This window comes from Balaenoptera acutorostrata, chromosome 5 (genome assembly GCF_949987535.1).
Source record: "Balaenoptera acutorostrata chromosome 5, mBalAcu1.1, whole genome shotgun sequence".
Classification (NCBI taxonomy): Eukaryota; Metazoa; Chordata; class Mammalia; order Artiodactyla; family Balaenopteridae; genus Balaenoptera; species Balaenoptera acutorostrata.
Genome location: NC_080068.1, coordinates 67,873,330 through 68,161,687, shown reverse-complemented (window position 1 = coordinate 68,161,687; position 288,358 = coordinate 67,873,330). Strand labels below are relative to the sequence as shown.

At 40.7% G+C, this 288,358-nt stretch overlaps 2 protein-coding genes and 2 pseudogenes across 9 annotated transcripts; 2 read left to right on the top strand and 2 right to left on the bottom strand.

Moving 5' to 3' along the window:
• Window positions 1-16,721: 16,721 nt before the first annotated feature.
• On the top strand, window positions 16,722-18,120 carry LOC103011876 (mitochondrial-processing peptidase subunit beta-like; annotated as a pseudogene).
• Window positions 18,121-24,344: 6,224 nt separating this feature from the next.
• LOC114236136 (U6 spliceosomal RNA) lies at window positions 24,345-24,436 on the bottom strand (annotated as a pseudogene).
• A 33,010-nt stretch (window positions 24,437-57,446) lies between these two features.
• On the bottom strand, window positions 57,447-258,200 carry KDR (kinase insert domain receptor). Of its 7 annotated transcripts, none has more exons than XM_057547060.1 (36): window positions 258,007-258,200; window positions 246,149-246,255; window positions 180,392-180,519; window positions 124,101-124,156; window positions 106,169-106,341; window positions 105,826-105,960; window positions 102,935-103,162; window positions 97,763-97,856; window positions 95,626-95,822; window positions 92,579-92,709; window positions 92,126-92,294; window positions 91,422-91,561; window positions 90,636-90,813; window positions 89,110-89,224; window positions 88,856-89,019; window positions 86,772-86,928; window positions 85,546-85,669; window positions 84,913-85,021; window positions 83,747-84,088; window positions 81,574-81,720; window positions 80,713-80,844; window positions 78,322-78,428; window positions 77,758-77,893; window positions 77,297-77,401; window positions 75,838-75,951; window positions 75,175-75,263; window positions 74,425-74,578; window positions 72,407-72,504; window positions 70,008-70,130; window positions 69,744-69,855; window positions 69,034-69,133; window positions 68,518-68,623; window positions 67,210-67,361; window positions 61,718-61,817; window positions 61,117-61,202; window positions 57,448-59,328 (listed from the first exon to the last, which is right to left on the bottom strand). In XM_057547060.1, exons 8-36 carry the CDS (start codon window positions 97,792-97,794, stop codon window positions 59,106-59,108), a joined length of 3,942 nt encoding a protein of 1,313 aa, XP_057403043.1. In that variant the 5' UTR covers window positions 97,795-97,856; window positions 102,935-103,162; window positions 105,826-105,960; window positions 106,169-106,341; window positions 124,101-124,156; window positions 180,392-180,519; window positions 246,149-246,255; window positions 258,007-258,200; the 3' UTR covers window positions 57,448-59,105. The 7 variants fall into 7 exon arrangements, with proteins under 7 accessions (XP_057403041.1, XP_057403042.1, XP_057403039.1 ...); XM_057547061.1 differs by having other exon boundaries at window positions 102,935-103,124; XM_057547062.1 differs by lacking the exon at window positions 102,935-103,162.
• Window positions 258,201-258,279: 79 nt separating this feature from the next.
• Window positions 258,280-273,830, top strand: SRD5A3 (steroid 5 alpha-reductase 3). 2 transcript variants are annotated; one of them, XM_007168466.2, is made up of 5 exons: window positions 258,280-258,609; window positions 266,151-266,293; window positions 268,080-268,277; window positions 271,673-271,807; window positions 272,675-273,830. In XM_007168466.2, the coding sequence occupies exons 1-5, from the start codon at window positions 258,389-258,391 to the stop codon at window positions 272,932-272,934; spliced, it is 957 nt and encodes a 318-aa protein (XP_007168528.2). In that variant the 5' UTR covers window positions 258,280-258,388; the 3' UTR covers window positions 272,935-273,830. The 2 variants fall into 2 exon arrangements, with proteins under 2 accessions (XP_007168528.2, XP_057402955.1); XM_057546972.1 differs by having other exon boundaries at window positions 271,673-271,812; window positions 272,675-272,897.
• Window positions 273,831-288,358: the final 14,528 nt, after the last annotated feature.

Here is a 288,358-nt window from a genome sequence, read left to right as displayed (position 1 = left end):
AGAGAGATGGAGCTAGAAGCTTGTGCATTTAAAGCCCTCCCAGTTACCCATGGTTCTCGGGAGAAAGTCAACACCCCTTAACAGCCTTCATGCCTCTATAGTCTATCTTTCCATCCTCCTCCTGGCTTACTGAACACCTGGGCACTTCACTGAGGGACCCTGCTTCCTATAGCCTCCAGGTATACCTGCTGTCCTGGGATTCTCTTCCAGCCCCCTCTTCACCTGTCTAAAGCCTACTCACCCTTCAAGTCCCAGCTAATCAGTCCTTCCCACAGGGAAAGATTTCCTAACCCCCTTACTGGGTTGCGCCACTGTCCTTCCAGAACTTAGCACGGCACTGGTCCATAGTAAGTGTTCAATAAATATTTATGCTTCATAAATTTAGTTAATGAATGAATGAGCAAATGAACAGAAAGAGAAGCTAAAATCAATGTGTATTTTTTTAAAACTGAGGACCAGGTGGACAAAAGTCCCTGTAACAAAGGAGGGAGAGGAGAATAAAAGAAAATAAATTCTTTAAGGTCTGAAGTGCTTTTGCTTAAGGCAATTTTCAGGCCAGGTCAACAAGGTCAATTGCCAGAAAAAGCAATGGGGATTCGTTCTAGGACATTCATCTTCTGGCTTAGTGTTGAAAGTAACATTGTTAGCCTTGTTCACTGAAACTGAAAATGAGCCGAATCCCCCCCAGGCAGAGGGGCAGCAGAAGGGCACAGCCAGGAAAGCTAAGCACATCCAGTCTGGAGGGGTAAAGAAACTAAATTACAAGGACATAATTTTAACTTCTTGCTCTGTCTTGATCCAGTGTGGATGACCTTGGGCAAGTCACTTAACTTTTTGAATTACACTCTCATTGTCCAAAAAAAACCCCAAAAAAACAAAATACCAAAAAACTTGGGGACTTTGGGAGAAGAAAGGATTTTAGCCAAGTTTGTGTATGACCAAAGGTCCCACACAATAGTGGTATTATTAATGATCACTGATGCTATCCCCAGCTGTTCCCCAGTATGATTTTATTAGTCCCACTGCTGTTTCCTGATTCATTTCCATTCAGGAAGCTTTAAAATAATGGTTAGCAGAGGGGCACATTGCAAAAATAAAAATTCTCCCTCTTTTAACTTCTCCATCCACTTTAATCCCACTGCCCATCCTTCCTCTCTCCCCAGCTTCAGCTGGAGACCTGCCATTCCTGTGATCAATCACGCTCTGGGGAGAATCTTACTTGGGGGGAGGGGTGAGGATGGGGGCAGGGGGGTTCTGGCCCAGCATGACTGTGGAGTGTGATGTCCTTTTGTGGTGCCCTCGAAAACAGAAGTGAGGAAACAGGCCGTCATTTATCATGTGGCTTTGTAATAGTTGCTGATAATGCAAAACAGCCGGGCCATTTTCGAGGTCTCCCCAGTGAAGTACCGAGTCAGCGGTCGGGGGAGGCCAAGTCAGAAAGGGAGGTTCCCTGTGCGGCTTGTCCTTCTGCCAGGGATCTCCCTGTAGCCACAACTTCCTGCTCGCTGGTTGAGCCTGCCAGTTGCCCCCTGGAGGGCACACAGCCTCCCGTCTATGTACACTGCCAGGCTGGGGCCTCTCGGGGAAGCTGAAAATTCCCCCATTCTAGCCACTCACATCTCAGTCCTCCCCAAGCTAGGTACCCTATTGGATGCAGGTGCTGTAGGGTGGAGCTTTTGGTGTGATGGTGGCTTCTGGCCCTTGGACCAATCACTGTGGCAGAGGAGAGCCAGCATTCTGGTTGGCTAAGCCTAGGTCACCTGCCCAGTCTTGGCTGGGGGTGAGGCAACCTCAGCTATATCCACACCACGGTGAAACATGGTTCCAGAGTGAACGAAAGGGAAGTGTGATGGGCACCAGAGCGACCACTGGAATTACACCTCCTATTTCTCTGAATTCCCTCTACCCTGCTAACCCAGCACACCAGCTAGCACCATGCCTTTGCCCAAAGGAGGCTTCCATCAATATAAGTTTTCTGGAAAAAAACAAAAAACACTTGAATCCACAAATGAACACAGGAGAAAAGCCATGCAAAGGCAGAACACCCTGGAAGCACTTTTAAAAAAGGGACCTTTTCTCCATCAGGTACCCACCTAAGAAGATGCCAAGCCAAGAGAATGACATTGCTAAAATAAAATAGGGGGGGTCCAGCCTCTCAAACCACTCAGCCGTACTCTCTGCTTTTGACCTTTGCTGCTCTTCTCAATGTCACAAAGGCTGCATGTTGTTAAGTCAGGGGCTCCTTGCTCCGGCCTCACTTGACTTGCTGGAACAGCAGCATTTGACCCAGCTGATAACATTCTTCTCCTTGAAACCCTTTCTTGCCTTGGCTTCTAGGACATCACACCCACTTTGTTTTCCTCACACCTTACCGGCCTTCCTACTTGGATTTTTGGCTGGTTCTCCCCACCCTCCCTTTCTGAATGTTCAGTGCCCAGGGATCAGTCCTTGGACCTCTTCTGTCTAAGCTGGCTATCTAGGTGATCTCAGCCAGTTTTTGGCTTTAATACCATCCATGTGCTATGATCCAACGTGTATGTGTCTAGCCTAAACCCCTTTCCTGAGCCCCAGATCTTATAACTATCTGCCCAGCTGATATTTCTTCTTGAATGTTTAATAGAGCTTGCCAACCTATCTCATCTACAACTGAGCTCCTGATGGCTCTCCTTCCACTACTACCAAAAAGAAAACCGTTCCTCCCATAATCTAGTCACTCAGGTAAATCCATCGTGCTGTTCCTGACTCCTCTCTTTCTCTTCCTCCACATTTTGTACATCAGAAAATTCTATACACTCTACCTTAAACTATATTCAAAATGGAATACCCTCTCTCTTGCTGCCACCCTATTCCTAACAGGTCTTCCTGCTTCTGCCTTTGTCTCCTATCCACGCTCATCCTCATGTCTTATTCTCAACATGCGAGCCACACTGATCCCACTAACACATCACACAGATTGTGCCAGTCCTCTGCTCCAGAACTACAGTGGCCTCAGAGTAAAAGCTAAACGCTTGTTATGACCTATGTGGGCCCACGTGATCTACCTCACACTTACCTCACTCACTTTACCTCCTGTTAATCACACCCCTACTCCCTCCACTTCCTTCCTCATATATTCCAGACATGCTTCCACCTCAGGGCCTTTGCACTTGTTCTTCCCTCTTCCTGGAAAGCTCTTCCTCCAAATATCCACACGGTTCCCTCATCAACTCCTTTGAGTATTTACTTCTTAGACAGGTTTTCCCATCCAAAATTCAATACCCTCACTGTTCTCGTCCCCCTCCCCTTCTTATTTTTCTCCTTTCATCACTATCTAACATTCGTATACATTATATATACATATATATACATATTATATATATATATTTTGTTTACTATAGTCAGTAGAATGGACTTTCTCTTGAGATCTATTGAAGGAGGATTCTTACTAAGAATTCTTACTAAGATTCTTATAAGTCTGTGTCATTGTCCAGAAACTTAGTACACAAATGTAAAGATTTATATAATTCATTCTTTTTTAAAAAATTGAGCTATAATTGGCATATAACATTAATTAGTTCCAGGTATACAGCATAATGATTTGATATTTGTATACATAGCAAAATGCTCAACACTGTAAGTCTAGTTAATATCCATCCTCTTACAGAGTTAAAAAATAATCTTTTTCTTGTGATGAGAACTTTTAAGATCTACTCTCTTAGCAACTTTCAGATATGCAATATATTCAAAATATTCATATATTCTTTTTACTTATTTTATCTTGTGCATTATATCTTCTCCCTCTAGATCGTTAGCTCCATGAGGACAGGGCTATTTTTGTTTGTTTTAATCATTAATATCCTCTTAAAACCTATAATAGTGTTGTTTTAAAATTTTTATTGGACTATAGTCGACTTACAATGTTGTGTTAGTTTCTGCTGTACAGCAAAGCGAATCAGTTATACATATACATATATCCACTCTTTTTTAGATTCTTTTCCCATATAGGTCATTATTGAGAAGAGTTCCCTGTGCTATATAGTAGGTCCTTATTAGTTATCTATTTTATATATAGTAGTGTGTATACGTCAATCCCAATCTCCCAATTTATCCCCCCCCACGCCACTTTGCCCCCCCCCCCCCCCCCCCGTAACCATAAATTCGTTTTCTACATCTGTGACTCTATTTCTGTTTTGTAAATAAGTTCATTCTACAATAGTGTTTTTACATGAAAAAGGAAAGTAAACAAAGTAGCCTAATTGTACAACTGAGATCTGAGACCCTTGAAACACATGTTCTGTATTTGCGCTTAACTTCTAACTAAATTCAGTCATTGGGCAGGATGGGTTTCCAAGTCTTGAGGTCCAGTTTTGGTCTGGAGGAAGCCAGGAAGATTTTCTACTCATGTTGTTTACTAGCCCAAAAGTTTTCAATAGCTTCCCATTGCCTTCAGGGATCAAGTTCATCCCGCCATCATCTGTACCTTTCCAAGTTATCTCCTGCCAAACTGGTCTATCCACTATTTCCCCAAATTGCCTTGAACTTATCTTCCTCCGTATTCTTTTTCATTCCCTTCTGTCATCTGAAACACCTTTCTTCATCTCCTCTACCCATCTATGCACACCTACCCCATCCTTCATGACCTCTTTCCTTCCCCATCCGCTGAAATCCAGCTCGTCCTTCAACTCACATCATGCCTCCTTTATTTTATTTATGTATTTATTTTTTGGCCACACTGCACAGCTGGTGTGATCTCAGTTACCAGGGACTGAACCTGGGCCATGGCGGTGAAAGCACCAAATCCTAACCATCAGACCACCAGGGAACTCCCACATCATGCCTCCTTTAGAAGGTCTTCCCTGAATACTACAGGTGGAATGAAATGCTCCCTATCTAGTAAGTTTATAGTATTTTTTTCCAACATTATTCCAGCTCGTTGCACAGTACCATAGGGGAGTAGTAAAGTGAGGGCCCACAGCACAGAGTTTAGAGCCTAAGTGCATTGATTCAAACCCAGCTTCTGCTACTCACTGGTTGTATGACCTTGGGCAAGTAATGTAACCTCTCTGTGTCTCAGTTTCTTTCTCTGTAAAATGAAGACCACAATAGTACGTATCTTATAGAGTTTTATGAGGATTAAGTGCATTAATACGTAAAATACTTGGAACGGTGTCTGCTCTGTGTTTGCTGTTACTGTAGTGGTGGTGGTAGTGGTTCTTAACAATCCATCTTCAGTCCATTTGATGTTGGGGGGTTGAAACATAACAGCTGGATTTCTTTCCAGGTGTTTAAAACACATACCTTAATTTTATTACATAATGAGTGTATCCTTTTTTTCTTTCTTTCTCAGTTTGAAGGTACAGGTGAGTTAAATCCATTATAGGGAATTCTTGGTACTATAAACAATTTCACTGATTTTTTTTCTGCATACCCAATGTACAACCATAATGCCAGTGTGACACTGAGTTGAATTCAACTCCTGTTTATTGAATTAATCCACTATGAGGAACAGAAGGATGAAGACAAAGTCCTTCCCCGGACCACTATCTATAGAACCACTGTCTCTTCAGGAAGATCAATGTGTACACAATTAACTTCCCAATAGCTACTCTATGCTCCATACTACATGGTGCTTTTATTTCTATCTTAAGGTTTGCGCTTTCCTCAGCCTCTCACTCACACTTTTTTAAAAATAATTTTGACGCCAGTATGCATTCGTTCATTTGAACCAGTTTCTTGTTTTAATGTGGGAACACATAAGTTGTAATCTATTAGTGTCTACTTAATGAAATTGTTTTTGAAACCCTGCCCGTTAACCTTTAACCTGGAGGCCCGTGCATAGTTTCCTTATTCATTAAATGATTAACTCACTGACCAGAGGCATTCATGAGTTCTTGGCTCAGCCTGTACCTTTCTGGCCTAGTCCAGAGACTGGGGAGGTTCCAGAATGATCTCCCCAGCCTTCTCCTGAGACACATCTCTGGCTGCCCCATTTGTCTTCCCTTTCCTAGCCGCCCTCACATGCTGCTCTCCCACCGCAATCCACTCCCTTTTCCAGGAGGCACGTCTGCATCTGGTCCGCATTGTGGTGGTTATCCGACTTTGCAGTTACTTTTATAGATGTTTAATCAGGTGTGCAGGAGAAAAGATGAAAAGTGAAGGGTAGATGTTTCTAAATATTTCTTCAGAAAACAAATTCAGCAATATTCCATCTAGTCTCTTGTCTTCCCCAGAGGCACTGGCATCAACATCCTCTTGTTCAACAGCAGCCTGAGACACTGATTCCTTGAAGATGAAGCCTGGAGCTACAGCTTAACACCCATGAAATTGTTTTTCATGCCTATTAGTGTCCTCACCCTCCACTCTGGATAAACAGGCTCAGAAGTGGTTTATATGCCAGGTTGTTTTCCTTCTGAAAGATGATCCTTAAAGTAACTTCAGAAAACAGAAGGGCAACTCTAGAGATTAAAAAAAAAAAAAAAAAAAAGGAAGCCATGAGTATGTTTTAAAGCCTCTCAGTAAGCTAAGATGCTGTTCACAGAAGTTGTAAAATAATCTTCTACCAGTTACTAACTTTAAAGTAATTCAGAACAAGAGGACTTCTAAGAAAAGATGCCTTATGAGGGTAGTATCTTGGGTCGTTTTCCTGAAGGTAGTTGAGAGGAAACAAAGTACTCCACAGCCTGATATGGGCCCTTCAGGCTATAAAACACTGAGCATTTTACTCTTGAAAGGGACAAAGAGTTAGCAAACAATGGTATGGAGGAGAAAGGTTGTGGTAATGGCTCATTTTCCTGAAAAATCAACAAGACTGGCCAAGAGACAATGGTCCTTCCATATTGCTTTGGAAATCCTCTAATACGGAAGCTTCACCTTGAAGATCTCTCTGTAATCCAAGGTCAGGGACTGTGGGCCAGCTTTCCCCAATGTACTCAGTGCCCTTGGTCCCAGGCTAACAATGACAAAGGGAAGGAGCCGCACAGAGAAGCTGGATGGAAGATTATAAGACACGCTAAAACTCATCTCAGGAAGTTTGGAAGACTACTTTTCCCATTGAGGCCATAACCAAGCTATAATCACAAGTATTTTGATGGACAGAGCCCTACCTTTTATCAGGTACAGATAACCCTGCTTTTCAAGAGTTCACTTGACTCCACCTAGCTCTTATGAAAGACTTACATTAGTACCTGTTTTATCTAACCAAAAGAAATCCGAAGAGGTTTCGCTATTACAAAAAAAGACGAAAAGTGAAAATAGAGTTCAGCGTTGGTTTTGCAGCAGCCGTTATAGAGGCGGTGTGCGCCTGAGCAGAGAGAGTGGGTACCACCCAGTTCCTTCCCCAGGAACTACACTCAGCATCTCAGCATCAAGCCCCCATAGCTTTGAACTGTGTCTGTGAGCATCTGTGCTTCATCTCCATTTATTTTGTGCATCTGTTAGCAAGACATATCCCAAGGTAACTGCTTCTTCACTTTATGCCATTTCAGCTTAGGAAAGGATTCATAGGAACCTCTACTTCCAGATAGTAGGGGGAAATTTGAAAATTCCAATAAAATGGCTATACCATTTACAAAGGATGAGAGGAATCCACATGATTCCCCAGGCCAAGGACTACCGATGGGCTATGAAGTTCAATCAATGACCACAGTGGGTAAATAAAATAGGAATTTGAGATCACAAACCTCGAGGAGATGAATGAGACAGATGAGGCCTTCATGGGCAGGCAGAGAAGCAGAAGCAGCAGCAGTCTCCATTCATGGGGCTCAGACAAACAAAACTGTGTCAGACAAGATTGAACTACAAGACGATTTGACTGCAGTTTCCAAGGGTCACAGAAAAAGAAGGTGGGAGAATGGTTTTTGTTGAAGAATGGCTTTCTGGAACTTCATCAAAGTGAAAGAGGACCCTATCTAGTTTAGTCAGAGCCTATCAGAGACACACCTTTGCAAGCTTAAAACCGACACTCAGTACAATGAGGGCCAGGTTCTTGGACCTCAATGAAAGGTACTGGTACAAAGGTGCTCTTTACTGAAAAACAAGTCTTTGGCTGAGATGCTGCCATTAAAGCATAAAAGTACTACTCATCAATTAAAATAAAGATAGGGAAAACTAGCTGCGTCAAATGTCTTTATGTTACCTTATTTAATCTCAACAATATGTGAGGTTATAAGAAAGGAAAGAGATCTCAGTGAAGCAAAACAGTTTTACCAATATTACCTAGCCAGTAAGTTTCTACCCCAAATTTAAATCTAGAATTGAAAGTTTTTAGAGTCCCTGCTGTTTCCACAACACGCTGAGGCAATGGGCTCATATGAGGCAATGGGCTCTGTGTGGATGAAAGAGGAAAAAGACCAAGATGACGCTTTTAAGAGGAAAGTCCGAGGCCTTTCTGTTACTGAATAATAAAGTAACCCCTGAAGGATGAATGGGTAAACCATTCTGCATGTCGGGGCTAATAAGATCATGTTAATATGTCAGCTTTTGCTGGCTCCAAAGTCCCCATCAGCTGAACATCGGGATCCTACTTTCTCTCCACTCAAGATTCTCTCCCCTTTAGAATCTCCTGGAATCCCCAGGGTGTCGTGGGCACAGCAGACTAAAGCTATCCTTCAGTAACACTGCTGCCCTTCCTCAGGTCTCTGCTGCCTAGTCACACCCCTCAGGGCTCTACCTGAGGTAATGACATCTCTCAGCCACCTCCCTAAAGGTGACGGTTACCTGAGCTGCTTCTCTCCTCTACTCCAGTTACCTTCTCTGAGTTCTGGGCCTATATATACAAATGCCTTTCAGACACCTGAGCAGAATGTTCCCAAGATGTCTCAAACACAACACATGCAAAAAAGAAATTACCTTCTTCTCCAAAAATCTTCTTTTACTCTTGTGGGCTGAATTTTGATGAATAAATGACACCAGCACTCACAGTGACTCAAGTCAGAAACCTGGCATCACCGCACCTCTGTCTTTTTCAACCAGACACCAAGTCCATCAGTTCTACCTTCCTAACAACAGTCCGTATTTCCTCTCTATTCCCTGAAGGGTGAGAGGGTAAACCAAATGCTCTTGGGCTACATCCTCTTTACTTCCTTCCATGTTTCCTACCAGGATCGCCTTTCCTAAATGCAGATTGTATCAAGTTACCACATTCCCTACACTGCAAAGTCCTAAGTTTGGCACTTAAGTCCCTTCATGATTTGGCCCCTACTCATTTTTCCACCAAAATTGGCTAATACACACGTCCTTAACCTATGACTCCAAAACAGCATGGAAAGACAATATATACCAGGGCTCAGGATGTAGACCACGAAGAGTCGAGTTCCGTTTTCCAAGAATAAGGAAGTTAGATTATGCATACTTGGTATGTCAAAGAAGAAACAAAGGATGGCTTGCTATTTGAAATAAGCAACACTGTGGGAGATGGAGACTACTGAACTTCAGCCACTCTCTTAATCATATCTGTTCTGCTGTGTTCCAGCCTCCAACGAATGAAAGAGTCATCAAAGAAAATGGCTTTGAAATGTAAATAACTTTATTGAGAATATATAGACGGAATATAGTCTGTGTAAGAAGCATGAATGAATGTAAGAAGCATGACTGGAGGTCCAAAACAAGACTGATGGTTTGAGAAAGAACCAATGGAGACTCAGGAAATGATGAAAATAATTAACACCGAAAGATAAAAACAGCCTACTGCAGAATCTGGGAGAAATTTCTACTCACTGTAAGGTGAATGGAAGTGTACTGAGAAAACAAAATGGTAGTCTGCTTGTGCTTTCCCTCATGAAACAGAGCGGCCCTAGCAACCTGAGAGATGGTAGCAAGATACATAGATTCCCTTCTCTTGCTCAGAGACACAGAATCTGTCTAAGCAGAACTTCATACGTGGGTGGCTGTCTTTTGAGACGGAGAGAGAACTCTTTCTTACTTCACTCCACACCCAAGTTTCTAGCCCTACTTGTAGACTATTAACTTCCTTAAGACAACATGATGTGTGTGTGTGTGTGTGTAGTAAATGCATCCATATGAGGCTGGTTCATCATAAGTAGAGTAATAAATAGAGTGATAAAGATGTAAGTGGAAACTAAAATGGTCCTTGCTAAGAATTATGGTTCTTTTAAGAAGAGGACAAAAGGGAAACATTTTTACAGCACTTAATATTCTAGGCATTAATCCAAGTGCTTTCTATGTTTTTTTTTTTTTTTTTTTTTTAAATATTGCTACTACATGAATCTTTTTTTTTTTTAAAGGATTTTCTTATTTATTTATTTATTTATTTATTTATTTTTGGCTGTGTTGGGTCTTCGGTTCGTGCGAGGGCTTTCTCCAGTTGCGGCAAGCGGGGGCCACTCTTCATCGCGGTGCGGGGACCGCTCTTCATCGCGGTGCGCGGGCCTTTCTCTATCGCGGCCCCTCCCGTCGCGGGGCACAGGCTCCAGACGCGCAGGCTCAGCAATTGTGGCTCACGGGCCCAGCTGCTCCGTGGCATGTGGGATCTTCCCAGACCAGGGCTCGAACCCGTGTCCCCTGCATTAGCAGGCAGATTCTCAACCACTGCGCCACCAGGGAAGCCCTGCTTTCTATGTTTTAATCAGTGTTTAGAACAATCCGGTATTAGTCAGCATAGTATAAACTATGCTGTGGTAAAAATGAAATAAATAACTCCAAAATCTTCGTAGTTAGCATAACACAAGTTTATTTCTTACTCCTGCAAAGTCGGATTTGAGTAGGCAGAGACTCTCCTCCACCTGGTAACTCAAGGATTCAGGCTCCCTCTGTCTTGTGATACCACCCAAGGGCACCCTGGTGGAGAAAGAGAGGATGCAAAAGGCAAACCAGCTCCTACCTGCCCCAGCCTGGCAATGACACATGACATTTCTACTTCCAGCTCATTGGCTGGAACTAGTCACATGGCCCCAATCACAGCAAAGATGCCTGGGAAATGTCAAGGAGCTCATGGATATCCTAGTGAGCACTAACTGTCTCTTTCACAACCCTTGTGAAGAAGGTAATAGCATAATCCCGATGATTTTCACAGACGCTGAGAAACTGGCACAAAGAAAAAATAATTTACCCAAATCCACATTGTTAGTAAGTGATAGACCTGAGATTTTAACCAGACTATCTGATTCCAGAATCTGTGCTTTTAAAAATTATATTATGCAGCTGATCCTTGAACAACATGGGTCTGAACTGCACGGGGCCACTTATATGCAGATTTTTTTCTGTCAATATGTGCTACAGTACTACACGATCTGTGGTTACGGAGCGCCGACTGTAAAGTTATACGTGGATTTTCAACTGCACGGGGTGGGGGGCACCCCAACCCCTGCATTGTTCAAGGGGCAACTGTATTGCCTCTCAAAAGAAGTAATAGAAATACCAATGATATTATTAATGATTTGTATCAGAGAAACAAACTGTGGATGGAGATAGAAAATCTTCTCTCGGAACCCCAGAGCCAGGTTACATGAGTACCAGCTAGATACTGAGGATTAGGAATTAGATGTGCAATCACTGTTCTGTAGACCTGAGAAGGACTCCACCAGAAGGCTAGTGACCAGCAAGGACAATTGAGGGAAATCCCTGCATCCTGCTTAGTGACCAACACCTGCTCTAGATACATCTCTCTGACTGAGGATCAGGAGCATGAAAAAACTCAACTCAAGACATACAGGAAAGTATTGAAAATCTAAGATAAAGGGAATAGGAGATTGACAATGCAGGAGTCTCTTCTCTAGAGCAGGGTGGCAAACCTTTTTGTAAAGATCCAGATGGTAAATTCTTTAGGAGTTACAGATTATACTGTTTCTGTCACAATTACCCAACTCTCCAGAAGGACACAAAAGCAGCCACAGGCAATACATAAATGAAAGGGTATGGCTGTGTCCTGATAAAATTCTATTTACCAAAACAGACGATGGACCAGATTTGGCCCATGGACTGTAGTTTGCCCACCTGACACTTGTTCTCAAAATAAGGAAATTAACAAATATAATGGATCATTACACATTTGAAAAATATTCAGTTTAGTAGGAATCCAAAAATTAAAAATCTAAACGGTGACGGATATCATCATACCCAGCATGCATGTTAAGTGAAATAAGTCAGACAGAGGAAGACAGGTATAGTTTGATATCGCTTATACGTGGAATTTAAAAAGTCAAACAGATTAGAATGGTGACTACCAGTGGTGGTGGGGGAAATGGGGAAATACTGGTCAAAGGATACAAACTTCCAGTTACAGGATGAATACATTCTGGGGATGTAATCACAGCATGACTACAGTTAACAGCACTATATGGTATACTTGAAAGTGCCTAAGAAAGTAGAGCTTAAATATTTTTACCACGAAAAAGTTAATTATGTGAGATGACAGATGTGTTAACTAATCTTATTGTGGTAATCATTTCAATCGTTTCAATATATATGTGTATCAAATCATCACATTGTACACCCTAAACTTATACAATGTTATATAACAATTACACCCCAATTAAGCTGGAAAAATATATACATGCATATATGTGAGCCAATCTTATAAATATGTATTTAAAACTGCAGAAGATAAAGACAGGGTGCAAACCATAAAATGTTAATAGTGAGTTAAGATGTAAGAATATAGGAGGATGAATCTTTGTTTTTTGTATTATTTGGGTTTTTCTACATAAACATTTCATATTCAGAAAAATATTTTATAAAATACAAAAGGAAACTCATGGGCTTTTGAGTCAGAACTGCCTTGAATTCTCTGCTACACACTAGCTGGTGATCTTGGACAAATTACTTTACACCTTTGCCTCCCAGTGTTCTCATTTGAAAAAAAATGGACATAATCACATTTCCTTCACATGATTTCTTCAAGGATTAAATTAGTGTGTGTGTGTGTGTGTGTATGTATACACACACATATAGTATACATATTAAATGAGTGTATATATATAGTATGTATATATCCCTATCTCTGACCTCCAGGAGAGTTAGCTGTGGTTTCTAGAACCCTACACTGAAACCTGCATGGCACTCACTGCTCTACAGTGGCATTGTCTGTGTGCCTGTCTGTCTCATCCACTAGACTGTAGTACACAAACTGAGGACAGAGATGGTCATGGTCATGGTTTCCTAGGCTCCCAGCAAAGCATCCGACACACTATTGTACCTGGGCTCTTCTTACAGTCACTTTGGTACGTCTCCTTCACTACCACACTGAACACAGCTCCCCTTGGTGCCTTAAGACCCAATTCTTAGCACACAGGACAAAGTGATCTCATGAATCCTGAGTGAGAAGCAACAAGGAGCTGCAGGCAGCACAGACCTGTACGTAATGGGAATGATGGACCTGAGCTGTGGCAACAGAGAGGACCAGGGATGCATAACAATTGCGTAATTTCAATCTACCTCACTTTCTGCCATTCCTCCCCTCTGTTTCACATTTCTTGCAATATTGTAAAATGTTTGCCAAAGACTGGGCAGAGACGAGTGTACAAAATCTGTCTACCAATCTCCAATTTGACTGGTCGTTCTTGCTCTTCATACAATCTTGAATGTAAATCTGTGGTCTCCCTCTTCTTGGCAGTAAGTCGGCAACCCATTCTTGGTAGAACTGTGAACACGATGCCCTTATTAGTAAGGAAATCAGAACAACAACTACTACGTATTGAGTGCTTACTCTAAGTCATGTCCTATGCTAAATGTCTTACATACATTATTTCACTTAGTCCTCACAACAAATCTTTGAGATGAACATTATTGTCCCAATTTTGCAGATGAAGAAACTAATGGAGTAACTTGCCCAAGGTCCCCCTTTTAAAAAGTGTTATAGTCAGGATTTGAAACAAGTCTTTCTGTCCTGTCCAAACTGTACTGCCAAGAATTATGGATATAGGGGACTCACTATAGATCACTCAACAAAAGCTTAGTTAGGAAAGACCCCAATAACGAATTAAATGTCCAAGTATGATGGTAAGTGACTCATCTAAAAGACCAAGGGTCAGTTTGAACTACTGATAAGTATGCAGCCTTTAGGAGACTTTGGTTATAGGGGTAGCAATCACAGACCTCAAAAGCATGTTGGAAGATGACCCCAATTAACACCACTGTGCATACTCAGTTTAGCTGTAATATCAAGTAACCACTACAACATCCTCAAAGCTCCAGGTTCAGTTTTCCAGAGTCACTGATAACAGTTTTGTTTTCAGAACAAACAGGTAGAGTGGGATAAGGATTCCCAGTGGATAGTTAGTCTCTAGCGGTGTCTATGACCCACATTTTAAGCCCTAGAAATAAACACAGAACACAGAAAGGTCTGTCCATCATGTTGGTTCAGACAAAGGTAAACCCAATTAGGTGTAACCAACAAAGTGAAGAAAGTTGCTGAGTAGAAGAAAATTCCTCACCATTAAAAAAAGGCAGCAAGACAAATCTACTTTTCCAGGGGGTAATGGGATTAACTCTGACGTCTGTGCTTAGATTCGAATCTTTGGTGGAAGAAAAGCTTATAGCTTAATTTTGCAAGACCCAGCATGGAACCTTTGTTGGCCAGTAGGGAGATGGGGTCTGAGAAAATTGGATTAGAGCTCCTGATATAAGGACCTGTGTAATCGAGAGGAAAGTGCAATTATAAGCAATTGTACCAGACAAGTCTTTCCCTGTGTGATGTTTCAATTTTAGAAAAGACCACAAGCTGGATAAGCAAGCCATCACTGATCTGTCCCAACCAGCAAGTAAGCTGATCCTGTATTGCAACAGTTTTTGCTCTTGGTAACTGGAAAGAATAAATCCTTCTTCAAGACAATCATTTTGAGTTCTAATGTCCCTCTTTTTAGAAAAAAGAACAGTCAGCTCCTGAAAGAAGAAAGACTGCTCCCTCACTTGTTATTGATGTGCCTACCTCTACTTCACTACTCATTTTAATCAGCAACCACCTTCCCTTTTTCCACCCTCAAACTATACATGAGCTGGTTTCAGGGGTGATGCCCTTCCCAGTGTTCTCATAACTCCTATCATTTAACTTACTGCACTATAATATAATTGTTTCTGTGTCTTCCCATATGAGAATGTAAGCTCTTTGTCTTATTCATTTTTGTAGGTCAGTGTCTAGCACAGTGTCATACACATGATAAGTTATCAAGAAAGGTTTCTTGAATGGATTCACAAATGGTTGGATGAGTAAGTAAATGGTTAACCCAGAGGTCCTCTGAAGGCCTGCTTTAGGAGGATGTGCTTGGGTGATCTTTCAGAACATTTTGGCTCCTTCTGTAGCCTTCAGGTGAATTACTCAACATCACTGAGGTTCAGTGTTCTTACTTATAAAATGAAAGCAACGTTACTCATTTCATTAGGTTGTTGTGAAGCTCAAAATAAGTACATCATGCTGGGTATCTATCCAGGAACCAGACACTGTCCCTTCTCACTTTATGTTCAGTTTGTCTTCTACTGGAAGAAGTTAGCCAGTGTTTCACTGGGGCAGCAGCCATGCTATAATGGGGGTAAAATGATAACTTGGCCCTAATAGCTCAAGTGTTTGAGTCTGAGGGGTTCAGAGGATTTTTATCTGGCGGTGGGTGAGGGGGAGTGATGAGGACTATATCTGTTCCTCAATTCAGCTTATCTTACAATAGAGCTTGTAAATTAGAGTATTTAAGACTAGTGCCCAAACTTCCACTTCTCACAATATTACAGAATAAATACCATGAGGAACCTCCTCGGCTTACAACACCTAAAAATGTGTAGATAAAAGATGTTAAAATGCTTACCTGAGCTGTCAGGAAAATGAAGGAAATCATCAGAGGCTAAAAATACAAGAAAGCACAAACCTTCAGAGGTAACCACCCTGAAGCAATGGGGCCCTGTGGTCATTAACTTATCACTGGTGGCCTAGAGTCTTTATTTTAATGGGTCTCAAGCAGGGTTGGGGACTTAACCAGATGAAGACATAAAAAGATCCCTAAATAGTTCAGGACACAGAAGTTGACATTTTTAATGCAAAGGTAAACCAAAAGAAGAAAATCTATCCCACAAAGGAAAATAGTAAAGAAACTTTCTTATCTCAACATTGACTCTGCGTGGAGTCTATCTTGAAAATTGCTATTTACAAGTGATCCTCATGAGGGTTTACAGCCAAAATCTAGAATTCACACTACCTAAGTGGTCCCCAAATACTCAGCTTTGGAATTTAATTTAAAGTGATTCAAGATTCATAATGACTTCCTGGATAAATATTCCTTAAATCAAGGCCTCAAATAGTTCCCTCAGGTAATTATAAACTCACTGAAATATAAAAATTATAAAACACAAGAGGAAACAAGTCGTTTGAGGGAGAATAAGTAGAAATAACAAATAGTAAGATTATAGCCACAAAAATGGATGATATTGGAATTATTAATTAAGAAATATAAAATAAGTAGGTTTGATACTCAATAAAAGAAAGAGATTATCTGAAGTATAACAAGGTACTAGATACTTTGAAATATGGTCAGGTGGATTTTAAAAAAGAACCAAATAGAACTTCCGGGTGAAAAAAAAAACCCCACATAATAAATGAAACTAGAAACTAAGTGTATAGGTACAGCATTAGATACAATGGAAGAGAATATTAATGAACTGGAAGACAGAACTGAAGCATTACTCAATATTCAGCAGAGGGAAAAAGATATTGAAAAAATAAAACAGAAGCTAAAAGACATTGAGAAGAGATGGTAGCAGTGGAGGTCCAAGCCATGCTGTTGCCCATGGTATGGCAGTGGCTCTGGGGTTTCACTGAGAGGCCCCTGATTAGAGGGGCCACTGGGTTGTCATTATAATTTGGAGACAACAGATTGAGAAATGCACAAGCCACTATACAAGTTGCTCTGAATGTTCTTGAAACATGAGTAACATGTTTGGAAAATGAACTCAGAGTGGCCTCTGTAAACTCTGGATTGTCAATATGTACAGTGAGTCTCTGGATTGATGTTGGAATTTGACATGAAAATAAGAATAATGGAACAGCTCATTCTCTGGAACATATGAACTTCAGTGTTACCAAAAAGAGATTCAAATTAGATCTGGAACTTGAAAATGAAAACATGGGTGCTCATTTCAACACCTATACCTCCAGAAAGCAGAGCATGTATTATGCCAAAGAATTCTCTAAAGATTTGCCAAGAGCTGTACGCATTCTTGCTGATACAACACAAAACAGTACATTGGGAGAAGCAGAGACTGAACACAAGTATAGAATAATCCTTAGAGAGATACACGAAATCAAAGCTAATTTACAAGAAGTTGTCTTTTTATTATCTTCATGCCATAGCTTATCAAATACTGCACTTGGATTGACAATGTGGGGACCAACTGAAAATATCAAATCTATAAGTCATAAAGACTTAGTGGACTATATAACCACACATTATAAGAGGCCAAGAATAGTCCTTGCTATGGCTGGAGGAGTCTCCTATAATGAATAGCTTAAGTTAACAAAGTTTCCTTTTGATGACTTTTTTTCCACACACAAAGGAAAAAGAACAACTCTGGCTCCCTGCAAATTCACAGAAAGTGAGATTTATTTGAGGGATGACAAGATGCCTTTGACATACCTTGCAAGAGCTGTTGCAGCTGTTGGTTGGGAACATCCTGATACAATCTCTCTCATAGTTGCAAACACACTGACTGGCAACTAGGATTGCCATTTCAGAGGAGGAATGAATTTAACTAGTAAGCCAGCCTGTCTCATCTGATGTGGCAACCTCTGCCATAGCTTCCAATCTTTCGACACTTGCTACACAGATACAGGATTGTGGGGACTCTATATGAGCTGTAAACCAGACATTGCTGCAGGCATGCTACATGTTGTCCAAAAAGAATACATGTGACTCTGTATAAGTGTCACTGAAAGTAAAGTAGCACAAAAATTCTTCTAGAAACAAAACATGTTTTTGCAACTCTGCAGTTCAACTCCATGGTGAAGATATTGGTAGGCAAATGTTATGCTACAATAGAAGAATTCCCATCCCTGACTTGGAAGCAGGAATTGATGCTCTAGATGCTGAGACAGTTCAAAAAGTGTGCACCAAATATGTTTATGATAAGGGTCTAGCTATTGCTGCTGTTGGTTCTGTTGAGCAAGATTTTAACTGGACTTGCAATAACATATGCTGGTTTTGTGATTAAAATGCTCTTAGTCAAAATATTTAGAAATACTTATTAATAAAACTAATAGTGATCTGCAAGTTTTAAGCTATGAATTCTTTTTAAGAAATGAACAAATATTTGGAATTAAATATATTTGGAAAAGAAGATATAGAGACTATAGTTAAGATATCTAACATATACCTAATCAGAGTACAAGAGATAATAGAAAAACTGTAGAATAAGGCAATATTCAAAGAGATGTTGACTAAGAATTTTCATGAATTTACAGAAACAGAAATCTTCAGATTTAGGAAACCCAATGAATCTCTAGCAGAATAAATAAAAAGAAATACAAGGCTAGATAGATATATTGTAATGATACAGCAGAATACCAAAAGAAGGAAAGGAAGAAAGAAGGGGGGAGGGAGAGAAGGAAGGAGAAAAGGAAGGAAAGAGAATAAAAGAAAAAGAAAGACAATCTTAAAGACAACCAGAGAAAAACACAGATTACTGACAAAGGAACAAATTAGGTTTACATCTGATTTCCCAGTAGGCACTATGAAAATTAGAATATAATGGATTTTTTTTTTTTTTTTACTTTTTTTAAAAAGCTTTTAATTTTATATTGGAGTATAGCCGATTAACAATGTTGTGATAGTTTCAGGTGCACAGCAAAGTGACTCAGCCATACATATACATGTATCCATTCTCCACCAGACTCCCTTCCCATCCAGGCTGCCACATAACATTGAGCAGAGTTCCCTGTACTATACAGTAGGTCCTTGTTGGTTATCCATTTTAAATATAGCAGTGTGTACATGTTGATCCCATACTCCCTAACTATCTCTTCCCCTCATCCTTCCCCCCTGCCCCCCAGTAACTATAAGTTTGTTCTCTAAGTCTGTGAGTCTGTTTCTGTTTTGTAAATAAGTTCATTTATATCATTTCTTTTTAGATTCCACATGTAAGGGATATCATGTGATATTTCTCTTTCTCTGTATGACTTACTTCACTCAGTATGACAATCTCTAGGTCCATCCATGTTGCTGCAAATGGCATATTTCATTCTTTTTAATGGCTGAGTAATATTCCATTGTATATATGTACCACATCTTCCTTATCCATTCCTCTGTCAATGGACATTTAGGTTGCTTCCATGTCTTGGCTATTGTAAACAGTGCTGCAATGAACATTGGGGTACATGTATCCTTTTGGACTATGTTTTTCTCCAGATATATGCCCAGGAGTGGGATTGCAGTGTCATGTGGTAGTTCTATTTTTAGTTTTTAAAGGAACCTCCATACTGAAAGATCAGAAAGAGAAATTCAAGAAACAATCCCATTTACCATTACATCAAAAAGAATAAAATACCTAGGAATAAACCTACCTAATGAGACAAAAGACCTATACTCCAAAAACTGTAAGACACTGATGAAAGAAATCGAATAAGCTGCAAACAGGTGGAAAGATATATCATGTTTGTGGATTGAAAAAATCAGTATTGTCAAAATGACTGTGCTACACAAGGCAATCTACAGATTCAATGCAATCCCTATTAAATTACTAATGGCATTTTCACAGAACTAGAACAAAAAATCTTAAAACTTGTATGGAGACACAAAAGACCCCAAATAGCCAAAGCAATATTGAGAAAGAAAAATGGAGCCGGAGGAATCAAGCTCCCTGACTTCAGACTATACGACAAAGCTATAGTCATGAAAAAATTATGGTACTGGCACAAAAATAGAAATATAGATCAGTGGAACAGGATAGAAAACCCAGAAATAAAGCCATGCACCTATGGTCAATTAATCTATGACAAAGGAGGCAAGACTACACAATGGTGGAAAGACAGTCTCTTCAACAAATGATGCTGGGAAAACTGGCCAGCTACATGTAAAAAAATGTAATGGAATTTTTTTTTTAAAGCAGAGAGGAAATAATCACCAACGTAGAATGATATTATCATATGACCCAGCAATTCGACTCCTGGGTATATATCTGAAAAAAACAAAAACAATAATTCAAAAAGATACATGCACCCCAATATTCATATCAGCATTATTTACACTTGCCAAGATATGGAAGCAACTTAAGTGTCCATCAACAGATGAATGGATAAAGTTCACACACACACACACACACACACACACACACACACACACACACTATGGAATACTACTCAGCTATAAAAAAAGAAAAATTTTGCCATTTGCAGCAACATAGAGGGCACACATTGTACCAATATCAGTTTCCTAGTTTTGACATTGTTCCATAGTTATGTAAGGTATAATCACTGGGGGAAACTGAATGAAGAGTATATGGGACCTCTCTACTATTTTTGAAACTTCCTGTGACCTTATAATTTTTTCAAACTAAAAAACCTATTAAGCCCTTATTTTGCCAAGTTTTTGGCAGCAAGGATGGACGAAACAGGGCTTTAGGAAATCCTGCCACCTGGATAACTTTATAATCCTTTTGGGAGAATAGGTAAGACTCAAATATATTAAAGATAGAAATAACAACCAAAAAAAGGGTTGTAGCTGTATGAGTAGTGCTACGGTTACAAAGTCCTTAACACTGCCAAGACCCGAGTACTGAGTCTTTCAAATAACAATTCAAACTGCCAACTTTTGGAAAAACAGCCATGGTTCAATGTCAAATTCATGCAGTCAAGGTAGAAAGTAGGGTATCCCCAATATTAGACCAAACGGCCTTGCCCCAGAACAGCCCTCAGTTTTCTGCAGGGAAAATCATCTAAAATAGATCTTGCCACATACAACATTCATGTGCTAAGTGGCATACCTTTTCCATAGCTGATCACCACTTGCCCACCAGGCCACTTGCCAACCTGAGTAATAGGGTGTAACCCTGGGCACCGGTCCTGGTCACTAGGCCAGCTGCCCATGTTCTGGGAGGACCTCCACAGACACACAAATTATGCAGACCCTCCCCGACAGAGAGCAATCCATCACTTCTTGAGTACCGTTCCCCTCTTATTTTGGTAAGACTGATGTTACCAAGATCTCATGTTTTCCTTGACAATGAGCCATTAGAGATTTCTGTTCTTTGTTCACCCCTTTCTTTTCTTAACAAATTAAAAGAAATTTATTATGAAATATTCTGTGCCTTCCATGGAATATGTGTAATATACGTAAAGTCACTGGCCAACAGAAGATTCCCAACATTAAAAATATGATTATAACTGGCTGTGCCTTCCTCCCCTTTTCCCACCCTCCTGCCTTCCCCTCAAACATAACCACTTTCCTGAATTTTGTGTTATCATCTTTTGCTTTCTAAAAATAGTAGACTACAATGTAGGCATCCCCAAACAATGGTGCTCAGCTGTGTTTGCATTTAGCATATGTGTTTTTGCTAATATGGATCGTGCTTCTTTCTATTAACAGTCTTATACATGCCTCCTAGAGCACATACGCAAGAGTTTCCACACTTCCACTTGAAGTGGAATTGCTGGGTCATAGAAATGTGATCTTTACTTGTTTTAGATAGTGCCAAGTTGTTTTCCAAAGAAATTGTACTATTTTACAGCCCAACAGCAGTATATAAGATTCGGCTTTTCCACATCCTCACCACACAGTATTATCAGACTTCATCATTTTTTTTTCATCTAGTAGATGTAAAATGATATCTCATTGTGATGATTTTAATTTGCATTTCCCTGATTATTAAGAGAGTTAAGAATCTTTTGGGAATTCCCTGGAAGTCCAGTGGTTAGGACTCCATGCTTTCAAAGCTGAGGCTTTAAACACTGGTCGGGGGAATTAAGATCCCACAAGCCATGCGACACGTCAAAAAAAAAGAAAAAGAATCTTTTAATGTCTTGAATAGTCATCTATATTTCTTTTTGTGAATTACCTTATCATGTTTTTTGGATATTTTTTCACTGGGCTGCAGCCATTCTTTGTATATTCTTCATCCTAGTCCTCTGTCAGATGTGGTATCAAGATTTTCTCTGAGTTTGTGGCTTATCTTTATGATATTTTCGGCAAGCAGAAGTTATTAATTTTAACGAAGTGAAATGTATTCATTTTTCCCTTTTCGGTTTGTGCTTTTGGTGTCTTTCAAGTCCATAGAGAAGGAGGAATTCATTGTGAAAGGGAAAATTTTAAATCTTTTAGAAGAAAGTACAGGAGAACATCTTTATGACCTTTGGGTAGAGAAGGATTTCTTAAGACCCCAAAAGTGCTAATCATAAACCATTGCTATGTTAACAAACATTTTTAATGATTGTGAGGATAAGACAGGAGGATAAGCTGAGCTCCAGCTACTGTTCTTTAATTATTTTCCCTGGAGAAAAACACTGCTCTGAGCTGCGCTGAAGGGGTGGTTTCAGAACAATAGGCTGTCGGGACAGCCAGGGCCACTGCCTCTGTCCAAATTCCCATCCTTCTCCCCCGGCACCGGCCACCACCTTCCCAGAAGGGAGGCACAGGGACCCACAGCAGTTTCTTCACCTTTAATTCTTCTTTGTTACTAGAGCTGATGGGGGTCTGTTTCCGCTAATCTTAACTGTGGCAAAATGCTCCAGGATGTCTATTCTTCTGGTTACATATGGAATTTCCTGGACTTCAGTTGATTGCTTGGGATGGGGGCTGATTAGATGCAGCTATTTCCAGGCATCCTTGCTTTTTCTTTCCTGAAAAACCATTGTGTTAGCAACATATTTTTAGGTGGGGCTACATTATTCACATACATTTTCTTTTCTTTTTCACCATACAATTTCAAAGCAAGTTTTCTTCCAAAAAAAAAAAAAAAAAGTAGCATCAAGGGCTACTTTCAACAGTCCTATTCTTTATAATACTATTTGGGTAGTCCTTGTAATATTGTACTTCTATAATTTTTATCATTTTAAGGCCCATTTTTTTCCCTGTGCAATCTCATGAGGCTTCCCTCCCCTCTCCTCTCCTTGCCCATACATCTATTTATGGATCATTATCCCCTTCTCCATCAACACCTTCTCAGCTTAGCTGAACGCTCCAGGGAGACTTGGTTGGTGTGAGGCCCTCTCATGATGAATGGGTTTCTTTTCACTCTTCCTAATGGGCTGGCTTCCACTAAGGGCAGCTAATTTCTTTGTAGCTACTTGGAGTAGGTAGATTAGGTTACCAGTATTGCTGCTTATCTCATTCTAAAATCAATGATCCAGTTCACATGATCACCCCCTACAAATCTGGGGAAACTGTTACACAGAAGCCCTAGTAATTGATTAGTGGGTACTTCCTGAAATGAATCATTTACAAGACAATGCTTTGGTTCCCAGAGTATTTGTGAGGCAATTAAGACCTAGTGAGTTGCTTATTTGTTGACTGTTGGATCATGGTCACTTTTTCCTGGTGTAATGTCTGAATCTTACCCCCATTTTCTCAGTATTCTGGCCACCAGCTCTTTCTCATTTCTTTGTCCTGTGCTTCTATCTGAAACCATCTCAGGTAGATGCTTGTGAAACAGCTGATCTTGAGTTTCCATCTGTCTTGGTTTGGATGGCACTGAAATGTCATGGATGTTTTGATCCCTGAAGCAAACTGTAGCCAGGATCTGCCTTCTGCCTTGCCTTCCCAGGTTCGACCAATCATGTCAGAGGAAAAGCGAAGGGGATGCATGCGTAGAGGACAGAGCGCCCTGCCTCTCCTCCTGAGACCTGGATGGCCATGGGGCATGCCGACAGAGAATGGCTGCTCTCCAGCTTGAGGGGCTGCTTGAGGCTGGAATCCTTGGTTTTCTATGCATAAGGTATTTATGACTTTGTATATGCCAGGCACTAAATTGCAGACTGTGCCTTAAAATCTGGGTGGACGGGAAGTCAGATAATAATTGCTGTTTTACACCAGGCACTTTCTGTGAATGAGGTGATTCATGCTAAGAGTTTGTATTTAATCTTAGAAACATTGTGTGTCCTAGATGTGCTCACCCACATAAGAAACCCAAGGCTAGGAGAGGTTGGGTATATTTTCTAGGTCATTCAACAAATAAGTGAAGAAATTCGATTCAAACATAGATTTATCTAACTCAATAAGGTGCTTTTAACCACTACACTGTCCTGCCTCCCTCTTAAAAGAAATAAATGATAGGCTAGAATTACATGGTACTAACTAAAAGGAGGTTACAGAAAGGTGAGTTCACGGTAGGCTGGAGTAGTCAAGGGATATAAAGCAGAAGGGAGGGGTCCACAGAGAGCATCTAATCCCATGTTTCTCAAACTCTTTTTTTAAAGTTGTGGTTAAAAAAAAAAATGTAACATTAAAAAAAATATGGAATGCTTCATGTGTTTGCACAGGCGCCATGTTAATCTTCTCTGTATCTTTCCAATTTTAGTATATGTACTGCCAGTGAGTACTCTTAAAGTTTTTAACTTACAACCTATAACATGACATTTATTTTACATTATGACCCAGTAAATGCATGTATTTATAACTGAAACAAAATTTTACTTCACAATACTTGCCCTATTCTATGCAGTGTACTCCACTTTTCTATTATGTTTTACATCATTCTTTAAAGATAATTCTGGTCATGGCCTATTAAATAGACTTTATGGCCTACAAATCCTGATCTAAAAACCTCAACCGATGGGGACGTTGAGGCCCGGAGATGCATTGAGTACCTAGCGCGATGTCTTGCAAATATTAATCCTAAGTGTCTTTGCTTTATCTCCTTATGTGACCCAGCACACGCGTGTAGCACCTCAGTGGCAGAGCTGGGATAGAATCCAGATTTCCTGATTCCCAGTCCAGGCTTTTTCAGTCAAGGAAAGTTTGTCAAAGGGGAGGGACTCTCCCATGGCAGGGTTTCTTCCCAGGCACCGGTAGAAATAGGAGGAAACAGAGCAGCTGTGGGACACGGACACAGCCTCCACAATAGGCCTAGTCGAATGGCACAGGGCGTTAGAACAAGGCCGTCTAATTCCAAAGCCCATGCTCCTTCTGTGGTTGTCTCTCTTGTTTGCTCAGTAAAATTACCTGGGAGCTCTTCAATAATACTTACGCCCAGGTGATACTTAGATCCAATAATTAAATCCAATGATTTAGGGATGAGGGTTGCCTAAAAAGCTTCCCCAGGTGATTTTACTAGAGAGCTACTGCCTCAATGCAGCGTAGACGGTATCCCTTAAAACCCTTCCTGCTTATCCTTCAAGCCTCAGCCAAAACTACCACATGTAAAATAGATAGCTAGTGGGAAGCAGCTGCATAGCACAGGGAGATCAGCTTGGTGCTCTGTGACCACCTAGAGGGGTGGGATAGGGAAGGTGGGAGGGAAGTGCAAGAGGGAGGGGATATGGGGATGTATGTATACGTATAGCTGATTCACTGTGTGATACAGCAGAGACTAACACACCATTGTAAAGCAATTATACTCCAATAAAGATGTTAAAAAAAAAAATGACCCCCTCCCAGGCCCATGGAGTCCTGACTCAAATTCACAATCAAAAAGTAACTGCCTTTTGTATGGATACCAAGGGGGAAAGGGGTGGGTTGGGAGGAATTGGGAGACTGGGATTGACACATATACATTATTGATACTATGTATAAAATAGACAACTGATGGGAACATACTGTATAGCAAAGGGAACTCTACCTAAGGCACTGTGGTAACCTAAATGGGAGGGAAGTCCAAAAGGGACGGGATATCTGTATGTGTATGGCTGATTCATTTTGTTGTGCAGTGGAAGCTAACACAACATTGTAAAGCAACTATATTCCAATAAGAATTAATTTGAAAAAAAAGTAACTGCCTTTCTTTTCTTGTATTCATCTAGCACTCACAGATCCTCTCATCCTGTGTTTGTCTCCCCTGTTACATGATGCTCGGACTGAATCCAGAGCTTATGCCTTACTTATCTTTGTATCCAACTGTGTAACAAATATTTACAGAATGCCCTTTGCTCAGATGTCTCTTCTTCCCCCAAACCACCCACACCTCTGAAATCTACTCTGATTCAGCTGTAACTCCTAATGAGGGTGATGAAAATTCTCCCCCCGCCCCGATCAGTTCTACCTAGGACAAGAAGGGCACTCACTCTAGGAGCTGCAGAATCCTGACTGTGAAAACAGTCGCTAAAGGCAGTGAGACTGCAGCATCCCTTCTCGTGTGGCTGGGCTTTCTCTCCCACGCATTCCCCTCCAGCCACCTCCTCCAGATTTTCAGATTTCTGACAAGGCAGTGTGGTCCAGTGTTCAGAACCCTGGACAGGAAGTGGGAAAGACGGACTTCCTGTCCTGGTCATGACCGTCAGTGTGTCCTGCAATAGGCCCTCACTTTTCCGTTTTGTTAGCTGGGAATGACCACGTTCCAAACTCAATTGTCACCCTCTGCCCCCTTTCCCCTTGGGGATTATATAAGAACTCTTATATATGAAAACAAGCTTTGTTCAGGTCCTTGAGCTTTTCTGAGGGCAGCTTTGTATAAATATAAGATACCTTTTGTTATTGTTTGCAGCCCAGGGGATTTGCGGAAAGAAGTTGAGAGCCAGCGATGCCCGTTTTTATAGGCAGAAAATAGCTGCTGGAAAAACAACCTGGTGTGTAGAGCATAATGTTCTTATCGAGCAGACAGAATTATCTTTCCCAGGCCGCCATGAACACAAAACACCTGGTGCACACGTTTCCTGCCCCTTCACATATTTTGAAAGAAAGAGACCTTTACCCTGACCTGTCAAGCAGTGATCTTCATGAACTTCTGTCCACAGACTGCGACAGTTATCTTGGCTTGCCGCTGTAGATTTAAATGGTAAACATAGCTGATCGTCACTCGTAGGGCATCTTCCCCACATATCACTCAGATCTTATCAGATCCACACATGCGTTTCTTCTTCCTTAAAATACAGCCCCTGGATGGGCTAAGAGTCAGGGCCTTCCTGACACATCCACCCAACACTGAATTGGGTGCTGTTGAGAAGATGGGAAACTTGAAGACTTGATCCTGACTTGGCCATTGATTAAAATCTTTGAAGGGAAAAAAAATAATAAATCCACTAAAAACATTTAGAAAACCATACAAATCTATTCGTAGTAAGATTCACTCCGTACTTTAAAGACTCAGGTGTTTAAAGAAGGTAGAAATCAGTGTGGAAAAGCTCCCTGGAGGACGAGGATGCAATATACATGGAAAGTGCTCAATAATATCAGTTAAGTGAACAAAAGAAACTGGAGATGGGTCTTGAATGACAAAAAGCATTCGAAATGGTGGAGGAAGGGGCAAATAACCATACTGGGAAAGCCAGAGTTTAAGGACTGACTCTGGAGTGAAGCTGATTGACCTGGGTATGCCACTCACAAACTGTGTGATTCTGAGCATGTCACATAAGCTCTCTAGACTTTACTTTCCTCTTCCATTATAAGTCAGTACTAACGATATCTCTATCATAGGTTTGGGGAAGAATTAAATGAGATTAATGTAGGCAAAGTTCTTAGCCCAATGCCGGGCATATGGTAACTGTTCAACGTTTATTTATTGTTATTGTTGTTATTAGTACTAGGGAAAATATAAACAAAGACAGGAATTGCTCAGTCTGAAAATCTGAAAATATTTTCGCCTTAATAAAATAATCAAAATACTTGGCATTAAGTGATATTGATGTAAATTTGAGCAGCCAGCACCTGCCTCTTGCAGTGTTGGAAAGAAAATGTATATTTATGCCTCCCTCAAGCTCTGATTTTCTGCCTCTTCCCTTTCTTTCAGCACCCTTCCCCATCCCCACTACCCCCACATCCCCATGGCCCCACAGAGAGCCCACAATCTCTCTTCTCCGCCCTCTTCTCCCCGCCAATACCCACCTTCTCCCCTAGCCTGGTGAGAGACTGGTGAGTCATAAGGATGGACATGCAACTGTAGCCTTTCAGGCAATGATGACAGGCTATGGGTTCTGGGGACAGAGATTCTCTTGAATATTTCTTGATGCTATCAAGTCAAATATAGACAGCTAACCACCTCTAACACAAGAAGTGCTCAGCAGGAGAATTTTGAGTTCCTTTACAGATCAAATTTTCAACAGAGAAAAACTTAGGAATTCTTCATTTTCTTCCTTGAAGAGACATGGATTGGACCACAGCACCATAGCTAAGCCATGATGTCACATGTCATTAGGGCTGTCGGTAGCTGCACACAAGAGCCTGATGCAGGCATCTGCTTGTCGAGCTGTGAGCTCCCACTCCTCCCCCTGCCCAGTGTTCACCATCATATTCCTACTGAAATGGTCTTGGTCTCATTCCCAGGTTCATAAGGCTCTCTTGGCTTCAAATTACGTACAGTGTAAGACCCAAACTTCTCATCCTGGCAGATAATCCATCCCCTTCACATCCATCCCTCCCTTCTTCTCTGCCTTCTCCTCATCTCCTGCCATGATAAACTTCTCCCAAGTGCACCCCCCAACACCACACGCTTTCAGGTCATTGTCCTTTGATCCGAACCTTTTCCCTAAACTTCACCTAGTCAACTCTTGCTCATTCTACCAGAACCAACTCCAATATCATTTCCAAAGTCAAAACTATCATCTCTTCACCAGCCTTTGGATTCTACAGTTCTTTGTTCTGGGTTGCTTGGACTCCAAAAGTTTAGCATATAGTAGATGCTTGAGAAATATTTCTTGAAAGAATAAATGAGTTCTGACTTCAATAACAGTGTTTATTATGACGTATGATAATTGCCCTACTTACTTGTTGGTTTCTTCATAGGCCATGAATTTCTCAAAAGAATAAGGTGAAGGGAAATTGTGTCTTTTATATCTGTATTCTAGGACCCTTGTACAGTGACTCATAAGGTAGGCTTTAAGTCGAAGTGTGACGAATTTAAAAATTTCTAATACATTTTTTGCAAAAATAATTTTTTCTCATTAGGCATTCTTTCTTTTATTATTTGGCTACCCTCCTCTCTTAATGTTGAGTTGAGGAAAGGGATAGGGAGATGTTTCCAGAATATAGCTGAGGATATGAAAAGCAGGAAAGCAGGGGAAGCCTGCATTAGGTTAGAGTCTCTGGAATCAGAGGCTGAGTCTCATGCAAGTGCTCTCAGGGACACCTTGTAAAAGAGCGAGGGAAGCAAGACAGGGCATGGGCGAAACAAAGCGAGATGTGGATTCGGCTACAGTCCAGTCTCAGCCCAATCCCGTGGGAAGTTCCGGGACAAGGGACAAGGATGGCCTCAGAGAATTACCCCACCTGGAGGCAAAGGGGCTGGGATTTTATACCCCTGAATCAGTAGTTGGCTGCAGCCACGCCAGAGGTAGGGGGACACTTCCCCGGCATTTCTGGGTGGAACAGCCCCTGTGGACCAAGAGTGAGTCTTCAGGGAAGGGTCCAGCTGCAAGCCATTGATCATCAACACTCACGGCAGCTGAGTGACAAGAGAACTAGTCTGGGAAAGGGATCTGAGCAGCACAACAAAAGCTCCTACCATACCCCGAAAAATAAAGATGATAGAAAGTGCTTACTCCTAGGAGGATTATGCAAACCTTTATTTAAAACCTATCTCCTCCTACTTCATCAACAAGTCTATCTGGACCAGTTGCTCACTCCTTAACAGATTAGAAACAGCAAGATAGAAGAGGGTGCAGAGACTGTTAAAGGTAAGTGCACCAACAGAAGCCAAAAAGAAACAGGAACTCCAAAAAGCAGAGCAGTGTGGAACCTTGTAGTGTAGTGCCCTGGAGCGTTGTAAATTAAAGTCTAAAAAACCTGAGATTGACAATGATGCCCTAAGTCAATGATGCCCTAAGTTAATGATGCCTTAAACAAGTTGTGTTTTGCATTCTATGTTTAAAAACACGGAGTGATGTGTCCCGTAATTTTAAAAGATTTCATTCGAAATGTGGAAGCTTAAGGGATGTGAATAATTACATGGACATTTTATTTTTGCAGATTATCTCCTTCCCTGCCAGCCCCTGAATAAGTGAGGTGTTACTGAACTACATCTTGGAAAACATCTGATCTCCAGGAGCCATTGAAACTCCTTGGATAGCAGCACAACTTCAGACTTGTTTAAACGTTCTGACCGTTCTGATGCCACCTGGCACATGTGATTACATAACCAGAGCTGATAGAAACCTCTGATCGCCACATATACACACAGTCTGGTACAGAGCAAGCTCTAGCCGGGCATCAGACATGTGGGGCTCAAGTTCCTCCACTGTCATTAACATCCGTACGACCCTAAACAAGTCATTTGTCTTCTCTGAATCTCAGCGTCTTTGCAAAGGAGAAATAATCATATTTATCATATTATTATTAATATTACATTTCACCAATATATGATATGTAGTATGTTATATTTATTATATTAACAATATTATTATTATTATGTCTCATCAGCCTGCTATGAGGAGCCAATGAGATAATGTTTGTGAAATTGCTTTGTAAGGGGTGAAAAATAATTAAAATGAAAATGGAGTATTTGGAAAAGTAAATACGCTTTCATTCCTTTCTCCTTTCTGTTGCACTTTTTGACAGTTTTGTAAACCCATAAAACTGGCAGAATATACACGGATGCCATCTCCCATCGATTTATTCTGTCCCAGCTCTCTACCACTTGGCCTCCTAGGCCACCCTCCCGGTGGCCAGCCTGTACTCCCATTTCTAGCTCCAGTTTCAGGATGACTGCCTTTGGAGAATGGGGTTTCTCAGGAAGAATATTGCACAATCAGAAAACACTGATCTGCCAAGGCTGTAACATTTTTTTCCTGGAGCCTTTTCAGGAATGCGTCACAGGAGGTGGGGGAGATGGGCCATGGAACAGAGAGCACTAGGCACCGGCCACCAGGTAATAAAATGTCCAAGCATTCCTTTTCCAAATCTAATGAAGACATCACTCTTCATTAAGTCAAAGGGTCTGGGGTCCACAGCGGTGAGATTCACTGAGCCGCTTCAAAAAGCAGGAGGAACAATGACCAAAATGCAGGCCATAGAGCAAGAGACAGTGAATTCTAGAACCCGATGATGTCTGTTTTCAACAAGGGTTGAATTTGCCAGTAGCTGTTATCACTAAACATGAGCCCTGAGCTCAGTGTGATGCCAGAGCCAGCTTGCACCAAATCAAGAGGGCCAGTTCTTCATGGCTCTTCCCAACCCCATGCTCAGGGATGTCAGGTTGGGAGCGTGTAATCAAACCAGGCGGCAGTATTTACACCGCGGAAACCAGCAGGTGCCACCAATAGGGTCCCCCAGTCCCCACCCAGAGAGCCAGCTTACCGGCACACCATTGCTTAAGCTTGTATCCAAATGTCAACAAAATGTGTGGAATCCTGAAATAGCTTTCAGAAGAGCAATGTTGTTCCTGAATTTCCGTGTGAACCACTGGAGGGAAAAAGTTTGTGTATATAAATATAACAAATCCTTTGCTTTCGGATTCCAAATCACCTTCCTCATATAGCCTCTCTTTTCCTTCAGGCTGAATGTGGAGAATGGCTACCACTGAACTGAGAAAAACCTGAGTCACTGTTACATCCTTGGCATTGTCTACTTGATTGTTTTTTCCATGAGTGTTTCCCAGGCTCCAACCTCCATCGGTACAGAGGACCCCTAGGGACAGCAATTATTCTGCAGGGAGTACACCCTCAGAGCTTGAGGGATCCTGTAGAAAAGCAGGGGCAAGATGCTGCTCTCTGCTTGGAGGAAGTCTGCAAAACAGACTGGATTCAACTGAAAGAGGCCAACCTCAGGAGGAGAACATAATTTTCTTCTTTCCATACCAAACCATAGGATTAATGAAGAATCAAGGGGAATAAAAATGCAAACATGCACAATATTCACTTCCACAGACTTTTCTTTCCCTAATGTCTTTGGGGCTATAGCTGGTGATTTGCACCACTCCTTCCCATAACTTACCTAGAGGCTGAAAGGAAAAGGAGTGGGGAAGAAATTAGCATTTATAGAGCACCAGCTCGCTATCAGGTCCTAGAGTGTCTTATCTAGTTAACATAGCAACCATGCAAGGAAGGTACTATTACTTCCATTTTTTCAGAGCAGGAAAGGTAAGAATTATCTAAGGTTACCCAGCTAATGGGTTTGGGAGCAGGAATTTGAATACTGGTCTCTGACTTTAGATTTTGTGCTCTTTCCACACTTTCTACTACTTTATTGAGCCATGGAAAAACAAAGCCCAACTGTGGAACCAGTTCTGGAGACACAGGTGCAGGCTGAGTCTGGTCCCTTGGGGCTGGCCTTCCACAAGGATACACATTGGATTGTCTAATGAGAGAAAGCTAACAGATATTCAGGTGCAGGACTTGTAATTTCTCAGGGGCAGTTTTGAGACAAACACCAATTCTTTGTTGTCATGCTCATTAAAGATGTAAAATAGGAGAAGAGCATGGGAATCAGAGACAAATCCTGGACAAGGTTTTTAAGAATTTTGTTTTCAAGCTCCTCTGTTCTATAGCCTAAGTAGCCAACTACTCCCAACTTAGCCTCAAATTACCACCTATGTTCTTTAAAGAAAAACAGAAAATAATGTCTTTTCCAATAACTTTACACTGGGAGAAATACATGATGGTCTTACCTATAGACTTGGCATCGGCAATTGTGCATCATTTTGTGTCATATCCCAGGCTAAGGAATGTGACACACTCCCTTTGGTTTCCTGGGATACACGCCAACAAAGGACTTTGTTTTTCCAGGTTTCAGTGATAAATATGTTACTGATACTCATACCTTAAATTCATAGAGTATACCAAATCACAATTCAGCGAGGTTAACAGTTTTCTTTTTAGATTTTGGATGAAGTGGCAAAGAGATACTCCATTGATTTCTGCACACTACACCTTTACACAATTGAAAACAATAATTTATGCTTCCTCTAAATCTTCTTTTCACCTGGGCAATGACCTCATTTAATAGGCTTTTTATATTTTTGATTATGCAAATAATAGATATTCAAAAGTTAAATAATGAAAGAATTCTAATGTAAAATGATATAAAATAGGATGTTATTTTAATTGTTAGTGCACATCCTAACAAGAAATGATACCTTAGGAATTTAATGTTACCCCAATTCTTTAAATATACTAAATTTTATATACAGTTTTGTGTAAAATATTTTAAAGTTGTTATTGTGATAACCTAAAGTCTGGCAGGAGAGAAAGAAAGAGAGGGAGAGAGAGAGAGAGAATTATGTATGTGTTAAGTTATGAATATGCTCAGTTGAAAGTGTCTTTATGACCTCCAGATAGAAAGGTATGCAGTGGATATATGGGTCTGGAACTCAGGAGGAAAGTTTGGACTATAAGTATAGTTTTGGAATTTATCAGTATACAGACGGTAACTGGAGTCATAAATGGATAGGATCATCCAGTAAAAGTACACAGAGTGAGAAGAGGATAGGGTCTAAAACTAAACCCAGAAGATCCCCTACATTTAAAATCCAGGGCTGTTCAGGTGTCTAAAACCATCCAAATACTTCCACCACCTCGGGGCCCATTCCAGTGGGATTCTGTCTTCTTCTACCTGCTGGGTAAGTTCTGATCCAGAAAAGACACTTCACTGATATTTCAGATCATGTTGGGTTTTTTTTCTACACCAATGCGAAAGCTGCATCATGGGAGAATTAACATTTTTTAAAAATGGCACGGGAGAACTCACACTTGAAGTTAGGATGTAGGAGCAGTCAAGTGATGCAAATCCAAAGATGACTCAGTTATTAGAATTACCAGACCAGGACTTTAAATAAACTATTGTGATATGTTAAAGAAGTTACTTAAAAATATGGATATAATAGGTAAAACTATGAAGTATTTCAGGAGAACAATTTAAACACTAAAAAATAGAAAATATAAAACTGAAAAATATAATATCTAAGACACTTGGGGCTTATGAGTAGCATTTAGACACTACAGAGGCGAGTGAATGGGGAGATAGAGCAATAGCAATTGCTCAAATTGAAGGAAAGAAAGAAAAAAGATAGAAAAATGAATAGATTATCCATACCATGAATAATATCAAGTTTCTAATGTACACGAATTTGAGTATGAGGGGGAGAGAGATAAGCAGGCAGAAAAACATACTTAAAGAAATAATAACTGAAACTCTCTAAATTTGATGAAAACACCAACCCATGGATCCAAGATATTCAACAATCCCCATGCAAGATAAATACAGAGAAAACCCCTTCTAAATACATGATGGCCAAATTGATGAAACATAAAGAGAAAGAGAACATCTTAAAAGCAACCAGAAAATAAGACATACATATAGGAACAATGATATGAATGATAGTTGATTTCTCATCAGAAACTATATAAGACAGAAAACATCACAGAAGACAAGACAGAAAACATCTCAGAAGACAATGCAACACCATCTTTAAAGGAAATAAACTGTCACCATAGAATTCTATATCCAACTAAAAACATTCTTCAAAAACGAAGGTAAAATAAGGATATTTTCAGATGAAAGAAGGCTGAGAGAATTTGCTGCAAGCAAATTTATACTACAATAAGTACTAAAGAAAAATTTTCAAACTAAAGAGAAACGATACCAGATAGAAACTTGGATATACAGAAAGTAAAAAATAATGAAGAAAATAGGTAATGGGCTCTCAGTTTCCAGTCCAGCATGTAAGGAGCTCTAAGAAGTCACCACTCTGTGCTAAAAACAGTAAAAAGCTGAACAAACTGGAAAATCAACAATTCTTCTTAGACCTGTCAGAGAAGTGAGGTCAAAGGTCAAACTGTTGCCCCTCAAATTGGAGAAACAAGTGAATACAGAGAGTCACAACTTATTGGAGCAGAAACTCACAAGTAGGATTTTCTGTGGGAACCACTACCTGGGCAGAAAAACCTGAACTGTAACTGACAAATTGCTGGAGGCTGAGTGTGAACAACTCTGAGAGTTCTCAATGAACAAGTACAATTTGAAACTAAAAACACATTTTCTTGCCTTGTAAAAAGGCATCTATTTGGCTTCTAGTACAAAATTACTCAGAGAAGCAGAGAAAGCCAGTTATTGAAAAAAATTCCCCAACAAATTTTAGTCACAGTCCCTGTCTTTAGCTTGGATTAGAAAACAGGAAACTACAAACCACCTAATATCTGCCCTTTTGAAGAAATCTTATTTAAAGAATAAAAAAAGAGGGAAAATAAAACAGTCCCTGAAATACGGCAGGTGGTTTTTAGAGGGCCCTGGAAGCTTGCCTTAATCATTCTGGTGAAATGGAACACATGTGGTCATTGGAATATGGCCATCTCCTTGTTTTATGCTAGTAATGATCTTCATCTGAAGGGAAGATGCTGGCCTGGGCACCATTTGATACCCCTGATGCAATCTGAGACATCAAGGTCAAGTAGCCCCAAGTCTTCCATTCCATACCTTCACTGAACCTCCCCCATATACAGTCTCTTGTCACTGGATGATGAGAGAATGATGGACTCATCAGGGTAGAAAGACACTTCATTGATGGAGCCAGCATGGCTGGGCAGCTTATACAAAATCCTCGTGCTTCTGATATCCCACACAAACACAAACCTGTTGGCTAAGCCAGCTGCTATCTTGCTTCCATCAGATGATCAAGACCATCTCAGAAGATTCTTTTGAAAGTGGTGCACATTTTTTTGAAATATCTCATTATTTACATTATCACCCTCCAAAATCAAATACTTACAGATCTAACAAAATATGTACAAGATCTATATGAGGAAAACTACAAAATTCTGATGCACAAAATCAAAGAAGAACTAAATAAATGGAGAGATATTCCATGTTCATGGATAGAAGAACACTATATTGTCAAGATGTCAGTTCTTCTCAGCTTGATCATAGATTCAATACAATCCCAATCAAAATCCCAGCAAGTTATTTAATAGATATTGACAGACAAACTGATTCTAAAGTTTACATGGAGAGGCAGAAGACCCAGAAGAGCCAACACAATATTAAAGGAGAAGAACAAAGTTGGAGGACGGATACTACCCAACTTTAAGACTTACTGTAAAAGCAACAGTAATCAAGATAGTGTGGTATTCACAAAAGAATAGAAAATGGATCAACGGAACAGAATTGAGAGCCTAGAAATAGCTTTCCAAAGATATAGTCAACTGTTCTTTGACAAAGGGAAAAAACAATCCATTGGAGCAAAGACAGTTTCTTCGAAAACTGGTCTGGGAACAACTGGACATCCACATGTGAAAAAAAAAAAAAAAAAAAAGGCTAGACACAGACCTTCACAAAAATTAACCCAAAATGATCACAGACCTAAATGTAAAATGCAAAACTATAAAACTCCTAGATGACAACATAGGAGAAAATCTAGATAACCTTGGGTATGGCAATGACTTTTTACATATAACACCAAAGGCATGATCCATGAAAGAAATTGATAAGCTGGACTTCATTAAAATTATAAACTTCTTCTCTATAAAACACAGTGTCAAAAGCATGAGAAGATAGTCCACAGACTGAGAGAAAATATTTACAAAAGATACATCTGATAAAAGACTGTTATCCAAAATATACAAAGAACTCTTAAAACTCAATGATAAGAAAAAACCCAACATGATTAAAAAATGAGTCAAAGACCTTAACAGATACCTCATTAAAGAAGATATACAAATGGCAAATAAGCATATGAAAAGATGCTCCATATTGTATGTTATCAGGGAGATGCAAATTAAAACATCAGTAAGATGTCTTCACACCTATTAGAAGGACCAAAATCTGAAACACTGACAACACCAAATACCGGCAAGGGTGTGGAGTAACTGGAATGCATACATTTCTGGTAGGAATTCAAAAACAGTACAGTCATCTTGGAAGACAGTTTGCCAGTTTCTCACAAAACTAAACATACTCTTACCACACAATCCAGCAATCATACTCCTTGGTTTTACCCAAAGGAGTTGAAAACTTACGTCCCACAAGAATCTACACACAGATGTTTATAGTAACTTTACTCATCATTGCCAAAACCTGGAAGCAACCAAAGTGTCCTTCAGTGGGTGAATGGACAGGTAAACTATGGTACATCCAGACAATGGAGTATTATTCAGTACTAAAAAGAAATGAGCTATCAAACTATGAAAAGACATGGAAGAACCTTAAGTGTATATTACTAAGTGGAAGAAGCCAATCTGAAAAGGCTACATACTGTGTGATTCCAACTATACAACATTCTGGAAATGGCAAAACTGGTGACAGATCAGTGACTGCCAGGGGGAGGGGACACAAGGGATGAATAGCAAAGCTCACAGGAGTTTTAGAGCAGTTAAAATACTCTGTATGATATTATAATGATGGGTATATGTCATTATACATTTGTTCAAGCCCATAGAATGTACAACACCAAGGATTAACCCTAAGGTAAACTCTAGACTTTGGGTGATTATGATGTGCCAATGTAGATTCATCCTTTGGTAACAGATGTAAAATTTGGTTGAGTGATGTTGGTAATGGGGAGGCTGTGCATGTATGGGGCAGAGGGTATATGGGAAACCTCTGTACCTTCCTCTCGATTATGATGTGAACCTAAAACTGCTCTAAAAAAATAAAATCTTAAAAAATCTTCAGGGAGACTCAGTCATGGGGGGGGGGGAGTCCCACACTTTTGTGAGTTTTACTTCCAAGAGTTTTACCAGGCCTTCATAGTAAACAGTGGAGAAACCTCTCCCAGTGCTTCCAGCAGGGAAGGGGAAAAGGAACCATTTTGAAATAGGCTATTCTGTTCTTCTTAACAAGGACTGTGCTCAAGAGAAACTATTTTATCAAAGCCCAACTTCCTGGGGTTCTATCAGAGCCTAACCTACCCGGGGAAAGGGAAATATCTAACTCTAACCCCTCCAGCCATTCTGTCCTACCTAAGGGATGAGTGGGGAATAAAACTGAGAAGCACTGATGAAATTCACTGTCCAGGGCACAGGCTCACCAAAAGACTGCAACCTAATCACAGGATTGTGGAACACTTTCCCTCTTCCCACACCTTACCACCACATTACTAAAGGCATATTTACTGCAGCTCCTTTACACACTACATCATGCCAACCTTTCAACAAAAAAATTATAAGGCATTCTAGAGGGCAAAAAACTACAGCTTGAAGAGATGGAACAAGCATCAGATCCACAGTCAGATATGACAGGAATGCTGGAATTATCAGACGAGGAATTTAAAAAACTATGATTAATATGCTAAGGCTTTAATGGGAAAAGTAGACAACATGCAAGAACAGATGTATGATATAAGCAGAGAGGTAAGAATTCTTAAAACTAATCAAAACAAAATTTTAAAGATCAAAAATTTTATAAAAGAAATGAAGAATGCCTTTTGATGGCATTAGTGGACTGAACATAGCTAAGGAAAGAATCTCTGAGTTTGAGGATATGACAATAGAAACTTCCAAAAGTGGAAAGCAAAGAGAAAAAAAAAAGACTTAAAAAAACAGAACAGAGTATCCAAGAACAGGCATAACTACAAAAGGTATAACATACATAATGGGAATCATGGAAGGAGAAGAGAGAAAGGAAAAGAAGAAATATTTAAAGCAATAAGGACTCAGAATGTTCCCAAGTTAGTGTTAGACATGAAACCATAGATCTAGGAATCTCAGAGAACACCAAGCAGGATAAATTAAAAATAAACACGAAAACAAAAACCACACCTGGGCATATCATATTCAAACTTCATAAACCAAACATAAGCAAAAATTCTTGAAAAAAATATTCATGTATAGAGGAGCAAAGGTTAGAATTACATCCAACTTCTCTTCAGAAACCATGTAAGCAAGAAGAAAGTAGAGTGAAATGTTTAAAATGTTAATAGAAAAAAAACTACCAACCCAGAATTCTGTACCCTGTGAAATTATCCTTCAAAAGTAAAGGATAAATAAACACTTTCTCAGAAAAACAAAAATTGAGGGAATTTGTTGCCAGTAGACTTGCCTTGCAAGAAATGTTTAGAAGTTCTTTGGAGAGAAGGAAAATGATATTGGTTAGAAACTCAGATTTACAAAAGGAAAGAGCATCGGATAATTAACAAGCGAAAGTAAAATAAAAACATTTATTTTTCTTATTATTAGTTTATCTAACAGAGAGTTTGTTCAAAATAATAATAGCGAAAATATGTTGTTACGAATGCTTATATACATAAGCATATACAAATATATAAGCATACATATATACATATGCTTATATATAAGTGAAATGAATGACACCAATGATATAAGGGACAGGAATATTCTGCTATTATACATACCTAAAAGCCAGAAGAATACTAAAAAATTAGGAATTAGGAATATTAGGAATATTAGGAATTAGGAATATTCTGTTATTAGGAATAGGGAATATTCTGTTATTATACATACCCAAAAGCCAGAAGAATACTAAAAAATACCCAATTTATCCAAAAGAAATCATGTAAGCAAGAACAAAGAAATAAACAATCAGATGCAACAATTTGAAAATAAACATAAGATGGTAAGCTTAAACCCACTTGCATTAGCGTTAAAACATGGTTGCAAATTCTTTGACATCCACGCCATTGAAAGTTGGAGTCTATCTCTCCTCCCTTGAATCTGGGTAGGCTTGTGAATGCTTTGACCAACGTAACTTTTGAGTCTAGGTCACAAAAGTTCACACAACTTTGGCCTTGTTCACTGGAACACTCGCTTTTGAAACCCTGAACCAATATGTAAAAATTTCAACTACCTTGAGGCTGACATACTAAACCTGTGACTTAGTCATAAAATGGAATGCTACTCAGTAACATAAAGGAATGAACCACTAATACACAAAACAATATGATCAAAACTTAAAAATATTATGCTGAGCGGAAAAAGCCTTACAAAAAGAGTATGTGCTATACTACTCCATTTATACAAAATTCTAGAATAGGGAAAACTAATCTATGGTAGAAAAAATCGAACTGTGGTTGACTTTGGTGGGGGTGGGAGTTGGCAGAGATTGATCGGGAAGGGCATGAAACAACTTCCTGAGCCTGATGGTACTGTCCTATATCCTGAAAGAGGTTTGGGTTATACAAGTTTATGAATTGTCAAAATCAGCGTATATCCTTAAGATAAATTAAGATTTATTTTGTTTGTATATTATATATCAAAGAAAAAACTGCAAACAAATACTGAACACTACTTAATGTTATGCAAACCGAAATGTTTATAGGGAAGCATACTGATGTCTGCAATTTACTTTGCAATGCAATAAAGAAAAGATGCATTAATGGATTGGTAGAGGGATGAATAGGTGAATAGATACAGAATAAAGCAAATATAGTTAAACGTTAGTGGTAGACTCTAGGTGGAGGGTGTACAGGTGTTCACTATGAATTCTCTCAACTATGCTGTAGCTTGACATTTTTCATATTAAAATGCTGGGCATTTTTCCAAAAAAAGGGGAGAAAAAATTTTTTTCGAAAAGGGGAAGGGGGACAGGCGGGCAGGGAATGAGTACTTAGGGAGTTGCTCCTTCTTCTTTGCTGTGATTCTTACTTTATAGACAGAAGAAATTGCTTCTATAAAAACTGATTAAACAAAGATCCCAGTAGAATGTAATTTTACAGGATATCTATATTAAGTGGTTTTCAAATCCTTCCAGAATCGGTCGGAAATGCCCAGGTTCCTGAAGTTGTAGGAGAGCTCCTTGCCTGAATTTGCCATGGCCTGTTCATGGCTGGTGGCCTGTTTGGGACTGAGCTGGGGATCCCCAAATGCAGCAAGCATTGCTTCCAAAGATGCTCAGACTGAGAGATCTGCTGAGAGGATAAGGTCTCCAAATGGACATCTCAAAGGAGCTCATTATTCTAAAACAGCCCAAAGAATGTTTCCTACATGGCGCTAAGAGGGATATAAGGGGGAAAAAATCCCCTGTACTATCAACTCCAGGAAGGCAGAGATCTATGTATCTTGCTCACCATTTTTTCCCCAGCAGTTTAGTACAACGTATAACACAAAGTAAAGCCCGGTTAAGTATTTGTTGAACAAATTAATGAACTGAATGATGTTCCCTCCTATTGGATATCTTGGAGTAAATTTCAAAATTAATGATCCGCACATTTCAACTGTCCTCTCTACTCAGCATCAGTGGAAACAACTTCCAGCAAAGTCTTGCTAAAGTATAGAATTTTATATCTTTGCCAAAACGGTTAATAGGTTTTTCCAGTAAGAGGACAACCAAAACGACAATTACTACTGCTACTATTATTTATTAAGCAAGTGCTATAAAGCTAGGAGCTATGTTAAGCACCTTACCTTGTCACCAATCCCTGCAATAATCCTGAAAGGTAAAAATGGGATGAGAAAAACAGTGCTTAGCTAAGATAAATAATTTACCAAACGATATGCTGCCTGACTCCAAAGCTTACTTAAAACACTTATCACAGTATAAGGTGCACGTGCTCTGTGCAGAATAACACATAAATAAATGTAGAAGACCATTATCTAGTTAGGTTGCTTTTCTCCATGTGCATATATGGAGAATCTACTCTTAGCAAACACCCACTGCACACCATGGTGTGTGTGTATGTGTGTGTTTGTGTGTGTGTGTGTGCACACGCGTGTGTGTGTAGTAACTGCCTAAACAATTAAAAGAAGGAAGGAAGCACATCCTCCCTGGCCTTTGGCCTCTCCCTTCCTCACCCTCTAGTAAATACAAGTCTGTCCAAACCAGAAAGCTCTTCCTACCTCTAGCAGAAATAGTTACCCCAGCATTATTATTCTCTACCCAACAGTTTTTTAAAAAATATCTGTTCTCATGAAAGGATACTCCTGGGGGTTTGTTGTTTCTCCATGCCCTCAGTGGACACTCCAGAGCCCTGTTCCTCTCTCCAATGAAGGTTCATTTGAACCCTGGACATGTACAAACGATCCTGCTTTGATCACAACCATCCCTAAATAATAGCACAAGAATAGCACCCATACAGGGACATAGGAACCATAGATCTGGGGAAGAAGCTCATCCTGCAGAGAATCAGGAAGTACCAAAGATTTGTCTTCAGTGCAATCCACCATTCCCTGTCAGGGTCCCTCTACTCCATGTTGAAAACCTTCCTACCCAGCTGGAACCTTGTCTAGAAATAAATATCTACTAATACCATGGGTCTGAGTTAGGACATGGGATTTCTAGGCCACAGTCACAATGTCACAACTAGACTCATGTTATACAGGTTCAGTATTAGAAATCAGAGTTCTATTCCTGAAAACACGTCATATCATTAGATATGAAAATTGATCAAAAATAAAAATTAAATTAATTTCCTCTTATATTTTCTTTTTAATATGAGGTATATCATAATTCAGAATAGTGCATAAGATTTATATCTACAGTTAAAATAATAATTACATCAATATCCATCTTGACACCCAAATCCCAAAAGAGATCCACTTCTGAAAACAATGACCTAATTCCAGAAACTGAATATAGCCATGATTCCAGGAGCCCCCTCAGGACACTCCCGCATCACATTCTTTATGAAAAATCTTTTTTCACCTTTATGAAAAATCTTTTTTCACATATTGGAATAGATGGACTGCAGACCTCATCTTTTTTCTGGATAAATCTCCAAATATAAAGCTTGGGTATTCTTCATTGCTGCCTGCTGCCTGGAACGTTTTTGTTGCACATGTGACTTACAGAAATGTCTTTAAAAAGAAAATGCTGGGTATGCTAACTTCATTCTCTCTTCTCTTTTTTCCTTTTTTTTTTTTCCTCCTTCATCTCCTTCTTCTTTCCTCCTTAAAGATCACCGGACACCATCTTTGAGGCTGCCTACCACAACTCATTTGACTCTTCCATGATTTGTGAGAACTATTTAGACCACAAGTCACAGATAAGGAAATGAAAGCACAGAAATGTTAATTACCTTAATGCAATACAGAGAGCTAAGAGATGAGAGATGTGAAAGAAAAATCAAGGAAATCTGGAAGATAGGACAAAAATCTCCAATCTCTAATCCATCTAATAAAAATTCTGGAGAGAATAGAGAGTAGAAGAGAGGCAATATTTAGAGAGATTATAGATGAGAATTTTCTGGAGATAAAGAAATAAATGAGACTTCAGGCTGAAGGAGCACACAGGGTCCTGAGCAATATAAATAAACATAAATCTACACCTAGGCTCGTTGTAGTAAAACTACAAACATTAAATTCAAAAAGAAAAATCTTAAAGCTGCAAAGGAGAAAAACCAATTATCTCCAAAGACATGGCAATTAGACAAACAGCAAACGTCTCATCAGCAACAATAGGTACCAGAAGATAATGAAATAATACATTCACAGTTATGAAAAAACTGTGAAGAAAGAATTGTATAACTGGCTAACCGATCATTCAAGATTGAAGGTGAGATAAAACCATCTTTAGACTAACAAAGGTCAAGGAAGTTTTTAATGCATAAATCCTCATAGAAAAGAATGTACACAAGAAGAAATTGAAAACAGAAGAAGTGAATGCATAAAGTAATGGTGAACAAAATGTTGGTAATATGTTATTAAATCTAAACAAGGATAAAAAAATTTTTAAACGAAAACTAATTTTAGAGAATTTAAATTCCAGTTCACATGAAGAAGAAGACTGGGACAGTTTAAAATGAATGCATTCTAAATTCCCATGTTATTTGAGAAGAAACTGGAAATAGTGATTAATGTTTTGCTTTGTTCAGAACAGGTGGATTTTCTTACAGAGTATTGTTTTTAAGCATACCTTTTACATAAAACAACTTTCATGTTTTCTAATTTAAAAAATAATACTATCATGTAGGCATTGCACAATGAAGCTCAGGCAGGATATATAGCTTTTCAATGCTTTAAAATCTGATGAGATTTTACATTTGTAAAATCAATATACTTTGAATACTTCATACTTGTGCAAAAAGAGTTAACTTATATTTTGAAAACTCTATTTCCCCAAAAAAGAAATTAAATGATTACGGGTTGAGTGTTCATTATGAAAAAAGTTTAACATTTTGAAAGGCGTAAGTGAAACTTTTACAAGCTATAATCTGGAACGGGAGTCTGAACACCTTAGCTTTCTGTGTGATCCTAGGGAAACCACTTTAACTCTACGGACACTAGTTTCCACATTGAAAAGTAAGACTTAGATGATCTTCAAGAACCCTTCCAGTAATGTGCTTCTAAAGCATTTAGAATGTTTCCAAAAGTTTACTGTTATAAAGGCTGCTGCCAGTAACATCTTTGTGCAGATAGCCTTCTCTTACTTTTGTTTAGTTCAGATTCATTCCTCAGTATAAATTTCCCAGGAACAGGATTAGTAGATATAAATATTTTTAAGGCTTTTGATACAATGGACCAGATACATTCTCAAAATTGCTTTCCTAAGGCATTGTACCACTCGTATCAGTTGATAAACTGGCAGTAGTTATTAAAGGCTTTAAAAATGATCTTAATCTTAAGTCTGCCACTCCACCGCTAGGAATAGATCTCTAAAAGAAAGAGAAAAGTGGCACAATTATCAAATTAATATTTTTACATTTATAAATATTACCTATAATATTTTTACATTTATAATGTAAAAAACATGAGAAAAACAATTATCAAACAACAGGGGACTGGTTATTACACATTTAATAATGGAATACTATGTGACCATCAAAAATCAAGATTTAGAAGAGTATTTACTACCATGGGGAAATGTTCACAGTATATTTTCAGTGAAAAAGCAGACTTACAAAATACCATGCATATTATTATCCCATTATATCCTTACATATCTATCTATGTATATATATGTAAAATATACACACATATATACATAAAATATGTATGTTTTTGTATTATTAATATTTGGTTTCTAATCATATATATTCTAAATATACACATATATTCTAAATATATATAACATATATATTTAAAATACGTATGTTAAAACCAAGTAATAATAATGGTATTAGGTAGAAAGTAACGTGATTTTAATTTCCTGAATTTTAAAAATTTTGTACAAAGAACATATATTAGTTTTGTGACTTGAAAAAAAAGCAGGAAAAAGAAAAATAAAACCAAACAAGTCACTCCAGTTCACCTCATCACTCACAGTGAATGGCTCCCTCATCCAGACTTATTTTTCTTCATAACAAACCCAGTTTATTCAGGCACACGGTCCTGTGCTTCATGGCAAAGCCATGGGCTTCGGCCATCCCACCCTTGGTTCTAAGGGCTTCCTGACTGATCTAAGGATAATCCCATCCTCCTTACCAGTGACTGATTCAGAAATGGCCAGCTCTGACCAATGAGCCATGAGGTGAAGTCCAGGGTGTAAGTGGGGATCATTTGCTTGTCTCTGAGAGACGGCCCCACGATGACATGGTTTCTCTTTTCTTTCTCACACTGTCACGTCTGGACCAACCACAGCCATCTTGCTTTCTGTGTGACATTGAAACTGCCACTGAAGATCAAAAACCAGAGAGATGGAAATAACCTGGGTCTCTGGTGGCATCACAGAGCTGCTAAAGCCAGCTCCACCTCCAGACTTCTCGTTATGTGAGGTAATACATTTTCTTATTGTTTAAACCAGTTTTTCTTAACTTTCACTGTGTATCAGAATCTCTAGGGAGTTTAGAAACTACTGATCCCCAGGTTATTCCAAGGTCAAGTCAAGGTCTTCAGGGGCAAACCCATCTGAGTCAGTTTTCTGTTCATTACACCTGAAAGCACTTTGACAGATAAAGACACCTTTGCAGACACCTCCATTGTTGTTTTCCTTAAACCTTCAAGGCAGGGATTTGCTTTGGGGTTTTCTCACATTGATTCCTCCTGGGCTGAGGTCTTTGCCTCTAAAGTGCACCATTACTGACGTCTGTTTCTTGGGGACCTAACAAAACCCATCCAAAGCCTGTTCCATGTGACTTTGCATATTTGTAACACGTTAACGATCAAGGATGTGGATGAATCTACTCAGTCATTCCGAAAAGTGTTTGTTTTCAATAAATATTTTGTGACAAGTTACCTTTACCAAAAGTTACACTATATTTTAGTAAATGTTGAGTTTAACTATCAAGTGAATACAATATTTGAATATCTTATGTTTTTGGTTGGTACACTGTGGAAGGTATAGGGTGCTAGAATCTTCATACATTCCATTTTTATAAATCGCCAAATAAGCTTCAAAAATATTTTTCATGCAAGTACATTCATAAAATCACTCTTAGCAAGGAAGCTGTTATAAATAGTACCTGCTTAAAAGAGTTCAACAAGCTCTGGGAAATGAAATCTTCCAGAGTATCAATTCTCAACACAGACCATCAAAAGCACCATATCTGAACAGTTGGTGGGTACAGTGGAGGGGGAAGAGAGAGGGGAACACAGGTATCTCGTGAGATACATAGTGAAAAAAAAAATCAGAGCCACAAATAAGAATGACACCTTTCAAACTGACCCACCACTCTACCTAACCAGGCCCTAGGAAAGCAAACTGGTGTGAGGAGGGACAAGCTTACACCTTTCAGGGACTAACGCTTCATAGGGATGGCTGTACAATTAACATGAGCTGTGGGCTGCCAATAAAACGTAATAAGCTGGGCCCTCACGAGGGCAGGATTCCTGCGGGAACCCAGTCAGGCCCACCACACTAATGGTGGTTTTCGTGCCATTAAACAGCAAGTATGTTAATAATTGTGGTGGTTTATCTCAACACTCCCTGGTGCTCTCAGTGCTTAACTCAAATGCGATGTTCATCAGCTTTTGCTAGTAGCAAGAGGGAGAGCTTTATCAGAAAATGTAAAGATCACTTTGTGATTATTATTTCACCTTGGGGCAAGCCTACCCTAAGCGTCCCCCGCACGGCACCTGGTGGGACATTATCTTCTGAAGGTTCTGGAAATGAGTACCACAGCATTTAGATTTTCGTCCATGCCTGCCCCACTCCACCACTGCCCCCATACTTTTAAAAAAATTTAATACTGGGCTGACTTAAGTCACACAAAATGGCAGTTGATAAGACACGGAGTAAGCTGTGTTTTCGTCTCGGCATAGCCTGGCTGACCTGGTCACTCTCTACTCCACTCCCACCTGGTTCTTGCTGGCCACAGAGCCACTTACTGTCTTGCCATCCTAAGTCTACTGCACAGACTCTGTTATCTGGTGCGCTAAATGCTCAAGGCTGTCATGCTGTCCCCCTGTGTGCACTCAGCACTTTACATACAGTACAGGGTCCGAGGACGACCATGGACTAAGAACCCCAGCAGGTTGTGGAGGTCGGTAGTGGGCTGAGACTAACTTTCAATAGCGTGCCTGGTAGGAGACCCTCTTGTCACTTAAGAGAAATCAATAAAGCTTCCACTTGGAGTGAATCAGTCTCTAGGAATCTCCCATCACAAGTCAGTGGATGGAAGATTCAGCCAGCATCTTAAAGACAGCACTGACATCACTAAGTGGTCACATTACAATCTGCCTTGGCAGGGAATGCTCATTGGATTCTCAGATCGGACATTGTCAGTGTTCAAATATTTCTGATTGGAAGTTGCATAGAGGAGACCAGAAGAGAAAGAGAATGTCACCTTGAAAAACTGTAGTCTGCCACCCACCCAGCCTTAAGCATCTTATCCTGCCCGGGCACACAAGCTCCAGAGAGCCTGACAGCTGGAGTGCTAGCTGGCCAATTCAAAGGAAAGAGACTTTCCTAGATTCTGCTTAGAAATCCAGAATCTTAACTTGATTTCCTCAGCATCCCACCCCAACTGTTGGTTATTCGCCTGAAAAACCCTGTCTCTATAAAATTTGAAGACACTCAAAGACACAATTACAGGAGTTTTCACCGATTGTTTTGTTCTTACACCATCTCAGAAAGTTCCCAAACAACTTAAAGTTAACTACGACAGAAAAGCCCCAAATGAGTTTCTGAAGGTCAGGCTGAATCAGGCTGATAAAGAGAGGGGATAGAGAAGATTATATTGTTATGGGCGCTACCAACATATTTTTCTAATACATCTTATTTTGGGTTGGTCTTGATACCAATTGGAGTCTGAGGAATGGCAGATTTCTCCACAAGCCTAGTGGAGAGATGTTTCTAACAGGTCCTACAGTATTTACTATGAGTTTCAGTGCTTGAATCAGCTTCTGGGATTAAAAGCTGGATCCACTATTTCTTACTAACTGTACAATTTTGTACAAATAGGTTAACCCGCCTAAACTTCAGTTTCCTCATCTGTAAATTGGTGATAACATTAGTACCTAGCTCAGAAGGTTGTTATGAGAACTATATTTATAACTGCTTAGTACCCTGCCTAGCACAGACTAAGTTCTTAATAATTTATCGATTATTATTGTTGCTGTTATTATTATTTCTATGAAATCAATGGAGGTAATGAGGAGATGCCATTGGTACACAAGGTAAGGGCCATTTAGTAGCTATTTGCCCAGAAATGAGACTTAGAGTCTCCTTCCTTCTGACAGATGCAGTTTTAATGGCCTTGCCAGGCATCCACCTGGCCATTCTGGAGGGGCACTCGACCTTCACCAAGCTCACCTGGCAACCTAACGCCACAGTGCCAAACCCTGAGTTAGCAGGAAACGCCGAGCCAGCTGGCTGCCACACTGAGCCTTGACAGGACTTCAAAGCCTCCCTCAGAGGTGACTCTTTAGCCCTCCCAATATTAGGGAAACAAATGGTCCTTCGTGGCTGCGGCTCCCTGGGGTCCTTCCTCCTCAGGAGGTTCATGGCTGCCGAAGCTGCAGAAAGCTCAGCCTCTTGACCCATCATCCGCCACCATTCTAACGATCTGGCAGGAAAAGATACCTGCCCTTGGTCCCCCTGGGGTGGACTCACAGTAATTTATGAGCCAGCAGAGCACCCCTTCCTCACGACTTAATACGCTTAACAGCTAATTGCATCTGTGTAGGGATTACACTTTACATTGTGCAGCTTTATGGAAACAAACCCCGGGCTTCCTCGGACTCCCTTAAACAGCTCCTTATCTCGGAGAGGGAGATCCTTATCAGGGCCATATGTTAGAGGGCCTGGACTGTTTCCAAATGACCCCAGGAGAGTCTGGGGCCTAATCAGTCTGCAGGCCCAAAGAGGGGCCTTGAACAGCGTCCCAACCTGAACCAGCTGGGAGGCCAAAGCCAAGGGAGGAGCTTCCTCCCTGCCTTCTGTCCTCCATAAACCTGTCAAAGGCCAAGCTGGGGCCCAGATGACCCACATCAGCTCCTCTGCCCCGGCGACCAGGGCTTCCTGTGCTGACCTTCATGCCACGTGGAGCTGGAGCGAGCAAAGCCCAGGGGATTACTGAGCACCTTATCCAAAGTCAAAGTGAAGCTTTTGCCCTCCCAGGGGTGCCGTAGAAGGATTCTTTTGGTAGTAACACTTGGCTTTTTAACTCACAAGCTAGCTAAGCCCCTCCAACCCCCGAGGGAACCAGTCAACGCTACCGCCTTCCTTTGGCCAGGACGGCAAGGTAGGCCCCAACCCGGAGAGACAACTTGCTTCATACACAATTGCTGCAAGGCTTGGGAGAGTCCCGGCCTTGGCAGACACAGAAAACACTCCTTCCCCTGGGTTACAACAATGCAGTTAAAGACCGAGTCTTAAGGAACTCCTGGGGGAGGCGGGGCCGCCAAGTGTAAAGAACAGGAAACGTCTCCCAGCGTGAGGAGCCCGGGAGCCAGAGGGGCCCTGCCGGAGTTTTCCAGCCTGTGACTCACGGGGCCACTTCCCTGCTGAACCTGGCCTGCACTCCGGCTCCTCGGCCACTGTGTCTCAGAGCCTCTTCCTGTCTCCATCCCACCCGGGCCCCTGAACAAAGCAGAAGTCTGGAGTCCACGGCAAAGACTAAAGTGTTGTGTATATATTTGGGTGTCATCTCTGGAAGCAGCTATTTTGAAAACAAAAAAGTAACTTCCCTGCCCTCAGAAGAACTTGGTGAGCTCTTAGAAGTGTCTACGTTAACAATTTGAGACTAAAATCTTGATTATCACCTCTTGAAAAAAGAAAGGAAGACATAGTACATTCTTTTTCATCGATTCATAATAATAGGTAAGGAACTTATTGAGCACTTGTGTGCCAGGCACTGTCCTAAGCCCTTTACATCCATTACTTTATTTAAGCCTTATGACAGCCCCTGTACGATTGTTATCTCCATTCCATGAATGAGGAAACTGAGGCTCAGAGAGGTCAGTAACTTGTACGTGATCACACAGCTAGTATATGGTAGAGCCAGGATCCAAACCCGTCTGTCTTACTCAAGCACCCAGCTTCTTGGTCTCTTAATATTCTGGGCTGAAAGAGGACTTGGAGGCCATCTGAGCCAACTGGTACTCTGATCCTCAACTCTTATAACTCCTCTCCAACAGCCTTACAGAACAATCTCTACTTACTCCAGGGAAGGGAGACTCTGAGGCACAAAGGAAAGAGCATGTGATTGGCCATCAGATGACCCAGGGTCTGCCGTTCTCATGGTTTCTATGCATTGGTCTAACTGCCCTTTGGCAACACAAAAGAAAGAGCACTTTCCATGGAAGCTTCCTCATATATTAAAAGAGAGCCCTTGCATAACCCCTTAAATCTTCTCCAGTCTAACTAGTTCCAGTTTGCCAACCATTCTGTATGTAAGACCATCCCAGTCACCCTCCTGTGGGTGTGCTACAGCTTGTCAAACTATCTCTTAAGTGTGGTTACAAGAACGGACAGTCAGAATCAAGTTGGTCTAATCAGCAAGGAGACTGGGGGACAACTCCCTCCCTTGATCTCCCCATATTTACACAACTTAAAATTTCCTTCACCTCTTTGGAAACTCCAACGTACCCTGAACATGTAGTCAACAAAAGCCCTTAAGTTTTTTTTTTTTTTGCTCTTGCTCGTACCTAGGAAAGCAAGCTAAAATGCCAAAAATCAATTTGCTGAGAGCCAATTGGCTAAAATTCTATTTACCAAATGACCGATTTTATCATTGCATTCCACAGATATTGAGTACCTACTACTGTCCAGACACTGTTCTAGACACTAGAGATAAAGTAGTGAACAAAATAGACAGAAATTCTTGTCTTGATGATGCTAGCATTCTTAGTATAATGGAATTGCTCCAGCCACTTTTGAGTTCGTATTGCTTTGAATGTCATTTCAATAATGCCTCAAATGGCATATGAGACTTCATCTTGCATTTCTAGCAGCAGTTAGTAAGAACAATTCAGCATTTCATATCATTGTGATTAGTGTGGATCCCTTGACAGAATTTATATATCAATGGCAAATATATAATACAATTTTATGCTGAAATTGATGAGTTTGAATGACTCATTGAAAATGATTAAATGTATTCATGGGAAATGTAAGCCTATGTCCATCAACTTTTTTTTTTTTTTTTTTAAAGGATTTTCTTATTTATTTATTTATTTATTTATTTTATTTTTGGCTGTGTTGGGTCTTCGGTTCGTGCGAGGGCTTTCTCCAGTTGCGGCAAGCAGGGGCCACTCTTCATCGCGGTGCGCGGGCCTTTCTCTATCGCGGCCCCTCCCGTCGCGGGGCACAGGCTCCAGACGCGCAGGCTCAGCAATTGTGGCTCACGGGCCCAGCTGCTCCGTGGCATGTGGGATCTTCCCAGACCAGGGCTCGAACCCGTGTCCCCTGCATTAGCAGGCAGATTCTCAACCACTGCGCCACCAGGGAAGCCCTGTCCATCAACTTTTGAAGAATTGAACTTTCCATAAAATTCTGTTTTGAAGACAGAGTGAAAACCAGTCCATTACAACTTCACAGAAATCTTCAATACAAATTGATGTAAACTTTATAGATAATTCTTAAAAGTCTGGGGTTTATTGACAAGTTTAATTTGATGAGTTCATCATTGGGCAAACCGGTCATCTGACAAGCTGATTTTTAGCAAATTGGTCATTGTCTAGCTGATTTTTGGCAAACTGATATTTGTTAACCAATTTAAAGTTATTGCTAAGCCATGGTGCCCCATCCCAAAATTTGTGCAGAAAAACTGAATTAAGTTATTTGAGTCACTGACCAGTGAGCTTTTACTGAGTCTTGACTCTATCACACTGCAATCTTCCCAGGCACTTGTCATCCAGCAATTTGGTCTTCATGCTGAGTCCTTATGCCAGTCTTCAAACCTAGGGAACCAGGGGCAGCAGAAAGTACCACTGGAGACCTCCAAGCAGTTTGTCAATGGTAAGTTAATTAACAATCTTTGAGAACTATCATTCAACAAGCTGTAAACCTAACTTCCCTTTCCCCAGCAGCATAAGAAAATAGCTACCTTTATTGAATACTTTCCACTTATCAGGTAGTATGGTGGGTACTTTACATACATATCTCATTTAATTCTTATTCAGCTAAGGAAAAGAAGACTCAAAGAGGTTAAGTAACTTGCGCAAGACCATACAGCTAGTAAGTAACACACTTTCTTCCCTCTGGAAATCAGATGTTTATTGTAACACTAAGCTTTTACATTTAGTCAAAGTGGATTTAGCTTGTAGATAAAGCTGCCTGAAAGATGGAAATATTTAAGCCAACATATATTAACTAAGACACTTAAAGGTACCAGGCCACCTTCATATGTACCTTTTATTTGGTTGGTTGATTTATCAGATGAGTCAGCTCACTGCCTTCCATCAGGAGAGAGGATCCCATCCTGGTTCCCATCCCAAATACGAACATGTCCCCAAGGTATAAGTAGACTGGATTCAATCCCGGCATAACCTTGCTTACCAGGGCTTCAAATTTTAACTGCCAGTCTTCACTTGTAACCTGGTGATAATAGCACCTAACAGGAGGGCCCATTACAAGGATTTAATGAGATAAAATGTGAGGAGTGCATAGCTCAATGCCTGGCATATGGCAGACGATCAACAAGCAAGGTTATCTCTCTGTCCTTCAGGCTACTCAGGTCTGAGTGACTGCAGAGCTACTTAAATGTCTATCACCATGAAACAGAGAAACATAATGAAAGTTGAATCCATGATATATATTTATCTAAAAATTCTATTACCATGATTAAACTTGTTCTAATATATATGTCATCCAAAATTAATACTTATTGGTACTTCTTTTTAAAGTGAACATTACTAAGTAATTCTGTAAGATTGGACTCAGGAATAGTTTCTGGCACGACATCCTCTTGTCTTGTTCATCAGTCAGAGAAGGAATAAGCTCTCCTGCAGTGCAAAAGACTACAAGAATGAAAGCTGGGCAGAACACTGAAATTTACTGATGAATGAGGTTGATAAAGGAAGAATAAGGATCTTTTTTTCTCTTCATGACAGGTCCTCAAGGCAATTTGCCAACCATATTAGACAGGGGCAGGGGGAAAAGGCACAGCAATATATCATGATCTATTCATGGTGATTGAACTAAAAGAAAATTCTGTTTCTATTGACTTCAAGTATATGCTGCTTAAAAGATTCTTAAGGTGGTTTATACAGGAGTACACTCTGATTTGTAAAACAGATGTATTCATGAAATGTTGCATGCTACTTGATAATATTTTGAAATACCCAAGGGGAAGTCATTATACATTTAGAACAATCCCTACTGAAGAATTCCTAGTCAAGCTAATGGCAATGATGGAATTTATTCTTTCCGTACTTTGGATTTTCATCCACTGGAAAAGTTTAAAAGGTAGAACAGTAGTATAAAGGTCAAACAGTGTTATATGACAAAACAAAAGATTCCTTCTATGTTGCCATACAATGCCTGCCAACATGGAATTCTTCTGGATGCATTAACAGAATCTCCTCTTGCTTTACAAGGGAAATGCAAATTTTTCAAGGTGAGGTGAACCAGACCAAGAAAAGCATTTCCTCAGCCTTCTGTCAGAAGGCTTCTTATCTGGTTTTTCCCATGAGCATCCTGACTCTGAAGTCAGGTTAAGCCCCCCCATGGTGGAATCTATGTATTACAATACCTAGAAGGGTTCTTGAACTCAGATCTTTATTCAAAAATGACTGAATGAAGAATGAGCCAATAATGAGAACTATGCTCAGTTTGTTAAAGGGGTACCATAAGGATCTGTAGAGAGTTCTGGAATAAGATTGGAGTTCCTCCTCTCTAGGATTCTGCTGATAACCTGTAACCCAAGCAGCTAAGAAAACAGTTTTGACCACTGTCTGCTAAGGTGCCTGGCACACAGTAAATGCCTAACAAACATTTGTAGAAACCATCAGTGAGGATCCCTTTATGTCTCCTACATAAAAGGAGGAGATTGCCACCCAATCTACACTGTGATGCCTACATCTTGCTTTAGGGTCCCTATTAATTCAATGAGTTAATATTAATAAACTCTTTTCAAAAGAGTGTCTGGCACAATGTAGCATTTTTAAAGTACAGTTAAATATAAACAAACAAATAAATATTACTTGCTTAAAGTTTAGTATTAAGGGCTGAATCTTTGGTACCTGATTTCTCTGGAGGGCCTTGCTTTTCCCCACTATGTGCTGCAGGATTCCTGTCTGCCAGTTTTCTTGTTAGCTTGGGGGATGAATGTGGAATGTTGTTGCTCACTATGTATCCAGCCTGAATTCTCTACTTTGCATCTGGGTTTTCATTTCCATTTCTGTTCTCTCTGTGGCAATGAACGGAATGTTTTCAATCCCCTTTATCAGGATAAGACATTCAGCTTAAAGAGATTCCATGCAAAGCACCAGGCTCCCATGAAACCTCTCCCCATAACAATGGTTCAGAGGGCTCTTGATGAGTCATTTCTTACCCCATATCCTGTGAAGTACACACGGGATCAGAGTCAGCCACTGAGAGTATCCTTCACACTGAAGAACTCCACTCACTTTCCTGGCCTTATTCCACACCCCCTGCCCCCCACAAACGTCACGCCCTGAAGAAGGGAGACAACAGAGAGCAAAGAATGGAATACAACTGGAGCGAAGGACAGCTTTCTTATTCCCTGCCCTTTTTCTGTGCCAGTGTATCTAAAAGTTGAGAGCTTCTAGCAATTATAGTATAGTATGGGGGTATGCTGTCACCAGTTAGTGGTAAGTACACTGATCATAGGTTCTAAAGTACTCAGAATAAACAAAAGGTGAGACTAACATAAAAAATCAAACCATATGTTTTCATTCTTTTATTTTTAAACCAAAAACTATGAGTGAAACTATTGAATGTAATGTTGTTCTACAGGTAGCAAGAAGTCACATAAAGGTCATATGCTGTGTTGTAAAGAAAATAAAATCTAAGATACAGTTTGATATCTTCTCATTAACATTCACTCGTCAAGTATCTGTCACAGTTTACTGTAATCCTTGTCTTATCAATAGTCTTCCTTAGAATACTTCTTTCCTAACTCAGAGCTCTTATCTCTGAGTCAGACCTCAGCTGAGCCTGGTATGTTCTACCACTTTAGCTCCAGAACTTCAGGCCAACTTACATTTCTCTCTGAGTTGCTCCTCCCAGATTCTTCTAATTCTCTCCATTCTGATCGAAACTAGAGCAAATGGCTTTATTTTACCTTTTTAACCTCTATTACCTAGGAGCATTCTGTAACTTTCCCCCGCCAAAATCAGACTTAATATTGGTGTCACAAAGACTGCCCAGATTTCCACTTATGTCTAAACCCTTACGTGGGAGAGACTCATGTAGAAAAAGGAATTTTATAAAAACAGATTGGAACCCCCTTTGATCCTGTGCTCACTCCTTACCTGAAAGCATGGACATGACATGCCTACTATCCCTAAGGGACAAGGGCACACAAATGTGGAAAGATTTATATCAAGAGTTACTCACTGAAAGGCTTTAGCTTTCTGGATTTGCCTACATTTTACCATGTGGGTGATGAATATCTGAGTGAGAGGCAGAAAGAAAGACATACTAGGGGAGAAAGGAAAATGGGTTAACTACAAAGTTGTGGATTTGAGATTTTTACTTTTCTTCTTTCATTGAAACAGACATTGATAGGAATAGTTAGTCCAGGGGTAATGAACTTAAACTTCCCACCACTCTCCTCTCTCCTGTGATGTAGTTGAGGAGAAAGGCTGCTGGGGGGAGGGTTCACAGGAGAGGAAGTTTAGTGGAAAGAGAGAAACAGAAGGAGAAGGGACAAAGGGGTTTGAGAAGAAGGGGAAGAACAAAGCAAGTCAAGGGAGAGAATGAGAGAGGTCAGGAGCCAAGGGGAGACAGTGTGGCCTCACCTAAAACACACCAAATACCTTCAGTGAAAGCCTTGAAAATGAGACCGTGCAGGAAGCACTTTAAAAAGCTACAACGTTCTCTTCAATACAGGGGCAAATGAGAGAAAAGGAGCTAAGAACAAGGGGCGTGGAAAACAGAAAAGAGAAGAAGGAGAGGGCCAAACCTCACCTCTTAATTATTCTGCCTGAGGTCCTGAAAGCATTTCTTTATGAAGTGTGAAGTTTCAAATGAATCCAAATTCCTGGCATTGGAAACAGTGCCAGGGGCCGCTTATGAGAAATAAAATCTCTTTTTCCTCAAATGAAGAAAATTCTGTTTGTCTATGAGGTCTTCTCCATCTTGAATAACCTAGACTCTTCTGCCATTCATTTACTGGACAACACTGTAACAATGGGAAAGACAAGACCAGGCGTGACCTACAGTTTAACATCTGTCAGAAGACCCTACTCCACTAACTCCAGCCAATGGCCCAGTCTGTAAGTGCAGTGCCCAGGAAGCACACACACCCGGAGGCACCCTCTTTTCCATCATAAAGTTGTGCAGAATGTCTCAGTGAGATGATAGAGTTTGAAAAATGGTACAATGTGTATTTCCCCAAGCACAGGGGAAAAGAGGTATATTTAATAAACAATGCTGCCATGATGGACAGCCGCTTGAAGAAAACAAAGCCAGATCCCTACCTCACTCCATATACAAAAATAAATCCCAAATGGATTTAAATGTAATAAAAGAAGGAAGGCAATTTAGAATTTTGTGTTATTTTAGAATTGGGAAGACCTTCCTCAATATGATTAAAAAACCCAGAAGACATTAAAAAAAAAATAGGCATATCTTTTGATTATATAAATGTTTCAAAATCTTATATAAAAAAATCCCATGAAGAAAGAGTAGGACCACACTTTGGTGCCAATGATCTTTGGATAATTTCACTCACTGAATTCAGGCAAAAGTAATCATTTAAAATGGCAAGGTTGGATCTGAGGTTCTGACACTGCAAGGATAGAGTAAAGCATTATTGAAAACTATAGATATGCTCCATGCTTCCCTGCGCTGCCAGGTCTGGCCACCTGTCTTGGGATCTCTCGCCCCATGATTTTCATGGTTGGCTGTTCTAACAGGCACAGGGGTTACTAGCGAGCAACAAATACTGTTGGAGTATTTATCAGGTATCTCTCAGTCCATGTTTTAAGAATCTCAGAAGTGCTTGGAATTTAACAAGAGTGCATGTGTGTGTGAATTATTTGTGTAATGAAGAAGAGGAGGGGGGGAAGCACCTAAGCCAGAAATATTTACCCTCAAAACAGCTGTGATAGTATTATACCATTGTATTTTTTTGACTAAGAATACATTTATTGGTTTAAAAAGTATATAAACATTTAATGAAAATATCCTTCATAAGAGAATAAGGGAACAAGTGAAAATAAAAAACAGCCATATGGAAATGATGTCTGATTCCCCCTCCTCCATTCTAGAAGTGAGAGAAATGATAGGTACAGTGATGCAACCTTGCAAAGGGATTACTTTACTTCAAGTTTTTCACTTTTTTTTTAATAAAATGGCATCAATTGCTAAAAGCTTTATGACCTTTGTTATGCTACATAATACTGATACAAAATGTGATAGTACAAAGTTCATTATATATAATATAAGGTTTTAATATATTACATTTGTTTCTACATAAACAGACTATAAATATATGTGCCATAGCATGTTTTATAGTCATGGTTCCCAGCATCTCACACTATGGTACCAAACGAAAAATACATTTTCTTTTTTAAAAAGGAAAGAACAAGGGCAGAAACCAGTAGAAAGAGCTTTACATGTTAAAAGTCTAAGTAATACAATAGTTGTTGTTATAACTTTGGCTACAAAGTAATTTTGAAATCTGGCTAATAATTACTCAGAGAGTGAACAAACCAAATCAGCTTTTACTAGGGTGTAGAGGCCAAATTACTAGAATACTGACTGGCCGGGAGGTCAGGAAAATACTGAAGGGAGGGGGAAGGCATGGAGAGGGGAGAAGGAACAAGAGAGTAATATTCTTCCTGAAGCTTTGACACCACAGCTTGATACTGAATCTACTGCATTCAGGCTCAGACATATCACATCAGGACAGACATGTCGGTATTCATCCAGAAGAAACCAGAAGCTGGTTTACACAGTTAGAAATCTTCGACGCGACAGACAGCCTGAGTGTCCTTTCTTTGTGGTGTCCTGAATAAAGGATCAGCCTGGGAGACAAGGAGCCAGAGCTGCATCATTTCCTTCCTGGGGCTTGGCCAGGAGACACGTAAGAGTCCGGAAGGAACTCTCATTAGGAGTCGGAAACAGCGCAAGGAACTCTCATTTAGCCCAAATGGGAAGAGCACGCAACCTTCTAAAACCAGTCACCTCGTATGAAGCCTTTACGTTTCCTAACAGACCCTATGCCCACCTCCACCGGAGCCAACGCAATGCATGTGCAGGCTCCAGTGCATCCTCAAAGCAAGCCGGCATCTTTCTTTCCATCAATCCAAACCCCACACATAAGACTTGGCTCAGGACCCATCTCCTAAACAAAGCTTCTTAGGTGGACTCAGCCCTAAAGGTCTTTCCCATCTTCAACACCTAAAGCACTTCCATTGCCTGGTTTATCTTCTAGTTTTACAGAGGTGTCAACTCCCCCGGTACTGCTACTTCTTGGAGGATGAAGCCATTTCTTGAACTTCTTTTGCTGTAACCCCTGGGGTGACCCTCATTAGGGGGCATCAGACATGCTTTTTAAATGAATTTTAAAAAGAATAAGGTCAACACCGGGAGAAGACGCAAACACATTCTTGGGTCACAAGCATCTTCTCAGGAAATGCCTAGAGGACTGCCTCCCTGCAGTCCGAGGTCCTTGTTTTTGAAATGAAAATCAAATGTGGCTACTTTCTGGTGGTGGAAAGAACAACACTTGAAAATCTGAGCAGCACCTCTCATGTGATTTTCAGGACTGGGGGACGTGGGTGCCTCCTTTTACACAGGAGGGGAGCTCAGTGTGATCCCAGTGTCAGGCTGGAGAATCTGAGCTGCACTGCCAGCTTGCGGTCCCATCTCTACCAGCTTTAAAAGTTCCGCCTCCTCGCTGGAGTACACAGTGGTGTCCGTGTCATCGGAGTGATACCCCGACTGGTAGCCGCTCGTCTGGTTTGAGCCTTCAGATGCCACAGACTCCTTGCTTTTGCTGGGCATCATTCCACTGCAGAAGAGATGGCAACCAAATGAGTCGGCAGAGAGAAGGGGGTTCTTTCGCATCTTATCCTAACCCCGTTCCCAGCCCCGTGTGGGCTGGCATCTCCCTGGAGACACCAGTCCCTCTCCCTCCCACTTGTTAATCAACATAGCAGCCTCACTCAGACAATGTCTATTTTCAGGTACTCGTGTGCATTTGGAGTTTCAGATAAGTCCTCTTATTCAGGTCCAAGTCTTTCAAGCCCGAGATGAGATAAAAGGCGGTTCTCCTGAGTTATGTGAAGGCTCCAACCAATGGAACCTTTTTATGGCCTTGCCGATTGACAAGTTTGTATACAAGGATAGGAGCCAACGGGACTCTTTCAGGATGTGGAGCGAAAGTGGGATGCTCTGAAAGTCCGCTAGTGCTTGCCCCACACTGTCAAGTAAGGGATTACAAGGCCTGTGGGTGGTGTTAATAAAGTTCTTGAGCAACTTTAAACTTTAGTAAGTCGAAGCGTGTGTGTGCAATCAAGCCAGACATGTCAAAAAGTGCTTTTTACTCATCAAACCCACATTCTTTGGAAGGACGGAGGACCTGGATCACTCAGCAGCAACTAGGGAATGTTTTCAATGGCGTGGAATCGTGACAGATGGTAATCATGTCCAAGCTTAGAAAAGAAGCTTAAAAAGGCTGTTTGTAGCTTGGTGTAGGCTATGTAGAGCTTAAGCCATTCTGAAGTGTGGGGTTTTTTGCCCCCTTAGTAGGTGTTTTACCAAGCTATTCATGTTAAAAACTGCAAAAAAGGATTTTATTAACTCCGTGTTCATATATGGTTTAAAAGTTATTTCAAATGACTAGATATACATTTTTTCTTTCAATTCAACCTCAGTAAGATGAGCTTATTAGTGTCTCAGACAATGGCATGGTACCTATTCATTGCTGAACAAATATATTGGAATCAGTGAATGAAACATATGATTGGCTCTCACAGTCTCTCATCCTGGGCCTATGGCAGGCAATGAAATTGCACAATGGCACATTTTAATGGGTTTTTTGTTTGTTTGTTTTACATGAGCATCACTCGATACCAAGGGGGGGGTCCCATTTTATCCAACAGTTCGATTATAAGTAGATCAAAGTCTTCTCTATTCTCACCTAGAGTGAACCTGCTAGCAAATAAATAACTACTCTGCATCCCAATATTCTTATAAATACAGAATCTTATTTATTTGTTAAGTTAAAAGCGGGTATATCTACTCAAAACAGCTACCAATTCCTACAGAATCACATGGAAGAAATATTCAAAACCAAATTCAGCATTTTTCCCACAATTAAGTACTTAATAATTCAGCCCCCAAAATTTAAGTATCTTAAGCAAATAGATAACGGCTTCTTTATACATTATATTTCATAAGGACCGGTGTACCCGTTTCTGTTCAAGTTTGAAAATTCTTCAGAGTAGAGTGCACAAAGATTTTAACTATCTCAATAGTTTTAAGGATCACATCCAATGACCTATTTCTTACTTAGCCAGTACCACACAAACCACTGAACACAGTAAATATGCTCAAAAATCCCCTAGTATTCATAAATTCTCATGAAAACTGACCAAATCCTCTTATTTCAGATTCTTTTTTAGACTTGCCAGGTAATTAGTTTGATTTGTTTCCATTCTTTATTAGTTAGGTTGATGCAAATTTGCCCAACCAACAAAGACACAAAAAGGGAAAACTCTGCACCTACGCTCAAAGTCCTAAGTTCCTTCCAAAAATTCCTGTTGAAATGCGTCCTTCTATTTTGGCTGAGCCTTACCTAAAAGACGGGGCTAATTTGGTTCTGTCTTCCAGGGTTTTCAGCTCTTCGGATGCAAGAACCATACCACTGTCCGTCTGGTTGTCCTTTTTAAGAGACAATGAGATGGCACAGTTGATTGTGTACACTGAACAATTACTTAATTAAACTGATTTCCTAACCCATCTATCAGACAACATTCCCACGTTCTGCAGAGGCAGGTAAAGGTATCATAGCCAGAAACCGTGCAGGCTACAAAAGGAAGTAACTGCTTCCAAGAAATAGACGCAGGCCTGGAAGAAGAGAGAAATTTAGGAAGAAGAAGCCGAGGAGACCCGTTTCTATCCCTCTTTCACAATGATGCTATCTATGTACACTTGAGTGGAATTGGGCATGAAGCTGGATTGTCTTGAACCTTAGACCAGGGGCTTTGCTTATGGAAAAACCAAGGAGGCCCAATAAGTTCCATTGCTGTAATGACCCCATCACACATACCCCCAAGGACAGCCTTATAAAGAGGCTCCAAGTCTCTAATGCTTAGGTTAATATTTATCTAGCTAATGTTTCACCTTTGGTATTATTTGGTATTATTTCTAAGACTATTTTTAAAAGATGTGCTTACATCTGGGATTACTTTTACTTCTGGTTCTTCCAACGGGATATCTTCAAATGTTTTTACACTGACAGGCCGGCTCTTTCGCTTACTGTTCTGCAGATACTGACTGCAAAAGAACAAATATTTATATTTTAGTGGTGGTATATTTGGCTGCAGATTCCACAAGTGATACCTAAGTTCATTATCTTTCAACCGCAAGTTTAATAGCGACCTTCAAAACATCCTTTGGAAAAAGAAAAACAAAACAAAAGTCTTTCTCTGCTAGCACACACTGAAGGCTTAATTTCCTGTGAAAGTCCATTTAAAAGTATAATATAACTGAGGGGCCTAGATGAGCCCCTTTTCCTTTGAATCGTACTTCTGAGGTCCAGGGCTGGACTGAAGACAACAACAGCAGACTCAGTGGTCAGCTGCCTTCTGCTTGGCTTGCTGATTGCCTGTGATTCTTCCACTGAGCTCTCAGCATATTACTGAGTGTTTCACAGCTTTCTGGCCATCTCCTAGGCAAGTTTTCTAGACAATGCCCACAGAACAACCAGTCAATGAAAGATGGGCAGAGGAAACACCTGCAGATCTCACTGAATCTCACCTGGCTCCAGTAAAGGATGCTGAACCCAGCAAGGTCTGGAGATAACCTTCCTCTACATGTAATAGAGGCGTAATGGGTACAGGAGCAGGTGGGCTGAATCTCCTATTGTTAGCCCACAGAGTTGGGGGTGTAGTTCGAGAGTCACAAGGTATTCTGTCTATTTCAAAGTCTACCACGAACTACACAGACTTGGGAAAGTCACAAATATATTTCTGTGCCCCTATTGCTCCATCTTTAAAATGTACTGGCAAGAGCTTTCCTTTCCTCACTCACAAAGATACCTGGAGGATGAATGAGGGGATCATTGGTGGTTGATAAGGGGGTCTTAGAAAGAATGATGCACCATCAACCAAAGCTTGTTTTCCTCCTTTGAATTCCAAAGGGTACACGTTTCTTTCAGGAGTCCAAAGGATTGGACTAGTCACATCAAAACAACACATCACCTGTTCCCTAAGGGTGTTCCTTCCCTACTATGTGACTTTGGGTGAGTCTGATTTTCTGTTAAAATCAGCCCAAGTGGAGAGAAGGAAAGTCCTTGTCATGGGAAGGGACAGCAAATTCACTCTTCACTCTTATCCCAGCATACTTCCCAGTTTAGACAGCCTTCTGGATATATTATATATTCCGTGTGTTTTCTGTGATCAAGTGAAGAGAGGACTCATTTGGGCAAAGAAGGATAATGGAAACTAAGTCTCCCTCCCCTGCCCCAGGAGGCTGGTTCCTCCTCTTACAGAGAAGAGAGAATGGGGTTCACCAATGACATTCTCACTCAGGAAACTCCACAGGAAAGAGGACATGATGTAAAGGAGAGAGAAAAGCCTACTTCTCCTAAGTCCAGTCCCTAAAAGTGGTGGTTACCAAAAATTATTGGTACCATAGTCATTCATTCATTCATTCACTCATTCAGGAATCCTTTATTGAGACTCTCCCACGTGCCAGGCACTGTGCTAAATGCTCCTCAACCACTGTCTCATGGCATCTCCACAAATGGTACCTCTCTAGGTGGATATCATTATCCCAACTTCAGATGAGGAACTAGGACATAGAAAGGTTAAGGAACTTGTCCAAAATCACATAACTGGAATATCTGGATTATTATCTTGAGGGCAATGAGCAGTCACTGAAGGAGTTTAAGCAGGAGATGGACAAAGTCAGATACGCCCTTTAGAAAGATGACTCTGGGCTGAGGAGGGTAAGACCAGAGGCCATGAGGCCAATAGGGAGGCTGTTCCAATTATCTAGAAGAAAGAAGAGCAGCCTGACTAAAGAAAGGTGATGCCCACAAGGTCTGGAGAAGTGGACAGATTCCAGAGGTATTTGGGCTGTAATGTAGCTGCCTTAGAAAGGCCAGCTCCTTGATTTCTGAGCCCAATAATAATAAACATTGCTCGGCCCTTCACAGTTGACAAGGCACTTTCATGGACATCATTGCAACTGCTCTTCACAAAACTACAAAATAGGTTTTCATTATTTCCTATATGGAAATGAGGAAGCTAAGGCTTAGGGAGGAAAGAGTTAGAACTGGGGCTCAAACTTAGGTTTCTAGAGCCCATGCAGGGTTGTTTTTGTTTGTTTTTACCTTATTCCACATTGACGCCCTTGGAAAAGCATTAGGAAGGAGAAGGAAGAAGAGAGCAGTGAAGTAAAGATTGCCCAAGTCTTTACTGAGCACCTAGTATGCGCACAGCCCTGCTCTCTCCCATGTGTGCACTGACCATGCGGTGGGGTGGGGTGGGGGGGAAGGGGGGATAGGGAGGGTGGGAGGGAGATGCGAGAGGGAGGGGATATGGGGATATATGTACATGTATAGCTGATTCACTTTGTTATACAGCAGAAACGAACACACCACTGTAAAGCTATTATACTCCAATAAAGATGTTAAAAAAAAAAAGATAGACAAAAGGTGCAGAAAGGACAGTTTCATTTCAAGCAGTCTAATATCAGAGCCAAATTCAGGAATATCTAGCCAGCAGGCTGTCCCAGGCATCAGTCTACAAGGAGCATTTAAATCATTGCTAGCAATTAACGAAAATGAAAAAAAAAAAAAGGTATGTGCCAGAACCTTTCTCTGGGAGAGAATTGAAAAGAAATCTTTGATAAGCTGCTTGGAGTGGGAGGTGAAATTCCCAGGGGAATTGGTGGAGCAACTGCAGATGGTCCCCAAACTGCCCTCCAAGAACGATGAGTCCAATTAAGATGTGTTTTCTTGCAGGAAGCATGCAAACTTGGGGCCAGAGCTGATCCACAGGGGAAATTAGAGACAAACCTAAGTCTAGACACTAGTGGTCCTTCCTCCTCACCCTTCCCCCACATATCTCTCAGCCTCTTCTCTAAATAAATGCTGAACAAATATTTTAAAAATAAAGGGGCAAAAAATCAGGAGGTTGGCTCCCACAGGGATGTCTCTGTCCAGCTCTATTTATAATGCAATGAAACTGAAAATTATGAGGAAGCAAGTGAGAAAGACTCCTTGGCTCTTGGAAGATAAGAGCACAAGTCCCTTGAGAGGCACCCCAGCCTCACTTCCTCTTCCCCAGGGAAGCAGAACACAAGAGAGCATCCAAGTGAAATGTACTGTGTGCAGATGCCTCGATTCTGCCTTTTCTTTAACCTGGACGATTAAAATGTGATCGTGGTGCCTTATTTTTAGTAAAGGCAAAAAGGTGGAGGGGGTCGAGTGGGGATGCAGACAAACGATTCCAATTTCCATTTTAGTTTTCAAATTACAGCTGGATAAAAGAGAAACTGGACTGGAAAGACCAATTCAAAAATCACAGACAGAAAATAGGAGCCAGGCCTGTGTTGGGAGTGTGGTGTCGCGTTTGTCCACGCCTCTGGGGATACATGTTGGCAGCCCTGTTTCAGATCCAGCATCGCATTTGGCACTTCCATTACACATACGTGACTTCATCGACTCTCGGCACCACACGCAAAGCGCCTGAGTAAGCCAACAGGCTTCCGGCTTAGGTCCTCACCCCACCTGGTCACAGAAAAACCCAAGGAACACAGCTCACGATCAAATGGCTTTCTGATAATGCAGAAGGCAACAGTGTTTCAGGAATAATTACCACACCAGAAGGCCAGCTGAACTTGAACAAGGACTTTTTAAACGTTGGGGTGGAACTATAGGTTTTCATTTCATTCCTCTTTCTCTTTGAGGCCCCCTCCTTGGTATGGGAGAAAACAGCCCTGAGTTAGACATCAGTGGAACTGGATTCATCCCAGGTATGTGATTTTAAGCAGCTCACTTAATTGCTATCAATTACTGAGTGTTCTCTAGGTGCCAGGCACTTAGAAACTCATTATACCATGTAATTCTCAAAGTCATCATTTTTGTACAACACCAGCAGTGTCCTTGCCTGGGTCACGGTGAAAATTTGCCCCAGGTCACAGCTGCGAAGAGCAGACTTGGGAATCCAACCCAGTTCCATCTGACTCTAAAATCTGGATCTTTAACCACAATATTGTATTCTCCCCAGGTAACTGCTCTGACACTCACGTTCAACATCTACATCAAAAGGTAATAGTATCTACCTTGCCTAACTTTGGCAAAATCTGGTAAGAAAAAGTTCTTTGAAAAATGCTGAAAGTTCTTTTAGAATTTATGATTCCCAGGTGCTGGTCCAGGACCACACTTTGAGAACCACTAGATTTTTTTTTTTTTTTAATTTATTTTTGGCTGTGTTGGTTCTTAGTTTCTGTGCAAGGGCTTTCTCTAGTTGCGGCAAGCGGGGGCCACTCTTCATCGCGGTGCGCGGGCCTCTCACTATCGCGGCCTCTCTTGCTGCGGGGCACAGGCTCCAGACGCGCAGGCTCAGTAGTTGTGGCTCACGGGCTTAGTTGCTCTGCGGCATGTGGGATCTTCCCAGACCAGGGCTCGAACCCGTGTCCCCTGCATTGGCAGGCAGGTTCTCAACCACTGCACCACCAGGGAAGCCCTAAAAATGCTGTAAGTTCTTGACACACACAAATGGAATGGACAGCTTACGAGTTGGCTTCTTCCCACTATGAGCTTTCTTCTCTCCCACGGCAGCGTTCCTGCTGCCCTCCCTGTGCGAGTCCACGGGGCAAACTGTCCTGCATGAGTCCCCACCTGCCCTCTGGCGACCCGGCCAAAGGCTAGCACTCCACGGCCCCCCCCTACAACCATAGCACACGCCAGGGGGCAGGCTGGGCTCATGCTGCCAGGGGTCTGGTTACAGGAGGAAAACACCCAAAACAAAGCAAAGTGAAGTAGTCCCAGGCTTAGTAAAAGGCAATTTTAATACGATATTGTAGAAACCATACCAACTCTTTCCTTATGCACAGGTGCTGGGAGAGAATAAAAAGAAAGCTGCCTTTAGGACCCCTCTACAAATCAGGAAAATACGGCAGTGCATGTGTTTTAAATAAGCCCAGAAGTCCCATTATGCAAATAAAGTGCTGAAAATCAGACCTGGGATGGGCTTCTGAAGTCGTGCTGCCCAGTCTAACGCAGGACGCATCCCCATGGCACGCTGTGTCCCAGCCAGAGAGGCAAAGGTCTGCTTTCATAAATGCATAGAACTCTTCCTTCCTGAATCTTTCCTAAGCCATTTAATTCACATTAATAAAAGAGTACATGGGGATAATTTAAATACAGATGTCTTTGTAAAATTGGTCTCTTTTTCTGGAGATTAACAAACTGTGGCATTCCAGCTATTTGCAGCTGCAGGGCTTAGAATTCTGAAAGGAAGAGCTTAGGCAGCAATGTGGACCACAGATGGAAAGAGACTCACCTACCCAGGCCCTCTTCAAGGAGGACCTCTCAGGGCGAAGGGTGAATGTGCAAGTGAAATGCAGCAACTTTACACGATGTCCTTCCTCCATCCCCTTCCCCAAGATGACCTTGAAGCTCCCTCCCCCAGGGGATGTTGACCTTAGACCGTACCTGATTCCTGCTGTGTTGTCATAATGGAATTTGGGGTCACACACTTCCTCTTCCTCCATACAGGAAACAGGTGAGGTAGGCAGAGAGAGTCCCGAATCCTCTTCCATGCTCAAAGTCTCTGATATGGGAAGAACAATGTAGTCTTTGCCATCCTGAAACAATAAACACACAGTGCTATTGTTATGGCTTCAGTCCTTCAAGAGCCTTTCCATGAAAAACAAAGGCCATTGGGGCTTCTTGTTTATGGGGAATGTGGCTTTCATATCTGAATGTAAAACTTTAAGACAACTTTAAAAATGGCTTGTCAAAAACAAAAGGGCACTCAAAAGCGATGTGTAGATGAAAGTATATTAAAGGATCTAACAAAAAACAAGATGAGTAAGGGGACCACAGAGCACTATGGCTATAATGAAGACAAAACGGGTTGTGGTTACAGATGGAACAGAACAGGCAGAGCTCCACAGAGCTGAGAAATCGTTTCTTCACATGGTCCTATCTACGCGAGCTGGGTCCTTTAAAGGGCATGTCATCCAATTTTAGCGTCTACGCTTCAAGGCAGTGGGAAAACTGATGACAGTCTAAAGAAAAGCAGTAAATGTTCAGGAAAATGGGTCTACTGAGAAAAGGTTGCAGAACTTAACATTATTTCATCAAGAGAAAGAAATAAAGGGCAATTTGATACCTCTAAATGTTTGGAAGGTTTATCGATAAAAATAGATTTGACCCATTGCCCCCCACCTGTTCAACAGAAAAGCAGGAGGAAATTGGCTTCCATTCACTGTAGTAAGAGGTGCTGAGTGGAGATTAAGTAACTTTCTAACAGTAAACACTACAAGTCTAAAATCCTCCAATGGAAGTTATGAGGGCCTGGGATTTTACAGAGGGAAAAAAAAAACATCAATTTTGCAGGGTTCAGATGTGTTTTTGCTTGAAGAATGTATTTTAAATTCCTTGAAATTCTGTCCACTGTTGATATTCACTTGATCAACTAGGTTTTGTATTTTTTGTTTTTTGGTTTTGTTTGTTGTTTGTTTGCTTTTTTACTTTATTAGAGCCTCTGAAGACACCACAATATACATCAGTAAAAATAAAAGTGATCAGCTCCCAGGTTATGAATTAGGATCTCATCTGTCAAAAAGGTAATTAGGACTTTTAGAAAAGCATTACTGCTCAGATCTGGAAGAATATGGCTCCTTGGATTCAGTGGCTGAGAGGACAGTATGGTGGCCATGAGAAGGTCTAGGCAGCAGACGAGCCCTGGACACCTATGTACTCTCTGTAGAAGCTTCTTGGATGGAGGTCACAAACCTGCTGAGCATTAGCTTGTAACAGATTTCCCAAATGTTCCACCAGCTCTGAAAACGTAGGTCTCTGATTGGGCTCCCCATGCCAGCAGTCAAGCATGGTCTGGTACCTAGAGAAGCAAAACACTGATGTCATTAACCGCCTCTTTCCTCCTGATCTGATGCTGAAAATAAGCACTTGAATGAGTAAATATTTATAAAGAGTCCACCATGAGCCAAGATGCTAAAGAGGGATACGAAACTACGTAAAACACAGAACCCTACACTTGGAGCATAAAGTGTGTATAGAAAAGGAAACATCATAAATCAACATCTAGTAAAAACTGAGTGGTTGGTATAGATAAAGTGCTGTCATTTCAAGAAGGATGACTCTGTGCTTGAGATTATCAAGGAAGACTTCAAGGGAGAAGTAAGACACAAACTGGGCCACGAAGGAGGTACATATAATGGAAAGTCTTCTAGGCAGGGAGAATTTTTGTGAGCAAAGAAGGAGGATAGAAAAATACTTGTAAAGTCTTACATTTCGGGTGTGGTATAATCAGGAGCTCTCATTCTAGTTCCTTCTTTCAATCTCCTACAAAATTCCTCATCAATCTTTACTCCAGGATATGGAGAAGCACCTAGAATAAAACAGGAATGGGGCATTATTATTTTTTTAACATCTTTATTGGAGTATAATTGCTTTACAATGGTGCGTTAGTTTCTGCTTTATAACAAAGTGAATCAGCTATACATATACATATATCCCCATATCTCCTCCCTCTTGAGTCTCCCTCCCATCCTCCCTATCCACCCCTCTAGGTGGTCACAAAGCATTGAGCTGATCTCCCTGTGCTATGCGGCTGCTTCCCACTAGCTATCTATTTTACATTTGGTAGTATATATAAGTCCATGCCACTCTCTCACTTTGTCCCAGTTTACCCTTCCCCCTCCCCGTGTCCTCAAGTCCACTCTACGTCAGCATCTTTATTCCTGTCCTGAGGAATGGTGCCTTATTGATTTGATTTTCTCTTGCAGAAAGCCCTGAGCCTGATTCTTCAACATCTTCTTCACACATATATATTTTTTGTTCCTTTCTTTCTTTCTTTTTTTAGGTTTTACAACCCAAAGCTTCCAAGTAAGTTTCATCTGATAAAGGTGGAATACAGGAGAGGGAAAGGCGTACTGGGGTCACTGAATTTTATCATTTTATTTAGAGTATGGATGGAGGGACAAAGAGAAGGAACTTACCTAAGGAAAATATTTCCCAGAGCAGGACACCAAAAGACCATACGTCACTCTGAATTGTGTACACTCGGTCAAAAATTGTTTCCGGGGCCATCCATTTTAAAGGGAGGCGAGCCTACGGGGGTAGAAGACAAGGAATGAGAACCCAACTTATCAAATATCTGAAGGAAAAGCTTCCATTGTCCCTGGACACAGGTCCTGAGGCTTGCTGAGAGGAGTTTGAATTCTGCAACTTAACAGATCACTGGGTGCATCTCTGAAACTTACATCTCCTTTTCTGACATAATCTGGGTCTTTATAAATATCCCGAGCCAAGCCAAAGTCACAGATTTTAACCACATTCTTCTCCGACAAGAGGATGTTTCTCGCTGCCAGGTCCCTGTGGATACACTGCAAAAAGAATCGTGTGCATTAGGACTCAACATAACTGATCTCTTCTACATCTGTTGTGACCTCATGGTTTAAAAAAAAGAAAAAAAAAACAAAACCCACATTAGAAAACCAACTGATTAACAAGCACTGGGTTAAACATCTTTTATCAACTCTTCCGGAAAAAAGTCTGTAAGTTTCATTGAGACACACATCTGCTTATTCCATAAACAGCCCCAGACTCTGGAATTAAATAAGTTATAGCATGCTGATGGAGTCATAAATAGACTTCTCTTGGACACAATTAAGAATGTGTTTCTGGTCACATCCACACGTCCCTTTTGCCTGGCACCATATACGGTTAAAAGGTGTTATTCTAAGGAGGCCCTAGAATGGGGTTTATTTTGAATGAATGCACGGAAATCAGAAACAAGGGGCTCTCCTCGGTTTGGTGCCCTTTGTTGGTTTCTCTATTCCATACGTAACCGAAGCTGGACAAGCTCTGAGAAACAATTCCCAGTGGGGCTCACCCTGTTTTCAAAGTGCTGGTTTATCATGGAGGTCTATGAAAGCACTCTCAGCCTCTCACTAGTCAAGGGGATTCTCTGGTACACGAAAAAGGAAAAGCGAATTCTCCTTGGCTTTCCTTCTATTCTTTTCTGTTCCTCAGTTTCTCTCTTCTCTGTATCCCCCTACCTTCATGTAACTTCCTACCCTAAGCAGCTTTATCTCCACTTGATAGATTTATAAGAGAACAAGAGTCTTGGGGAACGTTGAGAAATGAATGAAAGGCTTAGATGAGAATTCTTATGTCAGTGGAGGAGTGGTGTGTGAGCCAGGCATTACGGACCCCCTTACACCTCACATCTGTAGAGCACTTTCCTCTGAACGAGGCACAAGGATGTATTGTACGACACAGGGAATATAGCCAATATTTTGTAATAACTGCAAATGGAGTGTAACCTTTAAAAATTCTATTAAAAAAAATTTTTTTTAAAAAAAGCACATTGTCTGGCGTGATTGATCAAGACAGGAGACTCCAAAAAACACAGTCCTTCCTACTTTGCCCCGAACCGAAGAGCTTCCTTTTTTAAGCAACCAGGTGGTATTCAAGAAATTCAGCTGGTAGATGCAAGGGAAGTAAAAGGATCCCCCCCACCCCTCATTCCCTTCCCCATCAAAGGAACCCTGACTAAATGGCAGGCTCTGGCCTTTAAAAAATAATAAAATAAAATCAGAATTGTCAAGAAGGGCAAAGGGTCTTTCTCTTTGGAAAAATCCTCTAAGATCCCACTTCTCTCCCTTCCCCTTGGAAGACAGAAGACAAGAGCTCCTGGGCAGAAACCTCGGAGATCCTGAGGCTCTGAAAGCGGTGACAAGCTTTAAACTCCAGAAAAAGACATGGGTGAGGGATTTCACTCTAATTTAGGAAAAAAACACAAAGTAAAAACTTTACGTCTTTCTCCCCCAGGTAGGCTGCAGCGACTGCATTCTGTCAACTGATAATTTTTCCTGATACTTAATCTGAATTTTTCTTGTTTAACGTAAAACCATCCATTGTACCGAGGGGTGCCTCCACAGTGTTTACAACCTTCGGAATGTTTGTAACTTGTCACGTACCCACCTCAGCCTTTGTTTGGCCTACTTTTCTAATTTTAGCTCTTTCAATCGCTCTCATCTAAAGCCTGTCCTTCCTGGTTTCTAATTATGCTACTACCAAATACTTTTTGATGGATGGTGATGAATGTCAAAGAAATGAAAAACAGACTTGTGCCAAGATATCTGCAAGGCTCAGCCCCTCACCTCTTCTAGGCCATTACTCAAATGCACATTCCCCTAAAGCCTTGCGTGTCCCCTTGGTTTAAAGTCAAGGTACACAAACAGAGAGGCATATGCCCACAGGAAAATAACGCTCCTGTATACTCTATAACTCTTTCCTGCTGATTTTTCTCCACAGTACTTACTCCCATCTAGCCTACCAGGCATTTCACTTGTCTATATTGTTTGTTCCACCCACTAGAACATAATCTCCATGAAGGTGGAGAGTTTTGCCTATTTGCTCACACAGTGTCCTTAGCGTTCAGAAGACTGCCTGCACTTAGTAGGTATTTATCACATGAATTAATTTCACGAATTCCTAATACCACTTTAATGAGCAGAAATGGGCCCTCCCCAGTAGAGCTCTCTTAACAGTGCTCCAGCAGTGGTGAATGAATTACAGTCCCAAACAAACACCAATGGCTGGCACTGAACACCTCATTTGCAAATCTGTGATGTGAAGAGATACTTTGTCTCACCTTCCGTGATGCCAAAAACTCCATGCCCTTAGCCACTTGGAAGCTGTAACAGATGAGATGCTCCAAGGTCAGGAAGTTCTTGTACACATCTTCAGAAACTGTCAGAAGACGCAGGAGGACAGAGATTGGTATTTCGGCCAGAAACTGTTTGTAAGTTTGATAGAGCAATCTTCATTTTAAAAATTGGGAGTTAAATTTCAGGAAATAGAAGCAGACAGAAAGTGCTTCTATCTTCTGTAAGTATGCTGAATCCTGGTATATTATTAGCCTTCATCATACCCCTTAGCAAAAATATTGGTTTTTCCATTTTAGCCAAATTGGACGAACAAATCCAGGAGGCAAAATGGAGGAAAAACTGGCATAGATAACAGGGGGGTGTAAAAGCAGGCTTTTACAAATTTGCTGTTTTAAAGTGTTGTGTGTTTTTCATATACCCAGAGGGATAAACAATAGTTTTCATATCAAGGACTCTAAAAATAAAACAACAATATCCAGGGTCATTGAATCTTTTCTCTCCAGGCTTTGTCCTGGGACAAAGGCCAAAGGTCAAACCATAATCTACAATGGCTAACTAAAAATACCGGAAATATATTTACTTCTCTCACTTTTAAACTGAGAAAGGGCTGTAAACACATTAAATCTGGCCTGTGAGGATGCTTTTTTCCTTCAAGGATACGAATGAGAGACGGCAGGAACATCGAGAGAAAGATGAATTTACGTAAATTTGTGGTATTCACTTCCGGGCAACGAGCACAAAGAAACACTAAGACATTAATGGGCGTTTCAACATGATCTCTTAACTTTGGTCAGATAAGATAAGACATGGCTTCTTTCCTGAAGACAAATACCAGAGCAAATGAAAACTCAGTTGTAATAATAACCTTGTAAGTATTAAAAAGACTATGAAACTTTTTCTCAGCGACTTTCTATGTTCAGGGCTGGAGGGCTTAGTGAAACTCTTTCCTTTGCCAGATGAAGAAATGGAGGCAAAATTCTGGGCCAATGCCCCCTCTACTCCAACTGACTCCCTCAAGCCCTTGGGTTTCCGGCTCTCTGGCCACCATTCTGTGAGAGAGAGGACGGGGCAGAAGTGGCTCTACTCAGCGTGCACCCAGTTATGTGAGGTCCAGACAACCTCCCCACGCTTTTCTAGACCAAGTTCTAGCCTCACACCGCCTGCTTGGCTTCTATGGGAAAGAAGTCAGTTTTAAGTTCTCTCTATGGCCTCATGTCAAAGGGAACAGAAGCAGGTTTCTTCCACTATTTCATGATTGAATCCGTCTAAGCTCATGCCTCAAGAAGACCCAAATGTCAGGAAGCCCCATCTCCACCTCCACAGAGCTGTCTGCTCCTTCTGCGGGAAGCAGATATACAGCGTATCCTGAAGCTGGAAGAGGTCCTGAAAGTTAGGCTGGGAACACAGCTCCACTCATAAAGAGCACTAAAATATCATTGGAAGCATAAGTGGATAAAGAAAAGTGCATTGACCAAGACTCTTCTGACGAAATATGGAAGACTTGATAAGCCACTTGGGGTAGAAACAACAGATGCCTACACTGCCTTGGAGAAGGTTGGGTACGATGAACTGAAGGACTTCTGTTGTGCTGGTGAAGCAGACAAGCTGGGACTGAACCGCTGTGGACAATGGGGAGGCTGATCAAACACCAGAGAGCCTCCTTTGACCATCCGGAAGATGGCGCTGAGCCTCTCCTGCTGACAAATGTTGAACCAAGACTTGAAGAGCATTGGTTCGACTGGTGCCAACTGCTAAGCCCTCCTGGGGGACCGAGATTTCTCAGGCGAGCCATGCTCTGCCTCACCACGTAGCCTGCTGCTTATTTAGACCTTCCGCCCCTCACTTTTGGGGAGACTGAATGAAAGCCTCCTAGAAATTTAGGTCTCTTTCAAATATTAGGTAATACTGGACTTTTCCAGGACAAAGTTCGTTGTAACACCCTGTCACCTTGTCTGTTCCTACAAGAGCATGCATTCGGTGCAGAGGAAGCAATGGCAGGTACCTTCCTCTTCCTCCACATCACTGAGGGATTTCTCCTCCACAAATCCGGAGCTGGCTGAGCTCTGGCTACTTGTGATGCTGTCCAAGCGGCGTTTAGGATCCACGGTGATCTCCCCAACGTATTCTTTCCCTTGTCGGAACCGCGCCCCTTTAGTCTATAAGGAAACCGATGAACAAACTCCTTGAACACCAGAAAATCTCTCCAATGTAGTTAAACTATAGAAACAATTGTAACTATTCAAAGAAGATGAGAGACATCAATTTCAGGATCATGGAATCTCTGGGCTGAAATTTTGGGCAAGTGTTCTACATAATAGATTTTCTTCCATAAAGCCTATCTCTTTTCTAGCTTAGAGATAAGGGCCTTGTTACACGTTTCACTCAGACACACTTCCAACATTAGGGCGCTTTTGACACTGGGATTGACACTCCATAGGGCCAGATATGGCCAGGGCAGAGATAGAATAATCCAGAGCTGTCCTTCCACCTGTCATTCCCTACCCTTACTCACACCCACCTTTCCGTCCTTGGCATCATCTATAATGGGTCAGTAGATTAGAGTCACAAAAATAAAACATGAGAGGTATGTGTCCTCCAGAAGGTAAAAGAGGAAGTTACAACAGCCAAGAGGTAACATGAAAAGATTCCTCACAATTTCTTTGCAGAATTTTACCAAAAAACTTAACCTGTACCACTTTGAGTTTTTCTCCATTTTACAACATGACCACAGTTGAGTTAGGAAATGACGTACCTTGTAGGGGACAAATTCATTTCTCTTGCTCCTTAAGTAAGTGGACAGGTTTCCAAACTTGCAGAATTCCACAATCACCATGAGTGGCCCTGCAGACAGCACAGCATACCAAGAAGAGAAAATGTATTTGTATTTTCACTCGTTTCTCACCAAGTGTTTAATATATCAATGAGCTAGAAAATATCACAGAAGAGGCTACACCCTTTCACTGGAAACAGGATCATAGAAATCAGCTGGCTGCATTCCCTTATGTTGTAACTTTTCTTTTTCCAAAAGGCAATTCCACAGAAGACGAACCAAAATTTCAGAAGAAAATCCACCCACTTGCTTTTCAACACAATCACCTGAGATGACTCCATTTTAGGGGGGACTACTCTTAAAGTCCTTTGTTTTCAAATTTGGAGGGAAGTTTACTCTTCTCTTCTGAACACCTATTACATAAGTAGCAAACTGTATTATAATGCTGTAGTATTTTTTAATTCACATTCTAGAATAATTTACAGTGCCCATTAAACCTCCATGAAATATATTTATATATAGGAATCTGCCAAAGTTTCCTAAGTTAAGGAAACCAAGGCCATGGGAGTTGGGTGGTTTCCCTCAAATACCAGCAGAAAAGTATATGCCAAAATCCCACAGCCAGAGCCATCTATAGACACTCACCCCCTGGCTTGGTACAGGCACCAAGAAGATTGACCACATTGAGATGGTGGCCAATATGAATGAGGATCTTGAGTTCAGACATGAGGGCTCGGTGTTCGCTGTGTGTTGCTCCTTCTACAAATACAAACAAAGAGGGAAATCATACATGAGGCATTACCTTAGGAGGATTAATGCCACACTGTGTGCATCTGTGCAACTTTCCCTCCAGGGATAATACAACTGTAACCCAACTGACAGGCTAGCTGCATTAAAAGACAAACATAAGTTATACTTTATAATTCTAAATCGAATTCTTTAAGTGCACCCAGAATCTTTGATATTTGAAGGAAGCCATTGTGAGGTCTTTTGCAAAGTGGAGAATACATCTGCAAATGAACTCATGCCCAGATTTTCTCCTTTTACGAAACTGGATTTTCACATATCAGGTTTACTATGCTTCTTAGGGCCTGATTATTTCAGTGCTTCCTCGTAAGGAAGCAACACCATGTATTGCTCATGCGTTAGGGGCTATGCTGGCGTTCCCACCAATCTGTGCCGAGCAGGAAACTTAACAAGGGCCAGCTGGCAAAGCCAGTTGGCACATGAGGCCGATGAGGCTAAGACTGGGAGTTTGATCCTGTACAGACTGGTACACTTCCTTCTAATGCACAGACATGGTTCACACCTCAGGCCCTGATGAGCCACCTCAAAACTACATACTCCTCGGCCACAAGGGAGAAAAGGCAAAAGGACAGAGATGCCTTCAAAATGCACAAGACCCATTGGCGAAGGGTCAGTAGCACTGTCTCCATCAATGAAAGCACATCACAATTCTAGCAAAGAGCTTTATACGCATCACCCCCCCCAAAATTAAAATGGCAAGACCAGAATTCCATTACGATTAGGCTTAACAATTGTTTATGAAACTTTAATTTTAAAAATGTCCCCCTTAATCCTTTTTTTCCCAGCACAACCATTCTTATTTTGCATATTGTCTTTTATATGTGAAAATCTTTTACATATTCCAACTCTAGGGAACATGCTGTTTTTTGCATGCTGCTATTTTTACTTATTACATCAAATTTCTTTTTCCTTTTCTTGATGGTCTGTAATTATCTTACTAATGCACTGTAGTACACTAAGAAAACAGTTTTGATGTAACCAAGGTATTTTTTTCCTATAGCCAGGCTACTAAATATAGCTGTACAAGCTGTGATCTGTGCAAGGGCTCCCAGGCAAGGCGGGACGGTAGGGGAGCTCAGATCCATCCCAACTTTGCCTGCCAGGCTGTGGACCCTGGCATGAGTCTATAAAAGAGGAAATTTTTTATCTAGTTTGTACAAAGGCATCGTATAGTCTGGCTGCATGTTTGGCTAGTGGGCCCACCTAGCCACAGAGCCACGGATACAAGCCTTTCATCATGTTTAAAGATGGGATGAAACAGATAGAGGGATACATCACCACAGAATTTTGCTTTTACCTTTCAACATTTTGACAGCCACTGTCTTGCAGGTTGCTGTCTTGTCAATTCCAAAGGCATCTGCTTCAATCACTTGCCCAAAGGCACCACGGCCAAGAGGCTTACCTAGAGTCAACAACAAAACAGACTTGGACTATTTCACCACCGAAGCAATAGGCAAAGATTCTGACTTGATAGGGTGACCATACATCCCAGTTTATCATGGACAGTACAGTTGACCCCCTTGTCCTGGCTTAATGATTTAATACCTCCCTCTTCCCCCTCTAAATGTCCGGCTTTGGGTGATTATACAGGGACCCTACTTCTAAGTGACTAAATGGACGATTACTCAAATTCAAGAGATGGAATGCATTTTCTGAACCAGGATCCAACGTTAAATAGACTAGATTTGTCATCAGCCTAAAAGAGGAAGAGATGGCCTGGTAAACCCAATATCAAATTAATATCACTTGGAAACACACCTAGTTTCAGCCGGTCTCTGGGGAATTCCCATTTGCTGGCATCATAAGGCAGGCGCTCACAATGCTCGTCCAGGGGGAGTTCGTCTGGATCCATGACGATGGATAAGTAGCCCGTCTTCAGTTCCCCTCCACTGGCCTGGAAAGCATTGCTCCTTCAAGTCACACACACCCTGTTATCTGGCTGTTGTTCCGTGTGCTTATTATTGTTGTTTATAGAAGCCCCATTCTTGGTGTCTCATTTTCTAAACGGCTCATAGTGTGTGAGAGTAGTCCTATTATAATTCTGCTCCCAGTGTCCCCTCGACCCCCAAATGAGCTCAGAATTTAATTCTTAAATCTTAATTACACTAGACAGTCCAAGCCCATTTCTCCTCTTGTTGCTTCTATCAATTAAAGCCCAGTGGTGTAGCCAAAAGCAAGTGGGTAAGAAGGTTATTGTATAGAGATAAAATCGTGCCTGTTGAGCCAATAACAATGGGAAGAATCAACTCAAAGAACCCCAGTCAGCTTTCATTAATCATGAAAACCAACGTGCATGGGACGGAAGGGAAATTATTTTGTTACCCGCTTAACGGTCCGTAGAACGATGACAAGAAGTAGCCAGAAGAACATGGCAATCACTGCAGTGCCTACTAGAATAATGACTTCCAAGTTTGTCTTTTCCTGGGCACCTGGAAAGACACAAAGGAATGAGCACCAACAACTGGAAGCTCATACCTTTTGATACAAAATAACAAAGTTCCACACTAAAGCAAAATCCCAATCTTACCAACTCAGGAAAATCCTAGACAATAATAGTCACAAACCTCTAACTTGAATGCAGTTTATCATATTCTTAATGGATAATTTAAAGTTTGCAAAACATTGTTCATGAAAACTTCCAACAGTAAAATTCTAAAGTAATTAAGAGAGAAATATTAATGTCCTAAAAGACAAACAGAAAGCATTTGGAAGAAGAGCAGACTTTGATGGAAAAAAAAAACAGATCATGTTCTATAGAGAAGAAAGGTATTCTATTTGGGGAAAATAAATGTTTGGTTTTATGCTGTTGGTTTATATTTTGATCTGTATGGAGTTTGCGGAAGGACTGTCTAAGAAAACAAGTAGGGAAATAAATGTAGTCCTTTGGCCAGAGAGCTATTGGTGATTAGGCACCTACGAGATGCTCGTCACTTTAGATATGTCATGTCGCTCAGTCTTCTCAATAACTCTCAGTTTTCAGATGGAGAAGCAAGCTCAGAGAGGTTAAGCTACTTCATCAAAGGCACACAGCAAGTTGATGGAATGGTCAGGAGTTAAACAAGGTCTGTCCAACACTGGCTAACATTTCACTACCCCATCCTTGTGTGGCAGGAGCCTCAGTGAGGAAAGAGAAAGAGCTGAGGGGACTGCCTCAGGCATGGCCTGGCAGTATGAGTTTAAACATGCTCAGGAAAGGAAAGAGAAGAGAAAAAGCTGGAGGTCAGCAAGGAAAGCTGCAGATGTTCAGGACCCCAGAGGACAGCTCTGAGTGGGGAAAATTAAGCCCAGAGGAGGCTTTCAACCAAGAGTGATTAGCACAGTGGTGAAAAGGAAGCAATTATCACTTAGGGTCTCCCATCGGATGAGTACAGTGTGAATCAAACTGGGCCACAAGCTGTGAGAGTGGCTCAGGCAGCCTCAAGAAGACAGAAAGACAAGTAATTAATTAGTTAGCAAAATAAGAGTTATAGTTGAGAGACAAGCACCAAGTATGCTTGGAAGTAGATTTTGTTTCTCTGGTGGTCTTACTGAAGGAGTTCTCTATTTATACATAGAGATTTAAAAGTCTGCTTGTTCATAGTAAAAAGTTCAAAGATTCAACTGTCTATATATTTGGTGCATTAATATTCCCATATGAACATTTGAGAAACTAGCAGGAAGCATTAAATATTTACCTCTTCCTTTCTTAGTATTCTCTTCTGGTGAGAAGTAAATATAATCTCTGTGCCAAGGTTACCTAGTTAGGCCTCTTGGTAACCAGCTGCAGACAGCTAACAGAGCTGAGGCAAAGCATGGGAGAGAACTGGAAGTCTCCCTTAGGATTTTGCCTAAAACATGAAGCACTTTGAAAGTGACAAAACTACCATGTCACTTGAAATCTTTATTTGCAAGTGCAGTTTACAAAATGGTAATAAGCCTATAGATTTGAAAAGAAGTCAAGGTATTGAGATGTAATACTTGGCAACATAGATTTGACAGACTAAAGGGACTAAAATCTAGTCTTTGAGAGACAAATTAGGATGAGTGCATAGAAATCCATCAGTTCCTCCATCTATCACCACCCCTCTCTTTTCCCCTTGCATACCATTCCTTCATCCACATAATACAGTTTCATTGTCCCCTGATGGGTTATTTTTAAAAAGACATAGGAATACACTTTTGAAGATAAAATATTCTGTCACAAATTCACCTTTCCCATCTGAGAAAATGCCAGATTTCACATCATTCCTGCATACACATTTAGATAAGAACCCCAAATTTTCCATTTCAGAAAAGCAATGGTCTATTGTTTACAAATGAATCTTAATTATCTTTAGTCCAATAAAAACTATGAACCTTTGTGACTATCTAGATAGCACTGACTTTCATGACTATGCAGTAATTCTAGCTAATAAATATCGAGGCATAATTTTCATAACAAGTTAATTAAGCCATTCATATGAAGAAAGAATCAGGGAAAGGAGGACATTCCACCCGCCTGGCTAAGAATTTTTCCACAGTGAGAACTGCGGGGATAGAAATGTGATGAGAGCAGAATTAAAATAACATTAATTATGTTTTCTGGTTAAAATAACATACACTTAGAGTAGAAAACATACAAAGTACAAAGAATATTAAAACCACCCATAACCCTCCTGCCCAAAGTATATGAGTGTATATAAGATACAAGCTAATTTTTAAAAACCACCTGATTGTCTATGAATTCCCACTGACCTTCCACTATGAAAAACGCCTCCACTTTTGCACACCCGAGAACACTGCATGCCTGGCAGGTGTACAGGCCTTCATCCTCTTTCCTCACCCTGCGGATAGTTAGGTTCCGGTTCCCATCTTTTAGCACGATGCCTGAGAAAGGGGGAAAATGATGGTTTTGATTTATGATGTGGTCTGGTAGAGTTTTTCAGGACAAAAAAAATTTTAATGTAAATGTTTCCCTTTATCTTGGGCTATTATCTAACTCTAAAAAGAGTCATACAGGGTCAACTGCTGTCTCAGCACCCCCGGCTTCCACGAGAATTCAGCAGGTTCTGAATACTCGGGTTCCGAGTCTATGAGATGAGCCAGACCACGGACAGTAATATTGCTTTCTGTTCTACCTAAAACAAATCAAGAAACCATATGGATTTTATACTGTATGACACTTCTATGTGGAATCTAAAAAATAAAACAAACTAGTGACTATAACAAAAAAGAAACAGACTCACAGATATAGAGAACAAACTAGTGGTGACCAGTGGGGAGAGGGGACAGGGGAGAGAGAGGCAAGACAGGGGTAGGGGATTAAGGGGTACAAACTACTATGTATAAAATAAATAAGCTACAAGGATATATTGTACAGCACAGGGGATACAGTCAATATTTTATAGCTATAAATGGAGAATAATCTTTAAAAATCGAGACTCACTATGCTGTCCACCTGCAACTTAAATAATATTGTACATCGATATACCTTAATAAAAATAAATAAATAAATGAGTAAGTAAATCATTTTTTTAAGAAAGAAATAATATGGATTTTAGTTAATATCTCTAGGGAAATTTTGCAGCCAAAAAGAGACCGACATGCTCTATTCACCTGAATCTTCCACAAGCGTCTCATTATCTTTGAACCACGTAATCTGTGGAGGGGGATTCCCAGACGCTGTGCAGGAAACTTCGATGGTTTCACCAATACTTGTTGTCTGGTTCTCCAGGTTTCCTGTGATCGTAGGTGCCATGCGCTCTACGCACACGTGCAAAAAAAAAAATCATAGGACCTTTAGTTATAAGTTTTGAAGTGGTTTTCATATCAGTAAACTACTAAACCATTTAGTAAACTGTTAATTTACTAAGCCGAAAATACACAGAGGTCGATAACTGGAGCATTGTTCATGGCGTAAAGTTAAATGAAACAAGTCAGTCAGTTCAGACGGATTACCGCATCTCTTTGAACATTCATATTAGTGATTCAAGCTGGTAATCACATCACAAAATAAAAGTTGTCACCCTTGACTTCCCTCCAAATAAATAAATAAATTCTAGCCAGTGACACACAAGAATTCTGCCATGTTTCTCTTGGAAAGTACATAACTTCAGTGTAGTTCAACAAAGAATGCCTTATATTTATTTGGTACTTTTTACAAAACTCATTTGTCCTGTTTCTGTTTTTCACTATCAACCCTATATGGTGGGCAGTATGAGCCTTATTTTGCAGATGAAAGGGGTTAAACAACTTATCCCCGTCCTTATAACTAAGTAAACAGTTGAACTCAGCATTTCCACTAAAACACAGACAAAACAATGATACTCTAAGGAAAGTCAAAGATTTTTTAAAAAATGAAGCCCAAAGGTACTCGTTTAAATGTACAGGACAACTTTAGATTTAACCTTTCCTACAAATCATCAAAGTGCTGTGGAAATATCTTGTCCAAACCAACTGAACATTGAAAAGAATCCTGCTGGAAGAATCCACTTCAACATTTAGCAAAATTAGATTACCTCAATGGTGAACTACGCTGGGGCTTAAGCAAATGGACTCTCGTTTATTTCCAAGAATAATTTTTGGAAAACAACTTGGGAGCCCTTAGAGAGCAAACCAGCTCATTGTGAGCATGTATTTCCTGGGCATGGCAAAGCCAGGAACCTCCTTCACATCTCTTTCTGAATTTTTTCATTAGCTTGAAACCAGACCAGTCACCAAGATGAACAGAAAAACCATGATCATATATGGGGTGTGATTTGAAGGGCCTTGGGATGACTTCACTCGAAAACATCTCTTCTTCTGACACCAGAGTCTCAACACTAGCAAAATCTATCCTAGTGCCTGTCTGAAAATACCTCTGAAAATATGTCAAGGCCTTTGAAAATATTATTCCTCTAAAACTTCGGTATAAATTAGTTTATCTGGGCAGTTCCCCCTTCCCAACAGTTAAAAAAAAAAACAAAAACAGAACACATGCATCCTAGAAACTAGGAAGGGACACTAGGGAGAGGAGAAAATGGAAGGAGATAGCACAGAGAAACTCCCCAAATTTGACTGATTTTCCCAGAGACAGGGCCGTGTCTGCACGGATTTTGTGCAAGGCACAGGGTTAGAGGAGGTGTAGAGAGTGACTCGGTGTGGGATTTACAGAGCGTTCTGCTCACTAAAATGCTCATCTCATTGACCGTGAGCTGTACCACAGAGGTACAGGCACTGAGTGCAGCATCCCTCCCAGAGGCTCTCACAGGTCTTAAACAACCCCATCACCACACTCTTCAGGCAGCAGATGTCTTATCAAGCACGCAGTATGTGCCACTATGTTCTATGCCGGGAGCTCAGCAAAGAGTAAAACAGAAACAACCCCTGTCCTCATGGACACAGAGACCTCACTGTACTCCACAGCCCAGCAGTTGTCTGTGTTCTCACTCTGTCCGCCACTATGAACTTCCGGCACCCTCCTAGCTCACGGTAGGCATTCACAAATATGTGTCTATTTAAATAACTGAATGCCCAAGAATGAGGCAGAAACTTCCCTGGTTTAGGGGAATCCCTTGCAGATAGTAGTGAGTGACCCCACCATCAGGGTTGGAAAGAATGGGGTTATTTTCTCTTTTTAATACATCACTTCACCATGATTAGCTTCCTTCTGCCTTGAGGACTTTCTGTAAGATAAGTGCTCACCGGTCTACTTCATAAGCTGCTAGAGGACAATCTTCACACAGCCCCTGAAAGCATTACATTTACGGCATCCCAACTGCTTCTGGATGGTCCAGAGTTACCTCCCTACCTAGGACTGTGAGCTGCCTGGCCACACAATGTCTTTTCTTGGTCTTCCTGTCCTGAGCAAAGCAGATGTAGTCTCCTTGGTCCTGCAAGGATGCATTCTGCAGCTCCATGATCAAAATGTCATTTGTGCTATTAGAGATCATCGTGGCATTCATTCTCCAAAGAGCATCCAAGTTCTTGCAAACAGGTGTGGGCAGCTCTCCCACGTGGATGGGCAGAGCCTGTGGGCCAAGTTTGTACCATGTGAGGTTCTCAAACATAGTTCTGTCCGCGGAGCACCACAGAGACACGCTCTCCTGCTCGGTGGGCTGGGTGCCGGGTTGCAAAGTGATTTCAGGACCCCCTGAAATGTAAAACCCATGCTTAGAAGACAGTGATTTAACTTGGGCAGCACACTATTGCTTCCTTGTTGCCTTCAGTCTGCGATAAAGTACCAAGAGAAGTGAAGCTCTGGCATTCCCAGACGATGGAATACAAGGAGACAACCAAACTGGACGATTCCAGATTCAAAATGTATTATTCTACCAAACTACATTATTTGGAAATGTAAATGAATTCCTCAGATATATATGAAATCTCCACTTTGAGCTCTAAGCACGGTTTTTAAGATTTAACCACCCCCCCAATTCAAAGCAGATAATTATAACTTGGGATTTAAAAAATTAATTCCTCATTAATATATAACACTCACTGACAGGAAAACTATGTTTATTACAGTGAATTAGCTCAGACTGAAATATTTTATTCCATCCAGTCAGCTAAAGCTGAGCCATAAAATTAAGATAGACAAAGTCGGTAGTATTGGGAAGGCACTGCTCCAATGTCATTACAATTGCCTCCCAAAAACCCAACCTTGTCAGCTGTTCAATAGCAAGCGCATAAATGTTGACTGAACCTCTCTAAGCCAAGCACTGTGCTACACTCTGATGACAAAGACAAAAATATGATGCAGGACTTAAGCTTCAGAAGCACGTGTGAAACCATACTCCCTCTCCTGTGAAGTCAGATGTACTGACTTCACGTGAGCCCAGGAGCTACCGGAGGAACTCTCCTTTATGAACAAAGGCATCAATTAGCCATCCAACTCCCCTTCCTAAAGCCACGCCACTCGTGGGAATGGCCAGGGCAACAGAGTATCAGACAGCCCAGCCCCTGGAGAGCACTTACTGGTCACGTGGAAGGAGATAACCCTCTCTCCTCTCCCAGCTTTGTTCACCGCTTCACATTTGTACAAAGCGGATACATTGGCTGCTTGGATAACAAGGGTACTTACAGTCTGTGAAAAAAACAAATCCCAGGCCATAAACAATGGAGGCTGTGTTTACGCACGTGCATTCAGACTAAAATTCAGCATCCCCACCACTGCTGCGACCCGCCTACTCCATTCAGACTCCAGCACTGACCACGCTCAAATCTGTGCAATTATAATTATGCTGGTGCAGCTCACACATCATACAAAATGAGCTTTGGAAACCGTGGAATAAAGAATGTGTTTTAATACAACATCACATGCCTTTTCTCATTTTCATGTTTATAAAATCAGAATTACCATACATCCTATGTACAGAGTTAATGGCATATGTGTTTTATTTTTCTCTGATACAGTAACAATAAGTCAATGGTGTTTCTAAAAGTTAATGGTGTTTTCAAACTGACTTAATATGCTAGTATTTTATCATCCAATTTCTTTGACGATCAATCGCCAATATTCCTCACACATTGATATTATTTTACCCTGCTTTCACTCCATTCTTCCATAAAAGAGAGATAGATTTTCAGATTAAAGAACTACAAACTCACTTTGTTTTTTCCTTCAATTAGGGCAAACTGATTTTTGTTGACTTCGATTTTGTTTCCCCCCTGGAAGTCCTCCACGTTTCTCCATTCTTTACAGGTATGTGGGTTTGTCGTTAAGGCAGCTTGGCTATAAGAAAGAGGTAACAGATGATATCATGACTTAATTTTTCTTTAATTCATATCAATAGCAAGGAAAGGAGTCAGACTTCGGTTATTATGTTCTTAGAAATAACTTCCAACGCACCCTACCACGTTACAAGACTTGGCGCCAATTAAAAATAGGCCTCAGCAATGAAGGAAAAGGTTCTAGGTAGATTCATTCAGGATACAGGAGGGAAGCAGCTATTCTGGGAACAAACCTCCATTCATAAATTGGATCGACAAGACAATTCAAGTTAATTTAGTTCAAAGGAAGGCAAGGAAACTAAGAAGCCATTGGGCTTCTTAATCTCCCTGGGACTGTGGCCTTTGTGTAGGAAATGGTCAGCATCTGAGGAAGAAACTAAGAGAGGCCATCTCAAAAACAACAACAGGAAGTGAACTGCTTAGGGTGGTGGTGGGTGACTTGTTGTTGTTTTTTTTCCTAAGGATGTCTGGACTTGTGTTAGGACCTGATAAGCCGGGCCTGAGGCTCCGAGGTCTACCACTCCCTTGCATCCATCAGCACTTCCTCTGAGATGTACCTTCTCACAGATAAGGAGATTGTGGTATTCACCGGTTGATTGGTATAAGGAGAAAAACCAAAGACTGGCAATTAACAAAGTGAGCAAAGAAACTGCATTCAGAGAGATGGACATCAGGGCCAACCTGAAGAGAGAGCTAGCTAATCTCAAAGCGCGATATCCCAAGGAACGACATCTCCTAAAGACGTAAGCACAGAGAAAGACGGAAGGAGATTAAGAGTACCACTTGAGGGATAACCTTCTTAGAGATAGTCTTCTTGGCTTAGAATGGTGTCATATCATAGCTTGGCTATGTCCATCGACAGAGGAATAGATAAAGAAGATGTGGTACATATATACAGTGGAATACTACTCTGCCACATAAAGAATGAAATAATGCCATTTGCAGCAACATGGATGGACCTAGAGGTTATCACACTAAGTAAGCCAGACAAAAACAAATACTGTAGGATATCACTTACATGTGGAATCTAAAAATAAAACAAATGAATAAATATTTTTTTTAATGCAAAAGAGCAGGAAAAAAAAGGGTGTGGCCCTACTCACGTGGGCTGGTAGGTACACTCTGTTTCCAGCTGCCAGTACCAGTGGACGTGACTGGGGGGAGGAACGGCATAGATGGTGCACGTCAGCGTTTGGGAGGTACCATACTGGTAAGAGTCCACGGGAGAGATCAGAGATTTCTCACCAATCTGGGGTGGGACTGGAGATGGGAAAGACAGCTTTTGAATGGTCAATCAGCTTTGAGGAATGGAAAGTAGAAGTTTTCAGCAACGAAAGCCTGTGTTTTTCCAAGCATAGAATTTTTGCCCCCATTTGCTGTTTTCAAAGAACATCTAGATTTGGAAACAGGACACCTGACTTCTAGTGATACTCATGATAACAATAATAATAAACTAGTAAGTTGAGTGACTTTGTGCCAGTCTCGTCACCCTGTGCCTCACCTTTTTCTCATCTACATTACAGAGATCGTTCTCCTCATCCTCCCAATTTCACAAGAGCAGACAAGGCTCCAGGAAGAAAATAGTTGTGAATAATACAGTAGGTACATGTATTATGTACTGAGCATTGTTCTAAGTGCTTTACATCAATTAATTCATTTACATCAATTAATTCTTTTAATCCTCACAGCCACCGTTACTGTCCTCCACTTTACACGTGGGAAAAATTAAAAAGTGAAATGACTTGCCCAAGGTCACCCGCCACGCCTGCTTCTCCATCTCTCCCTCCTTCTTCCCCTTCCTTCCTTTCTCCCCTCCTCTCTCCCATCCGTTCTTGTTTTCCTCCCTTCCTCCCTCCATTCCTTCCCTGTCTTTTCCTCCTTCTCTCCCTTTTTCCTCTCTTTCTTTTTTTGGCTCCAAAGTCATTAATGCGAAACTATCTTCTCATCACTACCAACCTAAAGCCTCATTATACTTTCAAACCTTGACTTCTTTTTTTATCTTTGTTTTATAGAGCAGGGTAAATGCTAGGGTGAATCAAACGTTTAGTGACTTCCTGGATGAATGAGATAGAGTTATTCATTGTCCATTTTTATATCTTTATTTCTTGTTCCTTTCCTTCTCCCCACCCTACTTTTCAGCTTCCCAGCTTCTCTATACTCCCCAAACTCCTACACCCAAGTGGCTCCTAAGTGACATTTCTGGAACCTGTTATCTTTAAAATACTCCCCGAAGCTGATGTCCCAGCAAAGAAACGAAGCCAAGCTCAGCAGACATACAGAGCTTGGCAGGATATACAGGGAAGCACCTTAATGTCACATGAGAAGATCCTGAAGTTTTAATCTGCCATGACAGTAGAAAGCACAAAGAATTACAACAGAGAGGCATTTCCCAACCTGTGTTTGGAGCAAGATATTAATGGATGTATGGGGGAGGGTTGCTCTGGTCAAATAAGTTTGTTAAACCTTGGCTACTCTATGTCTCCCACCCACCACTGGAGAATGGCAATATACTATGTCCATCAACTTAGCATCTCCCACATTTACTTGACCATGACGCCCTTTTCCTCCCCACCCGGAGTACTTATTGTAAATAAGTATCTTTCAGTTTGGAAAAATAAAGTTCAAATCATTCTTAAATCAAAAACTTAATATCTCCCCACTTTACAGCCTCAGAGTCAGATCCCAGACTCCTGTTGAAAAAAAAAATTAAAACACTTCCAACCAGCCAACAGTGTCCACCTGCAAAAGCCTTCTGCATTGGAATCTGCCTGTGCATCACTGATACATCAACCCCCAAATCAAACTAGCAGCTTCCCACAAAATTCAAGAAGAGTCTTAAACATTTGCATGCCAGGAGCACAATTCAAAGGTACTGCAACTGGAGCCTGATGACTGTCCCTGTGGGCACTCTTATGTCACAGCATTTAGCCACTGGCTGCACCATCTACTTTAGGCTCGAGTTCGACCACCAAATGGTTCATTCGCATGGCCTCTTAAGCAAACATGTCCAGAGCATACTGCCCCACATCTCACTTCAGCCGCACTGTCCTGGATCATTTTTATACACCGGAGCTACTCATGATGTAAGTGAGGCAGAGACACCAAAGGAATGGTGGCCTGGCTCTTCAGGAGGACATAATCATACTCTTTATAATAGATAAAGAGAAGGAAAACTGAATGGACTCACCATTCACAACCAGAGATACCACGTGGCTCTGTTTCTCCTTTGAAATGGGATTGGTAAGGATGACAGTGTAATTTCCTGTATCTTTTTCACTCACTTCCATAATGGTCAGTACGTGCCCCACTTTAATTGTGTGATTGGACTCAATGGGTCTTCCATTTTTATACCTGTGGGGAAAAACAAATCCCAGAAATGAGTCCGATCTAAGGATCTGCTTTCACGTGGAACAAGGCTTTGCATTTATTTCCAGTCGTTACCATTTTATTTCTGGAGGAGGGTAACCAAGGCACTTCACAGGGACTCTGACACGGTCTCCCACGGTGGCTTCCACCAAAGATTCCATGCCACTACCGAAAGCAACAAAAGGTTTTTCTGGAAGAAAATAAAAATCATTTTTCTCATAAATGGCAACTTCTTATAAATGGCCATTTGGTTTAGTTTTTCATTTCAAGTGAAGAGTCAAAGACCTTGGGGGTCTGAGTCACTGCTGTTCAGAGAGTCCCCATCTTACCCTTCTACAGGTCCCACCCCAGGTTCTCCCTCACCTGTGGTCTCTGCGTTAGCTTTTCTCTCTCCCCCAGTCTGCTCCACAAGTCTACCGAGCACTCAGATCTCACTCAATTCAAGCATTTGCTTCTCTGTGAAGCTTTCCCTACGTCCCCCAGGGGACCTTGGGTGCTCCTTCTCCTCTGCTTCCATGACACCCTACACATACCTCCCATGTGCCCCAGGACTCAGTCCTCCGACCTCTTCTCTTTACCAACACCTTCCTCTTGTCAATTACACATTCCTCCTAAATCTATATCTCCTGCCCCTGACTTCCCTGGGTTCTAGGTTAATATATTAAAGTCTCCACTTGGATGTTTAGTGGGCATCTCCAAATGAAGCCACCCAACCCTGTGTCCCCAAATCCTACTCCTCTTCCTATCTTCCCTGTCTCGGTTAAGAAAACTACCGTTCACTCAGTTGCTCACGCTAAAAACGCAAAGGTCATCTTCCATTCTTTTTCTCGTATACCCCGCAGCCAGGGAATCGACAGGCAAACCCTATTGGCTCTATCTTCAAAAATACATCCAGAATCAGGTCACTTCTGACCACCTCCACTTCTACCACCCTTGTCTAAGCCACCCACCATCTCTCACCCGGATGACTGCAATTAGCCTTCTAACTAGTCTCTCTACTTCTGCCCTTACTTCCCTAAAGTATTTCACATTAAAATAACCCACACAGTGATCCTATAAAAAACATAAGCCAGAGCATGTCTCTCTCTACTCAAAACCCTTCTATGCATTCCCATATTATAAAATCCAACCCCTTATGAAGGCCTATAAGTTGGATACCATACAAATTATCATCTAAACTGAGACGTTTATGTGAGTGAAAGAGAATAAATGGGAAATTAAGTTATTTTCTCAAAGCCCCACAGAAAGTAACTAAATACAGGTTTCCCCAATTGCAAGGCCCATGCCTCTCAGCCTTGCAATCAAATGAAAATTTTAAAATGATCTTAGATAATAACACTCTGCTTACTATAGTGATAATAATAATAATAGCAACAACAATTAATATGTAGTGAGCCCTTACTACATCAGCTCATCTCATCTTTAAAGTTGGGATTTGAACCCAAGCTATGCTCTTGACCTTGAGGTCAAGTGGCCTTCCTACCAAGAGCTCAAACACACCTTCTGAACGAGCAAAACAGGAATCACTAGCTGACCTAAATTTATTTAAATCATCTCACTTTTCAAGGCAGAGCATAATTCCAGAGGAAATCTTAGCTTACCATGGACCCTGATGAATGTGCTGTTCCTCTTGGTCATGAGCCCACTGGAAGCGGCACAGGTGTACCATCCTTGGTCACTACGGGTTACACCATCTATAGTCAAGGTGCTCAAAAATTTCTTCATCTCACTCCCAGACTGGGTTTTTAGGTCCCGGTTTACAAGTTTCTTATGCTGATGCTGAAAAAGAGTTTAGTGAACTTCCAAAGTCCAGAATAACATTCCCTGGTAGCTTCTAGATACCCACAAAAGTCTTGGCCTTCAGTGAACACTATTTAATGCTAATAATAGATACTTCTGAACTTTTATCATCATGCTGATGACAAATACATTTGGTTTCAGGAGAAATAAATAGAATCAACCGAATCAGGCATTTTAAAACCTCACATAATGGGAATGAGATCAATATAAACTGCAGAAACACAAGGAAATATGACCACTGTTTAAGGAGAAGTCTCATGCCACCTCTTGAAAAGAAATTCCCTTAAAGGGAAAATAGATCAAGGACTTTGGAGAACAGAGAAATAATGCAACCTAGAAAGACATAATCCCCTAAAGAAAACTAATCTTCACAGCCTGGACAGAGTTCTTGGTTTTGCATCTTTTTTTTCCATGGGTGCTGTATGTCCTACAGTTTTCTTAAAATGTGTGTGTGTGTGTGTGTGTTAGTGTAAGTTAAGGCCCTTACATTTTATCTGGCCAAAGAGGTCCCTATCTCTCTCAAGCAAACTTCGTTGGAGCTTATTATCAAAGTATTTGGAGGTCTGGCTTTGAATTGTTAGTGTTACCTTCAAAGAAGGGTATTCCCAGTTGAAGTCAATCCCCACATTTAGTTCAGTTCTTGCTGTACAATTTAAGACAAGCTTCTCTCCAACAGACAGCTCAACTCCGTGAGGGGGGCTCAGAACCACATCATAAATCTTGTACCCTGGAGCAAATAAATTGGAAAAACAGAAAGTGAGAGGGAAACCAAAATCTATAACTTGGCACACATTTTTTCAGACATGATGCAACTTCAAAATGTGTCACATCATTTTTCCCTGAGGGCTTCCCCAAACCTTGGTTAACTCCCAGGAAAATGGTCTACAGAGATTCACAAAGCAGCCCTAAAGGGATCTCAAAGATGTTGTAGCCCAGTGGATAGAAAAGCAGTAAAATCTGAGAATTCAATAGTCAATGGGGTTACCAAACTTTCCATAAAATAGGTATAGTTAAAAGATTTGATGCCAAGCAATGCTCTGAACATTGAATTTTCCAAAAAACTACGCTCCCATAACAGAACTCTTATTCATCCTTGGTCTTGGTAAGGAAGGAGAAAAACCTCAGTTGCACATAGGTTTACTGGGTAGAGAAGAGCGGATGTAATGAATTGCTTAACAACAAATCTTGAAATAATATATTTCTCAATATCTCTTGTCCTCCAGAATCTTAATATAAGAAGCTAATCTTTATTGTCTGACATTAATGATACAGAAAGGAATTGTCCTCTTACCTACAACCACAACTATGTACATAATAGACTGGTAACTTTCATCATTAATTTTTGCTTCACAGAAGACCATGCCAGCATAGCTGATCATGTAGCTGGGAATAGTGAAGCCTTTCTTGCTGTCCCAGGAAATTCTGTTCCCATCAGGAACAAACCTCTTTTCTGGATACCTCTGGGTAGAAAAAGAAATATCAAATATTTAATCAAGTGCTATCCAAAAGTAAAAACCATGAACACTAAAGAATTCATCTTATTTTAAGAATACAAATTGGTTTTATTTATTGTCATTTTGACCCTTCCTAAAGTTTCCTTTAAAACTCACTGTTGACTTAATGCTATATAATGCATGTAATATATATATTTATAATATATATAATGTTATAAACAGGCTACCCATCTTAATACTAGCTTAAAATTATGAAAGGGTAAGAGATGAAGAAAGAAGATGTAACTTACTGCACAAAGTGACACATTGAGGTTTGAAATGGTCCCCAGACACGGAATCACCACAGTTTTGTTTTTGTTCTCAGTGATGTACACAACTCCATGTTGGTCGCTGACAGAAGCAATAAACGGAGATCTGTAATCTAGAAGAAAATGTAATTCCATTAGTTAATGGCATTTACTAGAAAAGTGGGTCATCTTTCAGGTTCATAAACTCTAACCAGAGAAGTAAACTATTGGGAAAGACATTTCACACTAGGCAAAGGAATCCAGAGGTAGGTCTGCTGGTAAATATCTGGCTCCAAGGTTATGTTACAGGAGGGGTGTGTGTGTGTGTGAAAAATCTGGAAGAAAACTCCCAGAATGAGACTGGCTCCTTTTGTACTGATGATCAACAAGTAGAGTGTACTTTATAGGTTCCACATTTAAGCAGATTGATCATTACAGTTTTTTCAAAGTGAGTGAAGGAACATATGTCTTCATTTTCATATGCACTATACATCTTTCACGTACATAAATTTTAAAGTAAATTTAAAGTTAAACCTGTATAGTTTACCTACTGAGTTTTATTGATGTTAAAAAATTCATGTTCTCTCTCTTAAGGCAAATAGTGTAACTGTCATGAAAATAGGTTAATGGCTCCCAAAGATTCTTTAAAGTAAAGAAATAACTAACCATTTTTAATTCAATAATTCAAGAGAAAGTTTCATGTGAGTATTTTAAGATTGTGAAGACTAGATATAAGATTCTTTATATAATAATGTTGAATAGTTAAATTGTTTATGTTTACTGTTTAATTGCATTTAGTTTAAGATTCAGCAATCATTAATATCTTCAATGACAAAAACCTGAAAAGCCACCATGGCAAAGACTGAGAAAAAAACAAAAGAGATTTTAATGCCGTTCAAACATGGTTCGTATGATGTTAACACGCTGCTGGGAAACGACTCCTTTTCCCAGAGATAGAGTTGATGGGTGTGAAGCCATGCTTGAAATCTCAGAGAGAGAATGGTTCATGCCACTCTCCCCAACACACCTGACCAAGCATTTTCAGAGCTCTTCAGGATGGTTGGTTCAAGTAAAGAAAGAGTTAATTAAACCAAAGGGGAGAAAAGCAGCTAATTCCCTGCAAGAGCAGAAGTTTGATTTCCCTCCCAGCTGGAAAGCACAGAAAGGCAGCCAATCCAGCCACCACATGCCATAGCCATTATCTTACGAGAACAAGACCCACTTCCCGGCTCCATCCATTGCTGGAGGTAATGGGGTCAGAAGACTAAGGAAGTAAGGTGGGGACCAGAGAGGATATTAAAGGACCGTCCATAGGGAATACTTCAATGTTTTCTTTTCCACTGTTAAACTTCATGACCAAAATCTTGGACAACTCACCTCCTAGAACACCAGGCTTAGACGGGAAGCAGAATTTGATGGTATACTCAAAGACAGGCAGTGTACAAATAAACAGTGCTGGGGATTGCTACTTCTTAGTATTACCTACCTTTCATCTGCATGCTATGAAATATTACATAGCTTGCTTACAGAGCAAGTCTTTGGAAGCTAAATTAACCCCTTGACGTAAGACTAAAGCTATTCAGTAAATCAATTCTATTTCAGTATCCCAAAAAGAGGAAATAAACAAAAGAAACCCAAACAACCACCCATCCTCTCAAAATAAAATATTTACTGTAACTCATGAAATGAATTTTCACATGTCTCCAGGTTTCCTGACTTGGGGAGAAGGAAATAACGAGATATTATGGGAGAGGTTCATCTTGTAGTATTTCCAGACAGCCTGAAAGCAGGAAATCCTTGCAATCTTCTGAGAAAGCCTGATCTCCCAAGACTGCCAGATCAAAAGGAGCCAGAAATTCTCGAAGATCTGAGCCTTGTCTCTTTCAACTTCTGCAGAGGGGAGGAGGAGAGCACGAAATTCTACCTTGGATCGTGCTTACCCTGGGCAAAAGTAATTCTCAAATATTGTGCAATCCAGGAGTGACATACGTTATTCTGATGTGGTCCCCATTCCTCCCTTGCACTGACCATATTGCACTACTGAAATGCAAATGGAGATATGCAAGTGTGTCTCCCAAAGCTGATGAAATTCCTGTTCTGTAAGAGATGCTTCTGGAAAAAAGTCTAAGCCATCTTCACCTGCTTCAAATTCTCTGGGATGTACAGAGGTATGTCAGTGTATAAATAAAATGTCTAAAAAGCTCATCTTTACCGAAAAGAAAAATATTTAGTATATCTAAGCAAAATACTATACTATAGACTTATACCCACCCAAGTTATATGATTCATATCTCATTAGTTAAGTCAGGTTTTCTTAAGTTAACATAAGATTTTTGAAACACGAAGGAAAGAATAATTCAGATTATAAACGCTAAATCCATGTGACATGGAGTTTACCCTACATGGATGTTAAGTTGGCCTCCACAGTGTAAATCCCAAATTGCAAACTATAGAAAGATGGAGCATGTCATCCAAGATCTCAGACCACACAAGCAAAGGAAAGACACACTGCCCTCAGAAGGTCTTTTGAGACAGTGACTTTATTTGCACAAGTGTATGGAAATTGTATTTTATATAGTTTAAGTGGGAAAAGAAAAGTTCCTATGAACAAAAATAGCTCCAGAGCCTTTGGCTGATTCCCTGTGCATTCTTGGGGAAATCTCCGAATCTGCTGTAGATAACCTATCTCTCCACAGAAACCTCTCTGTAATTCTCCCCTGAATCTTCCTTTTCGAGAATTTCAGGGGTTTTTTTTTCTCAAACATCAGAAGACTTCTTATAAATCTCCATTGCCAACTGTGAACACAGATTTCCCTTAGAAACAAAGATCAGAACCAAATCAACTGGGCAATAGTGTAGCAAGGCCCAAGCTGCAGAACAAATCACTGAGTCTTGTACTCAGAGGAGGCCTTGGGAGGGAAGAATTTTGTAGATTCCTGTTGGCAGAGAGCCTTTAGAGCGAGCCTTTGTTGTCCGGATTCTTCTTTGCACCTGTTGTGTTTTGTAACTGGTAAATTAACTTGGGAAGTGAATTCCATTTAACCACTTACCTTGAACATACACATAGATGACGGAGGCCATGTCAGTGTCCCGGTAGAAGCACTTGTAGGCTCCAGTATCATTTCCAATCACTTTTGGAATGGTGAGCATCTTACAGAAGACGCTGTCACTGCAATCCGTCACCTCCACTCTTTTCTCAGAGCCGCTCTGATTGTTGGGCCAGAGCCAGTCCAAGTCCCTCTGACCCCTGAAAAATTCATTCCAAGCAAGTATTCAAGTGAAATGCCTATGAGACTGTTTCTAAGAAAATAGAAGTTTTAGTTCTTAAACTTATACAAACTCCTCAACAGACAGATTCATAGCCTTCTACCCACAATGACAGATTATACGGACAAATGACAAAAAGCCAGAGTCTCAGCTTCAGAAATCACTTATAAGGATTCCCGAGTTTTCTATTACTTATTTCATTCATCCAACAAATATTTATTAAGCATGTGCTATGTGTCAAACGTTGTTGAAGACTGGGAATACAGTAGTGAACAAATCAGATAAAAATCAATGCCTTCACGGAACTTCAGTCTAGTTGGAGGAGACAGGCAGTAAAAAAGTAAGTAAACTTCAATAAAGCTGAAACTTTTAAAAAGTAAGTAAAATATATTGTATAAAAGGTGGTGATAAATACTATGAAGAAAGTCTAGAAGATGCAAAGAAATAAGTGAAGAGTTCTAGAGGGAGGGGGCTTGGTGAAGTGGGCCGTATAGATATCAGGAGGAACAGAGTTTCAGGCAGAGAGAACAGCCAGTGTCAAGGCCCTGGGGTGGGTGCCTATCTGGAGTATTCGGGGAATGGCAAGGAAGCCAGAGTAGCTAGAGAAGAATGGGCAGTCAGGAGAGTAAGAGGTGAGGTTAGGAAGGAAGGGGATGCAACTGTCTAAGGGCCTCGTAGGACCTTGGAAGGATGGCATTAAAGCACAGATTACTTTCATTGCAGCACTTCTCTACAAAGCCCCAAGGAAGACAGTCAACATCAGAAGAATGTAACATCACTGACCCTTCTTTAAAGAACTTGAAATTTCCACGAAGTCGCAGCTACATTAATGAAGTTACTTTTAACACACTCCATTGTTTTTCTGGGGACATAAGAGGAGTATATATAGAATCTTGGGGAATTTTAAATAACCTTTGTTGTTAAGGGTGGGTAAGAGGAAAATCTGCTGAGAAATGCATCTTGAAGTAGCAAAGCTAAGCAAACAGCACCTGTTACTATGTTTTTCCCAAGGGTTGGGTATTGGCGACCTACCCTTGATAAGGCAACTAGGGTATCCTTTACACTCGGCAAGCTAAAACAGATGTGTCACTGTGCTGAACACTTGGCATTCATCAAGCAGAAACAATGGCAACAAGCTCCACAAGGTTCTTTGTGGACCATCAGCACTCTTCTCAGGGGGCAAGGTCACCTCTACCCACCATCTCTGCCAAAACCACACTGGTCCCAAGAAGCCTCTGGGTCTGTCATGCATAATCACTACATTAAACCCTAAAGTCTTCTACTTTTCTTCCTGAGGTGGGGGCTGGAAAGCAAAATTTAAAAGCCTCCTCTTCTTGTCAAAGAGGCCTATTTCCCCAGTTAGCAAAAATCAAGAGCATGACTTCTTGCTAGCTGGTGAACGAGACATGCCAGAACCTCAAGCCAGAGCATGACATGCACTCAGCAATATTAATGACTGAATATAAAATTGCTACTACAGTCAGAATTTTACCATAAAATAAAGTTCTTGAAAAGTGCTAAACAGATGTCTAAGAGCCATTCTGAGTATAACAAATATGTCCCCAAACTTCTTTAACTCTAAAGATTTCATTTATTCATTCAATATTTATTGAATGTGTATTACATAATATATGCTAGGTGCTATACTGGTTATTAGGGTGTGTGTGTGTGTGTGTGTGTGTGTGTGTGTGTGTGTGTGTGTTGGCAGAGGGTAGTAGGAAAAAAATGCCAGCAAAATTGTACAGAATTTTCCAGAGAAGACCTTCCTCATGTTTTCATTATTGCATTAGTTCTTAGAAACCTCACTACTTATACACAATTACAACGACTCTATTATAATTCTGCTGTATGGAAATTATTCTTTCTTTAATAAACAATGATATTTGACACAGGAAATCTGAATCTAAAATGTATCCTTACCTGCAAGTAATTTGAAGCGTTGTGTTAGCCATAATTGTAAGTATGTCTTTTTTTATGCTGAGCCTGGGTGGATCAAGAGAAACACTAGACAAACCTAGAAACAAATTAAATAAATGAATATAATTGCCACTCAGACCCAATAGGAAACACCTTCCATAAACAATGCACACTCTATACTTTAAAAGGCCTCTTCAGCAATTCATTGTGTAAAACTTGTGAATTTACTTTTCACCATTCCCAGTAAAAGTTCACAAGCTGTGTCATAACAGGAAGAATGGGCAGATGGTCATAAACCAACACAACAGTTCTGCAATTCATTGAGCGAGGGTGGAGTTCCTGTTTTCCTGCATTGCCAACTTCAAGGTCTTACAAAAGGATATGGGACATTGAAACCAAATGAACCTTCATCTGATGATCTCACTCCCCTGGGAAAGGACCCACTGACATTTCTTATAAAACATAGGATGCACACATTCGACTAAATTGCTGATTAATGAATACTACTTAGAGAGATTTCTATATAGTTCATCCATGTACTTTGAGGGGGGTGGGAATGTCCATGACATTGTCTCATTTTCCTTTATCAATTTTCTAGTGCACTTCCTCTGGTAACTGAACTGCCAAGGTTGAAAGACTGTACATTAAAACTAGATGAGAGGAACTGAGGAAAGAAACATGTTCCCATGTCATATAACATGCATATACTTTTCCTCAGAGAACAGAACCTAAAAAGGGTAATGCAGGACTTCCCTGGTAGTCCATTGGTTAAGAATCTGCCTGCTAGTGCAGGGGACATGAGTTTGATCCCTGGTCTGGGAAGATCCCACATGCCGCGGAGCAACTAAGCCCGTGCACCACAACTACTTAGCCCCCGCTCTAGGGCCTGCGAGCCACCACTACTGAGCCCACATGCTTCGGCTACTGAAGCCCGTGCACCTAGAGCCCATGCTCTGCAACAAGAGAAACCATGGCATTGAGAAGCCTGTGCACCACAATGAAGAGTAGCCCCCGCTCGCCACAACTAGAGAAAGCTTGCACACAGCTACGAAGACCCAGTGCAGTCGTAAATAAATAAATAAATAATAAAATAAAAAAAAAGTAAGTTTAAAAAAAGGGTAATGCTAATGAATTACAACTGGGGAATCTCAACTTACTGATCAAAGCGCTGAGCTTGTCCTGACACCAAGCTTGGAACACAGGAAAAGTGTCCACCTAAATATACCATGGGACAGATTCCTTGCCATGGGTCACTCCACAGCAAGAAGACTGAGTTCTCTGCCAACTAAATGCAAAGAGCTACCAGGTGTTGAAAAAGCATCAGAGAAAGAAAAACTGTCCACCATGTTAGGGTCTTAACTCACATCTAGATCTTCAAAACACCACCTTAAAACGTGATTGATGCTGGGTAAGCACCCAAGCTTCATATGATCCTTTACTCACATCCACTAAGAACAAATGACTCTCTAGGCCTAAACTGGGATTGACATTGTTGGGCAAATAAAAGAGTATTAGCAAATATGAAAGAGTATGAATAAATAGAGTATGAGCAAATATCCAGTGTAAATATGCAGAGCATTGAATCTGTGGACCCCAACGTGAACAGCTGCAGGCAGGATGAACAACTGATCACTTGTGTTCTCATACACTCACTCAGATGTGCAAAGTAGGTTGCTGTAGATCTGTTAATCAATATTAAAAAAAATTTTTTTAACTGGAAATTACTTTATATCAATAAATCTCAGAAACTAATTGGCATTGGAACTGCCATGGGTTTGGGGCGGTGGTTCTTAAACTTTAGCATGTGTCAGAATATGCCTAGGCCTACAAATCTGCATTTGTAGGTGACGCGGTCATACATGGTCTATGGGCCACTGTTGGATGGCTATTGGTCTGGGTGGTCATGCTTAGTTAATCAGCAGAGCACTTTTCAATATGAAGGAAATAACTGCTCCCAAAGTAGGCAAACAATAAAGCAAAGTGTTTAAAAGCAAAAGAAAAGTCTTCCAATAATGGAGCCCCATTTTGTCTAACAGAAGGAAAATGAAAATAATTCATTTGGATGAGCACAGATATCAAACTTGACTGGGAAACACTAGGTTGAGAAACATGTCAAAAACAGTAACTTAATACAATTCCCATGATAACCCAAATGAGAAAGAACCCATTATTTGGGCACATTCATGTGAGAAAAAAATGGTAGTAAAGACTAAGCTCTAATTAAGCCAAGCTCACCCCACCACAAAAATAAGAGATTCTTGAACCTCTCTTGTAAATCACTGCCACAGATTATCTCACACTCTAGACACACTTTCCAATGTTAAAAAAAAAAAAAAAGGTTCTTCATTCATAGGGAGCCAAAACAACACCATACTATTCTAGAGACATGTCTCCAACAAAAAACTATTCAACAAGGCTATCAATAATGATAACTTCAAATTCATATATGTAGACCAACACTCAATTTCTTTTTGCTCCAATAAGCTTCATTCATTTTCACAGGCAAGTTTGAGTTCTGCTCTTCAGAAAGTTCTAAAGAAATAACTCTAAGAAGTACATACGCTGCTACTCAATAAAAAGCTCTTCTATGTTCAAATTCCATAGCCAAAATTAATTCATTTGTGCACTATTACCCTTCCAGCTCAAAGACAGGAAGGAAAAACAACAGTGCCTCTGTCTCTAGAATTTGATGGCATCAATTATAGCCCAATCCAATTAAGCAAGTCACACACTCCAAAAGGGTAACCTCATCATTATATTCAGGGCAACCCGATTACGGTTACTACTGCTGTGCTATGAAACACCCCAGGCTTAAAAGCAACTCACTTCTTTGTGGGATACAGAACAAACCACAAGTTCCAGACCTTTATTCTCTCACCATAAAGGGGAAGAGAGAGGTCTTGTCAGGGACAAATGAGTGTTCCTAGTGGAGCTGGCCTGGATGAACCAAGTCATTATTCAGAAAATTCAGTAACTATAGACAGATGATCTTGTTACTGTATATGTGTGTGGGTGTCTTAAAAAAAAAAAAAAGACATGTGGTTCTTAATTTATAAGGAATTTTCGCCTGAATCATTTTACCTTTTCTTCCTTTTCCACCCTCTCCCCTTTCTCACCCTCCGAAGAGTGGAAATCTGGAAATCAGCAAACTGGCTACAGAAAAGAGATTAGAGAGAGAAATGCGAGAGAGATGAGAAGGAGAGATAAACAGAGAAGGAAAGAGGGATGGGGGAGAGAGAGAATTTACTGCATCAAGGGCATGCGTGTTCCTAATCTTGAAGGAGAGTGAAATTTTAGATGGCAAGGAGAGTGGCGAGTGGCGCCCAATCTAGGTACCAAATCCCTCAGAGTAAGTTTTCAGAACGTGAACTTCTGACCATGTGCTTCCCCGAAAGACCAAAGCGCTTTGAAAGATGTTAAATTGTTTTACATAAGAAGGTGACTATTACTTGGAGACACTTTGGGAAGCTGTCACAGCCCCAGGTCCAAGCCCCAATTCCCCTTTCTCTCTGCGAGGAGAGCGGCGTCCTGCACCAGGAAGAAGAAAAAGTTTCCCTCTCCCTTAGACCCCACCTTATCCAGTGGGTGTGTATGTGAGTTCGAACCAAAAGGGAACAGTAGACCGGGCTCCCGGTTCGACTCCTACAGAGGCAGAGCTAAGCGCACGGTGCCGTCTGCCGAGCCGGCTCGCGGCCCCCTAAGGGCTTCCTTCCCCGCGTCCTGGCTAGGATGGTGTGCGCAGCCGGACAACGTTTCACCGCCTGTTCCCGCCTGCGGGGGCACCTCCCGCCTGCCAGCCCCAGGTGCTTTCCCACTCCCGCCTCCTAAGAGCACGGGTGTATCGGCTCTGCAGGACACGCTCCAGCCCAGGCCCTGTCGGAGGCCAGAGTCGCGGAAATGGAACTGGGCTCAGGAGACCACCAACTCGCTGCGTAATCTTGGACCAGTCACCGAGCTTCAGTTTCCTCTTTGGTAAATGAAAGAACACAGTGTGAAGTCACTTTCACCTCTCCAGCTCTATGACTCCGAGTTAGGTCCGGCCTCCAGGTCCTCTCCGCATCCCTATCTCTCCGCCCGTACCCGACCTCTCCGCTTTCCTTCTAGGGAGTGGGCTCCTTACCCACAGAGGCAGCCCGGGTCTCCACGCAGAGCCACAGAGCAAAGGCCAGCAGCGCCTTGCTCTCCATCCCGCACCTCGCGCCGGGCGCAGTGCCCAGAACTCGCCGGCCGTTCTCTCTCCCTGGTCCTGCTCCGCGAACAAGGCGCGGAGGTGGAATGCGCGCCGCCGCGCAAGGCTCCCGCGCTCGCAGGGCGTGGGTGCCCCGGCTTCGGCCGCGGCTGCAGGGGCGTCTGCGGGTGCCAGTAGGAGAGGGTATCCCGGCTGCCAGACAGCTCCGGGCTTTCTGTAGCGCGCAAGTGGTAACCCGCGCGGGCAGACGAAACGCAACCATACACCTCCGGCTCTCCCGGGGTCCCGGGATTCAGTGCTGGGTGGGAGCCAGAGCCGAAACTCTAGAGCGCGGGGGCGGGGCCATGCGGGGCGGGGCTTCCCTTCGCAGCCGGCCCCGCCCCTCAGCCGGGTTCTGTGAGTGGACCCGGTGCTTCCCACGCCCACCACATCTCCCCATCTCCCCACTTGCCCTGGACTGCGTCTGGCCCGGAGTGGCTCGAGGGTGAACGTCCCGGGCGCAAACACTCCATTTCTGAAAGAAGATGAAGCCCATAACGGGTTCTGAGCCACTCCACGTTTCAGTCGGTGGCTGCCCTCCCACCCCGAGATGTTGGGGAGCAACACGGAGTGCGGCGAGGGACACTGCGCCCTCAGGAGGAGCGCCGAAGTCTGGGGCGGCCTTGGCTCTGCGCGCCTCTGAAGTGGCTGGCGGACAGGCTGAGGATCAGCGGCAGGCTGAAGCAACGAGGCAGAAGCGGATACCGAGCAGTCGCAAACTGCGACTCCAGCCAGTATGAGTGTTTTGCTTGGCCAGCACAGCTGTAGTTTAAAAATCTGAATCTGAATGCCTGTAGTACGAATATTCACTTGCCCAGCTCTCCGAAGTTCCCACTATTTCCTCTTACACCTGACGGCTTCAATTGTTTTTAAGATACCTGCCTCGCCCCCCAATGCATTTAAATTTGAGACCCTCCCCCTCTACCTGGCTTTCTCCAAAAACCTACCTCAGGCCTCCGGGGAGCTGGAAGTACCCAGGGCTCTGGAATATCCGGGTCTCCTTGAGGAAAGGTTTTGTCCACCGGGTTACCCGACCAGGAGTCCGTCGCTTGACGCTTCCCGGGCATTTTCAGAGCAGAGCTTCCAGCCAAGCTCCCCTTAGGCCGCGGGGAAGGAGGCCCGCAGCAGCGGGCTTCCCTGGAGACGCAGTGAAGCAAAGCCCAGACCCTGTCTCACTTTGACAATGAGACAATGAGTTACTGCCCAGACCCTGGGCACCCAGAACACTCTGTACCAAACCTCCCAACTCTCTCAGCAGGTGTAGATTCCTTGTGGCTCTGTAGACTCTCTGTTTCCTTTCTAACCACATTTGTTCTTCTTTTCTCTCCATCTGTCCCCACACCTGGGAAGTGACAGATGTCCCCTAACTTCATTAAATGGCATCTTCCAGATCCCTCCGTCTCTTACTTCACAGGTGCTTTTAAATGACAACTTAAAGGACCATCCTTCAGGGAGATGAAGAGGTAGAAATATCTTATTTCTACATCTAGTCCAAACTCCTCCTCCTGAAATACACATTAATGTAAAGTGTTTCTTCTCTTCTGCTATTTTTTATATGTACTGTATTTACTCTTCTACTTTGCCGGGGTAACAGTTGAAATGCTTTAACTCTGAAATATAATGAGTGCATTATGCTTAAAAAATCTTTTTAATATGAACAGGTTTAGAATGAAAAGTCCTTCCTTCGGCAGAGGCAGGCATTTTTACCTTTCCTTTTTTCCCAAGCAAATTCTATGCACATATAGGTATAAGTATATCATGCTCCTCCTTCCACAAAGGGTACCCTTGGTATAAATACTGCTTGAGTGTTGGCTTTTTTCACTTAAAAATATAACTTGGAGGTCATTCTACATCAAGCTTTAGGGCTCCATCTTGTTCTTTTTCATAGTGGCATGGTGTTGCACTGTATAGATGCACTAATATTTAATCTAGGAGGTATTTGTCAGGGCCAGGGGTATACTTAAAAGAAACTCCTCTCTTCCTGCAAGTAAACTTAGCAAGGAAAACAGGATGGGCTCTGGCAAAGTTGGATAAGGGGGAGGGAGATGGAACCTGGTTTGGAGCAGGCAGTTTTTCTCCATCTCCATCTCCAAACAATTCTTCTCTCTCAGCTTTATTTACAATTCATGACACTTCCTCTTCCACGTCTCACTTAAGAAGATAGTGTCTCCTCTGAATGCAAACCAGAACCTGCAGGCCCATGGTAATAGCCCCCTTTAGAAGTCTTGGAGGAAATGATGCGTCTTTGATGGCCACAAGACCAGAATTTGGCAGGGTCTCAATGAAATCAGTCTACCACATTCCCTCCCACACAGCACTAAGAAGTGCCTTGTGTTCATGAAAAATGACAAAGTCTGGTGGGGTTTTTTTGTTTTTTTTGTTTTCTTTCTTTCTTTTTTTTTTTTTTTTAAGTCTGTTCCATGTGCAACACCCTCCCATTATCTGGCACTGCTGCAAAGGAGTGATTTGTGAGTTAATCAGACGGTACAGGTAAGATCACCACCTATCAAAGTAGGCAAGTGCGTACAGTGCCCCGTAAATGGTATTCAGACACCTTTGGGGGTGAAGCAGCCAAGAGTGGTGCTAAGTACACAGGGGCCACACCGGCTGGGCTTGCCTCCCAGGTCTACCGCCTTACTATCCACATGATCTTGACCAACTTACTGGTTGTGTATCTATGAAACACAAAAGATGATAATAGTACCTTCTCCCTAGGGTTTTTGCAGGAATTGAATGAGTTACTGCACATAAAGCCTGACCTAACACCTAGTAAGCACAAGTACCTAGCACATAGTAAGCACGCAATGCACACTTGGAAGCATTGTGCAAAGATTAATTATACTATCTCCTTCATGTTGCTAAGATCTGAATGGTAAATAAGGGTGATTTCTTCAACAACAGTTTCTGGTCCTACTACGTGCTAGATATTACAGGAGAGACTAGGGTTACAGTGGTGAACGTGAGCAGAAATGAGCAATCCTCACAATAGCTCCACCCAGGGCAAATTTAACTTAATCACAGAGTGCTCTGTATCTCCAGCTGTTCTATCGGGCTTTGTGCACAAAGAATATAAATTGCTCATATCATCAAAGCATACTGCATAAATTAAACTCCACAGTGCCAACTTCTGTTCCATCGCCACCAGTATTTTGGACTTCATATCTTAAAAATGTAGATACGAAGGCTAGCAAAAGGTTAATAACTGCGGAAGTTGGATGATGAGTACATAAAGGGTTCATTTTACTATTCTCTCTACAGTTACACATTTAAAATTTTCCATGATTAAAAAAACCTGTTTTAAGTAACTATAATCAAAGTGCTGGCCGGTTTTGTATAATACCATTGACTTTTCCATAGTCGGTCTTGACATTACCTCTGGGAAATGGTTGAAGCAGAGAGGCAGGTGGATGGGAACTTGCACTTTTTACTTCATGTATTTCTACAACATTTTGTCAAAATGAGAAAGTGTAACTTTTACAAATAAAATATATAAATCAAATTTCAACTCTCCCTTCTAGTGGCTGTTATAGTTTTCAAATATTGCCATTTGTTGATTACGTATTTGCATGTCACTTTCTCCTGTTTATTTCACTTAATTTGTTTCCAATATTTGTTTATGCTCTAACTTACCAGAGCCCTGACTACCTTGCCAGATGTTGGCTGGATTTCATAGCCCATTGTACTCATGACTATCATGCGCTGGGAGATCCTGAGCACCCTTTATCTCTCATTATCTACCTTCCTTACACACCTACGTGTATTTTTCTCTCTGTGTGACTTATTTTTAACTTAAACTTAAAACACATTTGTATGTTCAAGGAAAAGAAGGTTTTGTTACCACAAAGCCAGGCTTGCCTTGGATGTTTCTATCAGTGTTTGGCTTCATTCATCAAGTCTTACATTCTAATAAATATAAAACAAAGTCCCCATTCTTTTGGTGAGACAAATGAAACAGAACTTCATTACTTGCCACCTGCACAGGAAAAATCTCAGTTACTATAAATATGCATGCCTATGTGCCCTCCCCAAACTCACCCATATAGTTGCTTGCTATATCTCACAAGGATAAATATAACAATTTTAAAAAGTGGAAAGTATGCAGGGAATTTAAGTAACCAACTGAAAATCCACATAACACCAGAGAAGGATGTTAGAAAATAATAAAAGTAGCGAACACTCACTGAGCACATTCTGTGAGCAGGTACTGTTCTGAATGCTTCGCTGCATCCTTTGCTTCATCCTTGCAACAGCCCATGAAGGCAGCAAGCACTGTTAGCAATCCTCAGCGAAGAAGAAGAGTGAAGACAAGGAATTGCTTACCCTTAAGTAAATGTTCCTTTGCCTTCCTAAAAGTCTTGCAAAAAAGAAAAGAAAAAGTTGTTTTATCTCTTTGCAAACAATCAATGCATAGTTTTCTCACCATTAGTTAATGATTGGTTAAAAATCAAGACACTCTTTGCTTTTTTTTAATAATAAGAATAAGTCAATTTTTGGAGCACTTATTATATGCCAGGTATTTTCTTTCACTTAACTTATTGTAATGTTTACAATAACTCAGTGAAGATACTATAATTATTTTCATATGGGGGTGGGGGGTGAGATTTGAAGGTTTAAATAACTTTTCCAAAGTCCCACAACTATAAGTAGTGGAATCAGGACTTAAAAGCAGAGAGGTAGTAAACATCCAAGACAGATGTCTCCAAGCACATAGTTTTTTTTTTCTTTTTTTTTTTTTAAGGGAATAGTTTAATATTTTTATTTAACATACTTCCCTTCTTTTTTTTTTAACATCTTTATTGGAGTATAATTCAAGCACATAGTTTCTTTTTTTTTTTTTAATTTATTTATTTATTTTGGCTGTGTTGGGTCTTCGTTTCTGCGCGAGGGCTTTCTCTAGTTGTGGCGAGCGGGGGCCACTCTTCATCGCGGTGCGCGGGCCTCTCATTATCGCGGCCTCTCTTGTTGCGGAGCACAGGCTCCAGACGCGCAAGCTCAGTAATTGTGGCTCACGGGCCCAGTTGCTCCGTGGCATGCGGGATCTTCCCAGACCAGGGCTCGAACCCGTGTCCCCTGCACTGGCAGGCAGACTCTCAACCACTGCGCCACCAGGGAAGCCCCAAGCACATAGTTTCTTGATGAGGACTGGTCTCCTTCAAGGGGTGAGGCTGAGTCAATAGATGCCATTGGCTTCCTCAGCCTCTCCATGATGATGGCTTCCATTTTCCTAGGTGGATGGAAGGCCAAGGGTGACTTCGGAGAATCACTCTGCGACAATCAAGGCAGAATTAAAGGCAGGTAACTAGATCTCCCTCTCCCCCGCCCCAGGAACCCCAACTCAACTGGATCTTCACCTTCTTACCCCTTCAAAGAGAAGCAGTTGCTCCTATGTACATAATCACTTGGGCATTTGGGGTATTTGTTTTCTGGCATGGATTTTTTTTTTTTGTCTTTAGTGTCTTAGAAAACTTTTATTTGACCTTCAATACCCAGCTCAAATGTCCTTCCCAAGTAATGTTTTAACTTTTTATTCAATTGCCTTCTTCAATTGAGATCCTCCCAGAAAAAACAGGCAGAGGTTAAATCTTACTTGAGCAGGTGGTTGAGTTTAGAAGGATGGTTGTTAAGGTATAATAAGAATGGTGAAATGCATGATGTTGATGAATATTTAGTAAAATGTACCCTGTACATTACACACTTATCATGATATGTCTAGTTAAATAGAGCTATCATCAAAAATACTGTGGGGTTCAAATGATATGTACTAGCTATGTAAAATGTACCTTACAAATCATTCTTAAATTCACATTTAAATAATAGTCATACACTTAATAAATATATCCAGAGCTATACTGAATTTATACTTTATCCTAGACCAATTAATTTGGACTATTTTGTTGTTCACAGAGCCAGGAAATTACTTTCCTTTTCCTATATACACATAGCACTTTTATGATATGATATATGATAATATGACTATGTTTATGTGAATGTTTCTCCCTCAAAAGCAGGAGTTTAGGTCAAATCTATTTTGTATTTTCAATGCCTAGCACAGTCTCTGTGCATCCTCTCTTCTCAATACTTTGATAAAGTTCAAATAATTTTTATTATTTCCATTTCTGCTGTTCTTTGTTTCTTCTGTACTTTTTCCCCCCTCAGAATCACATGCCTCTTGGGTATCCATCACAATTATCTTTACAGGAAGCAACTTACTGGAATAAATAGAACCATACAACATCAACATAGACACAGAGTGAAAAAGTTCTTAATTTATTAATCAGTGGAGATTGGAGTTTTGTATTTTTATTTTGAGTAACGAAGAAAAAGAAAAAGAGCATTTATAAGGTTTGCATGTGCTATACAAAAAATGTGTGTCCCGAACTTTATGTCTGTGCCCTTTGCAGGTTGTAACCATTTTTCCAGTGAATTAATGTCATCTCCCCTCTTAAAAGTTTCTCAAGTTTTCAAGGAACTGAACAGTGCAAAAACAAATGCTTTTGTTTCCTAGAGAATTATTATAAGTCACTTGTCCCTCACAGAAGAATATAGCCACTTCCAGTTTAGTTGTATTAGTATGCAGTGCTTTTCACATTTCTCCAGAATAAAGATAGCATTTTCCAGTAGTGTTGCTTCACCAGCAATGACAGCTAATCAATGGAAGCAGAAAAGTTTTATGGTCTTTGTATAGAAATTTTGTTTCCAGAGTTTGCAAAACATTGGTGAGGAGTCCCTTGAGGCACAAATTAAAATTCTCTTTCCGTGTGTTTCTGAACATTCACTTCTCATACGTTACTGCTTTGGTGAACATAATAAAACCAAGCAGAACAACTCAGCAAGGAACACCTCACACAGAGAGACAGTTTTAAATAAAGTAAAAAATACAACTTCAGATCTAACTGATAATCATCCCAAAATTAGTCAGGCTGGTTATAGGCAGATGAAAGGCCGTAAGGGAGTCATTTCATGCATCTGACCACGTAATATAAATAGAAGTTCCAGATGTACAGAAAATGAGTCTTGTAACAAAGCAACACATAGAAAATATTAAACACTAAAATGGTCTTTGGATTGTATACAAAAACACTTAGATTTCCTTATCCTAAGAAATTAAGGACCTTGACCTTGCTTCTTCCTAAAGCTACTTGGTTTTTGGTTACTTTTACCATTCCTCATTGTAAAAGTTCTGGAAAGAGAGAGGTGATCCTGCATCTTCTCTTCTCAAATACAATAGCTTCTTCTCAGTTTTGACTCTGCCCAGCATCTCCAGCACATCCATCCCATTGCTCACCCCATCTTAAAGCTCTGTCTTTGCTTGATTCTCATTACACTGTACACGCCTAACTCTCCAGCCAATGCCTTTCACTGGCTTAAGCTCCTTTGCTCAACCTTAAACACAGGGAATCTCCAAATCATTCTTGGTCATCATCCCTTTTCCTCTTCCATGACTCTCTCAGGGACCTCATTCCCCCTTGTGCCTTCAACTGTCTTCTCTATGGGGATAACATGCAAAGTTGTGCTTTCCAGCTCTGGTTTCCACCCTAGCTCCAGACTCTAACCTCCAGCCCTTCCTGGATATCTCCCTGTGTACGTCCCATGAGGCTCTGAAATTCAAAGTGTACAAAACTGAACACTGTTTCTCTTACTCCTGTACTGCCTCCTACAGCACCCTCAAGTGCAGTCCTTCCAAGTGCTTATACCCCATACCTTGCAGCTGTGTTACTCCCCTGACATTTTTCTCCCACCCAAACCAATCTTGTCTACATTCTTTATATCTCTCATATCTATCCCCTATTTTCATTCACCAGACTGCCCTGATTCATGACCATTTTGCCTTTGTCCTGGAATTTTCCAATCCATCCATCACTCTGCTGCCAAAGTTATCTCCCTAAAACACAAGGTTCATCTGTCCTTTATCTTTGACAGTTGGCATTTGCACACAGCATAAAGCCCCAAACCCTGAGCCTAGTGTTCAAAGCTTCATTCCTCGCCTGCTTCCTGTTTTTCCAGCTTATCTTCTAGTATACCATAGACATACTCTATTTTCCAGCCATATAGAGTCCACTGGCCACTTCCAAAAAATGCTTTATACTCTCTCGTCTCCAGGCTTTGCCCAATATGTGTTCTCTTTGCTTAGAATGTACTTTATTCCAAGATCTGCCTATAGGAGACTGGCCTCCGTTTAAAACCAGGCCCCAAGAAGTCTCCTCAATCCCTACTGCTGCACCCCTGGCCAACTGAATTACTCGTTCCCTACCTGCAATAGTTAGGATTCCTTGGATTGTAAGCAACAGAAAAAACCAACTCAATCTGGCTTAAATATATAGGATCATGTTGCTGTAAGTTCTGGGCTGATTTCAGATAGTTTTATCTAGAATCTCAGTGTGTCATCCTGCTATTTTTCTGTATAATTTTCTCAATTCTGCCCTCAGGCTCACTGTAAAAAAAAAAAAAAAAAAAAGGCTGTATATCTTCACACCACACTGTCCACAGAAAATTCTTTGCTACTAGGGGCAGTATCTTAGTCCATTTAGGCTGCTATAACAAGACACCACAGACTGGGTGGCATACAAACAACAGAAACTTATTTCTCACAATCCTGGAGGCTGGAAGTCTGAGATCAGGGTGCCAGCACGGTTGAGTGAGGGCCCTTTTTGAAGTTGCAGACTTCTCATTGTATCCTGACATGGCAAAAAAGGCTGGGGAGCTCTGTGGGGTCTCTTTTATAAGAGCACTAATCCCATTCATGAGGGCTCCACCCTCATGACCTAATCACCTATCAAAGGCTCCATCTACTAATACCATCACCTTCCGGGTTACTATTTCAACATACGAATTTTGGGGGACACAAACATTCAGACCATAGCAGACAAGAAGGATGCCAGTAGGGTTAGGTTAATCAGAGTCCACCTCTGCAATTAGGAGTGGGGTCAATAACATCAAAACCACATCATTGGGGCTTCCCTGGTGGCGCAGTGGTTGAGAGTCTGCCTGCCAATGTGGGGGACACGGGTTCGAGCCCTGGTCTGGGAGGATCCCACATGCCGCGGAGCAACTGGGCCCGTGAGCCACAGCTACTGAGCCTGCGTGTCTGGAGCCTGTGCTCCGCAACAAGAGAGGCCGCAATAGTGAGAGGCCCGCGCACCGCGATGAAGAGTGGCCCCCGCTTGCCGCAACTAGAGAAAGCCCTCACGCAGAGACGAAGACCCAACACGGCCAAAAATAAATATAAAAATAAATTAATTAATTAAAAAGTAATAATAATAAGGGAAGGCTACTCTACAATTTCTTTTTTTTTTTAATTTTTTATTTATTTATTTTATTTATGGCTGTGTTGGGTCTTCATTTCTGTGCAAGGACTTTCTCTAGTTGTGGCAAGCGGGGGCCACTCTTCATCGCGGTGCGCGGGCCTCTCACCATCGCGGCCTCTCTTGTTGCAGAGCACAGGCTCCAGACGCGCAGGCTCAGCAATTGTGGCCCACGGGCCCAGTTGTTCCGCGGCATGTGGGATCTTCCCAGACCAGGGCTCGAACCCATGTCCCCTGCATTGGCAGGCAGACTCTCAACCACTGTGCCACCAGGGAAGCCCCTACTCTCCAATTTCTAAAAAAACAAAAAACAAAAAAACCCCACATCATTGAAATGGGGAAGGGACTGTTTCTCAAGGAAAAATCTGAAGGTTTTTGTAGAAAGTAGGGGGATATGAATGTTAAGGAGACAACCAACTAATGACTACTATATTCCCCATACTCCAAGAATACATTATTCTATACCTGTTGTAGTTATATGATATCCTGCTTTATATCAGATTTATTTGGTCTGTGTATCTGTCTTCTTCATTATATCGTGAGATTGAGGACCAGTTTAGTGTAGCTTTCATAGCTGTTTTTCTAACCTTCCAATTAATTGAAGACAAGCCTTTTCGGTCTTCTGGAAATATTCCCCTTTCTTCCAATGTTATCATCATAACATATCATAAAAATAACTATCATTTATTAAGTCAGGCCCTGCTGTAAGCACTTTACATGTGTTGACTCCCTTAATCCTCACCACTGTCTTACAGAGTAGGTACTATTATTATCTTCACTTCCTAGATGTGTAAACTAAGGCTCAGAGAGGTTAAGTAACTTGCCCACTGCCATGTAGCTTGCATGTGGTAGAGCCAGGATTTGAGCCAAAGCAGGATGAATCCAAAGCTACACTCTAAAGCAGATTTGTGCTAGTTCATCTCTCAAAAAATACACCTCTTGGTAAAACAGTCACTGAAAAGCTACTTCTTGTCTTTCATCCCTCCCATCCCAAGCATCACTCAATATTGTCAATTCTCCTTTCCTAACATATTTGTTCTTTCTAATTTATTCTTATATTAAACTGACCATCAAGTTCTGACCATCTCTTGGCTCAACTTCTAGAATAATATATTTGAAAATCAATCAATCTCATGTGTTGACCCCAAACTATCCTCCTAGTCTCTACACTCTTCTTCCTGACCTGATCTCCAATATCAAATAGTTAATGTCTTTCACCTCATAATCATGTACCATGAGGAACTGATGTTGGGTCATATTTAGAATTGCTCCTGACAATAATTCTTATGAGACTGCATGTCAACTAACTCCTTGATGCTGTCCCTCCCAGGAAACGGAACTCACAGAACTATAGGGGCCCTTAAGAGATTATTCAACTCAGTCTCCTGTCTTTAGTCAACAAGTCATTAGCCACTAAAGACAGGTCTTGATTATTTGCCTCTTGAAGAAATACTGAAAAGATTCTTCGCAACCACACTCAGCAGCACAGAATCTTTTCTAGCATGTGACTGTGACAGAGTCTTCCCAAGATGTCAACACCATGAGGTCTCACCTCACACTCTGTACCCAGAAACCTGCTATAGTACCAGAGGCCTGCTCCTTGAGTACAGATGGCAGATTTCTGAGCAATCCCTATTCATTCAGCAAATTATTAATTTACTTTTTTTTTTTTATTGCTTTATTTATTTATTTGGTTGCCCTGGGTCTTAGTTGTGGCTCACTGGCTCCTTAGTTGCAGCTCATTGGCTCCTTAGTTGCAGCAGGCGGGCTCCTTAGTTGCGGCATGCATGTGGGATCTAGTTCCCTGACCAGGGATCGAACCCAGGCCCCCTGCATTGGGAGCGCGGAGTCTTATCCACTGTGCCACCAGGGAAGTCCCTAATTTACTTTTTAATAGCAAGTGAATTATGACATATCTATGCAAACACCAGAATTTTAGACTGTCTAAAAGTAGTTGAACTAGATATACTGTTCATGTTTTTATTAGAGGCTTTATTGGACATTTATCATTTTAGTCTTATTTATAAATTTATTAAATTATTTTATCTACTTTTTTATTTATTAGAGAATTTATTTATTAACAACAAAACAGTAGTTCTCAATCCTGACTACACATTAGAATCTCCTGGGTCTGGGGAGCTTTGAAAAAATACTGGTACCTGGAACCATCCTACATCAATTAAATCAGAATCTCTGGGAGGAAAACCTGACCAACAGATTTTTTTTTTTTGCATTCGAATGTGATTCTAATGTGCAGCCAGAGCAGAGAAACATCACGTTAAACTCTTGTTCATGAGAACAGAAAAGATCCTTCCGAAACTTTGAAAACATTATAGCTCCAGGACGATTTCATGCATTGGGTACTATAGTCACAGTGAGATTTCTAAAAAGTATAAAAATATGTGAGAAATTTTAAAAGTATAACTCATAAGAACAAAATTATTCTTAGCAAACTCAACGTTATTAAAAATACTTTTATTTTTCAACCAAAAAAATATGTGAGATGGCAGTACATTTTAATGTGTTTGCCATGATTCAGGGTGAGTTTTCCAAAAGTAAGAGCACCTACAACACAAAAAGATCTTAAAGCCTCCTCAGTAGAGTATTTCAAATTTTAATTCAATATTTACAGCTTGAAATGTTCCTAGCTACTGCTGAAGTAAATGTCAAGCAAGTAAAAGAGTCTGAAGTCAACAGTCTGGTAACAACAATTCATTTTGATACAAAGAATTACAGCTTCAAAAAGAAGATAAGCTTTTTATGTTTATTGAGGCAACTCTCCCATTCTTTCTGAGTTATGCCTTTCGATAAATGCTATTCTGAAGGAAAGAACTGCCTGGGGGAGGTTGGGAAGGAGGAAGACACCCAAATTGAGTTTCAAGAAAGATGAATTATCTAAATCAGTTTCTCTGATCTAGAAACACTGCTGAATGCAATGCAGTATGTGACGTTATCTTTCACCCTTCCTTAGCTCCTAAAATCAAAAGCCAAATTCCAATGAATTGGAGTAACATGTAGCACTAGCTCTTATATTCAGTTACAAGAATTCTTCAGGGTCTAAAATGAGGACCCCAGACTACAAACATCTCTAAAATTCTTTATGAGCTCGTGTTTCAAAGAGTTGGAAAATGTCTTTATGTGTATGCTTGTGTACAGAAAACAGACTGAAGATATACACATCAGAATTTAACAGTGGTTATTTGAGAAAAATATGGAGGACTTAAATGATCTTCAAGAATCACAGAACACTTTTTACACACATATGCAGAAAAGAAAATTGTTATATATACACTACCAAATGTAAAATAGCTAGCTAGTGGGAAGCAGCTGCATAGCACAGGGAGACCAGTTCGGTGCTTTGTGACCACCTAGAGGGGTGGGATAGGGAGGGTGGGAGGGAGATGCAAGAGGGAGGGGATATGGGCATATATGTATACATATAGCTGATTCACTTTGTTGTACAGCAGAAACTAACACAACATTGTAAAGCAATTATACTCCAATAAAGATGTTAAAAAAATAAATTAATTAAATTAAATTTAAAAAAAAAGAAAAGAAAAGAAAATTGTTGAAGGGCACACATGAAACTTAAAAATAATTACTCCTGAGGACCAGGATGGAAATGGTAGATAGAAGAGGTTTCATTTATTACTCTATGCTCTTTTATATTTTTTAGTATTTTCGTTGATAATTGATCATTTAAAATCATAATTTAAATAATAATAAACATGTATATTTTGGATTTTTAGAAAGCTATTAAAGGCCACTCTCATCTTCTCTAATTTGAAGGTATCTTTATTAACATCTCATTTGCCCAGGTGGGTAAGAGAATGTGAACAGAAGTGCTTGCCCTTCTCTCTCCTGCTTAGAGGGCATGGAGTAGTTCTCCTGGAATACTCCCTGTTTCCTCATGGGTTTCATGGTGGTGCCAAAGCAGGAGCTTAACCTCAGAGAAGCCATAACTTATCAATAATAATTCATTTTAAAAGCTCAAATGAATTATATAACTGCTGTCCAAAATGTTTCCTTATACATTATCTCGTTTTCTCTTCCAAATAGTCCTATGAGACTCGGAAATTTCAAGTATCTTTGACAGCCCACACAGCGAGTAAATGGAAGTGCCAGGATTTAAATCTACATCTTTCTGGCTTCACAAACCAGTGTCCTACAATGGAAAGAAATTCAAATCGTGAAACAGTCAGGAAATTTGAACAGTAAGTGGATATCCATTTAAGTTGGTAACATTTCTGCTCATATAATCCTTCTTAAAACTCTGTAGTTCTCCTACAACTCTTCTTGAGATTCACTCTATTAGTCAAAATCCACATCTGCAAATCTCTTTGAGGCAAGTGTTTATCTACCTTGGGCTTCTGCTGAAACTGCTGGGGGACAATGGCCCCCCAGGTATCTTAGAAACTCAATTGTTTGACCAAATAATCCTAAGACAAGACCTTCAATCGTTCTGCTAAACTTTCTGCCTCCAGGATCCAATATTTTCCTTCTAGCCCTCACTGGCAGGCTTCTCAAATGCCATCATGATTTTGCTAACAACCTCAGCAATATTCTTTTTTTTACATATAATTTCTTCCACACATACATACTGTAATAGTTTAAATTTTTTGTATGGAGAAGTTTCAAGATACAGGGTTTGGTCCATATTATTTTTTTTTTAATTTTGCATTGATCGATTGCAATTTTTCATTGATGCCTGTTCAACTCTTCAGCATACGTCCTTTCTTCATAATAAGTTCCTAAATAACTATTCCCGTGACTGAAAATGGGGAAAATCCTTCAAAATATATCCCCCATAACTGTGAAGGGAGAATAATCTTCAAAATATAATAGGTGATTTTTCACATATATGTGAAATATAATAGGTGATTTTTCATATATATAAAATAATACCTTACGTGTAAAGGCTGCCATTGTTTTTTTTAATCAATTTCCTATGGAGTAACGTACTGTATTTAGTTTCACATGGCTTGTTCTAAAGATATTTTCCTCTTCCAGTTTCCCATATTTGTTTGAAGGGGAAGTACAATGATGTAGTGGAGGAGTGGGAGCTCTGGCGCCAGATGAACCGAGATTAGAATCTCAGCTCTGCTCCATGGGCAATTTTAACTGTGCTCAGGCCCAATTTTCTTTCTTAAATTTTATTCTACTTAAAAAAAAATTTACTGTGGGAAGAACACTGAACATGAGCTTTATCCTCTTCATAGATGTTTTAAGTGTAGAATATAGTATTGTTATCTACAGGCGCAATGTACAGCAGATCTCTAGAACTTATTCATCTTGCATAACTGAAACTTAATTCTACCAAACATTTAAAGAAGAATTAACACCAATCCTTCTAAGCTTTTCCAAAAAAAAAAAAAAATTGTAGAGGAGGGAACATTTCCAAACTTATTTTATGAAGTTAGCATTACTCTGATACTAAAGCCAGACAAAGACACCACAAGAAAAGAAAACTGCAGGCCAATATCCCTGATGAACATTGATGCAAAAATTCTCAACAAAATATTAGGAAACTGAATTCAACAGCACATTAAAAGGATCATACACCATAACCAAGTGGGACTGATCCCTGGGATGCGTAGATGGCTCAACATATGAAAATCAATTAATGTGATACACCACATTAACAGAATGAAGGATGAAAATCACATGATCATCTCTTCAATATCCCTTAGGTTTTCACTAACAAGCTTCTCAAAGTTCTTACAGCCTCTTCCAACTGCTGCACTTGAAAGCCACTCCCACATTTTTAAATGTTTATTGTGGCGACACCTCACTTCCAGGTACCAAAACCTGTGCTAGTTTCCTATTGCCACATAACAAATTACTCCAAAGTCTAGTGGCTTCAAACCATAGGCATTTATTATTGCAGAGTCTTTGTGGTTCAGGAGTGTGGGAGCAGTTTAGCTGGGTCTTTCTAGTCCCAGGTCTCTCACAAGGTTACAGACAAGATGTCAGCCTGGGATGCAGTCATGTGAAGGCTTGATTAGGGCTGAAAAATCCATCTCTAGTGTGACTCACTTGCATGACCATGGCAGAAGAATTCAGATCCTCATTGAACGTTGGGAGTCTCCATAGGGCCAGGGCTACTTGTGTCCTCAGACATGGAAGTTGGTTTTCCCAGAGCAAGTGATCCAAGACAGCAAGGTGGAAACCACAGCGTCTTTTATGACCTAGAACTGGAAGTCATATATGACCGTGTCCACAATATCCTATTACACAGTTCAGCCCTATTCACAGTCTGAGGACATTAATACCCAGGGTTTAAATACAGGAGACAGAGGTCATTGAGGATCATCAAGGATTTGACTGTAATTTCTCTTATTAGTGTTATATAGTTTTCAGCATTCAAATCTTCACCATATTTTGATAGATTTACCCCAAAGTATTTCGTGTTCATTGATGCCACTGTAAGTTCTAATTTCCAATTGTTTTTTTGCCACTATATAAAAATACAATTATTTTTTGTATTATCCTAGTAACCTGTGCCCTTGTTAGACTCACACTCACTAGTCTTAGTAGCTGGTAGACTCACTAGCTACTAAGTTCTAGTAGCTTTTTGGTAGATTCTTTAAGATTTTCTTTGTAGACAATCATGTTTCTGTGAATAAAGACAATTTTATTTCTTCCTTTCTAATCTGTATGCTTTTCATTTGTTGGCTTCTTTTATAGGCTAGGATCTCCAATATAATGTCAAATAGAAGTGATAAGAGTAGACATCCTTGCCTCAAATCCATGCTTGAGAAGAAAGCAGGCAGTCCCTCATCATTAAGTATGACATTATAAGTTTTGCATAGATTCCTTTTATCAGGCTGAAGAAATTCCTTTCTAGTCCTAATTTATTAGACGTTATTATGAATGTTGAATTTTGTCAAATGCTTTTTCTGAATCTGTTGAGACGATCCTATGGTTGTTCTGGCAAATTGCATTTATTGATTTTTGAATGTTGAACCAAACTTGTATCCCTGGGATAAACCCCGCTTGGACGTGATATGTTATCTTTTCTATATATAGTTAGATTTGGTTTGATAATAAAATTTTTTAAAATCCATGTTTAGGAGGGATATTGGTCTATAGTTTACTTTCCTTGTAATAACATTTTCTGTTTTTTTTTTTTAAATCATGGTAAATGATTTAGTTGGGAAGTGTTCCCTTCTCTTCTATTTTTCTGGACCATATATATTTACAGGTGAAATGATACCATCATCTTAGATTTGTTTAAAAATAATTTGGAATGAAGGGGGGGATGAATGTGAATACAGATAAAATGAGATAGGCCAGGAGTTGATAATTACTGAAGTTTAAAATCGGTATATTTTCAATATAAATTGAAATTTTTCAATAATAAAATATTTTCAATAATTTTCCATAATAAAATATTTTCTCTTAGAAATGTGTCCTTTCCACAGCTCCATCCTACTTTCCAGTGAATATGCTAGAGAAAAGGGTGCCCTAAAATTTCAGCAAAGAGTGAAGCAGAAGCCCAGATGCTGAGAGTTCCCAAATCGTTTTAAAGACTGTCCTGACCATTAGCATCCAAATGGGTACTAAGAGGAGAGTAGGATAAATCAATTATAGCTTCAGTTTAGATGTAGGATTTATGACAGTCTTAATTTCTTGGCTATTTCTCCAACTCAGCTTTGAAAAATTCTATCCTGCAATGCAATGGTTGTCAAACATTAATGTGCACGAAAATCATCTGGAGGGCTTCTTAAAACACAGATTGTTTAAGGCAGTGAAACTATTCTATGTGATGCTGTAATGGTGGATTCATGTCATATATTTGTCAAAACCCATAGAACGTACACCACTAAGAATGAACTTAATGTGAACTAGGGACTTTGGGTGATCATGATGTGTCAATGCAGTTTCATCAGCTATAACACATGTACCACTCTGGTGGGGGATGATGTTGAATATAATTAATCCCCCAACTGTAACTATCAACACCTCCCACCAGAGGCTGTATGGGTGGACAGGGGGTATGTGGGAACTCTCTGTACTTTCTGCCCAGTTTTGAGGTGAACCTAAAACTGCTCTAAGAAAATAAAGTCTAATTAAAAACCAACAACAAAGACACAGGTTGTTAGACTCCATCCTCAGAGTTTCTCATGCAGTAGATGTGGGTAGAGCCCCAAAATCTGCATGTCTAACAGGTGCCCGGGTGATAATGATGATGTTGATCCAACAACCATGAGAGAACTTCTGCTTTAATATAAAGCCTCAGATTTCAGAAATTCCAGCTTTCTCACAATTTACATCCTGGATCCAATCCAAATAGAATATTAGTTAGTTCACAAGCTACACTGACTCTCAATTCTGTTTGTTTCATTTTGGCAAACTTTGTTTGAATACCAACCATGTACCAGGTCTTCTGCTAGCCTCTGGAGATACAAGGACAAGGATACGTATTAATGCATTGTCCCTGACATTGAAGGTTTTATAGTCTGATGTCCTTATATTTAATCCTGTTTATTAATTTTATAGAATATTCTGTTTAATTTTTACCTAAGCTGTTTCATTTGAAGTAGATTATTTTTACATTTGTTTTGGTAAATTAAATTAACAGTTGAGTTCAGCTGGTAGTATAAAATATTACAGGGTTTTTTCTACATCTTGGTCTTATAGTCCAAGTGCTCCTAAGCATCTCCCAAAAGAGACCTTAGAAATCATTTCATTCATTTGCCCACCCCCATTTTACAGTTGAGGAAACAGAAGCCCAGAAAGATGTGACAACTTTCCCAGGATCACTAAGGTAGTAAGTGACAGAGCTAGAACTAAATCCAAGTCATTGGACTCTGAATATGGTAATCTTCCCATGACATCTGGCCTCATGACTTAAATTCCAACATCAAGGGAAATTATGGATTCCCATATCTAGGAAATAATTCACAAATTTCAGTGGAATTTCATGATCACATTAAATTATTGATGATCTTTGTGAACTAAAGGAGACAATGTGGAGAGAAAAAGATGAAAGACTGGAGTAGTGGTGGTCATTGTCGTGATGGCATTAGTAGTTGCAGTAAAGTGTAGCAGTAATAGATGACTTCTTATGTGCTGTGTACTGTGACTTTCTTAGAACACTCACTCTTCTCAATAAACCCACGAGATATTTACAATTATTACACCCATTTTACAGATGAGGAAACTGAAGCACAAAGAAGTATAGTAGTTTGCCCAAAGAGACATGGCATTTGCACTAAATTCTGTCTAATGGACTTGAATATATTAATCCCCCAACTGTAACTAAATTCTGCCAGGAGGAAAATTTAAGTAAGATTTAACCACTGTATAAAGATTCATAGTTCTTCAAAGCCCCCAATCCTTTTTGGATAGCTTAACAACCTTCCAAGACTGAACCAGGAAGAAACAGAAAATATAAACAGACCAATCACAAGCACTGAAACTGAGACTGTGATTAAAAGTCTTCCAACAAACAAAAGCCCAGGACCAGAGGGCTTCACAGGCGAATTCTATCAAACATTTAGAGAAGAGTTAACACCTATCCTTCTCAAATTCTTCCAAAATATAACAGAGGGAGGAACACTCTCAAACTCATTCTATGAGGCCACCATCACCCTAATACCAAAACCAGACAAAGATGTCACAAAGAAAGAAAACTACAGGCCAATATCACTGATGAACATAGATGCAAAAATCCAAAAAAATACTAGCAAACAGGATCCAACAGCACATTAAAAGGATCATACACCATGAACAAGTGCGGTTCATCCCAGGAATGCAAGGATTCTTCAATATATGCAAATAAATCAATGGATAGACCATATTAACAAATTGAAGGAGAAAAACCATATGATCATCTCAATAGATGCAGAAAAAGCTTTTGACAAAATTCAACACCCATTTTAAAAAAACCCTCCAGAAAGTAGGCATAGAGGGAACTTACCTCAACATAATAAAGGCCATATATGACAAACCCACAGCCAACATCGTTCTCAATGGTGAAAAACTGAAACCATTTTCTCTAAGATCAGGAACAAGACAAGGTTGTCCACTCTCACCACTATTATTCAACGTAGTTTTGGAAGTTTTAGACACAGCAATCAGAGAAGAAAAAGAAAGAAGAGGAATCCAAATCGGAAAAGAAGAAATAAAGCTGTCACTGTTTGCAGATGAGATGATACTATACATAGAAAATCCTAAAGATGCTACCAGAAGACTGCTAGAGCTAATCAATGAATTTAGTAAAGTAGCAGGATACAAAATTAATGCACAGAAATCTCTTGCATTCCTACACACTAATGATGAAAAATCTGAAATAGAAATTAAGGACACACTCCCATTTACCACTGCAACAAAATGAATAAAATACCTAGGAATAAACCTACCTAAGGAGACAAAAGACCTGTATGCTGAAAACTATAAGACATTGATGAAAGAAATTAAAGATGATACAAAGAGATGGAGAGATATACCATGTTCTTGGATTGGAATAATCAACATTGTGAAAATGACTATACTACCCAAAGCAATCTACAGATCCAGTGCAATCCCTATCAAACTAGCAATGGCATTTTTCACAGAACTAGAACAAAAAAATTCACAATTCGTATGGAAACACAAAAGACCCTGAATAGCCAAAGCAATCTTGAGAAAGAAAAGCAGAGCTGGAGGAATCAGGCTCCCTGACTTCAGACAAAGCTACAGTAATCAAGACAGTATGGTACTGGCACAAAAACAGAAATATAGATCAATGGAACAGGATAGGAAGCCCAGAGATAAACCCACACACATATGGTCACCTTATTTTTGATAAAGAAGGCAAGAATATACAATGGCGAAAAGACAGCCTCTTCAGTAAGTGGTGCTGGGAAAACTGGACTACATGTAAAAGAATGAAACTAGAACACTCCCTGACACCATGCACAAAATAAACTCAAAATGGATTAAAGACCTAAATGTAAGGCCAGAGACTATAAAACTCTTTAGAGGAAAACATAGGCAGAACATTCTATGACATAAATCACAGCAAGATCCTTTTTGACTCACCTCCTAGAAAAATGGAAATAAAAACAAAAATAAACAAATGGGACCTAATGAAACTTAAAAGCTTTTGCACAGCAAAGGAAACCATAAACAAGACCAAAAGACAACCCTCAGAATGGGAGAAAATATTTGCAAATGAAGCAACTGACAAAGGATTAATCTCCAAAATTTACAAGCAGCTCATGCAGCTCAATATCAAAAAAAAAAAACAAATAACCCAATCCAAAATTGGGCAGAAGACCTAAACACATTTCTCCAAAGAAGATATACAGATTGCCAACAAACACATGAAAGGATGCTCAACATCACTAATCATTAGAGAAATGCCAATCAAAACTACAATGAGGTATCACCTCACACCAGTCAGAATGGCCATCATCAAAAAATCTACAAACAATACATACTGGAGAGGGTGTGGAGAAGAGGGAACCCTCTTGCACTGTTGGTGGGAATGTAAATTGATACAGCCACTACAGAGAACAGTATGGAGGTTCCTTAAAAAACTAAAAATAGAACTACCATACGACCCAGCAATCCCACTACTAGGCATATACCCTGAGAAAACCATAATTCAAAAAGAGTCATGTACCACAATGTTCACTGCAGCTCTATTTACAATAGCCAGGACATGGAAGCAACCTAAGTGTCCAACAACAGATGAATGGATAAAGAAGATGTGGCACATATATACAATGGAATATTACTCAGCCATAAAAAGAAACAAAACTGAGTTATCTGTAGTGAGGTGGATGGACCTAGAGTCTGTCATACAGAGTGAAGTAAGTCAGAAAGAGAAAAACAAATACCGTATGCTTACACATATATATGGAATCTAAAAAAACTAAAAAATAAAAAAGGTTATGAAGAACCTAGGGGCAGGACAGGAATAAAGACGCAGACATGGAGAATGGACTTAAGGACACGGGGAGGGGGAAGGGTAAGCTGGAACTAAGTGAGAGAGAGGCATGGACATATATACACTACCAAATGTAAAACAGCTAGCTAGTGGGAAGCAGCCGCATAGCACAGGGAGATCAGCTCGGTGCTTTGTGACCACCTAGAGGGGTGGATAGGGAGGGTGGGAGGGAGATGCAAGAGGGAGGAAATATGGGGATATATGTATATGTATAGCTGATTCACTTTGTTATAAAGCAGAAACTAACACACCATTGTAAAGCAATTATACTCCAATAAAGACGTTAAAACAAATAGATGAAAACTTAGGGAAGCATTCAGTATACCCTACGCTCAATTCTTTACTATTATTTACAATACCTTTCTGCTTCCTTATTTTTCTTAAATTTTAACTAGAGGAATGCTAATAGCCAGGAATGATGCCAAGAAGATGTAGCTTTGAAAGAAATGTCTTCGGAATAAAAAGCATTGAATCCCTCCCCCCCCCCCAAAAAAAAATCTCAGTGAGATGGTTGAAAAAAAGAAAATTTAAAATTCTTTCTTCTATGCCTGTTAGATACAAATTTAACAACTCTATCCTTATGAATGGGTCAAATATTAAATAAAAATGTTCTGTCAGCAATTGGAATTCATAAATGGGTGAATAGGCTTCATTGGAGTGCCAGGTACACACACAGACATAGACACGTACACACACAACACCCTCGTTCAATTTCATGTTTAAGCAAACATTACCTTATGCCCTTGGGAATTATTTTTAGCAATCTTTAGCCAAACTGGTTTTGCTTGGCAAACTATAACCCCTACAGGTGGCACCTATTCTCTGTGAAGTGTTTCCTTTTCCCAGAACTGAGACATTGGCACCACATACCTCCTTGGCCTTTTGAACATCTGTTTCTACTTATGTGCCAGCTGAGGCCCCCTGACCTGTGAAAGGAAACAAAACAAAGGTTCATGGTCATTGTCTACCAAAATGCTGTGTTTCGGTCCACCCAGACCTTGGAAACACAGATTAGGAAATGGGATGCCAAGCATTGGGCCACCTTACTAAGGGGCTGTGGAAAAAATATTTCCCTTATTCATCAGATAAAAAAATAAGTGTTAGATAAAAAAATAAGTCAGGAGTCTAGAGCCTAGAGAAGTCAATTTACAAGTGACTAAGTATTCACTACCATTTCCAAAGTATTGCATATTGCTTCAGAGGTGCTACAAGGGATATAGAGAGGACCAAGCTTGCCTTGAAGGGGTTTATAAGATTACAAGCAAGTCAAAAAACATACCTTAGAAAATCAATCTGTAAGGCTAAATACACAGCATGTCAAATTTACAAGACAAACAATTAGTATCATAGGCATTTCTTAGAAGGAACAAAAACTGAGAGTTGGAAAGGATAGGAAAACCTCAGTGGTGGTAAGACTCGAAGAAGAAAAAAATTACTTATTTTGTGACAAATGAAATCACTTTCTTTTAAATACTTTACCAGGATAAAAATTACCAAGTCACATCTCTCTTAAGAGCTGAACTGAGTGACACCCAAGAAAATCCTTGTCCATATTTCATAAATATATTTCTTTTTGCTTCTCTTCTTTTCCTATAGTCAGCTTCCAATTATCTGTAGCATTTGAGGATAGAGACTGAAGAGGATAAATCTAGGGACATGTCATACCCTTTATTTTTGCCTTCAGGCTCTGTTTCCAGTTTTCAAAACTTTGCTTTTGAAAACTTTGGTAACAAGAACCCAAGTGTAATGATTTGAAGACATACATGCACAAGTCTGCAAAGTTGCCTATAACAAGGATATTCATTGCAATGTTAGATGATTAAAAGGTTTTGAAAACAACCTTAATATCCATCAATAAGGATATTGCAAATGGAAAAGATCAAACTGCCAAGCAGTAATGTCTCGTATGATCCCATTTAGTGAAAACAAAAAAGGACATCTGTACCTCATGAATGCCCCTCATACACCAATCAATTCCAGGAGGCAATGTGAGAAATTGATAACAATGTGATATTTGTGAGAGCAGTAACTGACTTTTATTTTTTACTTTAATATTTTCAGTGCTGGTGGAGTTTTTAAAAGTATATCACATTTATACTTTTAAAAATAGTTTAATCTACATGTACATACGTAATATTGACATTTTTGTTTTTCAAATATTCTTCTTTGTCAATGAATGACCTAGAGACATCCACTCAAAGTGAGGCAGAATGTTAACAGAAGGTTCATAAAAATGAAACATTAGGCAAGAAGAATGGTCACTACACACAGATTTTTTTAATTTCAGGATATAGGTCATTCCCTTACAGAAAATCAAATTTTCCTCAAGCAATAGATGGATGAATATTTTGACTTTTAGGCGCTAATAAATAGTTCAAAACCTCAGAAGCTTGAGTTCTGTAGCTGAAAAAAAATGTGCTCATAGAACTAATCATAAAATGTGAGAGACTAATGGTTTAAGAAGTGGGAAACATGTTGCTATGATGCTCTCTTAGCTGATGACATTCTGTGACAGCTGCCAGCCTTGAGCAAGATTGAGGAGTTCCAGACGTCCAAGTGGCCTTTCTCCTTTGCCTGCTGGAGATCCGAACAGGGCAGCTGGATGGCCATGAACTCTGTGTGTGGGATCAGGAGGTAAGTGGGAGAGGCTCAGCCCGTTCTGCTGATGCACCGGTTCAGGGAAAGTTAGATGACACAGCCCTTTGCCTTCCTCTTGGCTTGAATAAAATCAGGAAAAGTGGTTTAGACTCAGTACTTTCTCTGCTCTCCTCAGGGTCCACATGTTTCCTGACCCTTGACCTTTTTTTCTCTTCAGGGGCAGTCACCTGCACATGGGCTTAGCTGACAATGACATCCTGCCCATCTCTTATGTCCTGGACCCTTCATTGTGCTTCATCAGGCTGCCCATGTCTTCTGCGGGTGATTTGCTTCATGTCCAGCCATCATATGACCACACCATCACCTAACCATACCACCAAGCTGGGGTTTTTTTGTTTAAGAGGAACAAAACTTTTTGGAGGGTGTCTCTGTAAAACCAACTAGCTAATTAATTTACATAGTTAAACATAACACCCAGGAAATTAGTTGGACCTCCTTAATTTTTAAGAGCATATAATGGCCAAACCTTTGAAGCTGGTGATAAAACATCACTCAACACTGGCTGTTCAGTCCTTTCTTTCCTTCTAAATAATGATATACAAATTTGGGGTCTCCAAACACAGCAATGGGTCTGCACTGTGTATCCATCTGTCTGGTTACATCCTACAGGAAGTAAGATGTGTGTCATAAATCCCAAATCATAATATAGTGGAAAGAACACTGAACTCAGAGTCAGAAAACCTGATTTCAATACCAATTCTGCCACTCACACACTCTGGAAGAAATAAGGGAGATGATCTTCTTTAGCAAAATAAAGGAGAGGATCACTAACATTATGGAATGTTTGGTTCTGTAGATCAGTGGCCAGCTAGGGGGATGGATTATATACCAGGTTGCTTTTTCTACTCCATCCAGAGATCTACAATCAGGCCATCACACAATGTCCTGGAATGAGGCAATTCTCCCTCACTCTGGTAAAGAATCAGAATCAGTTACATCACCTGTCAATTATGCTATTCTCTGAAAATCTCAGTGTGTTTTCATAAATTATATTGTACCTCAATGATGTAAATAGAAAACTGGGTTAATTTTCTCTATGGTGGCTTGAGAACCTTAGTGTGACAGAACAGATAGATGGAAGATGGTAGGTAGGTAGGTAGATAGATAGATAAATAGCTGATAGATAAACAAACATAGGTGATGGGAGGGTAGGTAATGGATAGATGGGTAGACAGAATTGAGGTTCTGAGCATGGTCTCTAGAGTCAGGCTACCTTGGTTCAAATTACAGCACCACACCTTTCTGGCTGCATCACCTTAAGCAAATTACTTCACCTATTTGTGACGCAGTTAACTTAATGGTAAAATTCAGATAGTAACGATAGTACTTACCTCATCAGGTGGTTGTCAGGATTAAGATTATTCATGGAAAGTTTTTAGCATATGCTAGACATATAATGTGCTCCGTAAATGTTAACAATTGATATTGTTTAGGAAACAGTGTATATGTTACTCTTTCACCACCATTCCAACCACCGTCCCTCCAACTTCCAAAAGTGGATTGTACAAAATACATTGTTTTGAGATTTGATTTTTTTGTTGTTCAGCTATATGTCTTGTAGAGCTTTCCCCATATCAGATATAGACAATATCAATACACCAAAATATGTAAATTCATGTCCCTATGGATGGGCATTTAAGTGGTCTCAAATTTCCAGTGGATGTCCTTTAGTATATGTTTTTCTCACGTATGACTAAATCTGTAAGACAGATTACTCTCTTGCTGAGTCATAAGGTATGTGCACTGAAGTGTCTTATATACACTGCTGTTTCATTCCCTAAAAGGACATTATCAATTTATATTCCCATCAACAATTTATGAGCATGTCTGTTTTTCCACACCTTTTCCAATACTGAATATTGTTAATTTTAAAATCTGCCAAAAATAAAATAAAATCTGCCAGTCTGGACAGGAATAAAGACACAGACGTAGAGAATGGACTTGAGGACACGGGGAGGGGGAAGGGTAAGCTGGGACGAAGTGAGAGAGTGGCAAGGACATAAATACACCACCAAATGTAAAATAGATAGCTAGTGGGAAGCAGCTGCATAGCACAGGGAGATCAGCTCCGTGCTTTGTGACCATCTAGAGGGGTGGGATAGGGAGGATGGGAGGGAGACGCAAGAGGGAGGAGATATGGGGATATATGTATATGTGTAGCTGATTCACTTTGTTATAAAGCAGCAACTAACACACCATTGTAAAGCAATTATACTCCAATAAAGATGTTAAAAAAAACCCTGTCAATCTGATGGGCAAAATATGGTATTTTATTTTAATTTACAACTCCATGATTAGTTTTGAGATTAAGCAGACTTTGTTAAACCTTTACTGTGTTTTACCTTTTCTCCCAATCATTTATCTGAAAACGTTCCCAGTAAGTGTGAACAAGGCACTGTAAACATCCAGCTGGTCACGTGATCACTATCCTGGGTACCCATTTTCTCATGTTAGCACCAAGGAAGGTTAACAAAGAGGAGAGAAGTTTTCCATTAGATAATTGCATCTTTATGCTTTGCTATTTTTTGTATTTCGTTCCTTCTATCATTTGACTTCGAAATCTAAAAACTGAAATTGGTACTATTCTAATAATACTATCTTATGAATAGTTTGCTCAATTACGTGGGAAAAATCAAATAAAACCTAAATGTTCCTATCATAGCCAATTTCCTTTAAAATCTCAACGTCAACACTCATTGTTAATGGGAACATGGGGGAAAAGGGTATTCTCAAACAGCGCTGGTAGAAATCCAATGTGCTGCAGTCTTTAAAGGAAGCAGTCTGTTAAAGCATCTATTAAAATTGAAAGTATGTGTACCCTTTTGCCCCAGAATTCACTCCTTGGAATCTAACTATAGATATGATAGCACTTGACTGAAAGGTCATATGTACTAACTAGGTCAGTGCTCAGTTTTCAATGTGAATATGAATCTCCTGGGGATCTTGTTAAAATGCAAAGTCTAATTCAGTAGGGCAGGCTGGAACCTGAGTGTCTGTATGTCTATAAAGCTCCCTGGCACGCCAATGCTGCCAGTTGATGGACCACACCTGAGCAGCAAGGATGTTTATCGTAGCGCTGTTTATTCAAAAATTAAATTAAAACCAGAAACAATGAGTGAACATTCACTGATAGGCTCAATAAGTTATAAAACACACATATCACTGAGTATTCTGCAGACATTTAAAATAAAAATAAAAGTAGGCTGGTTGGGGCTTCCCTGGTGGCGCAGTGGTTGAGAATCTTCCTGCCAATGCAGGGGACACGGGTTGGAGCCCTGGTCTGGGAAGATCCCACATGCCACGGAGCGGCTAGGCCCGTAAATCACAACTGCTGAGCCTGCGCGTCTGGAGCCTGTGCTCCGCAATGGGAGAGGCCCGCGCACCGCGATGAAGAGTGGCCCCCACTCGCCGCAACTGGAGAAAGCCCTCGCACAGAAACGAAGACCCACCACAGCCTAAATAAATTAATTAATTAATTAATTAATTAAAAAAAAAAAAAGGCCTAGGTCCTTCACGAATGTTTTTTTAAAAAAAAAAAATCATATTAATGGAAACTAATGTATATGTATGAGTACATGTGTAAAGAAATTTTAAACATTTAAGATAAAAAAGTTAAAGAAATAAAAAATAATTAACAACATTAAACAAAAAAATCAAAATCTAGGTTCTTATCTCCCACTAATTAGCCTTTTGAGTTTGGTCTCCCACTTACAGTTAGAGATGACTTAAATATCTCTAGTAATTTCTATGATCCCATCTAGTTCTAAATTCTATGTTTTGGAAAACCTTCTGACAGTTCCTCAAAAGGCTAAGCCTAGAGTTACCAGCAATTCCACTTATAGTTATATATTCAGGAGAAATGAAAACGTATGTCCACCCAAAAACTTGTACAAGAATGTTAATAGCAGCATTATTAATAATAGCCAAAAAGTGGAAACATCCCAAATGCCCATGGACTGCTGAATGGATAAAGAAAAGGTGGTTTATCCATGCAATGGACTATCATTCGGCAATGAGAAGGAATGAGGTACTGATACATGCTACCACATGGATAAAACTTGAAAACATTATGCTAAATGAAAGAAGCCAGTCACAAAGGACCACGTATTATATGATTCCATTTATATGAAATGTCCAGAATAGGCAAATCTATAGAGACAGAAAGTAGATTAATGGTTGCCAGGGGCTGGGGTGGAAGGTGGGAGCAGGGATTGGGGGGCGGGAAGATTAAATTGGGGTGGGGAGGGGAGGGTGATGGCTAAAGGGTATGGATTTCCTTGGGGAGAAATAAAAATGTTCTAAAACTGATTGTGGTGATGGTTGCATATATATCTACAAAGATACTAAAACCCATTGAATTGTACGCTTTAGGTGGCTGAATTGTATGGTAAATGAATCATACCTCAATAAAGCTGTTTAAAAAATTCTATGACTAAAAATAAATTTTCTAATGTGAAAGAGCAAGTAACTCCCTCCATTTCTTGAGATTGTTCCTAATATTGGACTTTTGAATTTTTCTCCTAGAAAAGTAAAAATAACTTAACTTCTACTTTACCAAGAATTTTTATTCATTTTTAATACAGTTTCTGGTGCTCATGTCAATCTAATAAAAGGATATAATGGTTCCACTCTAAATTAATGCTCATTAACCTTAAATGGACCTTTGCATTCCTACTTTTTTCTTTCTCATTCTCCAGGAAACCTTCTCTGAGCTGTCTTTACTTCCTTCGAACCCTTTACTCCAACATTATGGGAAAAAGAAAAGCCATCAGTTGGAATGCCTCATCTCCCATTATCTATCATGTCGACCTACCTACATCTGTTCCTGTCCTATTTTTGTTTCTTCTGACCCCAAAATATCCCTTCTTCTTTGGAACCCATCCTTTGCCACTTTCTTAGGACCCCAACACACAATAACCCTTTCTTACTCCACAGAGGTTTCAGTGTCCATTCTGCTGCATTGACATTCAGCCTGGTCCCTGGAGTCACTGAAGTTTATGAGGCTTGCCTTAAATTAATCGTGTGGCATATATCTTTCATACTTTCTACACTTATAGAATATAAACTTATTTACCACACTTAAAGCTCTTAATATTGTTTTTTATAAAATAAAAGAGATCATAGAGTTAAGATGTTCTTTTTAGTAGCTATATGGTATTCCATTATATGAATGAGCTATAACTTATTCAAGTATTCCTTGATAGGCATTTGGATTGTCTAGAGCCCCCTGGTAAATAATTTTGCAATATACAACCTTGTAAGTAAATCCATATGTCTAGTGCTTTTGTTTCTTTGGGCTCAATTCATAGTCGTATACTGCTAGGTCATAGCTTATGTCAATTTAAGTTTCAATGGGTACAGACATGTTTTAACAATTCCTAGAAAGTTTCAGCAATTCATCTCCCAACAATATATAAGGGTATCCTTCCCCCTAGCTCTAGCCTATATTGAATGCTATCAATATTTTAAACTCTGACCAATCTAATGGGCAAAAAAAAAGGTCATTTCATTGTTACTTGCATTTCTTGAGTACCAGACAAGTTAAAAACATAGCCCTCTGGCAAGATAATATCTCAAAATGTTAATTTACACATTTTCCATGTTCTCTCCCTGGTACCTTTGAACTCTGATGGTTATTTTTCTATCACCCCAGCCCCAAGCCCACTCTAAGCTGCAACAGAGACTCAAAGAAGCCTCAGGCCCATGTGTAGAACAGGAAGACTTTAATGCTTTTGCTCTCTCAAAGGCTAGATAGGACTCCGGCTTGAAGATGGAAATTGGAGGCAGAAGACCCATCCTAACTAGGGGCAGAGAAAGGGATGGGAAGGATTCCAGGTCACAGAGTAGGAAGGAGAAATATCTTCTGTTCAGAGGACCAGGAAGCAGAGCAGCAGGAAATCACTGCCAGGTAGCTTCTAAGTGTTCACCTTCAACGACTCACTCCCCAGATACTGACAGCCCTCCACCCAACAGTCCTGGACTCTCTGAACATAGGATAAGGAATTTTAACATCTTGAAAGGTGATAGGGGTGGAAGGTGGGGTGGTGGAGAAAAGAAATCAGGGTGGGGGAGGAAGAACTTAAAGGAAAACCTTAGTTCCCTGACCAAAGCAAACCCAAACAGACCTGGGAGTTTCCCTAAAAGCCTATTAGCACCGTACACGTTGCCACTGTTAACTATTTATTGTCCATTTGCACTTTATCCTCTCTGAATTGCCAGTCCATATCCTTTTCAACTGGACTTTTCTAAAAATGTCATTTTATAAAAGTTCTTTGTAGAGTACAAATACAAACACTTTTTCTGTGAAATGTAGTGCAAATATATTTCCTCTTTGGTAACCACTGAACTTTTGATTTTGCTCATGGTATCCTGTCAACAGAAATTTGGGGTTTTGTTTTTAATGCTGTCAGATCAATATTTTTCTTTATTTTTTCTGGAATTTCTATCTTGCTTAAGAAAGTCTCTCCAATTTCAAGATTATATAACTGTTTTTCTGGATTACTTTTTATCGTGTATGTTATAAAGATGTTATTTTATACAGTTAGATTTTTAATCCAGCTGGAATTTCACTTTTTATACTATAGCATAACCTAGGTAATGATCTGATTTTATTGCCTGGGTTCAAATCCTGACTCCACCACTTCTTAGCTATGTGACTTTGAACCAGTTACTAAACCTCCCTATGTTTCATTTCTTTCAACTTCAAATAGGGATAAAAACAGTTTTGATGTCAAAAGGCTGTATTGAGGATTGACTTAATACATGAAAAGGTCTTAGAATAGTATCTGGCACACAGTAAATGCTCACTAAATGCTAGCTGTTAACTGACCCAGTGGAAAAATCCTGCCACCATTTTTTTTTTAAACATCTTTATTGGAGTATAATTGCTTTACAATGGTGTGTTAGTTTCTGCTTTATAACAAAGTGAATCAGCTATACATATACATATATCCCCATATTTCCTCCCTCTTGCTTCTCCCTCTCACCCTCCTTAACCCACCCCTCTAGGTGGTCACAAAGCATTGAGCTGATCTCCCTGTGCTATGTGGCTGCTTCCCACTAGCTATCTATTTTACGTTTGGTAGTGTATATATGTCCATGCCACTCTCTCACTTCGTCCCAGCTTACCCTTCCCCCTCCCCGTGTCCTCAAGTCCATTCTCTACATCTGCGTCTTTATCCCTGTCCTGCCCCTAATTCTTCAGAAACTTTTTTTTTTAGATTCCATATATATGTGTGTTAGCATACGGTATTTGTTTTTCTCTTTCTGACTTACTTCACTCTGTTTGACAGACTCTAGGTCCATCCACCTCACTACAAATAACTCAATTTCGTTTCCTTTTTTTTTTTTTTAAACATCTTTATTGGAGTATAATTGCTTTACAATGGTGTGTTAGTTTCTGCTTTATAACAAAGTGAATCAGTTATGCTTATACATATGTTCCCATATCTCTTCCCTCTTGCATCTCCCTCCCTCCCACCCTCCCTATCCCACCCCTCTAGGTGGTCACAAAGCACCGAGCTCATCTCCCTGTGCTATGCGGCTGCTTCCCACTAGCTATCTATTTTACATTTGGTAGTGTATATATGTCCATGACACTCTCTCACCCTGTCACATCTCACCCCTCCCCCTCCCCATATCCTCAAGTCCATTCTCTAGTAGGTCTGTGTCTTTATTCCCATCTTGCCACTAAGTTCTTCATGACCTTTTTTTTTTTTTCCTTAGATTCCATATATATGTGTTAGCATACTGTATTTGTTTTTCTCTTTCTGACTTACTTCACTCTGTATGACAGACTCTAACTCCATCCACCTCATTACAAATACCTCCATTTCATTTCTTTTTATGGCTGAGTAATATTCCATTGTATATATGTGCCACATCTTCTTTATCCATTCATCTGATGATGGAAACTTAGGTTGCTTCCATGTCCTGGCTATTGTAAATAAAGCTGCAATGAACATTTTGGTACATGACTCTTTTTGAATTATGGTTTTCTCAGGGTATATGCCCAGTAGTGGGATTGCTGGGTCGTATGGTAGTTCTATTTTTAGTTTTTTAAGGAACCTCCATACTGTTCTCCATAGTGGCTGTATCAATTTACATTCCCACCAACAGTTCAAGAGGGTTCCCTTTCTCCACACCCTCTCCAGCATTTATTGTTTGTAGAGTTTTTGATGATGGCCATTCTGACCGGTGTGAGGTGATACCTCATTGTAGTTTTGATTTGCATTTCTCTAATGATTAGTGATGTTGAGCATCCTTTCATGTGTTTGTTGGCAATCTGTATATCTTCTTTGGAGAAATGTCTATTTAGGTCTTCTGCCCATTTTTGGATTGGGTTGTTTGTTTTTTTGATATTGAGCTGCATGAGCTGCTTGTAAATTTTGGAGATTAATCCTTTGTCAGTTGCTTCATTTGCAACTCTTTTCTCCCATTCTGAGGGTTCTCTTTTCGTCTTGTTTATCTTTTCCTTTGCTGTGCAAAAGCTTTTAAGTTTCATTAGGTCCCATTTGTTTATTTTTGTTCTTATTTCCATTTCTCTAGGAGGTGGGTCAAAAAGGATCTTGCTGTGATTTATGTCATTGAGTGTTCTGCCTATGTTTTCCTCTAAAGAGTTTTATGGTCTCTGGCCTTACATTTAGGTCTTTAATCCATTTTGAGTTTAATTTGTGTATGGTGTTAGGGAGTGTTCTAATTTCATTCTTTTACATGTAGTCCAATTTTCCCAGCACCACTTACTGAAGAGGCTGTCTTTTCGCCATTGTATATTCTTGCCTCCTTTATCAAAAATAAGGTGACCATATGCACGTGGGTTTATCTCTGGGCTTCCTATCCTGTTCCATTGATCTATATTTCTGTTTTTGTGCCAGTACCATACTGTCTTGATTACTGTAGCTTTGTCTGAAGTCAGGGAGCCTGATTCCTCCAGCTCTGCTTTTCTTTCTCAAGATTGCTTTGGCTATTTGGGGTCTTTTGTGTTTCCGTGCAAATTGTGAAATTTTTTGTTCTAGTTCTGTGAAAAGTGCCATTAGTAGTTTGATAGGGATTGCACTGAATTTGTAGATTGCTTTGGGTAGTATAGTCATTTTCACAATGTTGATTCTTCCAATCCAAGAACATGGTATATCTTTCCATCTCTTTGTATCATCTTTAATTTCTTTCATCAATGTCTTATAGTTTTTGGCATACAGGTCTTTTGTCTCCTTAGGTAGGTTTATTCCTAGGTATTTTATCCTTTTTGTTGGAATGGTAAATGGGAGTGTGTCCTTAATTTCTATTTCAGATTTTTCATCATTAGTGTGTAGGAAAGCAAGAGATTTCTGTGCATTAATTTTGTATCCTGCTACTTTACCAAATTCATTGATTAGCTCTAGCAGTCTTCTGGTAGCATCTTTAGGATTTTCTATGTATAATATCATCTCATCTGCAAACAGTGACAGCTTTATTTCTTCTTTTCCTATTTGGATTCCTTTTCTTTCTTTTTCTTCTCTGATTGCTGTGTCTAAAACTTCCAAAACTATGTTGAATAATAGTGGTGAGAGTGGACAACCTTGTCTTGTTCCTGATCTTCGAGAAAATGGTTTCAGTTTTTCACCATTGAGAATGATGTTGGCTGTGGGTTTGTCATATATGGCCTTTATTATGTTGACGTAAGTTCCCTCTATGCCTACTTTCTGGAGGGTTTTTTTTAAATGAGTGTTGAATTTTGTTGAATCTTTTTCTGCATCTATTGAGATGATCATATGGTTTTTCTCCTTCAATTTGTTAATATGGTGTATCATATTGATTTATTTGCATATATTGAAGAATCCTTGCATTCCTGGGATACACCCCACTTGATCATGGTGTATGATCTTTTTAATGTGCTGTTGGATCCTGTTTGCTAGTATTTTGTTGAGGATTTTTGTATCTATGTTCATCACTGATATTGGCCTGTAGTTTTCTTTCTTTGTGACATCTTTTTCTGGTTTTGGTATCAGGGTGATGGTGGCCTCATAGAATGAGTTTGGGAGTGTTCCTCCCTCTGCTATATTTTGGAAGAGTTTGAGAAGGATAGGTGTTAGCTCTTCTCTAAATGTTTGATTGAATTTGCCTGTGAAGCCATCTGGTCCTTGGCTTTGTTTGCTGGAAGATTTTTAATCACAGTCTCAATTTCAGTGCTTGTGATTGGTCTGTTATATTTTCTATTTCATATTGTTTTATTATTAGCTTTACAACAAATTTTAAAATCTGGTGGGGCAAGTCCCTCTCTCTAATCTTCTTTTTCAAAACTTTCTTGGCAATTTTCCATAGTATTTATCTAAATAAACTTTAAAGTAATATTGTCCTAAAATATTCATCTATACAAACTTAAAAAATTTTTTTTAATAATTTTGGAAGGAAGAATAGAACTAAGATACCAGCTTCACCCTGTCTGGAAGGGAGCTAGTACCAAACTAGTACAGAACTACTACCAAAAGTGGAGATCAAGTATATCGTGATTTACTCGAAGGCACTCACAACTTTTGGCATAGGATGCAAATTCCAGAAGTTGCTGGGGGGCAGGGGGGTTATCCCATTCATTCATTCATTCAAACAAATTCCACTATTTCGCTATGCATTGCTCCATTATGGAAATCCAAAAGCTTACACCTGCAGGAGGACACACAGGCAAAACAAGTCACTTAGAGGCAACTGTCACACCGAATTGTCCTTAATCTGGAGAAATGCTAGCTTCTCCCAACACCCTACCCATTCGGAACAACACAAGGATTCTTATGTGTTTACTTTAAACTGTGTTGGGCATGTATGCTTTCTAGGATAAAATAGATTATCTGGATTTGCAAAATCATTTCCTGTCGTTCCAAGATCAAGCACCATCTTGACTGTAAACATGTACTCTTCTGTCCGCCCGAGCAACTTAGAGGGCACCAATTCAGGTTTCCCTTCCGATTGTGACCAGGAAGAGGCCCAATAAATATTTCAAACATAAAAGGATTGTTATAACAAAGCGGTCTTAAAATCCTCCTGGGTTATCCGAACAGCTTTCCGTTTCATTTTGTTTTCACCTCTACCCCCCGTGAAACTGGAAGAGGTTTTTTTCCTCGGGATGAAACAAAAGTTTATTCACAGAAGGGGTGAGATTAGAAAAGAAAATGAACAACAAAAGCAACAAAAAAAAAAAAGTGAGACTCTCATAAGTAAAGGTATAGATATGAAGGGGGAGAGAAAGTTATGTGAGGAAGCCGGTCTGACCACAGGCCAGCCTTGGTAATCCCTGTTCAGGATGTACCTCCTGATAGCAAGCAATTCCTGCCTCAATGACAACTCCATGTATTTGTGTTATAAACACAAACCCATCAAAGCATGTATTACACACACCTTACTGTCACATGGCAAATGGTGCCTGGCTTCCAAGATAAGCTTTATGGAGAGTGAAGAGGAAGGGACAAGAGAAATAGGTGAGAGGCCTAGGGAAAAACACTTCCCTTAATCCTTTGATGTCACCAAAGTCATCAGTGATGAAAGAAGCATCATTCTTACGCACCCCCCGCCCACCCCCCGCCCATCCCTAGACAGAAACTAGAGGCTAAATATCATACAAGATGGTTCTCCCTTTAAGGAGATGACTTTCTATGAACCTCAAACCAAAACCCAAAGCAAAGGACAGTGGATGCGTTGGCTGGTCATAGCTGCAAGACATTTCTCCATATTTCTTCAAAGTTGCTCGCAATGAGTGCCATTCTGAACTATTCTAAGAGACTTTATTCTCTTAATCTTCTGTAGATTAAAGAAGGGAAATGATAACCCCCTTGAAATTGTTACAGAAGCCTGACAGCCCAAGGTAATTTATGCGATAAGGTTTAAATTTACAAAAAGTCTAAGTCGACAGTGGAGTATTTAGCTAAATTAGGGATAACAATATCTGGCCCAATAGCAACAAATCACAGTACAACAAAAGCAACTGGACAATTAATCAAGTCAAAGATATATATTACGTAATTATTTTAGGCTTAGTTCTGCGAAAAACACTGAGTGGAGGGGCTTAGGAAAGAGCCACACAATCTCTTTGCTCTAAGGACTGTCTTTCCTGTTAGAATAATACTTAGGCAATAAATTAAAGTAACATGAGGCAATATACGATTACACTTTTAAAACTATGCAGGAACCATACATGCAAATAGACTTCCATCAGGGAGAAAATAGTTCTTTGGATTTAACTGCAGTGAAATTATAATGTAGAACTCAAGCTACAGGGTCAGTTCTTTAAATTATAAATTATTCTAGTTAAAGTATACTTCTTTACCTTAAAATACAACTTTGGGCTTTTTGCTCCTCCAAACTATTATGTAGTTGTTTGCAGAAGGATTTTTCTCTCTTTAGAGTTCTCAAGTTTATGTACATATTTAATATATTTAGCTTTATTCAACTATTTGAAAATAACCTAACCTGAAATATCATAAATAATAAAATTGTATTCTCCCCCTTGAATAAAGTCAGTCTTAGCTTGAACTGTGAAGCCCCCCATTAAACCACTGAATAGTGTTTGATTACAATTCTAAATAAGAATAAATTAGGTATAGGAAATAACTTGGAAACAAAGCCAATTATTCATCATCATAACAGGTATTTTCCATAGTAAAAAATGGAAGGTCAACAGGCAATCATGCAGAAAATGAACTGAACAGTTGAAGATGACATGTCAGTAATATATACCCAACCCTCCCAAAAGCCACTGACAAAATCCTAAAGGAGGCTCATGTGATTCAGACCAGTTGTCCACACTGATCAAATTCTACAGACAGCTTACAACAGGAGTCATTCAACAAATATTTATCAAATTGAGCTGAATATTCAACTCTCCACTTTAAGCAGTTATACCCTAAATCATGAGATGAATCAGAAAGCATGGGGAGGAATGAATTTGAAATTCATTTAATAAGAGCTAAGGTTTATACAATACTTGATCATTCTGAACTTTCACTCAGAAATTGCCTCAGTTGCCCCTAAACAGAACCCTGTGAGGTAGCTAAGAGGTTATTGTCAGCCTCACATTAACAAAGAAGAAACTAAGCCTCAGGGAAGTTACATGACTGCTCACCTGAGGTCACCCCACAAGTAAACCAGCTCGCTGACACCAACACCCAAGCTGGCTGAGCTGCAAAAGCAGCCCTGCCTGTGCGTGTGTAACTCAATTCATCAGAAGTGCATACACATGAGATGTTTTTACTTTTTCAAATAACTGCCACCAACTACTCTGTGGACAACCTCCTTTGCCCTTTTCCAGCTGGAAAGTGCCTCCCGTAATCACACCTCAGGCCGATTCCCTAACTTCCCAGCCCTTTTTGGTTAATCAACGTCTCATTTCAGTTAGCTCCCTTCCTTCCCAGGGCAGGCAGTCGACGGTGACTCTGGGCTTGGAGTTGGCGCGGAGTAGGAAGGCATTCCGTGCACGGCGAGGTGGTGGCGGTCCCCTTTCTTGGGCCAGCAGGGCTGCGGGTTCCTGGGACCTCGTGGAGGCCTCGACAGGACCTGCCGAGGAGGGTTCTGCCTGGGGGCCCCGGGCGGGTGTCCCGGAGCCTGGCCTGACCTCGGTGGAGGGTGCCACTGTGGGCCAGGAAACGCGCCTCTCCCACTTGGCTTCTGCAACGCCCAGCAAGCCGGCAGCCTGCGCTCCTCGGCCTCTAAGCTCTGGACCCCGCGGCCCTCGTCCGGGACGGAGCCTCCTCCGCACCCCTGGCCTCCCGGTCACCCCGTCCCTCCCCTTCTCCCTGGGCTCTTGCACACGCTTCCAGGCGGGGCAGAAGATGCCAGTCGCCCCTACTTTCAGACACCCACGAAATTCAGATCAAAATCTTTTGGAGACGCACTCTCCCCCTAGGCTTTGGGAAGAAGAAACAGCGAAGGAGCATGCCCAACCCCTCCACTGGTCCTCTTCCCCATTTCCCACGTGCAAGACCCCGGACGCCTCCTGGCTGAGCTCCTTATACCCGCCCTGGAAGCAACTTGTGTCTGCATTACTTCTGAACTCACTAGTACTGATCTTTATCCCCTGTACACCAGCGCTACCAGGTAACTTCTGAAGGTAGAAAAAGATCTCAGGGGCTTCCCTGGTGGCGCAGTGGTTAAGAATCTGCCTGCCAATGCAGGGGACACGGGTTCGAGCCCTGGTCTGGGAAGATCCCACATGCCGCGGAGCAACTGGGCCCGTGAGCCACAATTACTGAGCCTGCGCGTCTGGAGCCTGTGCTCCGCAACAAGAGAGCCCGCGATGGTGAGAGGCCCGCGCACCGCGATGAAGAGTGGTCCCCACTTGCCGCAACTAGAGAAAGCCCTTGCACAGAAACGAAGACTCAACACAGTCATAAATAAATAAATAAATAAATAAAAGAACGTGAATTTCTAAAAAAAAAATCTCAGGAAATGTCCCCATACCGACAATATGCTAGTGTGGGTGGACACGGATGTTGGCTTGAAGTAGAGGTGTTTACCTTTCCCCATTTATTGCTTTAGCTTTGATTCTAGGCTTCACCACGTGCATTGCACAAAACAGGCTCTCAACAAATTGTTATTTTTTTCCTAATGTACGTGACCCTCATCTAGATGAGTTTTGTAAAACCTGCTTTTAAAGAACTTGACATAATTGCATTCATTTTTTTATACTCTACATTTTTATACCTTTCACTGTGGATTTGAAGTGGCCTTTATAATAGTAAATAAACTTTTGTGACTCTTTAAGTTAAAAATAATTGCATCAGGCGTTATTAAAGTTAGTATAATGTAAACGACAAGTTCCAGGATACGTATACAGTGTTACTCAAATGACAAAGTTACAAGAGCTATTAAAACTTCACTGCAACAACAGTATTGTAAACTTTCACTCCCATAGCCCTTACTGTGTGTCAGGCGCTGTTCTAAATGTTTTAGGAATGCTAACTCAGTTATAAGTGTTAAATCATGTAATCATTTAGAATCTTTGGGGATAGACAACCTTAGATCTCCATTTTACAGATGAGAAAACTGAGGCTAAAGTCTCATGGCTAGAAAGAGAGCAAGATTTGGCTCCAGGGTTTGTACCTCTTAACCACTACACAATATTGTCTCTCTGACTTTATGCTTCTGGAGAATAAAAAAACAACTTCTTACTTGGATTTCTGTCACTTCTAGTCATAGAACTGCTAGCATTTATGAAAGCTTTACGCTTTTACAAAACCACTGCATAAGAGCTTTAAGAGGATCATGTCACTTAACCTCAAATTCTGCTACCCCCCCAAGCCCACCCACAAGCCAGATGCAACCCCATTTTACAAATGTGGAAACTGCATCTCCAAGACGTTAAATTCCTTGGCTAAGGTCATAACATTAGTAAATGTCAAAGCCAGGCCACAAACCCAGGTCGGCCTGACACCAGAGTCTGTGCTCTAAACCACGACACTTTGGGTCCTATTCAAAGTGAACTAAATTAGGTTTAGACCCAACCCAACATCCAGCCACCTGGAACAATCACCTACGTTATTATCAAGTCAGAGGTTGCAAACGGATGGCTTCTGGGTTCCAGGCCCTCTGGTGAAGCACGTAAGATCCAACAGCAGAGTGCATGCTGCACGTGCACCTGACCCTCAGACGGAGCTGAACGGTGACAGCTCCCTTGAATCATGCAAGCAAGTGCTCAGTCCCCACCCAGTCCACGTCACCCAACTCTGCCAGCTGCCTGGCACCTGCAGGCACTTGAGTTCCCAATCCCTAATCTAGACATGCTCAGGCCAGTGCTGGGTCTCCTATGACCATTGCAAAGTGGTGCAGAATATGAAATAAATTCTTACAAATTGAGCACAGTTTTCTACCATATAAAGCAGACATTTGGAGTGAGGAAGTTCCCATTTTTATGCCCCCTTGTCATTAGGCCAACTCTACTTCACAATCCCACATCAAGGGTCTAAGAGATGGCTCTTGGCAACAGATGGGTGGCACTAACTAACTCTGTTCTCTGGGGAAAATGATTCTCCTAACATAGGGCTAAAGTCAACCTCCATTTGCATGTGTGGTCTCAGCAGTCTTATTTCTCTGTCTGTAGATTGTCATCCTACAGCTACATAAGCCTTCCAAGCCTTCTCCTTTCCTCAGGACCTGCAGGGTAAGGACAGTCCGTACTGTCAGCATGATTCATGTGCTAACACGGGGAGGTGCTCATCTGAAAAGAGAAACTTGGCTTCCAGGAGCTCCAGATAAGACATAGGATGTGTTGAGCAAAGGCAAAAGAGGGAGAAGGGACACCTAGTCTCTGCAAAACAGAGATCCGCTGAACACGATAAGGCTGGACAGACAGGGGATTTCTACACAAACGCTGGCTATCTGAACACCATGTGGCTGTCAGAAACATATTTGGGAGCAAGGAAAAGAATAACATGATCCCTCCTCCTGACACATTTTGGAAACTAGCCAATAGTCTCATCACTGAGATATTTTTCTTTTTTCGACACCATGAAAATTAACAGAAGCGTCTGACATTTTATTTCTCTAGGCTATAAATTTGTATACGGATAGATTCTTCCTTCCTGGGTATAGAATACTTGGAATTCAAGTTATTACTGACTTAACAACAACAACAAAAGACTTTTTATTTGTTTAGATAACAAACATCCAAGTGGTTCTGGCTGTAAGTGCAGCTGGATCCAGATACTCATATGGTGTCATCAGGAATTAGTAGCCATCCCCGGCTCTGCTCTCCTTTATGTTGGATTTCTTCTCTGGCAGGTTCCCCTCCTGTGGTAGCAAGATGACTTCCAGAAGCTCTGGGTGTACGTACTGCCAGTTTAGCAATCCCACGGATTTGAGCAAGAGGTTCAGGCTTGTCTCTGTCTGATCTGGCATTGGTCAAGGGCCAGCCCCAGAATTAGTTACTGTGACCGGAGGGATGTGGTGTTATTGGTTGAAACTGAGTTCCCACCAGAGCCAGGAGGTAGTGCCCTCTCCATCCAAACCATAAGATCAGGGTCAGGGAGATGTGATTTTCCCGCAGAAAGAGATGTACCCTGTGGAGACGAAGGGCACTGGGCAGGCAGACCACAGATGGCCTCTATAGTATTCTTCACTCAGAGCTTGGGGAGACTTCATTAATTCATTTTTCCCCTGGTCCTTTTTTCAGTATCGCGTTCCTTAGCTTCTCAGTTGAAGCCACAAATAAACCAGAAAAGTAAAAATTATTATTTTCATTAGATCGCTCCACCAAATATAATAAAACAGGAGCCAGTATATCAACAAAGGAACTCTTTTCATGAGATTTCCTGGCTAGTCTTACAGACCCAGTAGTTATCTCCAGGTAATAATAAGCATCAAAACGTTATTCACCCGAACTCCCACATATTAATTCTGAGGCTCCACATTACTGGTATAGAGCCAACTCCTAATTATTAAATGCATGGAATATGAGAAACCATGGATAAAACCCAAAGTCTTGCTTTAGCCAACAGACTCAGCCTCTTTCCCAGATAAACCCTCCCCCCAGCTGCAGGGAGCAACTACGCTGACTAATTTGACTTTCACATCTGGTGGAACTACTCCCACACATACCTAGATAGGTTATACACTCCTCTACACACTTCACAGAGTCTGATTAATTCCTATCAACTTACCCCAAATGCAAAAGGGGAGCATTTTATCATTTTGGCAAAAAGACTCAATTAACCGAGACTCAAAAAGCCAATGGTGAAAATCAAGTCCAAACGGTGACATTTTAAACTGAATTCCTTCCTACCCTACCCCCACCTCCAAGTTGGCCAACATTCTCAACCCTCTTTCCTCCCATCCTCATAACAAAAAATCACTTCTTTCTCCTCTGTCCTTAATTATTCTCTAAGTTTCTGTAACCACCGAAGCATAAACAGATCACCGGGGAGAGGCTGTAGACAAGAAATGGCAAAGGTGGAAGATAGAACCTTGAAGGTAGGAGGATGAAGAGAAGCCAGCTGGTCAGAGATGCTGGACGGGCCATGGAGGGGGTTTTCTGAATGGAGGGCAACTTAGAAGGGGCTGCTCATGGCATCCCACTTAGTGGTCAATTTCATGAAATTCTCACCCCATTCACTCCAACTGCCAGATAACCTCATTGTAATCATCAGAAGCCTTCTTCATACTCTGTTTCAGAAATCTCTTGCATATTGAATCCAGTTTGATTGCTAACAAACTGTCCACTCCTTTTTTTTTAATTAATTAATTAATTAATTTTTGGCTGTGTTGGGTCTTCGTTGCTGCACGCAGGTTTCCTCTAGTTGCGGTGAGCGGGGGCTACTCTTCGTTGGGGTGCGCGGGCTTCTCATTGTCGTGGCTTCTCTTATTGCGGAGCACGGGCTCTAGGCGTGCAGGCTTCAGTAGCTGTGGCACGTGGGCTCAGTAGTTGTGGCTTGCAGGCTCTAGAGCTCAGGCTCAGTAGTTGTGGCTCATGGGCTTAGTTGCTCCGTGGCATGTGGGATCTTCCCGGGCCAGGGCTCAAACCCATGCCCCTGCCTTGGCAGGCGGACTCTTAACCACTGAGCCACCAGGGAAGCCCCCAAACTGTCCACTCTTGATGTTGATTTGTGCTGCTGCCTCAGCTCCCTGCTAAGGAGGCTCAGGCCTCCTGTGTGCGAGGCACAATGTCAAATGCTGGGCATGAATTATTTGATTCAGTCCTCACAATACTTCCACAGAATGGGATACTCTTGTTATCCCCATTTTCCAGATGAGGAAATTTGGCTTAACTTGCCCAAGGTTAACTTATTAATAAGTGGTAGAGCAGTGACATGACACGAAAATGGAGAGAAGAAAGAAGGGACCTAGAAAATCCACATATTGCCTAATCTGTTGTTCCACGATCAGACTATGTTTATATTTTTAAGTAAAGCTATGATCCTCTTTTTAGAACGCCCACTAAGCAAACACTTGATATAAAAATTTTATAGACTGTATTCTTTGATGTAAGGCATGTTAAAACGTGAGGAATAATTAAAACTATAGGGCGGATTGGATGAAGGTGGTCAAAAGGTACAAACTTCCAGGGCTTCCCTGGTGGCGCAGTGGTTGAGAATCTGCCTGCTAATGCAGGGGACACGGGTTCGAGCCCTGGTCTGGGAAGATCCCACATGCCACGGAGCAGCTGGGCCCGTGAGCCACAATTGCTGAGCCTGCGCGTCTGGAGCCTGTGCCCCGCAACGGGAGGGGCCGCGATGGAGAAAGGCCCGCGCACCGCGATGAAGAGCGGTCCCCGCACCGCGATGAAGAGTGGCCCCCGCTTGCCGCAACTGGAGAAAGCCCTCGCACGAACCGAAGACCCAATACAGACAAAAATAAATAAATAAATAAATTAAAAAGAAAATCCTTAAAAAAAAAAAAAAAAGTACAAACTTCCAGTTATAAGTAAATACTAGGGATGTACAATGTGGTTAATATAATATATATATATATTATAATGTACAACATGGTTAATATAATTAACACTGCTATATATTATATACTGCTCTTAGCAGAAAATCCTAAGAGTTCTCATCATGAGGAAAAAATTGTTTTTTTTATTCTTTTATTTTGTATCTATATGAGATAATGGATATTCACTAAACTTTTGGCAATTATTTCATGATGTATGTAAGTCAAATCATTATGCTGTACATCTTAAACTTATACAGTGCTGTATGTCAATTATATCTCAATAAAACTGGAAGAAAAAATAACTTTAATTCAAATTTTATATACATCTATTCTTTGACCCAGCAATCCCACTTGTAGGAGATAACACTTCAGACAGAAAAGCAAAAGGACATAAAGATGTATGTACAGAGGTATTTATTAAGCACTGAAATAACAAAGAAGAAAAAAATTGGAAAGGCTGACTAAGCCATGGTCCATCCATGGCACAGTGGCTGCAAATGTGAGCGGCAGAGTGAGCTGTGTGGGTGATAGAGCCGAACTGCTTGAGCTGGGGTCCTGGCTGCACTAATGTTTATGATCCTGGGCAAATCACGCAGCCTCTCAAGGCCTCAGGTTCCTCCCTTTGTTAAATGGGAATGAGAAAAGTGGTTACCTCAGAGGTTGTTGTGAGCATTAAAGTTAGTTAATACTTGGAAATGCTTAGAAGAATAAATAGCACGTAATAAACTTTGTTATGCGTCAACTATTTTGTAACCATTTTTTAAAAAGAAAAATTCTAAGTACTAATGTAGAGAATCAAGTAAAAAACAGCAAACTGCATCCCATTCTGTTTAAGAAAGCAGGGGGGTGTGTGTGTGAGAGTGTGTGTGTGTGTGTGTGCGTGTGTATAATTACACAGTTAAGAAAAGAAATGAGAGGAATATACACCTTGTTTCTTCACAATGTTACCTCAGGGACATGAAATGAGAGAGCTGAAGAAGATACTCTTCTTATATAATTTAAGTGGTAAGATTATGAATGATTTTTTTTTCCTTTATCATCTTTAAATATTTTTCAAAGAAATAAAACGTTAGTGTTACTTCAATCTGATGCTCCATTGGAAAGGGACCTTCTCCTTTCCTAGGAACCCCTACAAAACAGATGCTAAGGCTCCTGGTTCTCTAAAGGGTCTGAGGAGCTAGAAAGAAGGGCTCCAGAGGGGTTTGTCAACATGTCACAAAGCCTAGGAAAAATCATGCATTCGCTGGTAAGAAGGCAGCTTAGCATACCTTAAGCATCGTGTGTCTCTTCTCCTGCCCCAGATTACATTAATTCAGCGTGATCACACGGATTACATCAGGCTGATGAGGCATTCAGAGGGGTAGTTTTATTTTTTACAAATCATGATTAATTATAAAGAGAAAAACAACTTGGCTTAATAAATGTTGCTAGTCATACAAAGTCTTTCAAAACAGAATTCAGTGGATTAAAAGATGGAAGACCAAAAGGCAACAGACCTTCGCTGTCTGCTACCATTCTTAAGACATTTCAAAAACCTCTAGGATGTTTCCTTTACCGAAGCAAATGAAAGCAGTCTCTCTTGGCTGTTCCTGACTGATACTAAGAACTCCTTAAAGGCTTCGAGTCAGGCAGCAGTTTTTGCCAGTTAACAACGTGATGGTCTCCAGGTCCAGTGTAACCTTGCCCTAATCTCTCACTTATTTCCACCAGATAGGGAGTAGTCAGTAATACACTTCAGCTGATGTCCCTCTCTCTGAAGTTACCTCTGGCCCCTCTCTCCGCTGTGGCCATGGCCTCAGCCTCTGCCGGTTCAGCCCAGCATGTCTGAATGTTTAGTCATCACTTCAGAGCCACTCTTCCAGGAAAAGCCTATTGTTCCTGCACTTCCTGATCACTTACTTCCTGTCATTTTTTTTTTCAAAAGGGAAAGAATAAAGACCCTTCTAAAATCACAGAAGGTTCTGCTCAACTTCACAACTGCAGTTTATTGGATTATAATTATTTACTTGATTTGGAGGCATCTAAATACACCAGTACTAGCCTACCCTAATCAACAGTGCCCCTGAGCCATGGGCAACTTCCACATGAGTCCCTAGTACAAGCGTCACCTTTTCACTCACAAGTCCATGTGGCTTGCAAATTATTTTGCTCCAAGACGTCAAAGAAAGCTTCTAGGGGCTTCCCTGGTGGCGCAGTGGTTGAGAATCTGCCTGCCAATGCAGGGGACACGGGTTCGAGCCCTGGTCTGGGAAGATCCCACATGCCGCGGAGCAACTGGGCCCGTGAGCCACAACTACTGAGCCTGCGCGTCTGGAACCTGTGCTCCGCAGTAAGAGATGCCGCGACAGTGAGAGGCCCGCGCACCGCGATGAAGAGTGGCCCCCGCTCGCCGCAACTAGAGAAAGCCCTCGCGCAGAAACGAAGACCCAACACACCCAAAAATAAAAAAAAATAAAAAAACAAACTACCTGAGCTCCCAGTCACGTTCTTCTTTAAAAAAAAAAAAAAAGAAAGCTTGTAAGAGTCTCCACCTTATCAATACTGCCCCATGACCCATTCGATGAAGAAGATAATCAGGTACAGAAAGGGTCAACCTCTCCCCTGGCTGGAGAGGAGGTGGCAGGCACATGAAAACCTGGAAATGCCTCCCCTCCCCTCTGCTCCTGCCCTTCCCTCGACTCACACAAAGATAATAACTGGGTCAGAAAACTGAGTCTACTGCCTAGACAGACTGAGTCATTGGGAGGGGGAAAACAAAGAGGTGAGGGCTCAGGAAACCAAGAACCTGGGTTTGAATCCTGGCATGCACACACACACACACACACAAATGCACACATACATGTACATACACACATATACACACATACACACACTTGTTTAGGGCTTGCTGTGTGCCAGGCACTGTGCTATTTATATACACCACCTCAGTTAATTTTGACACCCCCCCATAGGGTAGGTACTTTTATTCTCCCAATTCTACATATTAATATACTTGTCCAAGTTCACACAGCTAGTAAGGTAGTTCATTCACGCTAGTCTGACAGCAAGTTGCACCATTAACCCCTCTATTTGCTGTGTGATTTCTGTGAGTCACCTAACCATGCTGAACCTCAGTGCCCTCATCTGTAAAACGGGAATCATAAAGCTTATAAAATCTGCTTCCATATTGTGTTGAGAATTAAATGAATTTATGTACATAAAGTATTCACCACATACAGAGGTTCATTTCTCCTCCTTATCTCAGCTTCAGTTTGCTTCTAGGTAAAATGCTTGTATCACCAGGTTATTGTAAGAATTGAATGAGGAAACATACGAAAATACTTTGGAAATGATAATTTGCTACGTAAAATTAGTAATTATTATTCTTAGATATATTTTAAACTAAGATACTTGACCAGGTAGTCTAAACTAACCATATCGTTTGCCAATTACCAGAATGGCAAAGATCCAAATGTTTGGTACTACACGTGTTAGGGAGGTAAGGGGCATGAGCAAACTTATGGGTGTATAAATTGTCACAACCTCTCAGGAGACAAACTGGACATTTGTCAAAATTAAAAATGTAAATAAATATTATTTGATCTAGCTTATCCAACTGCATCAGTGTGATAATATAAAAGGCTATTTATTATAGCATCATCTGTAAAAAGTGGGGAGAAGAAAACTCTAAACAATCTAAGTGTCCACCACTTTTGGGCTGAAATATAATGCAAGCTGCAAATGTGAGCCACATATGTTAATTTAAAAATTTCTAGATGTTACAAAGAAAGTAAAAAGAAACGGGTAAAATGCACTTAAGAATATCCAAAATATTATCACTTCAACATGCAATCAATACAAAAATTATTTATGAGATATTTTACATGCTCTCTTTCATATGTCTTTAAAATATGATGTGTGTTTTACACTTACAGCACATCTCAGTTTGGAGTAGCTACCTTTTGTGTGTTCAGTGCAGCTATATACACATCGGCACATAGGGCAGGGTGTCCTTACTGGACGTCGCAGGTCCTCAAAAAACTGATAACAACACAAGAAACTGATAACAACAACAGTTACCTCTAGAAAGAAAACCTCTCTGGGGATGGGGGTAAAAGGGAGAATTAATTTTCACTCTATACCTTTTCATGTTCTCTTAGTTTCATGCCTTGTGCATGTATTGCCTTTTCAGAATAAAAAGAATAAAATAATTTTTACGGCAACTCTTTACAGTAACTTCTTAATCACCTTGGCATACAAATAGAGACAGATGATTCATACAACGTGAAGACAATTATCAGCGATGAATGACTCTCCTATTCCCTTTACTCTCGTCATCGTTCAGTAATTTAAAGGATCTGTCAGAGAGGTGACGGTAGAGCCATGGCTTGCCACCAAGAGAATGGTGTCAGGCTGGGGAAACATTTCTAAAGTGTGGAAATCAGTCAAATTAGAAAGGGGGGGTGTTGTAAGTAATTTATCGCTGAGTAAGTGGGATTCACAATGATCCTACCTGGTGGGGATTCTCTCAAACATTCCCACCGTGAGCCCAGAGAAGCCTCACGGCAGGTCACAGAACAGGAAATCGCGGGGTGCACATGAAGGCAAAGACAGGAAGAGGGAACAGGAAGGACAGGTGAAGAAAGATGAGGTTTCCATAAACAGGAAACAACCGTAGGGCCTCTTTACCTCTTAAATTTTATGTGGAGACAAGCGGAGAACCCCACTCCCAACCAGGAGAGAGGACCTGCCTTCTACCATCTGGATTAATCCTGGTAAATATTCAACTAGATTCAAGTGAAGTAAATAATCTTCCTCTGATTCCTTCACAGTGGGGTAAGGTGGGGTTCCTGAGGGAGAAAAAGAGCAAGGTGGATTGGTTGGTTGAAGGGAAGGGGACAATGAATGAGCCATGGAGATTTTACGGAAGTCAGGGGGACATGGGATCCAGGAGAGCAGTAGCCAGGAAAACAGTCATGGCTGTGCACAAAGATTTAGCCACCAGGACATTTATCAAAGCATTGTTCATGATCCGGAAACACTGAAGACAGCCTCGGTGTTTTCATTTGGGGATTATTTGTGATATAAATCAGGGGAAAAGCAAATTATAAAACAATAGGACACTGTAATTCCACTCTTAAAAATAATTATACATACACACATATATACACCTACACGCACATGTGACCGGACTGGACGGGTATTTATTAAAATAAAAAGGGAAAAGGTGGGACTCTAGATATTAATTTTTCCTTTTAGCTCATCTGTATTTTCCAGATTTTTCAACAATGAACACACGTTCATTAGCAATAATATAGAGTGGAGTCAAAATTGTATCTCACAACCATTGGATATACAGAGAAGAGGTAATTTCCTTATTTGATCTGTAACTAACCCATTCTTCTTTACCATAACCACTTATTAGAGGGGAAACATTACCTTTTCATCCTTTCTACTTTAAAACATAGTTCAATTCAGCACATTAAATAGCCCCTCTAATATATTCATTATCCAGTATGGTACTCACTAGCCACTTGTGGCTATCTAATTTTAAATGTTAATTAGTTCATATTTAAAATTCAGTTCTCCACACAGCTGTATGATTTGATTTCCCTTTGAATTCTTTAAAATAATTCTCAAAAAACCAAAACAAAGTTTATTTTCACTGCCCTTTACTCAGAAATATTTTAGCTCTCTTCCTAGATATCCTGAGAGATAAAATAATTAAAAGTTGATTTTTATCTTGAATGTGTTGATTTAAAAAATGTAAAAGTACATATACAAAAGAAAAAAGACTCAAAGATTATATACAAATAACTTTATGTTAGGGTGTAAGGATTATGAGTGGTACTGTTTCCTATTTTAATAAATTCTCCTTTTATATTGTTAAATTGTTTTTTTACAATAAAAATAATGGTTAAAAATGAAAAAAAAATTCATTTCCTCAGAGTCACGAGCCACATTTTAAGTGTTTAATAGCCGCATGTGGCTCACAGCTATCATATCGGCCACTGAGAATGTCCGCATCATTGCAGAATGTTCTGTTGGACAGTGCCGCTCCAGATAATGCTCAGTCTCAGATTTCTGAGCCATTCAGCTCCTTCCTGGCTGGACGGGGTCTGGGTGAGGTCTGGAGGGGGTCTGCATGTGTGGAGAAAGGGGTGTGACTTCCCTTCCCCCAGGAGCTGGGTGGCCTGGTGCTGGTCTTCAGTGAGTTCAGGCTACGTCAACTCTGGGGTCCCTCGGCAGCCTTCGGGTTCCCATACAAACATCCCTCCCTCAAATTCCTGGCTTCGGGGCCTTACAGAGGCCAAGTCTCTATTCCTTCTACTGACATGGTCCTCCAATCCATAAGCAGGCCTGAGAGGGGTCAGGAGGAGGCCTGCCAACCTCCCACAGCCGACCACCTTCTGAGACCTACTCTGCAGCCTAGGCCCACCGGATTCTCTAGATTGCCCGCCACTCCAGCCTTAGTACCTCAAGAAACTGGGAACCTTATTCCACCAGACGCCTCCCTCAGATCTCAAGTCCAAAGGCCACCCGGTTTTTCCAGAGTCTGATGCACTGAGGGCCTCTCTCAGGAGACTACAATTGTCCCAGGCTTTGCCCACAAAGCAGGGCAGGGCCCAGCCCTCAGATTCCCTGAAACTTCTCTGGCTGCATTTAACACAAAACCTCCCTCAGAAGTTTCAACCCAGAGCAGAGCGGACAGGTTCCTGCTTCTCCCCTCTCCCCTCTCTCCCTTTTCTCTCTTGCCCACTTCCCTTCTTCCCATCGCTCCCTGGGGTAGAAAGGAGTGGGATATTCATTTACTACCCAGTGTTATATGGCAGAGTAACTAACCAGGCTTTCTCATCCCTAGTCAAAAAAGCAAGGCCTTTTCCTGTGTGTATTTTAGGGGGAAATGAAGGAATCTAGAAAAGCCCTCCTCAAAACAACAGCTCTCTGTAGGCAGAATGCAATTTTATTTGCAGTGTCAGGAGGGATTGTTACTTGCACCTTTGTCTTTGCGTTTTATACATAAGATTTCTAATCTCCACACCCTCCCCTTGTGTTTTCCCACCTCACCCACCCAGGCAGATGAATGCCCTGCCTGTCCCACCAGGGTCAAGGTCATTTCTTCAGAAAGATGAATACTAAAAAAGCACACGAAGAAGTTCCAAATCATCATACCAGCTACGATGAGGAGGAAAAATGTTAATTAAAATGTTTTATTATGATTGTTGGCTTTGACTAATCAGGAACTGTCTTTAGAGAGGAGGTAATTACCAAGGTCACATTTTTGGATGTAATATGGGAGAGGTCAAAGATGCTTAAAAAAAAAGGATATTAAAGACTTGACACCCCAAATCTTCACCACATTACTAGCTCTGTGACACTAAGTTGTTTTACCTCTCTTGGCCTCAGTTTCCTCATCCATAAAATGGAAATAATAATCATGCTATCATGCATTATTGTGAGAATTAAATGAGATTGCGTATGTAAAACACGATGTCTACAACACAGTAGCCGTTCAGGAAATACCCCATGATAATCCTACAACTAAAAAGAATAATAAAAACAACATCAGCAGAGGAAATCTTATAACAAAGAGTAATAGAAACAGCCTAATTCCTGCTTTTTGGCCCAGGATTATGGTTTAAAATGGTGATAAGTGTAACCATTAAAGTAAACCTCAGATATCTCCAGAGAAGGGGAACTCACTACTTCCAAAGGCAACTAATGTTCTTCTTTTGAGTACTGATGGTTCTAATTCTCTTCCTTACATTATGTGTTACTTTCTCTCATTACAACTTTTCCCTCATTTATTCTTAAAAAAAAAACCATGATAATTCAAATAACACAGGAGTTTGTAATATAAAGTATTATGAAAGTTTGTAAAGAAAAACATTAAAGTTCTCCCACTACACTCCACCAAATTCTACTCTCCGAAGTATCTCCTCTTAACAGTGGTTTTTCCATTCAGCATACTCAGACGTTTTCTATGTATACACAAAGTTACATATGTGTGCATTTTTATATAAATGGGATCAGAGTCTATACATACTTCTGCCACCAGCTTTTTTTTTTTTTTTTTTTTTTTTTTTTATACTTTTGGCTGCGCTGGGTCTTTGTTGCTGCGTGGGGGCTTTCTCTAGTTGCAGCGAGCAGGGACTACTCTTCATTGTGGTGCGCGGGCTTCTCATTGCGGTGGCTTCTCTTATTGCGGAGCAGGGGCCCTAGGCGTGCGGGCTTCAATAGTTGTGGCTCACAGGCTCAGTAGTTGTGGCTCACGGGCTCTACAGCACAGGCTCAGTAGTTGTGGTGCACGGGCTTAGTTGCTCCGCGGCATGTGGGATCTTCCCAGACCAGGGCTTGAACCCATGTCCCCTGCATTGGCCGGCGGATTGTTAACCACTGTGCCACCAGGGAAGTCCTAGTGACATATTTTTTAAGGAAAAAAAAAAGTATAGGGGAAATAGGACCAAAATTCTAACCAGCACCTACTATGTGCCAGTCACCATACCAGGATTTTTTTTTCCAATTTTATTGAGATATAATTGACATACAGCACTATATAAGTTTAAGGTGTGCAGCATAATGATTTAACTTACATACGTCATGAAATGATTATCACAATAAGTTAGGGAACATCCATCATCTCATGTAGATACATCATTAAAAAATAGAAAAAAAAATTTTTTTCCTTGTGATGAGAACTTAGGATTTACTTTCTTAATAACTTTCACATATAATGTACAGCAGTGTGAATTATCTTTATCATGTTGTCCATTACATCCTTAAATAAATGGGACCTAATTAAACTTAACAAGCTTTTGCGCAGCAAACGAAACCATAAAAAAGACAAAAAGACAACCCTCAGAATGGGAGAAGATATTTGCAAATGAAGCAACTGACAAAGGATTAATCTCCAAAATATACAAGCAGCTCATGTAGCTCAATATCAGAAAAACAAACAACCCAGTCAAAAAATGGGTGTAAGACCTAAACAGACATTTCTCCAAAGAAGATATACAGATGGCCAACAAACACATGAAAACATGCTCAACATCCCTAATTATTAGAGAAATGGAAATCAAAACCACAATGAGGTATCACCTCACACCAGTAAGAATGGCCATCATCAAAAAATCTACAAACAATAAATGCTGGAGAGGGTGTGGAGAAAAGGGAACCCTCTTGCACTGTTGGTGGGAATGTAAATTGATACAGCCACTTTGGAGAACAGTATGGAGGTTCCTTAAAAAACTAAAAATAGAACTACCATATGACCCAGCAATCCCACTACTGGGCGTATACCCTGAGAAAAACATAATTCAAAGAGATACATGTACCCCATGTATTTACAGTAGCTAGGACATGGAAGCAACCTAAATGTCCATTGACAGATGAATGGATAAAGAAGATGTGGTACATATATATAATGGACTATTAATTAGCCATAAAAAGGAAAGAAATTAGGTCATTTGTAGTGATGTGGATGAACCTAGAGTCTGTTATAGCAAGTGAAGCAAGTCAGAAAGAGAAAAACAAATATCGTATATTAACGCATATATATGGAATCTAGAAAAATGGTACTGATGAACCTATTTGTGGGGCAGGAAAAGAGATGCAGATGTAGAGAATGGATTTGTGGACACAGGAGGGGAAGGGGAGGGTGGGAATTGAGAGAGTAGCACTGACATATATACACTACCATGTGTAAAATAGATAGCTAGTAGAGAGCTGCTGTATAGCACAGGGAGCTCAGCTTGGTGCTCTGTGATGACCTAGAGGGGTGGGATGGGGGGGGTGGGAGGGAGACTCAAGAGTTAGGGGATATATGTATACATATAGCTGTTTCACTTCACTGTACAGCAGAGACTAACACAACATTGTAAAGCAATTATACTCCAATAAAAAAAAAAGAAAATATTTTTTCCTTGTGATGAGAACTCTTAGGATTTACTTTCTTAATAACTTTCACCTATATTGTACAGCAGTGTTAATTATCCTTATCATGTTGTCCATTACATCCTTAGTAATTATTCATCTTATAACTGGAAGTTTGTACTTTTTGACTACCTTCATCTAATTCCCCTCCCCACACCCCTGCCTCCTCTGATCTCTTTTTCTACGAGTTTGTTTGTTTGCTTATTTTTGAAGTGTAATTGACCTACAACTCTATGTTAATTCCTGGTACACAACATAGTGATACAATATTTCTATACATTTCAAAATTATTACCATGCTATATCTCGTTGTCATTCTTCATCATACAAAGATATTACATAATCATTGACTATACTCCCCACACTGTGTATTTCATACCTGTGACTCATTTATTTTGTAATTAAAACTTTATGCCTCTTAATCTCCCTCACCTATTTCTCTCTTCCTCCCATCCTCCTCCCCTCTGGCAACCACCTGTTTGTTCTCTGTGACTCTAACTCTGTTTCTGTTTAGTTATTTTTTTAAATAAATTCATTTACTTTATTCATTTAATTTTGGCTGCGCTGGGTCTTCGTTGCTGCATGCGGGCTTTCTCTAATTGCGGCGAGCGGGGGCTACTCTTTGTTGCGGTGCGCGGGTTTCTCATTGCAGTGGTTTCTCTTGTTGCGGAGCATGGGCTCTAGGCTCATGGGCTCAGTAGTTGTGGTGCACGGGCTTAGTTGCTCCAAGGCATGTAGGATCCTCCTGGACCAGGGCTCAAACCCGCGTCCCCTGCACTAGCAGGTGGATTGTTAACCACTGCACCACCAGGGAAGCCCTGTTTAGTTATGTTTGTTCACTTGTTTTGTCTTTTTTGATTCCACATTTAAGTGAAATCATATAGTATTTATCATTCTCTGTCTGACATTTCACTTAGCGTAATATTCTCTAGGCCCACCCATGTTGTTGCAAATGGCAAGATTTAATTCCTTTTATGGCTGAGTAATATTCCATTGCATATATATATATATACCCCATCTTCATTATCAATCTATCAACTGATGGGCACTTAGGTTGCTTCCATACTTTGGTTAATGTAAATAATGCTGCCATGAACATAGGGCTACATGTATCTTTTCAAGTTAGCATTTTTGTTTTCTTCAGGTAAATACCCAGAAGTGCAATTGCTGGATTGTATGGTAGTTCTATTTTAATTTTTTTGAGGAATCCCCACACTGTATTCCATAGGGGCTGCACAAATTTACATTCCCACCAACAGTGCACAAGGGTTCCCTTTTCTCCACACACACACTATTTTTATTCAGTTAATATTAATTGAGCATTTACTATATGTCAGCCACTGTGTTATGTGCTTAGGAGACAATCTCTGTCCTCGAACAGTTCACCAATCGATTGACCAACAAATTGGTGGGCTCAATATTCTCATCCTGTTTCAGGGTCTATGGGGATACATAGGAGGAAGATACATAGGCAGAAATGGAGGCTCAGAAAAGTGTATTTTCCCAAAGTCACAAAATGAGTAAGTAGGGGAGCAGGATTCTGATTCCCTGCCTTACACCCAGGAATCACATGGCAACTGCTCTTCCCTAGCGTAGAGTTTGGCACTAGGAAGCCTTTCTCCTTACTGTTGCCTTGGAGGTGATTTAAACTACAAGGGCATGTTCCGTGCATGGATCTCAGGCTGAGTCACATCACAGCAAACTGGCCGACTGACTACTCAGGTTTCCTTTCCTTGGCGTTTTCTTATCTGTCTCCCACCAATGGCTTAGCCTCTATGGGTGAGTGGGGTCAGGAAGTGGCATACAGTCTCTGTTTTTATTCTCTGTGTGGAAATTTTCTAGTTAGAGGTCACACGGAGAGTTTCCATTCTCCCCCATGGCACCTCACTCTGTTTACGTAACTTAATAAGCTAAGACCCAGAGCTTTTTTTTAAAAAAAGACTTAAACCATGAAGCTTTTAATCAGGAATCAAACTCATTCCCTTATCTTTCTGATTAGTGAATAGCCATCGTCTGTTATCTGCTTAGTCTGTAGCTGAAATTACGATCTCTCCTCTGGTCGGGATTTTACAGGCTGATTGCGCCTTAAGCTTCCTGTGTAAGCCATCAGGGGAAGTAAGAACATTAACTACCGCCACCAGCACCGCCAAGAAATAGATTCACATACAGTCCTCTGAAACACCAGCCTTCATAGAATAAATAGATGATAGAGCACAGTACCAAGAAACGAGTTATATAGTTCAGGATGGATAGACATAGCATGGCATCTGATGCAACTGAAGGTGCCCATTTAAGAGCATAAAGGGGAGTGAGATTTCAAACAATCGTTACGCTTTGGAGAACACATGCTAAAGGCCAACACTCAAACAGCTTTATTTTAATTATGTGGCCATTTCTTCCCTAATTTAACTGCCTAAAAAGAAATTCTGAAAGTATGTCATCTCAGTCTAGGATCTACTGGAAACGTATTCAGTAATAGTAACTTTTGGGCAAAACTTGATCAGTAGCAACAAACCAGTCCCACAGAACAAAATGAAAAAGAAGATCCCACAAAAACACATTTTTAAGCCAGATTTTTTAAAGTCAAAAAACAGCGACGTAGGAAAGATTCTGCTCTCTCCCTGTCAGCAGTGTGTAAACAGAAATCTTTTTTGCAGAACCTCTCAACAATGGAAGCTGAAAAGGAAATATAAAAGAAGTGGGGTTTTGGTAGAAGACTCTGACCTTGAAGAGGAACACTAATATTAACTATTATAAAATTAACTTTTTAATTATCCTCTAGGGGCTGCAGAACACACTTAAATGAAGGGAAATGAATTTATGAAAAAGGCTGCCAAGTAGGATCAAAGAAGGTGCTTGCTTTTCAGGAAGCAAACAGCACCGAGGCAGGCATGCAGGTCCCAGAAAGACAAGAATTAACTGACCCCAGGAAAGTCACCGAGCTTGGCTGAAGCGGAAACAGTAGCAGTCTTACCACCAAAACTTTTCTTACCTTCCTCCTTGACAAGGTAAGGAGTGGATGAGGTACCATGTGGTATGTTCCTGACACAGAGCCTGGCACAAAAATCGATGTCATCACCATCATCGTTATTGCTATTATTTGGGAATTCCCAAGCAATGTTCATTTAGAAGATAATTGAAACCAGATAAGCAGACATTTTCCAGCCTTTGGTTTCTTTGCCAATTTTGTTTTAATCCACGCTCCATTTTGATAAATGGAAAAAATATTACCCAGTGTCTCAACCCGAGTTTATTTAGTATGTTCCCCTGTATGGGAATATCCCTAAGAATCCCTGAAGAGTCTATCTTCCAGGCAGGAAACTTTTGTTGAGCTTTACTTTTTTGTTGATTATATAATGAAAAGAATACACATTTTCTATTGTTCCGTATAATACAGAATATTTCATGTATAGAGTCATACATTGCTTTATATATTACTTAATATATTTTCAAACTGAACGTGTTTTTCCCAAGCATACACAGCTATTTTCTCCTCTCCTCAATGCCCCTCACCAAACCCTTCATAAAAATCACTGCTTTAGAACTTAGCCTAGGAGAATTATTCCATCTGTAATACATATTGCAGAGTGGTTTTCTGAAAGAAGCGGGACTTCAGGAGCTTGCTAAATTCCTGTGAACTGAAGGCAGAAAATAGTCAGAAACATAAGGCTAATGTGCAGAAAAGTTGGAGGAGAGGAGGAGGATGATTATATTGATTATATAGACAGGCTAAAGATAAATAGGATGCTCTTTAGCCCTTCAACAAAATGTAAGTGGTCACCTGAGCCACCAAAGCCTTAATAATGGGTGAATAATAATAATATTGAAGTGAATATTCATAATGAGTGAATCCAAGTATATTTTAATGTCATTGCCAGGTCCACCACCAGCCCACACAGTGCATTTAGGCAAATTAGGAAAGCACACCCATTCCTCAAAGCACTGCTTTCATCTTCTGAAAAATCATTGTAAGGTATTGATTTTTTTAAGAACAAGAAACTTAACTCCCATCTACTTTTAAAGTGTCATGTAAATGTGCACAACTCTACAATGTCTGTGATGTGAATGATGCCCCACGAAAGGTCCTTTGTTCAGTCTACAACTCAAGCTCAATGACACACAGCTCCCCTGGGAATCACTTGTTTAATGCCCATCACCCCAACCATGAGGCACTGTGTCTGTTTTATGTATGCTCAGTTCATCTAGCTCAGCTCCTGGTACATAGTAGGTTCTCAATATATATATCCATTGAATGATTGATTGAATGAATGAATGAAAGTTCCTCCTTTAATACAAGAATCTACTACAGAAGTGAAAACTAAGGGGAATGTACATTGGTGCAGCTGCTGTGGAAAGCAGTACGGAGGTTTCTCAAAGAACTAAAAATAGAACTACCATATGACCCAGCAATTCGATTCCTGGGTATATATCCCCCCCAAAGTGAAAACACTAATTCAAAAAGATACATGCACCCCAATGTTCATAGCAGCACTATTTACAATAGCCAGGACATGGAAGCAACCTAAGTGTCCATCAACAGATGAATGGATAAAGAAGATGTGGCACATATATGCAATGGAGTACTACTCAGTCATAAAAAAGAAGGAAAATTTTCCAATTGCAATAGCGTGGATGGATATGGAGGGTATTATGCTAAGTGAAATAAGTCAGACAGAGAAAGATAAATACTGTATGATAGCACTTAAGTGTGAAATCTAAAAAATAAAACTAGTGAATACAACAAAAAAGAAACAGACTCACAGATACAGAGAACAAACTAGTGGTGACCAGTGGGGAGAGGGAAGGGGGAGGGGCAAGATAGGGATGTGGATAAAGAAGTACAAACTATTATGTATAAAATAAATAAGGATATATTCTATAACACAGAATACAGCCAATATTTTATAACTATAAATTGAGTATAACCTTTAAAAATTATGAATCACTACATTATACACCTGTAACTTATATTGTTCATTAACTATACCTCAATTTAAAAAAATCAAAAACAGTGAAAACTAAGCATGGCTGATGTTCCCTGACCACCTTCTCTGTATCAGGCCCTATGCTACCACCTTCTCTGTATCAGGCCCTATGCTAAGCACAGACATGCATTTGCAGGAAAACCCTGTGAAGTAGGTACTATTTCTCTCCACACCCCCAAAGGCTTAAAGAGGTTAAGTAACTTACTGATGTCATTCCACTTATAAGTCACAAACCACATGACCACCATAATCACATTCCTCACCACTTCACTGGCAAGTTGGTCTGGGGTCTGCATTGCCCCAAGCAGCTGCTACACCTCTTGGAAACATAGAGTTCCCTTGTGTGGCCAGTCCAAGGAAGAGAAGGCACCAGAGAATCCAAGGTCTGACTTTCTTTTCTGTCTATAGAGACAAAACTATCCTCTATATGCAACTCAGGCCAGTAAAGAGGTCACACAATATTCCTGGTCCCGGCCTGCATGCCCAAGACTCACCTTTGAAATCAGTTAGCAGCAATTCCTTCAGCTACAGAATAACAGGTCCTTTTGTCATCTGTGGGTGCAACACCCGGGCCCATAGCACATTCTGAAACGTCCTGGCCACTAGATGGCACTGAAACTCAAATGTCACAAAACTATTTAGAATCCTTCTCCCGCCATATTTTAATTGAGATAACAACAACAACAGAGTAGCAGCATTATTAAGCACTTACCATGCCTCTACAAGCATTATCTCATCTAATTCTCAGAGCAACTCCATGGAGTCGATCCCTTACTAATTCCACATTACAAATGAAGAAACTGAGCTTTAGAGAGGCAACTATCTTGAACAAGGTCCCATGGCTAGAAAGAGGCAGAGCAGGGACTTTAATGTAAGCAACCGGACTTTCCACGGTTCTTACCACTGTTCTGCTTCCTCCCATGCTATCATTGTCCGGACACTCAGCTGCTGAGCACAGGTTCAATACGACCACAGGTTATTTTGAAACTCCTCTTGGGAAATCCTCTCTCAAGAGGGAGGAAGAAAAACCCCATTCAACCCACATAAGCACGTCAGGCACAAGCTAAGATTCAAACGGACTGGAGCTGTTTACTCAAGGGCACAACCTCAAAAGGGCATTATCCTGGTGGTGGTAAGAAAGGGATCCGGCCTGTGGTGCAATGAAGCAAAGTTGGCTGGATGCCGCTACAGGGTCTCACGTGTTAGAGGAGCCCTGGCAGATGGCCTGAAGGTAAGCCCTGGCTCTCCCTTTCCATCACGGGATCTAGAACAGGTCCTTAGCTACTCCAGCTTTCATACTAAAAGGGGTAAATAATGCATGCGCTGTCTCCTTTGCCGGGTAAAAATAAAAATGCGTAAAAGTCTTCACTCTTGATGTAGTTTAGTGGTAAGTACAGTATCATTCTAAGCCTTCTCTACTCCTTTTCAGCTAAGCAACCTCTTTTTTGACCTTCCTGAAGCCAGTCTTCTCTTTTCACAACCCAAGTCTGTTTCCAGAAAAGTATTCTTAAAGAATAGGTCTTACCAGATCTGCTCCTCGCACTCCCAGCCACTGATTCTCTCCCCAATTTCAAACACAGTGACCCAGGCCTTCCACTGCCCACTTCCAATCGGCCTCTCCTTCCTCACCTCTCCCACCTTAGGCCCCTCCTTTACTTTATGCGTCAGACAGACTAGATTCTGTGCGATGCTCAGACATGCTCCTGATTTCCCGACCTCTGTGTCTCAGCTGTTCCCTCCACCTGTCTGTGGTTGGCCTTCGATTAGAGCTCGTGATCTTCCTTTAAGGAATGACTCCCCTGGCACTGAATTGGCCAAGAAGTGGACACGTGATCCAAGTCATACCTATCAGGCCCTCTTACCTTGAAATTTGTACCTTGAGAGGAGTGACCCAACCCTATAATGTTGGAGTTGACCCATCCTACAGACCACGCTCTGAAAAAAAATCGGCCACCAGTCTCCATACATCAATCCACAATGCCTGTTCCCTTAGAGGTTCAGTTTTTATTTTAATTCAGGAGCTACTCCCACAGTCCCCAATAGATTCCCCTCTTTTCCTTCCCCCCTTCCCCTTTCAATTAGCCATAGTCCATCTCTGGTGCTTGCAGCCACCAAACAATCCTTCAAGATTCTGTTCAAATGGCAACTCCTTCATGAAGCCTCATCTCAAGCACATTATAGCAGTCACTTGTATACATTTTTATTTCCCCTCTAGATGATTTACTCAGATTCAAGAACTAGGGCTTGTTCATCTTTGTATCCCCAACAGCCCCCAAGTATAGTGCCCAGCACTTTGTCCTTTCTTGATAAACAGTATCTGTAGACTTGGCTGGCAAGCCATTTAAGGAGCAGAATTTAAAGCAACGGATAGGATTTGGTGGAATTTTAATTCTGTATTCCGTAGTGTTCAAACATGTTGTTAGGTAATTGAATTTGTTTTAATATAGGAATCATCTATCCGAATTCTACAACCGTTACCACATTTTCCAGAATGCCTAGGGGCTACAGTGAATTTGAAAGTGTTGCTCAGACCCAGAGATTTCTGACTCTTTCGTCCTGTTTCTCTCCCTGCTGAAATGTCAGGCCTCTGGCAGCTGCCACCATCAGATCCCAAACAAGCATGTGAATAACAATGGGAAGTGTGACAATTCCCTAGGTGTTTTTTTTTTTTTAAACCTTCACAGGAAGAGCTTGACTATGAAGAAATCTATGTTTAGACTGTTGTCTTTTGTATCTAGTTTAGTAAACCGCATTTCAAGGCCCCTAGGATGCAAGTTATACTCATTATATGCAAAAACAATTTCCCCTTCAACATGATTTTCACGTCAGAATGATAAAGGGAAACCAAAAAGTAAGAACCATTGTAGTACGAAATGGACCCACAGTTAATATGAGCACAATTAAACTGTTTGTTGAAGTGTGTGTGTGTGTGTGTGTGTGTGTGTGTGTGTGTATACACTATTTTTATATATAAATACTACAAAGCCAAGCATGATTTTTGCTATCACTATCATGAAATGGTGTTTCTTCTCTCTTTCCAGATTTGAGACCATTTTGAAGCAAAGGAAGAGGGAGGGAGGAAAGAAGTTGACAACAAGGTTTCTGAGCCAACTGCTCCTTCCCCTCCCCACCAAGAAGTCAGCTATGTGGGAGAAGTCCTGATGGCAGCAGCCAACTAGCAGAAGTGTAGGAAAAGTTTTAGATCTACTGTAAATATTAGACCACCCCTGCCCTAACTTATGTCTTATCTACTTTCAATAATTACACTGAACATCCATCACAACAAGAATGAAAAATCATCACAAAAAACTATTTCCTAACATACCCATATCTCAAAGGTTGTCCCATAACACAGAAAAGAATAAGGTTGAACCTGACCTAAGGTCAGTAAAATCCAAGGACATTATCCACACAAAGCAAAATGTACAGTCTGGGAAGATGGAGTAGAGATACTTTTCCCTACTCCTCCCATTAACTATATCTAAAAACCCAGACATTATATATAAAACAAATATTAAAAGACTCTGAAAGGTGAAGAGAAGAAGGCAGATTGAGAGGAAGGAAGGAAATAATAAAGATAAGAGTAGAAGTCAATGAAATTAAAAATGGAAAATACAGTAGAGAAAAACAACAAAACAGAGAGCTAATGCTTTGAAAAGATCAGTAAAATTGACAAACCTCTAGAAAACTAACAAAGAAAAAAGACAGAAGACAAAAAATGCCAATATAAGTATCAGAAATGATAAAGGGATATCACTACAAACTTTGCAGACATCGAAAGGAGAATAAGGGAAGACTACAAAAAACCCTACACACGTTTAACCACCTAGACAAAATAGACCAACTCCTTGAAAAACACAAACTACCACAATTCATACAACATGAAAGAGATAATTGGAATAGTATCCATATAACTATTAAGGAAACTGAGTTCACAATTTAAAAACTCCCAACAAAGAAATCTCCAGGCCCAGATGGTTTCACTGGTAGAGAATTCTATCAAACATTTAAAGAGTAATTAATACCAATTCTATAAAACCTCTTCCTAGGAAATAGAAAAGAAGGAAATTCCTCCCAATTCATTTTATAAAGCTAGCATTACTCTGATATCAAAATGAGAAAAAGACAGTAAAAGAAAACTACAGACCACTATCCTTCATGAATAAAAGCAAACATCATTAACAAAATATTAGCAAATAGAATTCAACAATATATACGAAGAATTATACATCATGTCCAAGTGGGGTTTATTCAAGGGATGAAAGCCAGTTCAATACTTGAAAATTCATCAATGTAATCTACCATATTAACAGGCTAAGGAAGAAAAATCACATGATCATATCAATCAATACAAAAAAGCATTTGACAAAATTCAGTACATGTTAAACACTCTCAGAAAAATAATAGAGAGGAAATTCCTCAGCTTGATAAAAAGCATCTATCAAAACTTGCAACTAACATTATACTTAATGGAAAGACAATGCTTTTCCTCTAAGATCAGAAACGAGGTAGGATGTCCCCTCTTAGCACTCTTATTCAACATAGTGTTGGAAGTTCTAGCCAGTGCAGTAAGGCATGAAAAGGAAATAAAGGACATACACACCATAAAGGAAGAAATAAAACTGTTCCTATTTTCATATGACATAATTGTCAACATAGAAAAATCCCAAGAAGTTTACAAAAAATATCCCAGACCTAATAAGTGAGTTCAGCAAGGTCACAGAATACAATATAAGCAAACTAAACTCAATCTTACTTCTATATACTAGCAATAAACACACTAAAATGTTAAAAATATCGTTCCATGTACAATCACTCAAATAAAATGAAATGCTTAGGTATAAATATAACAAAACAGGGCTTCCCTGGTGGCGCAGTGGTTGAGAATCTGCCTGCTAATGCAGGGGACACGGGTTCGAGCCCTGGCCTGGGAAGATCCCACATGCCGCAGAGTGGCTGGGCCCGTGAGCCACAACTGCTGAGCCTGCGCATCTGGAGCCTGTGCTCCGCAACGAGAGAGGCCGCGACGGTGAGAGGCCCGCGCATCGCGATGAAGAGTGGCCCCCGCTTGCCACAACTGGAGAAAGCCCTTGCACAGAAACGAAGACCCAACACAGCCAAAATCAATCAATCAATCAATCAAACATACGCATCTGATTCAAGATCCTCATTAAAAAAAAAAATATATATATATATATATATATATATAACAAAACATGTACAAAACTTCCATCATGAAAACTACACAACACTGATGAAAGAAATTAAAGATCTAAATAGACAGAAAGACATACCATGCTCATGGATTGGGAAACCACTATAGTCAAGATGTCAATTTTTTCCAAATTGATATACTGGCTTAACGAAATTCCTAGCAAAATCCCAGCAAGATTGTTTTGTAAATACAGATTATTTTAAAATCTATATGGAAAGGCAAAGGAACTAGAATAGTTAAAACAATTTTTAAAAAGAAGAATAAAGTGGGAGGTTTAGTCTACTCAATTTCAAGACATGATATAGCTATAGTAATAAAGACTGTGAGGTATTGGCACAGGGACAGACATATAGATCAATGTAACAGAACAGAGAACTCAGAAATAAATCCACACGAATACGCCCAACTGGTTTTTAACAAAGCTGCAAAAAGTTCAATGGAGGAAAGATAGCCTTTTCAAGATGCTGGATAAATTAGACATCCCAAGGGAAGGGAAGGGAAGGGAAAGAGAAAAGAAAAAAAAATCTTAACCTAAGTCTCATACCTGATATCAAAAAACAACTCAAAATGGATCATAGACTGAAATGTAAAACATAAAACTTAGGAGAAAAAGGAGCAATCTGATACACAAAATGTTGACACAGAAAATTAACTACTACCTTGGCATAATGCACCAATATAGCTGCTGAAACTCAGCCATCATGCCTCATTCTAAGAAGCAGGAAGGAGGAAATGGGCGAGGACAAAGGGAGTGTGACAGTTTCTATTTCTCTTAAGGAATTTTCCTGGCAATCCTAATCAATATCTTCTGCTTACATCTCAGGTGGAAACTGTACTATTTTAGTTGGGAGAACCAGCAGTCTGCCAAAGTAACTAGTTCTAGATAATCTAGGCCCCAGAGTGACTCTATATTTATCCTGCTTGGGATCCATAGCACTTCTGTATCAGTGGCTTGACATCTTCCATCAGTTTCAGGGAACTCTGATCATTATTTAAATACTGAGTTTGCTCTATTCTCTCTTTCCTCTCCTGACAGTCCAATCATACACGTGTTACCTCTTTACATTACGTCCCTGTCTCTCTTACATTCAATTTTGTAAGTTCTTCTCTTGATTCCTCAGTCCAAATATTTTCTTCTATCTTTTTTGGTTTTGTTTGTTTGTTTTGCTCTAATGTGCTTTTTAACTCTATCTATTGAATTCTTAATTTCAATTATTGAAATTTTCAGTTGTAAAAGTACTGTTTAGCTTTATTTCATGCTTTCCAGTTCTCTATGGAAATTTTCCACCTTGTCATCTTATCTCTTGAACATATCATTTTAAACCCTTTATCTGCTACCTCAAATATCAGGATATTTTGTTGGTCTACATTTATTGTCTGGAGTTTTTTCCTCTTGATTTTTGATCATTTTGTTTTGTTTGCTAGCATGCCTGGTAAATTGCCAGACATTGGGGATAAAAACCTATGGAGATAATTTGAGGCTCTGTGTGATATTACAGTCCTCCAGAGATGATTTACTTTTGCTTCTGGCAGGTATTCAGAGTAAGAACAGATCACCTTAATCCAACTGAGCTGGTGTGATAAAGGATTTTGTTTTTTGTGAAGGTTGTCTATTTCTACTTCATCCTTACTCCTAGGATGCAATCTTTTGGGGATTCCAAACGAAAACCTGGAATATTTTGTTTCAAGAGTCCCACCTTCTTGGTAGGCCCTAGATTCCAATATTGTTTCTCCAGCTATAACACTGGTAGAAACTCAGCCTCTTAGCCACCATTTTCTGTTCAGCTTTTTCATGTTTCATCTTCCATTCATGAATTACCCAATGCCTTAAGAGAGAAACTGGCAACAAAAGTTGGGTTCATTATTGTGTTTCTCTTCTTTCCAGCATCTTGGTCCCTCAACCTCTGTCTTGGTAACTCTCAGATGTCTTCAAATATTTATTTTTTTTAAATTTTATCCATCATTTCTAATTGTTGTCAGCTGAATAATTAATCAGTTTACCAGAAGCATCCTGATTGATGAATTTTGAATAATTTCCCTAGAATGAATCATAATCTCTCATAACCTACATTTGTCAAATTGACCCACTGATTGCCAAATCTCCACCTCACTTTGTGCTAAACAGCCTTTCCCTCATGCTGCAAGGTGTTTTAGAACACTGTGACATTTTTTGAGTTAACAGAGAACAAGAGGTATTACATATATGCTAAGTTGGTATGGTACATTAACTCATCTGAATTAATTTTCGAATAAGTCATTTTATCCTAAGTCTGAACTTTCATTGAGTCTGAGAACCCCACTTTGTTCTAGAAACAGAGATGCATATACTTTAGCAATGTGTGAAATATAAAACATTCTGTTACTTCTAAAATAGCACTCAGATTACTTCATTTATCTAGTCCTTCTCACATGCAAGGCATTGTGCTTTTTGGGTTGTGAGAAAAGATTACAGACCACAGAACTTTAGATCTGAAAGAAATTCAGAGATCGTCTAATTAGACTCATTCATTTTGCAGAAGACTTATTTGTCCCAAAACAGGATCTCTGGCTTTTTAACTCCTGTTCAATGCTCTTTTCATGATGAAGTACATTTGTTGGTTCGAAAAAAAAAGATTCCTCTCTATCTCTCTCCCCTTATCCACTATGGACTCAAACTTTTAAAAAGACTTTACTAAATAAAATATAATTCTGAAATGATGATTCATGTAATCCTAATATAAGAAAAGCATATTTTTTCTATCAGGCTTTTAAAAGTTATGAACATAGCTCAAAAAAAAAAAAGACCCATTACTGAGGAAATAAGCAGTATAAGAAATTGTCTCTTCCTCATGGATGGATCTAGAGACTGTCACACAGAGTGAAGTAAGTCAGAAAGAGAAAAACAAATATCGTATATTAATGCATACATGTGCAATCTGAAAAACTTGGTATAGACGATCTTATTTACAAAGAAGAAATAGAGACACAGATGTAGAGAACAAACATATGGATACCAAGGGGAAAAGGGGGGTGGGATGAATTGGCAGATTGGGATTGACATACATACACTATTGACACTATGTATAAAATAGATAACTAATGAGAACCTACTGTATAGCACAGGGAGCTCTACTCAACGCTCTATGGTGACTTAAATGAGAAGGAAATCCAAAAAGGAGGGGATATATATATACGTATAGCTGATTCACTTTGCTGTACAGTATAAACTAACACAATATTGTAAAGCAACTATACTCCAATAAAAAAAAAAAAGGAAATTGTCCCTTCCTGCCAGAAGTTTACAATCTCTATGTAGAAAGATATGTAAATGAAGGATCATACTCTAAGGCAGTATACATTTACTTTAGATATGTGATATGTGATACACACATAAATCACATTAGTTATGTAACACAATCGTGTATGTGATATATATGATTAAGGTGGTCATGTTATGTCTGTCTCCCCTGATAGATTAGGAGCGCCTTAAGGGTAGGAATGCTGGCCTTAACTTTTCACTGTCAGCCTCAGCTGGAGGTCTGCAACACAGCAAACTGTTAAATAAATGAGATCTTTTAAATCTATACAACTGGTCACAGGAGGATAGAAAATTCTGAACTGAAATCATTGAGTGAAAACATCATGAAGATGCAGGTTGAGGTAGACTTCTGTTAACATTTGAGCCAAAGTGGATAGAATTTAGGTAGCCTGCTATCTGGGGTAGGATGCTGTATTTATTAGTCTCTAATTGCGGCTGAAACCAAGGACCACAAACCTAGCGGATTAAAACAACACAAATTTATTACAGTTCTGAGGTCAGAAGTCTGAAATGAGCCTTCCAGGGCTAAAATCATTATTTTGGCAGAGTGCTGTTCTTTCTAGAGGCTCCAGGAAAGAATGTTTCCTTGCCTTTTCCATCTTCTAAAGTTCACCTGAGTTCCTTGGTTTGTGGTCCCTTCCTTCCTTCATCTTCAAAGTACATCCCTTGAACTTCTGCTTCTTTCATCACTTCTCCTTTTCCTGCCTTTGATCCTCTTGCTTCCCTCTTATAAGGACCATTGTGATGACACTGGGTACAGATGGATAATCCAGGATCATCTCCCTATCTTAAGATCCTTAACTTAACCACAGCTGCAATGCCCCTTTTTTCATGTAAGTTAACATATTCACAGGTTCTGGGGATTGGGATGTGGACATATTCGGAGGTCCATTATTCTACCAACCACGGATGTTTCAGCAAAGGTCTAACGCAGTGGCCTTGAATCAGCGGCATCAGCATCACCTGGTAATTTGTTAGAAATGCAAATTCTCAGCCCTCAGCCCAGACCTACTGAATCAGAAACTCTGGTGAGGCCCAGCAATCTGGCTGGAGCAAGCCCTCCAGGTGATTCTGATGCACACTAAACCACTTTGAGAGACACTGTCAGAGCGTCTGGGGAAAGGCAAAGCAGGTGCAGAGGTCTTGTGAGTAGACAGACTTCACGGGGACAGAGGATTCCTAGAGCATAAGAACATGGATGGACTCAGCATGGAGAACCTGGAATCTCAGGCAAAGGGTCACATACAGGTAAATTTCTGTCTCCAAATATGAATTTGGTGGCCCTCCTACACATTTCACAAAAAAGAAATAATGTACCTAACTGAAAACCCTCATTCATTTCATGAGGCATAAAATTAATCTGTTCCAATTCATAAATTTAACAGACTGACCTAGAAAAATAATTTTTTTTTACTTTTAAAAAGGTAAATCAAGGGACTTCCCTGGCGGTCCAGTGGTTAGGATTCCGCACTTCCACTGCAGGGGGGCGGTGCGGGTTCAATCCCTGGTCAGGGAACTAAGATCCCACATGCAGCACGGCCAAAAAAATGTGTTTTAATTAAAAATAAAATAAAATAAAATGTAAATCAAAAGTTTATTCTAAGAATTTCCAGATTAAAGACATAATTTCTTATATATCCAAAATGAATAAAATACAGAAATATTCAAAGGATTAGTTAATAATATCTTCATTCCAGAACGTCTTCCTCAAATTAGCTGTAATTCATCAGCAATTTTACCATTTTCATTTTTTCCTCTAACAGCAGAGTGAGGAATTCTTAACAACAGTGTTATCTCTAGAAGGCTGGGCCCTCCGAAGAATCCGCAGGTGACTTCCCAGGAGGGGTGATTAAGAGCAGAGGACAATCGCCTTTCCAAAGGCAGAGAACCGGGCCATTTCGAATTGTGCTCTCCCAGAGGCAAACAGGAAACAGGAAGCTCTCTGTCAGCCATTCTTACCCTGCCCCAGAGCAGGAAAAGCAGTGGCAGGATCCATATCAGTGACTTTGACCCAGCCCAGGAAACAAGATGGCTTATTCATCTGCAGACCTGGGCTGCTAGGTAGAGCGCAGACAGCACCTGCAATCCACTGCAACTCTCCCTGACAGCCAGATAACACCCACTCAGTTTTAATACTGAGGAAATGAAAAGGAAATGTATACTCAAAACACATTTATTAGGCTTTAAACAAAAGGGAAGAGAGTTTTGTCAACTGGCAGTAAACAAGCAGAAGATAAGCTATACACCTTCCATCTGCAGAAGTCTTTTGCTGGGCCCCAAACTCCTCTGGGTGAACACCACCCTAAATCAACATAGCTCTCAACTATAAGAACTCAAAATGAGCAGAAACAGTAAGATGAGTTACAATGCCTCCTAGCAAATGTAACAATAATGAGAGAAGCTATCCATGCTTCCACATATATAGTGCTGTACCTAGCCTTCTGGACTTGGTATAGTAGTGCACCCACAGCTTAAAAAAGTAGTGTTAGCATTTCTTCACAAGATTTAACAATACTCCAGAATAAACCTCAGTTTAGAAATAGAAGAGAGTTAAGTGTTGAATGTGCCAAAATATACCGATATGTAAGTATCATCATGATTAAACATTTTCAAACGAAAAGGATCTACATAAGATCTACATCACACAGGCATAGTATAAGTGATCCATGCTTTGAGATCTATTTGTAGAAGAAAAAAGGAGCAAAGTTCAAGTCATATAGCAGGTGCTGTTAATTAAGTCAAATGCTGGTTCTGACTGGGGCCAAGTCAAACCAACTGTTCATATGATTTAAGATATTTCCAAATGTGTTTTTTCTCCAACCTTCTCCATTTGCAATGGCATCAGCAACCGAGGCACCCAAAGGAGAACACATTGATCCATTCTTGTCTTTACCCTCTCCTTTACCATCTCCCCCACGCTCTTCATGCACACACGCAGTTTTAGTCACTTGAGACCCTATCTCATACTTCCTCTGAAATGTCCTCACCTCTGCCTCCCTCCATTCCCAGTGCCCTACTTTTGGCCCCAATCACCTTTTCTCTCTGGACTACGAACGCTGCCTCTTGACTCACGTCCAAATCCTTGAAACCTTGACCAGAAGGGGCAAACACCCTCAACACAACAGGCCAAATGTCCCTCACGTGTGCATCTCATTCTCCCAGGAAAAATCAATGGTTCCCTCATCAACGTTTCCATACCACTCTCTTTTGGTTTTAACATAATCATTGTATAAAATTATTTTATTGAGATTTAACTTACATACAGCAAAGGGCACAAATCTTAAGGGTACTGCTTGATTAATTTTTACATATGTGTACAACCTGTAGCCACCACCCAGATCAAGATATCAAACATTCCAGCAGCTCCTCAAAGTTCTCTTGTACCCCCTCCCAGTCAATACTTTGCCACCCAAAGGTAACCACTATTCTAATATCTGTCACACTAGATTAATCTGCCTGTCTACAAGTGGTATATAAATGGAATCACACAGTATGCACTCTTCTATGTGGTATTCTATTTTATGAACGTACCACATTTTATTTATCCATTCTGTGAATGGATATTTGGGGTGCTTCAATTTGGGGGCTGTTATAATTAAAGCTGTCATGAAAATTATTGTACATATCTTTTTTGTGGACTTATGCACTACTTCTGTTGGGTATATACTCAGAAGTAGAATTGCTAGGTCATAGCAATATATCCATATATATGTGTGTGTGTGTGTGTGTGTGTGTGTGTGTGTGTGTGTGTGTTTTACTTGAGCATGCGCTGGTAAACAGTTTTCCAAAGTGTTTGTACTTAAAACTTTCTACATCTCTGAATTATTCCAATAGTCACACTATCTTATGGTTAGTTCTTTATGTGTCTATTCTCCAGTTACCTTGGGCTCCTTGAACATAGGCTCCAACATGTTCAATATATAGCTTATAGTTATAATTAAATATTTATATTACATACAATAAAAAATTAAATGCATTCATACAGCATGGTGGGGGAGGAGGGCTTAGGAATCTTATGTTTACCACCCTTCTGGACCCAGCGCAGGAGTGACACATGCCTATCCTAGCGCTGTCAACACCTCAGTCACCCAAAGCAAGGTGGAATATTCAAATCAGTTCCCAACATCCCCCAGTCCCCACAGAGTTGCCCAAAAGCCCACTTGCATCTATCTGCCTGGTATTACTGGGTTTTAAACATGCTGATATGTATTTTGTCCATGATTAAACTGCTGGAAAATTTAATAGGCTAGAAAACCTCCAGTGTTCAACTCTCTTTTTCCCTGTAACTTTGTGCAGATTCATTCTGAAATATGCTAAGGAAACCGTACTCATTAACTATCCATCCTGCTTTTAAGGTGGAATTAATTAGTGCTGAAGTCCTCCACCTCAACCCAGAGATAGAAAAGGCCTCCCAGAGAAACACCCCCAAAAGGTGCACATCCCTTGATCTGTTTGCGCAGATGGCGGGTATTAGTTACACAAACACATGGAGAGAAGATAGGATTACGGTAGGAAGTCCTCCAGCTCTCCCTGAAAGTGAATTTCTTGTCCTTCCTGTTTTTGCTTCTGAGTCTCAAATTTTTCACTGCTCTTATATCTCTGTGAGTGTCATGGCAGGAGCCACTTTCTACTCCTTCTCACAGGGACTACTTTCTGCATTTTGATGTCACTTTTAACAAAACATTGGTTCCAGACAGTTTCAGCAACCACATCCAAAAGAAGCCCTCTGTAAACCTGAAACTGTAACCCTCCCCGAGCTAGAAGTAAAACAAAACTCCTAAAGATAAAGCTTCATAAAACTATGCAAAATGGAAGATATATGTTGCTATTATTTTCCTTCACCTCAAGAAGTAAAATTAAAATGTTCTTTTGACTTTAAATAAGGATTTTCTCTTTTTTAAGCATTATTTAAACGCTATTTATTTATTTATTTAGGCTGTGCCAGGTCTTAGTTGCAGCATGCGGGCTTCTTAGTTACGGCATGCATGCAGGATCTAGTTCTCCCACCAGGGATGGAACCCGGGCCCCCTGCATCGGGAGCGAGGAGTCTTACCCAATGGATGACCAGGGAAGTTCCAGGGTTTTTTTTTTAATTGAGAGAAACTCGGTGTGTCTGAGTTAGTCGCTTATTGCTATCCTATTCAATAGGAGAGGTTTCATGGGAAAAATTCTGATCTGGCAGCAGGCAGACATTCTGTGCAATAGAGGCACCTCATTCGTCTATCTTAAGAGATGCTTCTAAAATGAGTCCAACAAATAAGTATTTCTGAACACCCTGAGGCTTTTCACCAGGCTTCACCTCTCGCTGCCCCCTTTCAAAATCACAGTAAAATGACAGCTACTAGAATTCACTGAAACCTGGCAAACACTGTTATTTACCCTGGGCCAGGGGTCAAGTTACCATGGGCAGAGCAGGATGCACAGTGTAATAATCTGGCTACTTCTTTAGGAAAACCTCAGGCAGTTTAAATAAAGTTATTTGTCCTGTGACATTTTTGTAGGTTTTACAAATGTCCCACCCACTTCCCCTTGACAAGTCGTTATGCCACTTCCCCCTCAGGACTCCCAATAGAGATGGCATATAATCTCCAACTTCTTTTACAACGCCTTTTTATTTAAATATCAAAACATAGTGGCAAAGGAAATACAGATATTAAGGTGCTTTAATTATCATTTAAAACAAGATATGTAATTCACAGTTGTCTGAATGTTTCCTACAAATTCCAACCCAAGGAACCTTCCCCTCTTTAACCTCTTTTACCTTAGATATCACTTCCTTCACCTCTTACTTTTGCACCTACCTCTATCTTTTCCTCTCCCTCCTTCCCAACATACACACACACACACACACGCACACACACACGCGCGCACACACACACACGCTTTCCTGCTTTGGAATGCTTGTCCCCACATTGCCAGGACACCACATCTAACTGATGTTGATCTGAACAACCTCAGGATATATAACTATTCAACCCAACATGTTGGTCTCTTGTGAGTACCACCCTGTACCAAGCAAGTACCCCCTTTACATTATCCCTTCTAGGTCCAAGATACAAGGAGACAGCAGAGTTCACACTGTCATCCAATGACTCAGCCATGGAATAATTACAATTCTACCAGGCACCATATTTTTAAAAATAAATTTGACATAGAAATGTTAAAAACAATAGCAGCATTAAGTCTAGTAATGATGATTATAATAAATTACACATAATCCTACACCACTAATACAAATTTTACTTTGCATATTTAATTTTACAAAATTGAATATACTGCATGTGCACGTTAATTTTACATTCGTCTTTTTCCACTTAACATTATGCTAAACATTTTCGTATGTTTCCACAGTCTTCACATTTCATTTTTATAATGGCTGCGCAGTATTTTTACCTAAAATTCACCTAATTTTGTCACCAGTAATGTCAACCGATACCTTATCTATTCTAAGACTATACCGCTAAGTTGCTTAACTTGACATACAATAAAAATAAATATATCAAAATATTAATAAATTGTTGCTCTAGGGGATGGGACACTGGGTAATTTTTCTTCTTTCTGCTTTTGTACTTCCTAAATTTTCTATAATGAACATGTATCTTTTTATTTTAAGACTTTATTTAATAATAATAACTACCACTTACCAAGTGTTTACTATATAGCAGGCACTCTTCTAAATCCTTTATACAATATTCCACCTTCCAACATTTAATCCTTATAACTACCCTAAAAAATAAATACTATTACTATCCTCATTTTATAGATGAGGAAACTGAGGCACAGAGCAATTAAGGAAGTTACACAAAGTTACAGAGCCAATAAGTAGAGTAGCGAGGACTTTAACTCAGGCAGTGCAACTCAGGGTCTACGCTCTTGACATATACGCTATACTTAAAAAAAAAAAAAAATAGAGTGTGCTTTCTAAATATATTTAAGGTGTAACCATTTTAAAGTAGTCCACTGGCTGGCTTCATGTTGCAATGGGACTTCGTTATGCTTTTGGTATTTTGAGATTGCTACGCGCCCAGTGTAGCACCATCTGTTATCACCACCACCACCACCATCATCATCATCATCATCATCACTATCAATCGTAATACCACCATCACTTAAAACCCTTTATTGGGCTTCCCTGGTGGCGCAGTGGTTAAGAATCTGCCTGCCAATGCAGGGGACACGGATTCAAGCCCTGGTCCAGGAAGATCCCACATGCCACGGAGCAACTAAGCCCGTGCGCCACAACTACTGAGCCTGTGCTCTAGAGCCCACAAGCCACAACTACTGAACCCACGTGCCACAGCTACTGAAGCCTCTGCGCCTAGAGCCTGTGCTCCACAACAAGAGAAGCCACCGCAATGAGAAGCCTGTGCACCTCAACAAAGAGTAGCCCCTGCTCGCTGCAACTAGAGAAAGCCCGTGCACAGCAACAAAGACCCAACACAGCCAAAAATAAATAAATTAAATAAATAAATTTTTTTAAAAAACCCTTTTTAAGGTTTTAGCATGTGCAGAACACTGTACCAGGCACTTGGGGAAATACAAAGTATGTAAAATACATGTTCTTTACTCTTGAGAATACCAGAGCTAGTCTGAGAACAGCTTCAAAATGAAAAGACAATAAGTAAGTATCCATGAAATATGAACTGAAAATTTACATAAATATCTGGAAATTATAGGCAAAAAATAAAAACTTCTTCTACCTAAAATACAAAAATAATTGAAGATAATGCAAAATGAAGGGCTTTTATTTATTTAGGATAATAGCTTCAGATCTCCTTTCCATCTTACATATATAAAGTTTTACAAAGGAAAAAAAATGAAGATCAAAGTAAGCTGCCTAAAAATATACAAATCAATTTTCACTGCAAAGTAAAGGAGGTGTTACAGTGGAGGATTACTGGACTGAATGTCAATATTATGACATAGTATGAGTGTGTTTCGTGTTTGGTAATTGCAATCATTGTTGCTTTTGTTGTGGTCATCCATTTACAATGCTTGGTGTCAGTTTATTTATCTCTTGTAAAAATAAAATACAGTGTGTGTGTGTGAAAAAAAAAAAAGTAAGCTGCCTATACTGTACCATTCTTTATGATATTTTCAGCCTGGATCACAATATTCCCTAGTTCTATGTCAAAAATAACTATTTTCATATGTAATATGTAATTGTGTACAACAAGCTTAATGAAATAAGATTCTGACCCTTTATCTTCCAAAATATTCTAAATACCATTAGCAAAAGGAAGTTTCTAGTTCTAATCAGTAGGTTGCAAGTCTAAAATTAAGTAATGGCTCTGCCAGTTTATTCAAATGAATGTGCTTGGCTCATATAACCTATCTTGCATTTTTGAAACCCACCTGATTTATTTGATATAATACGCTAAAAGTATACATATATTTTGAAGAATAAAAAGCTTCTGCTTTGTACTAATTAATATTTTTAAAGATTTTATATATCTACATTTACCTTCAAAATAAATACTAAAGACAAACTAATTAAAATGAGGCTTAAGCTGCATGGCACAGGGAGATCAGCTAGGTGTTTTGCGAACACCTAGAGGGGTGGGATAAGGAGGGTGGGAGGGAGATGCAAGAGGGAGGTGATATGGGGATATATGTATACACACAGCTGATTCACTTTGTTATACAGCAGAAACTAACACAACACCGTAAAGCAATTATACTCCAATAAAGATGTTAAATAATTAATTAATTAATTAATTAATTAAAATGAGGCTTAGAAGATGGCCTTAGGAAACTATTTTAGCAGATAATAAAAATAATTTGTCTGTAGTATATAAATTGTATATAAAATGTTTTTCTGAAACACTTGAAGGTGCTTAATTATGATTTGTACTCTCAAGCACTTTAAATATCTTCATGGCATCTTGTTTAGACTATTAAATTATTTGGCAATCCTTTTTTTCATAGATACAAAAGTAAACTTCCATGAATTTGGAACCCATGGTGTCCAATTAATGAGAATGTCTTCAGATTAGAGTAAAATCCCAATCATATTAGACTTCTCCATCATTTCTCAACTCTGACTTTGTAGATATCCTTGACCCTGGTTCTAGTGAAACCTCCTTAAGTGGAGCAGATTTATTTTACTTTTATATCAGCTGAGTATTCCTTTTGATTTTTCCTGACAATTTGTTTTTTGCTGTGACTTTAATCTTCACCAATCCATACAGCCAGCTTCTCATTTATTCCATTTATAAATCCCAACAAAATAATGTCTTTCAGGTTTTATACATATTAAAATTTAGTGGTGCCCTTAATTTAACAAGTTTCCTTTCTGTGAAAAACTGGAAGTTTTTCAAGAAATAGCCAACCTCACATACTCACTTATTTTTTTAATAATTTTTAAACTTTAAAGGCTGGGGAATATGATTTCTCATATGGGAATAAAGCTAAAAAATAAAAACAAAAAAGTCCTGGGTTCACAATTACCTCTTAGATAAAGTCTTAGTATTTCACTTAGTATTCAAAGTCCATAACTTGGCCCCTGATCTGCCTTACTAGTCTTACCTTCCACTCCATCTCAAAACTATTCTCTTCGATACTTAAGTTCAAGCTATTATTCCAGGGTCCTCAACTGTAAAATGGGTTAATAATCTTTATTTCTGCTGGTTGTAGAATTTAATGTAAATTAAGCACAAACATACCTAGCATGGAGGCTAGGACATGGTAATTGTTCAAAAAATGGGAGGAGGCATGGAAGTCACAGAGAGTTGGGCCTAAATCTCAGAGAACTGCTCATGGTAACACTACTCTTTCTGAGCCTCAGTTTCCTCATCTGTAAAATATAATTATACTATTAGATAGGGTTCAACATAAAGCACTTAGCACAGAAGCTGGCACAGGCTGAACGTAGACACACATTATGAGTGAATAAATGAATGCTACTATCCTCCAAGGAAAGCAAGAGAAACAGACATAGACTTCCAGAGATTCCCTTTAAATCCCCTGAGATCAGTTCCCCTCTCCAAATCAGAGAACATGGGCCATTGGAAGGCAGAGGCAAAGCAACTTCATTGGAATTGCCTTCCAAAATTTATTCTAGAGATTGGCTTTGCTCAGAACAGCTGATCTGAAATCTGGCTGCCTGTGAGTACTGAGTTTTGGCACAGTTAAAAATGAACAGTGAGATACCTTGGTCAAAGTTGGCCTAGACAATTACATGAAACAATAATCAGACAGATTAATCCATTTATAAAGTTTACAAGGGCAATTCTTATCCCTATCAGACCTTTTACCCTTGGTCACCTCTCCATGGAGAAGGAGAAATGACAAAGCGAAATAAAGTAAAAGGTACCTCCTTGTTTTTTGAAATAAATAAGAAACATTAAATTTGCCAGTTTTTAAGTTTAGAATCAAAAGCTTAAGAGTTTATGTAATAAACACAATGTACTCTTAAAATGGAAACTTCATTTCTCTATCAGAGTCCCAAGAGACAGACATTTGGTATCAAGAAGCAGGGGAAAGGGTAAGCAGCTAGTCAACTGAGGGCGAAAAGAGAGGAAAAGACAGCATCCGAGGGGAGGAGAAAGAGGGACTGAAGGAGGAAAAAGGGAAAAAGAAATGACCATGGAAGAAATAATAAATTCATCTAACAAAGAGGTGAAGTTCCGATGGTGAGGAATCAGATCCAACAGGGAAAGGAAAGAAAATGAAGTACCCAGGGCCCAGAACTCAGTACTTTCACATTTGTAATTATGACTCATATTTCAGATGAGGAAAATAAACAGTGACTAAATCAACTTTACAGAGTGATTAGAACAAAAATTCAGCCAATTCTCTCACAACGTAAGAAAAAAGAAGGCAAGGAAAACAACCCACTACATTATGTCATTTGACCCTCACTCACGGTCTTTATCTCATCAGCAGTATGTCAATGAGAAGGTTTTGTTTGAATCAAATACAGTTGTGGGAGAACATACCTCAGCTCTCCCGTGTGTTGGCAAAGACAAGATCATTCCTTGTTCATCTTTGTCCTCTTGAACAGCGGCTTATACATAATAGCTACATCATGAAAGTTAGCTGAATTTAACTGAATAGATTATATATTACTAAAGAGTGTCCATATTCAGTTTTTTATAACAAACGAAGGCTTAAGGCTTTAGATGTGGCAAACTCTCATCTTCCAATCAAGGACCCCAGAAAATATCCGAACTCCTCTTCTGCCTCTGGCTTCCTGCCAGGAGTTGTTGATGCCATCAGAATGAATAAAGTTAACAGAATTCTTCTTATAAAAAATAGATGCAGGAAAACCATGCTCCTGGTGCATTTGATTATCTAAACCCTTAATTGCATGTAGTGTTTTATATCCTTGGTTATTTGCCTATGAGTCTATGTCTGGTTCTTCAAAATGAATTGTGGCTTTTTAAGTCTTTTTCCTCCCATGTATCCCCCAGGCAGACCGGCAAACTCTAGGGGTTCAATAAATGCTTCTGGATAGTAACAGTCTAACACAGAATTTAGAAAGGTCCTTCCTCTTTCTGTCTGCTTTTTTAAAAATTATATTATGACACTCATTCTGCAAGTGTTTCTGGTAATCAACCTTTTTTAAACTAAAGGGAAGAATTGAGTAGATTAGGTTAATAAAATAGTCTCGAGTCCCTTTTGTTGTCCTTGTTTAGGCTCTTCTTTTTTTTTTTTTTTTTTTTTTTTTTTTAGGCTCTTCTTATCTCTTGTTTGGATAAGCTCCTTACCTGGTTTCTCTGCCCTCGACTTCTTCCCTTCGACTCATCCTTTACATTGCTGCCAGGACAGTGTTTGTAAAACACAACTTAGTTCAGGTCGGTGTCCTCCTCAGAAAACTTTAACGGCTCTCTCTTACCTGCAGAATAAAAGTTCAGATGTCCTTGGTATAGTATTCAAGACCTTCCAAAGTTCAACACCAGCCTTCTTTTCCTACCTCAATACCTTAACTCTATCCATCTGCCCCATATTCCAAGCTCAACTGACCGTTAGCTGAATATGCTTCATTTTCAAGCCTCAGTATCACGTTCATTTCATTTCTTCAACCTAGACTGCCCTTCTCTATTCTTCATCTACCGAAGTCCAACTCGTCCTCTAAGACTCAAGTTAAGTTTCACCTCTCTGTAAGACCACCACAGAGATCCCCAAGTAGAATGAAGTATTCCTTTTCTGGGTTCCCACTGTATTATATGCCACTAATAAATACTTATTTTCTATGTATTTCTATAATGGTTGGTTGTATAATGGTTGTCTTTGCTCCTACTCTAGAAGTTCCTTGAAAGCTGGCATCAGGAATTTATTATTTTCATGTGTTTCCTTCACAGTGGTGAGCCCAGGGTCTTGCACAGAGATTGATACGTGAAAATGAATGAACGAGTGAATGACATAATGTAGTCAGGGAACCATCAGCAGTTCCTCAAGCAATGGAGTGAGACACTGGAGGTTTCTGATGGAACATTCGCCTCAGCCCTTTCAGAGACGAGAGAGCAAATCGGTGAGCTCAACTGACAATACACATTTTGCTCAAAAGGACGGAAAGGCGTCCCCCGGTGAAGATGATGGCTCATCTTTAGGGCTGGTCTCCTTAAATATTAAATGAAAGAAGGCTGTTCTCCCCTCCTTTTGCCTCCACCTTGTGCTGTGGTTGCCCTTGGCCCAATCTGCTCAGTGCCCAGCAAACGGGAGGTGCTTAGTAAACACTTGCCCCAGCTTCTGCCTGGGCCTGAAGCCCAGTTGGCGTGATGCTCAGACCAAGAGGTTCTGTGTTTTCCTCTGCAGGTCAGGATCCCAGTGCCAGGCACTGACACAGCTGCCACATACCAGAAGAAATGCTGGACAGAAATGAAGGAGTCAGGAAGGTGGTGGAGAGTGTGGAGAAGACCGGGACAGGGGGCAGCAGATAGCAAAAGCTAACGGAGATTCCTTGCTGAGGGCTGATGGGCTGTGGAACTTTCCACTTGGAGGCTGACTCCTATGCCTGGCTCCTGAGCACACTCCCTGTGGCCTCTGGTGACTCTTGGCAAGCCAAGGACTTGCATCCCAGCTTAAGCGAAGCCTTCCCTTGCTAGAACCAAATGTATTCGACACCACGTGGGAAATTAAGTTTGTTTTCAACCACTCACTATACCTTGTTGTTGTGAGCCTTGGCGAGCAAAAAGGGGGTTGAGGGGAAGGTTGGAGAAATGGGATGTCTTTAACTCTCTTACTGTGTCAATATAGTGTGGTGTTTTTAAGAGTATTTATTTAATTAATTAATTTATTTATTTTTGGCTGTGTTGGGTCTTCGTTTCTGTGCAAGGGCTTTCTCTAGTTGCGGCGAGCGGGGGCCACTCTTCATCGCGGTGCGCGGGCCTCTCACTATCGCGGCCTCTCTTGTTGCGGAGCACAGGCTCCAGACGCGCAGGCTCAGTAGTTGTGGCTCACGGGCCTAGTTGCTCCGCGGCATGTGGGATCTTCCCAGACCAGGGCTCAAACCCGTGTCCCCTGCATTAGCAGGCAGATTCTCAACCACTGCGCCACCAGGGAAGCCCCAAGAGTATTTATTTTAGCAATCTTAAAATTGATGTGACTTAAGAGAGGATTTCCAACAGGACAGTGGGAAGCGAAATCGTGATCATGTTAAGATCAGGACGGTCAGGGGATTCACAACCATATGGCACCATGGATGAGACGCTTAGGCCCTCTGCCCAGTCAACCCAATCTGAGTGTAAAAGGGAGAGCGTAACTCCTGTTCTAGATTGTAGAATTCTGACTGTAAGTAATTAAATTTACAAGAAACAAACACCCTCTTAAACAGCCCCATGACTCCCTGATCATGGGGGAGCGGCCACTCCTGCTTCCTCCAAACAGACCTGGAAAATAGATCCTCATGAGGCAGCAGAAAGGAAGACGCTTAACAGAACTCATGATCAAAGTATCTAGCTGCCTGTTTGGGGAAGCTCTCCAGGCTGTGTTTACCAACTCCCTGCCTCCCTGCCTCCTAAACACAGAAGAAAAACAAAGTGGAATCCTGAAGTGCATTTCAGAAAACTCTGTGCAAATTTCAGGATTAAAATCAGGGACAGTCAGAGCTATAGAAACAATCAAGTGCCCAGGTCAAGATGGATGCAGACACACAGGAGCAGGAAATGTGGGAGACAAGATCCGCCATGTAAGGGGGAAAAAAAATAGGCTTAACTATTTTGACTGATATTTCCCCAAAACCTTTGGGAGCTATAGTTATATATTTAGATGAGTGTTTTCCCTCTCATTAAGCAAGACAAGTCATCTATAAAAATAACCACAGGAGGCAACAGGCGGAGGTAAGTTCTCTAAGATTTATATGTAATTTGTGTTTGATGCACAAAGGGAGAGACTTTCCTAGCTGGGGGAGTGAAGATGACTTCGTGGCAGGGGTAAGGGGGCACATGGACTGTATCTTCAATGATTTTGACAAGCAGAGGTGAGGAAGGGCATTCAAGGAGAAGAGAATGTGAATAAAGAGCATAGAGACAGTTCAGATTGGTTGATGGGTAAGGTTTGTGATTGATGAGAGTAATGCAGAATGAGAATGGAAAGGCGAGCTGGGACCAAATCATGAAAGGCTTTTAGCACAATAAGCCTTGAGCGCAAGAAGCTTGGGCTGTACTCAGGAAGCAATATGGAGTCATTGAAGGTTCATGAGCAGTAAAGCCATGAAAGCTATGAGTTTTTGATTGGTTGATTATTTGCTTATTTTCCAGGTGAGAAGGCAGGGGATAGATTGGACCAGGGAGGAGAAGGAGGCAGAACGACCATTTGGGAGACTATTGCAATAATCTGGTGAAAGGGGATGATGGTTTGAACTAGAGAAATAGAAGCATCTGATGACGCTACTGACACTGATGGTCTGGAATAAGCAAAGAGACCTTTAAAGTGATTAAATCAAGCAGAACTGTCAGTATGAGCATCTCAGTGGGACCCAAAATGTTTTTGCAGTTCATGGAACTAAAAGACAAAGTCCACAGTGATTGGTTTTCTGAAAGGCTAACATGGCTATTCATGGGACAGCCAAACATCCACTCTCTATTGGGAAAACAGGCATTCTGGAAGCCACAGGCTTACAGGAGCATCTTTGAACGTAAAACACAATAAATGTATTAAGAAACAGATGGTTAAATAAAGAACTGTCCTAGAATTCACAAAAGGAGAAGTACCAGTGACCTATAATATTTTAAAAAAATATAAACCTCATTGCCACCAACTCTGATTCCTCACTGCCTTCCAGAAGAGACCCAGGAATAGTGGTTTCCCAGCTCTGACCACAGGGGGTGGGTAGAAGAATAAGTAAAAGAAGAAGGGAGGAAAGGAGAATGTCCAGGGGAAAAGGGGGCTAAAGCTGACTCAGGTAGGCCAGAAGAGCACAATGAGAATAGTAAAAAAAAGAAAAAAAAAAGTTTGCATCATAATCTGGACTCTGAGAATGTTTGCAGTCAGCTACTAGTAAGACTGTATTTTTTTCCTGGCAATGGACCGTGCACGCATGCCTCCTCAGACGTTACAGACTGTAACACAAGATTACATGTAGAATGTGAAATAAACTGCTAAATGTTCAGAAAATAAAATCTCCTATTTTACATGCAGCAAAAAATATACATATATGTATATAAACCTTACCAACAACAAGGCAAAATAAATAAATATATAATATTTCTTACCTATCAATTTTTCAAAGATTTAAAAAACTCTTTAATACACGGGTTAGTGAGAGTGCAGAGTCATTGGGCAAGAGTCTTGAAATTGTTCATACTCTTTGGTTCAATAATTCTATCTCTAGGAAATGACGCTAAGGAAATAGTAATTGTGATTTGTAAATATTTTTGTTTATATTATTGAAAATTGGAAGTAATGCAAAAGTCCATAATTGGGGATTTCTTAAATAACTTTTACTTCATCCATACAATGAAATACTATGTAGCCATTTAAAAGTATGCTGCAAAACATTATGTAGTGGCTTGGAAATTAGTCTGTTATACATTAATTGGAAAATTTGTGAGCAAAACAATATATGAAATACAATATCATTTTGAAAAATATATGATATATGATTGAAAAACTATACCATATACCATGGCTAAAGTTAACCATGCTTATCTCTGAAGGGTAAAGTAACAAGTGATAGTTATTTCTTTCTATCTTTTTAAATAAAGTTTCTATAACAAACATTTACTACCATAATAAGAAAAAGGGATATTTTAAAAATAGAACTGGTTAATAGGCCTCATCACTGTAATTATTGTAACAAACATTTGTTGAGCACCTCCTATGGGCCAGGCACTGACCTAGGTGATCGGAAATCAGGCAATATCCCTGCTCTTGTGGGACTTACCATTTAGAAGATTTCATTTTTATTGCTTAGTCAGTTAAAGTGGGGAAGATAAGTGCCTTTATATCAAGACTCCATTCGTTACAGAAAACAACATCCAGTTCAAATTGGCTTTAGCAAAAAGGAAAATTCAGGAGTTCACAAAACTGAAGTCCATGCGTAACTGACTTCACACATTGCTAAATCATTTGGAATCTTCAGAACTTGATATCTCATGAAATTTCAGCCTACTTTTCTTTGTGATCACTCCATTATCAGTAAGGCTTTCCTGATAGTGTTACGATGGCTGCCTACCACTCCAGACTTGTATCCAATGTCCCCAACAACCACAACAGAAATACAGATACTAGCTTTCCAACAGTTAAAAAAAAAAAAAAAGGATTGAGTCCAGTTGGTTCTAACAATATCATGTGCCGGCCCTTGAACCACTCACCATGGCCCGAGGAGCATAATGCTCTGATCAGCCAATCCTAGGTTCATATATAACCTCCTCTGGAAATGGACCGAGAGTAGAAGAGACATTGTCCCCAAAGAAAATCACAAGGCTGTTACCAGAACAAAATATGGATGCTGAGATGGTAAAACAACTGAGATGTCCACTATGGCCTTACGGTAGAAGCCCAGAGGCAAGGTGAACAGATCGGAGTCCTGACTTCAAAGGATGAAACTTCATCCAAAACACCAAGCTGCATTTTGACACTGTATTTGATGCAAGCAGATGATGTGAATGTCACCAGGAAAATTTACTTTTAGACTGACATCAACCTAATTGTAGATATATTTTGAAAACATACTTATATGTATATTTTGCTGTAAGAATTCTGATCTCATACATATTACAGATAAACAGAGAATCAAGCATGTTAGAAATCTGCTCATTTGGCAGATGATGTGAGGGGGACCCAAAGTCTTGTTGCTACTTAACAGCAAGGCCAGGCTAGAAGCCTAACTCGTCTCTTTACTCCCAGAGTTTCTGCTGCACCTTGAGGACTCTACCCCACATAACTCCAGCCAACGATAACTCCTCAGACTTTTAAGATTTCACTGTGAATAAAGCACACTTAAAACTTTAATAGATCAGCTCATAAACACCTCATTTTTCTTCTGGCTAAAGATTAAACAGTGCCTATCCATAGGGATAACTAGCTAAGTGGCAACATATGTCCCCCGTTTATTCCCAAAGCTCACTTTAAGTAAGTTCTTCCTTTATTAATTATTTTTCATAAGTATTTTAACATTTCAAATCTCACACTTAATACTAAGAAACCAGGCTTGCCAAATACACTCTCAGTAGAAGATCTGTCACTCTATACCTAGTTCTGCCCTCTGCTAAACTCGTCTCTCCATAACTGGGAACAAGACTAATATTGAAATCTAGGACTTGGTTACACGGAAGGCACTGGGTTTGGGGGGAAAGATCAAGATCCAGCAACTAGGATTGGGCACAAGATCAGAACTGGTCCAGTAGAAAGTCTGATTTGATGCTGAGCAAGTGAGTGTAAGTCACTGCCCTTAATAGCTTCCTTTCCACCTGTGCACTTGGGCAAAGATCCTATAAGCAGCTGTATCTACGATTCCATGGTTCAGGAACTTCCTCCAGCTTCCACCTCCCATTCTTTACTTTGAACCCTATTGTTTTGGTCTGGTTTCCCTAGTTCCTTCCTGTTTCCTTGAACCTGGATTTTCCCTCTTTGCCTATTCTCTTTGGGTTGATAACTGAGTTGCCTGGCTTGCCTTGCTCCATCTTGGACCTTCAACGATATGCTCTGTAGCCCTTGGCAAGTCCTTCCTACCCTTCCCTGAATGTGGCCATGGTGATTCCAGCTGGGCTGGAGCAGCCCGTGTTCAGTGACCTGGCCTCTTGCTTGCCTGGGAAGAGAGACTGGACACTGAGTTCTCTTGGACGGAGTTCCTGGTGTCCCTTTAGTCTAAGATGAGGACTGAATACATCTTCATCAGGGGAACTCAGTGACAAATACTAATTGAGCACCCCCTATGTGCCAGGCACTACCCTATGTGCTGAGAATACAGCAGAGAATCAAACAAGGTCTCTGATCTCAGGGAGTTTAGAATCTAGATAGAGGGTGGGAAAGACAAATGTATGAACAATTAAGACAAAATAATAATTACAAGTCGGGTTAGGATTATGCTATAATGAAAATGAAACAGGGTGGCATAGACAGATTCTAGGGTGATTAGGGAAGACCTCTTGAGGGGAAATATGAGTGACAATAAGGAGCAAGCCTTGGGAAGATTTGGAAGAAGAGAGTATTGTAGAAGAGGGAGCAACAGATATAAAGGCTTTGAGGCAGGAATGAGCTTGGCATCTTCCAGGGATGGAAAAAAGACCAGCGAGGTTGGAGTCACAATTGACAAATAAATAATTTGCTTTAAACATGAAAGTGGCCTCAAAAAGTCAGCTTAAAAACATGCCAATTTTTCCTCCCAATTCAACCAGATTTGCAACATAAATATGATGCATAATTGTACACGTTTGTGCGGGCACAAATCTTATTGGCAGTTCTGGTAAATAAATGTAGGATCAGTTGAGTCTCCTTGACGCCTATCACAACTGTGAACACGGCCTCTGATAACATTGTTTTGTCACTTTTCACTCCCACCAGCAAAGAAGACAGATAAATGGCTTCCTGAGACAAATGGTCCCACTTTCCAAGGCCTGGGGCTCTGAAGGAAGGAGACGTGAGCCTTGGAACATTTCTCAGGGTGCCTCCTTGAAGAGTTCATGGCCACAACCTCTCTGAGTCTGCTTCAGAAGGAGCTGCTGCGTTAACTCTTCCGAAAAATTATATTTTGTTTGCAGTCTATTAAAATTTCAAAAGACTTATGAAATGAATTCCAGCCTATGCGCCATTGCAATCTGCAACAGAAAATACCTGATTATGGCCATAATAGGAATTTAAAGCGAAAAATACCTTATGTTTTGCCTGTATCTCACCACAGTGCCCTAGAAAAGACAAAAATGTACCCTTTCTGGGAGTGGATTCTTATGCAGGTAATATTCTTTCCAGGTATAACAGCTGTGGAGGGTTGAATCATAGCCCCCCCCCAAAATTCATGTCCTATCAAAACCTCAGAATGTGATCTTATTTAGACATAGGGTCTTTGCAGAGGAAATTATTTAAGATGAAGTCACACTGGATCAGGGCGGGGCCTAAATTCAATGACTGGTGTCTTTATAAAAGAAAAGAGAGGGAGAGTCTCACACACACATACACACGTGGAGGCAGGCCATGTGAAACCAGAGGCAGAGATTGGAGTGATGCAGTTATAAACCAAGGAACACCAAGGATTGCTGGGTAAGCACCAGAAGCTAGCAGAGGCAAGGAAGGATTCATTCCTACAGACTTCAGAAGGAGCAAGGCCCCCTAACACCTTGCTTTCAGACTTCTAGCCTCCAGAACTGTGAGAGAACAAAGGTCTGCAGTTTTAAGCCACCCAGTTTGTGGTAATTTGTTACGGCAGCCCTAGGAAACTAATATGCCAGTCATGGGCGCCTTTGCCCCAGCACTGGAAGAGAAGGAAACTACCAGGTATTGGGAAATCAACTGAATCTACATTAGCAAAGTAGAAAATTGAGTACTTATTTGATGAATTTGACCACCAACAATTTGGGAAAAGTAACTTAAACTGGAGAGGGGTTAAAAGTTGGGGCTTTGGAATCAGAAAGTCTGGATTGGGCCTTAACTCTATCCTTTACCTTGTTCAAGTTACTAAACTCTAAGCCCCAGCTTTTCATACGTAAAATGGGAACTTATCCCATAAGGTGGCTGTGAGATTTAGAGGGGACACCTCTGTGTAGAGCTTGCCAAGTGCCCATCCCATAGTAAGCCCCCACTAAAGCGTAGCTGCTATATCATTATTATATTGTTATCACTCTTCCATCTTCAGAAACACCTCCTATCCTTGAAGGAAGGAATGAGTGGTTATAGTCAGATGTGCTTTTAGGGTCCATTTCTCTTCTGTCTTCTGTTCAGCTACTACTCAGCAGGACCCATCTACAAACTAAAAGCACTCAACGTTCACCAGTTCTGAATGAGAGACAGCCTCGCTATGTTCACGGTGAGCCCAGACTCCCCCAAAACATATTTTTAAACAATTTCTTGCCTGTCTAAAGATATAAATATTTTTCAAAAACATGGGTTCTCAGGACCCCAATATTTTCAACAACAATATTTATTGAAAGCTCATCATTTGCCAGGCATTTCCCAAAGGTCACCTCACGTAGACCTTACCACAGCTCTGCAAACCAGGTGATAATCATCTGGTTTTACAGATGAGGAGGCTGAGACTCAGAGAAACTTCTGAGGATTCCAGACTGACTCAAAATTAAAGCAAGAAATAGAAGCAATGCTGGAGAAGAAGTGGGGCGGTGGGCAGGGATGCTATCGCAAACACTCATCTTTCCAAAAGGAAGTACAGACGGGAGAGCCAGAGCTAGGCACCGCCTGGGCTCTGGTCTGGCCTCCGGTCCGGGCTCCACCCTCACCCGGCGGAGTGAAGCACTGTTTCTCTCTGGGCCTCAGTTTCCCTACCTGTGAAACAAGGAATGTGAACTAGATGATCTCTAATAGCACGTTCTGCTGTCAACCAAAATCAAGATTTTTTTTTAAAAGATCAAAATCATAAAATCAAAATCTTCTGATATGCAGCCTCATGAATCTTAGGCAATTTTTTTTAAGCGACATAACGTGGAAAAAAGATGAAAGAGGGGCTTCCCTGGTGGCGCAGTGGTTGAGAATCTGCCTGCTAATGCAGGAGACACGGGTTCGAGCCCTGGTCTGGGAGGATCCCACATGCCGCGGAGCAGCTGGGCCCGTGAGCCACGGCTGCTGAGCCTGCGCTTCTGGAGCCTGTGCCCCGCGACGGGAGGGGCCGCGATGGTGAAAGGCCCGCGCACCGCGATGAAGAGTGGCCCCCGCTTGCCGCAACTGGAGGAAGCCCTCGCACGAACCAAAGACCCAGCACAGCCAAAAATAAAATAAATAAATAAATAAATAAATAAAAATTAAAAAAAAAAAAAAAAAAAAGCGTAACAACTATCTTTTAAAAAAAAAAAAAAAAAAAAGATGAAAGATGCTGAGGTTGAAGTTTTCCAAACGAATTCATAATATTTACAATACGGTATTGTAATTTTAGTTTTCATAACACTGATCCTACTCCTTTATTTCTGTAGTTAGCTCATATCAAAACAAAAGCTGGGGCAGTTTTCACTAAAATCCTATTTTTTTTCTTTTTTGGTAGGAAATTCTGAGTAATAGAAAAAAATAAAAATAATAATTCTTCACATTTAAATAGTATCTTTGATCTGAGGCCTTCCTGTATGGTATTTTTATAAGCCATGTGTGTTATTATTTTTTTTGGTAGGTCACATTTAAGTCCTAGGATGTCTAGACCACTGATATTATGGGAGCTCTTCAAAGTAACACAATGACATTTAATAATAAACTCAGCTTTTTCTTCAGTTGTACCTTACATTCAGGAAGTGCTGAACCTTTTAGTTTTAAACAATGTTTCATCACCCTACGTATTTTAGTTTTTCAGCTAGAAAAACTGAATCCAGGCAAATTCTAAAGAAGAATCCATGTATTTGTGATGTTTATTAGTAGCAGTAGCAAGTAATTATGAGGTGTCTACTCTGCTCTGGTCATTGTTCCAAGTGTATTACAAGTGTTAACTCATTTAAGCCCTTCAACCCTATGAGGTAGGTTATGATGCCCCCATTTTACAGATGAGGAAACAAAGGCAGAGAGAAGAGAGTAACCTGGTTCAAGAGCTGACCACTGGTCACTCACAGAGCTGGGACTTGACTCCAGCAGTCTGGCTCCAGAGCCCACAATCATCACCTCCACCCTCATGTGGGGAAACTGAGGCTCATTAAAGGTTAGTAACTAGAACATTTTCCAAAAATTCCCATATACTCACTCCCCCATGGTAACATTCCATCAGCATGCCCACTCAAGAAGGAAATAAAAAGCTCTCTCCATCAGTATTGTTGACTGGCTCCACTAACTTGCACTGGTCTTCATTTTTAGTGAATACCAAGCTGGAGATTCCACTAGACCACATTACTCCTTTGTACCTGATAGTAAATGCTTCAGGTGTCAGATACTGGATCCTCACATATATTAAAAATACAGCAAGAAAGAGCAAAGTGTATGCTAGTCTTGATTTCTGAGCAGACTGAGTTTCACATCAAATATTTCATCTTCTTCCAATATATAATCCAATTACTTCCAAATCCCCATTATTATTTTCATTGTATATTCACGCATTGCAAGAAATTAAAAAAAAAAAAACACCTGAAAAAACCTTCAGGAATGGGTCAAATCCATTTCTGAACCACTTATTGCTATTTTTTATTGGATTACTCGAGGTCACATTGGTTAAAACTGCTATCATCTGTGAAACATTTTAAATCCCTTGACTCAGAAGCACACTGGTCAAACTTGATTTTTAGTGAGTTCTTTTACCAGACATTACCTTACCCCTACGATGTCAACTCTAGCTCAGGGAAACAGACTTCTTTTCTCCCCCAGAGGAAGATGGAATGACCTTTGAAGCTGATGTAACCGCAACTGAGGAGCAGTGATAATGACTGCTCTAGAATCATTCTTTATGAAACTTGTAAGGACACAGAGTTTAGCAGCAAAGCAAGCTTCTGGGTTACTTAATTATTTTAAATTTATTTGATCACTTATTTCTTTATTTCATGCCTTGCTCCACCAAGAATTCAAAGTTCATCCTTTTTCTTTTTTTAAGGTATGCTGCTTAAGAATTTTTATCTTCCAAGTGACAGATTTATTCATAGCTATAGGCAATGCTTCCCTTATTTTTCTGACGTTCTTCCACTCTTATGGCAAGTAAGATCTTAGATCCCAAAAAATATGAATGTTCCTCCCAAAAGAATCCCTCTCCAACTCCGCCTCCCCACCACCAATTTCCTAGGTATCTCTTTAAAGGAGTCCAGAAATTAAATTTAGAACTATTAGGCCAAGCACAATAAAACAAAAAAAAAAAAGGTTATTTAGTGTGTAGAAATTGGCTTTATCTCTCATGCATTTGCTTCTCTTATTAAGGAATCCATGAAGCCTACCTTCTCCCCATCTGCCAAAAAGGGCTGACATCAGTTTGAGGCATTCAAAGTTATCAAGGGGTGTGTGAGGGGAGGAGGGGCACCAGGAGGAGGGGGTGGACCCGCGGGCTTGCAGAGCCCGGCCATGTCATAAGCATTCTTTCCAAAGGAAACCAAGCTAAAAGGCTGATAAACCCCAATCTCTCTTCACAGCTTGCCTTCGGAGCCCCTTAATGCAACTCCCTCATTTGTTCATCAGCACTTTATGAGAAAATAAACAAAAACACGGCCTGTTTCCTCATTGTCAGCACATCAGAACACTTCCTGCTCAGAGAGGCCACCATCACACCCGAAGAGTCAGGGGACCACTCTCTATTCTGCCTCAACTTTTTAACAGCTCGTTTTCTAAGCTGAATTCCAAGGGCCTAATCAAATCTGAAGCCCCCTCTGGGTGGATTAGATGTCCTAGATTCCAGTGCTCTGCAGGACAGGAGGCTCCCCTGGAAGGATCAGTGGGTGAGCTACACTGAAACCACGAGGTTGCTTCCTGTTTCTCCATTCTTACTTTACCTAAAAAAAAAAATTTAAGAGTGGGCTAAGGAAAAGGAGAAACGCTTAAAATAATTAACTTTTCACCGAATCACCAGTTCTATAAGGTACCGTAAATTCTATAGCTGTTGTAACATTCTCCAATCAATTCAGTCCTTCCAGATTTTTCACTAAATCTGACGAAAAAAAGCAAGCAGGAAAGAAAGGCAAAGGAAGGAGAGGAGAGGAGAGGAGAGGGGAGGGGAGGGGAGGGGAGGGGAGGGAAGGGAAGAGAAGGGATAGGCACTGAAAATATAAGAGCTGATGGGCTATGACTCTTATGTTTAAATTCCCAACGGGCTAAACAGTGCCCTGAGATAGTCCTAGCACTGATATCTCCTTCTTGAAAAGATGTGAACATTTGAAAAGGAGAAGCACAGAGAGTCTAGCTGGAGGGTGCAGCCAAGATTCTGGATGGATGTTGGAATGCTCCAGTGGCTCGGAGGTGTGGTGGGAGCCCACCATGCCAACTTTTAGGGGTCTGGCATTTAAAACGCACGAGTACCGTGGAGCTGCAGTTCAGGCCACAGGCTCCGGAGCCTGACTTGTTGGGTTCACAGTGTAACCCCAGCACATGCTATCTCTGAGAACTTAGATGAGTTCCTTAAACTCTCTAAGCCTCCCTGTCTGCCTCACAGGGTGATTATGACGATTAAGTGAGGTGGTGGATGGAAAGAGCAGGGGCCTGGGCCACTGGGCTCAAGAAATGTTTACTGTTAAATATCAGATGACATGCATGACTTCCAACATTTCTTACACTGTGCAGATTATGGGCATAATCCTAAGGGGCTGTTTTTCTTTAAAAAAAAGAAAGAAAGAAAGAAAGAAAATACAGACACAGTGGAAACTAACTTTAATATATTTGCTAAGGAGTAGAATTAGGATAAGTTGCATCTATCTTAGAACCCACGCAGTAGGGGCTTTATTATCACAAAACAAAGGCTTCGTTTAGAAACAAAGCAAACTCTTGGCATGAGCCTGGGGCCCTAGCATACTTTGGAACCAAAATCCTAGAGAAATAAGTGAAGATTGCCACTGACTGTGTCATCATGTGCTCTTGGACTAGACACTTAACCTCTTGGTGTTCTCATCTAAATAAAATGAGCTGGACGAAAAGGTATCAAAACTCCTGAGAGGTCTCATTTCACCCTAACATTCTATAATTCTACTTAATGCCATGAACTGTCTGAAGTAGAATAAAACCAGATGATGAGAGTAATAGCCCCCAAGCTCTCACGCCCTAGGATAAACAATTTAGCACTGTATCATTTAGACTCCCGTGACTATGCTATTGTTGAAAGTCTTTTAGTCTTGTCTCCCCATCTAGGTTAAAAACTCTTTGAAGACAGAGATCATGCATCATTCTTCTCATTCCTCATTGTCCTCTGCCCAGCATGAAACACGCAGTAGCCATCAGGAACGTGCGTAAGTAGAGCCTAATTCCAAAAGCCACCCGTGTTACGACTTCACAGGCATAGTTCCATAATCCATCCATGTTATAACTTCACAGTCATGCTGGATACCTGTTGCTCAATCACAGCAACTTAACCCAAAACAGGCCTCAGTGAGAACAGGCAGGCATGTGACCCAGTAAATCCTATTTCTAGCCTTTCGTTTGTTCACAAATATTTATTTAATAACTGTGATTATCAGGCACTGTGCTAGACATCAGGGATGCTCTACACCCCCATCACAACCCTGAAGGTTCTCACGCAGACAATATGGAAATCACAAATGGGCACCAGTGGAGCAAAACTAGAAACCAAACTGGGTCAACAACCCTTTTTTCTCAAAGTATGCACCCCACCCACCCCGTGCAGATGAAGGGGCTTCCCAGTACATCCCTGGAGTTCTATTAGTATTTACTATGTCAACAGGTACAGTATTCCTAAGTTTAAAGAAAAACAAGCATGCATTTACAGGGCTTTGTACAGGTCTCAAACCTAGTGTTTATCAACAATATTTTGATCTTTCTTAAAGCGGAAATATCATACTGCAGACTGGCGACTCTTATTCCTAGAAGCCTTCTGAACTTAGCATTTCCTGCTGCTGTGTTTCTGGTCTTAAGTACGTCAGCAAAATACTCTGTGGTCTGTAGATTATCTGTAAACCAACTGACAGGTATCCAAGGCAGACCATGCAAGGACATTACTTCGCCCCTATCGCTGCCCTCAGATGATGTTGTGAAAAGTAAAAGTTCATCAGATGCGACCGGGTTCACGATAGACCCGCACTGTGAATTCCTAAGGCTGAAAGGCCGATTGCCATTTATCACTCCTCCTGCTTATCAGCCATAGAGTGACTTTCCTCCATTTAAATAGCAGCCGGCTTCCCTCCTATGGCTCCATCCCTGTTGCCAAGGTTCTCTAAATGCTAATGAGGAGATAGAGAACACTCTGTGATCTTGTAAAGTGCTCACCCAGCAATTTGGCAAAAACAGAGTGTAAACATCATGCCTGGATACCTGCATTTGTTGGTCAAGGATCAATGCAGAAATGACCACCACAGAGGCTGTGTCTGCCACCACAAAAAGAAACAGAATATTCAAATGTTTTTCTAGAAGTTTCAGATGTGTTGAACATAATACTAGGAAAACCAATATACTTCTATCAATGATTATTTGTGGCAATAAACAAGGACAGGGGATTGAAATTATAATTCTCACAAACTTAAGCATATTATATAAAGACATAACTTGGTTCTATGGAAAATATTTGAGATAGGAATATGTGAACAGATCCAAACGATGTGAATAATAGCATCTGGATGCTTAGTTAGCAAATAAGAGAATCAGCAATACTATGTTTGACAGCTGCTGTGGTTTCCTGGATAGGAAAATCAACTTGGAATTGAGAGGTCTCTGTTTGATTCAATAAATGTTCATTGAGAGCATTTCCAGCTTCATCACAAATACAATGAGTGAACATTATAAAGTCATACCTAATCCCTAAAGTCTTCAGTGAAAGGATCCAGGCTGAAGAGGTTTCTTAAGGCTCTGAGTCATCAGCAGTATTTATAAGAAGTATGCAAGATAATCAACCAACAGATTATTCACTTGAAAGCTAGAACAGAATTCTGTGTGATGACTTCTTTGAAAACTCACCTGCAAATTTTAGATATACCTCAAGTGTCGCAGAATCTCAGAGCTGGAAGCAGCCTCAAGAGGTCACAAAATGAAGTAACACTTGACACATAGCCATATATAAGTAAATCCACCTAGACAGAACAATTAGGAAATCATAAGGGACCCGAAACTGCGCAGAAATCAAGATGAGATGATTCCCAGAAGGAAGCGACAAAGATAAAATGCTGAGCCAGGATTACAAAATCAAAGTTAACCTCAAAACCATCAGAGAAATATGTCCTCTTGGGAATGCTTGTAATTTCAATTCAGCATAACTTCTTTTGAATTTGTATTCATTAATGTCAAGCCTGGTTTTAAACTTAATGGCTAAGGGTCAAGTTCAGACACAAAAAGCATAGGCGTGCAAGTAGATACAACCTGACGTGTTTATCTTTTCAGCGCACACTTTCTGCTGCAGGCGTGTGCCAGATGTAGCAGCAGCTGTAGGAAGTTGTTTATCTACCCTCTTGACCTTTGTGAAGTGTTAGGAGATGGTAAAAATCATGTTTATAAATTATAGCATCTCCTTTTAAACTAGCATCTTCTTAGCATCAGTCAAAACATATCAATAAAGGCATAAGAAGGTCAAGAAGATACGATTGAGTCCCAATGATATCTGTAAAAACATACTTCTGCGATGATTTACAATGCAACAAGGGCTCTCTGCTTATTTCCAAATTCACTTCATTTATTCAACATTCAGTAAATATTTATTGCACTCCTACTGTCTGCCAGGCACAGTTAAAACCTGCAAATCAAATGAATTCTAATACCTGTAATATTTGTGTCTTGTCTGAATTTTTACAAATGTCATTTGTGCTTTGCAAATTTATCCTTTAAATGTTTCAAAGTCTATTAATATTCCAAGGATGAAAGATGCCTCAAAATCTTTAGGTGTACTTATTAAGAAAACATTATTGGCGGGGGTTGGGGGGCAGTTCACAGCCAAATGTAAAGATTTCAGAGGCAAATGACACATCCTTCTTACAGAGAAGAGAGCTTTGGCCAAGCTTCAGGGCCACACAGCTTCTGTACTGATGGGTCACTGCTCAGGTCTGGAGGGATTACACTAAATGCAAGTGGGACTGATCTGTCAACCTAATCACTCATGAGAAATAATAACAATGTCATTAGCTAAGTTTCCAAAACAACCTAGTTCCTGCTTGAAAGTCAATCCCTCAGAAGCATGCTAAGACTTACTTTTGTTATGACATTTGGATAAAGTCACAAAAGTTCCTTTGGTCTTTCTCTGTCAACGTCAACGTCCTCTGGGGAAACCAGTGCAATGATATCAAAAAACAAAAGGAAACAAATCAGAGTCTCCAAAGAGAAAGACTCAAACAATAATTATTTTTAAGAAACCCAGTTAGTTTTTCATTTTGGCCAAGGAATAATTAGAAAATATACTGCTTTCCCCAAAAGGTCAGCTTACAACCAAAATCAAAATGTATTCTCGGGCTTCCCTGGTGGCGCAGTGGTTGAGAATCTGCCTGCCAATGCAGGGGACACGGGTTTGAGCCCAGGTCTGGGAAGATCCCACATGCCGCGGAGCGACTAGGCCTGTGAGCCACAATTGCTGAGCCTGTGCTCCACAACAAGAGAGGCCGCCATAGTGAGAGGCCCGCGCACCGCGATGAAGAGTGGCCCCCACTTGCCGCAACTAGAGAAAGCCCTCGCACAAAAACGAAGACCCGACACAGCCATAAATAAATAAATAAATAAATAAATAATTAAAATAGCTTTACCTTTAAAAAAAAAAATGTATTCTCATACTTCTTTGAATCATGGTTGTTGATTTGCCAGAATTCTCCTAACCCAATAAAATATTTGTAAACATGGATATTCACATTAAACTATATTTAGACATATTTAGTATGTGTATATAATTTAATTATATAGGTACAGATAAATTCTTTGGGACTCTAAGTTAGAGAACTGACACAAAATTTTATTTGTCTTTGAGATGTGTACACATACGTGTGTCTATGCATGGCTGCGTGTGTGTGTTGGCAAGGATTCACAGATATGGCCCTTGCCTTCAAGGAGCTCTTAATCTAGTAGTTGCATGTTAAAGCTGGTTCACTTGACATGATTTTCTCTGACCATCTTTGTTTATATAGTAAAAGGCCATTCATTCACTGAGCAGTGATAGGGTATAAGATTTTGAATTTTCATCTGTCACAACGGGCTGTCTTGTTTTCCATTGAGTTAGCCTTAAACTGAAATCAGCCTTAAAACTCTCTGAGCCTCAACTTTTTGCCATCACTTCAACTTGCCTTAGAGAGATGACATAAGTCTTTCAAAACAACAATTTTCAAGCATTCTGTGGCAATGACAACCTGTTGGACTGAATTTCCAGTTGCGCAAATTGTAGCTGCTCCATCTGAGGGAATGACTGTGGTAGAACTAAAAGAAACATGAAATAAATTCTGAAAATATTTTCAGATGTCAAAGAATGAGACTATCATTCAATCATTCAATAAATATGGCCTAGATATCTACTTGGTGCTAGCTGTTGCACCAGAAAATTGCTTCCAAATGTCCTCTTCACTCACTTCAGAGCCACAGTAAATCATGATGACCAAGTCTTGGCCATGGTCATAGAAAAACAGCCCAAATCGCTGTCCTATGAAATTTTTCTTAGGATTCCTATGGATGTGTTGATGGGGACAATGTTGAGTGTTACTGAAGGCAAAAAATATGTGTATGACTGGAGTGATATATAGACTATTCATATGGTGTGATTTATATAAATATGGTGTGATTTTAGAAAAAAGTTAATGGTCCCTATGACACCAAAAGCGCAGACAACAAAAGAAGAAAATAAACAGAACTATATCAAAAGTCCAAACATCTGCGCCAAAAGACACAATCAACAGAGTGAAAAGTCAAACCATGGAACGGAAGAAAATACCTGTAAATCATAGATCTGATAAGAGGTTATTATCTATAATATACAAATAAATCCTACAACTCAACAACAAAAAACAAACAACCCAATTAAAAAATGGGCAAAGAATTTGAATAGACATTTCTCCAAAGGAGATGTACAAATGGCCAATAAGCATACGAAAAGATGCTCAGCCTCACTAACCATTAGAGAAATAGAAATCAAAACCACAATGAGATACCACTTTATACGCATTAGGATGGCTATCAAATAAACAGAAAATAACAAGTGTTGAAAAGGATGTGGAGAAATTGGAATCTTTGTGCACCACTGATGGGAATGTAAAGTGGTTCATCCCTTACGGAAAATAATAGTAGTTTTTCCAAAAAAATGAAAAATAGAACTACCATATGATCCAGCAATTCTACTTCTGGGTATATATTCAAAAGAATTGAGAGCAGGGTCTCAAATATTTATACACCCACAACCATAGCAGCATTATGCACAATAGCCAAAAGGTAGAAGCAACCCAAATGTCCATCAATGGATGAATGGATAAATTAAATGTGGTATATACATACAATAGAATAGTATTTAGCCTTAAAAAGGAAGAAAATTTTGACAGATGCTATAACATGGATGAACCTTGAGGACGTTATGCCAAGTGAAATACACTAGTCACAAAAAACAAATACCATATGATTCTACTTATGTGAGGTATCTAGAGTCATAGAGACAGAAAGCAGAATGGTGGTCTTCAGGAGCTGCGGGGTAGAGAGAAATGGCAAGGTGTTGTTTAATGGGTATAGAGTTTCAGATCAGCAAGAATAAAGGAGTTCTGGAGATCTGTTTCACAATAATGTGAATATATTGAACACTACTGAACTGTACACTTAAAATGTTAAGATGGTAAATTTTATGCTACATGTATTTTATCACAATTAAAAATAATAAGTGAATGATCCCAATGCAATTTTAGAAAGTTGATTTCTTTAAACAAATACTGTTCTCAATGTTTTAAAAATCTGCTATGTATCAATTGGAGTCAACAGAGGGCCATCAACCCAAAGGGAATATGGCGTCCCAAATCTAAGACAAAGTCAGCAAGCATCTCTCCTCATAATTGATAATAGTAAAAAATACCACACGACAGAAGGGATCTGGGAACAACTGACAATTGAATTATTCAGGGTTCACCAGAGAAACAAAACCAATAGGATACATAGAGGGAGATTTATTTTAAGGAGATGGCTCACAACTGGCTCATAATTGTGAGGCTGGCAGGTCCAGAATCTATAGGGCAGGCTGCAGGCAGGAAATTCTGGCAAGAGTTGATGTTGTAGTCTTGAGTTCAAAGGCCAGAAACTTGGGCAGGGTTTCTATGTTACAGTCTCGAGGCAGAATTCCTTCCTCTTTAGGGGACCTCCATCTTTGGCTTTAAGACCTTTGACTGATTAGATGAGGCCCACCCCATCATGGAGGATAATCTGCTTTATTCAACATCTACTGATATAAAATGTTAATCTCACTTAATAAGAATAATCTCATTTAAATGTTAATCAGTTAAAACTTAATGTTAATCTTGTCTAAAAAATACCTTCACAGCCACATCTACACTGGTACTGGACCAAACAACTGGTACTGTAACCTAGCTAAGCTCACAAATAAAATTAACCAACACAGTTATGACATAGATTTTCTTTTAAACGAACCTATCTGTATTTGTATAAGTGAATTTCTAATTCCAAGTAGTGAACTTGGGAAATTATACACTACTCCACTGATGCTTTCTTTGTTCTCTTTTGCTAAGTCTCGGTCTATACAAGGCAGAGCCAAACCCAAGCAAAAAAAGAAAATTAATCTTTTTGCTTATAGTAATTTTTTAAAATAGCCAAAATGCTATTATTCAGTTTATTTAATTATTTCGTTAAAATAACTTTGTTCCAAAGAAGTTGGGACCATTTTTAAAAATCAAATTCACTTTCAAAGTTGAAAATTTACCACCTTTGAGAATTTTTAAAAGCATGTGTCACTAGAAACCACTGCACAGGTGGCATTTCAAAAACTGATTCAAATATCAGCATCACTGGATTTAGTGTAATGCTCCCAAAGGTAAAATCTTCCAAAAGCTGCCCTCACTCTTCCAGAGGTATAAGCTCTGGTCATTTATACTTAAACCTTTGAGCTAAATTGTAACTATGAAGTTGCAGTATTGGGAATTGTGATGTGAAAGAATATCATAATAACAAATATAAAAGATCTCAATCACCCTGTTCATGATAGGGAAAACTATCTATAGGAATGTGATTAAATAAATGAGTACTAACTTAAACTGGATAGAATACTGTGTAGCTGTCTATAATGGGATAGGCAGAGACAGGAAATGTACAGTCTCTATTCAGGCAGTGAAACTTCTAAGATTTGTATGCAACTTTTGCATGAATGTTCACGTTTCTAGGGCAAGAGACCCTAACTCTGAATCAATGTGTTATAACACCCCAAAAAAGTTAGGAAACAGTGTAGCAGAAGAATATTTAATGCAATGGTAAAATGTTCAAGTTATATTGCTAAGTGAAAAGGAAAATATTAAAGAGCTCATACAGTGAGCTCATACAGTACTTAGAACATTTTGATGTATGTTTCGTAAGTAATAATGGAAAAATATACACCAAAATGTTAGTAAGAATAATCTCTTGAGTAGTGGGATTACGTATAATTTTTGTTGTTATTGTCTTATTTTGTTTTGCTATTGGCTTGTCTGTATTTTCTCAATTTTCTACAATGATATGTATTGCTTTTATAAAGAAGAAAAAGTAAAAATTTAAGTTGGACATGGAGAGTTGGAGAATGATTTGTCAGTATGTCATCAACACAGTTCAGACTACATGAGTTCTAATTCTAGTCAACTGATCCTTGTTGATATTAATAGTAGCTGTAATAATAATAAAGTGGCAATTATAATGATAATAATAACAAACCATTTTATAACAACCTGTGCAAATGATCCCCCTGTTACTTGACTGGGCCTGGTATGTGTCTAAATATAAATCAGTTAGCTGGAATTTGGGTTTATAAATTAGTTTAGTGTGAATGTAGTTGACACAAATCAATCTGCCTTGGTCAGTTCATCCACGTGTGGGAAGAAAATCAAATTTCTGAACTTGCAAAATTAAAATACCCATATAGTTGTACCTGTGATTCTCTTATGATCCCTCAAGCTTGAAAAAGGTATAAGATACTTACAGAAAATAATGGCAGTTTCTCTCAAAAGAATCAGATTCATGAATAGATTAACTCTATTTTTAAACTGTATCTCTTTCTAACTTTTTCTTAAAATGTTGGTATTATCACCTATCTGCTAGCAAATGTAAGTAGCTAACAAAACAAATGATAAAATAGCAAATAAATATTAATAAACAATACCTAGTTCAATAGCTCATTGTTATTTTTTCACAGACAATAATGTTTTAGGTTCTGCATCAGTTTGGGACCTCCAGGAAATAGGACTTCCAGGAAACAGAAACATAATAGATTTACTGGGGGAAATGTTTATGAAGGACAAAGGGGAGTGGGAGCAGGAGTAGCCCAAGAGCGACTCTGACTGTGTTTCTAGAGAGGGAGGGAAGGAAGACATGGTACAAGAGCCTCAGACTGCAGTGACCTCTGTGAAGGTCTCAGCCAGACTTGTGGGCACCTCAGAGAGACGACTGCCCATTGAGAAGTTTCACATTGAATAAAAATGACCCAGCTCTAGTACCTCCATTATGCCCAGTCATTAGCTGGGGAGAACGTGGCCTCAGGGTGAAGGCCGGAGCAGACCCCAAAGGTGCAAGAGCTGACAGCTCACTGTTTTCCTGCAGCAGGCTCTCTCTCGAAGGGAGAGCTGAGTGGCATATTTAGGTCGTTGCCACAGGTTGATTTGTTTTATAATCATACATGTAGATTTATTTTTTGCTACTAAAATTGTTCTTTGTTCTTGTGTTGGAATTAAATATAACATTCTGCCCCCATGTCCCAAAAAGAGCATAATATTCCTAATTGAAGTCTACAACAACTATAATTTCCAGGTGTGTTACCACTTTTAACAATTTTGAGACTCTATTCTGATTTCAAATCAGAAGATTTGGACTCAAATCCTAGCTTCATCACTTTCTACCTATAATGTCTTGAGCAAGACACCTGACCTTGCTGAACCTCAGTTTCCTTATCTCTAAAGTGGGAATATCCATGCCTTACTACAGAGGATTGTTTTAAAGATTAAAATATAATAACATATGTGAACCCCCCTGGCATATAGAAAGTGCTCAATAAAATGTTTGTTTTTAGAATGGAAAACAACAACCCTAACAGGTACTATTGCATGTAGCTTGTCAACATTACCTTACTTTACCTGGACAAGTTACCTCTTACAAGCCTCAGTTTCCTCATCTATAAAATAGAATAATAGTTCTCCCTATGGCACTGAGTTACTGAAATGATTAGATGAAATAATGTAAAGAGAGGATTTATCACATTACCTGACACACAAGAAGTCCTCAGCAAATGGGATTAGTAAATAATTAGGATTACTTACTATCAGTAAGTAATTCATTTTAATTTTGAAGTTCAGAGAAATTAGATTTATTATATTATAGATTACATGACAATCTTAGTCTCATAGGAACTAATAATATCTCAATTGTTATTCTCAGACTTGACACTTCCTTTGAAGTAAGTGCACACAAATACCCCTACTGTCGGCCCTTGGTATCTGTGGGTTTCATGGATTGATTGAATCCACAGATCAGAGGGCTGACTGTATTAATTGTATGACACCATTTTATATGTAAGGAACCTGAACATCTGAGGAGTCTGGTATCCACAGGGACCCCTGGAACCAATCCCCCACAGATACTGAGGGACACTGTACTTGCCAAAGATGACCCAGTGCTGTACGATAATAACTAGACAGAGATAACAAGCAGCCTTACTTTCTTGATCATCTGTTTTCAAATTCAGTCCTCTGACAGAAAGACATGCCTGGTTTTTTCCACATAGATTTTGACATCTGTTAGTCATGGATTATTATTATTACCATTAAAAATAATAACAACAATGATATATTTTTTTACCTGAAAGCCTCAATTTCTTTTAGGTATTTTTCTCTAGTTTTGGAGCTTCAGCTGGACATTTAAAACGTAAATTGGATCTATTTTTCCTTCTGTTCATCTATCAATTTTCCCCTGCCAGTTTATCACTTGAAACTTCAGAGAGTTAGGGACAGAGGAATATTGGGGGGTAGGGGGCAGAATGGTTTAAAATAAAGAAAGACTATAGAAACATATATTCTATAATCACTTGAAAGTAGGATGAGGATAGAACAGGAAATAGCAGTGGAAGCTTCCAAAGCTAGAACTACAAACTTTCACCTTGACCACTGAGTACTGGAAAAAGAAAGATGGTCATAGATAAGTCATGTTTTTTTTCCATGTATTTCACAGATTGAGAGTTCCAGACTTCACATGGCTAGTAGACCAGACGAGGCTAGTCTCTAGACTCCAGGGGGGAAGCCTTTCTTTCAAAATTGGAAAAAAACAAAGGAAATCTCATTATGTTCAGTCTTTAATCTCTTGGGTAAAATCGTCAATAAAACATGCTTGTTCCTGATAAGGAAATCAATTTGATTAAAAGTGCACTAAGACCGTAAGTTTTTCCCTCCTAGAGCCAGTAAGCCATCACCCCTTAGTGAGTAATGATTTTCCATACTAATCAACAGAGCTTAAATACAGCAACCAACTCAAACATAAGCCTTTTATTAAATTAGTTATTGATTCAAAAATCTATTACTCAAAATCTAGATTTTCAAATTTTTATTCCAAATGTACAATTTTCCACCATCACAGACACCAAGAATTCAGAAATATGGATCACCGTTGACAAACATGCGACAGAATTATATCGTTACAAAGCAGAGATAATTCTTCATGAAGTAAGAGTCAGGACTCATCTTTCATTCCAGACCACAGCCCATGAAATTCAATTACCTGGCCCTCTGTCTCAGATAGATAATAAGAATGTGGGCTTTGTCTCCAGACATAAAAAGGAAAAAGAAGCAGCTAGAACTACAGAGGTTGATGCAAGTTTAAAAACACAAGCAAAACTCACGATAGAAGTCGACTTGATGAGCAGAAGAAGCCACAGTTGGTTTGAGTGACTGGCAGATGTGTATCATTCTTTCATTCTATTATCAGATGTTTATGGTGTGCCAACTGTATGCCAAGCTCATGTGGAGCCGAACAGTGTTAACCACGGTGCAGAGTTTCAGGCAACCCAAAAAAACTATCATTCAAGTAACCAGTGTGCTGCTGATAACAAGTTTGATTCATGGTAACTGGTCCCTGGGATTTTTCTGCTGTAAAGTGTCAAAAAATAGGTCACTCCCCCCCCCGCCCCCCCACCCCGTATCTCAGATGATAAAATTTACTTCATGATTTCTGTGGTTTAGATTTCTTTCAGGTACAAATTGAAGACCTAAACCAGATGTTTTTCTATTAAGGACAAAGAAACAAAGCTAAATGAAATATAGCAATCTTTCTCCTTATCTATCTCACCCCTACATGCAGATTCCTAGTGTGCATAAAATTCCCAACATAAGTCACTTGACCCTCTCTTCTAAGTCATGTCCTGACTGTAAAAAAAAAAAAGAGCAAATCTAGTGAGAGGTAGGAGGTAGGTTAGGTACAGAGCACACAGCTCAGAGAGCTAAGGTTTCAAAGTGATTTTGTTGTTGAAGCTTGGCATCTACAGTACAGGCATGGGAGGAGGTAGGATTCCTGGTGGTCATGGTGCACCCCCAGGTCCCAGCATGAACATAATTACAGGAGCTGTAAAGTCACAGGAAAATGTTTGCTATTCTGGAAATCCTCGCTCATCTTGGCATTTCAACAAACCCTAGTATATGTTTGCTTCCCTTTTATGGAAACAGCATAATGCTCTTAGCCACAAGTCATTAAGAGACCACAGAGGACAATTTTAGTGTCAGTTTTCATTCTCATCCCAATGACCCTCATTCTTGTCATCTTTATACATCAATTACCCACTCAGTTCCCTCTGCCCGTCAGATCAGGAAAAGCAATTACCTGGAGGAAACTGAAGGAAAAGCAAAACTGATAGGGCATTTGAAGAAGAGATGAGATCAAAATGGGTGAAGAGAAGGTTCATATTCCCTCAACCCAAGAAATAATCAGGTCAACTCAGAAAATCCACCCTTCAGTTAAAATCTGTGGCAAAAATAGTACAAGGCAGCTTTGCCACAAAGTTTGCATGACTGGCTTCCAGGGGATCTGGTAGGTTAGGACTGGTAGAAAAAAGACTAAGACAAAAATAAAGAAAAATGTAATTAATGACTGCGTTTAGAAGAAACTTTCCATAAAACCACTAATTTCAATAATTATTTAGTCCGTGCTTAGTAAGTGCCAGGTACCACATTAAGTCCTTTACACAGATCATCACATTTAATTCTCACAAAAATCCTAGGAGGAATGTACTATTATTGTCTCCATTTTACAGATGAGCACACTGATATACACAGAAGGGAAGGAACTTGCACGAGGTCAAGACGCTAATAAGTTCCAGATTCTAACTCCCAAGCTCCAATGGTCAACTCGAGCCTAGGAGTCTGGCCTCTCCCCAGAGGAATTGTTCCAGTTACCTTCTGCTATGCAATAAACCACCTTAAACATAACGGCTTAAAACTCTATAATTTATTCTTCTCTCTCATGGTTCTGTGGGTTAAGTGAGCTCAGTGAGGCAGTCTTTGCTTAAGGTCTCTCTTATAGTTACAGTCGTATGTGATGGCTGGGCCAGAAGTTATCTGACTGCATTGGCCATTTAAATGATGGGGCTGGGCTGGATATCCAAGATGGTGCACTCACATGGCTGCCAGGTGATGCTGGCTGTCACCAATGTCTGATGCTGGCAGAGCACCAATACATGACCATACACGTAACTTAGGTTTTTCATGGCAGGTGGGTTCCAACAGGGAGAGTTCTGAAAAGGGAGCATTCTAAGAACAAGGATTCCAAAAAAACCAAGCAGAGGTTGCAAAGTTTCTTCTGATCTAGTCTCAGAAGTTCTGCAGCATCATTTCCACCAAATTCTATTGGTCAACAGTGAGTACAAAGCAGAGCCAGATTCAAGGGGAGAATACTACAAAGGATATGAATTCTAAGAGGTGTTGGGTTGATCTTTGGAGACTAACTACTATTGTCATATCTGTGAAGCACAAATCTTTATGTTGCCCTGTTGGGAAGAAGCAAAAGAGGGGAGTCTGGCCCCCATGAGGCTCTGGGAATGGGGAAGTTCTTACAAAGATGTTAAGCCAACTACATTACTAAGAAGCAGACATGAAACCAACAACAAGAAAAGCAAACACCAATTATAGACACAAATTTTAAATCACACAAATAATGAACTCCTCAGTATCTTTCCCAAAGCACTGCCATAAGGATAGTCTTCTGAAGTCCTCATATGTTTTGTGGAATACATGTGATTTCTTCTTTTTTAACTTATCCTCCCTTTATGTATCCTACTGACTTAGAGGCATTATGGTGTGAGTAAAAAGGAAGGCTTTAGAATCAAACAGTCCTGAATTCAAATTCAGACTCTTACTAGTACTCTGAGTCCTTAGGTAAGACTTAACCCCTCTGACATTCTGTTTCCTCATCTAAATAACAGGAATAATAATATCTGCATCTATAACTGAGTATACGTATATCTCTCTACATCACTGATACACACAGTCATCGTATAATTCAGATCCTTTTTTCTAAAGCTCACAATACCAAATAGAAAAAAAAATCTGAATTACATTTATATCTCATTTTATAAATTAAAAAACAAAGAGGGGGGTTTCCCTGGTGGCGCAGTGGTTGAGAATCTGCCTGCCAATGCAGGGGACACGGGTTTGAGCCCTGGTCTGGGAGGATCCCACATGCCGCGGAGCGACTGGGCCCGTGAGCCACAATTACTGAGCCTGCGCGTCTGGAGCCTGTGCTCCGCAACAAGGGAGTCTGCGATAGTGAGAGGCCCGCGCACCTTGATGAAGAGTGGCCCCTACTTGCCGCAACTGGAGAAAGCCCTCGCACAGAAACGAAGACCCAACACAGCCAAAAATAAATAAATAAATAAATAAATAAAATAAATTAAAAAAAAAAAAAACAAAGAGGAATTAAATTACTTATTAAGAACTTCAGCAGATCAGCAGCCTCAAAGCTCTAGCCCCTAGGGATCTTCCTTGGTCCACTTTGCTCAGTAATGGGGCCTCTGCCCAGCAAGGTATCTAGGAACATATGGTCCTAATAGTTCTATACCTAGACAGGAAGATCATATGAGGCAGGTATAGAAGGAGAGAAAAGTCATAGCACAAAGATTATTTTCATTAACAATGAAAATAATTAAGTACCTGTCTCAGAGTAGACATATAGTAACAACTGTTGGGTGGATGGGTGGGTGGATGGATGGACAGACAGTTGGAAGGGTTTTAGTTGTAAATGTTGTTCCTCCTGTGGTGTCAGAAGATGGAATGTCACTTCCACCTCAGGAAGTTCCCAGCCATTCCATACTCCTTAAGCAGAGAGAGTAGCAGACCATCTCTTTCTTCCCCGCAAATGGTCTTTCTACCTCGATTTGTTCTCTCGACACATATTTTCTTCTTTCCTTCTCCACCTGCCATAGAATATTTAAAAGGAGAGACCAACAGCCAAGGGAGACAATTGTGGGCTCTTAGGCTATAGAGGGGGAGCTTTCCTTTCCTCTTTGTTTAATTCTGAGAATGTGGTCCTATCCTCCAGTTTCTACATCTGGCATCAGGCCTAGTGTTAAAACTCTGGAAGTTTTCCCCTAGCAGGCTGTTCTTATATCAGAAGAGGTTGAGTAGGACTTTTCCTGTTGCCCAGGAATAGGGACAGGGTTCATGGCCGAGGACAAAAAAGGACGTAAATACACCACCCGTTAAAGTGCACTGACAAAGGGTTTTCTGAAAATTGCCAGAACTACTAATTTTCTACTACCATTACCAACATCACCCCAACCTCCCCATCCCCTACATGCACAAAACCTTTTTCAAGGTAATCTAAAAGAATGAGAGGGGATACAGAGTTGGAATTGAGGTCTACCAACCTCATGGGTTCTTGGGGAGAAACATTTGTAGACTATACTGGAGAGGTGTGCTTCCCCATTCCTCATAAAGCCAAGAGATGGGCAGGTTGCAAGATAATCACGTTTAGAGACTGAGGGTATATGAAAAAGGGGAAGCTGGCACCTCACCCTTACAATCCTAAGTCCCATACTGGGATTGCCATCCAAGTAGAGTGTTGTAAGGTGTCTCCTGGGAGAGCTTGATGTACTTGACATGCTTCCCCTAGAGTTTGGAGACATCCATGAATGCAGAGCTTGGTGTCTCATGCTCTTCTGGAGATTTATGAAGGCAAAATCCTTGCTAGGAAGAAGATGGAGACAACCTATGAGAGGTTTCTTAAGAGTGCTCTAGTGGTTCCCACGGCTACTGCACAGGACATAGAGTTACAGGAGCATGGAGTTAGAGGGAGGAGCAGAATTTGGGGGCTGCTCAAGGGGCTTTCAGGTGAAGGGAAGTGAACCCATTTACCCTAGGGCTACCCCTTCCCCTGAGAAAGTGCTGGAAGCATGGACCAGTGTTGGGAGCAAAGGAAGACACAGCTACCCTCTCTAAGATGGTCCTCAACAATAGAAAGGTCCAAAAGAAGATGAACAACAGCCTTAGATTTTCCATCACAGCGTCTTTTACAGCGACTGACACACAGCAGCAGAAAGATCCAAATGAAGCCAGACCCAACCAGAAGACAAGCAGGATTCCTTCCCACCCCTGACTCAGGCCCAGGAATCTAAGATCTTGTTCCTCCATCCCTCCTCCTTGGCCCCAACCCAAGAAGGTTCCAGTGGTTCTCAACCAGGGCAGAATGGCTCCTGTAGGAGGTGTTTGGGAAAGTGTTGTATGTCATAAAGACTGAAGGGTGCTATGCGAATTTGTGTGGAGGTCAAGGGGGAAAGTGTTAAGTATTCTGAAATGTACAGAACAGTTCTACGCTAGGAATTGTCCCACCCCCAAATGACAAGACGACTCCCTATAGAAAAACATACTGGTAGACCCAGGAAAGGGTCAGACTGTAGACTGTTTCTCCTCCATTGCCCCCCTACTCCTGCCTATCACCCCCCTCTCTATTCCAAAGTGCTGGATTTGTGGGAAAGTGAAAAGACAGTTTATACACTCCTGCCCCAGATCTCCCAAGCCTCAGCTCAAACCCGTGGTTGGGACGAGGGAGGAGATTAGACTTAAACTGAGTCTGAGATTGACACTTTAAACCACAATGGACTGAAATTTTTATTACCTAAAGAGAGCAGAGAGTTATGGAATCTGCCAAAGATGCTAAAGGGTGGGGAATGGGAATTCAGCTGAACACTTCAGAAATCAGTCACTGGAAGAAACACAAACACTTCATGTTTATACCCCACTTCGTTACAACTGCTCAGTTGCCTCCTCCATAAAGGGGAGTAGGGTCCTGATTTTCAAACACGCAAAGGAAGGAAGGTCACGGAGAATGTTTCTGTCTGCCTCACTGACCACTGCAGATAAGCCATTGCTGCTCACCCCGCTTGGAAGCATTACATCCTGTTTCCGCCACGGGCTCTGGGTGGAGCCCAGGGGTTGCCATCTAGGGCTGTGGCAGTTGGATGGAAAGCACATCGGAAGCCTGGTAGGGGTGCCAGCCCACGGCACAGATGCTGCACTCCTGCTAAGGTAACAATGGGTAAGGAATAATCATGAGATGGGTTTTCCTCTCTCCCTGCCATGGCAGGTGCTTGATGTCAGAGCCCACTGCCAAATGACCCAAGAGGGAAATGCCCAGGTCAGGGGAGGCTGGGCTGGGATGAGGAGGCCTGGGGAGCATGTGCCTCTCATACACATCAGACATTGCTCTGTCAGGGCTGTCTCAGCTCACACAAAATGTATGGCTCAAATCCCATCTTTCCTTAGGATTCTTCCTAACTCCCTTCCTCTCACTCCCTTTCATCCGCATTTAGAGAAACAAATAATTGGAAAGTCCCCCTATTAATACCACATCAAAAATACCTCACCTAATAAAAAATACCAGTTGGTATAGACATTTTCAGGACAATTTAGCAATATCTATTAAATTTTAGTTGTGCCTACCCTCTGACCCAATGTTTCTTCTAGGTATTTATCCTGTGGGCGTGTCATTCATAGCTGTATTCCCTGTGCTTAGAGCCCTAGAACTGTACCAGGTATATATATGTTGAGCAGTAGATGCTCCATAAAAATGTGTTAAATATTAAACAAATGAACATACAATTAAAAAAATAAACTGGCAAGCAGAACAACACACAAGTTATGATTTCACCTAGGCTTATAAAAAGCACAAATTATATTTTTCCTGCTGTTTAAGAAAAACTGATTTTTCTCCCTTCTTTCCTCCTTTCAGCTGCTGTATGGTTGATCAAACTATAGAACTAAATAGACCAGGGTTCAAATCCTGCCTCTGCATCTTCCTAATTCTGTAGCCTTCGAAAAATGCTTTATTCTCTCTGAATTTCTGTTGCTTTGATTGCCTTGGAAATAATAACCTTTACTTCATAGTAGTGTGAAGTGCTATAAAAGTTAAATGAGATCTAATATTATAAAACATCAGACACATAGAAGCCCCTCAGCGTGCTAGTTCCCTTCTTCACACTCCTTGCCTTTCCTGCCTGGATCTCAAAAGGGAAGAGAAAGCACCCAATTCCTCCCAGATATGTCTAGACTCCTGATTCCCACAACAAAACATACCCATCTGCTTTCATACTCCCTCAACTCTGTGCTGTCTGGTACAAAACATTATTAACTGACCCCAGATGATGCAGGAAGAAGTCCCAGTGGATCGAGGTGTCCCTCTTCCAGGTGACACTTGCAGCTTCACAGAAGTTTCCCAGATTCTCAATGCCTTAATGCTTTTAGGATCAAAGTCAGAGTGTTAGGGTACAAAGTCAGGCAGACGGGGTTCTCCCCACCTCGGTGGTTTGACGTTGGCACAGTGTGGCCGTGATATGGCTCAGTGGGAGACGGCAGAGATGGGGGCAGCAGACTGAAGAGCCACACTGGGCCAGTGGCCACCACAGATGTGAGGAGCTCTGTGGGGCTCTCACATCAGCTACTACTGCACAGGGCTCTGGCCACATGTTTGCAATCACACATGAGGTTGCCCTGCACATTATCAGAAACTCTTGGGCGGGAGATGGAGGTCTGCAGCAAATTGTTTCTGCGGTCCTTGACACTCCCTTCAGCCCACCAGATTCTGTACAGTTCCGTGCAACGCCAGATTCCAACTCAAGCTCCTTCCAAAGCATCCCCCGCTTTTCTGCTCAGGGATTTTCTCCAAAACCAAGGAAGATGACTGAGCCTGCAATGTAGCCATAGCCCAGAAGAGAAAGAGAAATAACACCTCCCAAAGCAACCCTCAACAGTTGGGGTCCCGGGGTCAGTGGATAAATGCCCCCGCTTCCTGCCCATTAAAAAATTATTTTGAGGTGCTTTCTACAAATTTCTTCAGAGCCCCAGTTGCCCACAGCTGCAACCAGCTCAATAAAATACCTGTACTGGATTTTCTTCCTTTCCTGTCTCATCCTCCCTACTTCCTCATTGTGCTTCCTGGGATTATCTCTCCCAAACTACCTGTACCATGGTTTCGTGTCTCACTCTGCCCTTGGAGCTCCTCAAACGAGGTCTTCCATCAGCTAGAGCAGGGGTTCCCAACCCCCCGGCCGCGGACCGGTAGCAGTCCACGGTCTGATAGGAACCAGACTGCCCATCAGGAGGTGAGCAGCGGGCAAGCGAGCCAAGCTTCATCTGCCGCTCCGCATCGCTCCCCATCACTCACATTACCTCCTGAACCATCCCTCTCCGCCCCACCCCCTGCCCCCGTCAGTGGAAAAATTGTCTTCCATGAAACCGTGGTGCCAAAAAGGTTGGGGACCACTGAGCTAGAGAAATGGTGACTTTTTTGTTCCTGATACTATGACGCCACTTTGTCTTCAGACTGCTGTGGCCTGAAAGATACAGAAACTTCTTAAATGGTATACTTGGTTACTCTGTAACCTCCCTTCTACTGCCAACAGAATTAACTGTCCTTCCTTCTGCGATCTTCATCATCTTGTATGTGCTTTTATTACTCACTTTCAACACTGCAACACACAGTTACTTGTTAAACATCTGTCTCCTTCTAGATCTAGAAACACTAGATCTACATCTGAAAAACTGTATCTGATTCCAATTTGTATCTCTAGTGCCTAAGCCAGCACCTGGTATATAGTATGTGTTCAACAAGTATTGGTGAATTAATAAACTCCAAAAGCTAGTGAGAGGGCTTCCAGTTCAAGACAATAGGCCAAGAAAAGTTATTTCCTCTCCTTTCTGGACTCCATTAAAATGAAAAGAAAAAAGTATTAAAATGATATAAACTCTCAATAACCAAAGAACACTGCAAAGGTCATGAGCACTCAAGAGAGTTCAGCAAAAGTCTAGAAGATGGAAAATACACGAAAGTCTGGTGATTGAAGAAGGAGAGAGAAGAAGCCACAGTTTGGGATTTATGCTACAGCTGGGGTGGGAGCAATCTACCCAGCAGAGTTCCAAGGAGGCTCTGGATTTAAAGAAGGCAGGTACCAGGATGATGGAAGTGAGAAGTGCCACTAAAATCAGCGTATGACCAAAGATCTATATAGAGGACAATTCACACACCCCCACTCTTTTCCTGCCCCTTCACAAAGAACTGCCCATAGCTAAACCCAGGCAAAAATCAGAACGTTCTTCTTCAAGGAAATCGGACAAACAGTCCTGGGAGAATTAAGTTGACTACTGCAAGCATTAGTGCTCCAAAATAAAGGCCTCCCAAAGCTGGCATTTACTCTCCACCCCTGTACTGACTAGCTCTCTAGGGACTTGCTAGAGCAAAGCACGACAGTCAAAAAGCCATACTAATATAAAAGGAGGCTTTCTGTCCCCAAATTTGAGAAAAGTCTGTACCATGACAGAAAAATATTAAGACAGAGAGAGGGGAAAAAGAGAGAGGGAGGGAGAGAAAGAAAGAGAAGGAGGGAGGGAAGGAGGGAGGAAGAGGGTAGGGGAAGAAGAGGAGAGAAAACTCAGAGCTAACAGAAGAGACCTTTTTTTAAATGTTGACACCTTTTCAGATTTTAGAAGAGACTGTATCTTTATAAAAAGAACAAGGGCTTCCCTGGTGGCGCAGTGGTTGAGAATCTGCCTGCCAACGCAGGGGACACGGGTTCGAGCCCTGGTCTGGGAAGATCCGACATGCCGCGGAGCAGCTGGGCCCGTGAGCCACAATTACTGAGCCTGCGCATCTGGAGCCTGTGCTCCGCAACACGAGAGGCCGCGATAGTGAGAGGCCTGCGCACCGCGATGAAGAGTGGCCTCCAGTTGCCGCAACTACAGAAAGCTCTCGCACAGAAACGAAGACCCAACACAGCCAAAAATAAATATAAAAAATAAATTAATTAATTAATAAAAAAAGAACAAGATGCTATTTTTAAAAGTATAACTAAAGAATTAGTAGAAGCCAGTGTTTAAAATATAATTGCCAATATAGAAAGTTCAATAGAAGAGCTGGTAGGTAAAGTTGAAGAAAACTCTCAGAAGGTAGAGAAATACAGACATGTACAATACACATAAAATATGAATATATATGGAAGAAAATATGAGATGGAGACCAAACCAGAATGTCCATTACCCAACTAATACAAGTTCCAGAAAAAGAGAACAAAGAATACAAAAAGGATATAATTATTAAAGAAAACCTTCTGTAAGTCAAAAAATACACGTCTTCAGACTGAAAGAAGTACCACATTCCCAGAAGGATGACTAAAAATAGACTGATTAACTAGACACATCCACATAAAATTTTTAAACATTAAAAATAAATATATATTTATATAAGATAAATAGATTTATATATTTATATAAAGATATTTATATATAAATATATAAAGATAAATATATTTTTATATACATAAATTTCAGAGAGAAAAAGCAGGTCACCTACAAAGAAATGAGAATAAACATAGTATCAGATTTCTCATCAGCAATACTGGATGCCAGAAAACACTAGGGCAAAGCCTTCCAATTTCTGAGGAAAGATGATTTTCAACCAAGAATTTTATACCCCACCAAATAATCAATCAGAAAAGAAAAATAAAAGCCATATTCAGTCATGCAATGATACATCAAAGAAAGGAGCACCTTTACTTAAGAAGTTACTTGAGAATATACTCCCATAAAAGAAGGGAATAAAAAAGAAATGAAGGTTTTGCTTTTGAATTTGAATATAGATATACAACTATACTGAGAGGAGACGAGGCATGCATGAGGTAGGTGGTGTAAATGAGTTAAATTATCATCAACAGAAAATACTAAATTGGAACTAAGAACTATTTCTAGGAGTACATTTTCTAGGTTTATGAACACACTGCCCAAAAGAATCCAAAACATCAACTGTTGAAAGCAATTGCTTCTGGAGAGTGAGAATGGAGTAGAGAGAAGCAGACAAGAGAAGTACAAGTAGACTTTTTATTATAAGCTCCTAGTTCTATATAATTTTTTAGCAAGTGCATTGAACACTTTGATGAAGTTATTTTTATTTTTTAATACTTTCAAGATTTAACAGTACCTCAACTATGAACACCATTCATCAATATGCCGATATAAATGGTTGAAGTACAAGTTAATGAGTCATTCCGATAATTATATTGCCTCAGTTTCTACGTCTCTAAAATGAGGATAATAATGCCTACTTCATGGGGATGCTGCAATAATGTTTGAACTGCACGTAGCATGATGCCCAGCACATTATCAGCTCTTCATTGAATGGTAGTTACTAGAAGACACATGATACAGTTGTTGATACTAATCCCATCTCTGCCACTAACTACAAGCTGTGCAGGCTTCTATAAGTCTTATTTTCCTTATCTGTAACTTGAGAATAATGGTAGCCCTGCCTCGAGTCAAAGCATGTAAAAGGCTTATCACAGTACCTGTACTAAATAGATAATAAATGGTGGATTATTATTAAATAAATCTTTATTGTGATTATTTCATTTTGATAGTTTTCCTCATTAGGTGTGTCTTAAATGACAGGGCATCTCCAGATTCCCTCAGATCCACCAGAAAGTGCCTCCTCCCTTAATTCCCTTACACTCAACATACTCTACTCTGCTTCTTGGACTAATCACCAAACTTAATATTCTGTTTATCAGTCTTTCCCATCCCAAATTTAACAATGAACCAGGAAGAAAACCAAGTAAATTATCTTCTGTGTATTCCCGTGGGCCCCCAGTGTGAGGAGGAAGAGGAGGAAAGAGGAGAAAAAGAATCTACGCCCCAACTTCCGTTATCAAGGATGGGAATAGGGATAAGTAAAAAGTGATTAAAAACACGCATTACTGTTTAGTGGGAAACCTTGCTCTAGTACATGTGATACAGGTATTTCATAAATAATGCCATAGAATATATTATTTAAAAAGCCCACGAGAGCATGCAACAACAATTAGTGGGACATTTTCCCTTAGCTCCTGAGCAGGATTTTTTCTGAGTGCTCAGAATGAGAAAGATTCATCCCCTGTCAGAGAGGCATACATGTGATAACTAACCAGAAGCAGGAGGAAGAGGGCACCAACACTTCATGTGTGCTCCATGCTGGACACTTGCAATTACCTCATTTTATGCTCACAAATAACCCCCTGATGGGCATATGTTGGACCAATGAGATAAGCAAGGCTTAGAGATATCAAAGAACTCATCCAAGTTCACGCAGCTAGTAAGGGGTAGAACAGAGACTTGAACCCATGACTCCAGAGTCTATACTCTTTTCACCAGACCTCCCAAGATGTCAACCAGACCTCCGCCAGCTCTCAGGGTGCTCTGGTGAGGGAATCTGGAGACAAGGGTTTAATTCCTGGCTTGACCAACCAAGTAATTTATCCTTTTAAGGGCTTTTCTGACTCCACTCAAAATATAATTGTACTTTGCATAGCATCATAAGAACTCAGAAAGAATGAATTCATGTTTATAGAGTACTATGTAAAGCCTAAATATACTCTTATTTTTAAAATATTCTTATATACAGATAAAAATTATACTCTCAAAAAGACATTCTAGCACCCCAAACTAAGATTAGATTTCAATGTCTCCATTTCTTGACTAACCAGACACGAAATAATGTCATTCCAAACAGCATAGATAATGGTTTCTTGGAGCCTAGAAAATAAATGTCAATACTTGCGGTAGTTTCTGAGAATTTAAAAGTGCTAACCCCAAAATAAATATATATGAGGGGGAGAGGTAATACGACCCAGGCCAATAAATATTCATCAAAAATGCTCACACAGAAAACATGTAGGAATCTAAGTGTGTTGATTCAAAAGAAAGAAAATAACTCGATGCTAAGATTGAGCTGCGATAGGACTTTAACTTAGGGCCGTGCTGACTGCCCGCGATGACACTGCTCATCTTTGCTCAAAAAGTCAGGGCCAGGCAGGAAACTCACACGTTCGTAGGGAGATGGAAATGCACTCCCCATGTCTGAAACAGCCTTCTTTTTACAATCATGATTAATTGGAGGCGGGTTGCACTAATATAGGTGCTACAACCCCAGTCGTGTCATTCTATATCCCCAGAAATATTAAATATACCTGGAAACTATAGCTAATCCATAATCTTCCTTATCAAAATGAGGCAGAGTCAAACCACCACTAGAGGTCTGGTTCTAAAGGTCGTAAGTGTTGATAATCCAAGCCTAGAATGTTCCAAATTCACCAAGCGCTGAGTCACACTTCCTCCCGTGTCAGCAAGGCTACCTGCAGTGTATGCTAAGGACCTGCCAGAGTCCTTATTTTCTGAGCCTTAGTGTGATGGTTAGTTTTAGGTGTCAACTTGGTGAGGCCATGGTAGCAAGATATTTGATCAAACAGTATGCTAGATGTCTCTGTGAAGACATTTTTAAAGAAGAGATTAACAGTTAAACCAGGAGACTTTGAGGAAAGCAGGTTGGCCTCCACAATGTGGGTGGGCCTCATCCAATCAGTTGAAGGCCCCAATAGAAAAAGACTGCCCTCCCCAGAAGAACAGGGAATCTGCCAGCAGACTCAAATATACCAGTCCCAGACTTGAGTTTGGACTCAAACTGCAACTCTTCCCTCAGTCTCCAGCCTGCCGGACTACCCTGCAGATTTTGGACTTGCCATACTCATGTGAGCCAATTCTTTAAAATGAATCTTGATAAGATGATAGATGGATGGATGGATAGATAGATAGACAGATAGACAGACATCGTATTGGTTCTGTTTCTCTGAAGAACCCTGACTAATACATTGGTTAGAATCACAGAACAGTGACACTAAAAGGGCCTGAAGAGCATTTGCAAAGTGGCTTGTCTTCCAACACCTGCAAGATTTGGCCACACGTATCTCACACAAAGGTAATAGGTCCCAAACCAAGAGGCAAGGTTCAAATTCTGGCTGTGCCATTTCTTAGCTGTGTTACTTGAGGATATTACCTGACATCCCTGTGTCTCAGTGTCCTCTTCTGCCAAAGAATAATAGTACTTACTGTGTAAGGCCATCATAGGGATAAAATAAGTTATACATGAGGCATTTAGAAGCACACCTGGGGGCTTCCCTGGTGGTGCAGTGGTTGAGAATCCGCCTGCCAATGCAGGGCACACGGGTTCGAGCCCTGGTCTGGGAGGCTCCCACATGCCGCGGAGCGACTGGGCCCGTGAGCCGCAACTGCTGAGCCTGCGCGTCTGGAGCCTGTGCTCTGCAACAAGAGAGGCCGCAACAGTGAGAGGCCCGCGCACCGCGATGAAGAGTGGCCCCTGCTCGCCGCAACTAGAGAAAGCCCTCGCACAGAAACGAAGACCCAACACAGCCAAAAATAAATAAATAAATAAATTTAGAAGCACACCTGGCATAGTATAAGGGCTCATCAGATGTTGTCATAATCCCCTCTCAAACACCACTGGGCAATGCTCATTATTGCCCAAAAAGTCAGGGCCAGGCAGAAAACTCACTTACTCCTAGTAGGATGGGGACACGCTCCGCAGATCTGAAGGAGCCTTCCTGTTACTGTCCCTTGTACCTCCTGCCCCGGTCGGAGCACCCCAACCATGGAGACACAACACCTAACTCATCTTATCTTCACCTTCTCCCTGTCTCTCACCAAAGTCCGCTCAGCCTCAGAACTTATTGAGTCTATGTCCCCAAGATCTTTTCTGTCTGTGCTGTATTTATTCATTCTACAATCATCTACTGACCACTATTTCTGAGCCTGACACTGGTTGTGAATACAAAGATAAGTAAACAAAGGCTGAGTACTGTACAGTGGAGGGGACCTTGCATCCCCATTGCCCCTGCCTTTGGTCATTCTCAACCCTCCTCTCCCTTGGATTATCAATAGAGCTTCTTCCTAAGCAGGTTTCCACTCTCTCTCCCTACAAGCCATCCTTCACTGTGACACTTCCCAAAACTCAAGTCAGTTGCTTCTCTTGGCCTCGAGAATAAAGTCCATGATTGTCCCCAAACAATCTTTCTTTCATCATCTCCCAAGATTATTCTCCACAGTGGGCTTCTGACCACTGCCCCAGAACACTGTGCGCCTAGGTGCCCTGTGACCTGCTCCCGCAGCTGGTCCCTCACTCTGATCACCTGCCCAACGCCTTCCTCGACTTTCCCAGTCAGAAGCCCCTGCATTTAACATTCCAGCTGTCATTTAAGTAGCTGAGGCCTGCTTGAACCCAGGCCATCTTCACTCCAGGATAAAGACAGGGCCTGGGCAAGTCTGGAGTGCCCCTGGGATAGGTCTGCCAAGGTTCTAGTACATGAGGGTCTGGGGAGCCTCCTGGGAAATGAACTCATCCTCACGGGAGAGAGGCCAAGTCACACAAATACGTTCCAAGGACAGTCAGCCAGTGTCCGAGGAGGGGCTCAATTTGAGTACAGCAGGGTGCCTGCCACTCAGCTTGCCCTTGGCCAAGATCACAGGGATGCATGCCTGAGTCATGCAGTAATCCATTTGCACTTAACAAACATTTAGTGAGTTCCTACTCTGAGTCAGGCGCTGGACTGGGCACTGGGAATACACAAGTGAGCAAGACAGACCCATTCCCGACCTCAGGGAACTTAAAGCCTAGTGGGAGTTCTAAAGAAAGGGGAGCTTCAATGTCAGAAGTGGGTGGTTTTTGTTTGTTGTCTGTTGTGTTTTTTTTTTTACAGTTTTTTATAATTTTAATTTTTATTTGTAATTTGAATTCCTGTAGGACTGGGAGAATAGAAGGCACCTCTGCTTTGTGGTCTACCCGTGAGAGTGTAACAGAATTAGGGATAAAGGATGATTTTCCCTCTTGATGTGAAATTTGGGGAAGGCTGAGGCAAGAAATGGCTCAATGGTGTGAGACTGGAGCCGGACCAGCCAGAGAAGAAACAGGAAATGGGGTTATTGTCCGCAGCATCCAAGCATCTGGGGTGACCAGCAGCCCACCTCCACAGCAGAAGCAGAGGAAGCAGCATTGGGAAGGGTGTGTCTGGAAGCTCTGGGATCCTGTGCAGGTCAGGACCCTATCTCCCCCTCAAGAGCATGTCTTAGGGAAATCAGCATTTTTTTCACTTCTCATCCACCAATTTGTCATTTCTATAAGGGCAGGTACTGTATCCTATTGTTTGAAGAATCAAATCAGTAACTAGCCAAAAGTAGGTATGGAACAAAGTTTTGTTGAATTAAAATGAATGTGAAGGATGTTCGTAGCAGCACTATTTACAGTAGCCAAGAGATATGGAAGCAACCCAAGTGCCCATCAACAGATGACTAGATTAAGAAGATGTATTGTATACAGAGAATGGAATATTACTCAGCCATGAAAAAGAGTGAACTAATGCCATCTGCGGTAACATGAATGGACCTAGGGATTATTAGGCTTAGCAAAATAAGTCAGACAGAGAAAGACATATACTTCAAATACTCTACAATATCACTTATATGTAGAATCTGAAAAATAATACAAATGGATCTATATGCAAAACTGAAACAGACTCACATATACAGAAAAAAAAACCTAGTGGTTACCAAAGGGGAGAAGGAAGGGGGGAGGGCCAAATTAGGGGTATGGGATTAACAGATACAAGCTACTATATATAAAATAGATAAGCAACAAGGATATACTGTATAGCACAGTGAACTATACCCAGTATCTTAAAATAACCTATAATGGAATATCATCTGTAAAAACACTGAATCACTATGCTGTACAACTGCAACTAACACAATATTGTAAATCAACTATACTTCAATTTTAAAAAAAGAAAATAAAATGAATACAAAGAACTTTCATTTAAATAAAATAGCCAAGACTATATAAACATGTAGAGGAAGAAATGTAGAGAATAATTAGAATTAGGCGGGGTTTTCCACCCATTATATCATAAAGCAAATTTTGCACTCATTCTTCATTCCACTTTGGAGGCTCAAGTCAGAATTAAAATAGAGTCAATTTGTTGCTGGTCATTGTACATTAGCTCTTTGTTGTTACTATAAGAATAATACATTCTCATGAGGAAAAAATTAAAAGTCTGGTGAAGGATGGAGAGGGGACAGTAAAAGTGGATGCCACACAAATCCAGGGTAGGACTGAATAGAATTATATCACTTGGAAGCCCCAGAACAACATTTCTCCTCCTACTTCTCTATACTTCAGGTACAGTAATCCACCCCCATCACCTGGGACAGAGACAGAAATAGGAACAAAGTGATACGGTGACTTTCTCACAGTCTCACACATCAGTTGGCTTCAAAAATCCAGACTAGTGTAAGAGTCAACTTGATTTCCAGACAAAAGGATTTGAACATCCTCGGTTCAGCACCAAAAGCCTTGGCCCTTCTGAAGTCACTCATCACAAATTCCAGACATAACCTGCTGGAATTTGTCAGTGAGAATGAAGGTTGCAACAAGAGCTAAGCTAGTCAACGGGGATGCCAAGTTCATTTTCATTCATTGTTTCCTGAGGAAGTAACAAAAGAAAAACAAATTATTAAGATGGAACATGGTCATTTTTAATCATTCTCTGCTTGTACATGATAGAGAAAAAGGGTGCTATAGTGAAAATACGACAAGGAGACAGAAATACTAGACCTGCTTCACTGCTTAGTAGCTGGGTGACCTACAGCAAATGGTTTAACTTTCTAAGCTGCTGTTTTCTCTTTGGCAAAAAAGAAGCACCAAGTCCTACCCTGCCTAGCTCATGAAGCTGCTGTAAAGACAGATGACTTTCTGTTTTTGAAAACTCTAAAGAGTGGTAGAAATGGAAGGTATGAAGCCTACATCACTCTGCAATATTATACCAAAGGGTCTTAGACCTTTTTTCCCTGTATTTTCCCTTAGAGGCTCCCCAACATGCTCCACCCTAAACTTAACCCCCACTGCTTCCTACTATCACAGCATCTTCCCTCTGGCAGGATTCTCTTATTGCTGGAAAAAGTGCCCAATACCCAAGGATCACTCAACACAAGGTCAAGAGCTGACTATCAGCAAAAAAGAAAGGCAGACTAAAGAAACGAAGACCACATGAAAGGAAAACATTTTGCTTTCAAGACTCTGCCTATAAAGTCCACAGGAAGGTGAGTATAGCATTAAAAACTTTGGCTGCTAGAGTTAGGATGGTGGAGGGTGCAGGATATTTGTTAGTGTGACACAGAGTCCAGAGGGGAAGTTGTCCCAAGAAAAATCCAGGCAGGTGTAATGCATTGGCCCTAGAGCCAGACTACAAGGGTCATTTAACACTATGTGACCTTTAGCAAATCAGAGTCCTTCCATGCCTTAAAAGGAAGATTATAATATTGGCACCTACTCCTTAAGGCTTCTGTGAGGATTCAGTGAATGAACATGGATGGGACACTTAGCACTGCAGCTGAGCAAGTTAAGTGACCTGTGTTGATGGTGCTGATGGTGGTGGTGTTGGTGATAATGGCATTGGTGGTGGTTTTGACCACACCAGCCCTGCTCCTATGTAAAGCTAAGAGACAGAGCGGAGCAGTGAAAGGACTGCCTCAGGAAGAGGAAACCGGCCTCTGCTTTCTGCAGAGGGCACACTGAAGGAAACCAGATGTCTTAGTCCATTCAGGCTGCTATAATAAAAATACCATAAACTGGGTGCTTAAACAACAGATATTTGTTTCTCACAGCTCCAGAGGCTGGAAGGCCAAGATCAAGGTGCCATCAGATTCAGTGTCTGGTGAGAACTTGCTTCCTGCTTCATAGATGGCTATCTTCTCCTCATGTGGTGCAAGGGGCCCATATGTGTTCTCATCTGGTACAAGGGTGAGAGAGCTCTCCAGAGTCTCTTTTACAGGGCACTGATCTCATTCATGAGGACTCTGCCCTCATCACCTAATCACCTACCAAAGGCCCCGCCTAACACCATCGCCTTAGGAGTTAGGGTTTCAGCATATGAATTGGGGGGAGGGGAGGACAGAAACATTGAGTATAGCACCAGGCTTCCTCAAGATTAGGGCAGGCAGAGGTCTTTTTTTTTTTTTGGCTGCACTGACTGGGTCTTCATTGCTGCGTGCAGACTTTCTCTAGTTGCAGCGAGCGGGGGCTACTCTTCATTGCGGTGCGCGGGCTTCTCATTGCCGTGGCTTCTCTTGTTGCAGAGCATGGGCTCTAGGCACACGGGCTTCCGTAGTTGCAGCACGCGGGCTCAGTAGTTGTGGCACACAGGCCCCAGGGTGTGTGGGCTTCAGTAGTTGTGGCACATGGGCTCAGTAGTTGCAGCACACAGGCTCTAGAGTGTGTGGGCTTCAGTAGTTGCGGCTCGTGGGCTCTACAGCACGGGCTCAGTAGCTGTGGCGCATGGGCTTAGTTGCTCCGCGGCATGTGGGATCTTCCCAGACCAGGGATCGAACCCGTGTCCCCTGCATCGGCAGGTGGATGCTTAACCACTGTGCCACCAGGGAAGTCCCAGGCAGAGGTCTTACAATAACAAATTAGAAACAACAAGAACCCAGGTTATAGAAATAGGGTCTTTTTAGACTGTGAACTTTGCACAACTTCATTCAGACAGACTGAGAAGTCCTGGTGATTTCCATTGAAACCCTGATAAAGGGAAGAGCCCATTCCGGTGCACACAAGCACAGGGTACAGAGGAGTCTGGCTCAGAGAAGAGCCTCTTGGACAAGGAAAAGCCAAAGACAAGAAAGAAAATAAACCAAGGCACATGGAACCAGGGAGAATGATTCGCCTGACTTCTCTCCACTGAAGGGGTTCCTGCATTCACAGTGAGGAGAGACAAGTTAATACCAGGCCCATACTCTTCCCATACTTAATATTGTTCTTTTGTTTTATTAGGACATTTGTTTAAGCTAACTGTTTAGGAAAGTGTTTACAGCTTACCCCATAGTTTGGGTTCTTTCATGAATTGCTTTCATTCGTTCATTCAGCTGGTATTTATGGATTGCTACAGAATTCCCTACCCTGTGCTCAGGAATGGGAGTACAGAGCTTACAGCTTAGCAGGGGAGATAGAATGGTAAACAACATTTACAATGCAGACTCAAGTTCTACATGGGTACTAAGTACCGGGCTAGGGAAACACTGGAATGCTTAGAAGGGTACATCAGGAAGGGCCCTGAAGCCTGATTAAGGAGCTTACACTTTATTCTGGTTAAGGGAGCCGTTGAAAGATATATTAATTAAATGTTCCACCAATGTAACATTCTCACATTGGGTGAACCCCAAATACCTCATCTAGATTCTGGCACTCAAAATGAACTAAATTAAAACCTCCCCCTTGAAAAATCACTACCACCCAAAGATTATGCCTTTTGGGGATAAGTTACATTATCCTCACCCAACAACAGTACAGGCAACGGCTACCCTGAGATCCCTGAAACAGGTAAAACTTCACTCAGGTAGACTGAAAGCCAGAAAAATTATCTTTTTCAAAAAAACAAGAATCATATTCAGGCAAGCAAAGCCTTCATTTACTGTAAGATTCCCAAGATTACCCAAATCATAAGATCAGAGGTGCCCAAGGCCAGGGCTTTGAATTTTTAAAAAAAATTTTTAAAAATTGACTACTAAAATTTTGAAGGCAAAAGGAAGGAATTTGAGTCATTTTAGTAGTAAAAATAGAGTATGCTGGATGGAGGCCAGCCACCCATTGTAATAATCAAGACATTACTCTTTCAGTGTTTGAGGGATCATGTCAAAATTCATGCTAGAAATGTTTGTTTTATTTTCTAAAATCCTATGAAGGAGTCTTTCTCAACTACAGAGTTTCTACAAAGAAGGGGCTTAAGGCCAATAACCTGCTTGGAAGAGATTTGTCCTGAAGCTACATCTTTGTAACTAGGACACTGTTTTTATTCAGATTGTATGTTTATTTGTAATGGCTTGGAGATTAAATAAAGGCAGCTAGAATACTCCTAAACTATCCCCTTGTGATGTCACCACCACTCAATAAATGTGGTATGTCCCACTGAGGGTAATTAACCTGTGAGGCTAATAAATATGACTGATGGGGAAATTAAGGCTGTTCCTGGCATAACATGTGACCATACTGAAGTCATTTTGTCCACTGATACCTTCTTCCCATTCTATGGGGATAATCTCTGCATCTAGGAATGAAATGAAAGAATAAATGCCATTAGCTGTGGGTGAGACATTCAGTGTGAACTAAATGTGTGGAGCACTGGGAGAATTCACTTCATCGCATTCTGCCCCCTAAGCTCTGCCTGGTGCTGAAAATTCCCACATTTTTTTAAACTTTTTTGAGTGAAGATATTAAACGCTACTATGAAAATGCACATTTTATCTGGGAGGGGTGGCACATTGAGTCATCAGTAATAACAATTACTCAAATGACTTCATCAGGTTAAACTCCCGTCCAATTACTGGGCAGTTTCCAGGGTAACAGTAAAGATGCCTTTTTGATCCTGGGGAGAAGGCCAGAGGATGTCTGTCTGAAAGACAGACTCTGGGTGTGGGCCCAGGAACACATGAAAAAGAACCTTACTGCTTCCCCATTTTGCTGGGACCAGCCCAGTCTCATTGTTTGAGTGGTTTGGGCTGAGATCATGAGAATTATTCTGGCTAGAGCTAATTGCTTTATTGTAAACTTTAGGCCGTGTGAAGAGACTGGATTAAGAAGTGCCTGGGTTACACATTCACCAACTATGTGAATTTATATGTTTTACTTAACGTCTTAGAGCCTCAGTTTTGCATAAAAAGTGGGAATAATAATATAGGCCTCACAACTTCAGAGAGCTCCTGTGAAAATCAAGTCAATTAATGAATGTGAGAGTGCTGTGCAAATAAAAGAGGGTTAGTCAAAAGGCCATGTTTGATCCGGCAATCACTTTCCTTGGTATTTAACCCAAGTGAGTTGAAAACTTATGTCCACCCAAAAACCTGTGCACAAATTGGCAATCATGAAATTGCCAATATTTGGAAGCAACAAAGATGTCCTTCAATACGTGAATGGATTGGAAACAAAATTTGGTACATCCATACAGTAGGATATTGTTCAGCAATAAAAAGGAACGAGCTATCAAGCCATGTAAAGGCAGGGAGGAACCTTAAATGCATATTGCTAAGTGCAAGAAGTCAATCTAAAGAGGGTACATACTATACGATTCCAACTATCTGACATTCTGGAAAAGGTAAAACTCGGGAGACAGTAAAAAGACCAGTGGTTGCCAGGGGTTTAGAGGGAAGAAAGGATGAATATGTGTAGCACAGAGGATTTTCAGGGCAGTGAAACTATTTTGTATGACACTGTAATGCTGGATACATGCCATTATGCATTTGTCAGAACCCATAGAATGTACAACACAAAGAATGAACCTTAATGTAAACTACGAACTTCAGTTACCAATAATGTATCAAAGGACCATGTTACTCCTGATTAAAACCCTTCAGTGGTACCCCACTGCCCACCTAAGAAAATCCATGCTCTGCACAAGAGCATCCAAAGCCCTCCATCATCTGGTCCCTTGCTCTACCCATCCAGGATTACTAGTTCCCTAAATAAACTCTCATGTTCATCTGATGTTTTTGCCTGCCTGCCCAACATCCACTTTTTCTTCTTCTGCTAACATCACCCATTTTCCTTCAGGAAACAGCACTCAATCCACCCTCAGTTTATGTGGTTTGCTAGGAGCTGCTCCACCACACTCATATTCTGCATTGGACATATGTCCAATCAGAGGTCATCTAGACATTTTAATTGGAACCATTAGGGAAAACAAGCTATCTTTTCATGGGGCATCTCAGAAACTAGATTGAAACTTGAATTTTTGTTGCCATCTCTGCCAGGATCTGGGAAGATCCTGCCTAAATGAAGCCAACAGAAAGAATGAATCCTGGAGAAAGCAAGAACCCCAGGCATAATGGCATCCAATGAGTGCCTGGATCCAGCTGCTTCTGAAGCTGGCCCTGCATTTCCCACCCCTTTAGACTTTTCAATTGTGCAAGCCAACAAATATGCTCTTTATGTTTAAACCCATTTGAATTGGTCTTCTATTATCTTACAACCATGAGTCACACAAGGAGGATGCTTTTCTGTGTTTCATTCTGTTTCTTCTCCTCATCACACCCTTGTGGTCTGATAAACACCTTTTCACTCTTCAAGATTAAGTTCTAGGGAATTCCCTGGCAGTCCAATGGTTAGGACTTGGTGCTTTCACAGCCGTGGCCCAGGTTCAATCCCTGGTCAGGGAACTTAGATCCCACAAGCCGCACGGTGTGGCCAAAAGAAAAAAAAAAGGATTCAGTTCCAGCACCACCTATCTATGAATCTTTCTAGACCAGTCCTCATCTCCACTCTAGTTAGAAAAAGCTCCTCAATCCCTGGCGCTTCCACAGTACCCTGTGCTGACTTCCAGCAGAGTATGCTATCTCTTATTTACACTAATCACGCTTCATTGTCTATGTGACTGTAAGCCCCTCAGTCCTTCAAAGGGAGGTGTCATAGTTTGGCATCCCCAGCACTTTCTGAATGCGTATTGAACGGAAAAGACATTATCAAAACAGGAGTTTGTGGGAAGAAGGGCAACAAAAAGGAGTGAAAAAGAACAAGCAAGAGAAATTGTGTCCAATCATCTAGTTTAGAAGAGAAACTGAATCTAAATAAGATGGAGGAGGGGTGATATACAGGCAAACGTGATTTACACCCCTAACACTTTCATTGCTCTAGTAGCAGTACTTACACTCTCTTTCTGCCCCATTATCACCCACACCTGGGATCTTTTCAAGTTTACTTTTTGTATTAAAAAGAGACAGCTTTTTAATGTGGCAGAGATAGCTAGTTCTCCTTCAATATCAGTTCTCCTCTTCTTCTATAGAAATAGAACCCCTGATACTTTGCTGGATACAAGGATGCCCAGAATTAGAACTACATACCCCAGACTCCCTAGCAGCTATGTGTGGCCCTATGATTATTTTCTGGCCAATGGAATATGAGCTGAAGTGGTGCATGCTTCTTCCTAAAGAGTAAACAGTTGCTTTCTTCCCCATTTGTCCACTCCCACAAGCTGGATGCATAAGCCATTCTGAACTCTGAGGACGAAAATAAGATGAAAAGAGGATGGGTCCCTAAAGCCACCATATCAGTCCTGGACCATGATACCAGATACCAGAACCATTACGTGAGAGAGAAAACAAACGTCTAACTTATTTAAGCCTATGATTAGAGGGTCTCTATTTCAACTGGCAAGCTCATATCGTTATACAACTTCTTGGTCTCTCCTGTGTTTTTTTCCTTTTGCTTTGTTTGTTTGTTTTTTAATATATTTATTTTTGGCTGCGTTGGGTCTTCATTGCTGCACGCAGGCTTTCTCTAGTTGTGGCGAGCGAGGGCTACTCTTCGTTGCGGTGCACAGGCTCCTCATTTCTCATTGCGGTGCCTTCTCTTGTTGCAGATCACGAGCTCCAGGCACGAGGGCTTCAGTAGTTGTGGCTCACGGGCTCAGTAGTTGTGGCTCTTGGGCTCTAGAGAGCAGGCTCAGTAGTTGTGGCGCACAGGCTTAGTTGCTCCACAGCATGTGGGCTCTTCCCGGACCAGGGACCGAACCCGTGTCCCCTACATTGTCAGGCGGATTATTAACCACTGTGCCACCAGAGAAGTCCCCGTCCTTTTGCTTTGAATTGAAACTATTAGAATTCGAAGTTCCCAGTGGCCAGAAGGAGCCGTCACAAGTGAAATCCATGATGGTTCTCCATCTCCCAGTCTTTCAACTATCTTCCAGCAATCACATACATCCTCTGAAAAAAGCCCCAGTGCTCTGCATGATCAGATTGGTTTCAAAAGTGCATTTGCCTAAAATACATTGATAGGACCATCAGACTTGGATACGAGGAAACCAACAAATACCAACAAGTTGTTCATGACAATATACATTTATAGTAGTTAAGAATCAAAAACACCCCCAATATCCAACAACGGGGAAATTGTCAAGTAAATGTGAGTACAGGCAGTTCCTGTCTTATGATGTTTCGACTTTACAACGGTGCAAAAACAATAGGCAGTCAGTAGAAACTGCTCTTCGAATTTTGAATTTTGGTATTTTCCCAGGCAAGTGATTATGCCGTACCATCCTCTCTACAAATCACTATGCTGGACAGGGCAGCAGCTCCCGTCAGCACACGATCACGAGGGTGAACAACTGATTCACTTACAACCACTCTGTACCATTACGACCATTCTGTTTTTCACTTTCAGTACAGTATTCAGTAAATTACATGAGATATTCAACACTTTATTATAGAATAGGCTTTGTGTGAGACGATTTTGCCCAACTGTAGGCTAACATTAAGTGACCTGAGCACATTTAAGGTAGACTAGGCTCAGCGATGATGTCTGGTCGGTTAGGCGTATTAAATGTGTTTTCAACTTAAGATGGGTTTACGGGGACATAACCCCATTGTAAGTCAAAGAATGTCTGTATATTTCCTGTGTTTAATACAATGTAGCCATTAAAACTAACATTTACAAAGAGTGTGTAATGATACAATGAAAAGAGATAAAAGGCAGGATATGAAACTGTAAACACAATATGATCTCAAATATGTAAAAAAGACTGAAAAGAAAATAACAGTCACAACAGAACACTATCATGTGTTAAGCACTTACTGCCTTCCAGGCACTCTGCTAAGCACTTTACATGCATTTTCTCATGTAATCCCCAAGGACCTATGAGGTAAGTACAATTTTTATTTCAATTTTATTAATGAGAAGACAGACTTGATGAGATTAAGCAACTTTCCCCAAATTTCACAGAACACAAACTCCAGTGTATCTGACACCAAAGGCCATGCTCATTATCTCTCTTGCCAGCAAACTTCTTCAGGAGGTTTTTAAATAATTTTTAAAGCATCTTTCTGCTTTTCTTTCGTTTCTGAATTCTCTAAAAGTAGTATTACCTTTCTAACTGCAAACATACATACGAAATACTTAATTTTTTCAAAAAAGGAACAAGCACCCAAACACAAACAAAACATTTTGCTTCTTCCTAAAATGGAGTGTTTGAGTGGCACTGCAGAGCCTCAGAGAAGAGCCAGGATAAGTGAGCTGAAAACTGAGTGGGGTCAGAATTCTCAAGTTTCTTCATTCACCTTTCACCAAAGCCCCATTACCATAAACAAGGAGAGTCAATAGTACTCCACCTTTGAGGGGTCATGACTCCTCTGAGAATCTGCTGAAAGCTGTGGACCCTCTCCCCAGGACAATGCGAGAAGCACGTGCATGCATCTGCACACACCAGGGCTTCCCTGGTGGTGCAGTGGTTAAGAATCTGCCTGCCAATGAAGGGGACACGGGTTCGAGCCCTGGTCCGGGAAGATCCCACATGCCATGGAGCAACTAAGCCCGTGCACCACAACTACTGAGCCTGCTCTCTAGAGCCCAGGAGACACAACTACTGAGCCCACGTGCCACAACTATTGAAGCCCGTGCGCCTAGAGCCTGTGCTCCGCAACAAAAGAAGCCACTGCAATGAGAAGCCCTCACACCGCAACGAAGAGTAGCCCCTGCTCACCGCAGCTAGAGAAAGCCACGTGCAGCAACGAAGACCCAATGCAGCCAAATAAATAAATAAATAAATAAAATATGGAAACACTGAAAAAAGTCCTAGCACTTCAAAACAGCCACTGGTTACATTTAAAAAAAAATAATTCTGTGCACACATTCTGCACACAATTTTAGTAGATTGACAGATGCAACATGCCTATGGGTGTGTCCCAGGTAAAGGGTCCCTGACATAAGGTAACATAAGAATTCCACTTTGTTGAAACTCTGCTTCAACCCTTGCATCGTTGTCCACACAATAAACTGTGGATGGCAGTGTTGATTACCAAGATGCCTTACCATCAGCAGAGATGTGCTCTGAGGTCTCTTGTTGGTGGGAAGAGGAATTTCAGCAGATACATCTACATTCTTGACTGATTCCCTGATAAGTGCCTGGGCGTGATGCAGAGGAAAACTAACAGGCCTACACGGATATGAACTCATGAGGAAAGTCATGAGAACACCACAAGGGTACCTCCCAGGAGTATATCCCTTTACAGTTAGAAAGTCTTTTCATACCCTAGATCTCAACTGACGCCCAACAGTCCTATGAAGATAAGGTCATTAGCCCTGTTTTATATATAACGGTGGTCTCTACTCTCAACTTCATCTACAAGAGCTGACTATACTTTGGTCAAACCCCAAGCTTGATACAAACACAATCCTTCACCATTCCAAAGAAAAATCCAGTTGATTTAACCAAACATATCATATTTCTAGAATTATCAGATTCATGAAGCCCCTCAAGGGTCATCTTACACAGTACACAGCTCTGCAAAACCTCAATTAGACCTCTCCTGAGTCTCATCTCCTGCTCCACTCATCAGATCTTTCCCCTGGAAACTTTCCTTTCCCTCCTGTATTACATAGAATAGCTTCCTTCTTTTACATGAATAACAGGCTTACTAAAGCAACTTATCAACTAAGCTAAAGTAGTAGATATTTGTGGAGTTTTAAAATTTGTTTTGTTTTGTTTCCTTATCTTGCCACCCAGCATCCACTTCCCTTTCTTGTGGGAATAGCCTTTATTTTAATTTAGGGAGCCATTTCTCCCCAATTCCCAGTGCATGTGGTCCCAGAAGAGCTGACACCATAATCATATGACTCAGACCAAACCAATTAGAGCCTCACATTCCCCTGGTCACTGTGACGGGTTTGGGAACAGATGAGTGACTCCCCAGATACAAGGATGCCCTATGAGACTTTCACTGACACTTCTGGGAGAGAGGATTTGATTTCAACAGATATGAAGCAGAGAGGATATAAAATCTAGAGCTGCTGCCATCATCTTGCAATAAATGGAGCCTGAGACCGAAGCCACACACCAAAGATAGCTGAACGATGGTACGAAACCAAGTCTTGATGACGTAATTTGGGCCTGATGTCAGCAATGTCTGAAGCCAACTGCAATGGGCTGAATGGTGGCCACAAAGATATATCCACCTTCTATTCCCTGGAACATGTAAATGATACCTTATATGGCAAAAAATTAATATTACTTTATGAGGCAAAAAAACCCTGTGATTAAGTTAAGAATCTTGCAAGGAGTTTATCCTGGATTATCCAGGCCTTAAATGTAATCCCATTTATTCCTATGAGAGAGAGAGAGAGTAAATGCAGACAGAAGAAGAGAAAGCAGACACAAAGAGGAGAAGCTGGTGTGAAGATGAAGGCAGAGATTGGAGTGACACAACCATAATCACTCCAATTGTGGTTCTAGTTGTGGTTCCAAGGAACACCAAGGAATGCCAGGTAGCCATCAGAGGCTAGAAGAGGCAAGGTCTCCCAGCGTGTATGGAAGGAGTGCAGCCCTGCCAACACCTTAATTTGGGCTTCTGCCCTCCAGAACTATGAGTCAATAAACTTCTGTTATTTTAAACCACCAAAGTTGCAGCAATTAGGAAACTAATTCATGAGCCCTATCCCTGGACTTTTCATTTACTGAGTCAAAAAAACCCTCCCTTTTTTCCTTAGGCCATTTTAAGTTGAGCTTTTTTTGTCACTTGCAGGAGAGAGACTTAAATGACACAGCTGGTCATTAAAATGAATTCCCGTAACAGCCATTAAGATGATAATTTTTCTCTATCTCATTACATACATATGAGGAAACTTTTCAAAGAGATGAAATACGACAAGCATCACAAGCACAAAATTTAAGATATCATAATGTGACTCTAGCCTAGTTCTTCTGACTCCATAAGTCATGTTTAGTAGGATGTATTTTGCTCATACTTAGCAAGGATAGTAATGACTGCACACATGGCTCCACCCTCAAACGATGAGGCAGACAACAGTATCATCAGCAGTGTTATTCCCTTACACTCTTTGCTCCCCAACTCGTATCGAAATAGCCTAAAATTGAAGTACAGGAGACCATTTGAAGAGCTCTAGCTCTTCCATTCTGTTAGAATCTCTAAAATTCTAGGCTTAAATAAAGCCAAATCCACAGAGCATTTCTTAGTTGGACCACATCACCTTAGGCCCTTTCACAATTTACCTTCACTGTGTTGCGTTTTAAGGTCATGTCCTTAACTTTTATGAAGAAATATCTATTACTGCCTTTACCACAAAAACATTGTTAGGATCATTATGTACTACCCATTTGAGTATTCCCTACATAAATCTCATTTGAAGAATTTATTGTATAAGTACTAGAAAAACCTTTTTTATTTCCCCTTAAAGGACTGGTATGCTCCCACCATTCTGATAATGAGGTTTATGTCACTGATGGCATTTCCCTTTTTGCTTTGGCTGCCAGAAAGCTCACAAAGCTCAAGTCCTATTCCAGCATCTATATTAATCCTTATAGTAAGTGTGCATATTTACATGCTTTTTCCTGGATATGGTCTTTTCCCTACATTTTTTTCCCCATCTTCTATTTAGAGTGGAATTCTAAATAGAGTAGGTAATGGATCTTTGAACCTCTGGTCACTTTCTGGTTCCACAAAGGAGCTCAGCAATGAAGCCAAGGGGACTTCATTGCTCATCCCTCCAGGGCCACACTAGCCTAAATGGAACTTTCCTGAGAATTAGGAAGGCTCTCAGGGACTTGAGGTGCCCTGTGTCCTGGTCTACTTAGCTGGTGAGTAAAAGCAGGGTGACGTCAGGCCCCATGTGCCCCAGCCAGAAGTCTTTGCTAGTGCTAGGCAGCCTTGACATTGAACTTCACCACCCTGAGCCCCTTTCATTCTCTTCCTTCTTCCTTTCGTATTCTTTCCCCTTTCTCCTCTCTCATTGTTTCCCTTCCTACTCCCCCATCTACTTAGAGTGGCCCTTCCAAGGCCACAGCTAGGCGTGACATCCAGTTGGCTCTCTGACCTTTATCCTACCATGCACACCCTGGAATTTAGAGCTTTCTTCTGAGGGTGGTAATCCCAGCACAAGCATTTTAGTCTCGAACATTGAGTCCTCCCTTGAGAACGCTGCCAAAATTACAAGCAAAATAAGAATCTTCACCAGCTCTCCTAAAAGCTAGCCCCTGGCCTGTACAATCCACCTCCATTCTTGATGCACTGATTGGGAACCACTGCTTTCAGCCAACTGATCCAAAGATATAATGGCACTTTTAAGTGCCAACAAATATTGGGAAATAAGTCTTAATTGTTAAAATAATTGCTGCCAGGAATCACAGCGCCAGTTCATAAAGCTGGAGCTTTCAGAGCACTTTCTATATAATAGCATGAAACCATCTGTTCTGAAGCAAACCATTTCAATCATCGCTGTGTGTTCAGAGTCAATTAAATAAACCGAGGATCAAGAAAGGAAATAAGTAGCAGCCAACAAATAATTTTCACAATAGAACTGAAATGAATCAGAGCATTTAATTCAACATTCCTCCTATCCAACTGTGAAAAATTATGCAGCCTCGTGCATTTACCTTAGCCATAATATGAAGAATAAGCTTCTGTGTTTATGGAAGAAGAACTCTCTCCAAGAATTCGGTGTGCATAATTAACAGCCAGTTGACCCTCCCTTTGGCTGCACTGGGGCGTGGGGGGCAAGAAGGAGTCTTTGTCTCCCCAGCTGGCACAGTCTGGGAGTTCAGCAGAAGAGCTGGGACACTGGGCAGGCTCAGGCCCCTGTGAAACTTGGAGACACTGCTCTCCTACACCCCATCTGGACACACGCTAGACTTCTTCCCAGGGCCTCAGGCTTCTCCTTAGGTCATGCTCCCCAACACCAGTTGTGGAAAGGGCTTGCGCTCTTGCCAGTTGGGGTTCTCAGCCATTGTGCAATTTAGGTGCTGTCCCTGAGCAAACTGTGAGATAGTAATGAAGTTACCTTATTACTCAGGGTAGTTTAAGAGGCCTGTCTACCCTGAGGACACACACAGACCCTCAGGGTCTGAAGTCCCACTCAACCAAGAGGGCCTCATAGATTGATGAGCTTTTAGTAGACATGTGAGAGGAGTAATCACCTCTTGCCAGGTTTAAACAGTAAGTATAAAGATATATTCCAAGGGGCTTCCCTGGTGGTGCAGTGGTTAAGAATCCGTCTGCCAATGCAAGGGACACGGGTTCAAGCCCTGGTCCAGGAAGATCCCACACGCCACGGAGCAACTAAGCCCGTGCACCACAACTACTGAGCCTGCACTCTAGGGCCTGCGAGCCACAACTACGGAGCCCACGTGCCACAACTACTGAAGCCCGTGCGCCCTGGAGCCCGTGCTCCACAGCAAAGGGAAGCCACCACAGTGCGAAGCCCGTGCACCACAACAAAGAGTAGCCCCCGCTCGCCGCAACTAGAGAAAGCCTGCGGGGAGCAATGAAGACCCAACCCAGCCAAAAATAAGTGAATAAAATAAATTTTTTAAAAAAGATATATTCCAAATGAGCGATACAGGAATACACTCATAAACAAAATAACAGAGGAAATAAAGAGAAAACGACCTCTCTGAGTGGTGAAAAAAATGAGTACGGGAGACACTTGTAAAATCTGGATAGAAGACAGATATGCTTCTATCTGAAAACTTATTTTCTTCAAAACGTGTATTTTCACCTTAACCATCGTTGCCTTTGAGTGAAAGATAGCTTTCTACTTCTTTATACTTCTTTAAAACTTTTTCAGGTGTTAAAAAATGCACATGCAGTATTTTCATTATCAGAAAATATATGCGTACTGTTAAAATGCCACAATGTAGGTCCCCATGTTTAAAAACAATTGACATATTAGGCATAAAATATAACGCTTACAATAGGTAAACAAACAACACGGAGAAACTGAGCATGTGATCATCTTACAGCATCTCTGAAGAACTTCTAAACACAGCCTGATAGTCCAGAGCTGGACTGGGATGCTACGAGAATTTCCAATAGAGAATCCAGAGCCCTGGGGGAGCGGAGGCTGTGTGTGCAACTCTGGACCTCACCACTGCTCCAGGCACTTTCTCTAGCCCACACCTGGGGGTGCTGGGATGGAACAGATCTGGGGAAGGGACTCCCCACTGCTTAATGAGGATGTAAGAAGTCCCTAAGGAGGCTTCCCTGGTGGTGCAGTGGTTGAGAATCTGCCTGCCAATGCAGGGGACATGGGTTCGAGCCCTGGTCTGGGAAGATTCCACATGCCGTGGAGCAACTAGGTCCGTGAGCCACAACTACTGAGCCTGCGTGTCTGGAGCCTGTGCTCCGCAACAGGAGAGGCCGCGACAGTGAGAGGCCCGCGCACCGCGATGAAGAGTGGCCCCCGCTTGCCGCAACTAGAGAAAGCCCTCGCACAGAAACGAACACCCAACACAGCCAAAAATAAATGAATAAATAAATAAATTAAAAAAAAAAAAAAGAATTCCCTAAGGAGGACATTTCTGCCATACGAAGAAAATTAGGTCAAAAATGCAAATTAAAACAATAATAAAATGTCATTTTCACCCATCCCATTAGATTCGCAAAATGTTTAATGTTTGAAAATATCAGGTGTTGGTGAAGGTTTAGGAAATGGGTTTTCTTGGACAGTGCTAGCAGGAGCATAAGTTAATTACAGCCATTTGAGAGAGCAATTTGGATGACACTATTAATTCCTTAACTGCACACACATAAACACACACACCACTCAACCATGTCAAGTGCAGAGTTGATTATTGTAAGAATGATGCAAACAACATTTTTCAGTCAGTCTGTTATATCACAAAAGCACAAAAATAAAGATCATGAAAATTATATCATACGAAACTGACAATCTGCTGAAATGAGAGAATGCCAAGTAATCATCGTTAAGAGGTTTTTAGCTGACTGCCTTTTGAGAACAGGCGTTAGATGGAGGATGGAAGCCAATCAACCTATTTCATTATATTCAGATTCACAACATTATAGTATCTACCCTAGAGCAACACTCACATATGAGTACAAGATTGCTCATTTGAACACTGTTTGCAATAGAATGGAAACCTCCTAAAAGTCCATTAGCAGGGGGATATTTAAATTACCAAGGCTTCATACTACGAAGCAGTAAAGAAACAAGGCAATGCCTGAAACTAACACAATATTGAAGTATAAATTAATTATACTTCAATAAAAGAAAGAGGTAAATAAATGTGCCAGACATAGGTTATCTCCAAGATATGTTATTGAATACAAATTTTTAAAACAAGCCACAAGATGATAAGTACAACTGATGCCACACATGTAAAAATAAAATACATAAATATTTGTGGCTAAATATGCATAAGTTAATTTTTAATTTAATTTTAGAAAAATATTTAAAATTATATATATAAGATATAAAATTAATCTTTATAATTAAAAATTAAGAAAAATAATTCAATTTAAATATAATTTTTATATACAATTAATTTTTATCAGTTTTAGAAAAATATATACTAAAATGATAGTAATAGTTACATCTGGGATAGGAAATAGGATAAAAGGCGTCAAAAGAGAGTTTAACTTGATCCGTAATGTTCAACCTTTTAAATTTACAATAAAAATGTATTCATGTATTTCCTGTGTAATTAATAGGAACAATTTTTTTTCAATGTAGTTATGTTTTATTTGGTCTGTATTTTTTTTATATCTTTATTGGAGTATAATTGCTTTACAATGTTGTGTTAGTTTCTGCTTTATAACAAAGTGAATCAGCTATATGTATACATATATCCCCATATCTCTTCCCTCTTGAGCCTCTCTCCCACCCTCCCTATCCCACCCCTCTAGGTGGTCACAAAGCACCGAGCTGATCTCCCTGTGCTATGCAGCAGCTTCCCACTAGACATCCATTTTACATTTGGTAGTGTATATATGTCCATGATACTCTCTCACTCTGCCCAGCTTCCCCTTCACCCACTGTGTCCTCAAGTCCGTTCTCTACGTCTGCATCTTTATTCCTGTCCTGCCACTAGGTTCATCAGTACCGTTGTTTAGATTCCATATATGTGCATTAGCATACGGTATTTTTCTCTTTCTGACTTACTTCACTCTGTATGACAGACTCTAGGTCCATCCACCTCATTACAAATAACTCAGTTTCGTTCCTTTTTATGGCTGAGTAATTTTCCATTGTATATATGTGCCACGTCTTCTTTATCCATTCATCTGTTGATGGACATTTAGATTGCTTCCATGTCCTGGCTATTGTAAATAGTGCTGCAATGAACATTGTGGTACATGTATCTTTTGGAATTATGGTTTTCTCAGGGTATATGCCCAGTAGTGGGACTGCTGGGTCGTATGGTAGTTCTACTTTTAGTTTTTTAAGGAATATCCATACTGTTCTCCATAGTGGCTGTATCAATTTACATTCCCACCAACAGTGCAGGAGGGATCCCTAGGAACAATACTTTTAAAGCAAGAAGCTCTTACAGAGACAGGCATATACCCATGTAGGCTGTACACACCACAGAAACTCCATATATTCAAGAGTTTACTTCTTTGGTGCTTTCCCTGAGGACTCTGGAAAAAGCCACATTTAGCAGAGTTTCTACTCCTGCTCACCTGTATTTTCATTCCTTTTTAAATTTCCTGTGTTTATTTAGTAAAGAAAGCTTCATACCTCAAGAAGGAGAAGACATGGGGAAGAGGAAGAGAGGGAGGAGAGAGGAGGATGATAAGGAGGAGGAGAGAAAAGGTAAGGTGGGGAAAACTAGGGAAAACCATACTTGCCCCTGTACCCTGTGGGGAAGAAAGAGCTCCTGCCTGAGAATCCTGGTCCTCCCACTTAACAGCTGTGTCAACTTGAGCAAGTGTCTTCGTTACTGGATCCTCCGTTTTCTCTTCCGCAAACCAGAGAGTTAGTAAGAAAGCCTAGGTAAGTTGTCTGGCTTGGGGTCTGGTACATAGTAGGGAGTACGGAAACATGCTTCTGATCAGGGCTATAGGGCAAGAGAGCCTGAGGGCAAGGTGTTGGCTGACTCTTCCACATTGGAATATGATTAATTCCATCTGATGTAGGCTGACCAAGTCCTCCCACCTGTTATTTGACAAAGATAAGGGAAGGAGAGGTCATCAGCGAACCTGAACCTCAGATCTGCAGAAACCCACAGACGTGAGATTCATCAGTTCTGTGGGTTGTTGTTATCACTAGACTACATTTGCAGCGCTTGATAATTTGCACAGCACTTTCCTCTCCATTACCTAATGTGATTCTCACAACAACTTGGTTAGGTTATTGGGACAGATATTATTTGCATTTCCAGAGGAGGAAATTGGGGCTCTGAGAGCTGAGTGACTTGCTAGACTCAGGAGTAGAGCTGGGATTCACACTCACTTTCTTGTGCTTACAAAGCCTGTACTATTGATACTGCCGCTGCACCCCTGCACCTTACCCTCGGCCGTTCAATAATGCAAGGTTGGGGGGGGGGGTAGAGGCTAAGGGAAACCATTTCTGGATTGTCTCCCACCACCAGTTCACCACACGTCACTATCTACTTCAGAGCTGCTCCGCAGAAAGGACAGCAGATCCCAACTTCCTTTGTGGGAAAATTCTCTCTCGGTTCAACCTTGTATACAATCTAATCACCATGCTTGAATCTCCCTTATCCATTTTAAGATATCATTCACGTCTGGCCATTGTCTGCCTCTCTCCTTGATAAAGTTTTCCTTCTTTCTCCAACTCTCCACTCCTTTCCCAAACGCATGACACAGGGAAACTTTTATACTCCATATTTGTTTGGGCACCTTCTGAGTCCCTGGAGGATATTCTGAGATCATCCGTTCTATCCGTGAATCTTTTTTTCCAAGATCCCCTTCTAGTGTCAGAAGCAGATTGTCTCTGCATCTTCAGGGGATTAAAACAGAGTTTTCTTCTCCCTATGTGTGAAGTGAACTGTGACCATGGGGTTTAGGTGGCTTTGTTCCTGACCAGCAACAAAAGAGGGTATTTAAGGAGGAAAATCATTTGAGCCTGTTTTCAAGAATCCAGTGTAATGTTTCAAGATTTGTATGTTCTTAGATGCAGTCATACACACGGAGGAGGAGGAGGAAGAAGAAGAAAGAGAAGAAAGAAAAGAAAAAAAAAAACAAAAAGAAAATCATTCCTTTTATATCAGGAAATGCGTACATTTTTAAAACAATGTATTTTTTCCACCTGTGAACTTTAAGCACTGCATCCAAATCAGGACCTATAAAAGTCAGCCCAGAGTAACGTTTCTGTCGTATCTCTTTGCTTCAATAATATGCTAAAGTAGTTATAAATCCTTTGTCTGAAAGATGGGAAGGAAAGACCAATTTTTCATCCAGGCAACTTGGATAAGATAGGGAGCCAAGTACCATAATGTCTTCATAAGCCCTTCAACAAGATGACTTAAGAGAGTAGTTTTCATTGCCAAGGCAAAGTAAAGAACTAAAGCAGTTTGCTGCATAAATTAGATGAACTTGGCCCAATTTCATAAAAAGTTGAGAATTTGGGGAATTGGGGGGAGTAGACTTTCTTTGCCTGGGGAGTAGCCTCACTTTTTTGCTCCATTTGTTAGCAGATATCAAGCTCCTCTAAAAAGTAAAGTAAGCAGGTATGGATGTAGCTTGCCAATATTTCTATCTCATCATTCTATAAAATTAACATTGTTAAGTATTAACTAAACTGTATGCTATACATGCTATATGCTATATATGCTAGAGACTTTGCATATACCATCTCACTTAATTCTCATGCCACATCCTGAGGAAAAAAAAATACATCAACCCCGATTTTCAGTTGGGGAAACTGATGTTCCAAGAGAGCTTCACTAAGGGGCCCAAGATAACAGAGCCAGAGGGTGGCAAAGAAAGGATCTGAACTCAATTCTGCTCTCTCTCTCTCTCACACACACACACACATACACATGAGCGCATGCACACATGCCATTTTGTACTATATGCATCAAAAAGAAAGCACATAACTGTTGGGAAATCTATGTATGAAACAATATAATGAGTATATTTTTACAATGGTCAAGTGGGAGGAGTTTGTATTTGTGACATGAGTTGTCATGAAATCATGTCATGAATTCAACCTATCTATCCGTGAAAGAGACTCCCCATTCATTCTGTCTTATAGAAAATAGAGTTTAGGTGACTTGGTATAGAGAGTCACAAGTCAAATGAGAACTAAGACCAAAGATACCTGAGCTTTTGGCTCTCTGACCTTGTTTTAAACATTTATGGCTTATCATTATAAAAGACAACCTCATTATAAAAGACAACCTCACAGATATTATAGATTTGGATATTGTAGACTGTACTTTTTATTGACTGATCAGCAAATTCAGCTTAAGACAGAGGAAGAGAGCCTCCTCAATAAGTATGGTAGGCAAGGGAATGAACTTGAGGGTCCAACAGACCGGATGTGAGTTCACACTCTGTCTCTTCTTAATGGTCACGTGCCCAGGACAGATTATTTAATCTCTAGAGCATCCATTTCCTCACTTCAAATGTGGGGGTAATAAAAGTATCTACCTCATTGGTTTACTGTGAGGATGGGTTAACACATTTACACTACTTGTTCATGGTACACCTGACATTTTAGTTATCATTAGAGCCACAAGCAGACAAAAGAAATAATACCAAGCTTTTAAAAAACTTGGGCATTGGACATACCTTCTTAAAACTAAGTCTGAGTGTTAAAATTATTCTTCTAGAAAATGTAATCTCTAAGTATATAGCATGCCTGGAGTATAGGCAAAATTATAGAGTTGAAATAGAGATTTTTATATTCATCATTTCCCTTCCAGAAAATTCAACACCTAAATCACCGTACAGACTACCAGTCATCCTGTATTAGGTAAAACTGAAGGAGGAGAAATATTTTCCTCCTCTTCATAAAACAACCATGTCACAAAGTTATTATTTAAATCTTTTGTATCCTAGTCAGCAATTTTCCTGTTTCTACGTTTGCTCTGTTAAATAGCTGGTCACCATCCTGTGTCTAAAAATATTATATAATCTGGGATCAACCTTATATAGCACCTCCCCCCAAGAATGGATAACATTCCTAAAAATGACTTTAAGCATTCCTTCTGTAATTTACTTTGGCATAATTAATGATAATTTATTGTACTTAGTTATTGGACAAAGTTACAGAGAATATAATATACTAACCATTAGTACAGCCTGTAAATATATATTATAGGATGAATGAATTAAGAGAAGGGACTAGATGAGTAAATAAGTAAATATATTAAGTGACCTTTTGTAGAGCTCTCACCCAAGTGGAAAAAAATAATTTTATCCCCAGGGATGAAACAAAGAACGTTAGCGCCACCTGGAGGCAACAGTCAATTTGACATGTAAGGAGCATAACTTGAACAGCACTTAAACTGGCAGCAGAGATGGTCTAGCCTTGCATGGTCCTAAACGGTAGCACATGTGTGGCTATTGAGCAGTTGAACTGGGGCTAGTCCAAATTGAGATGTGCCGTAAGTGTAAACTACACACCTGATATCAAAGACAATACGGAAAAAATAATGCAAAACATCTCGTTCATAATTTTTATATTGATGACATGTTAAAATATTTTTTATTATATGATTATTATAATAATATATTATTATTATATATTATAATATATTAATATTTTATTAAATAAAATATTAAAACTAATTTCACCTATTTATTTTTACCTTCCTAATGTGGCTTCTAGACGTTTAAAATTACATACCTAGCTCACTTTATCTTTGTATTGGACGATGCTGCTCTCACCCTTACCACTCAGTATGTGGGCCACGGACCAGCAGCAGGGGTGTTCGTTACCTGAGAGCTTGTTAGAAATGCAGAATCTCAGGCCCCATCCCAACGTACTGAATAGGAATCTGCATTTTAGCAAAATCCCCAGGTGACTGTTATTTATATTAACTTTGAGACTTGCTGCTGTAATCCAACTGGGCAAACTGAGACCCAGAGTGGCTTGTGCATGGTTACCTAGCTGGTTACCTAAAGCCTGATTCCCCAGCGGTACTGAAACTGCCAAATACCGCACCCCACACTGCATCCTCCTGAAGACCCTTCCATCTTGTAGAGTAAAAATAAAACAGACTGCTGCTTCACTAGCAAAAAACAAAACATATTATTGCAAATATATAAAAAACAGATGGTGATCTCAGGAATATTCTAGGGTATTCTTCAGTCCTTGAGCAAGTCAGTCACTATAAGTCACTACATAAGATTGTAGAAAACCTGTGCTCTCTTAACTATTCCTACAAATAACATCCAGGACCATGAAAAAGGGTCAGAGTTTAAAATCAATAATGTGCATTCCAGTCACTGAGTCAGTTTTGTAACCCACCTCCTTGCAGGAGGGTCTTATTCATTCTTTGAATGTCCAGCTCCTCACAATATGTTTAGCTCATAGCTTTGAATAAATGTGTTGAATAAACACATTCATTTCTGTTGCTTAGGTTCTATACCTCAGGAAATGTTCCTTTCTTTACATTGTCTAACAACAATGTAAAGAAATTTAGGAAAACACTTAAGTAGGAGCCTTAGCTAAAATCAGTCATGCTTTTACGCCAAAATCCCTTTGTAATTAAGCACATTGTTAAGAAAAAATTCAAATAGATACTAACTTTGGTCATGAAAATGTAATTCATCTTATAGAAAGAAGAGGCTCCAGGTAAACAAGATAATATTGGTAAGGAATTCCAAAGAGCAGAAGTTGTTAAAATATTTTCACTCATTTTTGTAAAGATTTTTGTAAGACAGATTAATCAAACCTAATCAATTTCCAGTGTACCATGTGTATGACCAAAATGTTTTCTCTCATAAGAAATTACTTTTTTTGTATGCCAACTGGAAACTGTAGATTTAACTTAGGAAATGAACTTCTGTGCTATATGAATTGACTATACTAACTAGAATAGGAAGCACATTAATGAAATGATTTTTTTAATGATGTAAGTCATATAGGAAGGAAAGTTTAACTCCCACTCTCTTCCTTTCAATTGTCCCATTTCCTCATGTTTTATCCATTACTCATGTCAGGTTTTGTTATTAACCTAAATAAAATAATAGGACATCAATCTTGCCTGTTATATATAATAACGAACAGATGACTGTTGCATATAATTATTGGAATGGTAATAACAATAAAAATAATAGGCAATTTGCAGCAACATGGATGGACCTAGAGATCATCATACTAAGTGAAGTCAGTCAGACAGAGAAAGACAAATACCATATGATATCACTTATATGTGGCATCTAAAGAAATGATACAAATGAACTTATTTACAAAACAGAAACAGACTCACAGACATAGAAAACAAACTTATGGTTGCCAGAGGGGAAACTGGGGGAGGGATAAATTAGGAGCTTGGGAATAACAGATACACACTTCTTTATATAAAATAAACAACAAGGTCCTACTGTATATAGGACAGTATATACACACAGAGAGCTATATTCAATATCTTGTAATAACCTATAATGGAAAAGAATCTGAAAAAGAATATATATATAATAATAGGCAAAAATAGTATATAAATCATTAAATTACATATCATTAATATCCAAAAAATGTATATATCATTTATTTGACACTGAGATGTGCACTGCCTTACAACATTTCTTTTATTGATGTCTTGAACAGATATAGAATGATTCATTCATTCAACAATATACACAGGGAATAAAATAATCACTGCCCTCCTGGAGCATTTGTTCTCAAACACACAAGTAATGAAATACGTGGTACATCATACTGTAATGAGTGATGCGGGGAACATTAAGGGTGATCTCTCTTAATTTTGGGTGGGAACCTGTAAGAAGCGAGGGAGGAGGTCATGCAGATATCTGGGGGAGAGCTGCCTGATCAAATGGAACAAAGTACAAAGGCCATAAGGCAGGAGCATGCTTAGTGGGTTGAGGAGCAACATGGAGGCCAATGTGAGGGGAGAGGGGTGGACACGAGCAAGAGTAGGAGATGAAGTCAGAGAGGGAGCAGGGACCAGATCAGGTAGGACACTGCACACCATTGTAAGCACTTCGGATATTCCTCTAAGTACGAGGAAAAACAACTAGAGGGTGTATCATGACATGACATGACCTGACTTAACCTTTAGAAGGACTCACTCTAGCTGCTGTGTTGGAAATAGACCTTAGGGGTCAAGGCAGAAGCGGGAGTTAGAAGATTATAATAATAATCCAGGCAAGAAATGATGATGACTTGGTCCAGGATGATAGTGAAATAGTATAAAATTCTAGACATATTTTGAAGGTAAAACTAGCAGGATTTTCAGGTGGATTAGATGTGGTGCGTGAAAAGACAAGATAAGACCTCAAGTTTTTTGACCAATGGAGATACCAGTTCCTGGGAAAACTGAGAAGTGAGCAGATTTGGTTGGGGAGAGGTGGAGGGAGGGAGATCAGAGATTGATTTTAGAGATGAATTTAAGATGACTTTTAAATATTCATTTTTAAAAATGAGACAGACTAGAACAGAATTCAAGGGAAAGGTTGAGGCTGGAGTCCTTGGCATTATTTCAGTCCCGAGATATGGGATCAACAAAGAAGAGAGTGGAAATGGAGCCAACAAGAATTTCAGAACTGAGCTTTGGAATATCCAATACTGAAAGGGGCTGACGGCTGCTTAACTGTTAAGATGTTCAGTGTTGTCATCCCCCAAACAACATGCTAGCTCCCTGAGGCTGCAGCCCAGCCTTTACATTTTTCATTACGCACTTTGCCTAGAGTGGGTGCTCAATAAATACCTGGTGAATGAATGAATAAATGAATGTACCATGCAATGTTTAGAGGGATTGCCAAGACAAAGGAAGAAAAAGTATAGGAGGACCATATCTGGCATCTTTCTCCAGTCCCCATCACTCACTCCTCCCCATGGGGGAAAGAATGACTTACCTACTTGATGAATCTGGAAAAGGAAATTGAGACTGGGAGGCTCAGCAGTTTCTGGGCTCTTACTTTTCCAGGGAGAGTTCTCAAGTTGTAAGATTACCATTTGGAAGCTAGGAGAGGGAGAGAGGAATGATAAATTATCCCCTCTTCAAATCTCAGTGTATTGCTATATGGTCTTTTGTGATTGTGAAGTTTCTTTCACTTAGCATACATACTTTTTTCAAGGCCCATCCATACTGTAGCGTGTATCAGTCTTTCATTCCTTCTTATGGCCAAACATTATCCCATTGTAAGGATGTACTGAATTTTGTTTATCCATTCATCAGCTGATAGACATGTGGATTGTTTCCACCTTTGGCAATTATGAATAATGCTGCTATGAACACTCATTTACAAGTTTTTGTGTAGATATATATTTTCAATTCTTTTGGGCATATTCCTAAGAGTAAAATTGCTAGATCAAAGAGTACCTCTAAGTTTAACTTTCTGAGGAGCTTCCAGAGTGTTTTTCAAGCTAGATGCTCACTTGTACATTCCCAACAGTAGTGTATGAGGGTTCTGATCTCTCCCCAACACTTGTTAGTTGATCACAGTGGTCCCACTGGGTATGAAGTGGTATCTCACTGAGGTTTGGATTTGCAGTTCCCTGATGGATCACAATGTTGAGCATCTCTTGATGTGCTTATTGGCCATTTGTATATTCTTCTTTATTCTTTCCTCACCACACAGACTGCTTTGGATCCTATTTCTATTGTACTGGTTAACCTTACTTTTTTTTTTCTTTTTGAGCCTTTAAGTCAAATATGACAGCTCTTATCCTTCTCCCAAACACAAAGACCTTAAAAAAATTTACCACTTCATCCCATTTTCACTGTTATATAGTATCTTACTCCAACTTTATTTCTTATACCTTACAAATTTGTCATTATTATTATTTTATGAAGTCAGTGCTTCCTTGGTAATCTAAACACTCAAATTTGCTAATTACATTGTTTACCATTGTTTACTGCATCTCACTCTTTCCTTCTGGGTTCAATTTCCTTCTTCCTAAAGGACATGCTCAAGTACTTTTTTCAAAAAGACCCTATGAGTATTAAATTATATTTCTTCAGTTTTTTTATTTTCTTATTTTTGGATGATAGTTTATTTTGTATAGTTTCTAATTGACAGCTACTTTGCTTTAATATTCTAAAATACGATTCCATTGATTTCTAGATCCTATAATTGCTGTTGTTGGTCTAGTTATTACTCCTCTAGATAAATGTCTTCCTTCTGTCTATGGAAATAATCAATAAACCAATCTATAATAGGAATAGAAAAGAATTTTATTTGCGCCAAACTGAGAACTATAGCCCAGGAGACACAGATTCAAGAAGCACTTGAATTATGTTCCACTGGACTACCAAATGGGGGAGGCTTATAAAGGCAAAAACCACAAAATTACGTAATGTGTTGGTCAAGAATTATAACTGTAGCTGGCAAAAAATAAGGGTGTTTGTTAAGTAAGGACTGATTGGGTGCAAGATGGTTGCATAGTTACAAGAGGAGACCTTGAGACCATAAGGTTGCAGCTGGCAGCTGCTAGCAGATATTGTTTTGAGAATAGTTGGTGGTGTCCTTGAGTCTGATACAGTTCGGAAAATTCAGGTTCTTGGTGACACAGAACATGTCTGAAACCACATCCACAATGGCCACCCAGTTCCATCCTGAATGCCTGAACCACAGTTACTCCATTTTGATTTTTTTAATGCATTCTTTTCTTTAATGGTTAAAGCAGATGAGCAATGCATACCTGACAGGCCACAAAACAGCCTGTTGAGGTTAGCATAAAGTTTAAGTTAAATCACATATAGACCAGAGTGGCTTCCCCATACCTCAGTATGTGAAAATTTCTTCCATCGCTTCTCTAATTGCATTTAAGATTTTGTGTGTGTGTGGTTTGCCTCTGATATTCATTTTTACTTGTGTCTAAATGTCTATTTTTATTTATTCTGCCCAAGTTTCATTATGCAAAATTTTAATCAAATTGGAAATTTTTTCAAACACTACCTTTTCAAACTTTATCTGTTCTGCATTTCCTCTTTTCTTTCCTTCTGGCATCCTTGGTTATATGTTGGTTCTCTTTCTTCCGCCTTGTTCTTTTCTTTCACTTCCCATCTCTATCAATTTTTGCTGCTTTCTGAGTATCTACCCTAGATTTACCTTCCAGGTTTCTTGTCAGCTATCTCTAAGTAGCTATTTAATCAATTTTCTTTCCTTTTCTAGAAGTCCTATTTGGTTCTACAAAACTTGCCTGGTCTTTCCCTAACAGTTCATTCTTTTCTAGGATTTTAAGCCCTTCTATTGTGTCTCTGACCACTGCAAACATATTTATTTTATATCTTTCAGACTGCAGTTCAATTATCTCAGTTTCTTATTGTTCTGTATTCCTGACTTTTGCCACTCATAGGAGATTGCTTCCAAATGAGTTCTGTCTCCTTTTAGGACATCTTTAGTGCGAGTTCTTTTTCTCTGACAATTTCTTCCAAGTGTCTTGGCATTTGTTGTGCCAGGCAGAAGTATCAAAAGCTTAGACCAATTTTTATATTACTTTCTCACCTAAGAAAGACAGCTAAAGGTAAGATAGAACTGGTGACCAGGAAACTGAACCTGAGGTAAACACCTAGAAAGCAGACAGGTTGATATTTTTCCTCCCATCCAAAGCCCAAACTACTACATACAAGCCTTTTTTCATCTATTTCTGCCAGTGGGTAGATTTTTTTTTCTAATTCATCTTTATACATTTTCACCATAGAAAGCTACAGAGAAACTTTATAAGCTACTTATTGTTGGTTAGGTTGTAAATGATAGCAGCAGGCTATTACTCCTGCCACAACAAATAGAAAAAATAGAAACAAAACAAATATCTCATTTTAAGACACTGAAAGGCTGTAGAAACAAAGTCTAGATGAGTTTAATTCCAGAGAAGGAAAAGTCCTTCCAGGCAGTCATTTCTCTCCTGTCATGACCGAATAAAGGGCAGGGTTTCTCTGAGGGAAAACACTGACTTCAATATCTATGGCCCTTTTATAGGCACACCCAGGTCACCCCCTCTGCCAAGGACAAGCCAGGCATCCTAAGGAGTTGGTCTCTCATCCACAGGATGGGTGCTAACACCACTTCATAGAGTCATGGTGCTGATTAAACCAGAATGCGCTTTTAAAAAAGTCTGATATATAATTAAAAATTGTAAAGTGCGAAGCACATAAAATGTGATCTACAATCAAAAGAAAAATAGACAATAGAAGCAGACACACAGATGATTCAGTTAAACAGAAAGACACAATAATCCTTAATGGGTACATACCTAATAACATAGCTTTAAAATACAGAAAGAAATTTGACTAAAAATAAAGAAATAAAGGGAAATACAGGCAAATCCATAATTGCCCCTACATATTAACACATCTCCTTCAGGAAATGATAGAGCAAGCAGACAAGGACATATAAAATATTCAAATACTATCAACCAATTTGATCTAATTGATATTTATAAAATACTATGCTCAACTACTATAGAACACACTTTCTTCTCAAGTACACTTAAACATTTACAAAATACCATGTACTGGAACATAAAGTAAGCCTCAACACATTCCAAAAATTGAAACCACACAACAATGTTCACTAGCCACAGCAGAATTAAACTAGAAATAAATAACAGAGAGATAACTAAAGAATTGAGGGAAGAAGTCATAATGGAAATTGGAAAATATTTTTAACTAAACAATAATAAATAATAATGTATCAAAATTTGTGGGATGCAGCTAAAGCAGTGTTTAGAGGGAAAGTGACAGTTTAAATGCTCATTAGGAAAAAAAGATTTTAAATTAAGATCTAAGTTTCCGTCTCAAAAAGGCAAAAAAAATTAGCAGTTACATCAAAGAAATTAGAAAGAAGGGAATAAAGATAAGAACAAAAAATCAGTGAAATAGAAGACAAACATAAAATAGGGAAAATCAACAAACCCAACAGTTCATTCTTTGAAAACATTACTAAAATTGATAAAACTCTAACAAGACTGGTAAAGAAAGAAAATACAAATTATCAATATTAGAAAAGAAAAAGAGGACATCACTATAGATCCCTATTGATGTTAAAAAGGATACAAGATTATTGTAAATAATTATAATTAGTAAATATAATTATTCTGAATAACTATACAACTTAGAAGAAATGACAAATTTATTTCCTAAACTGATACAAAAATAAACATAACTCTCAGTCCCAAGGAAAACTCCAGGCCCAGATGGTGTCACTGGTAAATTCTGTTAACATTTAATGAAAAAATAAACCATTCCTATACAAATTCTTTTAGAGAAAAGAGGAAGAAGGAACAATTCCCAACTTGTTTTATGAACTAACAGGACACTGGTACTAAAACTTGACAAGGACATTACAAGAAAAGAAATTTGTGGACTAGTATCCCTCATGAGAAAAGACATCAAAAAAATCCTTTTCAGAATATTAACAAATCAAACCCAATTAAATATAAAAGTATGCCAAATTGTAACCAAGCAAGATTTATCCCAAGTATGTGAAGTTGCTATATTTTTCATAAATCAGTGACATTAATTACATTAAGAGAATACAGTTGACCTTTGAACATGGGTTTGAACTGCAAGGGTCCACTTATACTCAGATATTTTTCAACAGCAAACACTACAGTACTACACAATCTGCGATTGGTTGAATCCTCTGATACGGAGGAACAGCAGATACAGAGGAACCCTGGATACAGATGGGTTAACTATAAATTATACGTGGATTTTCAACCTCACAGAGGGTTGGCATCCCTAGTCCCCCATGTTGTTCAAGGGTCAACTGTAAATGGAAAAAACATATGATTATCTCAATAAGTGCTTAAAAATTATATAATATTCAGCACATTTCATGACTTAAAAAAATTCTAATAAAACTTGAAATAAAAGGAACTTTTTCAACCTAACAAAAGGTATTTATGTAAAACCTACTATTAACATCACGTTTAATGATGAAAGACTGAATCCTTTGCCCTGAAAATCAGGAATAAGGCAAGAATGTCTGGCAACAAGACAAAGATGTTTCCTCTCACCATTTCTATTCAACATACTGGAGGCTTCACCCAGTGCATAAGGCAATAAAAATAAATAAGAGCATCCAGATGAGAGAGGAAGAAGTAAAACTCTCCTCATTCACAGATAACACAAACGGAAAATTCTAAGGTAGCTACAAACTCTTGGAATAACTAAGTTTTGCAAGATCAAAAGTTTTTATTTTACCTTCACTTAATCCTTTTTAGATGCTCTTCACTTCTTTATGTAGATCCAAGTTTCTGACTTACATTGTTTTCCTTCTTTTTAAAGAATTTCTTGCCAGGTAGGTCTACTGGTGGCAAATTCTCTCCATTTTTGTTTGTCCCAGAAAGTCTTTATTTCCCCTTACTCTTGAACAATAAGTCTATGAATCATTTGAATTAAATTTTGTGTATGGTATTAGGTAAAGGTCAAGAGTATATTTTTTCGTATGTGGATAGCCAATTGCTCCAGCACCATTTACTGAAAAGACCTTTCTCTTCACTGTATTGCAAGCGGCCTTCATCATAAATCAAGCAACCAATATATGTTGGTCTATTTATGGAATAATCTTTATTACATAAATCTATGTATCCTTACACCAATACTACGCTATCTTAATTACTATAGCTTTATATTAAGTCTTGAAATATGATCACTTAAATCCTCTACCTTTTTTCTTCTTTGATCTTATCTTGGACTATTTTAGATCCTTTGTTTTCCATATACATTTTAGATTCATCTTGTCAGTTTCCACAAAATTCTTGCTGGGATTTCAATTGTAGTTATGTTGAATAATTAGATCAATAAAGGAGGAATTAACATCTTAACAACACCGAATCTTCAAAAACAGGAACATGATCTATCTCTCCATTTATTGTGTCATATTTATTTATCTCAAGCTCACATGGAACATTCACTAAAATAAACTGCATTCTGGGCCATAAAACACCCCTTAACAAATTTTTTAAAATAGGAATTATATAATGTCTGCTCTCAGATCACAATGGAATTAAGTTAGCAGTCAATAACAGAAAGATAACTGGAAAATTTCAAAATACATGGATATTAAACAACACACTTCTACATAATACATGGGTCAAACACGAAATCTCAGGGGAAGTTTAAAAATATTTTGAACTAAACGAAAATGAAAACACAACTTATCAAAATTTGTGGGAAGCAGCAAAAGCAGTATTTAAAAGGAAATTTATAGCATTGAATGCATATATTAGAAAAAAAGAAAGATCTAAAATCCATAATCAGGACTTCCCTGGTGGCGCAGTGGTTAAGAATCCACCTGCCAATGCAGGGGACATGAGTTCGAGCCCTGGTCTGGCAAGATCCCACATGCCGCAGAGCAACTAAACCCATGTGCCACAACTACTGAGCTTGCACTCTAGAGCCAGCGAACCACAACTACTGAAGCCCGCGCGCTTAGAGCCCATGTTCCACAACAAGAGAAGCCACCACAATGAGAAGCCCACGCACCGCAACAAAGAGTAGCCCCTGCTCTCGGCAACTAGAGAAAGCCCCCGTGCAGCAACGAAGACCCAGTGCAGCCAAAAATAAATAAATAAATTTATTAAAAAATTAAAAAATTAAATCAATAATCTAAGTTCCAACCTTAGAAAACTAGAAAAAGAAGAGCAAATTAAGCCCAAAGTAAGCAGAAGAAAAGAAATAATAAGAATTAAAGCAGAAATCAATGAAATTGAAAACAGGAAATCAATAGAGAAAATTAACAAAATCGAAAGCTGGTTCTCTGAAAAAATTAATAAAACTGATAAGCCTCTATCCAGGCTAACTAAGAAAAGAAGAAAGAGAACACAAATTACTAATATCAGAAATTAAAGAGGGGACATCACTACAGATCCCATGGACATTAAAAGGATAATAAAGGAGTACATGGGAGTTGTCTATACTTTGCTTGTTACTCTATAAACCTAAAACTGCTCTAAAATAAAGTCTATTAATTAAGAAAAAAACCCTGAGGCATGTACCATCAGCAGGGTTGAGCACGGAAGGGTGGGGAGAAGAAGATATTCTTAATGGATGGGGAAGAGGGCATATGGTAACAAAAAGTGCTTGTGCTTGAAAAATATATTGGATGAATAAATATGATCTCCAAATAATGTTACACTCTGAGGTACTGAAGGCTAGGACTTCAACACACAAATTTTTTGTGGGACACAATTCAACCCATAACATGGGATGGAATGGAAGGCATAAGGCAAAACTGGACCTTAGGGCAGGAAAGGCATTGACCTAGAACAGCTGAGAGCAAACAGGCTGAGGGAATGGGAAGCCATGGGCCCCAGGCTCAGTTATTGGGAAATAAAGCCAGAGACCTTCAAGACTCTGGCAGAATGCTGATAAGAGCTAGAGGAGCAAGCCCAGCAGCTGTGCCAAGATTCAGGCAGTCAGATTATCGTCACCTGCTCAGGCCTGATTGGCAGAAAGGAGGTAAAGACAGGTGTGCCCATCAATATAACCATAGGTGCATAAAGTGCACCCCAAAGACCTTTTTTGTGAAGTAGGTATTCAGATAACCTTCTGAGAGTAAAGGGTGATATGGCAAAGTGCCAGGTGATTTGGATAGAGAAGGTTGTGAAGACTCAGTGCAGGATGATGGGCTTGGAATTTGACAAAAAGCAAATGAAAGGACTGTCAGGTGGCTCAGGTTGTCCCATGAGTTCAGGTCATAATCCTATAATGAGCCCATCCTGCTCAGTAGCTCTGATAGAAAGTGGGTGATTGGGTCCACACAGGGTTGGGGATTTGCAGGGCCACTGCAAGAGAAGAACAGGAATGAGAACTGATGTGTGTGTGTGTGTAATAGGAAGTAGAAAAAAAGCACAAATAGGGGCTTCCCTGGTGGTGCAGTGGTTAAGAATCTGCCTGCCAATGCAGGGGACACGGGGTTCGAGCCCTGGTCCGGAGGATCCCACATGCCGTGGAGCAACTAGGCCCGTGAGCCACAACTACTGAGCCTGCGCGCCTAGAGCCCACGTGCCAGAACTGCTGAGGCCCGCGTGCCTGGAGCCCAGGCTCCGCAACGGGAGAAGCCACCATGGTGAGAGGCCCGCGCACCGCGGTGCGGAGTAGCCCACGCTCTGCGCAACTGGAGAGGGCCGTGTGCAGCTGTGAAGACCCAACGCGGCCAAAAATAAATAAATAAATAAAATAAATTTATTTAAAAAAAGAAAAAAAGCACCAATAGAGCATGAATTCAGGCTGGAAAGGAAAAGCATCAAAGCATACATGTCTCAGAAGCATTCACTCCTCACACCCCACAGGCACAGTTTTCCTTTAGGCCACAACAAAACTTTTACAAAGGCTTCTACCTGCTCCCCTGCCTTTCATCTCACCCACCCTTGCCCCCAGCCTATTCCCATCCATTCTCCACCCTGCTGCCAGAATGAACTGAAAGGTCTAATCATGTAACTCCTTTGTTTAAAATTCAGTCACTGTCCGCTGACTAAATACAGCAGACATAGTGTGCTGTACACCTAGGTCTTCTGTTCAGCAGGGGAAGCCAAATCATGTAGTCAAAGAAGCGGTGGCACCAAATCAGAGACACCTGCAGCTGATGTCAACACTGCATCTGCTTGCAAAGGTTGAACAAAGGTAACTTTTTTCACTGGGATTTGATGCACCACCACCACCAAAACAGGACCTTGTTGATGCCATTTCCTTAGTCTAAAAGGTTCTCTTTCCCTTTTGGCTCTTCATTTATTAGGAACTCTCACCATCCTTCAAGATCTAGCTTCCTTCAGGAAGACTTCACTGACCACGCCAGTTAGAAATGACCCCTCCACCCATTTAGCCCTTATTCTCTTCCTCATTGTGGTTGTTTTTTCAAATGTATGTGAAATTAGCATTTTTGAACATCTGTGTGACAGGTGGTGCATGGGGTGTTTTCATTTGGAAGAATCTTATTGGATCTCCTTAAGGAAGATTGTATCGTGCCCAATGTACAGATGAGGAGAATGCAGAGAGGTGTTAACGCCTGTTGAGGACCTATTCTGTGTACAAAGCTTTCCATACGTAATTTCACTCAACCTGTACAACAACCCTGTGCTTCTATTTTAGAGGTGACTGTAAGTTACATAGCTGATTGTAGGTAATGCAGCAGTCAGTCTAATGCAAGTGTGTCAGCTCCAAAGCCCCCAGGTTTTCACTCTGATATGCTGTTCAAGGAGCCTGTGATCATGGCCCTGTGGACCCCACCCCATAGTTTACTGTGTAAAACCTTATGCATGGTGGAGGCTCAGTAAGTTTGTTCGTTCATTCAATCATTCCACAGATAATTACTGAGCATACCCTATGTACCAGGAGGTACAAATGTGCTTCCTAAATTAAGAAATGAATGCATATGGCATGGCATGTCGTGGCAAAGGCTATGGAGAAATATAAAGGGAGTGTGGGAAGCGGGAGGAAGTTCTGTTTCTGGACTCTCCATTATGCTCCACTGTCTATTTGTCTATCCCTGCTTCCACACCACATTGACATAATTACTACATCTCTGTATTAGTCTTGTTATCTCATGAAGCAAGTCCTCTTTTTATTTTTGAGAGTACCTTAGCTATCTTTAGCCCTTCCTACTTTCATATAAATTTTAGGATCGGTTTCTTAAGTTCCATAAACAGCTGGGGTCTGATTGGTACTACATTTATTCCATAATCAGTTTAGGGGGAATTGTCATTTTAACTATATGGAGTCTTCTGATTTGTGAGTTTAGTATATCTCTCCCTTTAAATATGTCTTCTTTAATACCAGTAACATTTTATTTTCTTTGAAGATTTACATACCTTTTATTAGATTTATTCCTAGACACATAAGTTTATGCCATTGAAAATGTTATCTTTAAAGCATTTATTTTCTGTTTGTTGCTCAGAAATAGAAATGATCAGTATTTAGAAACTGATTTTTGTATCCAACCTTACCAAACTCTATTAGTTCTAATATGTTATCTGCAGACTCTCTTGGAGTTTCATATTACCTTCAAATAATAACAGCTCGTTTCTTACTTTGTAGCCTGTAGACCTGGTATTTCTTTCTCCTATTTATTGAGCTAGCTAGGGCCTTCAGGAAAGCACTGACTCCAAAGGTGATTGAATTTTGGTTTCTTATTTTGAAGGTAGAGCCAACAGGATTTGCTGACAGACTGTATTTAGCAAGAGAGGAATCAAGGCTGAGTTCAAGGTTTTTGGCCTGAACAACTGGAAAAACGGCATTGTCATTTACTGCAGGCCAAGCCAGAGGTTTGTTGATTATACAGTGCAGATAATTAAATGAAGAAAGACAAAAACTGATTGATACTTCTTGGCGATGATCTGTCTAACAGGCTTTAGCCTGGTTTTCCACTTTTGAAATAACTCACTCCAGTAAGGATTTAAACATTTACAAATGCTTACAGCTGGGTTTGACTTGTGGCTTCCTGTTCAGCCACTGCCCTCTACCGGGGGCTTGTCTGAATATGAGCTGTGAACTCTAACTAAAATTCAAGCCAGAAAATATGGGATAATTTTTCCCTCCAGCTTCAGTCTTTCCTGTTTCCACCACACACACACACACACACACACACACACACACACACACACACACACACACACACACACACACACACACACACACACACACACACACACACACACACACACACACACACACACACACACACACACACACACACACACACACACACACACACACCCCTCCCGCTCAGGAAACTTGATCCCTGCAATGAACTTCCAGGTAGCTTGTCTGGAAAGATGTTCTAGAAAGTCCAGCAGCATTTCTATGGGGTTAACCTAAGAACAGTGAAGAGACAATGAAGAGGTGACCCTTGCAGATGAAACCCTGGGTCATGCAAAGAGACCTCATTGTCCCAGCTGGAAGGCCAATTTGACTAACCTTTATCACATGTTTCTCAAGTCACTGGTAAAGCCTGAAGTGTCCTTGAACAAAGAACCAAAACTCTTAAGAAGCTGGCACATTTAACATTCCAAAGGACTGTTCAAGCCACATTAACCTTCCCACCCAGTTCCCTGTTGCTCATTCACCACAAATGTAGGGTATCACACTGGGGTAAGGGCGGCCACTCCCCTCTCCTACCCCTCACCTGCCACCCAACCTCAAGAACGTAAGCTCCAGAAAGGCAGGGACATTGTCCTGTAGGCCTCTCTGTCCTCGGTGTGCAAAACGATGCCTGTCACATAATAGGCATACAATATTTTTTGGCATTGACATTTTCAAGGCTTTAAAAAAATTACCTAAAAGAGTTAAATTTACATTTGTCCTAACTGAAAATCAGTGTTGTTTAAAACTGTTGAGTCAATAAAAATAGCAGTCACTACACGGAATAAATATCAGAAGAAACGGCAGATGGTGTTAAAAACTTTAACTCTAAGAAGTGGAACTCTAGTACGGAGAGGACTGCAGTTTTTAAAATAGAATTTTTACCACTTTCATTTTTGTATGTGCAATTGCCTTGACTTTCTACTTTACATGTTTAAATTATACACATTCCTAACATCCTAATACAATTATTCATTTTCGTGTATGACCCGCCTTCTTCATCCATATATTCATACATTCATATTAATATAGTTGTTCGCAATCATAGCTATATATTTTAGTCTTTTTTTCGCTTAACCTAGTTTCAGTTATCATAAACAGTTTTCCGTGTTTCAAACGTCTTCATAATTATGTTAATGGATTCATGATATTCCAATGTTATTGTACCATAATTTAGCTAGATACCTTAACGTGGAACATTCTGGATTGTTTCCACTTTTCCAATGAAAATAATGCTGCAGTGAAGACTTGCAGACGTGGTCTTGCTCGTTCCGCTGCTTTGAATCATACTGTTGAGTCGTATTTCTGGGGTTCCATATAGGCACCCCCGACTCAGACAAGCGATAGAGCGACCACCAAGCTCCAGCAAGACCCAGACCAAGGATTCCGCGCGGCGGGGCGGTGCCTCCTCCCGGGAGGCGTGTCCTGGGCGGGGCCGAGCGCGTCCCAGCCCTGCGCTGCGTCACCCACGTCCCGCCCGGCCAAGCCCGGCGCGCCGCGCTCGAGTGGCCGTTCCTCCGCCAACGGGTGGCGAGGGCCCGGGGAGTGCGGACGCCGGGCGCCGGCCATGGCTCCCTGGGCGGGGGCCGAACTCTCAGCACTGAATCCGCTGCGTGCCGTGTGGCTCACGCTGGCCGCGGCCTTCCTGCTGACCCTACTGCTGCAGCTCGTGCCGTCCGGCCTGCTTCCGGGCTGCGCGCTCTTCCAGGACCTGATCCGCTATGGAAAAACCAAGGAAGGGGGGCCGTCGCGCCCGGCCGCCTGTCGGGCCTTTGATGTCCCCAAGAGGTAACCTTGCCTGGGTGCGAGTCCTGGCTGCCTAGGCGCGGAGAGCCGGGGGCGCCCCGCTCGAGCAGCCGGCAGGGGGCAGCAGAGGCGGGCGCGGGGCCGGCGGGGCCGGCACGGACCGGCCCAGGAGGCCCAGGCGGGTTCCTCGACGCAGCGCAACGCCTGCCCGCCCGCCGGCTGTGCCCGTGTCCGCTGCGTGGCCCCAGGGGCTGAATGCCGCGAGTGTCCGCCGACACCGAGGGTGCTGAGCCGCGCGCACCTTCGGGGGCGCAGGAACGTGAACTTGGGGCCGCACGTAGCCTTTCCTTCGGGGGAAATGGCAGCGCTTCCCAATTTAGACCCGGTCACCAGGCGGTAAATTAAAGTTTCCTTTGTCCCCAAATTCTCCTCTTTCCCCTCTCCTGCACTCTAGGGGCTCGTAAGCTAACTTGAGGTCGCCGGAACTCACTAGAAATGAAGGCAGGCCCTCGTTTCGCGCCTTTGTGTCCCCTATTTGTTTCCCAACCCTCAACAGTTAGGATGAAGGGTGAGACGCGGGTCACCCACTGGCGCCCACCTCCTTCGGTCGCACTGACGCTCCTAACCCGCATCTCGGCAGGTGCCCCTGGAGAAATGTTGCCCAAGATGGCACATTTTAGGCAGGCCTGATCCCTAAGCCCCATTTGACTTTCAGCAGATTTCATAACGAAGTTCAATGAGAGATTAAATCGTTAGGACTTCAATAGAATTCTTTCAGAAATTGTAAGGCTTGTTATAGTTTCGGTTTTTTGTTTGCTTTTCTTTAAATTCAGAACATTACCGGGAAGAGTCAGCCAAACACTGCTAGACGGTAGGAATATAGCAGTGGCTTTTCTTGGAGATACAGCCTAAGTTGGCGTTTAGGAAGGAATCTGGAGAAATGTGATAGGGTTTCTGATGTATTAAAACACCTTGGTTCTCGCTTAAACCTCGCACAGGCGGTGCCCCAGGTCTGCAGACAAGAAAGGGTCTAAATAAACTTGGCTTCCCACTTTTGACTGTTGGAGAAATATTCATCAGGTATTAACACTGAGAAGCGAGCACTAGGTCATTCTGAGGAAAGGTAACGGGAATGAGGCTCTGGCAAGAAGTAGACGATTCACACACAGTGATTAAACCTCCTGTTTCTTAGAGGCTCTTTGTAAGCTAAAATTTCCGGTCATCCTATTTTTAATCAGGTTTTGAGTGTAGTACTTTTCTATTTCATAGCAGGGACATTGCTAGATTGTCATTTTTTTAATGTTACAAGGTGAAGAAAAAATTCTTTTGAGAGTGTGAGTTCTAACAATTTATTTTCTGAATTTTAAAAAAGGTACTACTGTTGCTGGAGTAGAGGGCACATTTCAAATCATTCCCTGCACTTACCTGTTTCTTTGGCTCCCATACCCTACCTGTTACTACTCCAGTCTGTCGTTATATTTGACGGCCAAGAAACAGATTTTGTACCTTTCCCTTACTCTTTACTACAAAATTGGTACTCTTTGGGCTCCTTGTAATTTCTACTATATTATGAAATAATTTATAAGTTTTTCTTCTTCCAGAATTCTAGAACAGACCCTTGCATGGTGTTTTGTTTGGTCTTTTTTCTAAATTTAAACTAAAATTTCTTTTCATACTAGAAAAGGTACAGCAAATCCAGGCCAGTCATGAAAGGCAAAAATGTCTAGATGCTATATTTAAATATTTTTCCTTGTTCAGAATTCAGTAGTACTCTTAAAGGTGAAAATAAGCCTGTAAGTTTTACACTTAGAAATAGGCAGCTGTATATCACGTTTCTGCACCCAAGAGCTTAGGTGAATTTGTTTGGGATTATTTTTTCCTAAAGAGGGAAGAATTAAACCTTAATTGAATTCATGGAATGTTTGATTCCATTACCCCTGCCTGGTAGATTTTTTTTTTTTTTAATTAAGGTGATAGTTGCTTTTCTCATTTTCTTTTGGTTCCTGGAGTTTTGTTTGTTTTTATTTAATTTTTTTAAAAAATTTATTTTATTTATTTATTTTTGGCTGCATTGGGTCTTCATTGCTGTGGGCGGGCTTACTCTAGTTGTGGCTACTCTTCGTTGAGGTGGGCAGGCTTCTCACTGCGGTGGCTTCTCTTGTTGCGGAGCACAGGCTCTAGGCCTGTAGGCTTCAGTTGTTGTGGCACGCAGGTTCAGTAGTTGTGGTTTGCGGGCTCTAGAGCACAGGCTCAGTAGTTGTGGCACACGGGCTTAGTTGCTCCGCGGCATGTGGAATCTTCCCGGACCAGGGCTCGAACCCATGTCCCCAGCATTGGAAGGCGGTTTCTTAACCACTGTGCCACCAGGGAAGCCCTTCCTGGAGTTTTGATTTCCCAGAAAGTCTGAATAAATACGTGACCTTGAACGTGAGTCACAGTGCTCTTGACTTGCATAGTGTATATGGAGGTACTTCTGTTTCTAATATTTCAAAATGTTATAGAAACATTGCAATTGAATTGAGCTGTGGAGACAAAGAGAACCATCCAGACTTTCCCTACTAGGGTTCAGGGGTCCTAACCGGCAGTCCAGGGGATCTGCGGATAGAATTTGGGGCAAATTGGATTGGAAAAAATTGCATCTTTATTTCACTAACCTCTAGCTGAAATTCGGCACTTTCTTAATGATGAATGTAATCAACAAACCACAGTAGAATTAGCAATACCTGCAATTTTGTGACAAGTTTTTTAATGTTATATTAAAAATATTGAGGAGACCTGAAAACATTATTTTCATTGCTATAAGAATACTGTATTATCCTCCACTATACCTTGTTGTTTAATACATTAATTAAGAAGCACATATATCACAAATGTTTCTTAGTGGTTGTGTTACCTATATTTCAGCATAATTGGTTTCGTTTATTCCTATGTCTTTTAGGCATGTAGCCTTCACCAGACTGCCAAAGGAGTCCATGGAAGAAAAATGTCAGGAATCCCTGCTCCAGACTGTAAACTCCATATGTTTACATTTGTCTTGTTTGTTGCCATATCCCGGGCTCAATGCCTGATAACGATAAGGTCCTCGATCAATGTTTTGAATGAATCAAAAAAAAAAAAAAAAGGTTTTAGGTTTAATTGGTTTGTTGATTAACTTGACTGCTTTCTCTGAGAGTAACTTTGGATGTGGTACCTTCTCTTTCATTCATTTATTTAACCATTGTTTATAGAGTACTTAGTATTGCCAGGAGCTATTCTAGGTCCTTTGGAGCCTTTGTTTTTGTAAAACGGTAAATATGTAAACAAATCTTGTAAAACAAGCAAAATAATTTCAGATGGTAATAAGTGCTTGAGAGGAAATCCAGCCTGGTTACTTGATGATGAGCAAGCTGGGGTTGCCGATGACAATGCCGGAAATGACGATCAGAAAGGGGCAGGGCAGGGGCTTCCCTGGTGGCGCAGTGGTTGAGAATCTGTCTGCCAATGCAGGGGACACGGGTTCGAGCCCTGGTCTGGGAAGATCCCACATGCCGCGGAGCAACTGGGCCCGTGAGCCATAATTACTGAGCCTGCGCGTCAGGAGCCTGTGCTCTGCAACAAGAGAGGCCGCGACAGTGAGAGGCCCGCGCACCGCGATGAAGAGTGGCCCCCGCTTGCCGCAACTAGAGAAAGCCCTCGCACAGAAACGAAGACTCAACACAGTCATAAATAAATAAATAAATATAAGCAGTCATTTACATTAAAAAAAAAAGAAAGGGGCAGGGCAGGAGATGAGTTCATTTTGGGAGGCCAGGACGGACAGCGGGCCTTACAGACCATAGTGGAGATTAGATTTCATTTTGAGAGTATGGAAAGCAGCTTTAGGATGGGGAAGGGGGCATGGCATTATGGGATTCACGTTTGAGAGGATGACTAGCCGTTGTGTGGAGAAGACTGGGTAAGAGGCCGTTAGCAGTGCTCCAGGCAAGAGGTGGTGGTTTGGGTTAGAGTGTTAGCACCGTAGCACCTGTTCCTCATACAGGTGGTGATGACATTAAAGCACGTGGCACAGGGCCAGGCACCAAGTCAGAACTCAGGAACCACTGGTTTCCTTCCTTAGTTAAACCTATAACTCCCCTAACGGGTCCTGAGGTCAGTTCTGGCAATCAGCAAGTAGTGCTAGATCAGATATCTCCTGTCTCAGAACCACCCAGTGGCTTCCAGCTCACTCCCAGGAGGAGCCCAAGACCCTGTACAGTCTTGTCCCCACCACCTCACCGAGATCCTATCGTTCTCCCCCCCTGTGGCTCCAATCCAGTTTTCTGGGTCTCTCTGCTTGTTTTCTGTCCCCTCAGGGCCTTCGCCCTGTAGAGGCCTTTCCTCTACCTGGAAAGCTCTTCCCCCAGATAGCCAGATGGTTTACGCCCTCACTTCCTATAATTCTGCTCAGGTATAACCTTCTCAACGAGGCCTGCCCTATCCACCCTGTATAATACTACCATCCCCAGCACTCCTTCGTCTCTTCCCAGCTTTAGTTTTCTTGTTAGCAATTTATCACCTACTGACATGCTGTAAATTTTACTTCTGTGTGTAACTGTGAGTATAAGCTCCGTGAGGGCAGGAACTGTTGTCTTTTGTGTTCATTGCTATATCCCCAGAGCCTAGAGCAGTCCCTGGCTTATACTAAGCACCAAAATGTTTGTTAAGTCAGAGCAGTGCTTGCTCGGTGCCCAGCCCTGAGTTACCATAAGGGTCCCCTTATCCCTGCTGCAGGGGCTCACTTCAGTTAAGCAGAGTGCCAAGGGAGGAAAAAGAGGGAGAGCGTCTAGAAGAGAAGGAAGTAGAGTTTTCAGATCTGCTTTTGAGGCTAGAGCTAGGTATTTTCAAAAAACAGATATAACCGCGAATAAAGAGTAGGACACGTTTCCTGTAGCAGGAAATCAGGCAAGCAAAACAAGAGAGAGAATGTGTCAAATGTAGGAATAAGAAAAACAAGCTGCCTGTGAATCAAAACCCCATGGCACAAGTAGGGCACAGCAAAATGTGGCTTAGCATCTTCTATCAAACATTCTTGAGTAATTTGGTTGACTTATGGTTTAGTATAAATTGCTACATGTAACATAGAGGTGGAAAAGCAGGTTCAGGCAAGTCTAGATCACATGAATAGGAGCACAGCCATGTGATTTTAACTTCAGAGTCATCAGGGCTGAGTGTGGAGCCAAACACTGCCACTTACTGCCTGACCTTGGATAAGTAACTTGACCTTCTGAGCCTTAGTTTCCTCATCAGCCGCATGTAAATATAATGCAAACTTGACAGGATTGTTGGGAAGATGAAATGAAATACTCTTTAACTGGTCTCCCCACAACTGGACGATTCTCTTTCCTTACCAGGGGGATTTTTTTTAACTTAAAAAAGACCAAAATGAATGAGCAATGCTCTCTCTCTTTTTTGTTTTTTGATTTTGATAAAATATACATGACATACCATTTTCCACTTTAACCCTTTTTGAGTGTACAGTTCAGTGGCTTTAAGTACATTCACATTGTTGTGCAGCCATCATCACTGTCATCATCTCCAGAACTTTTCCATCAGCCAGAAGGATTTTTAAAACATGAAGTATTACTTCAGCTTGCTGTGTTCAGATGCCTTCCCATCCCACTTAAAAGCCAGTGTCCTTACAGGACCCTGTAGGGTCTGCCCTTCCTTTTCATGCCCTAGCACTCTCCACACACGTGTCCTTTGTCGTGCCTCAGGGCCTTTGTGGTGGTGGTTTCCTCTGCCTAGAAAATTCTTTCCTCAGAAATTCACAAAGGTTACTCATTCTAGCCAAGTGTCACTTCCAGAGAGGCCATCCTTGACCGCTCACCCAGAATGGCCTCCCCTCTGCACCCACCCTGTCCCCTCACCCAGCACGGGGCTAGACGCCTGCAGGTTCGTTTGCGGACTGTCTGCCGAAAGATAAACTTCAGCACGGCAACCACCTGCTCAGTTTGCTCCCTGCTGCGTCTCCCGCTCCAAGAACATCACCTAGCGCGTTCTACGTGCTCAGTAAATTTTTTTGAAAACATGAAGTAGGTAAAGCGGCTTAAAAGTTGCTCCTCAGAAGCTGGCCCCTCCTCTTTCCATGGGAGCCTGCAGAGCACCTTGCAGCTGCCATTCTGCTCTGCTGGCTCAGACCAGGCCTGGGCTCAGTTCTAGGAAGTGTGTCTTAGGGAAGACCCTGGGAGGCAACCAAAGGCCGGGGGGGCCCGGGGGTGGGGACGAGGGGGTAGAATTGACACTCATGCATGAACTTTGCAGGAAACTAAGCTCTTGAGCCTAGGGAAGATCCGAATCCAGAATAAGAGGACATCTCAGAGAGGACAGATCCCGTGATAGAATTTGTAGTGGGGAGAATAAGTGGGTTGCTATGGAATGGTCAGCTTAGATTAGTGTTTGTCAGACGGGTCGTGGGCATAGTCTGGGGGACTGTGAGGTCTGGTACATACAAGCATATTCTGAATCAACTGGAAGAGGAGTCCCTGAGTCTATGTGTAATCCTGTTGACTCCAGGCTGTCTTACTGCATCACAGATTCATGAGACAAGAAGGAGGGCTTAATATAGATGTGATGCATTGAAGACCAGGGAAGGCCAGGTGACCTCCAGGCACCCTGCAGAGTCAGAAAGATTTTGCATTGATTTGATTAGAGAAAAATAGTAGAGGTGTAGGTAAAGAGACCTCAGAAAAACATGTTAGGCCCTGGTGCCGTATTAGGTGATTCCTTTGCAGCAAACCAGCATAACCTTTCACGTTAAATTGACGTTGCTAATTGCTAATTTCAACTTGTATTGGTCTTGTGGTTTTATTTACTCCATTCGTTTAAAAGAGAAAGGCGGGCAAAGCCGATCTGTGTGATGGAAGTCTCCACAGAGCGTACCCGTGGGAGGGTGCGGGGCGGGGCAGTGCCGGGACGGGGGGCACGAGGTGCTGGCTGTGCTCTCCCTCTGATTGCAAAATATGTATTGTATTTGTATGAGAGCGGTACCCATCAGGAGTTGATAGCTAGTTTTATGAGTTAATATTTGTCATGTTATTATAAAAGTAATTTAGGTCAACACAGTTTAAGAAAACACTGAATCAGTAGACCTTTAAGGTTTCTTGCAACCCTGAGAGCCTGTGATTGTGCAAATCTTGTGTAACAGTTGTATGGCTATTGCAGCAATATCACTCGAGATTTAGAAATCTTCCACAGATTTGGCTAGTGTTAGCACAATCTAGGCTGTCTCTGCCAGGCCCTGGGGCCCCCTATTTTTGAGTTTGAGCCCAATCCTGTTACCTGGAGATAAGAGAGATAGCTAATTAACCCTACATCTAAGTTTAACGAGGTCATTCATGTTGTTGTTAACCTTAGGAAGCCTCTTTTTCTTATTAGTTAACCAGTCCCATCATTTGAAAGGAAATTTCAAAAATCTGAACATCTGTAGGATTCAGGTTCTATTAAAAAAGCAGAACTATACTTGCGGAATGGAGGAAAGAGGATAGAGAAACTAAAAATAGTCTTCCTGTATAAAGGCTTAAAGTGGATCCACTCTGATCATTACCTAACTTGTTTTCCCTTCGCAGGTATTTTTCTCACTTCTATATCATCTCAGTGCTGTGGAATGGCTTCCTGCTTTGGAGCCTTACTCAGTCTCTGTTTGTGGGAGCACCTTTTCCAAACTGGCTTCATCATTTACTCAGAATTCTTGGGGCTACGCAATTCCGAGGTAACAACTCCTCTGGCTAATACCAACCATTGCACCCTGTTCCTGTCTCTCCTGCCTGCGGGGAGGTGTTCTCGGTATTTCATAGCCACTCTCAGCTTCTTGGCGGGGCTGGGAAGTGAAGGGTGGGGCAGAAAGGGTTCTGCGTGGATCACAGCCAGTTGGCCAAGGGGAAGGCCCCAAGTCCTTCACTGAGATCATGGCAGAGCTGAGAGTCAGCTCTTCATCCCTGATTTCCCAGCGAGTGCTGTGCTGAACAGGACTGGCTGTGCTCTCCCTCTGATATTTTTAGTACTTTAGGATCCCTCAGGTTTGCCTTGAAACATTTATCATATATATAGTTCCAACCACAGTCATGCCTCTGGACTCCAGAAATTTGATAGAAAATTACTTTTTGATCACAGGTTAAAAATGTTTGTTATGCTGTGAGGCTTTGGTTATATGAAAAAATTGACTGTAAATAGTTGTTGATCAGATGATTACAAAATAGCATTTAAATTTGCCTCACTGTGCCTTGAATGAAGGATACACAGAACAATTTAAAAGGTAAGGAATTGAAGGTGAAAACCATAAAGTGGCCTCAATTGATGTCAGGCATCAGGAGAGGGGCAGAATTAGAAACAAATTGTTCTGGTACTCTCTCTGTCCTTTGTTCCAGCAGCCAAACCGCTGGCTTCCTAGGAACAGTCCTTTTCTGTATAACCAGAGGAACTTGTTGCAAAAGATGACAGAAAGAAAAAGCTATGCAGATCCTACTTGGGAGGGGAAGATACCTCGGCGAATCCCGCTTTACCTCTTCATTTGCTTACTGGGGGGCTGGCTGGGGTTCTGATATTTGAAGGGTGGCTGTGAGGAGTTGTATTTGGTTGTTTGTTTTATCCTATTCCTGAAGGGTTAGAACTAGGTTTCACTATATTTAAAAGAGAAAGGCGGGCAAAGCCGATCTGTGTGATGGAAGTCTCCATAGAGCGTACCCGTGGGAGGGTGCGGGGAGGGGCAGTGCTGGGAGGGGGGCACGAGGTGCTGGTTGTGCTCTGTCTCTTGATCTAGGGGCTGGTCGTACGGGTGGGATGGGCTGGTGTACTTTGCAAAAATTCATTAGGCTGTGTCCTTATTGTGTTTTTATGATGTGTGTGATAACATTTTAAAAATACATCTAGATTTTATGTCATTTTACAAACCAGCATTTCTTCTGACTTCTCTTAAGGCAGAGGGGTGAGAGGCAGATAGGAAGATCGATCTCAAGGCTCACAGTCCCCCAAAAGTATCATTTCTTTTTTTTTTTTTAATACGGAAAGAAATGCATAACTCTTCCTGTCTCTGTTCCCATCCCCCTTTCTGCTTCTGTATATGCCTGTGTCTCGTCTCCCCCCCTGACCTCAGGGATCCCACCAGGAGTCCTTGCTCAGAGGTCATCCAGGAACTCTTCCTGACTATCTTCAAATGGGGATTAGTGCCAGGGACCAGAGACCGTGGAGTCTGGGTTCTGAGAGCACGGATCCCTTCACAGCCACGTAACCCAGAAGGCTTTCACATCACAGAGCAGAGTCAGGAGACCTGAGTCTGTCTCAGCTCTGTCACTAGCTTACTGTGTAACTTTGAGCCAAATGCCTTGCCTTCACTTGGCTCACTCCCTCACTGCCCAAAAAAAGGAGGTGTTGGACTGGATGATATTTAGGGCCCTTCCCTAGCTCTGATCTTGTTTAATACCCTGTTTAACAGCAGGGAAGATCATAGCTTTGGATTAGTCCTGGAGAGAGACCTGAGTATGTTCCGTTCTGAATTGTAGGGGATGAGCTTGTGCTGTCTGCGTTCTTAGCGCTAGTGTTTCTGTGGCTGCACAGCCTACGAAGACTCTTCGAGTGCTTCTATGTCAGTGTCTTCTCCAATGCCGTGATTCACGTCGTGCAGTACGGTTTTGGACTTGTCTACTATGTCCTTGTTGGCCTGACTGTGTTGAGCCAAGTGCCAATGGACGGCAGGAATGGTGAGTGGTTGCTGGGGTCTGTCAGCTGAGTCACTGGGTATACGAGGGACTCTGGGTGAAGCATCCCACCAAGCATTATGGAAGTTAGAAAGTAGGAGACCCGCCCAGTTCACTTTGCATTTGAGGAGTTTGGGCTCTAATTGTAGCTTTAAAAAGTCAACATGCCCAAGAGTGCCTAGCAGATACACATCACATTAACCATAACTGCTAAAACCTGAGAGATACCAACGTAAGCAGCAGTGCCTTCAGTAAAGAGAATAAAGTGCAAAGTCTTCAGGAGGCCTGGTTTAGGGATGAAGAAGTGGGAGGTGGGGTTTCCATCAGTGGGACTGAAGTCAGTGAACTTCTGTGGAGTTAGTCTGGAAAGAAAGAGGCAGTGTGGTCAAGAGTAGAACAGGAAGCAGGGGAACACACTGGAACAGGAGAAAGGGTCAGCAAGCCAAGCTGCCTCACCAAGGCCTCATCATCCAGGGGTGGAGGGGTGAGGGGTGAGGGTGGGGAAGGGAAAGTTGTTGTGCAGGGTGAAATGATGGAATACCAGAGGGGGAAAGGGTGGCCTGAAGCTCCTGGTGAATAGTTGGGATTTGAAGAGGAGGTACGGAGCCATTTTGTTGCCATTTCGTTCTTGTGATTGTTCCCGTCGTGACAAAGCTTTTTTCAAGTGAGGCAGCCTGAGCGGAGAGGACAAAAGGCTACTGTGGTAAATCAAAATTGTGTCTTAACACTTCTGAGCTCTCACTAGCCAGGAAGAGGGAAGCAAAATCATGACTTTGTTTATGAGGAGGAAATGAAATGTGATTTGGGGGATGGGGGAGAGGGAGGATTGGATATCTGACATATCTGACCATCGTTTTTGTAAAAACAGTGCATGCTTATCATAAAGAATTCAAGTCATTTTGGGTGATGGAAATGAGTCTTTTAGTGCTGAGCTTAACTTCATCTCGCACCCTTGGTATCCGTCAGCCCACACGCTCTAGGGTAGGTCCTTCACAGCTGTTTTCTCTAAGCCCAAGTCTCCCTCTTTCCTAAAGCTGCCCTTCGCCTCCTTGTAAATTGAGCCCAAGGTCTGGGTATTTACAGCACTCAGTGAGTGAGCTCTCTCCTCAGGTTTGATTTCAGTGTCAAGTGCCCCTTGATTGGCCTCTCCCTCTGTTGCTGTAGGACAAGCCGTGGCCTCCATGGCGCAAGGGACGATTTTGAAGTATGACTTACTGACTCTCCTTCTCAATTCCTGAGCTGTTTATTGGCTCCAGCCACGCAGTTAGCATCTCTCCATCTAATTTCCCTGAACGTAAGTCAGTTTTTCCTCCCTGAGCTTTCGGCTGTGGCATCCTTGTGCATCCCATGTCACGGTTTGAGCCATCATTCCTGGAGAACAGTCCGAGGTTTTTACCCAAAGGAGCTTTCCAAAGCACTTTGGTAACCCACTAGCTTGCAGTCTGTTAGCATTACACATCTCTCCTGGAGTTTCCTCTGCTGGCTGGACCCCAACTTCCACCTTCCCTCCTGTATAAGAAGTCAAGGACAGGCTGCTGAGACACCCACAAAATAGCTTTTAGACACTCCTTGCTGAAGTTTTCTGAAACTTGTGTTTCACCTACCTGTCCTTCAAGAGGTCATCTGGGACAGTATGGGGAAGACTGGTTTCAGGAATTCATTGGAAGAGAACACGCTGGGGTATTTGCCAGCTGCAGAGTCTGATAGAAATGACAGGGGCTTGGACGTCAGATGGGCCTGAGTCTGAATTCTGGCTTATTAACTTCTCAGAGCCTCAGAACCTTCATCTGGAATTAGGGACATATACTGATTTCAGAGGGTTCTTGTGAAAGTGGAAAGAAAGTGTATCTGTAAACTACCCAGATCTTCACATCTCCTTGCCTTCAGAGTCTAGAGGGTCCGCCCCAGTCACTCTCCATTACATTGTTCTGTTGTTTTTTCTTCAGAGTACCATCTGTACCTTAAATTATCTTGGTTATTGATTTTTTTTTACGTGTTTCATCTCTTGCTACTAGAGTGTGAGTTCATGAGGACTGGGATCTGACCTGACTTACCCACTGCTTTATCCCTTGTGAGAGATGCCACGCTCAGTAGACACTCAATAAGGAACGAATGAATAAATGAATAATTAAATACTACACAGATTAGACCCTCAGTAAATAGCCTTCCTCCTGCCTCCCCTTTCCTGTATCATAACTTACTCTTAAAATTTTTTTTTCTCTCATAGGTAATTTCTCTGCCTTTAGAGTAGGTGACTTGGCTGTAACGTGAACTCTCAGACACTTGCTTCAACTTTTAATCCTGTGGTGACTTGCTCTTATAGCCCTCTGATTTAAAACTACTTTTCATATTCTGTTTATTTTTAACTTATAAAAATATAACTATTTAGTTAAATGGCTAAACTTAGTCAACATTAAGAGACTGTGGTAGATTGTTTAGAGAAAGCAAGTTTTTAAAAGAAATTAACACAGTTAGATTTTGGTGGACTGTCATTAGCTGTCATCAGCTGAGTCCTGCCCCCAAGTACCCATATGGAATAGCTTGATCCTTGGTTCTCCTACCTGAATCAGCTTTGTAGGGGCTCCCTCTTGGCTGCAGAGCCTCTGGCTCTTCCCCGTTGTCAATGGACAGCTTTGTTTTTCCAGTCAAATCCCCGACTAGCCTCACTGCTTCCTGCTGAACACAGGGAAGTCCTTAATTTGTTTTTCTAATGCCAGTCCTTAGAAAACCTGCATTCTTCCCGTCTTCTTGGTAGCTGGAGAAGAAAGAAGATGAAACTTTTGAGTGTTTCTACTCCTGAAACGAAATCTCTCTGACTAGGTTCTCTCTAATGAGAAAGGGATACTGTTTTGGTCTTTATCTTGCAGTTTCCATTTCTCGGCTCTTTGAGAAGTTCCACTGTTAGCTTTTACTTCCAGTGATTTTCTTCATTGGCCAGAGCCAGTCAAGTCAGCATTAAAGGTTTCCTTAGAGATGGCTCGGGATGAGATCCCTTAGGAAGTGTTTTTCTGACAGCAGACTGTAAGAAAGGGGACATAAAACCAGGCTTTGAAATAAAAATGCGAAGTAGTCTCACCACACGAGAGTACATCACAAGAGTGGGAGACAGAGCTGACCCCTGTGCTTGAAGCACTTGAAGAAGGAGCAAGAAAATGTGTTGATACGGAATTCTCTGCCAGGGGCCCCTGAAGCTGCCCCTGGCCGAGGAGCACACCTCCCTCATCCACAGGGATGGTGTTCTCCCCTCTGTACTTGGGAAATTATAGCAGGATGATTTTCCAGTCGTGAAGAACAGAATAAGTAGGTAATTGCGTTCTACTGATTATATGATTTTTTTAATGCTCTGAGCCCCTGAAATTTTGCAGAGTTGGCTAATAAGATCATTCTTATTTCTGCAGTCTACGTGGTAGGGAAGAATCTCTGGATGCAAGCTCGGTGGTTCCATATCCTCGGGATGATGATGTTCATCTGGTCGTCTGTGCATCAGTATAAGTGTCATGTCATTCTCGGCAATCTCAGGAAAAATAAAGCGGGTGAGGTATCTTTGAGAACCACTGCATGGGGATTTTAGCCCTCAGAAGTTAGGTGTACATATTCCTTCTCTCTTTTCTTTCCTGCCCTAATTAGTTGACTAATCTCTCAAATGCTCATTTTTGACAAGACTCTCTGGGTCTTGATCTTCCCATCTGTAAAATGGGAGCATTTTACTGAAAGACCTCCCTGGCACCATCTAGCCCTGACATTCTGTGACTCTGTTCTGTGCCCACATTTTGGGGCCTGCACTGCCTATATGTGTCTAACCAGCATGTGAGCCCTAGTATTACTGTGCCAAGTTAGTATCATCCCAGCTAAAGCAAAGAAAACTTGACTCTTTAGTTAGCTTGTGTTGACTTACCACAGGTACAGTTTTTATTAGACTTTCTGAAATATTAAAAATGGAATAGTACTATTCAGCATTTATCAAGTGCTTACTTTGTGCCGGCCCTGTTCTGAGTGCTTTATATGTAACTTCACAGTACTCGCTTTAGGCGGGTACAGTCTTATCCTCATTTTATAGATGAGGAAAGAGAGGCACAGAGAGGTTAAGCAACTTATCTAAAGTTACACAGCTTGTAAGTGGCAGAGCTAGGATTTGAACTCATGCAGTCTGACTCTGGAATCTGAGCTCTTAATAGCTTGGAGGATTGTTGGAGAAACTTATTTACAGTTGTTAGTATAACCTCAGCATGTGACTTTTTAATATGTAGTAGAATGACAGTGGAGGTGTGACAGGATGGTGGTTTGTACAGGTCTGTGACACCTTTTTCTAAATGAGTTTTATAAATTATTTGGAGGGTGAAGTGGTAAAACTTTGTTTTGGCAACTTCAGATGTTCAGGGTATCTTCTTTTTCCATTTCAGGAGTGGTCATTCACTGTAACCACCGAATCCCTTTTGGAGACTGGTTTGAATATGTTTCTTCCCCTAACTACTTGGCAGAGCTGATGATCTACATTTCCATGGCTGTCACCTTTGGTTTCCACAACTTAACTTGGTGGCTCGTGGTAACATATGTCTTCTTCAGCCAGGCCCTGTCTGCTTTCCTCAGCCACAAATTCTACAAAAGCAAATTCGTCTCCTACCCGAAGCACAGGAAAGCTTTCCTACCATTTCTGTTTTAAGATAATCTCAGTTATGAGGAATGCACACCAGGTGACAGTTTCAATTCCTAAGGACAACGAAGCCTAGAGACCAAAGTGCAATTTCTGTAGAACTGTTTGAAAGTCTCTGGTCCATTTCTGTTACCAGAAGTCTTCACTGCATGAGCAAAGCAATACCGCTCAAGAAAATGAGTCTTGGGACTTCCCTGGCAGTCCAGTGGTTAAGGCTCCGCACTTCCACTGCGGGGGGCATGGGTTCGATCCCTGGTTGGGGAACTAAGATCTCACTTGCTGCTCAGCTTGGCAAAATAAATAAAATTTTTTTAAACAGTGGAAGAAATTGAGTCTTCAGAGAAGAAATACTTCTGGCAGACCTGGGAGTGCTATGTCTGCTTTCTGAGATGCTTTATAAAAGCAACCAAGTGCTAAAAAGTAGATGAGACTTGTCCAAGCTGCTTCAAAAACAAACTAATCAAGAATATACAAACAACTTCAAACAAACACTTACATACACAATGGAAGAGATAAGGTCATCTGTGGCTTTGTTTTCGCTACAGACAAATTAACTAGACTACACAGTAAGCAATGTAGCAGATGCTCCGTAACTGCTTGTTGCATATCAGTCAAAGCTTAATAGCCTTTGAAAATAACAACAATGTATAATTTCACACCAATGGATTCTGGGAAAAGTGAGTTTATTGAAGTTAGCTTATACTTTTACTTATTACCACAAAGATTTCCAGCTATGTAACCATCAGTAGTCATTTCCCCCTCAAATCATAGCCTAACAAAGTTTGAAACCTCTTTTATTTAATATTTTTTTGACATACCTTTCTAGGGAGTACCTTAAAAGTGTAAGCATCTGAAATAAAATATTTTTATATTTAAGCATAAAAAGCCTTCGTGAATGGAACTGACTTACACTCGGTATTGGATAGTGCCTCATTCATATGTAGTTATTCAAATTGGATTAATGTCTGCCTGAGTGTATTTTAACTAATAGAATGAATCTGAAGATATTTTAAAATAAAGTTTACACTTAAGATAGCTTATGTTAAAGAAAATATCCATGATTAAATCAAGTGGATATAACTGCATGGTGTGAAAGTAGAAAATAATACTATAGCCTGAGCAACGCAGTGAAAACTGCACATTCGTGCAGCGTAAGATTTACTGGCTTATTGGCCGAGGTATTAACTTTATTCCTTTTATACAGATATCTTATTATAGTCTACTAGGTACTAAAGTTTTGCACTAAGACGTACCATGCTGTGGGGGAAAGCACCTCATTATTAACCAGACACGTATGGAAGGCACAGTCTAAGAATATCCTCCCCACCTGCATCTCTGGAGTAGTAAACCAAAGCTGGTAAACAGATTCTTTTTAACCCAACTTTCAATATATGTATATCAGCACATTTTCTAAAGTTCTTAGATTTCTGAAGCAGCCTTTTCTCCCCAGTAATCAAATACCACTTCCATCAGCTGTTCCATCTAATAAATGACATATTCATTTCATTTATCATTTAGATTTGCCATCCTCAGGACCGGGACTCAGGAACAAAACTTTCTACACCAGAAATGTAAAGCATATTGCATTTTGGTCTTAATTTCCACACAAATGGCATAAATAATTTTAGCAGCATATTATTTGGGGAGAAAAATATATTTTGCTTTAGCATGCGGTTTTATACTAGGTTAGACTAGGAATTTGTCTGCTATTCTGGAATTTCATTGTACTTTTAAGTAAAATAATGAATATTCCCTGTGAAGAAGCCTGTCGGGCCATGAGAGAGGGTTCCCAGTCAGCTCTGTGCTCCCCAGGTTCTTGCCATCCTTCTCATGCTTCTCCTGTCTTCTACTCTCCCTCCCCCTTCCCTGCCCAAACATTGCATTTCTAAGTGAAGACAGAAAAGGAAGTAATGATGTCCTCAGAGGGGCTCAGAACAAAGTTGTGTGGTCTTTGGTGAAAGCTCAGCCGTGGAGAATAATTGAGAATTGTGCTTGCAAGATCACAGTCAGCGTCGCTCTTTGTGCCGGTGAAAATAGTCCATGTGCCTAAAGGGAGCACACCAGAGAGAGTCTGCAGGTTCTTCACACGGATAATCGAGAAATAGCTTGGGGCTGGAGATTCTTGATTTTCCTACTGGCTTAGTTGAATAGCTTTACTCTTTAATTCTCTGTTACTATTAAGTTCAGGGAAATGATACTGAACTACCTCATGACAGCATTCCCTGGATTAGCTACTGACTATAAAAGTGTGCTGAAAATAGCCTTTGTTTTTAAGTCTCCAAGTTGTAGCTCATCCTCTATACTAACATTTGCTTTCAGTGAGCATGGATTATTTTGTCTCCACAAAGCTTTGTTCTGTATTATGTTTTTAATTCAATGAGTGGTTATTGCTAGAATTCCTATCCCAAAAAAAAGCCTTTGCCGATATTTTTATACGAAGCTTAATGGATAGTTTAAGGAGACTGTAAACATTTGCATAACTAAAGTTACCTGAAAATTCAAAGACCATTGATAAATAACATATCTTAAAATGAACTGATGTATTAAAGGTCTTAAAATAGTAAATGAGCAAGTAGAAATTTTTTACAACTATCTAAGCAGTTTCTGCCCACTCGCTTACATTGCTTATCAGAAAAAAAAATATTCAGCCGATTTTTATCAGTGTCTTACATTAGTCTAACTTTCTAAGATTTTTCTGATAAATGGACAAGAAACAGTGGAGGTGGCAGTGATCCCTAAGTAATTCACATGATGCACACTTCATCATTTTTCTCAAATACCAGTGATCTAGAAAGCCATGTATTGGTTTTGCGGAAACAGCTACTCTATGCACATACAATACCAGGTCTCTTCCTTCAAAAAGACTCTGAACGCTTGAAATGCTTAGAGGACAAAAGAACACAGGAGATTTCTCTGCAGAAAGACAAATGTGCCTCCTGAGTCTAGCCCTCGGGGTAAAGCCTCGTAGCACATGTGCAGCTTTTATCAGGGCTCCTTGGTCTACCTAGCATCTTCCTGTGAGTTAGACAAGTCGTTACTCTAGAATATCCCCACGAGAGCAGGGCATGAACCTTTGTGGACACAAAAGGCAGCTGGTGATAGGACTGCAGCTCAGTGAGCAGAGCTTGAGCTGGATCTCAGCCCACTCACCCTTCAGCCTGGGGTCCTTTGTGCAGTGCACAGACTGCACAACCTTCCAGAGAGACCCTGCTCATTGTGCTGCCTGTCTGTCTGCAGATTCTGTTCACTCTTGAAGAAAACAAAACTTGATTTTGTGGAATCATCTCATTGAGAAAGACCATAAGAACTAAACTAGGAGAAGGGGAAGTAAGCACTCCATGCAAAACATCTGTGCTTCCACACACTAAAAGAGGAGTCCGGTGGTTAACAGGTAAGTGACCCTCAAACAGTAGAATGTCTGTTCAGATGCTAGGATGCTGGCCCCAAGTAGAGAGAATATTTTGCTTCTCTGATTACCAACTCCTGTCTTCCCAGCTTATTGTTCTAGTACAGCAACTCCAAGTCTTTCCACCCCATTGGGACCTCCAGTCTGTCGATAGAACGTTATTGTCCTTCACCTTTCCTAAGTCATATCTCCTTACCCTGCTTAAGTGAATCACTCTAATCATTCTTTGTATATATCCCCAACTCTCTTGCCTCCCCACATTGCTTCTTCCTGGTGGTTTAACCAAGGCACACCCCTGGTTAAATTCAACCCTCCCTCCTTGGTGCGTGCACCTATGCAACCGAACCGTGGCTGGAGAAATACAGTCCACGAACATCCCCCTTCGAATTCATGGCCGTTAACCTCAAGTGGTGTTCACTGCTGCGGTCATACTAAACTTCCCCAGTCCATTCACTCTCCCACTCTGCTGAGTGTGTCACATCCCTGTCCTCAGGAAAATGAAGCTGCTGGAAGACAGCTTCCATCGTTACCACCACTACCTCCACCCACCTAAGCATTTGCCCGTTTATGTTGTCCTCCCTCGTTACTATTGAAGGATACTTTCTTTTTAAAAGAGGATGTATAATCATGATTCTCACACAAATATAAAATGAACGCGTGCCAAAGATTTTATTGAACTCATAATGAAGGAACTAGTAAGATGTTAGAACCAGTACTGAGAGTCTACGGCTTACAAAGTTGTAAAATAGCTCAAAGACGAGGTGCAGATAACCTGAGGAGTGTGCTAGACAGGGCACCGTACTATTTTTTGCTCATTTCAAAGTCATTTACAGTTTTTTCCTGAGACTAAACAATCTCTCTGGGTTTCTGCTCAAAGCTAGGCCCTCTACTTGGGCACTAGAGTCTACCTAAGGACATTGGTTAGCCATTCTTCCTCCTACTAAATCAGCAAAGTTTTGCCATTTCTCAATTTTCCCATCAGTAGAAAAATACCTTTTTAAAACCTAACCCCATTGCCCTCACCAGATACCACCTGATTTTTCTGGTGGCTTTGCAGCAAAACTAGAAAGAGTTATTTTGTTCTTACTAGCTCCAGTTCTTTTTCTCTCACTGCTAAACCCATTCCAGTCACTCTCCAGACCTCACGACTCAACTGACACTGCTCTTCAAAGTCCATGCTAAATGCAGCGGTCACTTCTCGGTATTCATACCAACACAGCAGCGGCGGCCTGCCACTTCAATTGACTCCAAGACTCCACACACTCTGAGTTCTCCCCCTACCTCCCTGGCTATTCCTTCCCAGGTTTCTCTACAATGCCTTCTCTCTATCCTGACTTCTGAATGTAGGAATACGCCAATTCCCAGTTCTTGGTCCCTTGGTCCCTCTATCTTTAGATGGTGATCTCATATAGTCTCATGACTTTAAATACTATTTGTATACTGACAACTTCTAAATATATATATCCAGCCTAAACATCATTCCCCAACTCTAGACTCATATGTCCAATTTCCTGCTTAATGTCTCTACTTGGTGTGTAATAGATATCTCGATAGATGTGATTAAATGTGAATTTCTGATTTTCCTCATCCCCACACCTGATCCTCCTACAGTCTTCCCATTTCTTTGTTACTCAAACTGAAAATGATGAGGTCTTCCTTGACTCTTCTCTTTCTCTCATGCCCCGCAGGCCAATCAGTGGTTCTACATCCAGAAGTCATGCCTGTTACATTAACTCTATGAGCTACCATCTTGATTTTAGCCACCATCATTTCTTGCCTAATTTACTGCCCCAGACTCATAATTGGTGTCCTAGCTTTCTCCTTTATTCTCTACAGCTGATTCTCAGCACAAGCCAGAGTGATCTTTCAAAAACGTAGATCATGCCACTACTCTCTCAAAACCCTGCAACAGCTCCCAATTTCTCTCACATTAAGGCCAAAGTTACTCCAGTAACCTACTAGCTTCCCATATGATCGGACCCCCAGTCATCTCTCTTACCTCATCTCCTAGTCTTGCCCTCACTCCCTCTTCCTACACACTGGCCTCCTTGCTGTTCCGTGTACATATCCGTCGTGCTCCTATTTTAGGGCCTTTGCACTGGCTGCTTCTTCTGCCCAGAGTGCTCCTCCTCCAGAGAGCCACATGGCTGACTCCCTCACCTCCTTTAAGTCGTATCACCCGCCGCTGTGTAATGACGTACTCCAAATCTTAGCAGCGTAAAACCGCAAACATCTCTCATAGTTTCTGTGGGTCAGGATTTCAGGTACAACTTAGCTGGGTGCCTCTGCCTCAAGAATTCACTGCAGTCAAGATGTCACCAGGGCTGAGGTCCCATCAGTAAGTTTTATTGTTCTTGTTGTTGTTTTATATAAGAGGGACATAGGCTCTTAACCCAGGTGAATGTTATTTGTACTCCCTGGATCGCATCCTCTGGAATGTGTGGTACTTTAGAATTGGAAGCGCCTGATAGTATCAGGGTGTGTCAGTATGAATAAGTAACATCTGAGTATGCCATTTTGGCATGCATACTAATAAATTCTACTTATTCGTAGAGTGTAGACTTATCAAGATCGACAGGAATTTTGGGCTGTGGATAGACCTTAACACTGGTTAGTAGAGATTGGCAAAGGGCCTGGCTGTCTGTAGACTGAGCACTTACTGCAACTGCCCTGCAGAATCCAGGCCTATCTTCCATTTTCATGACTCAACAAGGTCTGTTTTTATTACCCTAAATTCAAACTTTTATACAGTAAGTGAAACAAGGAAGCCCCAAAGGCAAGTACTTGTGCTACTTGATGGAGCAGCACCCTGATTTACCTGCTATAGAAGACAGTTTTTAATAAAAAGTTACAGGCAGAATTATAGACTTTGCTCCTTCCCTTCATCTCCCACTTGCTGATTAGATTTCCCTAGTCAGCAGTCTTTCATCGTTAGGTCTAAGACAATATTTACAAAATCACCTTTGGAAACTCTGGGTAAAGAATAATGCCATCTTAATCTCGGGTCTGGAAAAGAATTAAGTCCCCTCAGGAAACAAAGGAGAAAAAAATGGAAATCAGTTATGAGATTCTCTTTAAGTCCAGGGAAAGGCAGAAAGGTTCCTGCCAAACTCAGGAAGTTTACATACAGGCACGTTTAGAGAATCGGTACAGGAAACACAATGCTTACTAACAATATTCCTCCTCCTGGATCAGACAATCAGATCAGAGTTTTTTACACCGACTTTGATCAGTTTAGTGACTTACAGAAAAAGACCATCTATCTGTGGCCAGGTCTTTAGATGTTACCCCTCTGAAAACAGAAGAATAGCAATTTATCTATTCAACCAAATTTATTTAACATCTGCTATATCCAAAGCATGGAGGTAGGCTCTGTGGTGCGTACTGGGTTATATAAGACACGATTCTTGCTCTCAATAAGCACACATTTCAGTATGAGGATGACACAGATTTATCAACAACCTATTTACTTACGTTAAAGTCATGGAGGGAATCCGTCAGTTTCATCATTTCCCTACCACCTCATGTTCTCCTCCTTCCAGTTCAAATCCTGACACTTGACAGACTAGGGAACCATATGCAGCCTCGTGAGCATATGAGCCGTGCAGTCTCACAGGGCCCTTCTCTCAGAAGGACCCCACGCTTAGTTTAATCCTCTGCTGTTCCTGTCTTGAAATTCTTAATAATTTTATTTTTGAACTTGTGTTTGGTAAGTGAAGTCTGATAGGACAATGGAACATGCACGTAAGCAGTGGAAACATGACCAGAGGTTATGCTTGCACATGCGCAGAGGGCTCGGGCAGCGCAGGCAACCCAGCGTGCACACACACGCCTCCGAGCAGCTCGCTGCAGCCGGGCAGGTTCCTGGGCCTGCACGGCAGTGGGGATGGTGGCAACAACAGCTGTGGCAGGCCTGGCTCGACAGGTGGGAAGGGGCTCTGCACGGGGGCAGCACCAGGACCTGCAGTGGGAAGCCAGCTTGCAAATCCCTGTCATCCACACAAATATGAACTCACCAGCCTGACCCTGGGACAGGAACTGCTCGCACTCAGGCAGCAGACTTTATCAGTAAATTAGTACAAAATACATGAACATTGCAATAAAGCCTATCAGGGAATTATTAGAATTCTTAAAGGATTTAGAATCTCTAGTTTTGAAAACTGCTGCAACATGGTGAAGCAAATAACCACACATGTAGAAATAGAAATTAAATATAAAGATCATCACATTCTACAGAAAAGAACACTAGAAAGATGTGGTACATATATAGCGGAATATTACTCAGCCATTAAAAAGAATGAAATTTTGCCATTTCAACAACATGGATAGACTTGGAGGGTATTATACTTAGTGGAATAAGTCAGATAGAGACAGATACTGTGTGTTACCACTTATATGTGGAATCTAAAAAAAAACGAATATAACAAAACAGAAACAGTCTTGCAGATACAGAGAACAAACTATTGGTTACTGCTGGGGAGAGAGGTAGGAGGAAAGGCAATATCGGGGTAGGGGATTAAGAGGTACAAACTACTAGGTATAAAGTAAGTAAGATACAAGGATGTAATATACAGCACAGGGAATATAGCCAGAATTTTACAATAACTTTATACAGACTATAACTATAAAGACATCGAATGACTATGTTGTACACCCAAAACTAATATTATGTTATTGAAATCAACTATACTTCAGTTTTTAAAAAACACTATTTTCATTTGAAGGTTTGAATGAACCAATTGTTAATGAGGAAGGCAATTAAATCTTTTTCCTTGTAATTGAAGCTACAACAACAGAAAGCATAAACAGGCCTTTTGATTTATACTCAAACCATAAAGTCACTTTCAGTTGCTTGTACGACCTCCACAAGTTTCAGGAAACATTTCCCCATGTCTGAGGAAACATTAAAATGCCATTATATAAATTTGTACTTAAAATTAAATTAAGACTTACATAAAATGAATTCACGTGAAAAATTAAATGTTTAGAAAAATAGTTCCACAAGAATCAACACTAGACTAGAACTACTAAAATTTATATCTCAAAATGTCATTAGAAATTTATCTTTGTTGTCACAGCCTATAAAATTTTCTTAACAGTTGCATCAGCAGAAGGATCCTTTTCAGAATGCAAATGGTCATAACTTGTGATCTTGCATTTGCCAAGAGTGACTGATACTTCTTTCAGTCATATCTCTTGGAAAAAAAAACTATGTGAAATGAATTTCTTACCTGTTGAAAATGAAAATAAAATGGCAAGTATAAATGTTAATTTGCATACAGGTGAGCCAGAAAAATTTTCATAATCAAGATATCACATTAATATACTGTTGTTGTTTATGGCATTATATAGAATATTGACCCCCCCCAAATATTATTTTTGCAATTTTTAAGTTCACCGAGTTACCCATTTATCACCATTACCCCTATCACACTAGTACCTTTAACTGCACTTTTTTCCCTGCTTTTGAACAGGGGTCCCACATTTTCATTCTGCACTGGGCCCAGCAAATTATGTAGCCAGCCCTGGTCAGGTCAGAGAATGACAAATTTTCATCATAAGCCATTATTGAAGACAGTTTGTGCTATGAATGCTTAAGAAGTATAGAAAAGAGCTAGATATGCAAGAAAATGCATGTTCATAATGTGTTCCATACAAAAATCTATCAGCTGGTAGGCATTTTACCTATGTTAAGAGTAAAACAATGTAATACTATGGGCCAGAGTGCAGAATTTGGCATAAGGAAAAATCTGTATTTGATCCAAAACGGACGTCACAAAAGAACAGTTGGGGACAATGCCTCCAATGGGTTGGCATCCTGATTAAAATTATAGCGTTTGCCATCCAAAGCATGAGATTAACAGGGCTAAACATCCATTCAAATGAGGGTCAAACTCATACTTTATAAGCAGTAAGTCGGTCACATTGTCCTGTCAGCATTCTGTGATTTTCAAGTACGAAGAGCTATTTTTCCCAAAATCAGAGAAATGGCACCACAACATGGGCCCTCCCCTTCTAGGATTCTTCAGAACTGACGACTTCTAGTGAACTTTACCGTAGATACAAAATCACCGTAGAGATGACTCACATTTGAAAATGAAACATCAGGGAAAAGCATTTAAACCAGATAAACCAAACTTGCTTCCCATAAGGCTAATAAAAAAGATCCACTTAATTAAAATTATTTTTGTGTGATGATTGTTACATAAAACAACTTTAAAAGAAGATGCACACTTACCCAAAACAAATTTAGTCCTGTCTTTCTGACTTAATGAAGTTACGGATTTCTAAGTGATATAATTTGTGTATCAGTGCTTTTAATGGGTCACATTTCTAGTACCTATAATGTTAAAATAGACTGAGAAAAGCTGCAAGCATGTACGGAATTACAGAGAAAGGCATCATGAACAATGTTTACAAAATTAGGAAAAACAAGCGCAATACATATAAAAATGAGAAAATAAATACTCATATAAAGCCCTCTTACAAATTAGTGACAAAATAACTTTGCAGCAGGCCTCAGTTTTCTAGGCTGACTGTACCAAAGTTAGATTTGAAAGACTAAAGCAAGTTTAAAAGAACTGTCTGAGGAGAGTGTGGAAAAGAGGGGCATTCCTCTGTCTGGGTGGTCCTCAGGGAATAGAGTGACTGGTGGTTTGGCTTTATTAGTCAAAATGCCTTGCCTGCCCCCTCAGCCCGCCCTCCTGTCTCTAAACCACTAGCACCAGAAAGCTTGGAATTTACAGTGAAAATAATTTAATGAGCTAGAACAAGGTCAAAGAGAAAAGGATGTTGTTTATCAGATACCATCAACACTGCAGGCAAAAACAAAAATAGAAACACACATACACAAAAACCTGAGATTAGCTATTTATCTAGGTATAGTCTCCCGGAAAGGGTGGGACTGCAGGCCTCTTGTTATCATACATGTGTGATTCCAGCTGTGTGGAGGGTATATGGGGTTGTTATATTCTAGGGCTATAAAGAACCAAGCTCCTTGCTCTAGTGTAGGGGAAGGATTGCAAACTGGCAGGCTGAAGCCCAAATCAGACTCAGAGGTGTTACTTTGCCAGCACAGTTTTGAACATTTTTTAATGAGCGGCTGTGATAGTTTTACGTGTCAATTTAGCTAGGCTATGGTGCTCAATTGCTTGTTCAAACACTAATCTAGATGTTGCTTGTGAAGATGTTTCCTAGGTGTGATTAACATCTGTAATTAGTTTACCTTAAATAAAGGAAATTGCCCTCAATAATGAGGGTGGCCTTCATCTGATAAATCGAAGTCCTTGAAAGCAAAATCTGAGGTTTCCTGGAGAAGGAATGATGCTCCAGGACTGCAAGATAAAAATGTTCCCTGAGCTTCCAGCCTGCTGGCCTGCCCTAAGCATATCAGACTTGCCAGTCCCCACAATCACCTGAGCCAATTCCTTAAAATAAGCATCTTTCTCTGTACACACACACACACACACACACACACACATGTAACTGCAAGGGAAGTTGGGAAAAGTGACATTGCAGTTAACAGTGCCCATGCAGCTAGGTTCTAGCCAATAAGATGTAAGCAGATGTGCTTTGTGCCAGCTTCCTTAAAAGACACGTATCCTGTGGCCCTTCTTTTTCCAGCCAGTCCTCTATCCTGCTGTCTGGACCAGGCCGTTAGAGCTCTAGCAGCTATACTGGGTCATAAAGATAAAGGCCAGGGACTTCCCTGGTGGCTCAGTGGTTAAGAATCCGCCTGCCAGTGCAGGGGACGTGGGTTCGAGCCCTAGTCCGGGAGGATCCCACATGCTGCGGGGCAACTAAGCCCGTGAGCCACAACTACTGAGCCCTCGTGCCACAACTACTGAGGCCCGCACGCCTAGAGCCCATGCTCTGCAACAAAGAGAAGCCACCGCAATGAGAAGCCCGCGTACCGCAACGAGGAGTAGCCCCCACTCGCCCCAACTAGAGAAAGCCAGCACTCAGCAACGACCCAACACGGCCAAAAATAAATAAATAAATAAATAAATTTATTAAAAAAATAAAAAAGATAAAGGCCACACCCTAGGAATGATAGAGCAGAAGGTTGGAAGGAACCTGGATCCCTGATCCCTTGGGACCTACTACCTTAGTTCTAAACTGCCTCTCACAAAGGAAAACCTTATCTAATTCATGCTAGATGGTGTTTTAGATTTTCTGCTATATTTAGTGGAAGGTAATCCTAGTTTAAAAATTAGAAAATATCACATAAAAATTCTAATCCGTGGCTTCTCCCTTGACCATTTGGAACATCTGATAAACTTGGGGTCATGCTCCTCATTTTAGCAACAGCCTAGGGCAGGATAATGGATGCTCACCTGCTTTAGACAGAGCTGGAGACCCCATCAGTTTCTTTTCCTCTGTTTAAGTTCCTGAAGGCATTCGAGCTTGCTATTCCCTGACATAGATGATGGGGTTTTACTTCTACTGTGTGATAGGCCCTTGCACAAACTTATTTTGTCCTCTTAGGCTGTTTCTCCAGCTACTTTTTTTGGAGACTAGGAAGGATGGAAAATCATGGATGCCAACCTTCTAACTTAGTCTTTCCTCTCTGCATCACTTGCAGCAGGAGCATTCCCAAGTTGGTATAGTCCACAAAGGAAGATGTGTCTGATGCTGGTGGAAACGGGCCTTCCTCTGCCATCTGAGATACTGCATCATAGCCCTATAGGCCTGCCCACGGGAGGCGCGGGACAGGTCTCAGTGTGTGCAGACTTCTCATGGTGGGGAAGTGCTACCCAAGGCTTGGGAGGAGGGATACAGAGGGTCTTCCACTCCATGGCTGCAACCGTCTTCTCATTGCAAAGACCTTCATCTAGTCTAATGAATTTGCATTCCTGTAGTCCACATAATTTTGACCCAGTTCCTCACTAATATACTCAAGTTTTATTTTAGTGAAAGTGTATCACCCCCACCCAGTTTCCAGTCATCTTTGCCCCTCTATAGCATCACCAAACTTCCTGCATTGACTTGACATGGCCTAAGAGGATTCCCCCTAATTTGGGGGAGGGGATGGAGGTTGGAGGCCCAGTTGCTGTCAGACCTAAATGGACCTGGCAATCGTTTGGGGAGGAGAGATGTTCTGGCTTGAAGGGTTCTTGGTGAAGTAAAGACTGATTCTTATCTTTGGCTATGAATGAACTCAACAACACTAGGATGTGAGGAGAAAGTAGGATGAACTCTGTCTCTCAGAATCAGGCTAAGTTTAAGGACAAAGAAGGCATAAAAGACCCTTCAAAACTGCTCAGGCCTTTTGGGTGTGGAATGAGGCTAACCTTCAAAGGGGAAGCTATGACAAGATTAGGAATCTGTGTTTTCAAGCCAAACTATATCTATGTCTATATCTAGATTTGTCTTTGCCTTTTCTTTTCATTCTCAGAATTTCGTTAAACTAATGATTCATTTATATCTGAGTGTCTTCAATGGCCAGGCACTATTTTAGACCTTGGAAATACAGTGAGCAAAACAGGTAGGATTCCTGCCCTGATGGAGCTTACATTTTAATTGAGGGATACAGATAATAAATATAACAAGTAAAAAATTAGATAATCAAGGTAATTTCAGATAGTGATAAGTGCTATGAAAAAATTAAAAAAAAAAAGAAAACCCAACTTAAGAAAAAAAAAGGTGAGACAGAGGGTGACAAGGGAGAAGGGAGCAATCTACTTTAGATGGATGGGCAGGAAGTTATCTTTTGAGGAGGTGATATTCACCCTGAATGACCCAAAGAAGATCTGAAAAAAGAGTACTCTAAGAAGAGAAACAGCAACTACAAAGGTCCTGAGGTGGAAGAAAGCTTGGTTGGGCATGAGGTAGAGAAAGCCAAGAGATGAAGTCACACAAAAGGCAGGGGTTAGATCACATCGAACTTTAATTCAGACTTGGACTTATTCTAAGGGCATTAATTGCACTTAATTATAAGGGCATTTAGAAGCCATTAAGATAATGTTAAACAGGGGGATGAAATGACTTTTATTAATTTTGAAAGCTCTCCCTGGATGCTGGTTAGATTATAGATTGGCAAGAGTGCAAGCAGGGAGGCCAAGTAGGAGTCATTTTAACAGTCCAAGTAAGAAATGACACCTAGTTTGGACAAGGTGGTAATAGTGGAGATAGAGAGAGGGGAACAGATTCAGGATCTGTTTTAGAGGTAGAGACAACAGAACTTGGCAAGTGGATTGGATATGGAGTAGGAGAAAATGAGAGGAATCTAAAGGGGTTTGCTGCTTCCATCTACTGAGATGGAAGCCTGAAGAAGGAACAGCTTTTTGGAAGAAAATCAAGAGAACTCTTTGTCCCATGCTTTATTTGAAATGCCTGTGAAACAGCTAGAGATGATGAACATATTGTTGGATAAATAAGAATTCATGGAGACATATTTAGCATCCTTTTTGGAATTTTCAGCCTGCTTGTGGAAACCTAGGAAAGTCCAAGAATGACCCTAAAAGGGCAGTTCCCCTTTCCTCTGGACCAGTGGAGGTGCCCTACAAGGTCCAGATCCCCATCATCTAAAGGGTTTTAGCATCCCTACGGGTAGCAACAGGCTTCATTTCACACAGTAGAAGTGCTTTAAAGAGTTGTGCAGGTCCAGCAACTTGTAAATTGCTCTCTGTCATTCACTTATATTTCAGTTTGCCAAGCACCTTCTTAATTCTGAATGATCTTCAGTTGACTGTTAGCAGGAAGTTTCTGGTTTCTGCTTCCCCCTCTCCTTTCTCATCACTCCGTGCCCTGGCTTTTCTAACCGGCCTTTCCTCTGTGGACTGTTTCAAGTTAAAACGCTTATATTCACCCTTTGATGATACTGGAGTGCAGGGAGAGGTCTCTAAGAGAGCTCAGGAAATAGCTCATCACCTCTTCCTTACTTCTGAAAAGCTGAGGAAGAAAACAAAGACTGAGACAGGCCCCCAGGAGTGACTTTAGGTCTGGGAGCCAGGTGTGCTGAGCTACTACTGAATTTCAGAATTAAGAGCTGTCCCCACCCAGTTCCAAGCAGCTCTGGACTGGGAGCGGGCAGACCGCAGGGAGAGCTGCAGAAACTTGTTTTTCCCTGTGGGCTGCACCTTCCAAGAGGACAAAGGTGGCAGAACTGAGCCCAGTATGCTCAGTTACTCTGCCCAAATTTACTTTCCATCATCAGAGGTGAAATGGTTGAGCCTCAGAAGCCAGGAAACAATCCTCCTCATGGAAACTTGGAGTGGAGAAAGGACATTCTCCCCTAATGATAATGGAAACGTTCACCATTAATTGGCTGGTTTTATATGTTTGGCTTTTTAGTAAGTAGGACACAGTTAAGTTCAACAAGCAGATATCAAGCACAATTCTGCCACTTACGAACTGTGCAATTTTGGGAAAGTTACTTGAGCTGTCTCAAATTTCTCATTTGTAAAAACGAGTTTAAGAGTACCTGCCTTGAAATAGAGACACAGATGTAGAGAACAAACGTGTGGACACCAAGGGGGGAAAGCGGGGTGGGTGGTGGTGGTGGGATGAATTGAGAGATTGGGAATGACATATATACACTAATATGTATAAAATAGATAACTAATAAGAACCTGCTGTGTAAAAAATAAATTAAATTAAATTAAAAAAAAAAAGAGTACCTGCCTCGTGAGATCATTCATGTAACACATTGAGTGCACTGCATGGGTCAGAATAAGCACTCAGTAAAGATTTCCTGCCATTATTACTACTGTCATGATGGCTACCACTATCAGCAAGTTAGGAAATCAGCTAGGTGCCAGGGATATAAAAGATAAAAGACATAATCTTACCATCTGAAGCTCAGTAAGGAAAAAAACATTAAAATACAGTGTAGGGCTTCCCTGGTGGTGCAGTGGTTAAGAATCCGCCTGTCAATTCAAGGGACATGGGTTTGAGCCCTGGTCCGGGAAGATCTCACATGCCACGGAACAACTAAGCCCGTGCGCCAAAACTACTGAGCCTGTGCTCTGGAGCCCGAGTGCCACAACTACTGAAGCCTGCGTGCCTAGAGCCCGTGCTCCACAA

Bases quoted from the DNA above. Each gene is read 5' to 3' on its own strand.
- SRD5A3 (XM_007168466.2), top strand. From the start codon at position 258,389: ATGGCTCCCTGGGCGGGGGCCGAACTCTCAGCACTGAATCCGCTGCGT. The intron at 258,610-266,150 runs GTAACCTTGCCT...TTCCCTTCGCAG, and splicing joins GCCTTTGATGTCCCCAAGAG to GTATTTTTCTCACTTCTATA. The intron at 266,294-268,079 runs GTAACAACTCCT...TCTGAATTGTAG, and splicing joins TGGGGCTACGCAATTCCGAG to GGGATGAGCTTGTGCTGTCT.
- KDR (XM_057547056.1), bottom strand. From the start codon at position 102,210: ATGGTTGCGTTTCGTCTGCCCGCGCGGGTTACCACTTGCGCGCTACAG. The intron at 86,929-88,855 runs GTGAGTCCATTC...TCCCATCTCCAG, and splicing joins GGTATCTCTGGTTGTGAATG to TCCCACCCCAGATTGGTGAG. The intron at 78,429-80,712 runs GTCAGTGGGAAT...GTGTCTTTCCAG, and splicing joins GGCGTTTTTCATAGTGGAAG to GTGCCCAGGAAAAGACAAAC.